Raw genomic sequence first — 288,358 nt, 5'->3', positions numbered from 1 at the left:
TACAAAGCCTGACAAAGAGGTGCCTTAGCCATGGTTATCCTAATAATAATCAGGAGCTGACTTGGCTTATCCTAAGGAATTACCTCTGAATACATGTAATGATCATCCGAAATTAAAAGGATAAAAAAAAAAATCTACCAATAGATAGATAACAAAATCATCAGCTATGATTTTTAGTCACTAAGTCTTAGAAGTGTGCCATTACATTATTTAAAAATTGAAATGTCAGACAAACTCACCTTACATTTAACAGGATCATGCCAATTTTCTCCACAGTTAAAGCTGTTAAGTGACACAAAGAGTTAATAGAATTAAGGCCTACGTACTGTAAGTAAGTAAATAAGCCAATCATTTCATGCCTTATAGTTCCACAGTATTGTCACTAGTTTCTAGTGAATGGCAAATACAAGGAGAGAACCCATGTCTGCTTTACAGTTAATTACCTAGAATTTAGTAGTAGAACTAGCACATAGTGGGTACTCAATATGTGTGAAGAATGACTATAAGCATGAAGACACGCTTTGATGACAATTTCATAATAATTGTTGCTAAGGTGCCTCAGACTATATTGAGAAGTTTCAACCCATGCTTCATCAGTGCATTTTTAATCTTTTACTTAACACCCTAAATGAAGAATAAAAGGCTGACTTTGTAGGTTACTTATATAATTTAGTACTAATACACAGTAAACAATATAAGGGAAGCAAATAGGTCACATCTTTGCATTATTTAAACAAATGAACCTCAGCCCTGTAGAGGGAAATGGTACTGGGCAAGGTATAAAACAAAAAGACTAAATACTTACTAAACATGTGTTAATCGGTAATTCACTTTTGTTTTCTAAGTTCATGACATATACACTTGTAAAAGAAGTATAATTAACAAACACAAATGCTTAAGAAAAAAATAATAAAATGACAGATTAATTAGCTAATTAAGTAATTTACGAATGGCAAAAAGTCCTTTGCTAAAGACAGAAACAAACTACTATTGATTTAAATCAGGTTAAGATAAATGGTTATTTCTCAAAAAAAAGATGGGGAATGGGAAGGAGCAGGGAACCAAGGAGCTTCAAATATATGTGTCATGTTTTATCTCTTAATGAAGAAAAACAAAATACTAATTTTGATTTAGCTGGATTGTAGCTATATAGGTATTCAATACTGTATTCTCTATACTTTTACGTTTGAAATGTGTCACGCTAAAAATACATTGGAAAGTAGGTATTATCCACCTTTTCTCTAAAATAACAATACATAATTAATCTTTATCAAAATAGTATGTATTTTACACATATTTAATGTCTGTGAGCTTACCTGCTCTTTTTGGAAATATTTATTATTAATGACGTGTTAAGTGTAATTCGATACATGTTTGGAGGAAAAAAAGAAAGGTATGGAATACCAATAAAATATTTCCCCCTCCAAACCACCCCCCAGCAAAAAAAATATCTGGCTGGCCATGGTGCTTCTCACCTGTAATCCCAGCACTTAGGAAGGGCCGAGGCAGGTGGATTACTTGAGGCCAGGAGTTCAAGACCAGCCTGGCCAACAAGGTGAAATGCTGTCTCTATTAAAAATAAATACATAAATAAATAAACAAATAAATAAATAAATAAAAATTAGCCAGGCGTGGTGGCACACGCCTGTAATCCCAGCTACTCAAGAGGCACAAGAATCACTTGAACCTGGGAAGCAAAGGTTACAGTGCGAGATCGTGCCACTGCACTCCAGCCTGGGTGATGGAGTGAGACCCTCTCTCAAAACAAAACAAAACAAAAAATCTATTTGCTGGGTCTAGAGCCCCTTGACTTGATTGGCTTCTTACTCCTCAAGACCCTCAAAGGAACAGAAAATCATCTTAACTTCTAGCAGGATATAAATGTTTGTGTCCCCCTAAAATGTGTATGTTAAAACTTAATAATCAATGTGACAGTATTAGGATGTGGAGCCTTTAGGAGGTGAATGGAACTGGCATCCTTTTTTAAAAAAAAGGGCCCAGAGAGCTGCCTTGTCCTTTCCACCATATGAGGACCCAGCAAGTAGGCACCATCTATGAACCAGAAAAGCAGGCCCTCGCCAGACAACAAATCTTTTGGCACCTTGATCTTGGACTTCTCACCCTTAAGAACTGAAGGAAATAAATTTACGTTGTTTAGAAGCCGCCCAGTTTATGGTCTTTTGTTATAAAAGCCTGAACATTAAGACAGAAAATGGTACCAAGAAGTGAGGGTGCTGTTCTAACAAAACCAAAAATGTGAAAGCCGATTTGAAACTAGGTAGTAAGTAGAGGCTGGAAGAGCTTGGAAGTGCAAGCTAGAAAAAGCCTAGATCACTGTGAATGAACTGAATTGTTAAGGGTAATTCTGGTGAGGATTCAGAAAGACAGAAGTGCAGGGAATGCCTCAATCATAGAGAAAACCTAAATAAATGGCCATGAACAGAATGTTGTTAGAAATATGGACAGTAAAGGCCATTATGATGAGGTCTCAGATGAAAATGAGGAACATGCTGTTAGAAACTAGAGGAAAGGCCATCCTTGCTATAAAGTGGCAAAGAAATTGGCTGAATTGTTTTGTGGAAGGTAGAGAAATGAAACTGAATATCTGGTTGAGGAAATTACTAAGCAAAGTGTTGAAGATGCAGCTTAGCTTCTCTTGAATGTTTATAGAAAATGCAAGAAGAGATGAATGACCTAGAGATAAACTGTTCATCAAAAGGAAATAAGAAGTCAAAAATTTGAAAAATTTTCAGCCTATCCACTTTGGAAAAAACGAGAACACCTATAAAGGAGCCTGAACTGATTAAGACATCCCCTAATATGTGGCACTGGAAACTTCCTGGCAGTTCAAATCTAGAATTCAGAGGCTGAAGAGTATACTACAGAACTCCAAAAGCCCAAGTTACCAAGAAAGCTGGGCGACAGGAGCCACAGGAAAACTCTTAGTTAAAAAGGAGACCATCAGCAGAATTTACCTGCACATTTCCTTTGCATAAGTAAGGTTAAAATTTGGCAGAGTAAAGAAAAACGTATAGTCCCAGATCTACGAGTTTGCTCCCATTAAGTTACAGTGGAGCATACAGGAAGATATGATTAGAGTTGTATATTTTCTCCATTAAAAAAAAAATTCAAAAAAGTTAGAACATCAAGGAAAGAGGAAAAATTTTTTTAAGATGTGACCTTTTCATTCAATTCTGAAAGAGATATATACTATTTTAAACCAGTATCAAACATCTCCCTGCCTAAGGTAAACACTTTTTTTCTGCTATTTTACTACCAAGAATAAACAGGAGAAATGGAAACGCTTTGTGCACTATTTCAATTTAGGAAATCACTTGCTTACCAAAATTGGCGCCCACATTTGCAGCGAACAGGTTTAGCATCAGGATATTGGACTTTAACAACATGGTGGCAATCTGGGGCAGGACACCACTTTAACAGTCGATTGCACTGAAATACAAGTTAGAAAATAAAAAATGACAGCTGGCTGGGCACAGTGGCTCACACCTATAATCCCAGAACTTAGGGAGGCCAAGGCGGGAGGACTGTTTGAGGTCAAGCACTCCAGACCACCCCGGGCAACATAGCAAGACCTTGTCTCTACCTTAAAAAAAAAAAAAAAAAAAGAATTTAGCCAGGCATGGTGGTATGTGCCTGTAGTCCCGACTACACAGGAGGCTGAGGCAAGAGGATCACTTGAGCCCAGGAAGTAGAGGCTGCAGAGAGCTGTGATCATCTGCTGCACTCCAGCCTGGGTGTTAGAATGAGGCCCTGCCTCAAAAAAAGACAGCAAATTAAATTAGGTCATGATGCAAGATTTCCTAGTACATCAAGCTATTTATATTGCTTCTCTGGTACAAGGGGCAAATGGGGGATAATTACACAAGCTTATGAAAACTTGCTGTGGTTTTCTATAGCAACACTTCAGATGTGCTTTTTTTTTTTTTTAAAGATGACTGATCCCTGAAGACCTGGTTTTATAAAATACATGAATTACCTCTTGTTCTATCTTCAAAATCCCACTGAATAACTTTAATTAAATATCATGTATGTGATCATTAAAAAGCACTAATTTATTTACAGTTCTATTTCAGGACAATTTTCAAAAGACACAAGAAAATCAGATATACTCTTTATCAAGGAAGGTGTTTAGAAGCTACAGAATAGTTCAAGACAGGCTAAAGGATATACATACAACTTCTCCCATAAAAAGCTCTTGTAAGAAGGAAAAAAAAAAAAAAAAAAAAAACCCAGTTCCTAAACCACAGGCAAAGAGTGCATTTTAGTTCCTCAAAAGGAAATATAACTTTTATAGTATTTTTATTATGAAAAAAAACACTCTGCACCAGAATTCAGAAGTCCATTGACCATTTCAAATAATACACTATTTCTAAAATAGGCTGTTTCCAGGTTTAATCTCTAACAGAAATAATTACTTTCTAGAATAAGACCAAGTTACTGATGTTGTCATACAGGAGCTGACAAACTCCTCTGTAACGAGCCAAGAGGGTAAAGAATTTTGGTTTTGCAGGCCAGAACAGTCTCTGTAGCAACTACTCAACTCTGCCACTGTAGCACAAAAGGAGTCATAGAACAAATGGGCAAAGGCATGGTCCAATAAAGGATAGCATTCTTTATTAACAAGATTTACTGGTAATGAAACCTAAAACGAGCAGAGAAATAGCAGGGTTAGAATCTCAAACATGATTAAACATGACACGATTAGTAATCTACTACAATTCTCAGCTAGGGATAAAGAAAAATAAAGGAAGAATACAGTAAAAATAATTTTATTATCCAAGGTCAAGATCTATGGCGAGATGTACTTACTGGTTTCTCATACTCTTTTATTTTATTTTTTATTAAGAGGGAGTCTCGCTCTGTCACCCAGGCTGGAGTGCAGTGGCGCCATCTCGGCTCACTGCAACCTCTGCCTCCAGGGTTCAAGCGATTCTCCTGCCTCAGCCTCCCGAGTAGCTCGGATTACAGGCTTGTGCCACTGTGCCCAGCTAATTTTTGTATTTTTAGAAGAGACAGGGTTTCGCCATGTTGGTCTTGAACTCCTGATCTCAGGTGATCCACCCGCCTCGGCCTCCCTTAGTGCTGGGATTACAGGCGTGAGCCACCACACCTGGCCTGTCATACTCTTTTGAGAATAAAGGTATTTTGGCATGCTTCATAAATATGGTAAAGATGTTTTTTTACTGTCAATAAACTATAATTTTTAAAATAGTATTTCTATTAATAAACAGAATTCCTTCTTACAAGAAGGAAAACAAATCACTTACCTCTACAAAGCTATTTGTTATTAAATGCTGATACTTTAATTTAACTTTTGAATCTGTGATCAGGCGCCTGAAACCAAGAATAAAAATAGATTAGAAAGTTTCCAGTCAAGAGTATTTTCCACATTTATAAAACATAGTTTCAAAAGCTGTTTATGCTACGCTACATGTTTATGCCCTAAGCTGTAAATACTGAAATGCACATAGGCTATCAACAAATATAACTGTACTGATCAGAACAATAATTTCAAAGTTTGTATAGTTTTATTTTCATAGACTTTTTTTCCATGGTTCTTATTTTTTAAATAGTCTACTTTTACCCAGTTTTTATTACAGCCTAATGACTTACCAACTAGTGCCAAGTATAAGCGCATTTCAGGGTCTTTTGACTCTGATATCATATCATGCCTTAAGACAGCAATTCTCAGCCACCTTCCTTCAGACACCCCACCCAAATTAGTATGCGAAATGAGACAGATATTGTTGACAGAAATGTTAAGAAATGGATCCAGGTTTTGTGATACCTAAAGCTGATATAATTTTAAGAGCCTTCTTCTTCTGAGAGCTCTTGGAAATTAACCAGAAATGCTCACTGACTGCATCCTGGCCTCTTCTGAACACTATAATTCACAAGAACTTCCAGAATTCACAGGATCCCACGTAGTGAGGAATCCTGAAGTTTAAGTTTCATTAGTTCTATGGTAAATACTCCTCTGAGTGTATTACAAGAAAAAGGATTCCCACTGAGAAAGACAGGAAGAACATGCATGTAGTTCAACCCCATTAAAATCTTTTAAATGAACCAGACAATCTGGCCTCATTTGACTCTTGAGCTTCATAGGCCTCTCTCCTTCCACAAGATCCCACCCTGTCCTGTGCCACTTTCAGTGCACTCCTATCACATTCGTATTCTTGTATTTCTTCAAAACAGTAAGTACCACCCTTCCTCAGAGGCTTTGCATAAGGCTGCCTCCCTTGGAAAGACAAGAATATTGTAATGGAGCTCTAAGGTGGGACAGCCTAGGTTTGAATGCCGGCCTCACAACTCACTAGCTATGAATTGAAGGTAAATTCTTTGAACTCTCCATTTCTCAGTTACTAATCTGTAAAACAGATATCAGAAACATGGTTGTGAGACTAAAATAGTGCCTGGCAGATAGTAAGCACTCAATAAATATTAGACGCTATTACTGTATTACTTCACTCAGTTACAATAAAGTATTACTCAAGGAAGCCTTTCCTGAGTTTCCACACTCGTTTGGATATAGATACCCTCTCAGTTCTCATGGCACCTTAAACATCTACTTTATAGAAATTATCATAATTTTAATTAGACAGTTATCTGTATAATCATTTGTTTACTATCTTTCTCCTCCCAACCCCATGAAAGGATCCCCAGGTGTCCAGTACAGTGCCTGGCCTGTAGAAAGTGTTCAATTAACATTTTTTAAATGAGTAAATCTCCATATTTCACAGAAGTGGAACCTGTGGTCTAAAAATAATTTGTGTATTTGATGGTTCCTCAAAAAGTTAAACATAGCATTACCACATGACCCAGCAATTCTCCTTTGAAATATATATACTTAGAATTAAAAACAGATGTTCAATGAAAAACTTGTACACAAATGTTCATATGTTCACATAAGACATTTCCGTAAAAAATGGAAATGTCCATATAATGGAACCATTATTCAGCAATGAAAAGGAGTAAAGTGATGATTCATGATACAACATGGATGAATCTTGAAAACATTAAAGAAGCCAATCACAAAAGGCAACATATTATATGATTCCCTTTATATGAAATGTCTAGAATAGGCTAATCCACAAAGACAGAAAGCAGATGAGTGGTTGCTAGGGTCTAGGGGGAGAAAGGAATAGCGAATGACTGCTTAACGGATATAAGGTGATTAAAATAGTCTGCAATTAGGTGATGTTTGTAGAATAATATTATGTATATACTAAAAGCCACTGGATAATATACTTAAAAATACAGTTGCTGGCCATGTGCGGTTGCTCACGCCTGTAATCTTAGCACTTTGGGAGGCAGAGGTGGGCGATCACTTGGGGTCAGGAGTTCAAAACCAGCCTGGCCAACATGGTGAAACCTCGTCTCTACTAAAAATACAAAAAAATTAGCCGAGCATGGTGGCAGGCACCTGTAATCCCAGCTACTCAGGAGGCTGAAGCAGGAGAATCACTTGAACCTAGGAGGTAGAGGTTGCAGTGAGCCGAGATCATGCCACTACTGCACTCCAGTCTGGGCAACAGAGAGAGGTTCCATCTCAAAAAAACAAAAAACAAAAAAAAACCCATTGCTTCTTAAACAACACAGGTTTGAACTGCATGGGTCCACTTATTTATGAATATTTTTCAACCAAATAGGGATCGAAAATAGTTATTTGTGGGATGTGAAACCTGCATATATGGACGGTCGAATTTTTGTATACATGGGTTCTGCTGGGCTGACACGAGCATGCGCAGATTTTGGTATATTCGGGGTGGAGGACGTGGGTCCTAGAACCAATCCCCAGTATACTAAGGATAACTGTAATTAAAATGAGTTTTATATTACAGATTTTATATCAATAATAATAAGGAATGTATCAGGCCAAAAGTCAGATGCCTTGATTGCCAAACACACACATCTTATTTACACATGTATTACCCATAATGCTTTTCTGGTATGACAAACCCTAATGATTTCTGATAGCTGGCCTTAGCCTAAAAAGCTATCTAAACCTGGCATGGACCACCAGGACTGGTGAGAGCAAACATCAGCCAACAGTTATTAGGACAAGGTTCCACCCTTAGTTTATCTGATATTGATAAGGAAGTAAAAGAAAGTGAGCATCCATCTTCAAGAATAGGCATTGTCAAGAAGGTGGCAGCAAGTGTCACTCTGGTCATTAATAAGACAATTCTCTTGACAAAGATTTGTTACCATCACAAATTGAAAATAGTTATTGGCCAGGCGTGGTGGCTCACGCCTGTAATCCTAGCACTTTGGAAGGCCAAGGCGGGCAGATCGCCTGAGGTCAGGAGTTCGAGACCAGCCTGGCCAACATGATGAAACTCTGTCTCTACTAAAAATACAAAACTTATCCGGACGTGATGGTGTACACCTGTAATCTCAGCTACTCAGGAGGCTGAGGCAGGAGAATTGCTTGAACCCGGGAGGCAGAGGTTGCAGTGAGCCGATATGGTGCCACTTGTACTCCAGCCTGGGCAAACCAATAAATGTAATTCACCACATAAACAGAATTAGAAACCATACGATCATCTCAAATGACACAGAAAAAGCTTTCAATAAAGTCCAACATCTCTTCATGATAAAAACTATCAAGAAACTAGGCTTTGAAGGAACATACCTCAAAACATTAAGAGCCATCTATGATATGACAAACCCATAGCCAACATCATACTGAACAGGCAAAGGCTGGAAGTATTCCACTTAGGAAAAGGATGCCCACACTCACCACTCCTATTCAACATAGTACTGGAAGTCCTAGCCACAGCAATCAGGCAAGAGAAAGAAATAAAATGTATCTAAATAAGAAAAGAAGTCAAATTATCAATCTTCACTGATGATGATTCTATACCTAGAAATAACCCTAAAGACTCTGCCAAAAGGCTCCTAGAGCTGACAAAGTCAGTAAAGTTTCAGGATACAAAATCAATGTACAAAATTCAGTAGCATTTAATATATACCAATAACATTCAAGGTGAGCGCCAAATTAATAATGCAATCCTATCGATAACAGCCACACACACATAAATGGTTGTTGGGATAACTAGCTAGCCACATGCAGAAGAATGAAACTTGACCCCTATATCTTTCACCATATACAAAAATTAACTAAAGGATTAAATACTTTAATGTAAGAGCTCAATCTATAAAAATCTTAAAAGAAAATCCAGGAAATACCATTCTAGACATCAGCCTTGGCAAAGAATTTATGACTAAGTCCCCAAACGCAACTGCAAGAAAAGCAAAAATTGACAAGTGGGACTTCATTAAACTAATGAGCTTCTGTACAGCTAAAGAAACTATTAACAGAGTAAACAGACAACCTACAGAATGGGAGAAAATATTTACAAATTATACACCCAACAAAAGCCTCATATCCAGAATCTATAAGGAACTTAATCAAACAAGCAAAAAACAAATAACCCCATTTAAAAATGAGCAGGCTGCTTTGTCAATGAAGTAGCCATTCTTTTGTTTCTTTACTTCTCTAATATACTTGCTTTCACTTAAAAAAAAAGAAAAAAAAGGGCAAAGTACATGAAAAGACATTTCTCAAGAAGACATACACGCAGCCAACAGGTACAAAAAAATGCTCAACACCACTAATCATTAGAGAAATGCAAATCAAAACCGTAATGATGTACCATATCATCTCACACCAGTCATAAGGAATATTATTAAAAAGTAAAAAAAAATTAAACAAAAAATAATTTTAAAAAGTAAAAAAAAAAACAGATGTTGGTGAGATCACAGGGAAAATAAATCATTCTACCAAAAAGACACATTCACTAGTATGTTCACTGTGGCATTATTCACAATAGCAAACACACGAAATCAACCTAGATGCCCATCAACAGTGGACTGGATAAACAAAATGTGGCACATGGACACCATGAAACACTATGCAGTCATAAAAAAAAGTGAGCACAATCATGTCCTTTGCAGCAATACAAATGCAGCTAGAGGTCATCATCCTAAATGAATTAACACAGAAATACTTAATACCACATGTTCTCATTTATAAGTGAGAGCTAAACAGTGAGTACACATGAAGATGAGAATAAAAGACTATTTAGACTGGGGACTACTAGAGTGGGTAGGGTGGGACGGCAAGAGTTGAAAAACTATCAGGTATTGTTCTCACTACCTGGGTGATGGGATCATTTGTACACCAAACCTCACGGACAAGGAATTTACCCATGTAACAAACCTGCACATGTATACCTGAACCTAAAAGTTAAAAGAAAAAAAGAAAGAACCTTTCACAAGAAGAGCTGTTAGCTGAAAGCATCCAGCTGTAGTGTATCTGAAATCAGCAGCAGTGTTTCAGCAAAGACCATGACTCCCGGGGTAGTCCCAGCCAATGACTGAGCATATCAAGTGTACTGGGCCCAGCTCTTTCTACTTATTGAGGTATTCCTCTATGGGCAATCTATGCACTGAAGTTCCCCCATCAGGGCTGCCAAAGACTCTCATAGCTGTATCATACAAAGTCTCTTCCTATTGAATCTTCCTTCTTCGTCTTTTAACAGATGTCAGGCCTACATCAATGTCTATCTGCTCCTGCTGTTTACCTTGCACAGATGCTCTTCCACAATAAGTCAGTTTCACCTTTTATTCTATCTTGGGATCTGCTTCCAAGAACACCTCAACTAACACATACACACATTCTAATCTCCAATCTCAAGGTTTATCAAAATCTAGCTACCATGCATTTCTAAGTTTGTAAGAATAGTGATCAGGCATTTAACCAAGTTACAAATGGGCTTTTGTACTACTACTAAGGAACGCAGATTAAAAAGTTTCTTCAGACTTTAAGAAGTTTCACTTCCTTTGAGGTACTAAGTAAAAATTAATTTGGTTTAACCAACTAACCAATATTCACATGCAGAATCTATCAAAAATACTTACATAACTGTGTTGTCATCCACTAAGATATCACAACCATGAGCAGGACACGAAATAGTCTGAAAAAGATTGAAATTTAAACTGTCTTCATTCAACAAATATTTAATGAATGCTTACCATTGCCAGGCACTTTGCTAGGTTCTGGGAATACCTTAATGTTTACAGGATCTCAATCCTTCCCTTTCTCCTTAAAGGAAATGTGTGTGAAGAGTATGTTTATCACCATAAAGTAACTAGACTTGCTAACCTGACTAATTGGTTTTTAAACACACAATTTTAAAGGCAAAAGAGAGATAATCTGACAAAATCGTGCAACAAGTTTAAGTTAACATATACCAATATTGATGCCAGCTGAGAAAACATTACCTGGAGTGGCTCTTTAACTGGAATGCCACATTACTTTAGGAAAAAGCCTATTATCTTTAGTTGTTTGAATCTAGAATCATGACACATAAAGCTTCACCTGTTTTTATTTGTGCAAATTTGTGCAAGGGTCTTAACACTATAGGAAATTCAACAAAAACTGAAAAACAACTTGATATCTTTACCTGACCCATGCCTTCTTCCATTATTTTGGTAGTTAAATATTCACTCCAGCACTGCATACAAAACTTATGTCCACATTCAAGGCCAGTGAAATACTGTAAGAAAAATAAAACACGAACTTAACAAAGGTATTATCAGAAAAATCACTATAAACAGTGACTCAACAGGGCTCGATAAGGTCACATTTCTTACACGGCTAAAATGTCCAATTTGACAATAGATGGGCTCCTAAAATGAACTTTTCATGGTGAAATCTAGACATGCATATACACCGAACACACATACATCTTAGGAAAGGCGGGCAACAATGTTTGTATTAAATATAAAAAGACAAATGAGCATATGAAAGAATACTCAGTATCATTCAGCATCATGGAAATGCAAATCAAAACCACCATGAAGCCGGGGCAACATGGAAAAACCCTGTCTCTACAAAAAATACAAAATGAGTCAGCCATCATGACCCACGCCTGTAGTCCCAGCTACTTGGGAGGCTGAGGTGGAAGGACTACCTGAGCCTGGGAGGCGGAGGTTGTAGTGAGCTGAGATCACACCACTGCACTCCAGCCTGGGCAAAGGAGGGAGACCCTGTCTCAAACAAAACAAAACAAAGCAACACCACAATAAGACACCACTTCACACTCACTAGAACAGCTATAATAAAAAGACAGATAAAGCAGAGCACACTGGCTCATATCTGTAATCCCAGCACTTTGTGTGGCTGAGAGCGGAGGATTACTTGAGGCAAGGAGTTCAAGACCAGCCTGGGCAACATAGTGAGACTCTGTCTCCACAAAAAATTAAGAAATTAGCCAGGTGTGGTAGCACATGCCTGTAATCCCAGCTACTCAGGGGAGCTGAGGTGGGAAGATCACTTGAACCTGAGAGGTCAAGGCTACAGTGAGCTGTCATCATGCCACTGCACTCCACACCAGGCAACAAAGTGAGGTTCTATTTGGAAAAAAAAAGACAATATTAATAACAAGTGTTGGTGAGGATGTAGAAAAATTGGAGCCTTCGTACACTGTTGATGGAAATGTAAAATGGTACAGCAACTTTGGAAACAATCAGGCAGTTCCTCAAAATATTAAACATAATAAGAGTTACCATAGGACCCAGCAATTCTAATCCTGGGTATATACTCAAAATAAATGAAAACATACATCCATACAAAAACTTGTACACAAGTGTTCATTATAGCATTATTCATAACAGCCAAAAAATGAAAACAATCCAGATGTCCATCAACTGAAGAAAAAAATATTTTTCCATATTTCCATAAATAAAATATTATTCAGCCATAAAAGGAAATAAAGTACTGATACATGCCACAATATAGATGAACCTTGTTTTCAAGGTTGTTCTCCTATCACTTGCACAGTGAAATTTCTTGTAAAAGAATGAAAATAAGCCAGTCATAAAAGATCACATATTGATTCTTTTTTTTTTTGAGACAGAGTCTCACTCTGTCACCTAGGCTGCAGTGCAATGGCACCATCTCAGCTCACTGTAACCTTCGCCTCCCAGGTTCAAGCGATTTTTCTGCCTCAGTCTCCCAAACAGCTGGGACTACAGAAACGCACCACCACGCCCAGCTAATTTTTGTATTTTTAGTAGAAACAGGGTTTCACCATATTGCCAGGCTGGCCTCCAACTCCTGACCTCGTGATCCACCCACCTCGGCCTCCCAAAGCGCTGAGATTACAGGCGTGAGCCACCGTACCAAAGCCTTGTTTGATTCTTTAATATGAAATGTCCAGAATAGGTATATCCATTGACAAAGAAAACAGATGAGCAGTTGCCTAGGGACTGGGGGACTTGGGAGGAATTAGGGGGTGAATTTAAAAAGTTATCTCCTGGGGGGTTATAAAATGTTTTTAAAATTATGGTGATGGCACACAACTCTGTAGCATATACTAAAACCACTTTAAATGGGTGAACTGGATAGTATATAAATTATATCTCAATAAACCTGTTATGAAAAGATTTATTCAGAATAGCTAAGGATAATAGTAACTAACATTTTGTTCTAAAATCTTAAGAGTTAAGGGATCGTTAAATGAAGCAGTATCCTGTAATGGGACATTAAGTAAATACTTTAAATAATATTAGATGATCTGGAGGATTATGTCTTTTAAAAAGATTCAAATAATGGTTACCTTATTTTAAAGAACATTTTGCCATAATTTACCTCTAAATTATTTTTAATTGAGTAAGTTACATAGACATTATTAAAAACAATTACTTTAACAGTACAAGTTCAGAGTTTATGTTGAAAAATAAGCCTCCCTAGGCCGGGTGCGGTGGCTCACACCTGTAATCCCAGCACTACTGGAGGCAGAGGTGGGCGGATCACTTACAGTCAAGAGTTTAAGACCAGCCTGGCCAAAATGGCAAAATCCTGTCTCTACTATAAATACAAAAATTAGCCAGGTGTGGTGGCAGGCACCTGTAGTCCCAGCTACTTGGCAGGCTGAGGCAGGAGAATCGCTTGAACCTAGGAGATGGAGGTTGCAGTAAGCCAAGATCGCACCACTGCACTCCAGCTTGGGTGATAAAGCGAGACTCTGTCTCAAAAAAAAAAAAATAGGCCTCCCTCATTCCCATCCCTGTTGTTTGTTTCCTCTACCCAGAGGCAACTGCTATTTCCAGTTTTTTACATATTCTTCCAGAGGTGTTCTAACGTACACACTTACACACACACCGTAACAGTACCACAAATTCTCTTCTGCACCTTGTTTTTTGTTGTTGTTGTTGTTGTTGTTTAAAAAAATCCAATAGGGCTGGGCACGGTGGCTCACGCCTGTAATCCCAGCACTTTGGGAGGCCAAGGCGGGCAGGTCATTTGAGGTCAGGAGTTTGAGACCAGCCAGGCCAACATGGCGAAACCCTGTGTCTACCAAAAATACAAAAAAACTAGCCAGGTGTGGTAGTGTATGCCTGTAATCCCAGCTACTCAGGAGACTGAGGCAGAAGAATCCCTTCAACCCGGGAGGCAGAGGTTGCAGTGAGCCAAGATCGCACCTTTGCACTCCAGCCTGGATGACAGAACAAGACTCCGTCTTAAAAAAACAAAAATAAATCCAATGGATTTCTCATATGGTACCACACTGGTGTGGGTTTGCCTCTTTATAGAAAGGTACCACAATTTTATTTATAGTCTACTATTAATGAACCTTTACACTGCCTTTTTTTTTCCTACTATATACTGCATTGACTATATATACATCTTTGTGATCTTATGAACGTATCTTAGGACAAATCTGTAGAGGTGACATTATAATAAATACATACATTTACAATCTAATAGCTATCATCAGGCTCCCCTGCAAAGAGGTTGTCGTCATTTATACCGTGCAAGAGTACTTGGTTTCTCATGCCCATGACAATGTAGTATATGATCCAACTCCTTGATCTTTGCCAATCTAATAGGTGAAGAACACACTAACTTCTTTAGTTTTGATTTGAATTTTTTATTATAAATGAAATTATAATATTTCAAAAAAGGTTTTACACTGTATATTTCTTTTTCTGTATACTCTCTTCATATATTTTGCCAACTTTGCCTGTGGGTTTTTCACTTATTTACGGAGGCTTTTTACTTATATAGGAAATTGGCCATTTATAAGTAGGGGAAATCTTTTCCCCCACTTTAATTCTTAGTGTTCATATTTTGTTGCCATACAGAAGCTCTTTATTCACTCACAGTGAAACTTATCACTGTTTAAATTTACCGCTTGTGAATTCATTAACGTTTATTTATGAAGCTAGGTAGGAATCTTAAGTTTCTATTCCATATGGCTACCAAGTTGCTCTAACACCATGTATCAAATAATCCACCTTATTTGAAATGCCTCCTCTATAATACACTAAATTCTCCTCATGCATATTTGACTCTATCCTGTTCCACTGCTCTGTCTACTCTTGTATCTAGTAGGACTAGTCCTCACTCAGCTCTCCCCTGTCAATTTAATCTTCTTTTTCAATATTTTCCTATTTCTTCTATCTCAAATATTCAAGTCATCCTTTTATCTTAGTATTTGAAGTTTTCTTCATAGCGATCTTTCACATTTCTTATCAAGTTTATTCCTAGCTCTTTTATTCTTTCCTTTTGTGGCTCTTATAAAGGGTATTTTAAAATTCCCTTATATTTTCTATTTAGTCATTATGTGACATGTACTTATAAAATTTCTGATGTTACTTATGATATTAGATACAAATATCTCGTTAGGATAGAAATTCTATATACAGCACATCAACTACATTTTTTAAATACATAGACAAGGACATGAAAAGAAATCTATGAGAGGGCTGGGTACAGTGGCTCGTGCCTGTAATCCGAGCACTTTGGGAGGCTGAGGCAGGCGGATCACCTGAGGTTGGGAGTTCGAGACCAACCTGGCCAACATGGTGAAACCCTGTCTCTACTAAAACTACAAAAGTTAGCTGGGCATGGTGGCACACGCCTATAATCCCAGCTACTCAGGAAGCTGAGGCAGGAGAATCACTTGAACCCGGGAGGCGGAGGTTGCAGTAAGCCGAGATCACACCACTGCACTCCAGCCTGGGCAACAGAGTGAGACTTCATCTCATTAAAAAATATATATATATGAAGTGTATCAGTCCTGCAGTTAGGTTTACTGAAAGAATGACATGTAAAATAAATATCAAGCTTAAAGGGAATCTATTATCATTACTCCCCATCAGAGAAGGAGATTCGGCACTAACTTGTTACCACATCACTAATGGAGTCTTTGATTTTTAAGGCTGTTAAAGGAAGGGGTATTCTGTAAAAGACACAAATACAGTAAATATATCAGCAACTCTAAAATGTTTTATTCAAAACTTAAAAACATATACACATGCTTATATGTGCTTCATTCTTTTTTCAAGTAGGAATCCTTAACAGAGATCAACAGTCACAATGGTTACTAAGTGATCACTTTAAGTCTCAACCTTTTTGACTTCTAGTCTAGAGCTCATTTTAAGATAAAAAGATAGAAAAAAAGATAAAAAGATAGTTCATAAATGTAATCACACTCGTGTGAGATGCACCTCTCTCAAACTTGTTACAACTTCAGCACACAGATAAAAGCTTTTTATTCTTTTTAAATAACTTTTCTAATCAGATAACAAGATTAAACAAGTTAGAAAAATAAATCATACATGGATGTCTAAAGATAGAGCAAAAAAATAAAAACACCAAAAACCAAGACACAAATCTGTGGTCTAAAGATACATATTCATTGTGCTTTCGAGGAACATATTATTATCGCAGATATCTTCCTGTCTGTCTCACTTCCCTTTCCCTCTCCCTCCTCTGATATATTCGTTTCCTCATAACCTTGAGCTAGGTTCACCTACATGGCTCCCTGGGCTTTCCCCTGTCCCAGGGGATCATATTATCTATTCACTAAACTTATCCCTGTTTATATCACAAATACATCCGATCAAGAGAGTACACGAAAAATACATGAATTATTATTTACAAAACAAATTAATGGACTTAAACTAAAGAATACACTCTTAAAGGTTTCATTTATCTGCATCACTTTACATACACAGCAACTAATATCAAATAGCAGTAAGAAAATTAAGAATCTTTCTTCCATAATAAGTTGTCCATATAACCTCTAAAATTGAAACCCCTTTGTCTATAAAAATTGAATAAATGACCTGGGAATGGGTTCGCTTGCGTGTAAAATGTAATGTGTTAAAAGGAAGATAGGGTGGGACGTAGGTATTTTCAAGCAGTTTCCAGCAGCACCAAGATTCCACAGAAGGGCTTCAGGAATGGGGGACGGGATGGTGGACCACCCTTCCTCACAATTTCAACTCTGCCTTTACCTACTTCACATTATCTTATTCTTAGAAAATACAAATTATTTACTTCATAAAAATGAGGCACTGGCTGGGCGTGGCGGCTCACTCCTGTAATCCCAGCACTTTGGGAGGCCAAGGTGGGTGGATCACCTTAAGTCAGGAGTTGGAGACCAGCCTGGACAACATGGTGGAACCCCATCTCTACTAAAAATACAAAAATTAGACAGGTGTGGTGGTGGGTGGCTGTAATCCCAGCTACTCGGGAGGCTGAGGCAGGAGAATCACTTGAAACTGGGGGGTGGAGGTTGCAGTGAGCCGAGAACATGCCACTGCACTCCAGCCTGGGCGACAGAGCAAGGCTCTGCCTCAAAAAAAAAAAAGAGAGAGAGAGACACTGTAGTCGAAGCTACATTTCCTAGTACAGTGGTGGGCCAGTACAGCTATTATCTTAACTACTTTAACCTAAAACATTAAGTTGGAATCTACGAATTTACAAAGTGCTCCAATGTCTCAGGACATTGTTTTTAAAGAAGCAGCCACTCAGGACAGTTAACTCCAAAGGGTTGTAAACTAAGCTATCAAAAGCACTTATTTTAAAATGTGCATGTGACACTGCATAAAGCAAAAATTGCTTTCTGGAAGGATAAAGATACTGAAGATATATATAATAAAAAAGTACAAATGCTTGGAGAGTAGTAAAATGTGGGAGTTATACAATGTAAGTAAAGAACTCACTCACCCAATAACAAAACTTTATGAAGAGTTTCAGGTGACATTTACTTCCAAAACTGAAGAGGTTAAAATTATCCTTCTATATTAGTCTAAAAATTATGAGGAAAGGACATCCTAGTTTTGTCATGATACTTTTCGGAACACTTAGCAGTTTCCATAATGCTTTAACTTACTTGCCAACCCATGTTGTTCCTTTTGCTATCTTATCCTATCACTTGCATAGTGAAATTTCTTGTAAAAGAGTAATTTAATTACATTTATTGCTTCCATTTCCTTTCCCACCTTCAAGTCAGTGACTCTTTAGCCCATGAAGTCTGGTTTCCCATCCTACCTCACTCCTTCACTTCATTTCAAATTAACTTTTTAAATCTTTTCTCCAAATCTTTTAGTACTATTTACCATCCCCCAATTCTTGAAAGTACATTCTCTCTTCCTTGGACTTGCTACATTTTCCTCCTTAGCCTAACTACCATGACTTCAGATGTTAGTTCAGATTTCTGTGGTAAGTCCTGCCTGATCAAAAACTGGGTTAGGTATCCCTCCAACACGTTCCCACAGTATCGTATCTTATATTTGCCCTGCCAAAGCACTTACCATTCTTTCTGAATATGTCACCTTACTACTTATCTACCCAACTAACCTGCAAATTATCTGAAGTTACGAATTATGTATTTATTCTCCATTGTTTCTTAGAATAGTGCCTAGTGTGTTCAATGAATAGGTTCTCCATCATCAGTTACAAGTACAAAACAAAAATTTACACTGTAAATCTCAAGTCATGATTTTGAATTCTAGTTTGTTGAGATTGTTAGACAATACTAAGAACAGCGAGAAAGTTATAGTGGATATTTGGAAGCAGCTAAGCTTCAGTACTCAAATCAGAGTTAAGATTTAAGTTAAGAAGGAACTGTCTATGATAGGGCAGGAGGAAAAACACCAAGAAGTAAGGAAACCTTGTAAAACCTGGGTCTTAGTATTACCTCACAGAAACATTTAACTGTAAGCACTATATAAATGTCAACTGGCAAGGAGAATCTGTTAAAGACAATAAAATAGTCAAAATATTAATTTAATATATTGTAACAGTAGTACTTTTTTAAAAATATTCAAATTAGAATTGTGATTTAAGGTAAGAGAAATGATACAATACTCAGGTTGGAAGAAAATTGAAAGAATATCTTATTCAACTCATCGGAAAGAAAAAGAAACTGTCGGGTGTGGTGGTGCACACCTGTAATCCCAGCACTATGCGAGGCCAAGGTGGGTGGATCACCTGAGGTCAGGAGTTCAAGACCAGCCTGGCCAATATGGTGAAACCCCTACTAAAAATACAAAAATTAGCCGGGTGTGGTGGCGGGCGCTTGTAGTCCCAGCTACTTGGGAGGTTGAGGCAGGAGAATCACTTGAACCCAGGAGGCGCAGGTTGCAGTGAGCCAAGACTGTGCCATTGCACTCCAGTCTGGGCAACAAGAGCAAAACTCGTGTCAAAAAAAGAAAAGAAAAGAGGCCAGGCACGGTGGCTCACGCCTGTAATCCCAGCTCTTTGCATGCTGAGGCGGGCAGATCACGAGGTCAGGAGATCGAGACCATCCTGGCTAACATGGTGAAACCCCGTCTCTACTAAAAATACAAAAAATCAGCCAGGCGTGATGGCAGACGCCTGTAGTCCCAGCTACTCGGGAGGCTGAGGCAGGCAAATGGCATGAACCCCGGGAGGCGGAGCTTGCAGTGAGCCGAGATCGCACCACTGCACTCCAGCCTGGGCGACAGAGCAAGACTCTGCCCCAAAAAAAAAAAAAAAAAAAGAAAAGGAGAAGAAACCAAAACTGGAGGAGCATGGTGGCTCACACCTATAATGCCAGCACTTTCAGAGGCCAGGTGGGCAGACTGCTTGAGCTCAGAGAAGTTCCAGACCAGCCTGGGCAACATGGTGAAACCCCGTCTCTACAAAAAAACAAAACAAACAAAACACACACACACACACACACACACACACACACACGTGAAACCCCGTCTCTACAAAACAAAACAAACAAACAAAACACACACACACACACACACACACACACAGAAAAATCAGCCAGACATGGTGGCATGTGCCTGTGGTCCCAGCTACTTGGGAGGCTGAGGTGGGAGGATCGCTTGAGCCCAGGAGTTTGAGGCTGCAGTGATCACATCACTGCACTCCAGCCTAGACAACAGAGCAAGGCCGTCTCAAAAGAAAGAAAGAAAAGAAAAAAGAAAAACCCAGTGACATTAAATGGCTTACCTCCCGCTAAAGCCAAAAATTTCACATTAGAGTTACGATCAGAACTTGAGAATTTGAAAATTCAGTTCACCACTTTACCTACTAAATAACTCACTGATCATTCTATTTCTCTAAGAGTACTTTATTTTCTTTTAAAACTTTTCTCATCACTTGTACATGTGAACAAGTTAACTCCCCACAAATGGACCCCATTAGAGATACACACATACAACTCTAAGATAAACAATAAAAATCCTTCAATATAAATATAATATTAGCCAGGCTTGATGGTGCACGTCTGTAGTTCCAGCTACTTGGGAGGCTGAGGGAAGAGGATCACTTGAGTCCAAGAGTCTGATGAAGGCTGTAGTACACTATGACTGTGCCTGTGAATAGCCATAACCCTCCAGCCTGGGTAGCATAGTGAGACCCCCATCAACCAAATAACTGTTAAAATAACAGTGTCAAAGACTTGGTATATAGTAATTATTAGAAAGAGACGCTTAACTATTAAAGCAGAGAATATGAACAAGACAGTTGTAATTATCATAGAATTAAGTTATCTCTTAGACATCTTAAGACTAAACTTCCTTAGTAAACACTCAAGTAAATCAAGTAAGTAAATCATCTCAGTTCAGTAAATTTTATTTTATATTTTGAGACGGAGTCTCACTCTGTCGCCCAGGCTGGAATACAGTGGCATGATGTCAGCTCACTGCAACCTCTGCCTTCCAGGCTCAAGCAAATCTTATGCCTCAGCCTCCCAAGTATCTGGGATTATAGACATGCACCATCATGCCAGGATAATTTTTTTGTATTTTTAGTTGAGACAGGTTTCCGCCATGTTGGCCAGGCTGGCCTCAAACTCCTGGCCTCAAGTGATCTGCCCGCCTTGGCTTCCCCAAGTGCTGGGATTATAGGCATGAGCCACTGAGCCCAGCTTCAGTTCAATAAATTTTTAGGAAGGTTATTTGTACTTAAGGGATTAACATCAGTTCTTTGGTTCTCTTGCTATATCACTGGTTCTGCTCCAACTCTGTCCCCACATACCATATTTAACAATCTCCATTTGAATGGATTTGATTAAGTGAAAATCTTATCTTCTGAAGAATTCTGAGAGTTCCCTAGCAAATAGTATTAACGGTATTTTATGAGTGTTTCTGGATATTTAAAAAACACTTAAAAGTTTAAATCTATTTTAATTTGGATGAGAAAGAATTCTACTTACTGCCTACTATTACACAATTCTCCCATGGTGATAGAATAAACTCCAGAAAGATTTAGGTCTATAAATGACAACTTGGACAAGTTGTTGCTGCTTTAAAAAACAAATGGGGGTTGGAGGTAAGAGGAACCAAGCTTTTACTCTTTTTCTTCCTTTCCTCACACTGAATACATTGATAGGTTATGGCTTAGAGGTTACTACTCCCAGACCCACATATTTTCCTTTGTTTAAATAATGGAAGTTGATTTACCCTCTGAAATACAAAGTCAGCACTAGCCTTAAACTACCAGATACTCACCGAGTTAGGGTAGTTCAAGTAGCAGATCTGACAAGGCATATCCTGTGCTGATGACCTTGTATTCATCTGGCGTGTTCGAGACTTTTTACTTGGATTAATTACATGACACTCAGCAAAGAGCTTCTCCAGGTTTCCATCAAAGTACCTGCATTATTTAAACAGAAAGGATAAGAGCCCAGCAATTGCACACTGTTAGAGCTCTCCAAAAACCTGATTTTCTATAGGGAAAAGCAAGAAGTAGAATTAAAATAAAACAAGATAACAACCTTTTTATTCAGAGGAAATAAAAGCTACATGGTACAAATTATAGCAAATAAAGGTGTGTGTATACATGTGCATATATATATATATTGCAAACAGCAAAAATTCAGTCTACTCTCATATATATGAGTATATATGTGTGTGTGTGTATATGTGTGTGTGTGTGTGTGTGTGTGTGTGTGTGTAAACTAGTAGACTGAGTTTTGCTGCTTTTCTTCCCCTAAACTTTGGTTTTAAATAATTGAATCTTGGGAAATTAAGCTATTAGTATTTTAACAGTACTGCAACTAAAACTTAAGGATTAAAGTTGTGCTGTTGCTGGGGTACCTATGAAGAGTAATATTTTACATGGGTAGGCTGTATTTTATACAAATGAATTCATTTTATTAATAATTTTAGTTAAAGCAATTTAAACATATTAGCTTTAGTAAAGCATTTATCTTACTGCACAAATCATCTTAAAAATATAATTATTACGTGTCTCATTTTACATAATAGACTTGCTTTCTAAACATTATTTTGAAATATTTTTAATTTACTGAGAAAGGAGGAGGAATAAAACAAAAAAGTGTATCTTCAAACATTTTATATAAAATAAATTACATATTAGCTTTTCATAAAATATGTATCTAAATACAGAGTAGTTCCATATCTAAGACATCAAGAGTATATATATGCCAAGTACTACCTAGAGTTTTAACTAAATAGCAAACCTCTGGACAGAAGATAGTAGAGCAGACCTTAAAGGGGGTTGAGGTGGTTAAGATAGCAGTAAATACTTAGCACAATGTTTCCAATTAATTCAGATGAGACATGTTCCCTGGCCTCCTGAAATAGCTTACTATTCAAAAGGGAAAAGCAATAGATTTAAAAAAATAAAAAAACCTTTTCAATCTGTGAAACCAATATAACCAGCAAAAATATTAATGTGCAATCTGGTCAATTACTTTTTGGGTTGTAAAGCCCAGATTACAGTAACTATAATGCTCTTTATATACAAACAGGAGATTTTCAATTTTAAAAGTAATCAATACTCAAGAGAAATTTCCAATATTTTTAATTAAGGTCTTGTTTAGGCTTTGTGTCAAAGGCTACTATATCTTACTGTACCTCCAGAAAAATCATTCAAATAAGAACAAACCATATCACTTTTCCTAAGACTAATAAATAAACATCTTTTTTATAAATACTTTGACTACAGCATAGTTCAATGAAATAATCATACTATCAATCAAAATGCCAACACATTATAAAAAGGAGGATTATCAGAAAGTTAAAGTTGTCAGGAACTCATACAAATAGAAAATTAATGTCTCTGATGATTCAGATAATCAGAATATATTTAAAGCAGAAAATCAAATGCTTTCCTACAATTTTGAGACAGTCTCACTCTGTCGCCCAGACTGGAGTGCAGTGGCGCCATCTCGGCTCCCTGCAACCTTTGCCGCCCGGGTTCAAGCGATTCTACTGCCTCAGCCTCCCGAGTAGCTGGGATTACAGGCGCCGCGGTGGCTCACACCTGCAATCCCAGCACTTTGGGATGCTGAGGTGCTTGGATCACTTGAGGTCAGTAGTAGCAAAACCAGCCTGGCCAACATGGTGAAACCCCATCTCTACTAAAAATACAAAAAAATTAGCTGGGCGCAGTGGCAGGTGCCTCTAATCCCAGCTACTCAGGAGGGTGAGGCATGAGAACCGCTTGAATCCAGGAGGCGAGGTTGCAGTGAGCCAAGATGGTGCCACTGCACTGCACTCTAGCCTGGGTGACAGAGCGAGACCGTCTCAAATTTAAAAAAAAAAAAAAAAAGGTAATATAAAATACCAAGTTTTACCTGAAAAACTGAAAGCATAAGAGATTAACACTAAATATCAATTCATAAACCAGCTAAACACCTTGTTTTATAAAAATATTCATGCTCCCAAGACAAGACAAACTTCTGTCATCCAAAATTTGACAACAGGGAACTAATGACTCTCATACTTTGGTTAACATTCTAGACAGCATTCTATGAGTATACAGCCACACAGACATGTGTCCCTAATTTCATATAAGTAACACCCTAGTCCAGATTTATAACCTGCTTTTTTCACTAGACAATATCTAACAGACATCTTTGTCATTAAATGTCTACATTTTTCATTTTTGCACAATATTCCACTGTAGTTATTTACTATAATATATCTAACCAATGTTATTCTGAAGGACATTTAAATGTGCCACATATAAATAATCCTAGATTAAAATCTTAGCCCATCAGATAGGGAAAATACCTAGACTTAACTTGTATTTATTTATTTATTAGTGAAGGTGAACACATTTTTCTGTGGTGATCTTATTCCCTATTAAGTTCAGTATGTAAAGAGGAAGAGTAAATCTTTGTTTCATGGGTTGCTTTCTTTCATTTCTTTCTTGTCTTTCAACCTTCTTTAATGGTGTTTAATTACCGCTTTAAAATTTTTATGTAGGCACATTTATCGTGCTACCCCACTGTGATTTCTGCAGTTCATATCACACTTTAAAAGACCTCTATACCCAAAGATTTTTTTAATGGAAATTCATTAATGATTTAGATCTCACCTTTAAATTGTTTCCATTAAAACTGTTGATTTATTTTTGCGTAATAAGGAGTAAAGCCAGGATTCCATTTCATTTCAATCCAAAAATCTAATCACTTATTGAACGGTTGTTTCATCTATTGGAAACACTTTTTCCCACCTTTAGGTTCCAGCTTACACCCGACTTCCTCAAATAACTGATCTGACAGCTCCTCACTTCCACCCCCATTAGATAAGGTTCCCTTGAATTACATCCCATTGTTACTCTGTAGTCCTTTGCAGCACTTACAACATTACTAACTGTAATCACTCTTTATGTTTGCTCTGCTAGAATGTAAACCCCATGAGGACTACTTTATTATTCCTGGAGCCCTTAATATCTACAGGCATGTTACAAGCACGTAGTTTCTTCTTAAAGAGTAACTGACTAATCTAACTCTCCCCACTGATCTGTTTACTATATACCAAAATTTCCTACTTAGACAAGTTTATTCCTGGACTCTCCATTCTATTCCACTAATTTGTCTGCTCTTGTAGTTGATAAATTCTCAATATTTGACAAAGATCCCTTTATCATTCTTCTCACAGAATTTTCTCTGTTCTTCCATATTTGTTTTTTCAAGTTAAGTACAATCATTAATTTTTTTTTCAAATCCTCTTCAAACTTTTACTACAATTATATCAAGAGTAAACTGACTGAAAGAATTGACTCTATTGTCTTCCTAGCCAAGAACAAAGTATCTTTCAGTTTACTTAATTCCAATTCCTATTCAGTCTCTCAATAGTTTTATAACTTTTTTTCACTATGTGGATCCTGCACATCTTCCAGTAACTTTATTCTCAGGTGTTTCAAGTTCTTTTTGTTGGGAGAAAAGCTGAGTGTCAGGAGAGAAGCTGAGGCAGGGCTTGCATGTCTGCTAGACTGCTGGCTCCTTACTTCTAGGACTCCCATTATCTCAAGTAGCCATATGTTTCAAAGAAAATGCTAAAACCTCACAGCTGTAGCTCATTCGCTTGATACACCGCTTCCTTTTAACCCCCACATCCTCACCACCTGTTTCTTTGTTTGATCACCAATAAATAGTGTGGGCTCCCAGAGCTCGAGGCCTTCGCAGCCTCCATACTAGCGTTGGCCCCCTGGTCCCACTTTGTCTCTTGTCTTTTCTCATTCCTTTGACTCCGCCGGACTTTGTCGCCCCCACAGCCTGGTGTTGGGTCCGATCATGTCAACACTTTTACTATCAATCTGAATTCCTGTGCTTTAGATAGCATGTACTGGAGTTTGCAGCATTTTTTAAAATAGCGTATGTTGGAGTTAATACCTTTTTTTAAAAAAATGAGTTAGGGTCTCACTATGTTGCCCAGGCTGGTGCACAGAAGTTTTTCACATATGCAATAATAGCATACAGCCTTGAGCTCTTGGCCTCAAGAGATCCTCTCGCCTCAGCTTCTTGAGTATAGGTGGGACTATACGTGCACACCACTACATGTGGCTTGGAGTTTATAGCTTTTTGATCCATTCTAGAAGCCACCAAAGGAACTTTCAAATACTGCTAAGTATTTTAAATGAAGTATGAGTGGGAAGCTAAGAATCCACTCATATTCTCGGGGGTAGTAGGCCTAGAAATCTTTTTCTTTTACCAAAGTTTCATGTATTTGTTCTGATCTGTATTTATTATATGGTCCATTCACCCGACTCCACAATGTTTATTTGGAAATTACTAAAATCTAATTTAGTTTTACTAGGAGTGGCCTATGTAATTAATACTTAAATACATTTCTTAATTTATAAAACTTAAATAATACATTGATCATCCCTTTGGTTTTGGTCGGAACTTCCTAAAGCTCTTCCCAGTTGATTACAGTTTTATATAATTTTTTCACTAATTTTTTTTTTTTTGAGACAAAGTCTCGCTCTTGTCACCCAGGCTGGAGTACAATGGTGCAATCTCGGCTCACTGCAACCTCCGCCTCCCAGGTTCAACCGATTCTCCTGCCTCAGCCTCCCAAGTACCTGGGACTACAGGCGCCTGCCACCACGCCCAGCTAATTTTTGTATTTTTAGTGGAGACAGAGTTTCACCATATTGTTTAGGCTGGTCTCGAACTCCTGACCTTGTAATCTGCCCGCCTCAGCCTCCCAAAGTGCTGGGATTACAGGCATGAGCCACCGTGCCCAGCCCATTGTTTTTATATCATGTAGCCTTTCTTTCAAGAATAACTGTTTTTTGTCTCATAAACTTGATCACCTCCAACTACTTAGACATAATTCTAATGTTTAAATGTGTTCAATTGCTCACTTTGGCCAAAATCCCTTCCCTCCTCAATATTCATATAGAGATAGTGTTCTATTTTCTTGTTACCTGTTGTTACTGAGGAAGTCTGGCCAAAATTATTTTCTCATTTTATTCTTTCTTTATTCTTGAACTTTAGCAGTTCCACTAGGCTTTATTCTAAGCATTTAACTTTCTCTTTTGAAATGTCATTTGGATATTAATTACCTCAAGATCCTTTAGTTGTTAAGAATATGTTTGGTTTGCATCCAGTCTCTTAATTTGTCCTCCATGTCTACCATTTGCTACTTACTTCTTTGTCCTTTTCCTGTCTTCCAGACCTATCTTCTGTAATGCCTGCTCTATTTCTTTCTGCTATCAACGTGGTTTCAAGTTCTACAAAATCATTATTTATCCTTTCATTTTTTTTCTGTTCTGTCAGTTCCCTTTTCACCTTCTGTTGTTTTATCAGTTTACCTCTGATCCCTCATCTCAAGAGTCTTATGTTTAATTTCCTAAGACAAAGCTGATTTCTTCTAATTATGATTGTTTTATTTAAGACTACTATGCCTGGATAGTAGTCCAGGCATAGAAGAATAGGCTGGATTCTTAACTACCCACACTGTTTACCTGGGCACTATCTGGAAGTTCCTTCAGTTTGCTGGTTTCTATGTAAATCATTGCTTCTGAAAATCAGACCAAAATAAAAAGGAACTGACTCCATGTAAAGCACTGTAATTGAGGCATCTTTAATGAGTTAACCAAATACTTCTCTCTGCTTCATTGACTTGAAAGAGCTGCAAAGCTTATCCTAGGACTGTGCTTCTCTCCTTCCCTGTAACCCTGCCTATCCTTTTCAGGAAATCATATTGATCAAAGTAAAAAAACAAGCAGCAGTATGGTTTCTCCTTCAGCCTTTCCTTAGTGAAGAAAGGGCACAAGCAGGGTAACACCCATTCCTATGGCCTATATTTCTCTACATTAAGATTTTCATATAGACAATAATCTGTCAATTTAAAAAATATTAGATTTAAGCAGTTTCTCAGTAGATTGTAAATTCTCTTCTCTCCAGGATTATTTCTGCACATTGAGTATATTTACAGAAATACAGTTGAGCAACCTGGTACTCAGACAACTTTCCAGAATATTTGAATCTTAATTTTTCATTTTACTTGCCTGCTATAGAGAAACATACCAAATAATATGAATTAAATTTCAAGGCAGGAAAGTTACAGCCTAACAGTTCTTATGTGTGGTTGAGGAGAGAGGAAACGGGGCTGGTAGGGATCACCACTGGCTAATGCTTCTTCTTGAATCCTGAGTGACTGTGGCATCACTGCCATTCGAATATTTAATTTTATCTTCAAAGCTACTAAGTCTTCATACTTCATAAAGACCAACAACTATTGGAGAAGTACTAATTCTCACAATAGAATCAGAAAAGCAAAATGTAAAACCAATTTAAAGATATAGAGTAGGCTTTTCTACACTGTATTCCTTTATTTATTTATTTATTTGGGGGGGGGGGGGAGACAAAGTCTCTCTCTGTCACCCAGGCTGGCTTCATCTCAGCTCACTGCAACTTCCACCTCCCGGGTTCAAACATTTCTTGTGCCTCAGCCTCTGGAGTAGCGGATTACGGATGTGTGCCACCACGCCTGGCTAATTTTTTTGTGATTTTAGTAGAGATGGGGTTTCACCATGTTGGCCAGGCTGGTCTCAAACTCCTGGGCTCAAGTGATCTGCCCACCTCAGCCTCCCAAAGTGCTGGGATTACAGGTGTGAGCTACCACGCCCAGCCTCTATGCTTATTCTTAAACTATCAGAGCTCAATCCTCCTATCCAGTCTTTTAATGCTTCCATTATACATTTGCAAGTCAACTAGCTATTGCTATAAGCCTGAGAGGGAGTAAAAATAAGCACACATATGAAAATGTATTAAAAAACACATTATAGATTATATGTATCCATGTATGAAAATGTATATACACATAATGTTTACTTCTAAATGACCAAAACATTTCCGTGTTAACACTCACATATGGCAGTTTATGGGTATCGGATTGCAATTTCAAAATACTACAAAAGTCACAATTATTCTATACCTTATAGTTCTGACAAAGAACAAAAATCCATGGTGCCAAAACCCTTCCAAGAACTGCCATTTCAACTCCCCCCAGCCACATTAACCTGTTAATGATGTAATTTTTTTCTACTTTTAGAAAATGTACATTTAAGGGAAAATGTCAAAGGAGCAAAGGAATATCTTAAATTCATTTAAATCATACGAATGAATAAGAACTGCCGTCACATTTATAAAAAGCAAAAGTAACATGAGGTATGAAGATGACTGTCTTAAAACAGCAATATGGAATAATAAGTCATAAAAAATACTAAAATAAATAGTTCTTTCTCTTCTGGGGAATGGGATCGGAACTGAGGGTTTGGAGCACTATTTTTCATTTATAACTCTTGGGAAACTATTGGACTTTTAAAAAATCATGATTGTGTTACTTTGATAAAAAATTAAATTTAAAAAAGGGTTCCTGAGGCAGAATATAAGTTTTCAAACAAATTAAAAGATACTACTGCATCCTTTGTGGTTTGTAAAGTTATTCTTTCAAAAGAATGTAAGATGACTGGCATAACTACATACCTCTACTAGGTAAGTTCAGAATTCCAAAGAACCAAAACCATCTAAAGGAGTTAAGGATAGAAACCCTTTTTATCCTAAGGAAAGCTTTTAGCCCTCATGTTACAAACAACAACAACAACAACAACAAAAATCAAATGAGAACTCACACAAATCTGTAACAGCTTGCTATAAAAGACTTAGGTTTCTTAAGCTAATCTCTAAAAAAAATGGGTATTCTATGTAGTTTTTATAGCTAAATATACATACTGCTGATATATTTTTCAGAAAAAGTAGAATACTTTTTGAGGCCACAGGATTTTTCTTATTAGCCTAATTTTTTTTAAAAAGGCATTATAATAAAATAAAACCTAAAAAAAAGCATTGTAATAAAATATCCTAAGTTTGCTTACTGCTAAGCAAAAGAATGCTTGATAGAGCAGCTACTAATTAATACTACTCCCAAGGGGCAGCACAAAAATCTTACTGCATACTTTATCCTTTTTAGTTCTGAGCCAGGATGAAGGCAGGTGGATTAAGGAACTAACCACAGTGAAACAGATGTTAAGATAACTCTTTCTAGGCTCGAATTCGCAAAACCATAACAGAATTACAATAAACTATGCCATCTTCCAAAGGGATCCAATACCCATTTACTACAGAAAAACCTAAATACCCAAAAGCCAAGTGAACAGTAAATTGACCTCTTACATCCCCCCCATTCAGCTTTTACGATAAAAAATTTTGCTAATCAAAAAGCTTTTTTACATAATAAAATTTTATTGTTTCTCATGAGTTTTAAAGGTAGATGTACAACTATGCAGATAAATAAAATTTCAAAAGAAAAAAAAAGGCTATGTGCAGTAGCTAGTGAGCCTGTATCCCAGCACTGTGGGAGGACAAGCTGGGAGGATCGCTCAAGCCCTGGAGTTCGGAACCAGCCTGAACAATATAGCAAGACCCTATCTCTATTAGAAATAAAATTTAAAAGATAGAAATAAAAGTATGGAGGGCATTTACAAAAGAAGTTAATGACTATTCTTTTTCTAACACAGAATGGAGAACATCTCTATAATACAGGCTTTAGAAGACACAGATGCTGGTTTTCACAGGGTGTTCCAGCCACACTTACAAACACATGTGTCATCTTTACTGGTGGTTGTCTACGACTTCTGGCTTATGACTATTTCAGTTTTACCAAGATCATCAAACACATAAATTTGTAATCGGAGGTCCCTGGCATTTCAACAACTGTGCAGAATCCAAACGTTATAACTTATTTACAAATGTTCTCTGCCCCCGCCCCACCCCCGCACTCCCAGGAGAAGGTTCAAGATTGTATTACTTTTTCAAAAGAGACTACAGTCCCCAAAACGACAAGAACCATTATTTTTAAAAAACTATTTTTACTTCAAAGAAAACCAAGACAGTGGCTTTTTTTGTCCACCTCTCTCCAAATATGTGCATTAAAGGAAATCTACACCCTCTGCTTAATGGTCTTTTGCTCCTGCTATACATTTTTATCTAGAAAATAAAACACACTACTACTTGTGATTCATGCAACAGTGGATCTCATTCCAACTGAAAAGAAATTATCGTTTCTTCAAGTATATAAAAAGAAATTGTCTTTTTATTGTTTTGATAACGATTTTTCAATATATCTAATGCAAGTCCTCAGGCTGTAAAAGTTGAAAGCCTATGAATCAAACAATATGTTTAAAATTTAGCTATGTTAAAACAAATTATCCATCAAAACACAAGGTAGTAACATAATTAAGTTCCATTTAACATAGTTCCCTCACCTATTCAGCAACTATATGTAGGAATTATGCTAGTTAGTTGTAATGTCAATTGTTTGGAAGGAAAGAGATGAATACCTGTTTGTAGTATGACATGCTACTTAGCATGCAAGAATGGGAGAAGAATCCTAGAGAAGTACAGAAAACTAACTTCAAGATGTGGAAACAAGTTGGTAAATGTGGTAAGAATACAGACAATAAGAAGACATAGGAGGCATCAATTTGTGATGTACAGAATTGTACATGATGGCTATGAGCACAACCCCAGAATGAAGTATTCTTGATACGCTCTGATTCTGTACAAAGCTACAGCTCTTAAGATTGAGGCCTGAATAGCAGAGGGCATCCCAAGGAATATACAGTTATAAGCAAAGACATACAGAATGGAGTGAATGTACACAAGATTTTCAAACCCCAAATCCGGGGAGTATGGCTTTGATGTGGCAGAAACCACAAGGGTAGCAGAGGTTGCTCAAATAAGTTAACACAATCTAAGTTAAATTTAGGATAGATTTGATATACTAGAGCCTAGGAGAACAGTGAGAAAAGCTGTCTTGGCAAAATGTCAGTTTACTTGTAGGTACAAAGGAACTATTAATCCTACATGTCCAGGAAAAAAGATGGACCTTCCCTTTAAGACTGGTCCTTTTCCTATGTCTGTGTATATGTGTTTTAAAATGATTTTTATTTTGCAATAACACAATCCTAGAGAAGTACATAAACATGCAGCTTACAAACTGTTATAAAACAAACACCAGTATATAAATACCACCCAGGACAAGAAATAGAAGACTGCTAGTACTCTACAAGCCCCCCTAAACGTATAATCACTACCCTGTTTTTTTTTTAATAATTACACCTAAATATGCACCCTTAAACAATGTAAACTTAGTTTCAACTGTTTTAATCACTGCCCTTTTTAAATAGCTACACCACCTAAACACACATCCTTAAACAATATAAACTTAGTTTCAACTGTTTTTATATTTTATGTAAGTAGAACCATATAGTAGATAGGTATTACTTGGGGTCCTTTTCTTTTCACTATGTTTTTAAGATTTATCTATGCTGTGGCTTGTAGCTTTTGCTCATTTATTTTGCACTGCTGAATAGTTACTATGTCAATATACCATAATTATCTATCTAGTGTAATAGTGATAAACATCTGGGTTGTTTATAGGTTGAAGTATGAATAAATTCTGCTATGAACATGCTTATATATGACTTCTTCTTTTTTTGAGACAGGGTCTCACTCTGTCTCCCAGTTTGTAGTGCAGTGGCATAAAAATGGCTCACAGCAGCCTTGACCTCCTAGGCTCCAGCAATCCTCCCACCTCAGCCTCCTGAGTAGCTGGGACTACAAGCAGATGCCACCATGCATAGCTAATTGTTTAATTTTCTGTAAATACAGGGTCTCACTATATTGCCCAAGCTGATCTGTAACTCCTGGCCTCAAGCGATTCTCCCATGTTGCTGAGTCCACACGCATGAGCCACCACTGGTTTTATATATGACTTTCAATGTGGATGTGCACATATTTCTTTCTATTGGATATATACCTGAGAGTGGAATTATTGGGTCAAAGAAAAAAATAAATTTTTCATATTTCTTTCTAAAGACATTTATTCTAACAATTTACCTCCAGATTCTGATTTTTCCACATATACAATCACATTGTTTGTGAATACACAATCACATTGTCAGTGAATATTAACAGCCAGGGGCCCGGCCCAGGGGCTCACGCCTATAATCCCAGCACTTTTGAAGACAGGTGGATTCCTTGAGCTCAGGAGTTTAAGACCAGCCTGGCCAACATGGTGAAACCCCAACTCTACTAAAAATACAAAAATCAGCTGTGCTTGGGGGCATGGTCCTGTAGTCCCAGCTACTTGGGAGGCTGAGACAGGAGAATTGCTTGAACCTGGGAGGTAGGGGGTTGCAGTGAGCCGTGATCTCACCACTGCACCCCAGCCTGGGAGACAGAGCAAGACCCCATCTCAAAAAAAAGAAAACCCCCAAAAACACAGGCATTTCTCTTACAACATTGTATTTTGTTTTCATTTTTTGATGTTCTACTGGCTAGAATCATTTCTAGTATAATGCTGAATTGAACTGGAGATACGATATCCACATCTTGAACTCCCATCTAAAAGGGAAATCTTTTTTAACATTTCAGTGTATAAACTATGATATCTCCTACAAATGTTTCTGTAAGATTTATAAGGTTAACAAAGTTCTAGATTGCTAATAGCTTCTTTTTAAAATCATGAAGCAAAGGCTCCTTGGCATCTCTGAAACGTTTTTCTCATCAATTTGTTCAAGTGACCAATCATGCTGAATTGTTTCAGGTTAAACCAACCTAGCATTCCCAGGATTCACCTCAGGTGGCCATGCTGGGTTACCCTCCTTTTTATATATGTACTGCTGAATTCAATTTGCTAATATTCTGAGGTGTTTCTGTTGTTCCAGTTTTTGTTTTGTGTGCGTGCTTGTGTGTATGTATGGTTTTTTTGTATCTATGTACATGAGACAAACTGGTGTATAATCTTTCCTTGGGTTTTGGTATAAAGGTTATGATATCCTTATGAAGGCAGAAGATCCTATTTTTCTGTTCTTTAGAATAATATAAGGTTGAAGTTACTGTCATTAAATGTTATGGTAGAACTTTCCAGTATAACCATTTGAACTTCAACTTTTCTTTATAAAAACATTTTAAATTATGGATTTCATTTCTTTATAGTTAATAAGGATACAGGTTTACTATTTCTTATGTCAGTTTTGGGAAATTGCCTATTTCTAAGAATCTACCCGTTTCGTCTATCAAGTTTGAATAGTTGTCCATAATTTTAAGAGTTTTTTTTTAAACCATCCACAAGATCCTAGTGATACTCTGTTTTCATTCCTGATACTGGTTATTTAGGATCTCTCTTTTTCCTAACCTCATCAAAGTGTCAACGTTATCAGTCTTAAAAAAAAAAAAAAAATCTTATGGCTTCTTGATCACTTCTACTGCATGTTTTCTATTTTATTATATTCTGTTCTTTATTTCTTTCCTTGTATTTTCCCTATATTTATTTTGTCGTTCTTTTCCTAACTTGAAACCTCTAAGCTTATTACTTCAGACTTTTAAGATGAATGCTTAGCTCATTATGCATTTAAGGTTATAAACTCCAAAGTACAACATTCTGCAAGATTTTTCCCTTTAACAGACAAATAGTTGCTTAAATAACAATTATGAGTATTTGAAACTTCAATCAACACTGGCAGAACAAAATGCTGGTTGGCTTTAAAAAGATACAAAAGCTAGGTACAACATAAAACCATTTATATTAATTAAAACATACTGTTTATGAACGTATTTTCCATGAACACAGTATTCTAGGTAAGGTTTATTTTCTTTCAAAAGATTGAGGTATCATCTTACTATCACTTTCACTGTTGCTGTTGAGCTGTGCTCTAGAATATTATTATACCTATACTTTCACTCTTTTGAAAGCAGCCTTTCTTGTATCTCATTGCTTTAGATTTTTCATTTTTGCTGATTTTGTAGTTTTACTAAGATGTTTTTAAATGTGGATTTCTGGTCAGGCCCAGTGGCTCACGCGTATAATCCCAGCACTTTGGGAGGCTGAGGCAGGCAGATCACCTGAGGTCAGGAGTTCGAGACCAGCCTGGCCAACGTGGCGAAACCCCATCTCTACTAAAAATACTAAAGTTAACCAGGCCTAGTGGCTCGTGCCTGTAATTCCAGGTACTCAGAAGGCTGAGGCCCTAGAATGCCTTGAACCTGGGAGGTGCAAGCTGCACTGAGCTGAGACTGTGCCACTGCACTCCAGCCTGGACAACAGAATGAAACTGTGTTTCAATAAATAAATAAATAAAAATGTGGATTTCTTTTTACCATATTTCATAAAACCTAAAATGCTTTCGTGCTGAAATTTCATGATCTTAACAGAAGTTGACATGGAAAATTTTTCACGAGTCAAAATTTCAATCTTGTTGGACTGTAAGGTGTTATTAATTGAAAGATGCATCCAGATTTCAGATGTTAAAATGTGAAAAACTGTGTATCTTAGGATCAATGAAACAAGTAGCTATCACACATGGGAACTGTTATGTTTCTTGAATCTATGACATTTGGGTCTTTTACCAATCTGGAAAATTATCTTAAAATTATCTTAAAATATTGCCTCTGCCACATTCTCTCCTCTCTTTCTAAAACTCAATGAGACCTTCTCATTATATCCTCTGTATTTCTTAACCTCTTCTGTATTTTCCATCTTTTAATGGATATACTTAATTCTGGATCATTGTTTGATTTTCAAATACACTAAACGCTCTTCAGCTTTGTTCAGTCTGCTGTTAAACTATCTCACAAAGTTAATTTTGCTTATTTTTTTTAGTTATAAAAATTCTGATTTTTTTCCAAATCTGAATGACAGCTCCCTGGTGATAGCATACTCATTTTGGTCTAGGTCTGACAATTCCAGTATCTTAAGTTCCAGGTTGTTATGTTTTAATTAGAAAAATAATTTGAGAAAATAGTTTAAGGTCTTAAATAATGTTATTTCCCTAGAGAAGATTTACGTTTGTTTCTGTTATATACGGGGGCTATCTTAACCCAAGTTCAAGGTTTAAGGTTTTCTGGACTACCCAAAAGACATGAAGATCATCTTCAGTCTTTAAGGAGCTAGTGTATTCAATTTTCGCTCTTAGTAGACCTAATATTCCAACTTCCCCCTCTACTAACAAAGGGCAAACAAAACTCACAGCTAAGTCTCTTAGCTACCTCTTCTGGATCAACATATACTGCTAGAGCAACAAGGACTGGAAGCTTGTTTCTCTAAATTTCTCTTGATTCCCAAACTCTCAACCTTGAACCTCTACTTCCTATCTTACTAATTATTTGATAATCTTACTTTTCAAACATGTTTCAGTATTTCACCTAGCCTCTTCTAGTGTATTTAGTGAAAGGAACGGTCAAAATTACCAGAAGTTTCCCAGAGTCTCCTATATTTTGTCTCAGTTAAAACTAATTTTACTTCTCTTTCCATCTACCCTCTGCTATCAATTTAGCTGTCACTATTGTAAGTCAGGACAATATTTTCCTTTTACCTGGATAGTTAAAATAGCTCATTTATTACTAGATTTTTTTTCTGAAATAATGCTTTTCCATCATTATTTCTCCATAAAACGTTCAAGGGCTTCCCAATAAACAGAGAAAAATTCCAAATTCACTTACTTAAAATTCAAGGCCCTTATAACGTGCATTAAACATTTCCAACCATTTCCCCTCTATTCTTCGCATACTCCAGACATTCAATCTCATAATTGTTCAACATATATTCCTTACACTTTGTGCCCCACTTAGTTTTGTTTTCTGAGCCTTAAATACCCAGGTTCCATATCACTTCTGCCCTTCCTTGTCCAATCAAATGCCACACCTCATTACTAAATCCTTTCCCACCTAAGTCAAAAATAAAAATTTATCTCTAAGTACCACGGAGCCATAAAAACTTATCTCTACGTACCATGGGGGTCTATTGTATGATACACTGTTGTGTGTAACTCCTCATCACCAAGCTCCTGCTCAATGTCGTAAACATAGCTGATATTTAAAAAACTCCTGGCAGGGTGCAGTGGCTCAGGCCAAGAGAGGAGGACTGCTTGAGTCCAGGAGTTCCAGACCAGTGTGGTCAACAAAGTAAGGTCCCATCTCTACAAAAAATCTGCTAGGTGTTGTGGTGCACAGTCCTACCCACTAGGGAGGCTGAGGCGAGAGGATCAGTTTGAGCCCCGGAGTTCAAGGATGCAGTCAGCTGTGATCACACCACTGCACTCCAGTCTAGGTGAGATAGTGAGATAGTGGGAGCAAGAATTCTGTGTTCTTAATCACTGTACTATAATGAGATAGTACATTTGCTTTTTTTTTTTGAGACGGAGTCTCGCTCTGTCGCCCAGGCTGGAGTGCAGTGGTGGATCTCGGCTCACTGCAAGCTCTGCCTCCCGGGTTCACGCCATTATCCTGCCTCAGCCTCCTGAGTAGCTGGGACTACATGCGCCCATCACCACACCCGGCTAATTTTTTGTATTTTTAGTAGAGACGGGGTTTCACTGTGTTAGCCAGGATGGTGTCGATCTCCTGACCTATGATCCGCCCACCTTGGCCTCCCAAAGTGCTGGGATTACAGGCATGAGCCACCACACCCAGCCGTACATTTGCCTCTTGCCCTTCACTACTCTCCTCAATAATACGTGAATTGTTTTTTGTTTTTTGTCTGAGACAGGGTCTTACTTGGTCACTCAGGCTAGAGTACAGTGACATGATCACAGATCACAGCTCCACCCTCCTGGGCTCCAGCAATCCTCCTGCCTCAGCCTTCTGAGTAGCTGGGACTATAGGTGTGCACCACCACACCTAGCTAATTTTTTATTTTTTTGTAGAGATGGGGGTCTCCCTATGTTGTCCAGGCTAGTCTCAAACTCCTACGCTCAAGCGATCTTCCTGCCACAGTCAGCTAAAGTTCTGGGATCACAGGCATGAGCCACTGTGCCCGGCCCTGGATTGTTTAAACAGGAAAAATTTCACTATATTGTAGAATAGTGATGTCATCAAAAAGGCAAGGTTTCTGAAAAACCAAATTTACTTTCACCATCCCTGAGGCTAATTATGAAAGTATATATTATTAATAATGTGGCCACAAAAAGTTTCATGTTATCATAATCACATCCAAGTATTAACGCTAGTACCTATCCATTAAATGGGTATTAACGCTTCAGAACGAAAAGTGAAAAGCTATTTGTAACACAATCCAGGAAAGACTGAAATCCTTCTTCAGGATTCTTTAATTATACCTGTCCAAGTATAATTAAGTTTTATAGGTGGTTGAAAACTAAACCTTAAGTTTTATAGGTGGTTAAGTTTTCAACCACCTATATTTCATCCCACCTCAAACACACCAATTAATTCATTAGCATTTACCCTATATACTACCATACTATCAACTGAAATGAGTTTTTAAATGTTATTATAATAGGCCTACAAGAAATCTGAGCTGCAAGAAAGACACTTTTTTTTTACTTGTTATCAACTTAAAAGTAGCTCCATTGTTGATGCTGTTTCTAAAAGCTCCCAAAATGAAATCTGATTTACATTCATGTCATAACTTCAATAAAATTCTATTACAGAAAAGAAAACCTATAAATGGCTGGATTTAATTAAAATACTTAGTAAACAATGGTTATACATTAGGAACTGCGTTATGTGTAGGAATACAAGATAAGTAGGATAGTTTCTGCACAAAGAACCTCAAATAGAAGTGGTAAAATACTAAATCAAATAAACAATACAGTGCAAAGCAGGTAGATCCTGAGAAATAAGGAAAGCTGTCTCAGAAGAAAAGGTTAACTTGAGTTTTGAAGGAAAATTAGGAAAAAAGACAGTAAGAAAGGCAAGTCAGGCCTGGGCCAATGACAGTACAATTCCAAAGATGCTCCCTAGAGCTGCACAGTAAACAGAAGCCCTGGGTCAAAACACAATTGCAAAGCTGAGGCAGCAGAAAAATGAATTTGGTGACTGTCACAAAAGTTTTGTACTACTAAAGTGTAATATGAGAACAGACATAAGGATACGGAGATAAAAAAAAAAGCTAGCAAGGTAAACAGAGGACACAATTCACTTTCCCATCCCTCCAGGTGAGAGAATTCCTCCCAGGCAGGAGCAGGGAGACAGTTTATCAAAAACTCACTACTCAAAGAAGGTTCAATGAGGTAATTTATCAAAGGAGTAAGGAGATATCCAGCTTTCAGACGTTGCAGAGGTATTAGTTGTGGTGTCATATGCCCAATATTGATGTTATCAGCAGTGATACCTGTGCCCAATGGCAGCAGCAACAGTGCCTCCACTAAAATAGTTTGACATTCTGATTTTGGCATTTTCCTGACTGCACAGCCTTCACACCTAAGATTCTCAATCTTTAATGTCTATTTCACTTTTAACTTCTTAAAGTTTGTTTATAATGAAAAATCCTGACTGATACACCAGGAAAGGAGGAAAAGGTTCAAGATATGACAGATGAAATAATGGAGGCAATATCCCACAAAAATCATGATAGTATCAAAACCCAGATGGAAGACTTGACAGATAACAGTTGTTGCTGTATTTCTGATTTTTTGCTTTGCTTTGCTTCATCTGGAGAGGCATGGAAAGAAATTAGTAATTACAGAAAATTCATTTAGTTTGTAAAACAGAAGAGAAATTAATCTGCAGATATTAAAAAAAAAGAGCATTAGACAGTAAAAGAAAGAAAATGACAGTGGTCTGGAAAACTGCTATAATGGATAAAAGAAAAGACCATAAAGTTAAAGGTGTCCTTTCTCCACCAGCTCCGACCTTTGCCCAAAATTTATCTTATTTAATTTTTTAAGAGTCAGGGTCTTCCTCTGTCGCCCAGGTTGGAGTGCAAGATCAGGGTTCACTGCAGTCTCTGCACTGAAGTGAGACTCCCACCTTGGCCTCTCTGGTAGGCAGCACTGCAGGCACACACTATCATGCCCAGCTAAGTTTCCTACTTCTTTTTAAAGGCGGAGTCTCACTGTGTTGCCCAGGCTGGTCTGGAACTCCTGGCTTCAAGTGACCCTCCAACCTAAGCCTCCTGAGTCACTAGAATTGCAGGATTGAACCACTGTACCTGCCTCAAAATTTATTTTTAAAAAGAAAAAATCACATTCATTTTTAGGGTCAGTATAAATTTGTTTAAACTACAGACTAAGAGGCATGGGGCAAACAAGAGGAATAACTGGCAAGGATCTATTTATACCTCTATTGCCCTCAGGGGACCATGAGCACCTCCCTCCAGGGCAGGGACCATGGCTTACTAATGAATAAAATAAAAAGAAATACTAATATGTCTGGTATATGGAAATGACAAAGGAAAAGAAAATTTTAAAATATTTCACAATTTTAACTAGGATAAGATTTATCTTTAAATATATCGAAATAAGGAGAAATGACACTTTAATACATTCAGTGTTACCCATTAGGAAGCATGATTTTTAAAAAATACGATGTTACAAACCTTATGGGCTATATGTAGACTAAAGGTAGGTATATTGCTTACCTTTTCTTAACAATTCCTAGGATACTAAATACCTACAGGATTACCATATGGGTAACCTCAATTTTTATATGCAAAAAATGTGGAGATTGAACGTGGTGGCTCACGCTTGCAATCCCAGCACTTTGTGGGGCTGAGGTGAGAGGATCACTTGTGTCTAGGAGTTTGAGACCAGCCTGGACAACATAGTGAGACCCTGCTTCTACAAAAAAATTGAGAAAAAAAAAAAAAAAGAATGTGGAGGAACACACGGGTCACCGAAGCTACAACTACTTACATTCCATGTTTCTTTTCATTTTCCAAGAGAACTGAAGGAAGAAGTAATGGAAAGGGACTGGGCACTGTGGGGTTTTTTTCACTTCTCAGGTGATTTTAATGGGCAATCACTTTAATAGTTAATCAGTCGATTCTTCTGGGTTTCCTAGATTATATACTTTACATATAATTTATCTTCCTTTCTAGTCTTTATGCCACTTATTTAATTTTCCATGTACTACGTTATTTATCAGAACTTCCAATACATTCAAATGGTGGTGACAGCCATAATCCTTGTGTGATTACAATGGGCATGTTTCTGATGCTTCAACATTAAGTATAATTTTATTGTAGATTTTAGTTGATACCTTTAATCAATCTGAGAAATCACTTTCTCAGTTTGCTAAGAATCTAGTTTTCACTAAATCATGAGTTAATGCACAATTTTATTAAAATGCATAACTGACATTTATTATGATTATTCTTTATCTTCATAAATCTGTTAATGTTGTAAATGTTATAAACGAAAAAATTTTCCCCTGATGATGATCTATTCTTGCATTCTTAGGAGAAATCCTACTAAATTCGCCAGGCATAGCGGCTCATGCCTATAATCCCAGCACTTTGGGAGGCTGAGGCAGGCAGATCACTTGAGTTCAGGAGTTCGAGACCAGCCTGGCCAACATGGTGAAACCCCATCTCTACTAAAAATAAAGAAAAAAACTAGCCAGAGATGGTGACACGCACCTGTAGTTCCAGATACTTGGGAGAGGCTAAGGCGGGAGAATCATTTGAACCTGGGAGGCGGAGGTTGCAGTGAGCTGAGATCGCACCACTGCACTCCAGCCTGGATGACAGAGTGAGACCCTGCCTCAAAAGGAAAAAAAAAGAAATCCTACTCAGAGTCATTGATTCAATCATTATTTTATTTATAAATTCAACAGCTATGTTTATAAGTATCATTTTCTCATACTGTCTTTGTCAAATTTTGGAACTGGGTTATTCTGATCTGGCTAACATGAATTAATGATGTCCTACCATTTTCAATGTTTGGAGATAATTCTCTACAGGAACTGGCAGTTCCTTGAACATTTATGAGACAGAACTTACCCATAAAATCATCCAGTACTTTTTGGGGAAGGAGTGGAATCTTTTACTATATTCACCATATTTTTCTGGTTATGGGTTTACTCTATTTTTCTACTTCTTCTTGAGGGACAATTTAGGTAATTTCCATTTCTAAGCTTTCAAATGTATGTAAAAGTGGACCAGCTTGGGCCGGCGCAGTGGCTCACACAGCACTTTGGGAGGCCAAGGTGGGCGGATCACTTGAGGTCAGAGTTCCAGACCAGCCTGGCCAACATGGCAAAACCCCGTCTCTACCAAAAAATACAAACATTAGCTAGGCATGGTGGCGCACGCCTGTAATCTAAGCTACTCGGGAGGCTGAGGTGAGAGAATCGCTTGAACCAGGAGGCAGAGGTTGCAGTGAGTGGAGATTGCACCATCGCACTCCAGCCTGGACGACAGAGCAAGACTTCATCTCAAAAAAAAAAGGCCGGGCACAGTGGCTCATACCTGTAATCCCAGCACTTTGGGAGGCCGAGGTGGGCGGATCACGAGGTCAGGAGATCGAGACCAACTTAGCTAATATGGTGAAACCCCGTCTCTACTAAAAATACAAAAAAATTCACCGGGCATGGTGGCAGGCGCCTGTAGTCCCAGCTACTTGGGAGGCTGAGGCAGGAGAATGGCGTGAGCCCGGGAGGTGGAGCTTGCAGTGAGCCGAGATCACGCCACTGCACTCCAGCCTGGGCAAAAGAGCGAGACTCCATCTCCAAAAAAAAAAAAAAAAAAAAAAAAGATGTAAAAGTAGCACACGGTATTTTTCCTACCTCTAATTATGCCTTATTATTCTCAATGTTGCGTCTTCTCCCCCTCCCCCAACACATTTGCCAACGGTTTATTTCCCCCTTTAAAAGAAGAAAAAACTTATTTTTTTTTAGAGCAGTTTAAGGTTCACAGCAAACATATGCAGAAGCTACAGCTCCCATATAACCCTGTCCTAATACGCACACATAGCCTCCCTATCAACAACACAGAGTGGTACATTTGATGAACCTACATTGACACACCGTTGTTACCCAAAGTCTGTAGTTTACATAAGGGTTCTTATTTGATGTTATACACTCTATGGGTCAGGACAAATGCATAATGATACGTATCCACCATTACAGTATCATACAAAATAGTTTAGGCCCCCACCCACCCAAAAAAAAAAAAACTGTGCTGTTGACTATTCATCCCTCCCTCTTCACTAACCCCTAGCAACCACTGATCTTTTCATTGTCTTCATAGTTTTGCCTTTTCCAGAGTGTCACATAGGTGGAATCGTACAGTATACAGCCATTGCAGATTGGCTTATTTCATTTAATAATATGCATTTAAAGTCCCTCCACGGTTTTTCATGGTTTGATAGCTGATTTCTTTAGCATGGAATTAATATCCCACTTCTGGAGGTACCACAGTTTACTCATCCTTTCATCTACTGAAAGACATCTTGGTTGCTTCCAAGTTTTGGCAATTATGAATAAAGCTGCTATGAACATCCATGTGCAGGTTTTTGTGTGGACGCAGTTTTCAACTCATTTGGGTAATTATAAAGAAGTGTTGATTGCTGAGTTACATAGTAAAGAGTACATTTTGTTTTTTAAGAATCTGCCACGCTGTCTTCCATTTTGTGGCTGTACCATTTTGCATTCCCACGAGAAATGAATGAGAGTTCCTACCGCTCCACGTCCTGGTCCACATTTGGTAGTCAGTATTTTGATTTTGGCCATTCTAATAGGTATGTACTGGTATCTCAATGTTGTTTTAATTTGCATTTCCCTGATGGCATAGGACATGGAGCATCTTTTCATTTATTTGCCATCTGTATAACTTCTTTGGTGAGGTGTCTGTTAAGTTCTTTGGCCCATTTTTTAATCAGATTGTTTTCTTACTGTTGAGTTTTAAGAGTTCTTTGTATATTTCGGACAAGAGTCCTTTGTTACATGTGTCTTTTGCAAATATCTTCTCACAGTCTGTAGCTTATCTTCCAGAAAATTCATGTCAAAGATCTTTATCTTTTTTGTTGTTGTTGTTGCTCTCTCTAGTTCATTAATATCTAATTTTATCTTAAATACCTTTTCTATTTTCTTTGGGTTTATTTTATTTTTCTAACTTCCTGTTTCAAAGGCTTGGTCCTTTTTTTTACCTCATTCTCTTGTTTTTATTTTTCTTTTTTTTGAGACAGAGTCTCACTCTGTTGCCCAGGCTGTAGTGCAATGGCACAATCTCAGCTCACCACAACCTCAGCCTCCTGGGTTCAAGCCATTTTCGTGCCTCAGCTTCCACGTCCTGCATAGCTGGAATAACAGGTGTCCATCACCACGCCTGGCTAACTTTTGTGTTTTTAGTAAAGATGGGGTTTCACCATGTAGGCCAGGCTGGTCTCAAACTCCTGGCCTCATGTGAGCTGCCTTCCCTGGCCTCACAATGTGCTGGGATTACAGGTGTGAGCCATGGTGCACAGCCCAGTTTTTTACCTCATTTTCTTTTTCTAATAAAAACCCTTAAGACTGTAAATTGCCCTGGACCTTTTCAGCCACATCTCATCTTTGTATTCTCATTATTTAATTCTAATTATTTTAATGTAAGAATAAACCAAGAGAGAGAAAGCAAAAGTTGTACCCACAAAACAAGAACAAAGTTATTAAAAGGAATAAGATGGAGACTGTTGAATACACAATTCAATACGACTATAAAGCAGAATGGATGCAGGAAGAAAAGCAAGATAAACTGAGGAATTTTCACAGAACAAAGTCAAAAACAAAGATGAGTACAGTCACTGGCACTTGCCCAAGTGTTGTGGGTGGGGAGATGAATACAGAAGAAGTATTTTTTAGAAAGTTAGAAGACATGCTGGATGCAATGACTCATGCCTGTAACCCCAGCACTTTGGGAGGTAGAGAGGGTAGATCACCTGAAGTCAGGAGTTTGAGACCACCCTGGCCAACATGGTGAAACCCCCTCTCTACTAAAAATACAAAAATTAGCCAGGCATGGTGGTGGGTGCCTGTAACCCCAGCTACTCAGGAGGCTAAGGCAGGAGGATCCCTTGAACTCACAAGGCGGAGGTTGCAGTGAGCCGAGATGGCACCACTTGCACTCACTCCAGCCTGGCTGACAGAGGCAAGACTCCATCTTAAAAAAAAAAAAAAGTTAGAAGACATGGAAAGAGATCCACAAGTTTCAACATGGATCCAGGAATTCCAGAAAGCATCAAGAGAATGGAGAAAAGGTATGCTGAACAAATAACAGCTGAGAATTTCCAAAACCAAAAATATGAATTGTCAGACTTAAAGGGCCCAACAGTTTGTTTTCAAAACTCACATCCAGAAATATTACAGTAAGTTTCAGTATATTAAGAGTTTCTATTATAGGACTTAAAGTTTGTCACATATGAAACAATTTATATTACAGGATATATTCTAGAAGAAAAACAGTGTATTTAGAAAAAAAATAGTGGTATGCAAAAAGCGAATTAGCCAGAAAAGGGGGGGGGGGTATTAAATACATACATAGTAAAAATGCTTACAATCAAATAAAAAATTCAAATATCGACTGGGCACAGTGGCTCATGTCTGTAATTCCAGCATTTTGGGAGTTCAAGGTGAAAGGATTGCTTGGGTCCAGGAGTTTGAGACCAGCCTGGGCAACATGGTGAAACCCCATCTCTACAAAAAAATACAAAAACTAACTAGGTATGGTGATGCGTGCCTGTGGTCCCAGCTACTGGGGGTGCTGAAATGGAAGGATTGCTTGAGCCCAGGAGGTCAAGGCTATAGTGAGCCATGATCTCACCACTGCACTCCAGCCTGGGTGACAGAGTGAGACCCTGTCTCAAAAAGAAAAGAAAAAAAAAATTCAAACATCAACTTATCAAGCTGATAGGGACAAGGAAAGGACAAAGAAAAAAATTTATGCTACAGTTTTTGTCTTGTACAGAGGATGGATTAAAACTTCAAGTAAATATTGTTAGAAACTTTTATATAGTTTTAAGTAGGCATGTACAAATTGTAAAAGTGACTAGAAAAACTGAAATAGAATACATATATAAATTTGAAATTATTCCAGAAAAAGGAAAATCTGATGAGGCCAACAGAATAAGCGAACAGAAAACATAACAAATATAAAGCACAACTTAAAATGACAGTAATTTAATCTAAACATTAATTATAAAACATGAATATGTTAATCTCTGATATTAAAAGATAATAGTTTTTTCATTCAGATTTTTTTAAACAGCACCTACATGGTATTTACAAAAGATACTCCTAAAACCCAGAAAGGTTGAATATTTTAAAAATGGAAAAGATACATCAGTCAAATGCTTTAAAAAAAAAAAAAAAGTGTGGCAGTGCTAATAGCAGACAACATAAAATATAATGTGAAAATCATTAAATGAGACAAAAAGATATTGCATATTGATTTTAAAGACATTATTTAAAGACTGAATTATAAATCTTTTAGGTACCCAATAGCTTCTCTACAGAAACTACAAGGAGAAATTGAAACGTTCACATACTCAGAAGTTTCCCAGAAACCTCCTTTTAATTTAAATTCACACTTACCACCTATTTTTTTAGAGCAGTTTAAGGTTCCCAGAAAAACTGAGCAGAAGCTACAGTTCCCATATTAAGTACAAAATTTAGTACAACATTAAATCCAATAGTACCTAAATATTAAGTACAATATTTAATGGAAAAATATTTTCAGCAGTGTTACAGGACAAAATTCAGAATGTCTTGGAGAAATACATTAATATGAGAGAAACTCTGAGTAAATCAGTGTTAATTCATTAGAGTTTCACAAGTAAACGATAAAAACTCTTTCTCGTAGTAGAGGTGTCATCAAATAAAAAAACCTGAAAGTAAGTGTTACCAAAATTAAGAAACACCACTGATGTCAAAAAATACAGTCAGGGCTGGGCACAGTGGCTCACAACTGTAATCCCAGCACTTTGGGAGGCTGAGGCGGGCAGATCACCTGAGGTTGGGAGTTCGAGACCAGCCTGACCAACACTGAGAAACCCCGTTTCTAATAAAAATACTAAAATTAGCCAGGCATGGTGGAGGGCGCCTGTAATCCCAGTTACTTGGGAGGCTGAGACAGGAGAATCGCTTGAACCCAGGAGGTGGAGGTTGCGGTTAGCCGAGGTCATGCCATTGCACTCCAGCCTGGGCAACAAGAGCGAAACTCCATCTCAAAAAAAAAAAACAAAACAAACAAACAAAAAAAACATGGTCAGAATGCATAAAAAGAAAAATCAAACTAGTTGAACATGTTATCCTTCATGAACCATGGGGAAGCTTTATACAGTATGTGTTTGTTTTCAGATAGTTGTTACTATTAAATTGTAATTTAATAGTAACAATAGATATTATTTACAATGTAATTTAATAGATACAAGGTGTATGAAATGGGGTAATAGATACAAGGTGTATGAAATGGGGTGATATTCTCGGTATTATTTATGTTTTATAAAGTACTCTCTGAATTTTAAAATCAAATGGGAAATACTTTCCATTTATTTCTATAATATATAGGTTGTCAGTTCCCAACAACTAGGTTTAATTTTTTATTAAATTTAGAATTGATAATGAAATAAACATAAGCTGTCAACCTACCACCATTAACAAGTGTCCCAAATTTCCATTCAAACAAATTTCCAAACTAAAGAGCAGAACAAGATTAAGAATGACATTAATACTGTCATTCTCCAGTCCCACTAATTTCTTCTCTTTTAAAACTATAAAGATTTTCAGCAAGAAAATATTTTTAGAAACCCAATGGGATAGAATCCTGCTCTGAAACCAGAGAACCAGTCCAAGCACCTGGTCTGGTGGCCAGAAAAGCCTAAGCAACTTCTCAATTTTGTTTCTACTGAATAAATGCTACTAATAACAGGTTAAAGGTTTGTGAGCAAGAATTTTTTTTTTTTTTTTTTGAGATGGAGTCTCGCTCTGTTGCCAGGCTGGAGTGTAGTAGCGCCATCTCTGCTCACTGCAACCTCCGCCTCCCAGGTTAAAGTGATTCTCTTGCCTCAGCCTCCTGAGTAGCTGGAACTACAGGCATATGCCACCATACCCAGCTAATTTTTGTATTTTTAGTAGAGACGGGGCTTCAGCATGTTGGCCAGGGTGGTCTCAATCTCCTGACCTCGTGTTCCACCTGCCTCAGCCTCCCAAAGTGCTGGGATTACAGGCGTGAACCACCACGCCCGGCTGAGCAAGAAATCTTTTTAAGTAATTAAAGGAGGATCTTATTCATGTACTCCAAGAATGTTATCAGGTGCTTTTTTTCTCTACCTGCTTTCAGTTCTTGGTACCCAAGAGGATATATGTAGAAGATACTGAAGCACCACCCCCAAACACACATACTCCCAAATAAAAAGAAACGCTAAGACTGAATTCCCTAACATTAAATTTACTGCAAAATTTACAAAAGGGGAATATAAGAAATTAAAGCAGTCACTAGTTGCACACTGGTTTGTCCACATACTGGTATATTAATCAATTCCCTTACTTGATTCTTGTAAATTCGGTTCAATACGCTTTCTGTGTTACTTCTAAGTACAAAGCTGACAATATAGTTCCTTACCTTTCCATTAGCTTCTCTTTATCCCAATTGAAGTGGCTAAGGAGTATTCTTGTGATAGTTGCTGGATTCTAAAGAAGGAGGGGAAAAAAAGTCATTTTAAGGTAATAGCACTTCATGGACATTTAGTGAACTCCTAGGTTGAAGTTAAATTTCCATAATACTCCACCCAAATTTCCATCCCTAGAGTTATTTCTTTATTCCTCTAAGGAAATATATTTGAATGATAAGATCAAGACTATTTAAACATAGTCTGCCAGACTACTATGTCAGGTTTCTTTAGGATTAAAAATAAGCCAAAAAAAATTAAACAGAAAGTAAGTTACTATAGTAAATCCGGCGCTGTCTTAATTGCAAAAAAAAAATAATTTCAACAGACCGCCACATCAGCACACTAAATGTAATCAAAATTTCAGCCAGGCAGGGTGCTCACACCTGTAATCCCAGCACTTACAGAGGCCAAGGCAGGCTGACTGCTTGAGCTCAGGAGTTTGTGACCAGCCTGGGCAACAAGGCAAAACCCATCCCTAATAAAAATACAAAAATTAGCCGGGTGTAGTGGTACACACCTGTAGTCCCAGCTACTTGGGAGGCTGAGGCACGAGAATCACCTGAACCTGGGAGATGGAGGTTGCAGTGAGCCAAGATCACACCACTGCACTCCAGCCTGGGCAACAGGGCAAGACTCTGACTCAAAAAAAAAAAAAAATTTTGTTTTAAAAAAGGAAAATTTCCAACACTCAGGCACGATCACATGTGCCTATAGTCCTAACCACTCAGGAGGTTGAGGCAGGAGGATCTCAGGCCCCGGAGTTCGAGTGAAGCCTGGGCAACATAGTTAGACCCAGTCTCTTTAAAAAAAATCATTTAATACCTTATACACTGAATAGTTCAAATGAGTTCAAATCACTTTTAAGTTAGAAGGATACTTCAGAGATATTTAACCAAAATGAAAAAATACTGTACCACATAGTAGTTTACAGGGCATACTTTTAGGCTGCTGTTTCAAGAAAGAAAAGTTACCACTATGAAATAAAACCAAAGTTTACTGCCTTATCATTCAATGCTGTCACAAATATCTCCATTTCCCATAAAACTAGTGAGCTTACTATTTGTGCACAAAATTTTAACTCAAAATGCAATGGGGCCTAAGAAGTCAGCAAGGCCTGACTCATTCAAAGATACAAGAGCTAGTTACAATAGCAGAAGTGGAACTCAAACATGTGTCTGCTTATTTTTATCTCATATATAATTTTACTACATCAAATAACCTTCCAAAAAAGATCTCTGTGGGCTAAAACCACTTTACTTCACCACAAGCAGACCGTAGTTAGCTACAGATTTAAAGTAATCTTGTATAAAAATAGCATCATGAAAGAAATGTATGTCAATTGTTTTCGACAGTACCATTTGTTACAGAAAAATTTACACACATGCATACTCCCCTCCAAAAGCCAAAGATACAGACACTCACTCACCTTAGTACATTTTGCTAATCTAGGTACTCCTTACTTCTTTGGACCCACACTCCCCTAAGAATCTGTCTTTAACAGAGCACTGCTGATAGACACCACCCATCTATAAGAGTTAAGATGTGAAAAGAAATATTTTAACTGATCCTAAGTTATACGTTTATTTGTAGAGAAAAGAGAAAACAGAGACACTGTCATCTCCAGCTCTCAGAAATGTGATTTAAAACTTTTTTTAAAAGAACTCAGAGATTAAAAACAAGTTTTAACAAGAGGATTTGCCTACAACTGAAATAAAGTCACTAATTTAGATTTAGCTATATGTAAAATAAGCTAAATCTTAAGTCTCTCCATCAATCAAGAGACTTAAGTCTCCTGTTATTAACTAAAATTGCATGACTATAACTTTGTGGCATCCAGTACACTATATTTTCTACCACTGGATAGGGTGCTTGGGGTAAACTATTTCAGGAATGGTTAAGAGCCTCAACTTGCAAAAAGGGAAAAAACAGAGGGGAGGGAGTATAACTTGATGTTGCTAGTGCCAAATATTGTTTCTAGCCACAAGTTCCCAAATCTGTTATTGGTTTATCAAAAGTAACTATGGAAAGTTTTGTTAAAACAGATTCCTGGTTTCCACCACCATATTTTTATTAAATATGGTTAGGGCAAGGGCTCCCTAAATGTGCTCACTGCCATGTGAGGCATGACAGGTAGGAGACTCAAACTATAATTCCATGCTTCTGGCTAGGGGAATAAAGAAGGCCCCTGGGAGCTGAAGAATATAGGTGAAATCACTGATGATTAAGAGACAGAAAAGTAGATCGCTAAGTCTGTGGGCCCAGCTGCAAGCTATCTATATATATATGGAACAGATCCAAAGAAGTGTAAGGGAGGCTTTCACAATAAAATTAGGATATAAATCACTGCTCAAGTGCTAGATCAACCAAAGTGGGAATGGGAGGGGCAAATGCAAACAACATGGCAAAGACTTTGAAAAGTGAAGAGATAATGGAACCACTGCCTATATAAGATGAGAAAGAATTTGCAGGTATAAACTAAATAGGTCAATTTGTCTACTAAAACAAATCTTAAACTTTCTCTACAGCACTTCAACAGGACTCAGAATCTCACAATACAATATTCAAAATGTCCGTGATAGAATCTAAACTACCAAACACAGCAAATACAAAAAACAAAAAACTGACCAATTCTTAAAGCAGAAGATAATCAACAGATGCTGACTCCTAGATGACCCAGATATTACAATTATCAAAGACTTTTAAAGCAGTTTTTATATTTTTTTATTTTTTTTATTTTTCGAGATGTAGTTCCACTCTTGCTGACCAGGCTGGAGTGCAATGGCACGATCTCGGCTCCCACAACCTCCACCTCCCGGGTTCAAGCAATTCTCCTGCCTCAGCCTCCCAAGTAGCTGGGATTACAGGCATGCACCACCATGCCCATCTAATTTTTTGTATTTTTAGTAGAGACAGGGTTTCTCCATGTTGGTCAGGCAGGTCTCGAACTCCCGACCTCAGGTGATCTGCCCACCTCGGCCTCCCAAAGTGCTCGGATTACAGGCCAGCAGTTATTACAACCATGATCCATTAGGTAAAAAAAGAACACCTTAAAACAAATGAAATGTGAAATTATCTTTTTTGTTGTTTTTTTGACGGAGTCTCGTTCTGTCATTCAGGCTGGAGTGCAGCGGCATGATCTAGGCTTACTGCACCCTCTGCCTCCTGGATTCAAGCAATTCTCCTGCCTCAGCCTCCTGAGTGGCTGGGATTACAGGGGCATGCCACCACACTCAGCTAATTTTCTTTATTTTTAGTAGAGAGGGTGAAACCCCCTCTACTGGTCTCAAACTCCTGACCTCAAATGATCCACCCACCTTGGCCTCCCAAAGTGCTGGGATTACAGGCATGAGCCACTGCGCCTGGCCAAAATCCTTTTTTTTTTTTTTTTTTTTTTTTTTTTTTTAAGACAAGGTCTTGCTTTGTCGTCCAGGATGGAGTGCAGTGGTGCAATCTCAGCTTGCTGCAGCCTCAACCTCTCGGTTCAGGTGATTCTCCCACCTCAGCCTCCTGAGCAGCTGAACTACAGGCATGCACCACCGTGCCCAGCTAATATTTTGTATTTTCAGTAGCGACAGGGTTTTGCTATACCACCCAAGCTGGTCTCGAACTCCTAGACTCAAATGATCCTCCCACCTTGACCTCCCAAAGTGCTGGGATTACAGAGCCCGGTCTGAAATTCTCAAAAAAGAAAGAGTTTACTATTTTTTTAAAAAATGAAAATTTTAGAACTCACTCACTGGACCGGCTCACTATCAGAAAGATGACAGAAGAGTCAGTGAACTTGAAGATATGGCAACACAAATTATCCAATCTTAACAAAAGAGAGAAGAAATATTTTTTAAAAATAAACAATCTCTCATGCCCCTATAGGATATCAAAAGGTATCAAGCTAGAATTCTGTATTCACTAAAAGTATAGTTCAGAAATGAAGACAAACACATTATCAGACAAAAAAGCAAAAAACAGGCTAGGTGCAGTGGCTCATGCCTCTAATTTCAGTGCTTTGGGAGGCTAAGGCAGGAGGATCACTTGAGCCCAGGAGTTCGAGACCAGCCTGAGCAACATGGTGAGACCCCGTCTCTACAAAAACTACAAAAAATTAGCTGGGCGTGGTGGCATATTAGTCCCAGTAGCTGAGGAGGCTGAGGCTGCAATGAGCTGTGATCACATCAATGCACTCCAGCCTTCCAGCCTCAGACAAGACTCTGTCTTTGGCAGAGGCGGGGCGGGGGGTACAGGGAGGGAGGGAGAGAGACAGAGAGGGAGGGAGGGAGACAGAGGGGGGGGGAGGGAGGGAGGGAGGGGGAGGGAGGGAGGCAGAGGGGGAGGGAGGGAAGGAGGCAGAGGGGGAGGGAGGGAAGGAGGCAGAGGGGGAGGGAGGGAAGGAGGCAGAGGGGGAGGGAGGGACAGGAGGAGGGAGGGAGAGGGGGAGAGAGAGATTGAAACCTGCTCTAAAAGAAAAGCTATAAGAAATTCTTTGGGTGGAAGGGAAATGATATGGGGGTAAACTTGGAACTACAGGAAAGAAGGAAAAGCGACAGAAATGGTAAATACCTGGGTAAATATTATACACTATTTTTCTCCACTTAAATTCTTGAAAACTTATAAAACTGTTGAAATAAAAAACTGTAATATCATGCTTGGTAGGAAGAGCTAAATGTTTCTAGACATAACACATACGACAACTGTAATATAAAGAGGCTAGGAAAAAAATCTATGTTTTACTTTGAGAAGGTAAAATATTTACCTTAACTAGAATGTCAAGAGTTAGATTATACTCCCTAGAGCAACCACTAAAAAAGTAAGACCAAGAGAAAAGCTTTTAAAAAGCCAATAAATATATCAAGTAGAATATTTTAAAAATTTCAAGTAATCCAAAAGGCAGAAAAAGGAGGAACAAAGAGAAAAGTAATTTTAAAAGGCCTAAATCTAACCACGTAAATAATTACATCAAGTGTAAATGTTCAAAACAAACCATTTAAAAGGCAGGGCAACCGCTCAGATTTTTTTTTAAAAAAGGGCAAAACTCTATGCTGTCCATAACAGCTCAGTTTTCAATGTAATGATTGATATATACAGATTAAAAGTAAAAAGATGGGAAAAGATGTATCATGCAAACACTAATCACATGAAGGCTACAGTGGCCATATTTCTATCAGACAAAGCAAACTCCAGAACAAGAAAAATTAGCAGTAGTAACTTCAAAATAAAGAAAAAACTGATAGAAATCAAATAGATGATTCCACAATTATACTTAAGAGATTTCAACACTCCTCTCTCAGTAATCCACTGAATATGTAGACAGCCTACTTCCAAATTAAGCCATCTTTTGCTAAATCCAAGCTTGAAAGAGGAAATCTCAAAGAAAATTAGAAATATCTTGAACTAGACAAAAATGAAAATACAACATATCAAAGTTGTGGGACATAACAGTGTTTACAGGAAAATTTATCACATTAAATGCTTATGTAAGAAAATCAGAAAGATCTCAAACACTTCAGGAAAAAAAAGAAAAAGAAAAACCCAAAGCAAGCAGAAGAAAGGGAATAATAAACAGCAGAAGTCAATGAAATTAAAAAGGAAAAAAACAACAAAAACGAGAAACAAAACCAAAAGCTAGTGCTAAAGATCAATGAAACTAATAAAACTCTACCTAGGATGATAAGCAAATACTACAAACTCTTTGCCCATTAAATTCATCAACTCAATAAAACAGGCCAACTTCTTAAAGACACAAATTACTAAACCTCACTAAAGAAGAAACAACACGAATGATCGTATATCTATTAAGCAAATTGAGTATGTAATTAACTCTCTTGCACAAAGAAAACTCATGGACCAAAAATGGTATCACTGGAAAATTCTACTAATCATTCAAGGAAGAAAAAAAAAAAATTCTACACAACTCTTCCAAAAACTAGAAGAGGAGAGACCACTTCCCAGTTTCCATAAGATCACACTGATATCAAAATTCAACAAAGACATTTCAAGAAAATTACTATATGAACAAAGATGCAAAAATCCTCAACAAAATATTAGGAAATACAATCTAGCAATATATAAAAAGGATAATTACACCACAATCAAGTGGGGTTCGTCCTGGGATTGCAGGGATAGTTTTAAATATTCAAAATTCAATTTAATTACCACACTAAAAGCCTCATGAAGAAAAGTCACAGGATAGGATATAAATAAAGCATTTGACAAAATTCAACATCCACTATTATAAAAATCTCTCAGCAAACTAGGAAACGAAAAAGAAGTGCCTAGAAGAGGCACTTCTAGGCCAGCTGCCCAGTCACTCTCAGTCAACTCTGTACTGGAGTCTTACAAATACAATATGGCAAGAAAAAGAAATAAAAGAAATTGGAAAGGAAAAAAGCTGTTTCTAATCAGATGACTATGTATGTGTGGCTATGCAGAAAATCCCATTAATCTACAAAAAATTCCTAGAAGAAATGAGTTTAGCGAAGTCCAAGGCCAATATAAAAAGATCAGCTGGGCCAGGCACGGTGGTTCATGCCTGTAATCCTAGCACTTTGAGAGGCCAAGGTGTGTGGATCACCTGAGGTGAGGAGTTCAAGACCAGCCTGGCCAACATGATGAAACCCCATTTCTACTAAAAATACAAAAAATTAGCAGGGCATGGTGGCGGACGCCTGTAATCCCAGCTACTCAGGAGACTGAGGCAGGACAATCACTTGAACCTGGGAAGCGGAGGTTACAGTGAGCCAAGATGGCGCCACTGCACTCCAGCCTGGACAACAAGAGCAAAACTCCATCTCAAAAAAAGAAAGAAAGAAAGAAAAGATCAGCTATATTTTTACATACTAGCAATGAATAACTGAAGATCAAAAAAATTTAAAGTGCCACTTACAATAGCACCAAAACGTGAAATACATAGGTATAAATTTAATATGTGAAGAACGTGTACACGGAAAACTGCAAAATATTGATGAAAGAAATTTTAATAAGACCTAAATAATGGAGAGAGATGCCATCTTCATGGATTGGAAAACAACATAATTAAAATGTTAATTCTTCCCAAACTGACCTATAGATTCCACTCAATGCCAATCAAACTCCAAATATTTTTTGGATAAACATCAAAGTGATTCTAAATTTTATATGGAATACCAAGGAAACTAGAGTGGCCAAATTTTGAAAAATTCTAAAACAGAACACCTGATTTCAAAACATAACTATGAAGTTACAGTACTGGCAAAAAGATATACAGATCAAAAGAATGGAATGGAGACCAGAAATAGACCCACATAAATACAGCAAAAGTGATCTTTTACAAAAGTGATAAAACAATTCAACGGGGAAAAAGTCTTTTTTTTTTTTTTTTGAGTCAGAGTCTTGCTCTGTTGCCCAGGCTGGAGTGCAGTGGCGTGATCTCGGCTCACTGCAAGCTCCGCCTCCCGGGTTCACGTCATTCTCCTGCCTCAGCCTCCCCAGTAGCTGGGAATACAGGCGCCCACCACCAAGCCCGGCTAATTTTTTTAGTAGAGATGGGCTTTCACCATGTTAGCCAGGATGGTCTTGATCTCCTGACCTCGTGATCCACCCGCCTCCCAAAGTGCTGGGTAGTACTGGAATAATTAAGATGTACATATTTTTAAAATGTACTTTAGCTCACATTTAATACAAAATTAATAATGGATCAGACCCAAATGTAAATCAGACTATAAAACTTAGAGAAGAAAATGTTTGTGAACTTGAGTTACACAAATAGTTCGTATATACATCAAAAGCACAATCCATTAGAGAAAACGGATACACTGAAATCCATCAAAAGTAAAAGATACTGTTAAGAAAATACAAGATATACCACAGACTAGGAGAAGATACCTGCAAATTACATTTCTGATGAATAATTTGTATCTAGAATAATTTTTAAAAAATCTAAAAACCTAACAAGAAAATAAAAGCCCATTTTAAAAACTGATTTACAATTCTATTTAAATGACACAGTGGAAAAGGCAAAATTACAGGGCTCAGGCCAGAAGAGGTGGGAGATCCCTGTAGTCCCAGGTACTCAGGAGGCTGAGGCAGGAGGATCACTTGAGCTAAGGAGTTCAAAGATGTAGTGTGCTAGGATCCCATCTGTAAATAGTCACTGCACTCTAGCCTGGACAACACAGTGAGGCCCCATCTCTCTTTGGGAAAAAAAAAAAAAAAAGGTGTGGCTGGAGTGGGGGATTGGTGTCACACCTGTAATCCCAACACTCTGGGGGGCCAAGGCGGGAGGACTGCTTGAGCCCAAGAGTTTCAGACTAGCCTGGGCAACAAAGCAAGACCTCTACTAAAAATTTTTTTAAAATTAGCCAGGCATGATGACACACACGCCTGTAGTCCCAGCTACTCTAGAGACTGAGGTGAGTAGGATCCCTTGAGTCCAGGAGCACAAGTCTGTAGTGACCTATGATCGCATCACTGCATTCCAGCCTGGGCGAAAGAGTAAGACCCTGTCTTAAATGAATGAGTGAAAATAAATAGAAATAAATAAGTAAGGATAGGGTACAAATCCAGAGCTGCCAAATAGTAAAGGTGGGGGAGGGTTTCACTAAACAATGGGGTAGAAAGAAATCTGAGGGGTGATGGTGAGGGGAAACTGTTCTGTAAATTAACTATGGTGGTGGTTTACACAACTGTAGGCATTTATCAAAACTCAGAACTGTATGCTCCAGTGTAAATTTTATTGTATGAAACTTAAAGTATTCAACTATAAACATAATCTAGCCTGCACTGGAGCACCTGTAGTGAAGTTCTTTTAAAAAGAACAATGTGGGCCAGGTGTGGTGGCTCACACCTGTAATCCCACCACTTTGGGAGACCGAGGCAGGTGATCACTTGAGGTCAGGACTTCAAGGCCAGGCTGACCAACATGATGAAACCGTGTCTCTACTAAAAATATAAACATTAGCCGGGAGTGGTGATGCACGCCTGCAGTCCCAGCTACTTGGGTGGCTGAGGCATGAGAATCACCTGAACCCAGGAAGCGGAGGTTGCAGTGAGCTGAGATCAGGCCACTGCACCCAGCCTGGGCAACAGAGTGAGACTCAGTCTCAAAAAAAAAAAAGGGCCAGGCAGATTGGCTCACACCTGTAATCCCAGCACTTTGGGAAGCTGAGGCGGGTAGATCACCTAAAGTCAGGAGTTTGAGACCAGCCTGACCAATATGGTGAAACCTCGTCTCTACTAAAAATACAAAAATTAGCCGGGCATGGTGGCGTATGCCTGTAGTCCCAGCTACTTGGGAGTCTGAGACAGGAGAATTGCTTGAACCCGGGACGTGGAGGTTGCAGTGAGCCGAGACTGCACCACTACACTCCAGCCTGGGTGATAGAGAGAGACTCTGTCTCAAAAAAAAAAAAAAAAAGAAAGAAAGAAAGAAAGAACGAACAATGCAAGTAAAAGGGAATGCTGAAAAGGAGAACACAGATTTGAAATTATTTAGTGCCGGGCACAATGCTAGATACTTTATATACATTAGTTCATTTAATACATCAATATTTTATGCAAGTTAGATATGATTTACATTTTACAGATGAGGTTACAGAGGTTAAGTGTCTTGGTCCAAGATAAAATAGGCTAGTAGGATTTGAATATACGGAGAAATTATTTTTTAATTTATGATTATAGCACCACTCCCTACAAGGACTTGTCAAAGCAGAGAAATTCACTTCGGTGTGCCACCAAAACTGATAGTTCAGTGAAAAGCCAATTCAAGCTCTTGGCTGAAATAAAGAGCTCTTCATCCTTTTTAAAGGATATAAACAAACCAAACAAAAACAGTTTGAGTAAAATCACTATAATCAGAAAACTAGTACTAATACTAGCAGCAGTACATTTAACTTTTAGGACAATAGAACAACCTAAAACCTTACATCTTGTCTAGTTATAACTCTAAATCAGTACCACCCACCCCTGTCCATTCTGGCTACATATAAGAATCTCCTGAGGAACTTAAAAAATACCATTAATTGGGCTTTGCCCCCAGCAATTCTGATTCAACTGTCAAGGGTAGAATATGAATATATATATTTTCATCCAACGTTTTTATCCGAAGGTCCCCAGATGATCCTAACATGCAGACAGAACTGGGAACTACTGCTCTAAACAATTTCCCACTACACAGGCTCTGAAAAAGTACATCTGTAGAACTCCCATGAATGTGGCAGTATAGTATTTTAGTAATCTAAAGAAAATAACATTCCAGGCTCAGAGCAGCTGTACTTAAAGTTTTGCATTTTGAAAAAGTTGATTAGTAAGTCTGATTATGTCAACTATCCTAGCTGAAGCTTTAACATCAATTGCACCATCATCCCCTATCCTTTGATCAAGTAGTTCTCAATTTTAGTAGCACATAAGCTCTTAAATGACTGTTATTTATTTATTTATTTTTATTTAAAGACAGGATCTTGCTATGTTGCCCAGGCTGGTCTCAAATTCCTGGGCTCATGCAATCCTCCAGCTTCAGCCTCCCAAAACACAGGGATTATAGGAATGAGCCACTGTGCACAGCCATCTAGGAAGCTTTTAAACAAGCCACAAACCCAAGGCCAAATATATCAGAATATGGGGGGAGTGAGGAAGAGGGCTGAGGGGGACACCTGGGCACTGCCACTTTCAAAAACTCCCAAGAGATTCCAATAAGCAGTCACAGTGGAGAATCATAATCTGGATGCACACATGTGTGCAGACAGGCCCATATTCAAGAGTATGACAAACTCTCCAGGTAGAATCACAACCAAAGCCAGGCATGGTGGCTCACGCTTGTAATCCCAGCACTTTGGGAGGCCAAGGCAGGTGGATCACTTGAGGTCAGAGTTCGAGACCAGCCTGGCCAACATGGTGAAACCCCGTCTCTACTAAAAATATACAAATATTAGCCGGGCATGGTGGTGTGCGCCTGTAGTCCCAGCTACTTGGGAGGCTGAGGCAAGAGAAACACTTGAACCCAGGAGGCAGAGGTTGCGGTGAGCTGAGATCATGCCACTGCACTCCAGCCTGGGCAACAGGGCACGACTGCGTTTCAAAAAAAAAATAAATACATACATACATACATACACACATACATACATACATACATAAAAATAATCACAACCAAATTGCTGAATGACATTCCTATATTTAGCAGAGTGGGAGGCAACTACTTTTTCAAACATCTCAAGAGACAACTTTCTTATTTTAGGATAAAGCTAAGTAAAAAAACAAACAAACAAACAAACAAACAAACAAAAAAAAACACTTTTTTATTCCAGTTTACATACACAGAAAACCTCCAAAACCCACCTTTTTATTATTTCAGAATTTGATCTGAACGAGAATTAAACAGGTTAGAGGCACCACCTTAAAACTCAGTTTTAAGATTTTCCTACAGAAGCATGGGCTCATGTTTGCATAAAATCTACAAGCTCCTCAAATGAGCTGCTTATGGGTCCAAAATTTAAAGAGAATTTTTTAATACTTTTTAAACAATATTAGAAACTCAAAAGTCACAAAGTATAAAAACATCTGTATTCTAAGGAATATTTATAAACGCTACAACAAAAATGAGCAAGCATACCCACTCATAAAGGAAAATAATACAACAAAAATGGACAGTTCATCAATTCACATATTACAATTGGCTGAAAAACACACGAAAATATCCAATCTCCTTAATACAATGAATGCTTTAAATCTTCCACAATGACTAAGTTCTTTTTTTTTTTTTTTTTTTTTGAGACGGAGTCTTGCTCTGTCGCCCAGGCTGGAGTGCAGTGGCGCAATCTCTCCTCACTGCAAGCTCCGCCTCCCGGGTTCACGCCATTCCCCTGCCTCAGCCTCCTGAGTAGCTGGGATTACAGGCGCCCACCACCACGCCTGGCTAATATTTTTGTATTTTTTAGTAGAGAAAGAGTTTCACCGTGTTAGCCAGGATGGTCTCGATCTCCTGACCTCGTGATCCGCCCGCCTCGGCCTCCCCAAGTGCTGGTATTATAGGCGTGAGCCACCGCGCTTGGCCCACAATGACTAAGTTTTTAAAAGTTGATACTATCGGCTGGGCACGGTGGCTCACACCTGTAATCCCAGTACTTGGAAGGCCAAGGAGGGCGGATCATGAGGTCAGGAGTTCAAGACCAGCCTGGCCAACATGGTGAAACCCCATCTCTACTAAAAACACAAAAAATTACCCGCTATGGTGGTGCGAGCCTGTAATCCCAGCTCCTCAGGAGGCTGAAGAAGGAGAACTGCTTGAACTTGGGAGGCAGAGGGTGCAGTGAACCAAGATCATGCCACTGCACTCCACCTCTGGGCAACAAAGCAAGACCCCGTCTCAGGGGGAAAAAAAAGACACTATCCAGTGACAAAGGTAAGAGAAACGGGTCATAATTTGTTAATGAGATGGCAACTTTGGTCAAACCTTTTCTGAGGGTAGTTTGGCAGAAGTGATCAAAATTTAAAATGCACATGAACTAGGACCTAGAACTACCCATTATAGGAACCTACTCAACAGAAATACCAAGTATAGAAGTATAAGAATTTTCACATCCACATTATTTGGGAAAGCATTTTCCCATTTATACATTTTTTCAAGAGGAGACTGCCTATAAATTATGCTATATTCATACTTGAAATATTATGCAGCCATTAAAAAAATTAAACTGAGCTATATGCACTGCTATGGAAGGTTATTCATGAGATACCACTGAGCGAAAAAAAACAAGCTACTGAGTAGTGCACAATATTCCATTTTTGTGTTAAAAAAGTAAATTTCTATGATATGGTAATATTCAAAAAGAAATTTCAAATAAATAGAAATTTAAAATATTACCTTTATTTATAACTGTAAATACTATAGGCTTTGCTACTTAAAGTGTGGTTCACAAAATTACAATCACCTGAGTTTGTGAGAAATGTAGAATCCTAGGTCCCAACGGCCATCTACTGAATCTTCACTTCAAACAGACCCTCAAGTGTTCCTGAGGTGATCTGTATGCATGTTAAAGTTTGAGGAGCACTGATATAAGCTACAGGAAGTAATGCTCTTGAGAGCTGGTTAAATTGCAACTGTAAATGGTTTCATTTCCAAATTCTCCTCAGATATGATTAAATACTTAATGCCTTCTAAGAAATTATCATGTGTAATTCAGGTATAGTTTTTCTTCCCTTTAAAGGTATAGGTTTGTTGAGAGCTTTTTATTTAGACTCACTAAAAGGGTCAATATAATTAATGCTTAGTCAATGACATATCATAGAATAACTTCTTTATATATCTGAAGTTCAATGATAGAGGCAGGAAGCAGAGACATTCTAGGCAGACAGGGGTGGGTTCCCAGTGAAACTCCAACTTCAAACCAAAAAGCCTGAAACCTGTGGCCCAAAATGAGAACTTCTGCCTGCCGATTATCTCCCAATTGGTTCTTTCCGAATAATGTCTTTTTACCAATCGAATGTTGCTTTTTCCAAAACTACTGATGGCCAACCTACCCCTCATCCTGTGCAGATAAAGACGAACGAGAGAAGCGGCTTGACTGGAGAGAGGTCCCTGGACTTCAGAGGGACAGCTTGACTTCAGGAAAGATTACCTGCCCAACCTGTCTCTTCTCTAGCTCCCCTCTCTGCTAAGAGCCATTTTCATCACTAAAGAAAATTATCCACCCCCACCATCCTTCAAGCATCTGGCAGGACCTCATTTTTCTTGGACACCAGACAAGAACTTGGGACCCACCAAGTGCAGGTACCCAAAAAAGGCTGTCTGGCTGGGCGCGGTGGCTCACACTGTAATCCCAGCACTCTGGGAGGCTGAGACGGGCAGATTAACCTGAGGTCAGAAGCTCGAGTCCAGCCTGGCCAACATGGCAAAATGCCATCTCTACTAAAAATACAAAAATTAGTGGGGCATGGTGGCGGGTACCTGTAATCCCAGCTATTCAAGACTGAGGCAGGAGAATCGCTTGAACCCAGGAGGCAGAGGTTGCAGTGAGCCAAGATCGTGCCACTGCACTCCAGCCTGGGCGACAAGGGAGAAACTCCATCTAAAAAATAAATAAATAAATAAAGGCTGTCACACTGGCCCTTTGCCCTCACTAGTGGAGGGCAGCTGCCCCACGCAATAAGGCAAGGAACCTACTGAGCTGAGAACACACCGCTGTCCACAGACGGTGGAGCTAAGACAGCATTGTAACATGCCCTCTAGGGCTTCAGGGGTTGCAGGCACCCCAACCTGGGTGCCATCGCAGGGCCCACATGAAACTTGCTCCTGCCAGCACCCAAAGCAGCCAGCCAGATCCTACATTCACTTGCTCACGTGCTCCCTCCTGCAAGGGGTTGAGGGCTGCAGGCAGAGTAAATGGGGCACCTCCATCACAAGTCCAAAGAAGGGGTCAAGAAAAATCCTGCATCACATACAGTACCATCTACTAAATGTAAGAGTAGCATTTTGTCACCAAAGGATGCTCTTGACTTTGATCAATCAGTATTTGGTGGAGGGAATAGAAACCACTAGATATTCTGAGCAAAGGGGAGGTAAAAAGGAATTAGATGCTTAGTTACGGGAAAGAATGGAGGAATGGGGCTATAGGAATATGTCTCCAGGAGTGACTACCAGAATACTACAGAACTGAAATCATAAGAAGCTACCAATGGGACCACTAAATCCAAGAACACATGGCAGATAACTGTGATCCAAGGATTGGAAAGCTTGAATCAGGAAGTTGCCACTGTCACAACTGCCTCTAAATACCTAGCTAGGGGATGTACACAACAAAACAGTCTAGCTGCTGCCTTAACCACAAAAGCCTCTTGATAACTCAAGATGCTGGAGAATAAATAATGCTATGCTGCATTTCTGCTACTGTTGGCAAAATCTCACTTCTTCATGACCCAGACCACAAAAACGAAGAAAACATAAACTCCCTTCAAATCTCCCACATATATAATTGTCGTCAACTATTTTATATCTAGAACCCTAAATGCAAAACAGTCTGAGAAATAGTTTTTGGCCTTCTAGACTACCTAGGACAGAGAAGCACCTAGTGGGGCTGAGGGAGACAATCCACACAATCTCTAGATGGCTTAAAAGTATGTGCATTTTAAAAGAATTTACAACTAAACACTAATCATCAAACTTCCCAGTTTTGAATATTTACTTCTAAGCTACCTCAGGAGAAGGAAGGTAAAAGGCAAAAATGTTGAGGATAATATTCTTGAGAGAACTCCCCCTTAAAGATGCTTCCGAGATTACTTCAGCAGGCAGGAATGTCATACCTTCATCACTTTTTAAATTTTATTTTATTTAAGACAGGGTCTGGCTCTGTCGCTCAGGCTGGAGTACAGTGGCGAGATCCTGGCTCACTGCAACTTCTGCCTCCCAGGCTCAAGCAATCCTCTCACCTCAGCTTCCCAAGTAGCTGGGACTACAGGCACGCGCCACGATGCCAGGCTAACTTTTTAATTTTTTTTGTAGAGACAGGGTTTTGCCATGTTGCCCTGGCTGGTCTGAAACTCTTGGGCTGAAGCAATCGGCCTGTCTTAGCCTCCCAAAGTGCTGGGATTACAGCCATGAGTGAGTGCCCAGCCACTCATTACTCCTGGAGATTATTTAAAGCAAAATTTAACAATGACAAGTTTCAATTAACTGTTGGCAATCCTATAAATACATAACAATTTGAAATTTTGCTGAGATATGCATTTGATTTAAATATGTAATCCTGATGCATCCAAACTTGTTAATAAATGTGCCTAGCCAATGACACATCTGGGCTTTGCTGTTCTTTGCACATTTATTTTATGAGGGAAATTACTTCCTTCTATGTCATCCCAAATATATCATAAAGATTTCACCTCTAGAAAACATCAAGAGTTTAATCAGTGTTTAATACAATGTTTCTGTAAGTAGAAGGATGTTATCACTATGTATAATCATTTGATTTCTTCCATAAAAATTCAACGGCAAACCAAAGTGGGGAGAGATAATGGAAGGGTATATTTACATGAACAATAGAAACAATAGGTAAGGTAACCTTCAATGTTATATCAAAAAAAAAAAAACTCAAGACTTAAAATAGCAGTCTATGGCTTTACATCAAGAGACAAGTCACTTCTAATATATATAACACCCTAGTTTTTAAACTTTTATCGTTACCTGAAACTCCATTCAGGCAAGATTTTCTTGGGTTGCAGTCTCTTAACTGGCTATTCCTTACAGGGGCAAAAAAGCCCTATTGATAAAAAGGGTACAAACTAAAGGTAGAGCCAAGAACCAGGTAACTTAAATTCCAAACTGCCCTGGCACAGTGGGGCTAATGTAAACCATAAATATAGACCATCTCATGCTACTTTATTATTTTTGTGGTGATTAGAATTGTGAGATGATTAAAGTTATTTTGTAACCTTTCAGTTATTTGTTCACATTCTCACTTCCGGGTTCCAACTGTTAAGCCCTAAGTATCAGCATTCCACGTATCTACTGTGGCACATACTAAAAATGTTCCACCAAACACACAAGCAAAACATCTGCGTGACTTCAATGTAACGCCACTTCTTTAACACAACCACTAGGTCATCAACAAACCATCTAGAGACAGCATACAAAAATTTGATTTTTAACAGCATTTGAACCAGTACTTTCTCAAACCGTGCAACTCAAAACACTTACTGACAAGTGGTGGGATTCTGATTAGCAATTCACTGCTTCTTACTCATCCATACTATATATTTGTATATACAATAAATAAAATTTTGTCCAATAACAAACATAAGATTATTTGAAAACCATACTTCTAACTTTATTTTAAAAGAGTGGGCATTTAAATAAATTTGTCTCTTAAAAACTGTTTTCTAAGAAAAATTCTATTTTTGAAAAAAGCCATTGTAGGCTTCTTTAAAGCTAATAAGAGTCATAAATCCAAATGATCTTGAATTAGACAAAAATATACCCCTGTATCCTTTAAGTTTTAAAACCAAGCAATAACAGGCCATGTAAATCTCCAGTACATTCTCTGTCAATTATTCTCAAAATACACAGCTCAATAATTACGAATCATGACAAAGGAATACATAGTGTGTACCTCCTCCCATGAAGGCTGATAGTGAATATTTCGTCTAAGAACACGTCTACATAAACTTCCTGACGATATTTTAAAGAATGAAGGTATCATTAAATGTAGACCTTAAGGATTACATTAAATCACTTTTAAGTTATTTTATTTAATATACATACATAGTTTTAGAAGTTAATGGTACTGCAAGATTTAACAGTGTTCTTTGCCATACTTCAGTCACTACTGATTTCTAATCCTCTGAGGTAACCATTTTAAACTCTTCTGTGTCTTCCAGTATTTACTTTTATGCTAAATATGCTTATGCTCAAGGAGTTATTATTTTTCTATTTTAGATATTATCTGTCACCTTCCTAATGTGAAAGATGAGGATTTAGCACACTACATGCACCTCTCAATCTTTCTTCCAGAACTTATCATTATTTTAAGTTATATCCATTGTTTTTCACATTCAACTGATAGGAATTCCAAAAGAAGAAGAGAGGGAATGAAATTAGCAAAGCAGTAACAGAAGTTAATTCCCCAAAGCTTTATAAGGACACAAGTCTTCCAGTTGAAAGGGTCCACTGAAGATCCAGCACAATGGATCAGAAGATTCACACTTACATCTCTTCAGAGAAAAGGCTGAAACTTAAAAAATAAATAAATAAATAAAGTCATAAAGTGGCTCACACCTGTAATCCCAGCACTTTGGGAGGCCGAGGCGGGCAGATCACGAGGTCAAGAGATCGACATCATCCTGGCCAACACAGTGAAACCCCGTCTCTATTAAAAATACAAAAATTAGCTGGGCATGGTGGTGCGCGCCTGTAGTCCCAGCTACTCGGGAGGCTGAGGCAGGAGAAATCGCCTGAACACAGGAGGTGGAGGTTGCAGTGAGACGAGATCGTGCCACTGCACTCCAGCCTGGCAACAGAGCAAGACTCCAACTCAAAAAAAAAGAGAGAAATGACAACCAGACTACTATCAGTCTTATCACCAACAGTGAATGCAGAAGGCAATGTCTTGCATAAATATTCTAATCTAGAGTTTCCAATCTAGCCAATCTAGCAATCAAGTTTGAAGGAAAATTAAGCACATTATCAGAGCCACAATAAGTAACAGCCTAAGAAAAGTGTTGCAGGGGGGAAAAAAGTGTTGTGAGAGTTAAATTAAGGATGCAGTCCAGCACAATGAGATTCAGTCAAGAAAAAGACATGTATCTAAAAATCAGAGGCTCCAACACAGGAGAATGATGCAAAGTCCGTGGTTGAGAGCTATATGTAAGAGGCTTAGAGGGAAAGCCATCCTGATTACAAGAGCAGAATGAAGGGCTCCAAGGAGTATAAATAAACCCAAACCATCTTGCTACCAGAGTACTGTTCTTAGGAAGGTTCACAGCATTTGAAATTAGACCTGTTAAAAACAAAAAGCAACAGTAATCATAATACACTACTTAGAATGTCATTGATATTTATAAACCATAAAAACAAACATTCAATGATGTCACTTCAAAAATCAAGCTATAAGCGAACTAATAACATTTGTTTATAATCACAAGACAAAAGTATTTTGATAACATATAACTATAGCTGGCATAAAGCGGGGTTCTCAAGGATGGAGGAAGAAAAAGGAAAGAGATAATGTCAAAAGGAAGAGACATATTAAAGCTATAAATGTAATCATTGTAAGATATAACATTTACATTTGTTACCACATGCATGTATTGCTTTTTTTTCTTACAAATAACAAACTGGAGAAAGAGCTACAATAATTATACATTAAATACCATTACTGGCTGGGCTCAGTGGCTCACACCAACACTTTGGGAGGCCAAGGCAGGTGGATCATTTGAGATCAGAAGTTCGAGGCCAGCCTGACCAACATGGTGAAACCCCGTCTCTACTAAAAATACAAAAATTAGCCAAGTGTGGTGGTGTGCGCCTCCCAGCTACTCAGGAGGAGGAGGCGGGAGAATGGCTTGAACCCGGGAGGCAGAGGTCGCAGTGAACCGAGATCACACTACTGCACTCCAGCCTGGGTGACAGAGCAAGACTTAGTCTCAAAAAAAAAAAAAAAAAAAATTATGAAAAGGTGCAAACGATATAAAAAGGCAATTCAGAAAAATGTAAATTAAAACAACTAGTATTTTCTTTACCAGATTAATAAAAATTTGAAGAGTTCTTTTTTTTTTTTTTTAATTTTTGAGATGGAGTGTTTCACTCTTCTTGCCCAGGCTGGAATGCAGTGGCACGATCTTGGCTCCCTGCAACCTCCGCCTCCTGGGTTCAAGCCATTCTCCTGCCTCAGCCTCCCAGGTAGCTGGGATTACAGGCATGCACCACCACACCCAGCTAAATTTTGTATTTTTAGTAGAGACGGGGTTTCGCCATGTTGGTCAGGCTGGTCTCCAATTCCTGACCTCGGGTGATCCACCGCCTCAGCCTCCCTAAGTGCTGGGATCACAGGCGTGAGCCACCATGCCAGACCAAGATTCTTAATAGTTATCAGCAAGGGTATACAGAAAATGGTAGTTCACACACATGTAAATATAAACATAACTTTTGAAAACATTCAGCCTTCTTTACAAAAACTCTGTAAGGGAAGGGAAGAAGACACAAATATGAGTGAATTAGATGTCCAACAATAGGAAAACTGATAAACTGATATGGTTATATTAGAAAATACCATACAATTTTCAAATCTATAGTGTACTGCTAAAGGAAAAAATAGCAACTTGCAGAATAAGGTAGAATTGGAGCAGAAGTGAGAAAGCACAAATGTGCCTCATTTTTATTTAAAAAAAACATTTTGGTTGCAGATTAAAGTCTATTGACATAAGAATGCATCATTTACAAAGTCAAATCTTTCTGAGCAGTGATTTACATCTAGTCAAGAAGTTCACATCTTCACCTCCTTAAGACTCCCCTTTTGTGATCTATTTAGTGGAGCATTAAATACCTAAATACCTTTGGTAGAATCAAAAACAGATAACTGAAAAGGTTTCCAAGACCAGCTGAAAAAAAATCTTAAAAAACCCAAAACATTTTAACACTATTGATTCGAAACATCCCTACTATGGTATATTATGAAGCTTCACTTCCACATGCAAGAAACTAGATCTCCTCAATATAGTATATGGAGTTTACAAAAGTATTAACTAACATCAGCATTTGAGTCACAATTTAGGCTGTGGTAAGATCTTAGGTTTTACAGCTAAGATTGCTGGTTTGAAAACCCAACAATCTTCACTGAAGAACAAATACATATTTTTGTCTGACATTTCATTTGGGAAGCCTTGAGAAGCACTCTATTAACCTATTCAGGGAAACATAGCCTCTTCTTTTTAGAAGCATAACAGCATAGAAAATGATGCAAATATCTGCATCATTCCACCATCCCTATAGCACTCACTTTTCAGCCAATACTAGAATGACACATAAAACCTAACACTTAACCTTATAAGCCTTCCATTTCATCTTCAAGTGTTTGCAACATATGATTAAGTTTTAAAACTTGTCTATAACTGATGTTTTAGGATTCAGTATAAAAATGCTATTGCCCTTCCATCCTAACCCTGTTTTTTTTTAAGCCAGAAATTGCTATTATAACTGCTGTCATTTAGCAAGTAAACTGATACAAATACTTAAGTAAATGGTACAAACATTTAAATAGAATTTCTTAATCTTCCTCATAGTGACGTCAGCGAAATAACAGGAAGATTTAGATTATTTTCATCAAAATATTACAGAGTCAGGAATATAAACAAACATTAACACATAAATATACACACATAGCTCAATCTATCTTCTCTGTTTCTCCTCCCAGTTTACAAAATAGGATCCTTTATCATAGTTTCTGAAAATCAGCCAGCTCCATGAATCAAATTAATACCATTAATATCCTCCATTTAATTATCTCTTCTATTATTCGGCATCTTAAAGACAGTGGCAAATGCCATTTACTTTGTTGCCTAAGTGCCAAGTAGGCTTCTGGTTTAAAACATAATAATAAAGTTGTGCCCTTTACAAGTACATCACATTTGTCATGTCAAAACAAGCTTTCCCACAAAGATTTATAGGATAAATGATGTGCCCTTAAATAATGAGGTACTGGTTGCCAATGTCTGTGTGTAAGTATGTGTGTTTAATGGTCCTTTAATGACTTGTCTTTGGAATGATTCTGTCCTACCTTTGCTGCTGCAGCCCGCCTGTCCTTTGCATCACTGAATTCATACTTCTGGAAGTACCCAATATGCACTGTAACAGACAGATGGACAGATCAATGGGCCACAGCGGCAAAGGCCAAAGAGACACACTTGATAAAAATTAAAATCAAGATATATATAAAGGGGTGGGGAAAACCAGAAGAAAACACCCCTATCTATATTCTATAGTAAAATACCTGAACTTGGTATTTGCAACCATCCCATGCATATATCCAAATAAGCTATTCTTGATTATCGCAACAGGCAAAATAAATCAGTATTTTTAATACCACTGATAGTTACAGATACAGTAGGCACTTTTGTAACCAGGCCACACAGTTTCTTCAAATAGAGATTGCTCTTTGGTACATAAACTATCACATCCATAGAAGGCTTTCTGCACCAAAATTAAAATGGCAATTATTGCAAGCAGGAAGTTTCTACTGTGACGCTAAGGTCTGTGTGCTTAGAGTATGTTTGTATTTCAGCATTTTGCCATTCTACATTCCTGCCTTTATAAAAACGTTTGCTAGAACCACATCTAGGTAAGACAACTTTGGGGGCTTAAAACAATATGTAACAGTATTATTTAGGTCGATTATCAAACTATAATAGTAAGACATTTATATACAAAACTATGGCCAGGCACAGGGCTCAAGCTTGTAATCCCAACACTTTGGTAGGCTGAGGTGGGAGGACTGCCTGAAGCCAGGAGTTTGGGACTAGCCTGGACAACAGACCCCATCTCTAAAAAAACTTTTTTTTCAATTAGGTGTGGTGGTGTGTGCCTGTAGTCCCAGCTGCTCAGGAGGCTGAGGCGGAAGGATTGCTCGAGCCCAGGAGTTGAAGGCTGCGGTGAGCTGTGATTACACCACTGCACTCCAGCTTGGGTGACAGAAAAACAGTATCTCTTGAGGAAAAAAATTGTAAGATATATTTTTGTATAGTATATATACTTGTATATCATAGTTTATATAGCATATATAGTTACACCTCAATAAGCTTCTAAAAGCTATTTTTAAAAAACAAACCTTAAAACAGTGTCTCAACATTCTAGCTCAAGCCAGTATAAATATTGTGTTTTGATACAGAAATTTTTGCCTGACATTAACCCAAATACCTGTCTGACCTGTCTTCACCAAGAGCTTACAGCCATGAAAGAACAATTTTAATTTAATCAATTGTTTTATTTTGCATGCATCTAAAATAAACTAGATCCATGCTACATGTTTAAGGAAGTTTCAGGAAACTTTTGTTTATAGGAGATCTAACCATTTGTATATTCTTTTGTTTATAGGAGATCTAACCATTTGTATATTCTTTATTATTTTAACCCATCAAGAACATGGATAAATAAAGACACATGATAACCAAATGCAATCCATGATCCTTGACCGAAAGAAGAAAAGCTATAAAAGACATATTGGACAAATGGGGAATACTGAATTAGACTTTTTTTTCTGTGACAACTTGAGATATACCATGAAATTAACTCTCAAAAGTAGTTCAGTGGTTTTGACTATATTCACAGAGTTGTGACAGTTGTGTCAACCATTAATTTTAGAACATTTCATCACCCTAAAAAGAAACCCTATACTCATTAGCAGTCACTCCCCATTTCCCCCACTCAGCCTCTGACAACCACTGATCTACTTTCTATCTCTATAGATTTGCCAATTCAGGACATTTTGTATAAATGATATCACACAGTATAAGGGCTATCGTGACTGGTTAATTTTGCCACTTAGGCTGACAAGCTGAGAGCCTGTCATGAACACTGCCCTAGGTCTCTTTTACTGAGGGAATGGAGAGCAACTATTAACTATTCACCAAGTTAGTTAAATGAAAGTCGCTTAAAGCTTCAACTACACAATTACAATACTCACAGATGATGAAACAGAATTTATTAAAATCAAATTTACATACGAAGTCACAAAGCTGGTAAAAGGCAAAGCTGGAACTGAATGTGGTTCTAAATGACACCAAAGACTTAATCACTAAGTTTTTTTTTTTCCTAATAATTCATCATTTCTCACGGTATCTTGAATGCCTTCCCTCCTCCATTCCAGCCTTGCTAACCCATTTCTTTCACAGGTTATTCTAATGGATTACTCACTACTCTCCCAGTTTCCTAATCTCGTCCTGTTCTCATTTATTTCCTATAGTACCAACAGAGTGGTCTTTTAAACTCTAATTCCTTATTAATTTAAAAGTTTAAAGTTGTTTCACGTAGTCCTAGTGAATTAAGTCCATCTCAACAGCACTACGCTAAAAGCTTTCACAATCTGATCACACTGCCTGTCTAGCCCCAGCTCCTACCACTCTACTTCCCAGTAATTTCAGCAATATTCAATTCCTTATTGTTCATTCAACATACCAGAACTTCTTCCATTCCTCTTCCTCCTTTGTCTGGAATGCCACCTCTAACCCCATCTGCCTAGTAAGCTACCATTCATTTTTCAAAATTCAGCTTCCATTCCTACCAGCAAGTCGGTCCTCCCAGAGAAGAGCATTAAATATTCCTTCTCGACCTTATGCTTCTACTATGAAACAAAGCATCGCATTTTAATTTATTTATACATTATTTCTTAAAGAGTTGTCCATTATCTGTATTCCCCCAGCAGTGTGGCAGCTAAAGAAATCTCAGCTGATAAAAATAAATCAAGTACTCAATTTACAAATGGTTCCCAATTAAACTGAAGCATTATATTTAGGGACCCACTAACCTCAGAAATTCATAAACTATAATATGATTATTTAGGATCTTATAAGAAATATAAAAATCAGGTTAGGGAAGGGTTCTGCATTTATGAGAAAAGTACTAAGACATCAATAATACTGTGAGGGAGGGAACCAGGTAGTTGAGGTATAAAGGCAGATATACATGTTTTTTTTAAATCTTTTGTGCTTTTTGAATTTGAACCAAGAAAATATATGTATGCACAGTCAAACAATAAAAAATTTAAAATCCTTTAAAAAAGTTTATAAACAGTCACTCTTAGCATACTAAGACTGTTTTAACTTTTTTTAAAAAATCTGAGGTTATGGAGAAAAGCTCAGTATACATCTTATTTCTATATTTTGTTTTGTACATTGAATGAAGAAAAACCTGATTCACAAAGATAAGTTTGCAATGCAATTTCAATATTCTTTGCTTAAAATGATCTAGAATCTTTAAAAATGTAGTAGAAAACATTCTACTCAGAGCTAACTAGTTAACTGTCTAGAAAGTGCTTTTATTTTTATAAATTCTGAGTCAGAGAAAATATACAGAACCCAAAACTATTAATATAGTAATATCAAGATGAATTACTTATTTGTTACTGCAAAACCCACCAACCCTTCAGTATCTGCAATGAGGGTATGAACAAACAGATCTGCCTGATATTTATTTAATTGAGCAGGGTGCACATGTGCTGCTGTAGTGTTATACCTTATGTAAACTTTGCCTGAACAGACATGCACAGGCCTCAATCCAAAATACCAGTGCAGAATAATCTTTCTAATCAACAATCCATAAGAAGTAAACCAGAATAAGCAGCAGCTTTATTCTGGGTTCTGACCTCCCCACAAAAAAAGTGTTAGTCTGGATTAGGTTATCGCACTGCTAGTCTCCAATATGTTAAATAAGTCTTTAAAATTATAGAATGGCTATCATGAGAAGGGTTAGAACCAGGTAGGTTCAGGTAAAAAGCTACAGGAAGACAAAATCAGAGTATGAAAGAACTCTAAATCAGAGGTCTTCTGGAAGTAGCTGTGAAGGTTTAGCCAGAGTAGACATTTAAGAATAGTCTACAGGACCACTTACCAGGGAGGTAGTACTTGATATGTGGTTGGCTAGGATAACCATTAGGATCCTTCCAACCTTGTTAATTTGACTCTATGTGAATCAAAAACTGTATTGACAGTGGTATGAATCAAAGATTAGGCAAGCTTACTGCCATCCTTAAATCTTCAAATATTGCTTAATGTTATACTTTCATTCCTAAGGGTGACTAGAATACTTCTGTATATTTAAAAGTCCTATTTTCACCACTGTGGCTTTATAGCTGGGTGGAATGCAACATTATAATCAAGCTTCATACATTATCATATATCCTAAGGACCCAGCTATTATATTAATGCAATACAATTAGAGATGACTATTAAAAACAGACAACATTTTTAGGGCCAATGAAATGTAATTACTACATTTAAAAATTCTGTAACAAACCAGTGACTAAAATTATGTACATACGTTTCCAAATTTCAAAGGAACATTTCCAAATTAAATGACAAGTAATTTGAGGCCCACTCCCTAAGTTTTCCCCTTCATAAGAGGTGAAGTGGTGAACAGGTTAAAAAGTAAACATATTTTCTCACATTTGAAGTTAAACGGCATTAGTAATAAGCTCACCTGAGAACTTTACTAAAGAACTATTTTCTCATTACCGAGCAAAATAAACTGGCTCTTCTCCCTTTAAAGCAAGCATTTGTTATCTAGTGCCTCCATAACAGTTTCACGGTGCTATTCTTCCAGAATCTCTTAGTGCTTCTTTCAGAAGAATGCTGGGCTTTGTGGACCACTAGTCTAAGTTTGTAACTTCATACATAAATAATGAACAAATTTTATATAATATATATGTATTCTATTACTTTGGTCGAGAATTATTTTTTATTACACTTTGTGTTTTTAAATGCTTAGAGTAGAAAACAGTAAATGTTGTAACAGCAATTTTGGCTTGATATTTTCTTGAGGATGGTACATATGTAAGCTGTAAAGTCTTAAATGGGGTATGTGGTAGACTTCTGACTCTATTCCACTCTTAGTCATTTATTTGGATTCAGAGGCCACAGCAATGAAGTCACAAGTCAGAGCCCATTGACTCAGCCTGTGTAAGTCAGTCCTCTGGAGCACAGCAGGATGGAAAAAGGTAGAAGAGTTCCGCAGAGGCAAACAGAAAATACCCAGCACACACAACAGTAACATTCACATGTTTGTGTATATTTAATGATATAAAATACTGAGTTCCAACTCCAGCTATGAAAAGCTGGTTATTTAATTCCTCTATGCCTCTAATTCCTTAACCACAAAACAGTAAAAATGTCACCTATTTCACATAACAGTTGTGATAACTAAAGTTCCGTAAGATAACTGGTTAAGAGCAAAAAGTAGTATGTCAGAGAATGAGGGAAGGGTTAATTCAGTGAATTTGGTAGAAGAGAAATGTGAACAATTCACAAAGGAAAAAAATGGGGATAGTACCAAGACTTATTTTTATCAATAATAAAATCAATTAGAAAATTCATTCATATCTGACTTTTCACTCAATGTCTATCAGCTATGTTCCAGGAACTTTGTGGGTACAATGTGAATACCAAAATTAATACACTGATCAAACAACCAAGAATTTCAGAGTCTATCTAGTAAGGAAATAATGAGATAAGAGCTTCTTATTATAAAAGTATATACAAAATTCTGAGGCTCACAGGGAAAGATTCAAGGAAGAAACAATATTTACAGTGGGTCATGAAGTATGAATGGGTGTATGGAGGGGTAGCGGGGAAGCATTTGAAGCAAAGGAAAAAAACCTTACAAAGGCATACAGAAAATTTCCACAGGGAATGTTTATGCTATAATACGAATAAGCATAAAGAAATGGCAGCTAAGGTAGATAGGTGCACATTATGAAAAGCCTGATCTATCATGCTAATAAATCTTTTATTTTTTATTTTTATTTTTTTCGAGACAAGAGTCTTACTCTGTCATCCAGCCTGGAGTGCAGTGGCACGATCTCGGCTCACTGCAACCTCTGCCTCCCAGGTTCAAGCAATTCTCCTGCCTCAGCCTCCCGAGTAGCTGGGATTACAGGAGCACGCCACCACACCGGGCTAATTTTTATATTTTTAGTAGGCACGGGGTTTCACCATGTTGGCCAGGCTGGTCTTGAACTCCTGAACTCATGATCCGCCCACCTCAGCCTCCCAAAGTGCAGGGATTACAGGTGTGAGCAAATCTTTTATCCTAATCTGCATTGTTTAGTCATTGGAACTCAAAGGCTCAAAACATGTTTGGCTAAGTAGGTTCCTTTTAAGTTTCCTATGTTATTGGCTGCCCACATAACCACTCCTATCCCTGCTTCTTCTCCCATCCCTGCTTGTCATGAATGATAAAGATTTGATATGCTTCCTCAGACTATAGATTTAGGCCAAATATGAACATTTTTGAAACTACAGTACAGTGGTCCCCAACTTTTTGGCACTAGGGACTGGTTTCATGGAAGACAATTTCTCCATGAAAGGAGAGGGAGGGGAGCGGAGTCGGACAATAACAATGAATATTCCACCTCAGATTATCAGGCATTAGATTCTCATAAGGAGTGCCAACCTAGATCCCTTGAATGCACAATTTACAATAGGGTTTGCATTCCTATGAGAATATAATGCCGCTGCCAATCTGACAAGAGGCAGAGCTCAGGTGGTAATGCTCGCTGTCTGCTCACCTCCTGCTGTGCTGCCCAGTTCACAACAGGCCACAGCTTGGGGATTGGGAACTCCTGCTGTAATAAACTGAGTAAGGTGACTAACTTGTAAGAGAAGGAGACTTTTTTTTTTTTTTTTTTGAGAAGGAGACATTTCGGCATTCCCTGAAAAACATTTTTTTTTGCTAGAGATGGGGTCTCACTATGTTGCCCAGGCTGGTCTCAAACTCCTTGGTTCTATCAATCCTCCTGCCTCAGCATCCCAAAGTGCTGGGATTACAGGCGTGAACCACCGTGACTGGCCTCCCTGAAAAATCTGTGGTGACTATACGTATTACATTCACAAGGCTACAAAGGCCTCTTTTCCATTATTATCATCCTTTTCACAGTTCTTTTGATTTTTCTGATTCTTTTCCAAAGAGAGCCTTCTAATAGCTTTTAACAAGACTCTACTTATCCACAAAGATCAATATTTCCCTTTCCTAAAAACCTTAACTGGTTGCTTTGGAGGGCAAGCTTTCCGTAACCCACAGAGGTGCCAACATATAACAAAAGTGAACCATACCAGGGTTGACATCTTATAAGAATAACATTTCAAAAGACAAACTGGTAGTGTGTGGAAATTTGAGGTAACAGCAATACGCTAAGATTCTCAACTGTGGAAACCTGCCCAGGGTAGGTCCAGAAACAGAAACAAGCTCACAAGTCAAAAGCACACACAAATGTTTTCATTTTGGGACGACCACCATACTTCAGTATGCAGAAGTGCTTTAGGCATACCTCCCATTTTGTCACACAAGCAATTAAGATGTGTCCTTAAGGAATAAAGACTTAGAAAACTAGTAATTTTTACTTCTTCATTTAGGATTAAGTGAAACGTATTTTTTTACTCTGAGTGTGTGATAGTGAAGAACACAATGACTACTAGCATACTTTGGTGCCACTGATATCTTTTGTACTAAGGTGCCAGTGGTTTTACCTCCTCATTGCCCTGCAACATCAGCACAAATGCCAGAACATTTTAAGAGGCAAATAGTGTCTTTCTGCTATTATTAAATAGTTTTGTTCTTATGGACCATACTTTGAGAAGTACTGTATTAAACTGAATCAACTGTCTTTTTTTTTTTTTTTTTTTTTTTGAGACATGGTCTCACCTTGTTGCCTAGGCTGGAGTGCAGTAGCACAATCTCGGCTTCCTACAGCCTTGACTGACCTCCTGAGCTCAGTAGTCCTCTTCTCCCACTTCAGCCTCCCAAGTAACTGACTACAGGCACATGCCACCAAGCCCAGCTAATTTTATTTTTTTTTTTTTTGTAGAGAAAAAGTCTATGTAGCCCAGGCTGGTCTCAAACTCCTAGACTCAAGTAATCCTCTGGCCTCAACCTCCCAAAGTTCTGGGATTGCAGGCGTGAGCCACTGCACCTGGGTGATTCCACTGTCTTTAACATCATCACTGTGTCAGTTCACACAAAGCGCCAGGGAACTATACGCAAATAATAAAGTTTCCCATAAAAGGCTGAATATTCAGGGACCTTAAGAAGCTTGTCCTCTTGGAATTCAAACATTTCTTCCTTGCCATCTTCTTACACTACCACTTTGGCATTATCTAGAAATCATAAAATAATTTGTTAGTGCCAGAAGAAAATCTTGTCTGGATCCCTTTGGTTTACCACAAGGAAACTGAGAAAGCAAGCATTTACTAGGCAAGGACAAACTTCAACAAATATTTACTGAGTTTCTTCTGTCAGAGAAGAAACTCTGCTATGAACACAAAGATGAAGGAGTTTTAGTTCTCACCTTCAAAACCCTCATATATAGCTAGAGGCTTGGCTATAGGGATAGCTATATCATAACCTCTTATAGGCTATACCAAATATCCATATGAAGCACTATTCAAACATAGATAAGGAAGCACAGGAAAGGTAGAGAAGAACCTGAAAAGAGATGAGCCACCGCAGCCAGCCTAGCAGATTCTCAATAGGAATATATCAGGCAGTTAAGAAGAGAAAGAGCTGGGCACGGTGGCTCATGCCTGTAATCCCAACACTTTGGGAGGCTGAGGTGGGAAGATCGTTTGAGTCCAGGAGGTCGAGACCAGTCTAGGCAACATGGCAAAAAATTCTGTCTCTACCAAAAACAAAACAAACAAACAAAAAATAAATAAATAAAAATAATAATACAAAAAATTAGCCAGGTGTAGTGGCATGCAACTGTAGTCCCAGCTACTCAGGAGGCTGAGGTGGGAGGATCGCTTGAGCCCAGGAGTTCAAGGCTGTAGTGAGCCGTGATCGTGCCATTGCACTCCAGCCTGAGCGACAGAGCAAAAACCCTGTCTCAAGAAAAAAGAGAGATAGAAAGAAAAGGTATCAAAAGAAGAGGGACAAGTATGAACAAAAGCATGAAAACACAAATATGTGTTACACAGTAAAGAATTACAAACAGTGCAACTGGGGGTGATAAGGGATGAGGAACAACTGCAGATGAGATTGAAAAAAATTAGCTATGTTAAGATGGGGAAGCCATGAACGCCACAGTAAGGAGTCTGGGATAGACTTTTGACAGAAAGTCTCTTTTTAGCAGGAGGATGACTATTAAATTTGTGTTTGGTAACAGAATGATACACTGGAAGCCCAGAGACAAGGAGGCAAAATAAAAAGGTCCTAAACTAGGATTAGTTAGTAAAAAGGATAGCAACAACATGAAACAAATTTCAGAGGTAACTTGATCAGGGATAACTGGATGTGGAAAATGAAGGAAAAAAATAAATCAAGGATGACTCAAATCCCAAGAATGGTTCTCAGATAAGCCAATAAAAGGGGGAAAAGCCTCAAAGAGAGAAGGTATTAAATTTGAGTTTCAAGTAAGTTTCAGATAAATATCTGTCCAAATGTCACAAATTCCAAGATAAATGTCCACATTAGAGGCTGTCACTTATAAATACTTGCTAAGAATCAGGTAATACTTCTCGGTTTCTAGTTTACACTTTATCCCTAAAAACACTGTACAATTGTGATTAGGAGAGAGGACATATTACCAGGTAATTAGAGCCAGTTAATATCTGAGTTATAAGTATGACAGTTTCAAAGGCAATGGCAAAGCAAGCCTGGGGAGAAGTGTCTAGGATGATAGCTATTCTTAGCATTGTCTAAGCAAATGTCTCAGTAACAAGAAAATGTTACCTAATACTTCATTACCTGCTCTGTTTTTTGCCAAAATGTATTGTCAGGGCACTTCTGACACTTTTAAGTGGAACAGAGCAAAAAAGGAAAGAACAATACTACAGAACAATATTTACATACAAAAAATAATAATAATAGGAGAAAATTCCTGAATATTTGGCATTTTTCATTTAAATCTTCAAATTTTTGGCCTTAAAACCAAAATTGTCAGGCTGGGCACAGTGGTTCATGCCTGTAATCTCAGCACTTTGGGAGGCTGAGGAGGGCGGATCACCTGAAGACAGGACTTCGAGACCAGCCTGGCCAACATGGTGAAACCCTGTCTCTACCAAAAAATACAAAAATTAGCCAGGTGTGGTGATGCATGCCTGTAATCTCAGCTAATTGGGAGGCTGAGGCACGATAATCACTTGAACCCAGGAGGCAGAGGCTGCAGTGAGCCAAGATCATGCCACTGCAACTCCAGCCTGGGCCACAGAGACTCTGTCTCAAAAAAAAAAAAAAAAAAAGTCATTTTTAAAAATGAAAAAAAAAAGTAGGGCTCTGGAAAGCTGATTTGCCAGAGCAGATGTTAGAGCATTAAGAATTTTTTAAGCCACCTTCTGAGATAGCATACTATCCATCACTTAAACACTAACTGGGCATCAACTATACCCCAAGCTGTATCAAATGAGACATTACAGCAGTCCCCTTCATCCTCAGGGAACATGTCCCAAGACCCTCAGTGGAAGCTTGAAAGTGTAGGTAATACCGAACTTATACATGCTATGTTTTTTCAATCTGTTAACAGTGAAGTGACCAGCCGAGGCCAGTAGCAGGTAGGTAGCCTATATACTGCTATATACTGGATAAAGGGATGATTCACGTCCTGGGTGGGATGGTGAGAGATTTCATCATACTGAGAATGGTGTACAATTTAAAACTTACAAATTGTTTTTTTCTGAAATTTTCTATTTAATATTTTCAGACTGCTGCACACCTCAGGTAACTGAAACCTTGGAAATTGAAACTGTAGATAAGGGGAAACCATTGTATGGTCAAGCCAGATGACCTCCTATCACTAGGTGAATGACAATTCAGGGAAAAAAAAATCAAAAATTTAGGAAGAAACTTAAATCATAAGTGATTATAGAAATCTACTGACTTTATAAAAGTGGCTTGACAGCTTTTTAAAAAAATATACATGAGGCTTTTTAAACACTGAAAATAATGCAAGGACCACCACTACTATCTCCATTGGCCCCAAAGGATCCAGTCACTCCAGGTTAGAAGCAGCCTGATTACTATCTCATCCAATAATGTCAACCTAAATAAATTCTCATTCTTCTATTTATCCCATCATTTAATGAAAATAATTAAGCTATTTATACAAAGTTACATAGTAATATAGTGTCAAGATCAAAGGATGAGTTGTGTATATACAGTCAATAATTTAGCAAAGTTATGGCCTATGATACTATGCCTATTATAAGAAAGACAGCAATTACCTAGAAGGCAGGAATGACTGAGGAAAGGGGGGTTGATTAACCTCAGGAAGAAAAATTTTTCCTTCAGGATTCCAAAATGATAGTTATATAAAAAACAAAACCATTCAGGGTGCTATAGGTACTAAGAACAATGAGTGGAAGCTAATATGGAAGTAGATTTTCTTTCCATTAAAAAAAAAATCAATAGGCAAACACTGGATTGAGATGCATCACAAAAATAGCTCACTGTTATTTATTTGTAGTTAAGCAGAGACGGCAGTGTTTTAGAAAGATTTCTTACAAAAGCAGGAGCTCTCGACCCTGGATGTGCATTAAAATAATCCAGGAAAGATTCTTGTTTAATGGCAATGCCTGGTCCAAACCCCCCAGAGACCCACTTACTTGGTATGGGGTAGGGCCTGCGTGCCTGTATTTTTTAAAATCCCCAGGTAAGAAAATCTAAGTAAGATCACATCAATGTCATTACCCTCATTGTGATACTGTGCAAGATGTTTTGCAAGATACTGTTTTTATAAGATGTTACCACTGTAGAAAAATCGGTAAAGAGTATGTGGGATTCAATGCAATACAACTTTAGTCCGGCCAAGAACGGCTATAATCAAAAAATTAACAAATAATAGATGTTGTCATGGATGTGGTGAAAAGGGAACATTTCTACGCTGCTGGTGGGAATGTAAACTAGTACAACCACTATAGAAAACAGTGCGGAGATTCCTTAAAGAACTAAAAGTAGAACTACTATTTGATTCAGCAATCACACTACTGGGTATCCACGCAGAGGAAAAGTCATTATACGAAAAAGATACTTGCACACGCCATTTATAGCAGTACAATTCGCAACTGCAAAAATGGGGAACCAGCCCAAATGCCCAGCAATCAACAAGTGGATAAAGAAACTGTGGTGTGTGTGTGTGTATATATATATGTGTATATATATACACATATATATGTATGCACACATATATATACATATATATACACACACATACACATACGTGTATATATGTATACACACACACATATATATATATGATGGAATACTACTCAGCCATAAAAGGGAATGAGTTAATGGCATTTGCAGCAACCTGGATGGGACTGGAGACTATTATTCTAAGAGAAGTAAATCAAGAACAGAAAACCAAACATTATATGTTCTCACTCATAAGTGGGAGCTAAGCTATCAGCATGCAAAAGCCTAAGATTGATATAATGAACTCTGGGGACTCGGGGGAAAAAGGTGAGAAGGGGGTGAGAGATAAAACACTACAAACTGGGTTCAGTGTATATTGCTCAGATGATGGGTGCACCAAAATCTCACAAATCACCACTAAAGAATTTACTTATGTAACCAAATACCACCTCTTCCCCAATAACCTAGGGAAATAAAATTTTTTGGAAAAAAAGAATATGTGGGATTTTTGCATTATTTCTTGTAACTGCATGTGAATCCACAATTTTCTTTTCTTTTTTTTTTTTTTTTTTTTTTTTTTTGTGATGGAGTTTCACTCTTGTTGCCCAGGCTGGAGTGCAATGGCATAATCTTGGCTCACTGCAACCTCTGTCTCCTGGGTTCAAGTGATTCTCCTGCCTCAGCCTCCCGAGTAGCTGGGATTACAGGCGCCCACCACCACGCCCAGCTAATTTTTGTATTTTTTTAGTAGAGACGGGGTTTCGCCATGTTGGCCAGGCTGGTCTCGAACTCCTGACTTCAGGTGATCCGCCTGCCTCGGCCTCCCAAAGTGCTGGGATTACAGGCGTGAGCCACCATGCCCAGCTGTGAATCTACAATTTTCTATTTTAAAAACAGTAATGAAAAAAAATCTCCAGGTGATTCCATTACATAGCTAGAGTTTAAAAAAAAAAATCAGTAAACTGGAGAATCTCAAATTCCTACCAATTCTGAGACTACAAGCTATTTTAAACTTAAGCCACTGAAAGGTTATTAGGAATGTTTATCATTTACAGGTATAATGTTTTGCAAAGGCAAAAGTAATTAATTTATGGTTAATCCAAAATAAAAAATCCAAAACACTATGTTCTCCCAATAGCATACAAAAAGATTGGATAGAAAGGCATTATATAATAGCTGTAATTTACCTCTTAACAGAGAGAGAGAGAGACAAACAGCTGGCCTCTAAGATAGCCCCCAAAGACCCCTGCCTCCTGGTCTTCACATCTTTGTATAATCCCCTCCGATTGAGTATGGGCTGGATTTGGTTATTCACTTATAACAAATAGAATATTGCAAAGTGATGCGACGTTACTTCTGAAATTAAGTTATAAAAACTTTGTGGCTTCCATCGTATGGGCCTTTTCTCTAAGATCCCTCACTCTGGAGGAAACAAGCTACTGTGTTATCAGCCACTTTATGGAGAGGCCCACATGGCAAGGAACTGATATCTCTGGGCAACAACTAGCCAGTGAAAATCTGGCCTGGTCACAGCCAAATGAGTGAGCTCGGAAGGGGAAGCTTCCCCAGTCAAGCCTTGAGGACTGCTACCCAGGCCAGACACGGTGGCTCATGCCTGTAATCCCAGCACTTTAGGAGGCTAAGGCGGGCAGATCCCTTGAATTAAGGTGTTCAAGAGCAGCCTAGGCAACATGGCAAAACAAAAAAATACTGGTCTCTACCCAAAAACCCACAAAAACAAAAAAATAAGCTGGGGTGTGGTGGTGCACATCTATAGTCCCAACTACTCAGGAGGCTGAGGTAAGGAGGATCACTTGGACTCAAGAGGTGAGGGTTACAATGAGCCGAGATTATGCCATTGCACTCCAGCCTGGGCACCACAGCAAGCCTCTGTCTTTAAAAAAAAAAAAAAAAAAAAAAAAAAAGAGAGAACTGCTACCGAGCTGTCACCTTGGTTGCAGCCTTGTAAGAGACCATAAGCCAGAGGCCCCCAGGTAAGCTGCATCCAGAATTGTGACTCACAGAAACTATGATATAACAGATCCTTGTTTTTTTAAGTCACTAAGTTTTGGGGTAACATAAGGCAAAAGATAACCAATCTATATAGTTACCACAGGTCAACCCCAAAAGAATCTAATCTGATGACTTCTGCTTACCTTTCATCACAGTATTTAATCTTCCAGGTTCTACATTATTATCCAGCATTTATAAACTCCACTCTACTTTAGCTGATTTCACCATTACCCAAAAACTCTCCTCATTCTCACCTCATTCAGTTTCTTAGAATGACTTCCTCTTTTTTATCCACCCAAATCCTAGCCATCTTTGACAACACCTACAGACGTCTCTTCCATGAGTATCTATTACTATCCACTTATTTAAATCACTCACTAACCTAACAGCTTTAACTCTAAGAGATTCTCAACTCCTTAAGAATAAGTCTTCTCATATTCCTTTAAACAGGACTTTATATCTATCCAGGACTTTATCTCTTCCAGCATACTAATAAATTAGAAAACTCAACATTCTATATTAAAAAAATCTAGGACCGGAAGGGAAATCAAGAACTCCAATCTAGAATGTCAGATGTCACTAGTTTAGTTTGTCTATTTGAAAATACTGGCCGGGCGCAGTGGCTCATGCCTGTAATCCCAGCACTTTGGGAGGCCGAGTCGGGTGGATCACCTGAGGTCAGGAGTTCGAGATCAGCCTGGCCAACATGGTGAAACCCCATCTCTACCAAAAATACAAAATTAGCCGGGCGTAGTGGTGGGCGCCTGTAATCCCAGCTACTCGGGAGGCTGAAGCAGGAGAATCGCTTGAACCCAGCAGGCGGAGGTTGCAGTGAGCCAAGATGGCGCCAGTGCACCCCAGCCTGGGCGAGAGAGAAAAGACTCTGTCTCCAAAAAAAAAAAAAAAAGAAAAGAAAATACTGAGTAAAGACCACCTTAGCTGAAGGATAGCATAGCATGATGGATAGCATCTACGATGACAAACATCTTCCAACCCTACGATTAGCCTAGTAAACGTTGCCTAGGTTCTGGAAATTTTCCCATTATTACCTTTTTTTTTTTTTTTTTTTTGAAGCAGAGTCTCCCTCTGTCACCCAGGCTGGAGTGCAGTGACACAATCTCAGCTCACTGCAACCTCCAATTCCCAGGTTCAAGCAATTCTCCTGCCTCAAGTCTCCCAAGTAGCTGGGATTACAGGCACAGGCCACCACGCCCAGCTAGTGTTTCACCATATTGGCCAGGCTGGTCTCAAACTCCTGACCTCAAGTGATCTGCCTGGCACAGTCTCCCAAAGTGCTGGGATTACAGGTGTGAACCACCGTGACTGGTCCCCTATTATTAGTTTCTTAAACAATTTATCTTCCCTCATTAACCCACCTCTGTAGTAATCTATCACTACACATAACACATAGAGAAACACTGCTATTAAATTTCAACTACATCAGCAGTTCTCAAACTTTAGCTTGCATCACCATCACCTAGAAGGCTTGTTAAAACAGACAGCCAGACCCCATCCCCAGAGTTTGATTCATAGGACTACTGCCATAGCAATTCAACAAGTCACTGTAATTTAAACTTACAGCTCAAGGAGATCAGCTGGGAAAATATAAAAGTCCAAAAGAAATAAATCTAAACTATATCAAACACTTTAATAACTTCAAAACACGTGTGCCTGCACACATCATGCACAGGCTTGTACACCCTCTTCCTCCTCTCCCAATTAATGAACATAACCACGATATGCACACCTGAATTCAATTTCTTGGAAAAAATGAACATCTCCAATTAACTAAGGTTCTTAAAATGATGTTAAACGAATAAAACACTTAATGTAAAAAAGGACCAATCTAGTATTTCAACTCCCTCATTTTCAGTCCCAGATTAAAAACAAAACAAGGCCGGGCAAGGTGGCTCACTGTGATCCCAGCACTTTGGGAGGCCGAGGCGGGCAGATCACCTGAGGTCGGGAGTTTGAGACCAGCCTGACCAACATGGAGAAACCCCATCTCTACTAAAAATACAAAATTAACCGGGCATGGTGGCACATGCCTGTAATCCTAGCTACTCAGGAGGCTGAGGCAGGAGAATCGCTTGAACCTGGGAGGCAGAGGTTGCAGTGAGCTGAGATCGCGTCATTGCACTCCAGCCTAGGCAACAAAAGAGAAACTCCATCTCAACACCAACAAAAAAAAGTTTGGCTGGGCGCCGTGGCTCACGCCTATAATCCCAACACTCTGGGAGGCCAAGGTAGGTCGATCATTTGAGGTCAGGAGTTCGAGACCAGCCTGGCCAACATGGTGAAACCTCATCTCTAATAAAATACAAAAAATAGCTGGGTGTGGTGGCACGTGCCTGTAATCCCAGTTACTTGAGAGGCTGAAGCAGGAGAATCGTTTGAACCCTGGAAGTGGAGGTTGCATTGAGCCAAGATCAGGCCACTGCACTCCAGCCTGGGTGACACAGCGAGACTCGTATCAAAAAAAAAAAAAAAAATTTGAAGGTTCTGAGATATTAACTAGACAGAGTAAAAACCAGGGCTATAACTGACTCGCCAAACAGTAAACAATATGCTAGAATAGTACACTGTCGACCGGGCACGGTGGCTCACGCCTGTAATCCCAGCACTTTGGCAGGCCGAGGTGGGTGGATCAGGAGGTCAGGAGATCCAGACCATCCTGGCTAACATGGTGAAACCCCATCTCTACTAAAAAAATACAAAAAAATTAGCCAGGCATGGTAGCGGCTGCCTGTAGTCCCAGCTACTCGGGAGGCTGAGGCAGGAGAATGGCATGAACCCGGGAGGCGGAGCTTGTGGTGAGCCAAGATCGCGCCACCGCACTCCAGCCTGGGCAACAGAGCAAGACTCCGTCTCCAAAAAAAAAAAAAAAAAAGAATAGTACACTGTCTTCCTTAGTTTAGGCTTGCAACCTCAACTTGAGGTTCTTTAATTAAATCTCTTAATTAAATAAGTGAAATACAGCTTTCGAACCAACAGCCAACAGAAAATTTCTTCAGTAAGGCTTAGATATTTTTTTCTTTAAAATGAGTTATTTGGCTGGGCACGGTGGCTCACGCCTGTAATCCCAGCACTTCGGGAGGCCAAGGCAGGCGGATCACGAGGTCAAGAAGTTGAGACCATCTGGCCAACATGGTGAAACCCAGTCTCTACTAAAAATACAAAAATTAGCTGGGCGTGGTGGCACGCACCTGTAGTCCCAGCTTCTCAGGAGGCTGAGGCAGGAGAATCGCTTGAACCCAGGAGGCAGAGGCTGCACTGAGCCAAGATCGCGCCACCACTGCTCTCCAGCCTGGCAACAGAGCAAGACTCCGTCTCCAAAAAAAAAAAGTTATTTAGCATAACAGACCTTATAAAACCAAGATACCTATCCACTGTTTTTTATACCTCCTCTGACCACTCACATTCAACAGTCCCAGGTCCATATTCCTCTCAGCACACACTCTAAATATGGTACAGGTTGAGTATTCCTTATCCAAAATACTTGAGACCAGAAGTTTTTCAGATTTGGAATATTTAATCATACTTACAATCAACATCCCTAATCTGAAAATCCGAAATCCAAAATGCTGCAGTGAGCATTTCCTTTGAGCATCACAACAGTGTTCAAAAAGTTTTGGATTTCCAGGCCTACTATTTTGAGAGGCTGAGGTTCAATGAGCACTTGAGGCCAGGAGTTTGAGACTGGCCTGGGCAACAGAGCAAGACCCTGTGTCTCTACAAAAAAGAAAAAAAATTATCTAGGAGTGGTGCCACACACCTATAGTCCTAGCTACTCAGGAGGCTGAGGCGGGAGAATCACTTTAGCTCAGGAAGTTGAGGTTGCAGTGAGCTATGATCTTGCCATTGCACTTCAGTCTGGGCAACAACACAAAGTGATTTCAGAGCATTTCTGATTTTTTGATTAGGTATACCCAATCTGTGCCCCTAAGAGCTGCTGCTCTTCTCACTCTACTCACCCTGCCTGAGTCAAAATCGTGACAGTGGATTAACTATCACTATTCCAGTGGTTTAGTTATCACTAGAAGGCTAAAATACAGAGATGCTCAGGTTTCACCTCAGACTTCATTAATGAGTAAGAATCTCTGGAAGCGGAGTCCAAGGACCTCCATATTCCCTATCCCTATATGCTCCTTAGGCAAGAAGCATATCGTCTGCTTAAAATAGTGCCTGGCATACTTAGAAAGCACAATCAACATTTGCTGAACACTGTTGTGGAAAAACAAAATGGCAAGTTTAAATACTCCCAACTGCAGAATTGAACAGGGTTCTTTTAATAAATTACCTAGCTACTTATACAGTTACATTGGAAAACTACTTTTTAGGCTGGGCGCGGTGGCTCACGACTGTAATCCCAGCACTTTGGGAGGCCGAGCTGTGTGGATCACCTGGGTTCAGAAGTTCAAGACCAGCCTGGCCAACATGGTGAAACCCCCTCTCTACTAAAAAAATACAAAAAGTAGCTGGGTGTGGTGGTGCACATCTGTAATCCCAGCTACTCGGGAGGCTCAGGCAGGAGAATTGCTTGAACCCAAGAGGCGGAGGTTGCAGTGAGCTGAGATCACGCCACCGCACTCCAACCCGGGCAGCAGAGTGAAACTCGTCTCAAAATAAACAAAAAACAAAAAACACCCTGGCCAGGCATGGTGGCTCACACCTGTAATCCCAGCACTTTGGGAGGCCGAGAAGGGCAGATCACCTGAGGCCAGGAGTTCAGTACCAGCATGACGAACATGGCGAAACTCTGTAACACAAGAATTAGCTGGGCCTGGTGGCAGGTGCCTGTAATCCCAGATACGGGGGGGGGGGGGGGGGGGCGGGGGGAAACTGAGGCAAGGGGAATCTCCTGAACCTGGGAGGGAGAGGTTGCAGTAAGCTGAGATCATGCGACTGCACTACAGCCTGGGTGACAGAGTGAGGCTGTCTCCAAACAAAACAAAACAAAAAACTGATTTTTTTTTTTTTTCCTTAAAAGCTGAAAAGGTAAGCTAGGTAGCCACAAAGCATTTAAACAAAAGACCAAATTAAATAAAGTTTAATTGTTTAATTTGGTCTTTTATTTAAATGTTAATTGGGAAATTATAGAAAGCCAGAAAACCAAGTTTTCTGAAAGAAAATAATGTTGACTTATTTGAAGACCAAACCTAACCTGCAAATATCCACAAATAACAGTATTTATGTTGTTGCCCAGAACTCCTCTCCCAGAAAAAGTAATCAAATTCCCAAGGAAATATTAAATTAATTTGGTTATCTTTTTACATTTCAAACTTTTTCACCTGCAAATGTATCTTACCTGATTTCACACTGAAAATTAGAACTGAGAACAGGGAATTTAAATGTTTAAGAGTTAACAGTAAGCTCTCTAATGCAAACTAAGTAAAATTCCGTGTTTATCAAACCAACATTAAAAACCTAGATAACTGCTATTTCCAACCTCTATTAATAGAAAGAAGTCTTACAAACCAGTAAGAGATAAATATCCCAAAGAGGGGCAATGGGCAAAAGAGAATAAAATGAGCAAAAAGCGAGGGGCAATTTAAAAAAGAAATACCAAGCCCAATAAACATAAGTTCAATCTCACCAGGTTTTTTTTTGCCCATCAAACACTGGTTGGGAAAACTAGCATAACTTTTCTGAAAGCAATGTGGTAGTATGTATCAAATGCATTGAAAATGAGCAAATTCTTTTGACTCAGCAATTCACTTTATCCCAAGAAAATAAGAACACTCAAAGACTGACCTATGAGGATATTTTCAATGTTTATAAAAGCCAGAAACTAGAAAATAAAAAGGAAGGCAAATAACAGATTAAACAAAAGTTCAGATCTATAATCACATAAGTTCTCGAAAAACTTACTTGACAGAAGGTTGTTCAGAGTATTTCTGTAATGTTTTTCCACTGAAAACACAAACAGAACATACAGTATGGTTCCACTGTTATTAACGGGGAACCATATTAATGGCTATCCAAAGGTCTAGAAAAATAACTACAGTTCGCATTTTGGTGTATGTCTCTGGGTGGCAGGCTTGTTTTGTCTTTTTATTTTTTCTTACCTAATCAGATTTTTCTTACATGTGCATCTTCTACAGGCCGGGCACGGTGGCTGACGCCTGTAATCCAGCGCTTTGGGAGGCCGAGGCAGGCGGATCACAAGGTCAGGAGTTCGAAACCAGCCTGGCCAGCATGGTGAAACCCGTCTCTACTAAAAATACAAAAAATTAGCTCAGCATGGTGGCGCGCGCCTGTAGTACCAGCTACTTGGGAGGCCAAGGCAGGAGAATTGCATGAACCAGGCAGGCGGAGGTTGCAGTGAGCCGAGATTGCGCCATTGCACTCCAGCCTGGGCGACAAAGCAAGACTCCGTCTCAAACAAACAAACAAAAAATTATCTTCTACAATCCTCAACTTCCTTCTTAGACTGTGTTCTCTATATTAAAAATTAAGACTTCCACTATTTAGTAATGGCACTAGATATCAGAGATTTTTCTATTATGCAAAACACTGTATTGAAACGGTGCCTGAATAGATGCTTCAATTTTTAAAACTGTTACTTATAATACTATAAAAATCAGTTAATAGAAAGTCAACGAGTTGACAGTGACATACTTCTAATTTGTCAATGAATATTTAGCCAACCAATTTAAGTTAAACAAAAAAGAAATAATGACTGATAAAAGAGGCAACAATAACTTGCTGCTCATATAAGTTTCCTTCCAGGTTTTCTAAAAGTTGCACTGAATCAAGCTTCATTTTTATTCTTCAGCCATATCCCTGACTCCTCAGGAGAACTGAGGTTTTTTTTTTCCCCCAAATGAAAACTTTTGAGTTTCTAAAGCTCAAAAATGCAAAATCTGACGCACATGGTTAAATGAGATGTGGTTATCAACTTACACCAAGCCTAACTTACCACAAAATAGAAAATATCAGAGAAAGGAGTTCACAAGCAGAAAACCTCTGCTTTCTAACTCACAATAGAGTCTTGTCCAATATTAGACAACACTGCGTTTTGTTGTTGTTTTAGCTACAAGGAAGGGTATGCAATATGCAGTAACTATTCCAACAGCTTCAAGCAAGTCATCTGCTACGACTAGAAAAAGTAGCAGTTACGTCCCAAACAGCAAAGACATAAAAAAGATGTAAGCAGAAGCCTCACCATCTGAAAAGAAGGCCCATCAGCACCTCTTCCGAGAAATACTTCCCTTCCCCCACCTTTAAGTAGGCACTTGAGACTGCCAAGATCCATTTCTTTATTAACTGGTGCCCACTTGGGGCAACTGTACACCAAGCTGCTCTTAGGCCTACTCTAATCCCTTCCAAAAGTGCTCAAATGAGGCTACGGCCGGGGTAAGTCCCGTCCGAGCCCAATTCTTCCTGACTCCTCTTCTCCACCCCACCTCCTCCGCCCCGCCCCAGTAGGCGATCGCCCGGCCAGAGAAAGGACACCGGGCCCAGAGACTGGCAGAAATTGCCCGCAAGAGAAGGCTTAGGCGGCCGAAGGCCTCCGCCATAGCAGGACTTGGGAAGCACCGCCCCCAGCGCACCTCCCCACACCCGGCTAATCGGCGAACCCCTGCTTTCGACACCCTCTATCCCCAGCAGAGGCAGCGGAGAAGACAAGGCCGGGAGGCACCGGGCTAGGCTGCGCACCAGGCCCAGGCCTGTCCCTCGGGACCGCGCGTGCCGCCTGAATCCGCTCCCCCGTCGGGCCCGGTCCAGCTGGCGCGGCGGCCACCCTCACCTGGATGACCTCGTTGACCTCCCGGATACATTCCACCATGTGTTGTAGAATCTGCTCGGCCGTGAGCACCTCGTAGCGGTAATCCTCCTCCTGCTCATGCCCCGGCCCGCCACCACCACCGCCGCCGCCGCCGCCGCCGCCACCGCCGGGCCCCAGAGCGCTGCCGCCGCCACCGCCCGTCTCCCCGCACAGCAGTCCGTCCCGCTCCCCGCCGACGCCCAGCCCGGGCTCCACCAGCTCCACCTCGCCCAGATCCAGGGTATCATCGTCCGGCTCGTCGTCGTCTTCGTCCTCCTCCTCCTCGGCGCCGCTGTCCTCCTCACTGCACTCCTCGTCCTCGTCGAACTCGTAGTTGTAGCCCTCGTCCGAGTCCATGGCGCGACGCGCGGGGGCCCGGCGGACGCTGGCCGAGGCGGGGAGAGGGCGGGGACGCCGAGGCCCCGGCTCTCGCTCCGGCTCCGGCTGATGTCCGGACGCAGGCCTGGCTCCGGCCCCGCGGGCCGCGGCTCCTCCCCAGGAGCGGCGGTTGGCGTTTGACGGCTGGTGGCGGCGGGGAGGGCGCGGAGGAGGGAGGGAGGGAGCGAGGGGGCCGCTTGCTGCCCGCCTCAGTCAGACGCGGCTCCGCTCCGGCCTCCGAGAGAAAACAGTCCCCAGCGCCACCTCCACGGCCGCTGCTATCGCTACTGAGCCAACAAAGGGGCGTGCGTCACCGCGTCGCGCTGCGTCGTCGCGTCACTCCTCTTTGCGTCACTGCGCCCCGCCCCGCCGCCCCTGCGTGGAGCCCGGGGAGACCCCACGGCCCGGCCTTCCTGGGCCTGGGACCCGAGGGGAGCCGAGCGGGAATTGCTTTCCCGGTTCGATCAGCTGCCGCTGTGAGGGCCGAGCGGAAACCCGTAGACCTTTTATGTGAAGAGATTGCGGCCTCCTGGTCACCAGTCACCGAGAGAGGGACCCCTGGACCGCCTAGGTGGTGGTGTCTGCCGCAGGCCATAGGGATCCAGCCCACTCAGGCAGTCCCTTGGGGACGCGGCCTTCCCTCCGGAGCGGAAAGGCGCTTCCCGCCCGCCCTGCGGTAATCCCGGAAGCCCTCAGCCGTTAAGCTAAAATTTCTGTTGCTTTGGCTACTGATGGAAACCTGTTGTAAGTGGAACCTCTAAACTGTATGACAGGTGAACCCACTTTAGGTAGCTGTGTGATTCTGTCCACTTGTACAGACGTGCAGTGGTTTTTAAGTCTCCTATAATGACGTCATTTTAAAGAGGCATTTCCTCCACCCCGCTGACAAGAGCGCCTCTTGAGGGCCCTAAACAATGTAAACAGCGATGATTTTCATGAATTGAGCACTGTGTAAGGGCTTTACATATATTCTGTCTCATCTTCACGGAGCCATAGTACCCATTTTATACCTGAGGAACCTGAAGCTCAGAAAGGAAAAGGGACCTGGCCAAGACCACATAACCCTTGCCCTATTTTAACCGCTGGATGCCCCAAAACATGAATCATAAAAATGCTTTGTAATGTAGATATATTATGTACTATATAGTACATAAAAGACATGAATGCTTCAACAAAATACAGGCAATAATAGAAATATCTACAAGGGCCAAATGTAGCCAGAGAGATAATGCTTGAATCTCATCTGAAAGTGTGCTATGTGAGCTGAGTGTTGATGAATGGCTAGGAGTTCAACAGAGAAGGTAGGGAAGATGGTCTAGCCGCAGAGAACAAGCAAAAGCGCAGAAGGTGTCAAGTAAGTAATAGTTTGGGGAGCTTAAAGTGCATGGAGGGTACATGGCAAAATATTAGGCAAGTTAGTCAGGGGTCATGTCAGTTAAGAGCATTTTATGCCTAAGAGTGGGCTTAAATCTTTGTAAACAGGACATGCGAGCCAGAGAAGTGTTATGAAGGAAGAAGAGGCATAAGAAGGCTCCCTCTTGAGATAATCTGAAGAATTGGCCAGATTGAAAACCTTTTAAAATCAAAATCCCTGATTTGTTGATAAATCTTACTGTTCAACCTATAGGTTCCCTTTGGAAATTGATTTTGAAAAGTGAAAAATTCCATTATAATGTTAAAAAGCCTCTTCCAATTTGTCCGTTTTGTAAGTTTTAAAATACTGATAATTATATTTCTTAACCTCAGGATTTACAAAGTAAAGCATTTAACCTCAATACTGGTAGTCTAGGTTTTTGTTGTTGTTGTTGTTGTTGTTGTTGTTTGTTTTTTTCTTGAGATGGAGTCTCACTCTGTTGCCCAGGTTGGAGTACAGTGGTGATCTCAGCTCACTGCAACCTCTGCCTCCCAGGTTCAAGCGATTCTCCTGTCTCAGCCTCCTGAGTAGCTGGGACTACAGGCGCATGCCACCACCCCAGGCTAATTTTTGTATTTTTAGTAGAGATGGGGGTTTCACCATATTGGCCAGGCTGGTCTCGAACTCCTGACTTCAGGTGATCCACCTGCCTGGGCCTCCCAAAGTGCTGTGATAACAGGCATAAGCCACAGCGCCCAGCCAGGTCTAGGTTCTTTGATTCAGTGGTTCTATTTAGCAATTCTAGATTGCTGCCACAACTAAGGCAAGCCATGGACACAAGGAACACTTCTGTCCACCCCGTCTCCATTGTGATACTACCTACAGAAGAATTCAGTAACACTTGTCAGTACCCTAAACTCCTTTGCCTCACCTTTCTTTTCATTGTACCCCTATCTTGAATGAACCCTACCATCTATAGTCTCCACTTTGATAATGGAGCAGCTGACCACTATTAGAGAAATGTGCGTAGCCATCTGTATTCTATTACTAAATTTCTTCTTTTTTTTTTTTGGAGGCACTCTTGCTCTGGCACCCAGGCTGGAATGCAGTGGTGTGATCACCACTGAAGCCTCAATGTCCCGGGCTCAAGTGATCCTCCCACTTCAGCCTCCTGAGTTGCTGGTACTACAGGTGCACACCACCATACCTGGCTAATTTTTTATTTTTTTTTACAGATACATCTCACTATGTTGCTCAGACTGGTCTGGAACTCCTGGCCTCAAGCAATCCTCCCACCTTGGCCTCCCAAAGTGCTAGGATTACAGGTGTGAGCCACTACACCCAGCCTACTTAATTTCAATCACCAAGCACAACTCAACCCTCAATAATTCCCAGCAATCCTATTAAATTTTTCTGGATTGTTCTCCCACTCTCGACAACTCTTTCACACCTTTGCCAATTTCCTCAAAATTCAGCCCTGCCCTTTCACATCTTCTCAAAGCATGTGACTTTTAGTCACAGAGGAATTTGAAAATATCAGGACCAATGTGACTTGAGACATGCTGAGCGAAGAAGAGGGTGTTAAGGGATAAAGTCAGAGAAAGCAGATCAAGGTAGGGGGCCAGTAGAGGCCTTGTAGGTCATCTTAAGAAGTTTACGTTATTGCAGTGGCAATTATTAACGAGTTTTAAGCAGAAGAGTGAAACTATATGATCTGTGTTTTTAAAAAGAGAACTGACTGCTTTATGGTGAATGGACTATGAAAACAAAGAAATTATGAGGCTATCTCAGTAGTCCAGGTAAGTAGATAATAGCCTGAACTAGGGTCATGGCAGTGGAGGTGATAAGAAGTGGTCAGATTGAGATAGAATTTGAAAGAAGAGCCAAAATATTTGCCGGTGGCTTGACAGTGGGTTTGATGGAGGAAACAAGGATGCCTACTGTATTTGGAGCTTGAGCGACTGGGTGAATGGTGGCATCACTCACTGAAACATGTTATTGGAGGTGCTCGTTAGACATCAGGGTAGAGGTGTTGAGTAGGCAGTTCCATAAACTAAGATACAAGACTGAAGGTCAGGAAAAATTAGAGGTGGAGATACAATTTTACCAGAGTTTACACCAGCAATGTTTAGAAGCGGCATAGGATAAAGGTGAAGAGGATAAAAGTTATTGAAGCAGATGGATCTGAATTTGCCTATGCACCCCCCTGCCCCGTTGCTGTCTGTAACCTTAAGCAAATTACTAAGCCTCTCTTTTAGAGGTTTACTTTAGAGGATCATAATTCCTGTTCTCATAGGATTATTTGTGAGTATCAAATGAAATTATGTATTTAAAGCATTTGACACAGTACCTGGCACATAGCTAAGTACTCACAAAATCAGAGCTTTTAAAAAGTGTCATAAGTCACCTTTATAATCTTTTAATCAGTTTTGTTTGTTTGTTTGTTTGTTTGTTTTGAGACGGAGTCTCACTCTGTCGCCCAGGCTGGAGCACAGTGGAGCCATCTCGGCTCACTGCAACCTCTGCCTCCTGGGTTCAGGCAATTCTCCTACCTCAGCCTCCTGAGTAGCTGGGACTACAGGCACGCACCACCATGCCTGGCTAATTTTTGTATTTTTAGTAGAGACAGGGTTTTACCATGTTGGTCAGGCTGGTCTCGACCTCCTGACCTCATGATCCTCCCACCATGGCCACCCAAAGTGCTGGGATTATAGTCGTGAGCCACCGCACCCAGCCTAATCAGTTTTATTTTAATTATGCTTATATGTACACAGCCTGTGTCATCCCCATTTTCTAGGGAAGAAAATTGGTCTGATTTTTTTCTCAGAAACCTTTTCCATGATCTCATGACTTCATTTTTTATTAATATCATGAAAAGTATTACAGTGCTTCTGAATTTCTGGGTCTCCTATCCATGGATAAACCATTATAACCATGGTTTGATGGTTAATTAGCTTTCGTTCTATACATATTTTTATATAATTAATTAGTTAACATTCGTTCTGTACATATTTTGGAAACCATCTTAGATTCAGGTTGGGTTATGGTGCTATTTAAGGAAAACCAGTAGAACAACTTCTCTCTGGCCCCACATTGGCCAAGGGATGACCCACATACATTATTTTGTTTTGTTTTTTAATGACTTGTTCTTAAAGGTATTGCCTGTGTTATTGTTTTCCCAGCTATGGTGATTACTAGCTAGAAGCACAGTAGTCTCTAAACAACAACAGGAAAAGGTTCTTGAAAAAGAAAATACACAAATTAATACCTTTTTGGTGCCGAGATAATCATTGTTGGTAATTTGGCACTCCCATTGTCCCCAAGTCCTAGTAAGGTAAAAAAATATTCGTATACATTTATAAAATATCTTCTCATGGGACAAAATTCCATAAATATTTATATGCTAACCAAATGATTATGTACTGAATACCAACAGGAAGACTATGCAGGTGCTTTTCAGATAAATATAAATTACAGTAGCACTGGAATTTTTCTAAGGGCAGATAATAGAAGTGTAAGCTATGGAAAAGCCAACTGTACCAACTGTTCCAGTTGGCTCAGGACAGGGGTTTCCTGGGACATGGAGTTTTCAGTACCCAAACTGGGAAGTCCCAGGCAAGCTGGGATGGTTTGGTCACCCTACAGGGCATCTGACCAAAAATTCTTGTATGTAAGCAATTGTCTCTAAAATCAAGTGAGAAGAAATTGCTTTTTGTCATTTTGTTTATAAAATCAGTTTTAATGCAGCACTTTTTGTTTTTGTTTGTTTTGTTTTGTCTTTTTTTGGTTGGGGGGTGGGGGCAGAAACAAAGTCTCACTCTATTGCCCAAGCTGGAGTGCACTGGCATGATCTCGGCTCACTGCAACCTCTGCCTCCCAGTTCAAGTGATTCTTCTGTCTCAGCCTTCCGCATAGCTGGGATTACAGGCATGCGCCACTACGCCCGGCTGATTTTTTGTATTCTTAGTAGAGATGGGGTTTCACCATGTTGGCCAGGCTGTTCTCGAACTCCTGACCTCAAGTGATCCACTTACCTTGGCCTCCCGAAGTGCTGGGATTACAGGCGTGAGCCGCTGCGCCTGGCCTGTTTTTTTATTGTTTTGTTTGTTTGTTTTGAGATGGAGTCCCACTCTGTTGCCCAGGCTGGAGTGCAGTGGTGCAATCTCGGCTCACTGCAACCTCCGCCTCCTGGGTTCAAGCGATTCTCCTGCTTCAGCCTCCCAAGTAGCTGGGACTCCCAAGTAGCGTGGGTGCCACCACGCCCACCTAATTTTTTGTATTTTTAGTAGAGACAGAGTTTCACCGTGTTAGCCAGGATGGTCTAAATCTCCTGACCTTGTGATCCGCCCACCTCGGCCTCCCAAAGTGCTGAGATTACAGGCGTGAGCCACCGCACCTGGCCTGTTTTTTGTTTTTTAATGTTTTAGGTGTTCCTGTGTTTTACCAGGAAGGAGGTAAAGAAATTAAATTTTAATCAAAGCACAAAAAGAGACACTGATAAGCTGAGTACTTTGCATTTCTGTAAAAACATCTATGTATTTCAAATTTTGTTATAGATACCAATGAAGTGTTACAGCATTATTGAGAGATCATATCACACCAGTTCTAAGTGTTAATAATAATAATAAGGTATAGAGAAACTGAAGTTACATGCCACATTAGACGTCTGGTAGAGATAGTGACAACCAAAAGTAGAACCCCAGATTCTTAACTGCAGCCATTTCTTTACGATCTCCCCATCCTGGTACAGTGACTCATGCCTGTAATCCCAGCACTTTGGAAGACCAAGGTGGGACAATTACTTGAGGCTAGGAGTTTTAGACCAGCTTGGGCAACATAGTGACACCCTGCCTCTACAAAAGAATAAAAAATAAGCAAATTAGCGAGGGCTGAGTGCAGTGGCTCATGCCTGTAATCCTAGCACTATGGGAGGCCAAGATGGGAGAATCACTTGAGCGTAGGAGTTCAAGGCCAACCTGGGCAACATAGCAAGACCCTATCTCAAAAAAAAAAAAAAGAAAAAATGAGCCAAGCATGGTGGTGCATGCATGTACTCCCAGCTACTCAGGAGGCTAAGGCAGAAGGATCCGTTGAGCCTCCAGGAATTTGAGGCTGCAGTGAGCTATGATCATGCCACTGTACTCCAGCCTGGGTGACAGAGCAAGGCCCTGTTTCAAAAAATAATAATAAAAATAAAAGATATTCTCTACTTTACCTTTATTCTAGAAACACAGTTGTCCCTTGATATCTGCAGGAGATTGGTTCCAGGACCCCAACAGATAAGAAAATCCATGGTTGCTCAAGTCCCTTATATAAAATGGCATGCTATTTGCATATAACCTACGTACATCCTCTCAAGCACTTTAAATCATCTCTAGATTACTTGTAACCCCTACTGCAATGTAAATGCTTTGTAAATGGTGGTTATATTGTATTGTTACATTTGATTTTTTTAATTGCCGTATTCTTTCTTTTTATGTTTTTTTTTTAAATATTTTCACTCCATGGTTGGTTGAATCTGTGGATGTGGAAACTGCAGATACAAACGGGCCTATTGTACAGGGTCTATAGACTTTATTATTGAGCCTGAGCTTTTATACAAGTAATTATCTAATGTGTGATAAGATAATGCTGGAACTAGAGGGCAGGCACAGTGGCTCATGCCTGTAATCCTAGCACTTTGGGTGGCCAAAGCGGGCAGACCACTTGAGGTCAGGAGTTCGAAACCAGCCTGGCCAAAATGGTGAAACCCCGTCTCTACTAAAAATACCAAAAAATTAGTTGGGCATGGTGGTAGACACCTGTAATCCCAGCTACTCGGGAGGCTGAGGCAGGAGAATTGCTTGAACCCAGGAGGCAGAGGTTGCAGTGAGCCGAGATCATGCCACTGCACTCCAGCCTGGGCGACAGAGCAAGACTCCATCTCAAAAAAGAAAAAAAAAAGATAATGCTGAAACTAGAGTATATACTATCATACAATTGGACAAATGTACAAAACCATAGTGTCTATGTGCCCCATGATTACAATATACATTTATTTGGCCTTAAACGTGTGCTTACACTACAACAAAAAGTAACATATGATGACCTTCCAAAAAGTGAACGTATATTTATCATAATGACTTAAGGACTTGAAGGAAAAGTATTTTTGTAGCTAACGTTTGCAAAAGAAACATTTCTCTGTAGTTCACAATATCTCTAGTTTATTTTGTTGCTTTATGGATGTATTTAAATGGATGAATGGGCAAAAAGTGAGCAAATATATTATTGAGTCTATACTAGATGCCACACTAGATGCATATGCATTTTTTTTTTTCTTTTGAGACTCGCTCTGTCGCCCAGGCTGGAGTGCAGTGGTGCGATCTCGGCTCACTGCAAGCTCCGCCTCCCAGGTTCACACCATTCTCCTGCCTCAGCCTCCCGAGTAGCTGGAACTACAGGCACCCGCCAACACACCCGGCTAATTTTTTGTATGTTTAGAATGGTTTCGATCTCCTGACCTCGTGACCTTTTGTATGTTTAGTATGGTCTTGATCTCCTGACCTCGTGATCCACCCGCCTCGGCCTCCCAAAGTGCTGGGATTACAGGTGTGAGCCACCGCCCCCGGCTGCATATGCATTTTTAATTTCTTCTTTATGATCCTGTGAAGTTGGAAGTCTTAACTTCATTTTATAGATGAGAAAAAAGCTCAAAGGTGGAAGTAATTTACCAAAGTACACAACAGGTGGCAGAACCTTGATTCAGATCCAAGTTTTCAGAGTTCAAGTCCAGTTTTTTTCCATATTAATTCTCAGTGATTATAATAAGATCTTATTATTATTCTAAAATTTGTCTTTGTATTTTTATAAGGGAGTAATTGCTGTCAATCCTACTGCTTTCTAGATTGACAGCCATAAACATTGACTGTATGTAGTATTTGTTCCTCCTGGAAATAGGTAATAAAAGTAGCGTAGTGAATAGACGTGTTATCTTCTGTTCACAACGTTCTACTTTATTCTTATAAATATAATCTTAGCATTCTGTTGTTGTTGTTGTTGTTGTTGTTGTTGTTGTTGTTGTTGTTGTTGTTGTTGTTTGAGACAGAGGCTCGCCCTGTCGCCCAGGCTGGAGCACAATTGCACAATCTCGGCTCATTGCAACCTCCACTTCTCAGGTTCAAGCAATTCTCTTGCCTCAGCCTCTCAAGTAGTTGGGATTACAGGCACCCGCCACCACGCCCGACTAATTTTATGTATTTTTAGTAGACACAGGGTTTCACCATGTTGGCCAGGCTGCTCTCAAACTCTTGACCTCAGGTGATCCACCTTGGCCTCCCAAAGTGTTGGGACTACAGGCGTGAGCCACTGCACCTAACTTAATCTTAGCATTCTTAATGAAGACTTACAGTACATAAGCCATGATTTTTTTGGTCAGGCAATCAATAGTTACTTATTAGTGTCTACTCAATGCAAAGCACCTTTCTTGGCATTCTGGAGAAACAAAGAGAGATTATAATTTAGGGAAGGAGATAAATTAAAAGGTTAATTTAAAAAATGATAAGTGCACAGTTGAAGAGATGTCACAAGCCAAGAAGACTGGCACAAATGGTAGTGCTAAAGGAGTTCTTGGTCATGGTGCCATGTGCCTGTAATCCCAGTTACTTGAGAGGCTGTGACAGGAGGGTTGCTTGAACCAAGGTGTTCAAGACTAGCCTGAGCAACATAACAAGTCCCGGTCTCAAAAAAAAAAAAAAAAAGTTATAAAAAAAGATAGGTTCAAATCCTAGCTAGGAAAAAAAAGGAGATAGAAGTCACTAGACTGGCATATTCTACAAAAGCATAATATGCTAGACTTTCTTATGCGTCCTGCCTTTGTAACTGCTGTTGCCTCTGCCTGATCTCCTTTCCACCTACTCTTTCCCACAAACTAATTCATGTGCTTCAAAACTACTGTTTTTTTCGTATCATTTCTAATATGGTGCTTGATGCCTAGAACATGTAGTCATCTATGTAATGCCCATTCCCAACAAACTTCCAAGCTTTTGTTAATGCTGGAATAAATTAATATAAACCTAAAGTTTATGAATTAGTATAAACCTAAATGTCTGAAAATAATAGACATGTAGTATTGTATTCTTACCTCAAAATATGTTGAATCTTGCCAACATTAAATCAACACTGGTGTTCTTGCCTGTTAATTCTTCTAGGTATTCATGAAAACTTGAAGGTTGTGTGGAGCAGAAGGAAGAGGGGGTCTGATATGCATGTTCTCCATGGCACTCCTTATCTAGGATTTCTGTAGGGCAAATGCTCATTTTACCTCCCACATCCCCAGTGGTAACTCAGCCTTTAATACTTCATGGCAAGATAGGATTGATGTTGGAATCCAGCTAAATTGGATACAAATGGTACAATGCAGCTTGGTTATGAATGAATAAAGGACTGCAACAGGAAGCAAAAATCTTTAGGACTTGAAGATTGTAGTAATAGTAAACCCAGAAATAGCAGCACCTGACAGGACCACACAGCCCCAAAGTTTTCAGAAATGAAAAAGCTTTCTTTTTTTGTCTTTTTGTTTTCTGTCTTGGTTTTTTGGTTCTTTTGGTTTCATTTGAGACAATACCATGATTTAGTAGGCATAGTCACCTCTTCCACCCCAGGAACCAAATGCCACTCCTTACAGTTATTTTGCAAAGTGACATCACAGACATCTTTAGTAAAGTAATAATGGAGAGCTTGTGATACTTGACAAGAAGTCTTTATAAGCCGCTTCACATTTTGCTTTCCGGAAAAGATAATTTAACGTTGGATACGTGGATTGACGCATTTAAATTGCTGGAGCAGCATACCAAGTTCCTTTTTTTTTGTTGTTATTTTGAGGTGGAGTTTCAGTTTCGCTGTTGTCCAGGCTGGAGTGCAATGGCGCGATCTCAGCTCACCACAACCTCTGCTTCCCGGGTTGAAGCAATTCTCCTGCCTCAGCCTCCTGAGTAGCTGGGATTACAGGCATGCGCCACTATGTCTAGCTAATTTTGTATTTTTAGTAGAGATGGGGTTTCTCCATGTTGGTCAAGCTGGTCTCAAACTCCCGACCTCAGGTGATCCGCCCGCCTTGTCCTCCCAAAGTGCTGGAATTACAGGCGTGAGCCACCGCACCCGGCCTCAAGTTCCCATTTTAAAGAATTTGACAGGACAATAAAGTAATTAAAATCATTACATTGTATCTACATGTTATTAAAACAGAATAGTCCTGGAGGTTTATACCATATTGATTAGTATATTTGTTTACATTAAGCAAAGCCGAGCATATGTGGACACATTTTTTTTCTAAATCACAAGCTGCATGTATGAGCCATGAGCCTTTGTTTCTCCTAAGTGAGTGTATATGGGAGATTGCAGGTGGAGAGGGTCAGACAGAGGGATGAGATATTGTGCAACAGTGAGTATTCTTACTCAGCTGACTTTGAGAGGCACAATAGTGTGGTAGTTAGCACCATACATGCCAGAGCTGGAAACCCTACTTATTAAATATGTGACCTTAGGCAAATTAGTTTACCTCTTACAAGCCTGTTTCCTCATCTGAGGAAAAAAAAAGGAAAAATAATAAGGTTTTCCTCATTGGATTGTAATGATGAAATGAGTTAGTGTAAAGGACTTACATTATTATTATTTGACACAGGAAGTGTACAGAGCTTTGTTTTAGGTCTGACTATATACAAAGATGATTATTCAATTTTAAAGTAGTGGCCCTTTGAAGAAAACAAAGCAATATTCATTTGTCAAATTGCTGAAAATGCTACTGTGCTCTTCTTGTATGCCTGTATTTTTATTAGTTAATTCAACAAGTCAGTTGTTCACTAACAGGTCAGGCACTGTGCTAGATGTTGAGGTTAAGAAGATAAATAGGCCGGGCGCGGTGGCTCACGCCTGTCTGTAATTCCAGCACATTGGGAGGCCGAGGTGAGCGGATCGCCTGAGGTCGGGAGTTTGAGACCAGCCTGGCCAGACGGTGAAATCTTGTCTCTATTAAAAATGCAAAAAAAAAAAAAAAAATTAGCCAGGTGTGGTGGCACGCGCCTGTAAACCAGCTGCTCAGGATGCTGAGGCAGGAGAATCACTTGAACCCAGGAGGCGGAGGTTGCAGTGAGCCGAGATCCCGCCATTGCACTCCAGCCTGGACAACAGAACGAGACTCTGCCTGAAAAGAAAAGAAAAATAAATAAAACCATTTCAGCTCTCGAGAAGTTCTCAGACTAGTAAGAGAAGCAGACATGTAAACCATTAATTGTAAGTACTATAGTAGAAGTATGATCTGAATGTTAGGGAAGCAAGAATATATGTATCTAACTCAGTGTAGAAGGCACACAAGCGTGTCATGGAGGCCTTCCTAGGGAAAATGTGGCCTGAGCTGGCCAAGCATGGTGGCTCACGCCTGTAATCCCAGCACTTTGGGAGGCCAAGGTGGGCGGATCACGAGGTCAGGATATCGAGACCATCCTGGCTAACACGGTGAAACCCCGTCTCTACTAAAAATATATATTTTTTTAAATTAGCCAGGCGTGGTGGCAGGCGCCTGTAGTCCCAGCTACTTGGGAGGCTGAGGCAGGAGAATGGCGTGAACCCGGGAGGCGGGGTTTGCAGTGAGCCAGGATCGTGCCACTGCACTCTAGCCTGGGCAACAGAGCAAGACTCCATCCAAAAAAAAAAAAAAAGTGTGACCTGAGCTGAGTATTGGAGGACAAATAAATGATGTTCTGGGAAGAGGAATGTGAATGTATATATAAAATATGTAAGTGTGAAATACGGCATATTTGAGCCATGCATTATTTGGGGAACTGCCAGAAATTCAGCATGCCTGAAATTTTGGGTGTATATAAGACTGTTAGGGCCAGGCACGGCGGCTCATGCTTGTAATCCCAGCACTTTGGGAGCCGAGGCAGGCGAATCACATGAGGCTAGGAGTTCGAGACCAGCCCGGCCAACATGGCGAAACCCTGTCTCTACTGAAAATACAAAAAATTAGCCAAACGTAGTGGCACTTGCCTGTAATCACAGCTACTCGGGGGGAGGGCTGAGGCACAAGAATCGCTTGAACCCGGGAGGCAGAGGTTGCAGTGAGCCAAGATCGCACCACTGCACTCCAGCCTGGAGACAGAGCGAGACCCCGTCTCAAAACAAAACAAAAACCTGCTAGAAATGCCATTGTCCCTTCTTGTACCCTTCCCCTAGAAAGGTCCCTTTTTTATTCTTTTTTATCCTCTTTCACTTTCTCTTTACATAACTTGGCTCAAGGCTCCTCGGCTTGCAAATGATAAGAGGTGGAAATCAAAGCCCTGATTCATCTCTCTGTCTCTAGTCTGTACTCCTTCTCTTATGCTACTTTGAAGATTTTCCATTCTTTGAATAAAATTTGTCATTATTTTACTAGGATTTTTGTGAGGGAGATTGTGATAGGTTGTGCTTTACTAGACTAATTTTGGTCATTACATTTAGATTTTATAGAGCTAACAGGATGAGTGCAAGTAGGGGAAGATGTATTCCATATTAATTCAATTAAATATACATATACTGAATGCAGTTGAACGGAACTATTGTGTTAGCTATTATTGAAAATACAAATAAATCAGGTTACATTTTCTGTCCTTAAGAAGCTTATATTCTAATACAGGAAATCATGCAGGAAAAAAATCTAATGCCAGATGGTTCGTCAAACAGCTGTCTGTTAAGCTTAGCACTAGGGCCATGTTTCTCAACTTTTATTTCCATTATCAGCCCCCTTATGGAACCCTTTTAGACCTGTTTTTCCTATTCAGCACCCCACTATAAAATTTTAACACCATAGATACACTGTATATGCTTTAATGGACTGTATGTGTATCTATGCTTTATATATAAAACATACTTTTTTTCATACCCTCCCAAAAAAACAATTTTTTCCCCTTGGGGAGTAATATTGCCCATGTTGAAAATGTGTACACTAAACTAGAGTTACCATTTCCAAGGTCTAAGATTGGGAGTAAAATTCTAGTTTCAGGATTTTAATAAATATCTAACCATATATTATAATTTAGAAATTAAATTTTCTGAGTTCAGGTAAAACGCACAGCACTGTCAGCATCAGATCAAAAAATAAAATAATTGTATATGCACATACTTGTGTGGCTAAGCTCAAGCTTGTCACGTTGTGCAACTTCAGAGAGTATATTTACAGTATAGTCTGTGTGATGGGAAGGAAAGGAGGGAATGAAAAATCATTTGAAATTATAACCATGATGTGATTAAAAGACAAAATCATCTTGACATTCCTATCTTGAACAGAATTATGTGTTTGTCCTTTGCAATATATAATTAATTCTCTGTGAATGTTTAAGTCACTCACATATTAATTTACATACAGGCCAAAAATGTATACCAACCAGAATATTCACAGAATATACACACTTATTTTATTCTTGAATATAGAGCTAAGAACATGAATGCTGTGCTAATTTTTACTCCATAAAGACATTATAAATCAGTTTTATCAAAGCTTAAGTACCCACCCTAGGACAAAAATAAATTATTCTGACCTATATGCCAAGGAACTAAAGGAGATCTCCAGCCACCAAAAATCCTGTGAGGAACTGAATTCCTACCAAGGAACTGAAAGCCTTGGCTTAACAGCCTATGAGGAGCTGCATTCTGCCAACAACCATGTAAGCAAACTTGGAAGTGAATCTTCCTGCAGATGCGATCGCAGCCCTGGGCAAGACTTTTGTTTGCATCTTTGCGAGAGATCCTGAAACAGAGAACCCAGCTAAGCCACACCCACATTCTGACCCAGGGATACTCTGAAATAATAAATGTTCATTGTTGTTTTTTGTTTGGTTGGTTTTGTGTGTGTATGGTTGGGTTTTTTGGGTATTCCCCCTCCCCCCAAAAATGAGGTCTCCCTATGCTGCCCAAGCTGGTCTCTAACTCCTGGGTTTAAGCAGTACTTCCACCTCAGCCTCCTGAGTAGCTGGGATTGCAAACGTACACCACTGTGCCCTGTTGTTTTTTAATTGAATTCTCCTTCACTTCCACCAAACCATCTCCTTTTAAAGATCGACTGTTCAATAAGTACCTGAACAGTTGATAGATTCCACATACTATACACTACCATAGAACTTAGCACTTCTTTATAGCATTTATCAAATTTGCACTTAAACAGTATGTTGTCTCTCTGAGTTGGTAAATTACATAAGGATGAGAACATTCCTGCTGTGTTTATTACTACAAACCATATATAACACAGTTTTTGATATTTAGAAGACATGCAATAAATAAGGTAAAAATTTGTCTCCCCATTCATTTTACCAAGTTATATCCTTGTACTATGTTATATATAAAAATAAAATCTACATAAAGGTCTGAAGAAAGAAAACATAAAATTAGTGGAAGAAATGTTGTTGAATATTTAAATATTTGAGAGTGGGGAAGGCCTTATCAAGGATAGCACCAAAGGCAATATCTATAAAGCAAAAGATTGATAGGTATGACCATACAATTTGATACTTCTGCAAAAACAACATAAATAAAAGATACAAACTGGAAAAATACTTACAAAATATATGACATGAGCTTATTTATCCTTAATGTATAAAAGTCATATGAATGAATGAGAAACACATGTACACATGCTAGTGTTTTGGAGAGATGGACAGAGAACATAAACTGAAATACAAATGTCTAATAAATGACCAAAAGTTCAACTTTATTAGTAATTGAAATGGAAATTGATAACAAGCTATCATTTCTACCTTTCAGAATAATAGAGACTTTATAAAATACTAATACTGAGTTTCAATGGGAGAAGTGCAAGGACAGAATGACTACTTATGTATAAATTGGTAGTTTTTTTAGAGGGCAATTTGTAAGAAAAACCTTTAAATGAGCATGCCCTATGATCTAACAATAATTCTTTTAGTAATTTAACCTAAAAAAATTTGTACCAAACTTTAGCTGCAAAAATGTTCAGGGAATCAATTGGTTAAACAAATTATGGCCAAGCATGGTGGCTTACGCCTGTAATCCCAACACTTTGGGAGGCCAAGGCAGGCGGATCATGAGGTCAGGAGATCGAGACCATCCTGGCTAACATGGTAAAACCCCATCTCTACTGAAAATACAGAAAATTAGCCGGGCGTGGTTGCATGTGCCTGTAGTCCCAGCTACTCGGGAGGCTGAGGCAGGAGAATTGCTTGAACCTGGGAGGCAGAGCTTGCAGTGAGCCAAGATCGCACCACTGCACTCCTGCCTGGGCGACAGAGCAAGACTCCATCTCAAAAAAAAAAAAAAAAAAAAGCTTCTTTTCCGACAAAACACCAAATGGCGGATGACGCCGGTGCAGCGGGGGGGCCCGGAGGCCCTGATGGCCCTGGGATGGGGAACCGCGGTGGCTTCCACGGAGGTTTCGGCAGTGGCATCCGGGGCCGGGGTCGCGGCCGTGGACGGGGCCGGGGCCGAGGCCGTGGAGCTCGCGGAGGCAAGGCCGAGGATAAGGAGTGGATGCCCGTCACCAAGTTGGGCCGCTTGGTCAAGGACATGAAGATCAAGTCCCTGGAGGAGATCTATCTCTTCTCCCTGCCCATTAAGGAATCAGAGATCATTGATTTCTTCCTGGGGGCCTCTCTCAAGGATGAGGTTTTGAAGATCATGCCAGTGCAGAAGCAGACCCGTGCCGGCCAGCGCACCAGGTTCAAGGCGTTTGTTGCTATTGGGGACTACAATGGCCACGTCGGTCTGGGTGTTAAGTGCTCCAAGGAGGTGGCCACCGCCATCCGTGGGGCCATCATCCTGGCCAAGCTCTCCATCGTCCCCGTGCGCAGAGGCTACTGGGGGAACAAGATCGGCAAGCCCCCACCCTGTCCCTTGCAAGGTGACAGGCCGCTGCGGCTCTGTGCTGGTACGCCTCATCCCTGCACCCAGGGGCACTGGCATCGTCTCCGCACCTGTGCCTAAGAAGCTGCTCATGATGGCTGGTATCGATGACTGCTACACCTCAGCCCGGGGCTGCACTGCCACCCTGGGCAACTTCGCCAAGGCCACGTTTGATGCCATTTCTAAGACCTACAGCTACCTGACCCCCGACCTCTGGAAGGAGACTGTATTTACCAAGTCTCCCTATCAGGAATTCACTGACCACCTCGTCAAGACCCACACCAGAGTCTCCGTGCAGCGGACTCAGGCTCCAGCTGTGGGTACAACATAGGGTTTTTATACAAGAAAAATAAAGTGAATTAAGCGTGAAAAAAAAAATTAAAACAAATTACATAATATAAAATCGAAAATTGTGTCCCCATTTAAAATGATATTGCGGAATATGAATTGACCTGGAAAGATGGTTATCGTATGTGGTTGAACAAAGAAAAAAGAGGCAAATTCATCCATTTTAAGTATATGATTCAATGAGTTTTAATACATTTACAGAGTTGTGCCACCATCACATTCCAATTAAAATGATCTTTCTCTTCTTGCTTACCTATATTTTCTTCTGCTTCTATGCTAGTTATGTATAACTGGCCATTTTAAAAGTTAAATTCCCCCTTCAGTACTGACTCCTCCAAAAAAAAAAGGCAAATATAAAATGTCAAAATAATAGTAACGATAGCTAAAAGGTTTTCCAAAGAATGAAAAAGATAACAAGCAAACACACTTTAATTTTTGTAGAGAGATTAAATACTTGCAGAGAGATTGAAGGGCCTGCTTTCAGTCTGTGTAAGTGTGCCTATTTGCAAAAGGGCTTTACTCTCTTATCCCCACCTACCCTCTCTTTCTCTGACCTTGCTGATCCTCTCAATGTATTTCAGCTTTAAAAGGATAAGAAGTTTTAGTATGGGAGTCATTAAAAGTCCTAATTCAGCCTTAATTCCTAAAAGTAAAAGAAACTAGGCTTGATAAACATAAGGAAACATGAATTCAAGAAATAGATAGGAACACAAAAGAAAATACTAGTGGGGCATGATGGTTCACACTGTAATCCCAGCACTTTGGGAGGCTGATGCAGGAGGATTGCTTGAACCCAGGAGTTTGAGACCAGCCTGGTCAATATATTGAGACCCCATCTCTGCAAAAAATTTAAAAAGTGGTGCTCACTGTGGTCCCAGCTATTCAAGAGGCTGAGGTGGGAGGATCACTTGAGCCTGGGAGATTGAGGATACAGTGAGTTACGATCACACCACTGAACTACAGCCTGGGTGACAGAGCAAGACCCTGTTAAAAAAAAATGCTACTGGAATACATTGCTTTTTCAAAGATCAATATATAATAACCAATTGTTATAGCTGTGAAAATTATACATTATATACAAAATAAAAAACACTGATTTGCCACGTTGGGCAAAACCACAATAATTTTCCAACTTTAAGCCACTTCTGCCATCATCAAGATATCAGATCTAAAAGTACCAGAAAAATACGGATGAGACTTGAAATTTTCTAAAAATTTTATGCTACTCAGATACATTTTGCTTTACAGAAATAGAAACAGAACACACATAAAATACATATTTACCTGTGTTTCACTGTTAGAATGTAAGCTAGTGCTAGAATAAATATGAAAATATAGGAGAAGGGGCTGAAATGCCAAAGTCCTTTCATATCAGGAGACAAAAGATCAAAAGATACACTTTTCACATAACAGAATCACAGAGTATTATGACACAGTAGTTGGTTCTACTTCAACTTATTTATGAATGAGAAAATCAGAACAATTATGACCTGTCCATAGTGATATATTAGCTAGTTACTATCAAAAAAACACAAAACTCTCATCTCTTTCATCATAGTGTAGTACACTTTCCTTTTTCTTTTTTTTTTTTTTTTTTTTTTTTTTTTGAGATGGAGTCTCACTCTGTGGCCAGGCTAGAGTGCAGTGGCACAATCTCAGCTCACTGCAACCTCCGCCTCCCGGGTTCAAGTGATTCTCCTGCCTCAGCCTCCCGAGTAGGTGGGACTACAGGCACCCGCCACCACACCCAGCTAATTTTTATATTTTTAGTAGAGATGGGGTTTCATCATGTTGGCCAGGATGGTCTCGAGCTCTTGACCTCGTGACCCACCCACCTCGGCCTCCCAAAGTGCTGGGATTACAGGCATCAGCCACCACGCCCGGCCTATTTTTCTTTAATCCTTGCTTTTATAGGAGACAATAGAGTAGAGGCTCTGGAGTCTAAATGCTTGATTTCAAATCCTGCGTCACCACCTAACTAGCTATGTAATTTTGGGCAAGTTACTCAATATTTCTGGGTCTTATCTGTATAGTGGAGGATCTAATAGTACTCAAAATAAAAGTACAGCAATTGATATATTGTATGTAAAATGCTTAATACAGTGCCTGGCGCATGGTAAGCATTCAATAAACACTAGCTATTTGTTACTCAGTGTAAATAAAGTTTTTTTGGAGTTTTTTTTTGTTTTTTTTTTTTAGATGGAGTCTCGCTCCGTCGCCTAGGCTGGAGTGCAATGGTGTGATCTAGGCTCACTGCAACTTCCGCCTCCTGGGTTCAAGTGATTCTCCTGCCTCAGCCTCCTGAGTAGCTGGGATTACAGGAGCCCACCACTGTGCCGGACTAATTTTTGTATTTTCAGTAGAGACAGGATTTCACCATGCTGGCCAGGCTGGTTTCGAACTCCCGACCTCAGGTGATCCGCACACTTCAGCCTTCCAAAGTGCTGGGATTACAGATGTGAGCAACTGCACCCAGCCTAAATAAACTTTTTAAATGATAACATCACGGGCAAGAGTGTGACTAAAAATGTGTAAAACAAGGGGTTGAAGAAGTTGAATTTGTGTATGGAAGCAGAGAAGAGAGAAAAGGGCATGGTGTGGAGAGGGAAATTATGAGTCAGGAAACAAACTAGAGTTAATTACAGCAAGATAATCAGAAGAGAAGTGGACCATAGGATAATTTTATTTTGTTTTATTTATTTATTTTTTGAAACAGGGCCTCACTCTGTCTCCCAGGCTGGAGTGCAGTGGTGTGATCATGGTTCATTGCAGCCTCAACCTTGTGGGCTCAAATGATCCTCCCACCTCAGCCTCCTGAGTAGCTGGGACTACCGGCGCATGCCACCACACCCAGCTAACTTTTTAAAATTTTTTTAGGGACAGGGTCTCACTATATTGCCCAAGCTGGTCTCGAACTCCTGGACTCAAGGATCCTCTGGTCTTATTCTCCCAAAGTGCTGGGATTATAGGCATGAGTCACCATGCCCAGGCTAAGGCAAATCTTACCATAACAATTAGTTCTTAACAAACCAACAAACAAACTACATCCAGGCATTGTGGCTCACGCCTATAATCCCAGCACTTTGGGAGGTCGAGGCAGGGGGATCACCTGAGGTCAGGAGTTCCAGACCAGCCTAACATGGTGAAACCCCATCTCTACTAAAAATACAAAAATTAGTTGGGCATGGTTGCAGGCACCTGTAATCCCAGCTACTCAGGAGGCTGAGGCAGGAGAATTGCTTGAACCCAGGAGGCAGAGGTTGCAGTGAGCTGAGATTGTGCCATTGCACTCCAGCCTGGGCAACAAGAGCTAAACTTCATCTCAAAAAAAAAAAATATATATATATATATATATTCTAAAAGCTGGACCAGTATGCTGTATAACGTGAATTATATCACCCTACCAAACAGTTAAAGGCCAGAGAGTTTGGTTCTGGAGTCAGAGCCAAAACTGTTTCAGGTGGTAGCTGCAGGGATACCCATTAACCACTGGTAACACAAAGAGACTTTTGTCCACATATTTATAGTATTTTGTCCCCAGTTTTTATAGGAAAATTTGTTCAAAGTTACCAAAACAATGATAGCACTCTTAAGAGTTCTATGGACCCCATCTTGAACTTTTCTTCTGAGATGGCAGTGTCTATGTAAGCTCTTTATGTGCCCTTAAAAACAGCTAGAGGTATTAGAAATTAGAATCTTTATAATCAACTCTTGGTTCCTCAGAATGCCCAAACAAGTAAAATTGACTGAGTTTGGAGCTGGAAGGGACTTTAGACATCCCTAATTTTACAGAAGGGAAAACTGAGGCTCCACAGGGTAAACCAACTTGCCTGTCATCAAAGTAACCAATAGCAGAGCTGGCACTAGAATTTCAGTCACCTAATTTCTAGTGCAATGCTATTTCCACTGTCAAAAGTTATTAAAATTGTATATTTAAATGGGTCTTTTAGAAAATTTAGTCCAGAGATTCCTAAATAATTACCCAGGAGCTGGTCCTGGATTGGCTTTAAAAAATTATTAGTAGTGCTTCTAAGAGATACATATCTTTGGCTCCATCTTCAGAGATTCTGATTAAGTATGATCAGGATATGGAATCTGTATTGTTTAAAACTTCTGAGTTATTCTCTCAATCAGCTAGGCCTAGGAAGCATTCTCCAGACCAGTCATTTATCAGATGTACCAGTACCATCAATAACATTAGTATAGCTTCTGCTTGAATACCTTCAATATAAAATCTATTACATAAACAAGTCCTTGATAGTATGATACCTAAGCAAAGGAGGATGAGGACAAGGTTTAAATTCTATTTTAAACTTTAGAAACCTCTACTCAAGTTTAGGCAGAGAAGTAGGATTTCTTCGGCAGGGCACCATAGCTCACGCCTGTAATCCCAGCACTTTGGAAGGCCGAGGTGGGCAGATCACCTGAGGTCAGGAGTTCGAGACCAGCCTGGCCAACATAGTGGAACCCCGTCTCTACCAAAAATACATTAGCTGGGTGTGGTGGCATCCTCCTGTAATCCCAGCTACTCAGGAGGCTGAGGCAGAAGAATCATTTGAATCTGGGAGGTAGAGGTTGCAGTGAGCCAAGACTGCACCATTGCACTCCAGCCTGGGCAACAGAGCAAGACTCTGACTCAAAAAAAAAAAAAAGAAAAAGAAAAAGAAAGTAGAATTTCTCCATGTCTTAATAATCAATTGGGCATACGTGTCAGTTTTCACATAATTTGGGGCTATGTTAATGGAAACATGGAAATAGGCAGAATATCTGTTGAGTTCAATGGTAAAACCCAGGAAGCTGGATGTAATGGTACTTTTTCACAAATTAAGACTCTGTGTCTTAATTTATGAATTATGTGCTCGTACTTCTTGGCACTTGTAATTAAGGTTTCACTATCAAATATATCAGTGTACATCTCACTCTGAGGCTAGCTATATAGAGAACAAGCAACAAATTTATTATAAAAGCTATTATACAATTACTATTAGCATAGTAATATAACTTAGTTAATTTCAGAATTTATTTTTCCCCTTCTCCTTCCTAAAGAACTTTGCTTTTGTTTAACATTCCTCCTCTCTTCCATGAATTCTATATAATTCTTTGAAGCTCACCTTATCCCTAGCCCTAGCTGTTTTATTAGGACTAGTGAAAACATGGTATTCCTACTTCCGTGCCAATGTTTGTTACTTGCTCCAGAACTAGGCTTAAGGCAATCAGCACATAGCATTCTTACGGTGACTATTACTGGTCAGGGAGAGAACCTACATTGACCAATCAAACTGAAGGGAAAGACTTACATTCAACAGTAGGTGAGAGGTTTCCTTTCTCTTCACCTATACTTGAAGAAGGGTACATGTTATCACTACTGCTGCTGGCAGCCATCATGTGGCCAAGAAGAAAGCCATTTAAGGATGAACCCTACACCCTCAGGAAGGCAGAGCTGAGAGAATAGCATAGAAATGGAGCCAGAGCGTGGCTCTAGACACCCTCACCACTGAACTTTGTTTTGCGAGATAATAAAATTCCATATTGTTTTAGCTGGTGTGAATTAGGTCTCACTATATACAGCTGAAAATATCCTAACTATTCATGTGTAAAATATATTGTGAGGAGGGCAGGGGATATGTTGGAAATCTCTGTCCTCTTAATTTTGCTGCTCCAAAACTGCTCTAAAAAATAAAGTCTTTTAAAAAATACATATGGCAAGGTTCAGCCCAACAAATACTTTAAGATTAGCATAATGTGACCTGCTGTAATCCTCAGACTATGGCAAAATTATATTTGATCTAACCAATGAGTATTTGACTTAGAGTCTCTGAGTTTCTGGCTGCATCACCAAGACTTCATTCATAAGGCTATTATTGTCCTACCTACAAAATATGTAAACTCTTATTGAGGGACACAGTCTGAGAAAGGCTCTCTAGAACCATTCAGGAGCTATGGCATGGTGTTCACATCAGTATGTATTATACTTAATAATAGGTAATGAGTCTGCATAAAGATTTACTTACTTATTAAGCACATGCAAAGACTGAAAGGTGAGGCCATTGAGGTACAAGCAAAAGTAGGGGACTGTAATGTCAAGGAAGCAGAAGGAAAAAATGTTTTGAGAAGGAAAGAATAATCAGCTGTTCAAGTGCTGCTAGAAGTTTTCTTGGAATTTAAAATACAAGTGAGTAGGCAAGGTATTCACACATTATAAAACAAAGTTGCATATAGTAAATGTGATGTGAATTCAAAGGCTGTACATTCTAGCTCTTTCCTACTCAAAAGAAGCATCACGTAGGAGCTGTTAGAATTGGAGAACCAGCCAAGCATGGTGGCTCACACCTGTAATCCACAAGAGGCCCTAGGCAGGCAGATCACCTGAGCTCAAGAGTTCAAGACTAGCCTGGGCAATATGGTGAAAGAAACTCCACCTCTACAAAAAAATACAAAAAATAGCTGAGCATGGTGGCACATGCCTATAGTCCCAGCTACCCGGGAGGCTGAGGTGGGAGGGTAGGTTGAGGCTGCAGTGAGGTGTGATTGCACCACTATGCTCTCCAGCCTGAGCAGCAGAGCAAGACCCTGCCTCCAAAAAAAAAAAAAAAAAAAAGGAAACACAGAACCTCAGATCCCAATCCCACCAATCTCGCCCAGAATCTACTGAATCACAATTTTACATGTTAACAACAAACTGATGAAGGCTGGCATTTTAGGAATTAACCAAGTGATACACAGTATGAAGTGAAGAGAAGCAGTCTAGAAGTAAGGGGATAGGCTTGGTTTTTGTGTGTTTTTTTTTAACCACTTATGTCTTCCTTTTAATCAAAATTTTATATTTTACATATTTACATATATGCATATATATGTATATGTATATATACAAATACAATTCATTTTCAGCTATAAATGTATATATACATATAAAATGTATATATATATGTACAATTCTTTTTTACCTTTAAAAATGTGTGGTGTATATATGTGTATGTTTGTGTATATATAAATATTATGAGATATATATATATAAATATTATGAGAGATATATATATATATATATGTATGTATGTATGTATGTATGTCTGGCTAAGTCCTATAATCTCAGTACTTTGGGAGGCCAAGGCAGGAGGATCACTTGAGGTCAGGAGTTCAAGATTGGCTTGGGCAACACAACAAGACCCTGTCCTCCTTTTATTTTTTAGATGGAGTCTCGCTCTGTCGCCCAGGAGTGCAGTGGTGCAATCTCAGCTTACTGCAACCTCTGCCTCCCAGGTTCAAGCGATTCTCCTGCCTCAACCTCCCGAGTAGCTGGGACTACAGGCATACTACGCCCAGCTAATTTTTGTATTTGTAGAACCATGTTGGCCAGGTTGGTCTCGAGTTCCAGACCTCAAGTGATCTACCACCTCGGCCTCCCAAAATGCTGGGATTACAGGCGTGAGCCACTGCTCCCAGCCTGAAGTAATTTACTTTTATTTCCTTCACTTTAAGCGAATCATGAAATTTCACAGTGATTCCTGGGGTGGGGGGAGAAGGAAGGCGGTGTTTGGAATCATCGGGGCTGTGGCCCAGTTGGCCTGCATAGATGCAGGCAGGTGGGGCCTCACTGGGGCAGCTGGAGGAGCAGGTACTGCCCCGCCTCAGGAGCATAAGAGCTGGCACACGGTATCCCCAGTGGCTTCTGGCTGGCATGGCTCCATCAGGCAAGTCCCCACGGTGGCCAGTGAGGTGGCGGTCAGCTCCGCTGCCTTGGAGTCGCCCTCAGCAGATATCATGGTTGCCTTTTTCTGCTGCCCAGCCTTTTCCACCACAAATCTGGCCCTCTCTGCTTCCTGCTGAGCCACCTGTTTGGCTTCCACTGCTTCTGTGAACTCCTTCCCAAAGGTCAGATGTGTCGAGGAGGCGTCATCCAGCATGAGCTAAAATGTGGCTGCTGCTCCATAAGGTCATCCTTCACCTGCTTGGAGACCACCTCTCTCTGGGTGATTGCTTCTGCAGCCTCAAAGCGAACCACCACCTGCTTAAGGATGTCTGTAGTGATGGATGGCAGCACAGGCTCATCACAGCCCTCTCCCATGCTGGTGAAGATGCAAGGAAGCTGGCTAGGGACAGGCAGGAAGAGGATGCGCAGTGGGGTATTGACATTCTGTAAATCTTTGCTACTAGTGATGACTGGCACCTTACATGGTTGAGAATGACAAAGATAATCGGTTTCTGTATCCATGGGATGAGAAAGTGAGTTCTTTCCCCTACCACAATGTCCTGTACCCCAGAATCAGTCAAAGATGACAGCTCTGTGCCCAGCATCCACATTATATAAGGCAGAGTTCACCATGCCTCCTGCAACAACTAAGGCCAGGCCAATGGACTCAAACACTTTGGCAGCCATTTTTCCTTCTGCTGGACCCTCTCACACTTGCTTCCACTCTGACCTCCACGTAAATTCCTCAGCCACACATACAAAATATTTTTTTAAAAATTAGCTGGGAATGGTGGTGCACGCCTGTCATCTTAGCTACTCAGGAGACTGAGGAGGGAGGATTGCTTGAGCCCAGGAGTTGGAGGCTGCAGTGAGCTATGATTGGGCCACCGCACTCTGGCCTGCATGACACAGCAGGATCCTGCCCCTAAAATTAAACATTTTTAAACTTTAAAATTTTTTAAATAAAAAATATATAACACATATAATTCTTTTTTCACCTTAATTTTTTTTTTTGTCTTTAACACTTCCTTACTGATTCATAAAAAGCTTCCTTGGCCAGGTGCCGTGGCTCACGCCTGTAATCCCAGCACTTTGGGAGGCCAAGGCAGGCAGATCATCTGAGGTCAGGAGTTCGAGACCAGCCTGGCCAACATGGTGAAACCCCGTCTTTACTAAAAATACAAAAAAATTAGCCAGGTGTGGTGGTAGGCATCTGTAATCCCTGCTACGGGAGGCTGAGGCAGGAGAATTGCTTGAACCCAGGAGATGGAGGTTGCAGTGAGCCGAGACCACACCATTGAACCCCAGCCTGGGCAATAAGAACGAAACTCTGTCTCAAAAAAAAAAAAAAAAAAAAGCTTCCTTTTTCTCAACAGTTTAACGGTGTTCTATTGACTGAATAAATAATAATTTATTTTTCAGTCTTCTATGATAGACTAAGTTGTTTACAGATTTACCAATAATCCTGAAGTGAATGACTACAAATGCAAATCACTTTCCATATGTATGAATTTATCTATAGGATTAAATTCCTAGGAATTGAATTAAAGAGTATATTTTAAACATTTAAACATTTCTCTTGTTGCTGTTAAATTTCCCTCTATAGAGGCAGTGCAATTTATGTTCCCCACTCTAAGATTGTCTTATCAAAAATTTTAATATTTGCCCGGCCAGCGCAGTGGCTCACGCCTGTAATCCCAGAACTTTGGGAGGCCAAGGCAGGTGGATCCCTTGAGGTCAGGAATTCGAGACTAGCCTGGCCAACATGGCGAAACCTGGTCTCTACTAAAAATACAAAAATTAGCTGAGTGTGGTGGCGCACACCTGTAATCTCAGCTACTCGGGAGGCTGAGGCAGGAGAATCACTTGAACCTGGGAGGCAGAGGTTGCAGTGAGCGGAGATTGTGTCCCTGCACTCCAGTCCATGCAACAGAGCAAGATTCCATCTAAAAAAAAAAAAAATTCTTAATCTTAATGAAATCCAGAGTATCAAATGATCTTTCATGGTTACTGTTATTTTTATGTGTGGGTCCTGTTTAAGAAATCTTTGCTTACCCTGATGTCATGGAGATAACTGTTTTCTTCTAGAAGCTTCATTGTATTTAATTCTATGCAGTTTGATTACATGTAGGTTTGTGTATCCACAACCACAGTGAAGATACAGAACAGTTCCATCAACACAAGGATCTCCTCTTGTTCTTTAATAACCACAACTCCCTTTTATCCTTCTCCCATCCCCCAATTCCTAACCCTTGACAGCTACACATTCTTTCTTTATCTCTGATATTTTGTCATTTCAAGTCTGTTTTATAAATGGAATCATAAATATAAAACCCTTAAGGTTGGCCTTTTCAATCAACATAATTTCCTTGAGATCCATCGAAGTTGTGTGTATCAATAGTTTGTTCCTTTTATTGCTGAGTAGTATTCCATGGTATTTATGTACCACAGTTTAACCATTCACTCACTGAAGGACATTTAGAGTATTTCCAGTTTGGGGCTATTATGAACAAAACTGCTATGACCATTCATGTACATGTTTTTGTGTCTGTGAATATAAGTTTTCTCTTCTCTGGGATACATGCCCAAGAGTTCAGTTGCTGGGTTATATAGTAATTGCATGTTTAGTTTATAAGAGACTGCCAAACTGTTTTCTAGAGTGGCTGTACTATTTAACATTCTCACCAGTAATATCTGTATGATCTGGTTTCTCTGTATCCTTCAAAGCATTTGGTGGTATCACTAGTTTTTATTTTAGCCATTCCAATAGATGTGTAGTAATGTCTCACTGTGATTTTTAATTTGCATTTTTCTAATGTCTACTGATGTTGAATATCTTTTCATGTGTTTATTTGCTATCTGTATATCCTCTTTGGTGAGATGCCTGTTCATGTATTTGCCCATTCTCATTGGATTGTTTCCTTTGTGTGCTTTTTTAATTGCTGGGGTTTGAAAGTTCTTTATATATCCTAGTCCTTTGTCAGATGTGGTTTGCAAATATTTTCTTCCACTCTATAGCTTGTTCTTCCTCTTCTTAATGGGGTCTTTCACAGAACAGAAGTTTTTCATTTTCATGAAATGCAATTTGTCAATTTTTCCTTTTATATATACTTTTTTTTTTTTTTTTTTTTTTTTTTTTTTGTAGAGATAGGTTCTTGCTATGTTGCTCCAAGCTGGTCTTGAACTCCTGGCCTCAAACAATTCTCCCACCTCAGCCTCCCAGTGTGTTGGGATTACAGGTATGATCCACTGCTACCAGCCTACTAGGTAATATTAAGTATTCACTTTTTTTAATTTTTAATTTTTAATTTTTTTTTTCTTTTTTGAGACAGGGTCTTGTTCTGTTACCCAGACTGGAGTGCAATGGCACGATCTCGGCTCACTGCAACCTCTACCTCCCGGATTCAAGCAATTCTCCTGCTTCAGCCTCCTAAGTAGCTGGGACTACAGGCATGTGCCAACACGCCCGGCTAATTTTTTTTTTTTTTTCCGAGACAGAGTCTTGCTCTGTCGCCCAGGCTGGAGTGCAGTGGCGCCATCTTTGCTCACTGCCAGCTCTGCCTCCTGTGTTCATGCCATTCTCCTGTCTCAGCCTCCCGAGTAGCTGGGACCACAGGCGCCCGCCACCACGCCTGGCTAATTTTTTGTATTTTTAGTAGAGATGGGGTTTCACCATGTTAGCCAGGATGGTCTCGATCTCCTGACCTCGTGATCCGCCCGCCTTGGCCTCCCAAAGTGCAGGGATTACAGGTGTGAGCCACTGTGACCAGCCTAAAAATGTTTTTAAATTTTTTTATGGGCAGCCCTTCTAGCCAGAGAAGGCTTAGAGAGACTCCCAAGTATTCACATTTATTTACACAAATTGTATTTGGTTTGGAATATATCATATTATTGGGATATGCTTTTCATGTCTATAGCCTTAATTATTTTCAAAATGTGGTCTGTGTTTCCTTTCCTTTATTTTTGTTTATATTTATTCCAATAATTTAGAATGTTTGAATTTTTTCTATTGAATGCATTTATAATAACTTTATATATGCCCTAATGATCATTTTCTTTGGATTGATCTAATGACTGTTATAAGAAGGATGCAATTGATAATGGAATCTTTCCTGTTCTTTCCCTTTATTCTTTTTGTCTTCCATCATCTGATTTTATTTTATTTTTTTTTTAGAAATTGGATCTTACTGCTTATCGCCTTTTGGCTAAGATCAAGTATGGAGATGGGGTCTTGCTATGTTGCCCAGGCTGGATTTGAACTCCTGGGCTCAAGCAGTCTTCCCACCTCAGCCTCCTGAGTTATTGGCATGTGCCACTGCACCTGGCTGATATTAAACTTATTGTCTTTTGTAGTATTTACACTTTGCTAGAAAAGTATGTAGCTCCCTGTAGTAGACAATCCAACTAATACTGGCTTTGAAAATATGGCTTTAATTTTCTCATATAACAAGAATTCTGGAAGTAGGTAGTTCTTGGCAGTTTCCCCTGCTCAACACTGTCATTGAGGACTTACGGTTTTTCTGTATTTCTGCTTTTCCATCCTCAGTATGTTGGCTCTTGACTTCATGTTTTTTCTTCATACATCCAAGATGACTGTTGCAGCTCTGGCCATCACAATAGCATTTAAGACCAGAGGAGGCTGGGTACAGTGGTTCACACCTGTAATCACAGTATTTGGGAGGCTGAGGCAGGAGAATCACTTGAGCCCAGGAGTTTAAGACCAGCCTGGATAGCATAGTGAAACCCTGTCTCTACAAAAAATAATTTAAAAATTAGCAGGCAGGCCGGGCGCAATGGCTCACGCCTATAATCCCAGCACTTTGGGAGGTGGAGATGGGCGGATCACCTGAGGTCGGGAGTTCGAGACCAGCCTGACCAACATGGAGAAACCCCTTCTCTAATAAAAATACAAAATTAGCCAGGCGTGGTGGTACATGTCTGTAATCCCAGCTACTCGGGAGGCTGAGGCAGGAGAATCACTTGAACCCAGGAGGGGAGGTTGCAGTGAGCCGAAATCGTACCACTGCACTCCAGCTTGGGCAACAAGAGAGAGCCTCTGTCTCAAAAAAAAAAAAAAAAAATTAGCCAGGCATGGTGGCATGTACCTGAAGTCCCAGCTACTCAGGAGGCTGAGGCAGGAGCATTGCTTGAACCCAGGAGGTTGAGGCTGCAGTGAGCCATGATCAAGCACCACTGCACTCCAGCCTGGGTGACAGAACGAGACCATCTCAAAACAAAAAGGAAAAAGCTGAGAGCAGCACTATTAGTGTTTGCAAAGCAAATACACATTTACTCTATTGTCTCATTGGACAGAAATATATAGTTATCTCTAGCTGTAGAGGAGGAAAGAAAGTGATTATGTGGTATGCCACTATTGAAATCAGTCTTTTGTTATGTCCTGTAGGAAAGTTTTAAAGTTTTCTTCATATATATCTTCTACAGTTATTTTTATTCTTGGGTGTTTTATTCTTTACTATTTTGAATATATTTTATTGTTACATTTTCTAATTGGTTATATTGCTAATTTTTAAATTAGTTTCTGATTTTTGAGTGTTGATTATTTTGTTCTTTTGTTCGTCCATATAAGTAAAGTTTCTTCTTAGTTCTGATGGTAAGTTAGGGTAGTGAGGTAGAAGAGGAAGATGTAACAACTGACACCCTGGAAGTACTGCTTCTTCCATAGATCTTACTGCATATGCCGCCCCTTTGAACTAGCTTAGCTACCCAGCAAGGCCTCGCACAAATCCAAAAGCACAGCTTGAAGAGAGCAGTGGAGCTAATACCCCTCTAAAGGCAGAAAAGCTATAGTCATTTCCCAGAACAGAAAGATAAGCAAGAAAATTACCACAATTAATAATGTGTTTGGTCTTTTTCTCAGTCTACTCTTAGAAAAAAAATGTGTGCAGCAGCTTTGCAAAACACTCCAAAGAGAAAATGTAATAACAAAATAAACCCCTCCTCTAATACTAGGGTATTAGAGGGTATGGATCTTTTCTAATGGCCAGAGTTTGAAACACAAGGTTTTCAAATAATTAGCTGAGCTTTCGAATCTCCATAGCCCCAGAGCTGATTTTGGGGTAAAGACTAGAGAAACATGAATTGCTGTGTGTAAAAAAATAGAAGGAAATAGGATTTTGTTCCATCAAAGAATGGGGCAGCAAAAAGTAAAAGAGGACGAGAAAAGAAGGAAGATAGTAAAGCTAAGCATTTATGACAAGAGGCTAGAGTCTAAGGAATATAAATGGCTGAGGAAATTTCATTTTTTGTTTTTACTTTTTAAGAATATTTATTTAAATACGATGCATGGGAATGCAGGTACGAATAAAAGAAAATGAAAGTTACAGGTTTTCAAGCCAGTCAAACATCTGATACCTCCATGGTTTTAGGCAAAATTATAAAGGAGGTAAAGTTTGTCATTAACAATCTCCTTCATGCCTTCATGCTTTTTCAGTATCCCTGTCCTCCAGGTAATTAGCCCCTTCATCCTGCCTGAAAGTTCTCAAAATTCTTCCCCTATCTAGACCTTCCCTTTGCAAAGTTTCTTCTTCCTTCTCTTTTCTTAACTATCAAAGCGTCTGCTTAGTAATATTTCGGTATATCACTATATGATTGATTTGAATAATCTGATTTAAGGTATGACTGAAATTTTAACTATCCTCTTAGAGAATTCGTACTTTAAAACTGGTCTCTGTTAATTCATATTTACTAAGAAGAATATCTTTTAATGCTTCTTGCCCTGTCTGTCCTCTATTGTCTCCTTGTTTCCTTTCTTTCTTTCTTTTTTTTTTTTTTTTTTTTTTTTTTGAGACGGAGTCTCGCTCTGTCGCCCAGGCTGGAGTGCAGTGGCGCGATATCGGCTCACTGCAAGCTCCACCTCCCGGGTTCACACAATTCTCTTGCCTCAGCCTCCTGAGTAGCTGGGACTACAGGCATCCACCACCACGCCCAGCTAATTTTGTGTATTTTTAGTAGGGATGGGGTTTCGCCATGTTGGCCAGGCTGGTCTCAAACTCCTGACCTCAGGTGATCCACCCACCTCAGCCTCCCAAAGTGCTGGGATTACAGGTGTGAGCCACTGCACCCGGCGAAAATTCTCTACAAAAAAATCCAAAAATTATCTGGGTGTGGTGGCATGCACCTATAGTCCCAGCTCCTCAGGAGGTATCACCTGAGCCCAGGAGGTCGAGGCTGCAGTGAACCATGATCACGCCACTGAATTCCAGCCTGAGCAATAAAGTGAGGCCCCATCTCAAAAAAAAAAAAAAAAAAAAACAAACTTTCATTGAAGTAGGAATAGAGGAGAATGTCTTCAACTTGATAAAGAACATCTACAGAAAGCCTGAAGCTAACAACATACTTAAGGTAAGAAACTGGAAGCTTTCTTGCTAAGATCAGGTACGAGGCCAGAATGTTCCCTTTCACCACTCCTTTTCAATGTTGTACTAGAACTCTTAGCTAATGAAATAAGAAAAGAAAAGGAAATAAGTTATACAGATTTGGACAGAAGAAATAAAAACTGTCTTTGTTCACAGAAGACATGATTTTCTATGTAAAAATCCAAAAGAATTTACAAAAAAAACTTCTGGAACTAATAAACAATTATAGCAAGATTGCAGGATACAAAGTCAATATAAAAATTTCAATCACTATCCTATATACCAGCTAAATATACCGGCAGTAAACTAGTAGAATGTGAAATTAAAAGCATCGTACCATTTATGTTAGCACCACCAAAAATGAAATTCTTAGATATAAATCTAATAAAAATATGCATATAATCTATATGAGGGAAAATACAAAACTCTGATGGAAGAAATCAAAGAAATAAATCAAGAGCTATTTATTGTTCATGAATAGGAAGACTTAGTATTATATTATTTTTTATTATACTTTAAGTTCTAGGGTACATGTGCACAACGTGCAGATTGTTACATAGGTATACACGTGCCATGTTGGTGTGCTGCACCCATTAACTCATCATTTACATTAGGTATATCTCCTAATGCTATCCCTCCCCCCTCCCCCACCCCACGACATGCCCCGTGTGTGATGTTCCCCTTCTTGTGTCCAAGTGTTCTCATTGTTCAATTCCCACCTATGAGTGAGAACATGCAGTGTTTGGTTTTCTGTCCTTGTGATAGTTTGCTGAGAATGATGGTTTCCAGCTTCATCCATGTCCCTACAAAGAACATGAACTCATCATTTTTTATGGCTGCATAGTATTCCATGATATATACATGCCACATTTTCTTAATCCAGTCTATCATTGATGGACATTTGGGTTGGTTCCAAGTCTTTGCTATTGTGAATAGTGCTGTAATAAACATACGTGTGCATGTGTCTTTATAGCAGCATGATTTATAATCCTTTGGGTATATATCCAGTAATGGGATGGCTGGGTCAAATGGTATTTCTAGTTCTAGATCCTTGAGGAATCGCCATACTGAGGAAGACTTAATATTATTAAGATGTCAATTCTTCCTGACTTTATAGATTCAATACATTCCCAATTAAAATCCCAGTTACTTGATACAGGATTCTGGGAAGATGACAGAGTAGAAGGCACCAGGAATCTGTCTCCCAACCTAACAACAATTGCACTGGCAGAATTTGTCTGATGAAACTATTTTGAAATTCTAGAGTCTACTGAAGGCTTGCACCATCCAGGAGAAGGCTTGGATGCTAAAGTGAGTTTAAATTTGGTCAAATTCAGCTCCTGAATACAATAGCAGGTAACCATCCTCCACCCCTGAGCCACTTGGCAGGCAGTTTGTGAATGTGTTCCTAGAGCACCTTGCAAACATCTTGTGGGAGCCCAGGTGGGGAGAAAGGTCCCTGTCCTTCAAATATTAGGCATCTAAGCCATGATTGCTGATTACTGCTTCTGATCATAGAGGTGCAGACAAAGAGGTTGGCTGCCATTGTTGTTGCATCTTCCCCAATTGTTGCAAGCCCCTCCCACTCCAGCTGAAGTGACTTCCAAGGGATTGAAAGGACTGGCATTTAAGTGGTTGATGTCCTTTATTTCTCCCCTTCATTTTTCTCTTTTTTCTTCTTTTGGGATCCAGACTTGAAAGACTAAGACATTGAAACATAACTATATATATGGGGAAAAGCAGAAAGTGACCATGCATGCACAGGGAAAAACTCAGAAAAGATCTGAGAGGACCTTAAGTTTCTACATCAACTGGTACAAAAACAGACACATAGACCAATGGAACAGAATAGAGAGCCCAGAAATAAGGTGGCACACCTGCAACCATCTGATCTTTGACAAAGCTGACAAAAACAAGCAATGGGGAAAGAACTCCCTATTCAATAAATGGTGCTGGGATAACTGGCTCGCCATATGCAGAGATTGAAACTGGACCCCTTCCTTACATCGTATACAAAAATCAACTCAAGGTGGATTAAATTCTTAAACATAAAACCCAAAACTATAAAAACTCTGGAAGACAACCTAGGCAATTACCATTCTGGACACAGGAACGGGAAAAGATTTCATGACAAAGACACCAAAAGCAATTGCAACAAAAGCAAAATTTGACAAATAGGATCTAATTAAATGAAAGAGCTTCTGCACAGCAAAATAAACTGTCAACAGAGTAAACAGGCAACCTACAAAATGGGAGAAAATTTTTCAAACTATCCATCTGGAAAAAAGCCTGATTTCCAGCATATATAAGGAACCTAAACAAATTTGCAAGGAAAAAAAACCATTAAAAAGTGGGCAAAGGACATAAATAGACATTTTTCAAAAGAAGACATACATGTGGCCAATAAGCATATGAGAAAAAACTCAACATCACTGACCACTAGAGAAATGCAAATCAAAACCACAATGAGATACCATCTCACACCAGTCAGAATGGCTATTATTAAAAAGTCAAAAAATAACAGATGCTGGCAAAGTTGCAGAGAAAAAGGAACATGTATATGTTGTTGATGGGAGTGTAAATTAGTTCACCCATTGTGGAAAGCAGTGTGGTGGTTCCTCAAAGACCTAAAAACAGAACTACCATTTGGCCCAGCAATCCCATTATTAGATATAGGCCCAAATGAATAGAAATTGTTCTATCATAAAGACACGTGCAGGCCGGGTGTGTTGACTCACGCCTGTAATCCCAGCACTTTGGGAGGCCGAGGCAGGCAGATCATCTGAAGTCAGGAGTTCAAGACCCGCCTGGCCAACATGGCGAAACCCCATCTCTACTAAAAGTACAAAAAATTAGCTGGGTATGGTGGCCAGTGCCTATAATCCCAGCTACTCGGGAGGCTGAGGCATGAGAATCGTTGAACCCGGGAGGCAGAGGTTGCAGTGAGCTGAGTTCGCGGCACTGCACTCCAGCCTGGGCAACGAGAGTGAAACTCCATCTCAAAAAAAAAAAAAAGACGCATGCATATGTTCATTGCAACACTATTCACAGTAGCAAAGACACGGAATCAACATAAATGTCCATCAAAGGTAGACTGATAAAGAAAAGGTGGTACATATACACCATGGAATACTGTGCAGCCATAAAAAAGGACAAGATCAGGTCCTTTGCAGGAACATGGATGAAGCTAGAGGCCATTATCCTTAGCAAACACAGGAACAGAAAACCAAATACCACATGTTCTCACTTATAAATGGGAGCTAAGTGATGAGAACACATGGACACATAGAGGGGAACAGACACTGAGGCCTACCAGATGGTGGAGGGTGGGAGGAGGGAGAGGATTAGGACAAATAACTAATGGATACTAGGCTTAATACCTGGGTGATGAAATGATCTGTAAAACAAACCTCCATGACACAAGTTTAGCTGTATAACAAACCTGTACATGTACCCCTGAACTTAAAAGTTAAAAAAATTTGCCAGGCATGGTGGCTCACGCCTGTAATCCCAGCACTTTGGGAGGCCAAGGCAGGCAGATCACGAGGTCAGGAGATCGAGACCATCCTGACTAACACGGTGAAACCCCATCTCTACTAAAAATACAAAAAATTAGCCAGGCATGGTGGCATGTGCCTGTAGTCCCAGCTACTTGGGAGGCTGAGGCAGGAGAATCACTTGAACCCAGGAGATGGAGGTTGCAGTGAGCCAAGATCGCGCCACTGCACTCCAACCTAGGTGACAGAGTGAGACTCTGTCTCAAAAAAAAAAAAAAAAAAGCCAAAAAAATTCACATCTCAGATGATTCTTGGCACAGAGACTGCCTACCCAAATAAAAATAAATAAACAGTAATAAAAATAGCAAACCTTGGCAGCCAACCTCTTTGTCTGCACCTCTATGATCAGAAGCAGTAATCAGCAATCATGGCTTAGATGCCTAATATTTGAAGGACAGGGACATTTTCCCCACCTGGGCTCCCGCAAGATGTTTGCAAGGTGCTCTAGGAACACATGCACAAACTGCCTGCCAAGTGGCTCAGGGGTGGAGGATGGTTACCTGCTATTGTAGGAAAGGGGGAGCATCTTCTTTCCAGAGTTAACCACATTATTAGATCCAACTGTCCAGTTTTCAACAAAAAAAAATAAGTTATACAAAGAAACAGAAAAGTTTGGCCTATTCAAAAAATAATAATAATAAAGCAACAGAAATTGTCCCTGAAAAAGACCTGATAGCAAATATACCAAACAAAGACTTTAAAACAACAGTCTTTTCTCACACCTGTAATCCCAGCACTTTGGGAGGCTGAGGCAGGCGGATCACCTGAGGTTGGGAGTTCTAGACCAGCCTGACCAACATGGAGAAACCCCATCTCTACTAAAAATACAAAAAATTCGCCAGGCGTGGTGGCACATGCCTGTAATCCCAGCTACTAAGAAGGTTGAGGCAGGAGAATCCCTTGAACCTGGAAGGTGGAGGTTGCGGTGAGCTGAGATCCTACCATTGCACTCCAGCCTGGGCAACAAGAGTGAAACTCCATCTCAAAAATAAATAAATAAATAAATAAAACAACTTTTTTTTTTTTTGAGAAAGTCTTTCTCAGTCACCCAGGCTGGAGTGCAGTGATGTGATCTCAGCTCCCCACAACCTCTGCCTTCCAGGCTCAAATGATTCTTCTAAAACAACTGTCTTAAAGATGCTCAAATCACTAAAGGAAGATGTGGGGAAAAAAATCAAGAAAATAATGTATAAATAAAATGGAAATATTAATCTAAAAACAGCAAACCTAAAAAGAAACCAAAAAGGAATTCTTTTTTGGTTTTTTTTTTGAGATGGAGTCTCATTCTGTCGCCCAGGCTGGAGTGCAGTGGCGTGATCTCGGTTCACTGCAAGCTCCGCCTCCCAGGTTCACACCATTCTCCTGCCTCAGCCTCCCGAGTAGCTGGGACTAAAGGTTCCCGCCACCACGCCCAGCTAATTTTTTGTATTTTTAGTAGAGACGGGGTTTCACCGTGTTAGCCAGGATGATCTTGATCTCCTGACCTCGTGATCCGCCTGCCTCAGCCTCCCAAAGTGCTGGGATTACAGGCGTGAGCCACCGTGCCCGGCCGTTTTTTGTTTTTGTTTTTGTTTTTTGAGATGGAGTCTCGCTCTGTCGCCCAGGCTGGAGTGCAGTGGCACAATCTCGGCTCACTGCAAGCTCTGCCTCCTGGGTTCATGCGATTCTCCTGCCTCAGCCTCCCGAGTAGCTGGGACTACAGGCACCCACCACCATGCCTGGCTAATTTTTTGTGTTTTTTTTTAGTAGAGACGGTGTTTCACCATGTTAGCCAGGATGGTCTCAATCTCCTGACCTTGTGATCCACCCGCCTTGGCCTCCCAAAGTGCTGGGATTACAGGCGTGAGCCACTACACCCGGCCCAAAAAGAAATTCTAAAGCTGAAAGTACAATAACTGAAATAAAAATTTTACTAAGCGGACAGAACAAGACCCTGTCTCAAAAAAAAAAAAAAAAAGAAAGAAGGAAAAGGCAGGTTTGTGTAGGCAGAAGAAAGAATCAGTGAATGTGAAGAAGGACAATAGAAAGTATTGAGTCTGAGGAACAGAAAGAATAAAGATTGAAGAAAAGTGAGCCAAAGGGACCTGTGGGACACAATCAAGTGGACAAAAGTGTGTATTATGGTAATTTCAGAAAGAGGAGAGAGAGAGAGTTGGGGCAGAGAGAATATTTGAAGAAATAATGACTGAAAACTTCCCAAATTAAATGAAAGACATGAGTATAAACATCCAAGAAGCTCAAAAAACTCTAAGTAAGATGAACTCAGAGATCCACACTGAGACACATTGTAATTAAACTTTTGGAAACCAAAAACAATGAGAGAATATTTAAAGAAGCAAGAGAAAAGTGACTTATCACATATAAGGGATCCTCAATAAGATTATTAGAAAGTTTCTCATCAGGACCTTTGAAGGTCAGAAGGCAGTGGGCCATTATATTCAAAGTGCTAAAAGGCAGGCAGGGGAAAGTCTGTCAACCAAGAATCTTATATTCAGCAAAACTGTCCTTCAAAAGTAAGGCAGAAATTAAGACCTTTCCAGGTAAATAAAAACTGAGGGAGCCTGTTACCACTGGACTTGCCCTGCAAGAAATGCTCAAAGTATCACTAGTGAGACAAAATAAGAAAAACACACTCAAGGGAGTCCTGCAGGATGAAATGATCAGACACTCAACAGTAACTCAAAGCCATATGAACAAATACAGATCTAAATAAAGGTAAATTTATGGCAATTATAAAAGCTAGTATTATTATAACAATGGTTTGTAACTTCACTTTTTGTTTTCTACATGCTTTAAAAGACTAACACTTTTTAGTATTATTGTAACTTTGGTTTACAACCCCATATTGTGTTTTCTACACAATTTAAGAGAGTAGTGCATTTAAAAGAATTATTCATTTATGGTCAGGCATGGCAGCTCATGCCTGTAATCCCAGCACTTTGGGAAGCCATGGTGGGAAAATCACTTAAGATCAGGAGTTTGAGACCAGCTTGGCCAATGTGGTGAAACCCCATCTCTACTAAAAATACAAAAATTAGGCAGGCGCGGTGGTGGGCACCTGTAATCCCAGCTACTTGGGAGGCTGAGGTGGGAGAATCACTTGAACCCGGGAAGCAGAGGTTGCAGTGAGCTGAGATTGCACCACTGCACTCCAGCCTGGGCGACAGAGTGAGACTCCATTAAAAAAAAAAAAAGACTTGTTAGTTTATATTTTGGGGCACACAATCTGTAAAATATAATTTTGTGACATCATCAACCAAAGGGTGGAGACAGAGCTATAAAGGAGTAGAATTTTTGCATGTTATTGAAGTTAAACTGGTATAGTTCAAATTAGAGTGTTATAACTCATTATAACTTTCAGAGATTAAAGTATTATGAACATTTGTGTCAGTCTGTTTTGTGTTGCACTAAGGAATACCTGAGACTAGGCAATTTATAAAGAAAGAGGTTTATTTTGGCTTATGGTTCTGCAGGCTGTACAAGAAGCATAGTGCCATATCTGTCTATGGTGAGGCCTTAGGAAGGCAAAGGGGGAGCTGGTGTATCACATGGTGAGAGAGGGAGTGAGAGAGGAGGAGGAGCCAGGATCCTTGAAACGACCAAATGAAAAATTCTGGAGAAGAAATGATCTGAGTAAAAAAATTAAATAAACAAAAAAATAAACAACCAGCTCTCATGTAAACTAACTGAGTGAGAACTCACTCGTCACCAAGGGAATAGTGCTTGGCCCCACCTGCAACATTGGGGATCACATTTCAGCATGAGACTTGAAGGAGGACACACATCCAAACCATATCAGCATTCATATAAAATTCTCAACAAAATACCAGCAAACCGAATTTAGTAACGTATAAAAAAGGATTATGCACCATGGCCATGTGGTTTTTTTTTCTGGAATGCAACAATTGTTCCATATATGAAAATCAATCAATGGAATACACCACATTAACAGAATGAATGGAAAAAGCACATTATCATCTTGACTGATGTAGAAAAAGCATTTGACAAACTCCAACACCCTTTCATGATAAAGACACTCAACAAACTAGAAATAGAAGGAAATTACCTCAACATAATAAAAGCTATGTGTGAAAAACCCACAGCAAACACCATACTCAGTGGTGAAAAACTGAAAGCTTTTCCTCCAAGACCAGGTACAAGACAAGTTTACCCACTTTTGCCACTTCTATCAACATAGTACTAAGTTCTAGCTGGAGCAATTAGGCAAGAAAAAGAAATAAAAGGCTTCCAAATCAGAAAGCAAGAAGTTAAATTATCTGTGTTTGCAGATGAATGATTTTATATGTAGAAAACCCTAAGGATTACACACACAACTGTTAGAGCTAATAAATGAATTCAGCAAAGTAGCAGGATACAAACTCAGCACAAAAATCAGGTGCCTTTCTATACATTAACAATGAAGAAGCTGGGTGTGGTGGCTTACACCTGTAATCCCATCACTTTGGGAGGCTGAGGTGGAAGGTCATTGAACTCAGGAGTTTGAGACCAGCCTGGGCAACTTAGTGAGACCCTGTCTCTACAAAAAAATTGAAAAAATCAGGCTTAATACTGCGTGCCTGTAGTCCCAGCTACTCTTGAGGCCAAGGTGTTAGGATTGCTTGAGCCTGGGAGGTGGAAGCTGCAGTGAGCCGTGGTCATGCCACTGCTCTCTGGCCTGGGCTACAGAGCCAGGGCCCTGTCTCAAAAGAAGAAGAAGAAGGAGAAGGAGAATCTAAGGAGGAAATTATAAATACAATTCCATTTACAATAGCATCAAAAATAATAAAATACTTAGGAACTAACTTACCCAAGGAGGTAAATGATTTGTATAATGAAAACTGCAAAACTTACTCAAAGAAGTTAAAGAAGATATAAATAAATGCTCATAGACTGGAAGATGTAATATTGTTAAGATCAATACTGTCCAGAGTGATCTATAGATTCAATGCAATCCCTATCAAAATCCCAATGACATTTTTCGAGAAATAGAAAAACCCATTCTAAAATTCATATGGAATCTCAAGGAACTTTAAATAGCGAAAACAATCTTGAGAAAGACAGACAAAGCTGGAGGACTCACGCGTCCTGATTTCAAAACTTACTACACAGTTACAGTAATCAACACAGTGTGGTACTGGCATAAAGACAGACATGTAGCCCATGAAATAAAATAGAGAGCTCAGGAATAAACTCTCATATATATGGTCTTTTCAACAAATGGTGCTGGAAAAACTCAACATCCACTTGCAAAAGAATGGAGTTGGATCCTTATCTAACACTGTATACAAAAATTAACTCAACATGGATTAAATACCTAAAACTATAAAATATTTTTTAGAAGAAAAATGTAAGGAACATGTTTCACAACGTTAGATTTGGCAAGGATTTCTTGGACATGACACCAAAAACACAGGACACAACAACAAAAAAGTGGAGGCTGAACACGGTAGCTCATGCCTGTAATCCTAACATTTTGACGGGCCGAGGCAGGTGGATCAGTTGAGCCCAGGAATTCAAGACTTGCCTGGGAAACATAGTGAGACCCTGACTCATAAAAAAAAAAGACAAAGAACAAGAGGAAGAAAAATAAAAACACAGACAATTTGGACTTGATGGAAATTTAAGATTTTTCTGCCTCAAATGACAATATAAATAGAGTAAAAGGGCAATCCACAGAATGGGAGACTATATTTGCAAGTCATATATCTGATAAAGGGTTAATATCCAGAATCTGTAGAGAAACTTCTTTTTTATTCATCATTGTCTTTATTTTATAGTAGGAAAACTAAGGCATTCATGAAAAATGAAATTATTTGCACAATGCATAATATAGTCAAAGACCTTGACACAGAATCAGTGTCTTAACCATCATTTCTCACCTTTAATCAATAAGCATTATTCCTCTTTAAAGACAATGAAAAATCACTCATGTTAAATATAGTTAAAATAAGCATCATTAATTAAACACTACATCTCTCTAACCTCTTTACATTCATTAACACTCTGGAGTAAAAACAATGATAGTATTTGTTATGCCTTTGTGTTTCTTTAAAATATTAACTAAAATAGATTCCTAATTTGGGAAACATAATAACAAATGCCATTTGGTTTTAAAAAGAATTGTATCTTAATCATCAAGCCAAAGACATAGCAAGAAAACAATGACATGGTCACTTGAAGGTTGTCTCAGTCTACTTTTCACCATCTAATCAGACCCCTTTAAAGGAATTCCAGCAAAAAGTTTAAGAAATTCATGGATCAACTTCCAAAGCACATCAGGGAAAGTGCTAATACAGTGGACAGCAAGAACAAGTATAGCAGCAGACCATCTTATTTAAACTTTTGAGATAATAAAACAATACAGAACTCAACATCAGAAATCCAAACAACCCAATTCAAAAGTGGGCAAAAGACTTGAGTATACATTCCTCTGAAGAAGATATGCAAATGACCGACAAGCACATGAAAAGATGCACAACATCTCAATCATTAGGGAAATGCAAATCAAAACTACAGTAAGATACAACTTCATATTCATTATGATGGTTATTATATAAAAATGTTGGCAAGGATGTGGGGAAATTGGAACTCTTGTACACTGTTGATGGAAGGTAAAATGGTGTAGCCACTGTTTAAATCAGTATGGAAGTTACTCAAAAAATTAAAAATAGAATTACCATATGATCCAGCAATTCCACTTCTGAGTATATACCCAAAATAATTGAAAGAAGGGTCTTGAAGAGACATTTGTACACTGTTGTTCTTAGTGGCAGTATTCACAATAGCTAAACCATGGAAGCAACCCAAGTACCCATCAACAGATGAGTGAATACGCAAAATATGATATATACATACAATGGAACATAATTCACTCTTAAAAAGGAAGGAAATTCTGACACATGCTATAATATGAATGAAACTTGAGGACAGTATGCTAAGTGAAATTCACCATTCACTAAAACTGTTTGATTCTGTTTACATGAGATATTTACAGTAGTCAAAATCATAGAGACAGAAAATAGAAAGGTGGTTTCTAGGAGTTGGGGGAAGTGGAGAATGGAGGGTTATTGTTTAACGGGTATAGAGTTTTGAGTTTACAAGATGCAGAGTTATAAATGGATGATGGTGATGGTTGCACAATATTATGAAGATATTTAACACTGAAGTGTACACTTAAAAGTGGTTAAGATGGCAAATTTTATGTTGTGTATATTTTACCACAATAAAAAAAACTGGAAAAAAATCCAAGCAGGTTATATTGTAGATATAAACAAATTTATCCTAAACTTTACATGGAGAAGAGACCCAGAATAGCCAACACAACATTGAAGGAGAAGAACAAAGTTAGAAAACTGACACTAGCTGACTTTAAGACTTATTATGAAGCTATAGTGATGAACACAGTGTGGTATTCGTGAAAAAATAAACAAATAAATCAATGGAACAGATTAGAGAACACAGAAATAGAGCCACATAAACACAGCCAACTGATGTTTGATAAAGAAACAAAGATAACATAATGGATCAAAGATAATCTTTTCAACAAATAGTGCTGAAATAACTGGACATACACATGCAAAAAAATTGAATCTAGATACAGACATAATACCCTTCACAAAAATTAATTCAAAATTGGCCACAGACCTAAATGTAAAATGCAAAACTATAGGACTCCTAGAAGATAACATAGAAAAAAATCTAAGTGACTGTGGGTATGATGATGTCTTTTTAGACACACCAAAAGCATGATTTATGAAATAAATAATTGATAAACTGAACTTCATTAGAACTTTCTGCTCTGTGAAAGACACTGTCAAGAGAATAAAAGCAACATGGCCAAACCCCATCTCTACAAAAATACACAAATTAGCTAGGCATGGTGGCATGTCCCACCTGTAGTCCCAGCTATTCCAGAGGCTGAGATGGGAGGATCACTTGCACCCAGCAGTTAAAGGCTGCAGTGAGTTATGATGGCACCACTTTACTATAGCCAGGGCAAAAGAGCAAGACCTTGTCTTTAAATATATATATGTATACATGTATATATGTATGTGCGTATATATACGTATGTGTATATATATGTTTATATATATTTATTTATATTAAAAGCAAGTCACACACTGGGGGAAAATACATGCAAAAATATATCTGCTAAAGGACTGTTATTCAAAATATACAAAGAATTGTTGAAACTTCACAATAAAAAAACAACCTAATTTAAAAATGGGCCAAAGATCTTAACAGACACCTCACTAAAGAACATATACAGAGAGCAAAAAATATATTTAAAAATATTTTAAAAATTCATAAAGCAAGTCCTTAGAGACCTACAAAGAGACTTAGACTCCCACACAATAATAATGGGAGACTTTAACATCCCACTGTCACCATTAGACAGATCAACGAGACAGAAAGTTAACAAGGATATCCAGGAATTGAACTCAGCTCTGCACCAAGCAGATCTAATAGACATCTACAGAACCCTCCACCCCAAATCAACAGAATATATATCCTTTTCAGCACCACACCACACCTATTCCAAAATTGACCACATAGTTGGAAGTAAAGCACTCCTCAGCAAATGTAAAACAACAGAAATTATAACAAACTGTCTCTCAGACCACAGTGCAATCAAACTAAAACTCAGGATTAAGAAACTCACTCAAAACCGCTCAACTACATGGAAACTGAACAACCTGCTCCTGAATGACTACTGGGTACATAACGAAATGAAGGCAGAACTAAAGATGTTCTTTGAAACCAATGAAAACAAAGACATGACATACCAGAATCTCTGGGACACATTCAAAGCAGTGTGTAGAGGGAAATTTATAGCACTAAATGCCCACAAGAGAAAGCAGGAAAGATCTAAAATTGACACCCTAACATCACATTTAAAAGAACTAGAGAAGCAAGAGCAAACACATTCAAAAGCTAGCAGAAGGCAAGAAATAACTAAGATCAGAGCAGAACTGAAGGAAATAGAGACAAAAAAACCCTTCAAAAAATCAATGAATCCAGGAGCTGGTTTTTTGAAAGGATCAACAAAATTGATAGACCACTAGCAAGACTAATAAAGAAGAAAAGAGAGAAGAATCAAATAGATGCAATACAAAATGATAAAGGGGATATCACCACCGATCCCACAAAAATACAAACTACAATCAGAGAATACTATAAATACCTCTACACAAATAAACTAGAAAATCTAGAAGAAATGGATAAATTCCTCAACACATACACCCTCCCAAGACTAAACCAGGAAGAAGTTGAATCTCTGAATAGACCAATAACAGGCTCTGAAATTGAGGCAATAATTAATAGCTTACCAACCAAAAGAAGTCCAGGACCAGATGGATTCACACCCGAATTCTACCAGAGGTACAAGGAGGAGCTGGTACCATTCCTTCTGAAACTATTCCAATCAATAGTAAAAGAGGGAATCCTCCCTAACTCATTTTATGAGGCCAGCATCATCCTGATAACAAAGTCTGGCAGAGATACAACAAAAAAAGAGAATTTAAGACCAATATCCCTGATGAACATCAATGCAAAAATCCTCAATAAAATACTGGCAAACCAAATCCAGCAGCACATCAAAAAGCTTATCCACCATGATCAAGTGGGCTTCATCCCTGGGATGCAAGGCTGGTTCAACATACACAAATCAATAAATGTAATCCAGCATATAAACAGAACCAACGACAAAAACCACATGATTATCTCAATAGATGCAGAAAAGGCCTTTGACAAAATTCAACAACTCTTCATGCTAAAAACTCTCAATAAATTAGGTATTGATGGGACGTATCTCAAAATAATAAGAGCTATCTATGACAAACACACAGCCAATATCAGACTGAATGGGCAAAAACTGGAAGCATTCCCTTTGAAAACTGACACAAGACAGGGATGCCCTCTCTCACCACTCCTATTCAACATAGTGTTGGAAGTTCTGGCCAGGGCAATTAGGCAGGAGAAGGAAATAAAGGGTATTCAATTAGGAAAAGAGGAAGTCAAATTGTCCCTGTTTGCAGATGACATGATTGTATATCTAGAAAACCCCATCGTCTCAGCCCAAAATCTCCTTAAGCTGATAAGCAACTTCAGCAAAGTCTCAGGATACAAAATCAATGTGCAAAAATCACAAGCATTCTTATACACCAATAAGAGACAAACAGAGAGCCAAATCGTGAGTGAACTCCCATTCACAATTGTTTCAAAGAGAATAAAATACCTAGGAATCCAACTTACAAGGGATGTGAAGGACCTCTTCAAGGAGAACTACAAACCACTGCTCAATGAAATACAAGACGATACAAACAAATGGAAGAACATGCTCATGGGTAGGAAGAATCAATATCGTGAAAATGGTCATATTGCCCAAGGTAATTTATAGATTCAATGCCATCCCCATCAAGCTACCAATGACTTTCTTCACAGAATTGGAAAAAACTACTTTAAAGTTCATATGGAACCAAAAAAGAGCCCAAATTGCCAAGACAATCCTAAGCCAAAAGAACAAAGCTGGAGGCATCATGCTACCTAACTTCAAACTATACTACAAGGCTACAGTAACCAAAACAGCATGCTACTGGTACCAAAACAGAGATATAGACCAAAGGAACAGAGCAGAGCCCTCAGAAATAATGCCGCATATCTACAACTATCTGATCTTTGACAAACCTGACAAAAACAAGCAATGGGGAAAGGATTCCCTATTTAATAAATGGTGCTGGGAAAACTGGCTAGCCATATGTAGAAAGCTGAAACTGGATCCCTTCCTTCCACCTTATACAAAAATTAATTCAAGATGGGTTAAAGACTTAAATGTTAGCCCTAAAGCCATAAAAACCCTAGAAGAAAACCTAGGCATTACCATTCAGGACATAGGCATGGGCAAGGACTTCATGTCTAAAACACCAAAAGCAATGGCAACAAAAGCCAAAATTGACAAATGGGATCCAATTAAACTAAAGAGCTTCTGCACAGCAAAAGAAACTGCCATCAGAGTGAACAGGCAACCTACAGAATGGGAGAACATTTTTGCAATCTACTCATCTGACAAAGGGCTAATATCCAGAATCTACAATGAATTCAAACAAATTTACAAGAAAAAAACAAACAACCCCATCAAAAAGTGGGCGAAGGATATGAACAGACACTTCTCAAAAGCAGACATTTATGCAGCCAACAGACACATGAAAAAATGCTCATCATCACTGGCCATCAGAGAAATGCAAATCAAAACCACAGTGAGATACCGTCTCACACCAGTTAGAATGGCGATTATTAAAAAGTCAGGAAACAACAGGTGCTGGAGAGGATGTGGAGAAATAGGAACACTTTTACACTGTTGGTGGGAGTATAAACTAGTTCAACCATTGTGGAAGTCAGTGTGGCGATTCCTCACGGATCAAGAACTAGAAATACCATTTGACCCAGCCATCCTATTACTGGGTATATACCCAAAGGAGTGTAAATCATGCTGCTATAAAGACACATGGACACGTATGTTTATTGCAGCACTGTTCACAATAGCAAAGACTTGGAACCAACCCAAATGTCCATCAATGATAGACTGGATTAAGAAAATGTGGCACATATACACCCATAGAACACTATGCAGCCATAAAAAATGATGAGTTCATGTCCTTTGTAGGGACATGGATGAAGCTGGAAACCATCATTCTCAGCAAACTATCGCAAGGACCGAAAACCAAACACTGCATGTTCTCACTCATAGGTGGGAATTGAACAATGAGAACACTTGGACACAGGAAAGGGAACATCACACCCCAGGGCCTGTTGTGGGGTGGGGGGAGGGGGGAGGGATAGCATTAGGAGATATACCTAATGTTAAATGACGAGTTAATGGGTGCAGCCCGCCAACATAGCACATGTATACATATGTAACAAACCTGCACATTGTGCACATGTACCCTAGAACTTAAAGTATAATAAAAAAAAATTCCACATCCTATGTCATCAGGGAAATGCAAATTAAAATGAAATACCACAACACCTATTACATTAGCCAAAATCCAGAACACTGTCAACACCAAATGCAGTCAAGGATGTGGAGCAATAGGAACTCTTATGCGTTGCAGGTAGGGATGAAAATGGTACAGCCACTTTGGAAGAAAGTTTGGTAGTTTCAATGAATTGGTGGTGGTGGTTGTTGTTTGGTTTTTATGCACGGTTTTCTTTATATTTTATTTCTTTTTTTGTTTTGCATTTATTAAAATTTGAGATAAAATTCACCATTTGAAAGTGTATGATTCAGTTGGGTATTTTTACAATCATTTTTAATAGACTTTACCCTTTAGAGCAGTTTTAGGTTCATAGCAAAATTAAGCAGAAGCTACAGAGATTTCCCATATATCCCCAAAACACCCCCATAGCAAGAGCCATACCATTACCATATAATTCAGCAATTATGCCCTTTGGTATTTGCCCAGTTGAGTTGAAAACTTATGTTCACACAAAATCCTGCACATAGCAGCCTTATTTATAATTGCCAAAACTTGAAACCAACCAAAATGTCCTTCGGTAGGCAAATGGATAAATAAACTCTGATACATCCAAACAAAATAACATTACTCAGTGCTAAAAGGAAATGAGCTATCAAGCCATGATAAGATACAAAGGAAACTTAAGTGCATATTACTAAGTGAAAGAAGCCAGTCTGAAATGGCTTCATGCTGCATGATTCCAATGATATGACATTCTGGAAAAGGCTAAATTATGGAGACAGTATAAAGATGAGTGGTTGACAGTAGTTAGCCATGAGGGAGAGATCATTAGGCAGAGACCAGAAGATGTTTAGGGCAGTGAAACTACTCTGTAAGATACTATAATGGTGGATATATGTCATACAAATTTATTCAAACATACAGAACGTACACCACCAAGAGTGAACACAAATGTAAACTATGTGCATTGGGTGACAATGATGTGTTAGTGTAGGTTCATCAGTTGTAACAAGTGTACACTCTGTTAGGGGTTATTGATAACAGGGGAGGCTATGCATGTGTGTGGACTGGGGATATTTGGGAAATCTTTGTAACTTCTGCTTAATTTTGCTGTGAACCTAAAACTGCTCTGAAAAATAAAGTCTATTAAAAATTATTGTCAGGAAAGTCTGGTGAATTGTACACTTTCAAGTGATGAATTTTATATGGTTTATCTCAATTTTTAAAAATGCAAAAAAGAAAGCAAATGTAAAGAAAATAGTGCATAAAACCCAACACAACAACAAGCAATACTTTGAAGGTATTGAAGAGTGACCAAAAATAGTCACAAACTGGAGGGAAGTCTACCCTTCAAAGGTGTCTGTAAAGTCAGAGATTTGTGGGTTTGTGGGTTTTTGCCTGAGATAACTCCCCAGCCTCTATGCAGCTCAGGAAGTAGAAAGCCATGGCTTACTGGCTTGATGTGTCAAAAAACAAAATATCAGCCTAGTAGAGTATCCAGAAAGTTAGGGGGAAATCATGAAAAAGAGTGGGTTGCAGAGGAGATTAGCTTTAAGACCTGCATGTAAAATCAGACTACATTCTTGGCTCATGACTAAACTGCATATCCATGGGGGTGACTCCGGAGAGCCTTATGGAAAAGCAGCACGTGGAAGCTTAAAGGACTGTGCAAGATTTTACCTGTTGCCTACTGTGTAGGAGACAGCATTTGGAGAATGAGGTCAGGCAAGTTAACTGTCTTTTAGAGCAAACTCATCTTCGGAGGAAGATGGAAAAGTGTAGAGGTTGTTACAATGTATCAAACATAATGTACAGTAGTCAATTAAAAAAATCACTAAACCTGTGAAGAAACAGGAAAATATAATCCATACTCAAGTAAAAGTTATCATTACTTTTACTCGAGTAAAAGTTATCATTACTTTTACTCGAGTAAAAGTTATCATTACTTTTACTCGAGTAAAAGTAATTATCATTTTTATAATAACTTAGAAGATAAATGAATAATGAATGAACAGTTACAGCCTCTTAACATGGATACAGAAAGTATAAAACAAACTAAATAGAAATTCTGGAATTGAAAAATACAACAAGTAAAATTTAAAAATTGGCCTATGGGTTAACCCTGCTCCACAAGGAGCAGTAAAAAAAAAATTTAAAAAATGAAATGAAATGAAAAATTCACTGTATGTTCTCAACAGCAGGTTGGAGGCAGTGAGGAAAAAGGTGCCAGTGAACTTGGAAATAAGTTAATAGAAATGGACCAATCTCAAGAATGGAGAGGAAAAGAAGACTGAAGAAAAACAAACAGCATCAGAGTCCTGTTGAATAACAACAAGAAGTAGAACAAGAGCCCTAGAATGAGTAGGATTGAGGCAGAAAAAAATACTTGAAAAAGTAATGGCTGAAAACTGATCAAATTTTATAAAAGATTTTGACATACAGATCCAAAAAGCTCAAAGAATTCAAAGTAGGATGAATACAAAGAAAACCACACCTAAGCACACTGTAATCAAACTGCTGAAACCAAAGATAAAGTCTTGAAAGCAGCCAGAGGAAAGCCACATGTGACAGAGGAACAATTATATGTGTATGTGTGTGTGTGTGTGTGTGTGTGTCTGTATGTATGTGTATATATATAATATATATAATACATATATAATATATAAAATATACATATATATAATATATATATATCAGCTGACTTCTCGATGGAAATAATGGAGCCTAGAAAACAATGGAATGACATCGCTAAAATGTCAAAAGACAAAATATTGTCAACTCAGAATTCTACATCCAGCAAAACTATCTTTCAACAATTAAAGTGAAATAAAGCCATTCTCAGACACATAAGAACAGAAAATTCATTGCCAGCAGACCTCCACCACAAGAAATGTTAAAAGAAGTTATTCAATCTGATGAGATGTGCCATCAAGTAGTAACTCAGATCTATAGTGATGAATGCATGTAACTGGAAACTGATATGGTTAATATAATTTTTAAAACTTCTGGTCATTAAAAGACACTATTAAGAAAATGAGTAGCAAGCCACAAGCTGGGAGAAAAGATTTGCAAAACATATCTGACAAAGAACTTGGATCCAAAATACATAAAGAACTCCTACAATTAATAATAAAATATAACCTAATTTTAAAAATAAGAGGACAAATTAAAGACACAAAGGAAGTTATACGAATGGGTGTGGAAAAGGTGCTCAAAATTGTTAAACACCAGGGAAATGCAAATTAAAACATACTGAGGTTCCATTTTATATTCACTAGGATGGCTAAATTTAAAAGGATTAACAACAACAAATGTTGGCAAAAATGTAGAATAGCAAAAATTGATGTTATCTTCTGTCACCCTAATCCTCCAAAATCTTGTCCTTGTCTGCTCTTCACATCCTTCCAGCCTCATCTTTGCCACTCTTTTCTGTGACTACTGCTCTCAAGCCACGCTGGCTTTCTTTTAGTATCAGGAACATCCTAAACTCCTTCTTGCAAATGCTGTTCTTCAGCTGCTCCTTCTCCTGGCCAAACTCTACTCTGCAAATCTTAGATTAAATCTTCCTTAGTGAAGTCTTCCCTGACATTACACTTCAGCATGGATTGAGTAATCTCTGTATTACACACTCATAGTATTCTATACTTGTCCTTCTTAGCATTTAACACAATTGTAACTAAGTAATTATTTGTGGTATAATCTGCTCCTCCACTAAATTACAAGCTCCAGAAAACAGCATGAGTCTGTCTTTTTATCTCAGATCCATTGTAAGCACTCAAGAAATATTTGTTAAATTAATGAATGAAAAGGAAATGAGATCAAAATAAAACAAGCCAGGGCCAATTTCTGAGTGGTAAACATGATGTCAACATTGCATATAGATTGGTAGATCTGTATCAATGGTCCAAGAATGAGACCAGCTCCCTCCTCCTCGTATGAAGTAGCGAAGTTTTCCTAGACTTGCCTGGTATGATTTTCTTAGTGATTATTCAGGTAGGAGGCAGTTTCTCATTTTTCTGGCTCATCTCTTTCCCAGTATATCATTGATAGAAGCTGAACTTAATGCCCCAAATGGCATCAGTACTTTCTCTTTTTTGAGACGGGGTCTTGCTCTGTCATCCAGGCTGGAGTGCAGTGGCGCAATCTTGGCTCACTGAAGTCTTCACCTCCCATGTTCAAGCGATTCTCCCATCTCAGCCTCCCAGGTAGCTGGGATTACAGGCATGCGCCACCACACCTGGCTAACTTTTGTATTTTTAGTAGAGACAGGGCTTCACCATATTGGCCAGGCTGGTCTCCAACTCCTGGCCTCAAGTGATCTGCCCACCTCAGCCTCTGAAAGTGCTGGGATTACAGGCGTGAGCCACCACATCCAGCCGGCATCAATACTTTCTCCCATTTCACACTCTTCTTCTTCGTCTCAGAATAACAGGACTGAACACAATATGAGAAAAAGGAGTATCTGGGGCCAGGTATTGTATAATGTGGTAGAAAACAGGATGAATCTTCATGTATAAAGTAGTTACAGATGGAATGTCAATGTCCTAAGTAGTAGCATTCTAGTTTCAACTAAGGTAGATGATGTCTATTTGTCAAGAGGAGAATGATATAGCATCTTTAATTTGAGTTGTCTGTCTGGGCCTTAGTGCTAATTGGTTCCTTTGATCACTAGTGTGTGTCCTGTGGACCTTCTCAGACCTAGTAGTAGATGATTTCAGTGCTCTACCTATATCCTGTGGGCCTTAACGCTTGTGTGTTTTCTGGCAGACTTCCAGTAGCCAACATATGCATCTGTTTTCCTAAAGACTTTTGCTGGAGCCAGGAAAGGATTCTCTCCCTAAGCTGGCCCAGATGTTCTAGGGAATTAATATCTGGCTCTGAGTAGCCCTCAACCAGATCCCTGCCCCTGTGTGTGGGAGGTATAACTCTGAAGCATGGATTTTATGTTGCTTCCATTATCTCTGCAGGATTAAGCTCTTATTGACCATAGTGGAAGCAAGCTTGATAATGCATCCTTTATTGGTTCCCTTCTCTTCCCTTTTTCACTTCCTCACTTCCCCTCTTCTCTTTCCCACCTTATGTTCAGCTTTACATCTTGAGGTGGAGATCAAAATATGAAAAGGAGGAACTGTTGATGATGCTAGTTGGGGCATCAGTTCCCCACAGCATTCCATTTGTACCTTTCAAACAACGTACATGTACTTGAATCTTTGTCTAGGATTGTTCTGAACATTGGACACCCAGCTAAAGAGGCAGAATCTACTACTTGCTCAAAACTGTTGTGGTTCTTAATCACAACACCTAAGGGAGGTAATAAAGTTCCAAGAGAAACAGTATGATAGTTCCTTAACATACCTCCAGTTAAGTCAAAGGACAGTGTAAAGAACAAACAGCAGACAAGAGAAGGTCATTCCAGTGGGAAGCAATCTGCCTATGGTCATTCTGGCAATATATGTTCCATTGTCCCACACAAAAACTAGACAATTGCTACTTAAGTCATTCAAGACCACAAAAGTTGTCATGTTCAGGATTAGTCATATTTGGTTTATTTCTGGAAATACTGGAACAAACCTTTTCTTTTCTTTTCTTTTCTTTTTTTTTTTTTGAGACTGAGTCTTGCTCTGTCGCCGAGGCTGGAGTGCACTGGCGTGATCTCAGTTCACTGCAACCTCCGCCTCCTGGATTCAAGCGATTCTCCTGTCTCAGCCTCTGGAATAGCTGGAATTACAGGCGTGTGCCACCATGCCTGGCTAATTTTTGTATTTTCAGTAGAGACGGGGTTTTGGCATGTTGGCCAGGCTGATCTCAAACTCCTGACCTCAGGTGATTCACCCACCTCGGCCTTCCAAAGTGCTGGGATTACAGGCATGAGCCACCTGTGCCCAGCCACCGTTTCTTACTTGTTACAAAAAATTAGGAAAAATTTCATACTTAAAGAAAAGTTATAATAGTTCAAAAACACCTAAACTCACTTTTTCCCTATATACTTTGACATTTGCTCTCTTGATTTATCTATATACATTGGGCTGTTTTATAAGGCCTCCTTGACTTCTATTTTTGCCACCAGCCAGCTCATGGATGACTATAGCCCATTTCATTTATTCTTTGGAACACTTAGCTGATGCCCCATCTATTTTTGAAAATAGTCTCCAATTCAGAGGTGATGGTAATATTTGAGTAAATATCTATTTTATTGAAATTCTACTGGGACCTTCTATTTCTGATCCTCTTATCAACTATTCTTTAGTTTCATATTTACCTGTTGCCAATTTAAGCTGCTTGTTGATTTGATTGCAGGGTTCATTCACTATACATTGGTGCCAGCTTCTGACTGACTATATTTATAACAGAGCCAATTATATCTGTTTCTTTGCACACTTGAACCCTTACCTTGCCCTTTGGGATTATGAGTAGTTTTATGGCTTTAGCACAAATGCATTAACTAACTCAATAAATATTTATTAAACTCCTACACATACTAGACACTGTTCTACTCACTGATCACATACCAGTGAACAAAACTGTAAAAACCTTGCTGTCCTGAAGTTTACATTCCAGAGGGGTATATATTAGTCAGCTGCATTGCTGCAACAATGCTGCACAATAAATACTTCGAATGTTCTCAGTGACATACAATAACAGACTTTTTTTTTTCTCACTCACAGGTCTGCAGATCAGACAAAGTTTGGCTGATCTTGGCTGGGCTTGTCTATGTTTGGCTGGGCTAGGATGTACTCCAATCTTCAGGTCAAGTTTACGTCTGCTTCACATGTCTTCATCATTCCAGAACAAGTTGCCTGCCTGAGATACATTCTTCCCACAGTGGGGGACAGAAGTACAAGAGAGGTGAGTAGAAATACATAATGCCTTTTAAGATCTCAACTCAGGATTGTCATGGTCACTTCTGCTTACATTCCATTAGCCAAACCATGCCGCGATATGACTAACATCAAGGGAGCAGAGAAATATATTCCATCAACTACAGTGGGAGGCTTTGCAAAGTCACGTGGTGATAGGCATGGCTGGATAATTCTAATATTGGGATGGGGCAGTAAAGAATTGAGAACAATGGGCCGGGTTCTGTGGCTCACGCTTGTAATCCCAGCATTTTGGTAAGCCAAGATGGGACGACTGCTTGAGCTCAGGAGTTCAAGACCAGCCTGGGCAAAAAAGCTAGACACCATCTCAATTAAAAAAAATTTTAATAACTGAAAAACAATTATCCAATCTACCTTCAGGAAGGGTGGGAGAAAGAAAGTAAACAAAGGTATATCAAATACATAAAGCAAGTTGTGGACATAGAGAATGAGTAATCTTTAAGATGGAGTAATCTTTAAGATAGGGTGGGTCAGGAAAGGCTTTTCGGAAAAGGTGACACTAAAGCTGAGTCCTGAAGAAAGTAAAGAATCAAGATAATGGAGAGAACAGTGAATGAAAAAAGCACCAAGATGGGCACTTGCTTGAAAGGATCAAGGAACCACAAGGAAGCCAATGTGGCCGAAGCAGAATGAGGAAGAGGGAGAACAGCAGGAAATGAAACTGTCTAGAGATATAATTGCTGAGTCCTAAGATATATGTAGCTCCTAGATTACTAAGTATTAAGAAATTAATTTCTAAAATTTTTTTTTTGAGACAACGTCTTACTCTGTTACCCAGGCTGGAGGACAGTGGAGTGATCCAACTCTTGGGCTCAAGCAATCCACCTGCTTCAGCCTCCCAAGATAGCTGGGAATACAGGTGTGCACCACCGTGGCTGGCTAACTTTTTTCTTTTTCGTAGAGGTGAGGTCTCATTATGTTGCCCAGGCTGGTCTTGAACTCCTAAACTCAAGTGACCCTCCTGCCTCAGCCTCCCAAAGTGCTGTGATTACAGGCATGAGCCATTGTGCCCTACCTAAAATGTTTTTTAACCAGTTTGTACTCCCACCAGCAGTGTATAAAAATTCCTATTTTATCAAAGATAAGGGAAGAAAAAAAGTCTGATAATGTAAGCCTTTTAAATGTAATAATAATTTTATTATGTATTTACACAGTTTACTATAACTTTATATTAATAATCTCATAATATGTATTATAATTTTATTAAACGTTTTATTGTTAGTGTTTTGTTTTTTATTTCCCTAATTACTAGTAAAATTGAACAAACATCTTTCTTGTGTTATTAGCCATTTGGATTTCCTTTTGTAAATTAATTATGCAGATCCTTTGCTAATCTTTCTTTTTTTTCTCTCTGTCTCTCTCTCTTTTTTTTTTAGAGCTGTGGTCTCACTGTGTTGCCCAGGCTGGAGTGCAGTGGTGTGATCATAGCTCACTGCAGCCTTGACCTCCTGGGCTCAAGCAATCCTCCCACCTTGGCCTCCTGTGTAGCTGAGACTACAGGCACGTACCAAAACATCCAGCTAATTTTTTTTTTTTTTTTTTTTTTTACTTTTTGTCAAGACGAGTTCTCAATATGTTTTCCAGGCTGGTCTCACACTCCTGGGCTCAAGCAATCCTCCTGCCTTGGCCTCCCAAACTGCCTCGATTACAGGCATGAGCCACCATGCCTGACCCCTTCACCAATTTTTCTATTGGGTAATTTGGCCCCATCCCTCCTTTTTCTTTGCATAGAGTTTATTTGTATATTCTAGATACTGATCCTTTGTTTGTTATATATAGTAAATATCTTCTTACAAGCCAGCTTTCTCTTTGACTGCTTTATGTTATATCTTGTAGTATAGAAGTTTTAGGTTTTTGTGTTTTGTTTTATTTGTTTCTTTGTTTTGTTTTGATACGGAGTCTCTCTCTGTTGCCCAGGTTGGAGTGCAGTGGCATAATCCCGGCTCACTGCAACCTTTGCCTCCTGGGTTCAAGCAATTCTCCTGTCTCAGCCTCCCGAGTAGCTGGGACTACGGAAATGCACCACCACCCCCAGCTAATTTTTGTATTTTTAGTAGAGACAGGGTTTCACCATATTGGTCAGGCTGGTCTTGAACTCCTGACCTCAGGTGATCCACCCGCCTGGGCCTCCCAAAGTGTTGGGATTACAGGCGTGAGCCACCACATCCAGCCGAAGTTTTAGTTTTAAACCAGTAAAATGTATCAAGACTTTTTGTTGTGGTTTGTAAATGTTGTTTCTCTTAAGAACACCTAAATTCATAAAACTTTTATTATTATTCTCTAATTTTTTACCTTCAAAAATATTCTTGTTTATTTTGCAGAATTTCAAACCCAGAGAAAAGTTGAATAGTAAAATGAATACTGTTATACCTCTCACCTATATTTATCAACTATTAACATCTTGACACATTTGCTCTCTCTATCTCTCTGTCTCTATGTGTATTTTTTTCCTTTTTGACAAACCATCTGAAAGTGAGTGTAGGCATTGTGATATTTTACCTCTAAATATTTCAGCTTATCTCGGCTGGGCGCAGTGGCTCACACCTGTAATTCCCAGCACTTTGGGAGGCTGAGGTGGGCAGATCACTTGAAGTCAAGAGTTCGACACCAGCCTGGCCAACATGGTGAAACCACATCTCTACTAAAAATACAAAAATTAGTTGGTGTGGTGGTGCATGCCTGTAATTCCAGCTCCTTGGGAGTCTGAGGCGCAAGAATCACTTGAACCCAGGAGGCAGAAGTTGCAGTGAGCCAAGGTCACGCCACTGCATTCCAACCTGGACGACAGAGTGACACAGTGTCTCAAAAAAAAAAAAAAAGATAAATATTTCAGCATATTTTCCAGGAAACAATGACATTCTCCTACATATCCACAGCATCATTACCACATCTGAGAGAAAAAATCATTAATTCAACACAACTTCCAACATTCTTTTCATACTCAAATTTCCTAAATTGTCAAAGAAAAAGGTTCATGCATTTTTTTTTTTGAGATGGAGTTTTGCTCTTATTGCCCAGGCTAGAGTGCAGTGGTGCAATCTTGGCTCACTGCACCCTCCATCTTCTGGTTTCAAGCGAGTCTCCTGCCTCAGCCTCCCAAGTTGCTGGGATTACAGGCTCCCGCCACCATGCTCAGCTAATTTTTTTGTATTTTTAGTAGAGACAGGGTTTTACCATATTGGTCAGGCTGGTCTTGAACTGCTAACCTCCTGATCCACCCACCTTGGCCTCCCAAAGTGCTGGGATTACAGGCATGAGCCACCACGCCTGGTCCAGTTTATACATTTTTTAAAAGTCCAGATTCAATGGATTTCATCTGACTGTTACACGCCTATAGTCTCCTTCAGTTTAAACAATACTATTACCTCCTTCTGCTCTTCATAATATTAAATCCTTACATAGTGGCCAGTTATCTCATAGACTGTCCCATATTCTGGATTTTTGTTTGACTATTTATCGTTAGATTTCGGGCAGACATTTCTAACAAAACACCACACAAGTGATGGTGTATACCTCCTACTGTATCATATCTAAAGGCACATGATGGGCTGGATGTGGTTGTTCACACCTGCAATCCCAGTATTTTGGCAGGCCAAGGCAGGAGGATGACTTGAGGCCAGGAGTTCAAGGCTACAGTGAGCTATGATTACACCACTGCACACCAGCCTGGGCAACAGAGCGAGACCCTGTCTCTAAAAAAAACCGCACATGGTGACCACTTAGTTAAGATTGTGATTGCCAAATATTTGCATTGTAAAGATACATTTCCCCTTTGGAACTAATAAATATTTAGTGGAGTGATAATTTGATATCCTGTTTCCAAATAACCATTTAATGATGACCTATCGGTGATCCTTGCCTTAATTATGTTGCAGATTATAAAATAATGATTTTCAACTTCTATCATTCCTTCTGTATTTATTAGCTGACATTCTTCTATACAAAAAAAGCTACCTCTACTTTTTTCCTTTTTCACTGACTCTGTCTTTTGTTGAATGTCACTATGGACTGATGGATTTTTTTTTTCCCAGAGTATATACTTTATTGGGACAGGAGAGGCTACGTGTGTCATGGTGTCTTTTTGCTATTTTCTTATTATTATTATACTTTAAGTTCTAGGGTACATGTGCACAACGTGCAGGTTTGTTACATATGTATCTATGTGCCATGTTGGTGTGCTGCACCCATTAACTCATCATTTACATTAGGTATATCTCCTAATGCTATCCCTCCCCGCCCTCCCCACCCCATGACACGCCCCAGTGTGTGATGTTCCCCTTCCTGTGTCCAAGTGTTCTCGTTGTTCAATTCCCACCTATGAGTGAGAACATGCGGTGTTTGGTTTTCTGTCCTTGCGATAGTTTGCTGAGAATGATGGTTTCCAGCTTCATCCATGTCCCTACAAAGGACATGAACTCATCATTTTTTATGGCTGCATAGTGTTCTATGGTGTATATGTGCCACATTTTCTTAATCCAGTCTATCATTGATGGACATTTGGGTTGGTTCCAAGTCTTTGCTATTGTCAGTAGTGCCACAATAAACATACGTGTGCATGTGTCTTTATAGCAGCATGATTTATAATCCTTTGGGTATATACACAGTAATGGGATGGCCGGGTCAAATGGTATTTCTAGTTCTAGATTGTTGAGGAATCGCCACACTGTCTTCCACAATGGTTGAACTAGTTTACAATCCCACAAACAGTGTAAAAGTGTTCCTATTTCTCCACATCCTCTCCAGCAACTGTTGTTTCCTGACTTTTTAATGATCGCCATTCTAACTGGTGTGAGATGGTATCTCATTGTGGTTTTGATTTGCATTTCTCTGATGGCCAGTGATGATGAGCATTTTTTCATGTGTCTGTTGGCTGCATAAATGTCTTCTTTTGAGAAGTGTCTGTTCATATCCTTTGCCCACTTTTTGATGGGGTTGTTTGATTTTTTCTTGTAAATTTGTTTAAGTTCTTTGCAGATTCTGGATATTAGCCCTTTGTCAGATGGGTAGATTGCAAAACTTTCTCCCATTCTGTAGGTTCCCTGTTCACTCTGATGGTAGTTTCTTTTGCTGTGCAGAAGCTCCTTAGTTTAATTAGATCCCATTTGTCAATTTTGGCTTTTGTTGCCATTGCTTTTGGTGTTTTAGACATGAAGTCCTTGCCCATGCCTATGTCCTGAATGGTATTGCCTAGGTTTTCTTCTAGGGTTTTTATGGCTTTAGGGCTAACATTTAAGTCTTTAATCCATCTTGAATTAATTTTTGTATAAGGTGGAAGGAAGGGATCCAGTTTCAGCTTTCTACATATGGCTAGTCAGTTTTCCCAGCACCATTTATTAAATAGGGAATCTTTTCCCCATTTCTTGTTTTTGTCAGGTTTGTCAAAGATCAGATGGTTGTAGATGTGTGGTGTTATTTCTGAGGGCTCTGTTCTGTTCCATTGGTCTATATCTCTGTTTTGGTACCAGTACCATGCTGTTTTGGTTACTGTAGCCTTGTAATGTAGTTTGAAGTCAGGTAGCATGATACCTCCAGCTTTGTCCTTTTGGCTTAGGATTATCTTGGCAATGCGGGCTCTTTTTTGGTTCCATATGAACTTTAAAGTAGTTTTTTCCAATTCTGTGAAGAAAGTCATTAGTAGCTCGATGGGGATGGCATTGAATCTATAAATTGCCTTGGGCAGTATGGCCATTTTCACGATATTGATTCTTCCTAGGACTCATGGATTTTAAAAAAAATTCAAAGTGTAATAATCTAGTACTTTCATTACTCTTTTTGATGCTTAGATTTCCTCCGGATTGGCCAGCGAAGGTCCCTAAAGTTTGCTTTTCACATATAGGCCTTTGATCTTTTGGAACTTAAAAACAAAAAGATCACAAAGCAGGGATGTTGTTTTACGTTTTTTTCCCTATTTAACCAGTTATATCAGCCCCATTAGGTGGACAGCCCATAGTTCCCTCATTCTGTTTTTTTTAAAATGTTTCTTCTGTATTTCTAGGCTTTCTATTCTGTTCTGTTTATGTAATCATGTGCCAATACCACATTATCTATTTTTTTTTCTTTTTGAGAAGGAGGGAGAAACAGGGTGTCACTGTGTTGTTCAGGCTGGTTTTGAACTCCTGTCCTCAAGCAATCCTCCCACCTCAACCTCCCAAGTAGTTGGGATTATAGGTATGAGCCACTGCACCTGACTTCCACAGTCTTAATTACAATAATTTGATAAGTCATCTTCACATCAGGTAATGTAAATGTCTCCATCCTTTTATTTTTCACAATTATCTTGGCCCTTTTGGGCCCTTTGCAAAAAGGACAGAATGAGCTGTCCTGAATTTGGGTACCTGACTCTTGTTCATTTTCCTCAGAAAAAAAAATCCGTGAGATTTTTGTTGTGAATTGCATTGAATCCACAGGTTAATTTGGATATTTACCATCTTATAGATTCAAAATATTAAGCAGACATTGATAGTATTACAAGGAAAAAATTTAAAACGTGAAGCCATCATGGGAGACTTAACACAGAAAAACATAAAACAAAGAGTAGTAAAGATGGTGCGGTGTGGTGGCTCAGGCCTGTAATCCCAGCACTTTGGGAGGCCGAGGCAGGTGGATCACTTGAGGTCAGGAGTTCAAGACCAGCCTGGCCAACATGGTGAAACCCCGTCTCTACTAAAAATACAAAAATTAGCCGAGTGTGATGGTGAGTGCCTGTAATCCCACCTACTCAGGAGGCTGAGGCAGGAGAATCACTTGAACCCGGGAGGCAGAGGCTGCAGGAAGCCAAGATCGCGCCACTGCACTCCAGCCTGGGAGACAGAGCAAGACTCCATCTCAAAACAAACAAACAAAAACACCAAAGAGTAGTAAAGAAACACAAGATTTAAACAATAAAATATGCTTGAGTAATGTACATGTAAATATGTATACCTACGTATATACTTTAGTTATGTCCTTTTCATGCTTTCACTCTCTCTTTTTTTTTTTTTTTGCTTAATTAGGTTTACTTCTAGTTTGCCTTTCATTTAGTTTTTGTCCAAAGAAATAGATTTTAGTCTATCATTTGAACCTAAGGTTTTTTCATATTTTTACAAAGTTTAGTTTAAAAATTTTCTTCCTTCTTTTGTCTTTTCTAGTTATTCTTTTACAGGTTCATGAATTGCATGCATAACTCATTTATTTTAAACTATTTTTGTTGGTTGTTTTGTTTTTAATGCATCTATGGGTTTTGGTTATAGTAATTCTTTCATGGTTGTTTAGTTCCAAATATTTTATCATTTCCATTGTGATTTCCTTTTTACCCAATTTTTTTAGGGAGCATTATTTTGTCCTAAAAGATGTAGAGCTTTGTTTTTGTTTTTCTTTTTGTTTGTTTCTGTTTTGTTTTGTTTTGAACACTCTAGTTCTGTTACCCATGCTGGAGTGCAGTGACATGATCTCAGCTCACTGCAACCTCTTCCTCCCAGGCTCAAGCAATTCTTGTGTCTCAGCCTCCCAAGTAGCTGGGACTACAGGCACCTGCCATTGCACCCAGCTATTTTTTTTATTATTATACTTTAAGTTCTAGGGTACATGTGCACAAAGTGCAGGTTTGTTACATATGTATTCATGTGCCATGTTGGTGTGCTGCACTCATTAACTCGTCATTTACATTAGGCATATCTCCTAATGCTATCCCTCCCCCCTCACCACTCCCCCCACCCCACAACAGGCCCTGGAATGTGATGCTCCCCAGCTTCATCCATGTCCCTACAAAGGACATGAACTCATCATTTTTTATGGCCGCATAGTATTCCATAGTGTATATGTGCCACATTTTCTTAATCCAGTCTATCATTGTTGGACATTTGGGTTGGTTCCAAGTCTTTGCTATTGTGAATAGTGCCACAATAAACACACGTGTGCATGTGTCTTTATAGCAGCATGATTTATACTCCTTTGGGTATATACCCAGTAATGGGATGGCTGGGTCAAATGGTATTTCTAGTTCTACATCCCTGAGGAATCACCACACTGACTTCCACAATGGTTGAACTAGTTTACAATCCCACCAACAGTGTAAAAGTGTTCCTATTTCTCCACATCCTCTCCAGCACCTGTTGTTTCCTGACTTTTTAATGATTGCCATTCTAACCGGTGTAAGATGGTATCTCCTTGTGGTTTTGATTTGCATTTCTCTGATGACCAGTGATGATGAGCATTTTTTCATGTGTCCGTTGGCTGCATAAATGTCTTCTTTTGAGAAGTGTCTGTTCATATCCTTCACCCACTTTTTGATGGGGTTGTTTGATTTTTTCTTGTAAATTTGTTTGAGTTCTTTGTAGATTCTGGATAGTAGCCCTTTGTCAGATGGGTAGATTGCAAAAATTTTCTCCCATTCTGTAGGTTCCCTGTTCACTCTGATGGTAGTTTCTTTTGCTGTGCAGAAGCTCTTTAGTTTAATTAGATCCCAATTGTCAATTTTGGCTTTTGTTGCCATTGCTTTTGGTGTTTTAGACATGAAGTCCTTGCCCATGCCTATGTCCTGAATGGTAATGCCTAGGTTTTCTTCTAGGGTTTTTATGGTTTCAGGTCTAACATTTAAGTCTTTAATCCATATTGCATTAGATGGGGAAAAAACAGAGCAGAAAAACTGAAAATTCTAAAAATCAGAGCGCCTCTCCTCCTCCAAAGGAATGCAGCTCCTCACCAGCAACGGAACAAAGCTGGACGGAGAATGACTTTGATGAGTTGAGGGAAGAAGGCTTCAGACAATCAAACTTCTCCGAGCTAAAAGAGGAAGTTCGAACCCATGGCAAAGAAGTTAAAAACATTGCAAAAAGATTAGACAAATGGCTAACTAGAATAACCAACGCAGAGAAGTCCTTAAAGGACCTGATGGAGCTGAAAACCACGGCACGAGAACTACGTGACGAATGCACAAGCCTCAGTAGCCGATTTGATCAACTGGAAGAAAGGGTATCAGTGATGGAAGATCAAATGAATGAAATGAAGCGAGAAGAGAAGTTTAGAGAAAAAAGAATAAAAAGAAATGAAAAAAGCCTCCAAGAAATATGGGACTATATGAAAAAACCAAATCTACGTCTGACTGGTGTACCTGAAAGTGACAGGGAGAATGGAACCAAGTTGGAAAACACTCTGCAGGATATTATCCAGGAGAACTTCCCCAATCTATTTTTTCTTTTTTAAGTAGAGATGGGGTTTCACCATGTTGGCCAGGCTGATCTCAAACTCCTGGACTCAAGTGATCCATCTGCCTCTGCTTCCCAAAGTGCTGGGATTACAGGCATGAGCCACCATGTCTGGCCAAGAATTTTTTTTTAATCTCTCTCATTATTGAGTTCTAATTTAATTTCATTACAGTCAGGATCCATGGACTGATATATCCTTTGACATTTATTAAAACTATATAGTATTTGGTCGATTTTTTGTAAATATTCTAGGTAGATCTAAAAATAAAAGTGTCTCTTTTTGTTGCTTGTGCTATCTAGATTTTATCCTATTGGATTTTTTATTCCAATTAGTACTTTTTCATTTTAATGATTGATAGTTGGTTGTTTCTTATTTAAACCTGTTCTTGTTTTATTTCTACCTATTTTTGTTTCACAGTTTTGGGTCTTTTTTTTAAATTTATGATTCTGTCATGTATCTGTGCATCCTAAGAATAGTCTTTATCACATTATACCCCAAATTAATCTAGAATTATTTCATATTCTGATTGTTGACTTTGTTAGTTTTTTTCTGAACTTTTTTTTTCAGACAGGGTCTTGCTCTGTTGCCCAGGCTGGAGTGCAGTGGCATGACCATGGTCACTGGAGACCCGACCTCCCGGGCTCAAGGATTCAGAAACTACAGGACTTCCCAAGCTCCTAGGACTACAGGAGTGCGGCACCACACCCAGCTAATTTTGTAATTTTTTGTACAGATAGGGTCTCACTATGTTGTCAGGGCTGATCTCAAACTAATTGGCTCAAGCAATCCTCTTGCCTTGGCCTCCCAAAGTGCTGGAATTACAGGCATGAGCCACCACGCCCAACTGAACATTTCTTTACATGTCTGGAATTCCTATTTGTAGGCACAAACATTTGGTTTATTTGTTTTTGTTTCTTTCTCCCTCTATGCTTATTCTATCATACCTGGTAGTTTTGGGATTTCCTTACATTGGCCAAAGGCCTCAGTCCAGAATCAGGTCTGATAATGTGATATTTTAGATTTTCTGTTCTATTAAGCTACCAAGGAATATCAGAGACACAGTTAATGAACCCACAGGCTGCTTAGTTTAGCAAGGTTATATTTGCATCCTTCTCCCTCTTTAGGTCTGCTGTTCCAAATAAGCTAGTTAGTGCTGGGCAGCAGTTTTTGTTTAGCTTCTTTTCTAGAGCTCCTCTTTGATGTAGGGTTGTGAAGCTGGCTTTAGTCTGTGTCTTGAGAAGCACTTTTAGTCCCTTTCACTCCATAGGAGCTATCTCCCTGTTCACCTATGCTTTCTCTGGGACTTACAGCCTACGAAGTCTAGGGCTTAGCTTGAATCATACCATTGCTTTTTTCTTTTTTCCAGTCTATGAAAATGTTTATCTCGTTTTGACTGGACTATTCTCTCTCTCCCTCTCTCTCTTCCCACTTAACCTATTATAAAATATATATGGAACAAACAGAGTGCACGAAAGGGTAATTTACTGAGCTATCTGACTGGAAATTCACTTAAGGTTTTTTTTGTTTTTTTTTTTTTGAGACAGGGTCTCACACTCTGTCGCCCAGGCTGGAGTACAGTGACTCAATCCCAGCTCACTGCAACCTCAGCCTCCCAGGTTCAAGCAATTCTTCTGCCTCAGCTTCCCAAGTAGCTGGGATTACAGGTGCACGCCACCATGCCTGGCTGATTTTTGTGTTTTTAGTAGAGACGGGGTCTCACCTTGTTGGCCAGGCTGGTCTCGAACTCCTGGTCTCAAGTGATCCGCCCGCCTTGGCCTCCCAAAGTGCTGGGATTACAGGTGTAAGCCATAGCACCCGGCCCACTTAAGCTTTTTAAGGAATTATTTACAAGCAAAGAAAAAGAGAAAAAAGGAAATAGAAAGCATTCAGTTTCTAAAGGAGCAATGAAAATTGTCTTTGCTTAAAAGATAATTCTCCAGTAACAAAGTGGAAAACTTAGTTATAATTACTGCCAATTATCCTCTAATAGCCAGGGCACTTGTTACTTTCTTTCTTTCTTTTCTTTTTTTTTTTTTTGAGATGAAGTCTCACTCTGTTGCCCAGGTTGGAGTGCAATGGCGCAGTCTCGGCTCACTGCAACCTCCGCCTCCCAGGTTTCAAGCAATTCTCCTACCTCAGCTTCCCAAGTAGCTGGGAATACAGGTGCCTGCCACCACGCCTGGCTAATTTTTGTATTTTTAGTAGAGATGGGGTTTCACCATGCTAGCCAGGCTGGTCTCAAACTCCCGACCTCAGGCAATCCGCCTGCCTTGGCCTCCCAAAGTGCTGGGATTACAGGCAGGAGCCATCGTACCTGGCGTTACTTTCTTATTATCTCGCTTCTTCCACCTTCACTCAGACTTACTTTCTTCTCTTCACCCCATTTAGAACTTTTGTTCCCTGAAGAGTCATCAGTGTTCAGCATCCTGTCAATTTAGTCATATAATGAAAGTATTCAAACTAAATTACAAATAAAGATTGTGAACCCAGTGAGTACTTAACCAGTTAATGTATAGGTTAGAGTTTGTGTGACTGGTAATGTGAGGAGGGAGAGTTGGCTTTGACTACATGTCTGTTCTTATAACCAGACAAAGGCCCAGAAACAGCCTGAAGAGCCTCTGAACTAAGGCCACTTGAAGTAAGGAGGCACAAGTAATTCTGCCATAATGAAACTCACCTGATTGGAAGAGGGGCATGAAGAAAGGGTTTTCTAAGGCAGGATCAAAATGAGGTGTGTGTATATATGTCTGTTTGTGTATCTGTGTGTGGGTGCATACAAGTGCGTGCTGTGTATAAGCTCCAACCCACAGGAATAAAAGCATAAGTATTAACTTAAAGGGCTTCCAGTTACCATCTGGAAATGTTTGGGAATTACTGATCAGGACCAGGATTACAAGAATTATATAATTGCTCAATGTCTATTATTTGTGTTTTCTGCAAAGGTTACTAGTGAATCTCTAAATTAAACCAAATAGACCCAAGGGCTTATCTTTACATGCAGCAAGAGGTGAAGCTGGACACTATAGTCCATTTCATTGCCAGCTTTGGGGAGAAGAATGGATCTCAACCAATACAGCAGTAGTGGCAGCAACTAGGGGTATGAAAGACAAAATGAGTATCAGGAACTTTATGTGTGAAATCTAGTCTGAGTGTGAAAGGGATCTTTAGCCATCAAAAGACCTATATGATTGCCTGAAAATACCACCTCCTCCCTCCGTACTTAGCTTTACAGGATATATAAAACATGGAAAATCTTTCAGTTTGTATAGATATAGATGTAGATGTATTATAGATATAGATAGATAGGCCTATCTATCGATCTATCATCTATCAATCTATTATCTATCTATCTATCTATCTATCTATCTATCTATCTATCTATCCATCTGCTGAAGGAAGCTCTGTAGTCCCATTTGGCTCAGTAAAACATAATTGATGCTTAAGGAATCAAAGGGGTCACCAGCCTGTCAAGAATTTGATGGAGTTTACATGAAACTATTTTCTGGGGGCGGGGTGGGGGGAAGGAAGAATCTGATGGAATCTCTGGCTCTCTTCACAGAAGAATACATATACAAGTTTTGTATAGAATTTCAGGGAGTTTGTGGATGCCTGGTTAAGGTATCTCCCTGCCTAGGGAGAAGCAGTGGTTTTACGTAATAGACTGTAAATGTTTCAAATTACCAATCCTCACAGTAAGTGGGACCTCATGGATTCCCTGGAATCTACCCAGCACCTCTCAGTTCCTTTGAGTAGTAGGTCTTATATCCATTGATATTTATTCCATTTCTGGTGATGCTATTAAGTTCAGATTCAACAGTATTTGTCCAAGTGCTTTCCATCCTGAGTATACCCAAAGCCACACATAATAAAGAAAATTCCAAACAGAAGTAATTAACATTCTTCTCCATGGGCCATTCTGGTCCATGAGATCCCTGATACCCAAAGAGGTCTCTGGCCTACACACTGCATCTTTCACTAGTTTCTTTCATTCATGACTCTAAACATTGTTGTTTCCTTTTAGAAATGTTTTTCTTAAGTGAGTTATTTACTTTATGACTATCATATATATTTTGGATCCAATGCATGCAAAAGACATTTCATCAGCTTTAATGCTGTCTCCTCAAGTAATATGGGCATGATATTAGGAGAGTTTCCAAGAATTTATGTGACCATTCCCAACTCAGCTTCTCCGCTGCTTTTAAGACAAGCTATAGTTAGGTTTTCCTATCACCATCACAGTCCTGACTTTGGTAAATTTTTCTCTCTCACACTTAGAGATTCCATCTCAGACCTTGGCCCTTCATCTTTAGCAAGTGATACTGTAGTCACTGGACCAACCCCCAGCCTTGATCTCTCTGTTGGAATCACAGTGACGTTTTCATCACAGGCAGGCGATCTGGAAGTTAAGTAGTTGAGAAGAGAGATGATCCCTACGGGAAGGGAATAATTTGAGGTGAGGTTCAATAGGCAATGGTCTTTTGGCTTTTAAAATTCTTACTCATCCTTTAATAACCAGTTCAAGAGGCATCTTTTCAGTGAATCCCTCTCTCCCCCAGTGGAGTTACTTTACCCTCCTGTGCTCTAATTGCATTATAATATTTCTCAGACTGATTAGGACAAAGCTTGAACCTCCTGAATTCAGATCATAGTTCCACTATTTTCTGTGTGGTCTTGGGCAAGTTACTCAACTTGTCCATGCCTCACTTTGTGATAGAGCAGGTTACTAATGCTAGGTTTTCAGACTCTAAAATCCACCCTTTCTTCATTATGCCCCCCTGACTCTCCAAGTATCAGTGTTCTGAAAAGGAACAGTCAGTGCTTCTATTTCTCCTGGATTATACCTCCCTCTCCAGAAGCGATTTCCCTATCCATCCTTCTACCATAGAGCAGGGAAGTGACTCACCAGCAAACATGTAAAAGATGTCACTGCACCAGTTAAGATAATAGGTCCATAGGAGATCCGACTCCATGGCATCCCTAGTATGCCAGTGAACCTGTGCCACAAACAGGTTGAGGCAGAGGAGCAAGCAGGTAGCTAGGACCAGAAGGAAAGATGTCACAACCCATCAGCATCTTCAGTCTGTCTTCCCCGCCACCCCCAGCTCTTTGGCCTCCAGAGGCCATGTGTATAGCAAGGATCAAAAAGATAAAAACTTGGGGATTGACCAAGATGAGAGAAAGGCTCTATACCCTGGTAAAGTCAGCTAAGGTGTGTTCTATATAATTAGATAAGGCAGATAGCTGGCAGGTTGGTGTGATACTGAAGAAGAGCAAAGAGATAAGAAAAAGAGTATGAGAGTTCCACAGAGAAAATTTGTTACCTTGACTATTTTACCATGGTAAAATACCCTGCCAGTCTAGGTCTGTACCTGAGATGAAGCTGAGCATGGATACCTTCAGATCCAAGTTGGTGGTCATGCTTCCTCGATTAGGGATCCAAGAGCTGAAGAGCCAGCCAAGGCCAATAAGTATGGTAAAGACAGAGATGAGAAAGAAGGCCCTGGAATATTGGAGATAATCTGCATGAAGAAGAGGAAAGGAGGAGCGTGGTTAGTCCAGTGAGGGACCTTCCCTTAAAAAGGCCAGATAGAGTCTTAGAGAAGGATGTAAGAACAAAGGATGATGGAGCAGAGCTTGCTACATGACATCCTTTTTGCTTGGAATTTCTTTACTATGATTGTTAAACTAAAGATAATATACAAATACTTCTGCATGCATTGATTTAGATATAAACTAGCTTATAAGAGGTGTCACCAATGACAAAACAGATTAAACCTTTTTCTTGTTTCTAATTCTAATTCTAAAAGTCGTAAGTAATACGCGTTCAACATAAGTATTCAAAAGACTACAAAAGAACAAAGAAGCAGGAAAAAAATCAGCCACAATTTGACTACCTAGAGGCAACCATTGTTAATATTTTATTTTTCTACCCTCTGTACATAGTAGATATGATACTAGATATCATGTGGGTTTTTTTCTTAAGAATATATGATGTGATTTTCCCCATTATCTGTTGTAAATATTATTTTCAATGGCTACAAAATATTCTATCATATTAATATACTTTGCTTAATGATTTACCCATTGTTTAGTTCCATTTGTTTTTCACTTCCAGCTCTATCTGGCATGTACAGGCCTTGTCAGCCTATGACTACAAAATGAAGTCACATTTACTTTATTTATCTATTTATTTATTTAATTATTTTTTTTTGAGACAGAGTCTCACTCTGTCACCCGGAGTAGCTGAGATTACAGGCACATGCCACCATGCCTGGCTAATTTTTGTTTTTTTTTAGTAGAAACAGGGTTTCACCATGTTGGCCAGGCTGGTCTTGAACTCCTGACCTCAGGTGATCTGCCTGCCTTGGCCTCTCAAAGTGCTGGGATTAAAGGCGTGAGCCACCTCGCCCAGCCTCATTTACTTTAATTCCATATTATGATGATTTCAAGCCCCAATTTACCAAACTGCAGGAACTTACCACAAAGTGTTTCCCCCCACTTTTTTTTTTTTATTCTGAGAGTCCTCCAAAGTCCTATCTCATATTTGTTCAAGTTGCTCTTATCCAAGTGCCACACCTCTCCTTCTTCCATCTTTGGCTCTAGGTGTCTTCTCTTTGGCTCTACCACTGCAGACTGGATGTTGGTAAGAGAGCAGCGGGGATATGCTCAACCTTACTTTTTGCTACCACATCCCTAAGATGGAACAGGTTCTTCGACTTCCCCATCAATATTTTACTGAAGATTTAGAAGATAACTTATAATTACAAGTAGCTATAGCTTTTCTGAGCTACCAGACACCCAGGAATATCTTCAGTATCCCTTATAAGGTACCTCCTTATCTAGCTTCTTTTTCTGTCCCAATGTAGCAGGGACCAGCTCACCCCCACCCCAGTGGTTAGAAAGTTCTCTAACCACTTATATGCCTAAGAATCCAAGTCCAGCTTCTGAGTAACCCAGAGAGCAGAAATTATGTATCAAGCTTATCCAGTCTAATATCTGCCTCCTTGTTTCATTTTGTTCTCCAGAACCTGCCACTTACTAATATGATGAATTGCAGGAATTTCCATTCAGAGAAACCACACCCGTATCCACAGATGTTAAGTTGCTCTGTAGCCCTAACAAGTGAGCCACATTAAAACATAGTAATTCACAAGCTGCACATTTTCTGAAGACTGGGTTATGCAGAATTAGCAGTATATGTAGCCAGCCAGAACATAAGCCCAGATTGAGCTGTATGAAGCCCAGGGTAACAGGCAGCCTTTGTGGTATTTAGTCCACAATCCTCCATGAGCTCTAGCAGCCCTTGTCTATAGCCCTTAACTATAGTCTGTATAGCCCTCTGACTATAGCTAACTGGACTAAGCATGGGAACCTGACCCATCCTGGGACAATTTTATTCTTATGCTTAGAAATTGGATTTCCTCTTTTGCTTGCTTGAACTGAGAAGATGTAAAGTTTGACCGGGGTATCACCTTTTAGGCACTTACACACTAATAAACAGGAAAAACTGAGCTGTAGAGATAAAACAAAACATAAACAAAGCTGAATGACAAAGTGACTGTAGAAAATCTGAGTGACTGGCTGGCTTGATTTTCTTTATCTGAGATCCCAGCCTCCCCTGGAATCCCCTAAGGTCCAGTGAACTTCCTGCCTTGGGAGTCTATGTTATTCTTCTGAGCCACATTTTTTTTTCTTTATCTTTTTCTTTGAGACGGGGTCTCAGTCTGTAACCCAGGCTGGAGTGCAGTAACATGATCTCTACTCAACTGCAGCCTCCAACTCCCAGACTCAAGCGATCCTCCCACCTCAGCCTCTTGAGTAGCTGGGACCACAGGTACACACCACCACACCTGGCTAATTTTTTGTATTTTTGGTGGGGGTGGGGTTTCACCATGTTGCCCAGGCTGGTCTCAAACTCCTGAGCTCAAGCAATCTGCCCACCTCGGCCTCCCAAAGTGCTGGAATTACAGTCTTGAGCCACCACACCTGGCCGATTCTTCTGAATCTTTATAAATAAGTTCACTCTTTAGCTTGCACTAATTCAAATGATTTTAATATTCAAAACACCAAGGAGCACTGTCAAGGATATTTCCTGTCCAACTCCAGCCTAACATATAAAGTCCAGTTCCCCTTCTACCATGAGGAGAAGACTGCAACTTTATATATTTCTTACAATTCTCTCTGTGTTACCTTCTCATCTCCTGAAAACTACATAAACAAGATCCTCACAACTCCAAAGGAACAATTTAAAGATTTGCAGCATAGAAGAGTCTAACCTTCCCAAAGTAACCAAGTCTATTAGGAATAATCATATACAACAAATTATATAAACAAACTAAACACTTATATTCAGAGTCTAAGACATCTGCATTTGGTTAACTTTATAGTTTTTTAATTCATATTACTCTAAATAAATAAATGTCCAAAAGCTGATTTCAAGCTTCTATCTCCTGTAACACCAAAGCTAATTTCAGCTTTTAAACAACAGTTTTTACAACAGCTTACTCATCAAAGTTTCAAAAATCTTAGGATCTAAATCACAAAAGGCTCTGCTTGTATGTTTCTGTAAGAAGCCTTGGTCCGGAAAAAGGAGTGCCTGAGATAAAATGAACACCCCTGTGTCACCTGTCTGGGTCAACTGTATCCAAACATTTCTGATGTTTTCCTTACTGATATACTTTGATGCAGACTTAAGTTACAAGAATACCAAGGCACCTCTCCCAGCTTACTGAAACTAATACCTTGGGAAGAGAAAGGATGTCACTTTCAATTTGAGGAGGAAGTACAAATCATCTGAAAAACTTGGTAAGATTTTCGTAGATGTTCTCGGGATCAGCCCAGCATCAGTCAGCGATGCTACACTTCAGGTACCATTGGGTAAGATGTAAAACCCCTACCAAGATTGGAGGGGGCATCACCCAACCAGAAAGCAGTAGTGTTCTGTGGCATCCCCTCAGATCTCAGTGAAATGAGAACATTCACCATTTGGCAGTTTGTAAATAATGGGTGGGATCTCCTTCTACTGTTGTGGAAGTAAAAGTTGGCCAGGGAGCTTTTGGAAAGTGGTGTTGCTTGAGACAAGCTGGGGAATCAGCTCACTTATTTAGCCAAATCTGAACTTCCACGCTGCTGCCATTGTGACTGCTTTCAAGGCACGGAAGGCTTCTCCAGGCTCAGATGAGGTGCCCCAAGTGGGTGGTTTTGGAATGGAAACGATCCTGGGTGGAGACTTAGGACCCTGAAGAGGTATCTGTGAAATCTGCTTGGTATTTAAGTCCCCTCGTAACCCAGTTGGAGTGCCAGAATAAAGCATCCCTACACAGCTTGGCAATGTGTACTATATGGTTGTTCCTAGGGTCCTAACTCTAGGGTGCCCAGTGCCTTGACAAAAAGACTTACCCTTTCTTTCCCACGCTCTGCAAAACAGTTCAAACTACTCTCTGTGGCAATATATCCTTTACATTTCAGCCTGATCTCACCAGTGCTATGGGAAAATAACAGAAGGGTCTGTTCTACACTTGAGACTTCCTAGTAAAAGTGAAGAATACTGTCCTTTCCTCCCCATCCCTTCTTCATCCCATTAGCAACAGCCACAACAGAGAGGCTGTCAGTCATCTAGACCCAGGTGAAGTCAGAGACAGAAGCACAACACCCTGAAGTGAGCCCAGGGAATAGGAATATGAGCATGCACATTCTTAAACCCACCTGAGATAGCCCCTGTGAAACTTACGAAAATGACTTATGAAAGGAAACTGTCAGGGAGGGGAACGAAATTCTTGCAATCCAGTAGGTAAAAGTTTGAAGTCATTGAATTGGACAGTAATTATTAGACAATAATGTATTCGGAGGCCAGGTGCAGTGGCTCATGCCTGTAATCCGAGCACTTTGGGAGGCCGAGGCAGGCGGATCACCTGAGATCAGGAGTTCAAGACCTGCCTGGCTAACATGGTGAAACCCCATCTCTACTAAAAACACAAAAATCAGCTGGGTGCAGTGGCGCACACCTGTAATCCCAGCTACTTGGGAGGCTGAGGCAGGAGAATTGCTTGAACCCGGGAGGGAGAGGTTGCAGTGAGCCAAGATCGCGCCACTGCACTCCAGCCTGGGTGACAGAATGAGATTCGATCTCAAAAATAAATAAATAAATAAATAAATAAATAAATAAATAAATAAATAATGTATTCGGGCAATAATAACATTATATTGTCACAGGGAGATGAGGCCTGGACATTTTGCTTACATTGTGGGATATTTCTTATGAGATCTGTATTGCAGATTAATTACTGACTCTTGAATTAGAGCTAGTTATAATAACATGGAAAATAGGGTGGATACTTGATTTATACTTGTGCACCTTAAGGATTCAGTTGACTTTCTCTAAATAATTACAGTCTGTAGAGATAAAACAAAGCATAAACAAAGGTGAGTGACAAAGTGACTCCACAAAATCTGAGTGACTGGCTGGCTTGATTTCCTTGATTTTCTTTATCTGCATAAAGGTGAATCCAGGGCTCCAAGAAATAAACTATTCACTGCTTTAAGTGACATAATTTCGGGATTCTAATGTATTAATTTTTTTCTTTTTTGAGACAGGGTCTCACTGTGTCACCCAGGCTAGAGTACAGTAGCTCAATCTTGGCTCACAACAACCTCTGCATCCCAGGCTCAAGCAATTCTCCACTTCGGCCTCCCAAGTAACTGGGATTGCAGGTGCCCACTACCACGCCCAGCTAATTTTTGTATTTTTTGTAGAGAGAGGGTTTTACCTTGTTGCTCAGGCTGGTCTTGAACTCCTAAGCTCAAGTGATCCCCCACCTCAGCCTTCCAAAGTGCTGATATCAGAGGTGTTTGAACCAGAACAACTCCATCTTGAATAGGGGCTGGTTAAAATAAGGCTGAAACCTACTGGGCTGCATTCCCAGGATGTTAAGGCATTCTTAGTCACTGAATGATAGGAGGTCAGCACAAAATACAGGTTATAAAGACCTTGCTGATAAAACAGGCTGTGGTAAAGAAGCCAGCCAAAACCCGCTAAAACCAAGATGGCAACAAAAGTGACCTCTGATCATCCTCACTGCTCATTATACATGAATTATAATGCATTAGCATACTAAAAGACACTCCCACCAGTGCCATGACAGTTAACAAATGCCATGGCAATATCAGGAATTTACTCTATATGGTCTAAAAAGGGGAGAAACCCTTAGTTCCAGAAATTGCCCACCTCTTTCCCCAAAAACTTATGAATATAATTCACCCCTTGTTTAGCATATAATAAAGAAATAGCCATAAAAATGGGCAAACAGCAGTCCTTGGGGCTCCTCTTCCTATGGAGTAGCCATTCTTTTATTCCTTTACTTTCTTAAATTTGCTTTCACTTTACTCTATGGACTCATCTTGAATTCTTTCTTGCCCAAGATCCAAGAACCCTCTCCTGGGGTCTGGATCAGGACCCCTTTCTGGTAACACTGGGATTACAGGCGTGAGTCACCACACCCAGCCCTAATTTATTAAAAATTTAAATAATAATCTTAAGGATGAAATTTTAGCCTGGGCACCCAGTTACGTAAATATGATTGCAGCTTATTCTTTTTGCCTAAACCTTTTAATCCATTTCTAGTTATTTCCTTGGAATTAATTTCTAGAAATGGAATTATTTACTCAAAGGAGATGAACATTTTTAAGTCTCTGGATACACCTAATCATATTGCTTTGGTTATACCAATTTGCATGGTATGTACAGGAATGCGTATGGGAGTGATAGCAGTTGCATTATCATTTAAAAATCTGTTAATATGGTGGTTGAAAAATTACATCTTGTTATTCATTTGATTTACCTTTCTTTAATGATTGAGGTTAAATTATTTTTCCTATGTTTATTAGATAGTTATAGTTCTTCTTTTGTGCATGTCCGTTCAAAAAGAACTTATTTATTTGAGTTTGTGTCTTTGTAATACTTTGTGTATCCTTTTACTATATTAAGGCCATTAACCTTTATCTTTCATAATTGTTGCAAATATTTTCTCTAGTTTTCGTTTTATGCAGTTGAATTGTCTGTCTGCCTTTGATTTTAGTTTCTTCTCAAGATCATGCAGGATACTGTCCCTTAATATCAAATGTCACAGCCCATGGCCAAACAACTGATGCTCTACCTCAGAGTTGGGCACAGGTGCTCCCCTCCTGCTTATGTGAGGAGAATAGATGGGACCCCTGCTTATGTGATGAGAATAGATGCTTTACTCACATATGTTTTCTTTCACAATACCCATTTCTTTGTGTAAATGTATATCTTGCGGGTGATGGGAAAACTGTCAATGTAATGATATCTTTCCTCTAAGTTTTCGGTTTGATTGAAAAATTCATGCATATGATATTTTTAGCCCCAAAAACTTATTTTAAAATATTTTGTGTTGCACTTTCAGATTTATTTAAATTCACATAAAATTTGACATAAATAACATTATCTTCATAGCTGGCATTTGTTATACCACATATCTAACGTACATTTAAGTTCTGTTCCACTGCTAGGAGAAGAACAAGCTGACCTTGAAAGTTAAATCTAATAGAGGTTAAGATATTTGCTTTATCTTCCAGCTATGATCAATCACTTCTCTTCTAATTCTGCAAGCCACATTAGAATACCAATCACATTGCTTAGCAGTAACACCTTGTAAATGAGTTATTCCTAGGGCAGACATGGTGGCTTAAAACTATAGTCCCGGTACTTTGGGAGGATCACTTGAGGCCAGGACTTTGAGACCAGCCTGGGAAATATAATGAGAACTTGTCTCTACAAAAGAAAAAAAAATTTTTTTAAATTAAAAATTAGCCAGGAGTGTTGGCACACATCTGTAGTTCCACCTACTCAGGAGGTTGAGCAGGAAGATTGCTTGAGTCCTGGAGGTGGAGGCTGCAGTGAGCAATGATAGTGCTTTTGCACTTCGGCTAGGCGATAGAGCAAGAGCCTGTCTCGAAAAACAAACAAACAAAAACAGTTCTTCCCATAAAGAGAGTATAACCCATTATTTAGGACAGGAAACAACCTGGAATAGGAGAGAGAAAGGGCACACTGAGGATACCAAAGAAAGATCCATCCTGCACTTGGAGAGGTGAAGGCCAAAAGATCTTGGAGGAAGAAACATGAAGGGCCAATTTGTGTGAGCAGAAAGTTCTGCAATTGTGTGGGGCCTGTGGCATTTAATTCGGTGGCACTCACAGGGTGGCTTGGGTGTGTGGCTCCAGCACAGCTCATGGTTGCATAAGGTCCAGAGTCCTGCGTAGAGCTCAAGGCCATTCTTGATCACCAGAAACTGTACCCAGTTCAGTGGGGACATGGCGATCAGCATTAGGAGGCTAAAACTACAGAGGCTGCCACAGAGCGTTCGGATGTAGATGTGTGCCTGATCCATAAGCTGCTGCTGCCTTTGGGATGACATCGAGGCACTTGGATGTTTCTTGGCAGGGAGGGTAGGCTACAAGGATGAGGGAAATATTGCTTACCTGAAAGAATAACCCCTGATCCCCAGGGTCACCCGCTCTTCTCTACCTCAAGCATTCCCATGTGTGTTTGATTTATGGATATTTTTCCCTACTCCTAAAAAAAAAAAAAACCCACAATTTTCAGGGTGATCTTTTCTGTCTTTAGGATGCTCTGTGTAGCCCTGCCTTTAAGTAAGTTCTCTTCTTCCCATCTGACTTTCAATTAGATACCTCCTCACCCTTTGGTATTTCCGGTTCCCCTTTATTTTGGGAACCTCAGGACTGTGGAAAGTCAAGGTTAAATGTTCCCTTCGCTCCATCTTGGCAGTCAGTTCTCTTCCTAACTGCCACGGAATTTGTCTCTGCATCTCCTCACACGTGCTGGCAGAAGCAAAAAGGGCCAGGACCCATGGCATAGATCCTGTTTCTGTTTTATATTTTTGGTCTGGTCAGACCAGGAAGAAATCACCACATTTTAACCATGTGCATGTATGTGTGATGCTCCCCACCCTCCATTCTCCACCTACTCCCAACTCTTTTATTAAATAAATCCACAAATATTTTGTTAGCAGTGGCTGTGTGTCAGGCTTTGTGCTAGCTTCTGGGACACAAAAATAAATAAGACACAGTTCCCTCATAGCAAATAAAAAAAGGGGAACTCATATGCTTGTTGGCCACATGTATTTCTTCTTTTGAAAAGTGTTCATGCCCTTTGCCCACTTTTTAATGGGGTTATTTGTCTCTTTCTTGTAAATTTATTTGAGTTCCTTACAGATGCTGGATATTAGACCTTTGTCAGATGCATAGTTTGCAAAAAAATTTTCCCTTTCTGTAGGTTTTCTGTGTACGTTATTGATAGTTTCTTTTGCTATGCAGAAGCTCTTTAGTTTAATTAGATCCCATTTGTCAATTTTTGCTTTTGTTGCAGTTGCTTTTGGCATCTTCATCATGAAATCTTTGCTGGTTTCTATGTTCAGATCATTAGAGAAATTAAAACCACAATGAGATACCATCTCACACCATTCAGAATGGCTATTATAAAAAGTCAAAAAAATAACAGATTGTGGCTAGGTTGTGGAGAAAAAGGAACACATACACTGTTGATGGGAGTGTAAATTATTAATTCAAACATTGTGGAAAGCAGTGTGATGATTCCTCAAAGACATAAAGACAGAAAGAACTACCATTTGACCCAGCAATCCCATTTTTGGGTATATGCCCAAAGGGATAGAAATCATTCTATCATAGAGACACATGCACATGTATGTTCACTGAAGCACTATTCACAATAGCAAAGACATGGAATCAACATAAATTCCCACCAATCGTAGACTGGATAAAGAAAATATGGCACATATCCACCATGGAATACTATGCAGCTATAAAAAAGAACAAGATCATGTGCTTTGCAGGAAGATGGGTGGAGCTGGAGGCCATTATCCTTAGCAAACTAATGCAGGAACAGAAAACCAAATACTGCATGTTCCTACTTATAAGTGGGAACATGGACACATAGAGGGGAACAACAGACACTGGGGCCTATCAGAGGGTGGGGGGTGTCAGGACTAATAACTAATAAGTACTAGGCTTAATACCTGGGTGATGAAATCTGTACAACATACCCCCATGACATGGGTTTACCTATATAACAAATCTGCACATGTACCCCTGAACTTAAAATAAACATTTAAAAAGGGGGCAACTCAGATGTCTCTAGAACTCTATTGGTTGTGGTTATAATTTAAAATTATATCCCTATCAGTAGCCAGTAGCCTGGAGTTCATGCCAGGTTTGTCTCAATAGGCTCATGAACCAGTCTGTCAGTCATGGTCCTTCATACAGCGTCCATCTTTTTCTCCCTTTTTTGCTCTGGTTCCCTCTTTTCAACGTCCTCTACTCATGAAGCCATTTAAGGGTGCTGCTATACCACTGCCACTGCTGACAGGGCCCACTATAAATATGCCAGTATCTATAGCCCAGAAGACTATAAGCCAATGTGCTAAAAGCCACTGCTCTTCAAGATACCATAGCAGTGCTGGGTTCAAAATGTTCCATATGGCCCCCAAAGGACATGTATCAGCATGCTCACAGCAGCACTCCATAATAGCCCCAAATTCAAAACTACCCAAATGCCCATCAACAGAAGAATGGAAGATTGCAGTCTATTTATACAATGAAATACTATACAGCAATACGAGTAATCTACAACCACCTGAGCAAAGAGGGATGAATCTTATCTATACAATGCTGAGCAAAAGAATCCAAACATAAAAGAGTACACATGTATGATTCTATTCATATGAAGTGCAAAACAGGCAAAACTGATCTGTGTTGTTAGAAGTCAGAAATACTCTGGGGAGGAAGATGGCTAGGTATTGGAAGGAGACATGCGAAGGGCTCTTGGAGTACTATAAAGTTTCATTCTCTATCTGTACACTGATGACCAGCTTTCTGTATGCACAATTTTTCTATACGCATGTTTTTTTGTTTTGTTTTGTTTTGTTTTTTCTTTTTTGAGGCAGAGTCTTTCTCTGTCACCTAGACTGGAGAGTTGTGGTGTGATCTCGGCTCACTGCAACCTCTGCCTCCCAGGTTGAAGCAATTCTCCTGCCTCAGTCTCCCAAGTAGCTGGAACTACAGGTGCCTGCCACCATGCCCGGCTAATTTTTGTATTTTTAGCAAAGATGAGATTTCACTCTGTTGACCAGGCTGGGCTTGAACTCCTGACCTCAAGTGATCTGCCTGCCTCAACCTCCCAAAGTATCTATATGCATGTTATACTTCAACTAAAAGTTAAAAGAGGCCGCATGTGGTGGTTCATACCTGTAATCCCAGCACTCTGGGAGGCCAAGGCGGGCAGATCACTTGAGGTCAGGAGTTTGAGATCAGCCTGATCAACGTGGCAAAACCCCATCTCTACTAAAAATATAAACATTAGCTGGGCATGGTGGCAGGTGCCTGTAACTCCAGCTACTTGGGAGGCTGAGGCAGGAGAATTGCTGGATCCTGGGAGGCGGAGGTTGCAGTGAGCTGAGATCACACCATTGCACTCCAGCCTGGGCAACAAAAGCGAAACTCTGTCTCAAAAAAAAAAAAAGAAAAAAAAGAATAATTTGGATATATGAATCAAGAAGCTTAAAAATGTTTGCATCTTTTGTCTCAGTAATTTCATCCCTAAAATCTATAAAATCAATAACTAAGATTATTACAGCTTATTTCTATAACCTCCCATCTACCAGGAACTGTGCTAGGTGCTTTATATACATTAACCTACTTGCTTTCTGAATCACATTTTTTCACTTTATTTTCTGATTTGTTATTGCTAATGAATAAATTATTTTTTCAATGTATTTACTTTTTATCTGATCATTTGACTGAATTATTTAAACTCTAATCATTCTGTTGGCCAATTTCTCTTAGATTTTCTAGGTAAACATCCTATCATCTGCAAATGATGATCATTCTGTTTCTCCCTTTACAAAATATGTCATATTGCACTGGCCAGGCACGGTGGCTCATGCCTGTAATCTAACACTTTGGGAGGCCGAGGCAGGTGGATCACTTGAGGTCAGGCATTCGAGACCAGCCTGGCCAACATGGTGAAACCCTGTCTCTACTAAAAATACAAAAAAAAGTTAGCTGGGTGTGGTGGCATGCACCTGCAATCCCAGCTACTCAGGAGGCTGAAGCAGGAGAAACGCTTGCACCTGGGGGGCAGAGGTTGTAGTGAGCCAAGACCACACCACTGCATTCCAGCCTGGGCGACAAAGCAAGACTCCATCTAAAAAAAAAAAAAAAAAGTCATATTGCATTGATTAGACCCTTTAGAATAGTCCTCATGAAGTATTAAGGGTGGTGGGCATCGTTATATTACTCTTGACTTTAATGGAACTGGCTTTATTGGTCTTTGTTTATTTGTGTATTCACTTCTGTGTTAAAGAAGTTCCATTCCATTTCTATTTTATCAAGATTTTAAAATTTAGAATGGCTGTATCAAATTCCCTCTTAGCCTCTAGAATATGGCTTTTCTTCTTTAATCTATTTAGTGTAAAAATTTCATTGATACATTTCTTAACATTTATCTAATTTTACATTCCTCTAATAATGTATTTATGAACATAGTACATTATTCTTTAATATACTGCTAGGATTATTTGTTTATATACTCAAGCCAAGAATAATCTAGAATTTTAAAAATATGTCCAGATGTTTAGATTTTTTTTTTTTAGTTTTAATATATTATGGTCAAATAACATGTCCTACAAGAACTCTTTTCCTTTTGGAATTTAGTAACATTTGTCATTTAGCCAGTTTTCCTAAACGTCCTTTAGGCATTTAAAGACAATGTGTAAAAAAAATAAAAAATAAAAAATAAATAAAATATAAAAACAATGTGTAAAGTATAAAGTTTTAAATATATTTGTGTAGAATATAAGATTCTAAATCTATCACATTAAAATTATCAATAATATTCAGGTTGTTCCTATTCTTGTTAGTTTTTTCTCCACTTGATAAAATAAAAAATAGTCTGGGCACAGTGGCTCACGCCTATAATTCCAGCACTTTGGGAGGCTGGAGGCAAATCGCTTGAGCCCAGAAGTTCAAGACCAGCCTGGGCAACATGGTGAAACCCCGTCTCTACAAAAAAAAAAAAAAATTAGCCAGGTGTGATGGCGCATGTCTGAGGTCCCAGCTACTGGGGGGACTGAGGTGGGAAGATTGCTTGGGCCAGGGAGGTCGAGGATTCAGTGAGCCGTGTTTATGCCACTACATTCCAGCCTGGGTGACAGAGTGAGATCCTGTCTCAAATAGATAAATAATAAAAATGAAATAAAAATAGACTGTTAGCTCTTTATAGGTGCACATGAAAAGACGCCCCTAATATATTATCAACTGAAAAATTTACAAAATAGTGGTTACATCACGCCCTGATTTTTTGTTTTGAAGGATTATAAATGTGTGTATATAGAAAACAGTGGGGCTGGGCTGCGCACGGTGGCTCATGCTTGTAATCCCAGCACTTTGGGAGGCCGAGGTGGGCAGATCACCTGAGGTCGGGAGTTTGAGACCAGCCTGACCAACATGGAGAAACCGCGTCTCTACTAAAAATATAAAATTAGCTGGGCGTGGTGGCACTTGCCTGTAATCCCAGCTACTCGGGAGGCTGAGGCAGGAGAATCACTTGAACCCGGGAGGCGGAGCTTGCAGTGAGCGGAGATCGTGCCATTGTACTCCAGCCTGGGCAACAAGAGCGAAACTCCATCTCAAAAAAAAAAAAAAAACAAACAAACAAACAAAAAAACCAGAAAGAAAGAGAGAAAATAGGCTGGGCGCCATGGCTCATGCCTATAAGCCCAACAGCTTGTGGGGCCAAGGCAAGCAGATCTCTTGAACACGGAAGTTCAAGACCAGCCTGTGCAACGTGGCGAAACCCTGTCTCTGCTAAAAATACAAAAATTAGCCAGGCATAGTCTCAGCTACTTGGGAGGCTGAGGTGGGAGGATCACTTGAGCCTGGGATGTCGAGGCTGCAGTGAGCAGTGATTGCGCCACTGCACTCCAGCCTGCGCAGCAGAACAAGACCCTGTCTAAAATAAAAAGAAACAAAAGAAGAAAAGAAAAGAAAATGATGGTCATACATAGAAATAACCAGCCAGGCGTGGTGGCTCACACTTGTAATCCCACCACTTTGGAAGGCCAAGGTGGGTGGATCACAAGGTCAGGAGTTCAAGACCAGCTTGGCCAACATGGTGAAACCCCATCTCTACTAAAAATACAAAAATTAGCCAAGAGTGGTGGCGGGTATCCCAGCTATTCGGGAGGCTGAGGCAAAGAACTGCTTGAACCCAGGAGGCAGAGGTTGCAGTAAGCCGAGATTGTGCCACTGCATGGGCGCCTGGAAGACAGAGCAAGACTCCATCTCAAAAAGAAAAAAAAGAAAGAAAGAACCATGCATACTATGTCATACATACATAAACAGATATATGTGCTAAAGTGATGGTAGTCTTTCTTTCAGGCTTCTATATGGCCTCTTGGCACCATAAAGGGCTCAAGAGTGCGAAATAAGCCCTGGGAAATGCGTAAACATCAGGAAGGACTGTGGTGACATTTCCCTGTAGCCCAGCAGATTGGGGACTTGGGTCATGAAGTTAGAAATTAATTTGTTGTAGAAAACACTTGTAATTTCTACATAGCTGAGTTGGTGAACTGAGAGTCATACTTTCTACACACAATATTGTGGTGTTTAAATTTTTCAAAATAAATACGTGTTGCTTTTACAATAAAGAAATGACAGTCATTGCCTGTCCCATATCCTTTTCTAAGTGATTCTGTTCCCCTCCCTAGCAGCTTTGATCCCCTCCCTAGACGAAAAAGACGGAGCTTTGGTCGTCTATGGATTAGATGACCCTACCATCCTTATCTGTAGTTTGTGTCTTTAACTTTTTTTTTTTTTTGAGACAGAGCCTTGCTCTGTTGCCCAGGCTGAAATGCAGTGGTGTGATCTCGGGTCACTGCAACCTCTGCCTTCCCGGTTCAAGCAATTCTCCTGCCTCAGCCTCCAGAGTAGCTGGGACTACAGGCACACACCACCACACCTGGCTAACTTTTGTTTTTTTTTTAGTACAGACAGGGTTTCACCATGTTGGCCAGGCCGGTCTCGAACTCCTGACCTCAAGTGATCCACCTGCCTAAGCCTCCCAAAGTGCTGGGATTATAGGTGTGAGCCACCACACCCAGCCTACAGTATGCACCTTTAATGTTTGGCTCAAGAATGACATCTCTTCCTAGCTGGGCCAATCAAATTTTCTCTTTGGGAACACTGGAACACTAAGAGAACGAATTGGAAATAACAGGAGAATGAAGCAGATGCAGGAAAAGGGATGAGAGAAGGGTGGGTCCTGAGAGACCAACAGGTAGCTTTGGTTCCTAATAAGGCATTCTAGCCCATTTGACCATTGCTATAGTTAAATTTACTTCTAGATGCTTGTAAAGATGATAAACTCCTCACTCTTGAGCTGTTTGGCATTCTCTTCCTTGCAACTAAAAGATCTCTGACAAGAACATCAAGTATTTAACCTTTTGCACCTAGAATGCAAAGAATCTTTTTCATTTTTGGAACATTCTTATATTACAGAACATCGTTTATCACAATGGGAAGAATCACTATTTCTTTGACCTTTGTCTTCATGGTTAGAGCTATAATCACTTCATAGTTACTTGTATGTTCACTTATTGGCTCTGAACAACGCTTTATCCTTCCCCTGGCCTCCTGCCACTGTCTGGCTAATGTAAACTCAAGGAAGGTTAATGGATTTTTAATACACCCCTAAGCAAACTTTCTTTAGGAAAATAAGTCAGTCAGCTACTACCAGGGAGGAACAGCACTGGCCAAACACAGTGACTCTTAGATTATTCGCATCACTGCTTCTTTCTAGTTCTAGGGTTAATTGAAAGTTGGCCATGCACCTTCAAATCCAATTATCATTCCTTTCTGGAATAAGGCAGTGGGCTAAGAAAAGGATGTAGGCACGGAAAGCTCCATGATTAAACTGCATTCAATGTCAAGGGGGCCAGCCTGGGCAACATAGTGAGACCTCATTTCTACTAAAAATTTTTTAAAAAATTAGCTGGGTGTGGTGGTGTGCACCTTTGGTCCCAGTTATTTGGGAGGCTGAGATGGGAGGATCACTTGAATCCAGGAGGTTGAGGCTGCAGTGAGCCGTGATTGTACCACTGCACTGCAGCCTGGGCAACATAGCATTGCAGTGAGCCGAGATCACACCACTGCACTCCAGCCTGGGTGACAGAGCAAGACTCCATCAAAAAAAAAACAAAACAAATAAAAAAAAACTCCAAACTCAAGGGGGCTAGATGATTGTAGGCATTTCCAGAGGCACAGTTCCAGTGTGGTAATGAGAGCCCTTGTCAGGATGGCCACACATCTGTGGTCTGTTTCCAGCCCTGCCACCCTTTGGCTGCATTCGACCTGGATCAAAGAATTTCAATTTAAAAATGTATTGGCATGCAAAGCACTATACTATGTACAACAGGGAATAAATTTTTTCATTTGACAAATATTTATTGAGCACCCACTAGGTACCTGGCACTGTGCTAGGTGCTGGAAGTATCACAATAAATAGGATTCTATCCTTACTCTTGAGGAACAGCACTTCACCTCACTGGTTCTCAGTTCCCTCACCTGAGGTCGGGAGTTTGAGACCAGTCTGGTCAACATGGCAAAATCCCATCTCTACTAAAAATACAAAAACTAGCCAGGCTTGGTGGCGTGTGCCTGTAATTCCAGCTACTCGGGAGGCTGAGGCATGAGAATCACTTGAACCCAGGATGTGGAGGCTGCAGTGACTCAAGATCATGCCACCGCACTCTAGCCTGGACAACAGAGTGAGACTCCGACTCAAAAAAAAAAAAAAAAGGAATCTAAGAGAAAGATCCAAAAGGCACTCCAACAGAGGTAAGACATTTAGACTGTGCTCTTACCACTGAAGAGTCCACTCCTAGCATCAGTGAACTGTGTGTTTTGGAAACCTGTATCACAGTAATATGTCACTAACATTTTATGAAGCCAAATGTTAGTGGATGGCCAAAGGACAGAAATGTTACAGGGATCTGTCCTCTGGGGTTCCTGGAGGGTGTAGCCTGGCTATTAGTCAAGGAAGGAAAATAAGATATAGAGGACTCAAGCAGGAAGAGAATGGGAAGAAGGCAAGGAGTGAGCAAGGCCCACTGGGAAATTCCAGTGCAAAATAACATCAGATCTGAATCGCTTCCTGTGAAGGATTTATATACTCCATTTCATCATTGTCCCACCTCCCTTCAGGGGATTTCAGATTATTTTTGTGGATTTGGTCAACATGAGCAGCCCTGCCATAAAATGTATCACCATCACCTCTCTCTAGGAATGAGGCCTAAGGGACCAGATTAGACTCAAGATAATCCTAGTCTGAAGCAGCTCTCAGGATGCCTGGGGCAGGAGGATATAGTCTAGGCAGAAGGAGTCCCCACTAAAAGGGCCTTAAACCCCATATAGCTGTCATATCCCTATAAATTTGTCCAATTTTGATCTAAAAATCCCAATATCGGGGCCCTGGACTCTTGGTCTAACCCTGGATGGGACTTCTGATGTTTTTCCATGAGTTTAGCCAACCTTGATATAAGCTTAAAGTGGGAAGAGTCCTAATCAAACAGCTGCCATGGTAAAGGGGATATTAACAATACATTCCTCGAGACTTTATTGTGAGAATTAAAGGAAATGACATAGACTTTTTAAAAAAACTAAAAAATGTTATAGGTGGAACATATTTACATAGTACAAAATATGAAACACACAAAAGGATATACAGGAAGTCCCCCTTGCCATCTTATGCTTTACCCACCCAATATCCCTCTCCAGAGGCACCGGTTTCGTATATGTGCTTTGAGACATAGTCTATGCTAATGCAGATGAAAACACACATCACATATTTTTCTTCTTTTAACAGCATTTCCTTCTTTATAACACCAGAGAGAAATCTTTTAATTCCTTATTGTTATTGTTAGTGCCTTTCTCAGCACTGTGCCCAACTGTTGCCTACTCAATGCATTTTCATAAAGATGCTGAGGACAGCCAGTTGCAGTGACTCATGTCTGTAATCCCAGTGCTTTAGGAGGTCAAGGTAGGCAGATCACTTGAGGCCAGGTGTTTGAGACCAGCCTGGCCAACATAGTGAAAGACTGTCTCTATTAAAAATACAAAAATTAGCTGGGTATGGTGGTGCACACCTATAGTCCCAGCTACCAGCAGGGTGAGATGGCAGGATTGCTTGAGTCCAGGAGGTGGAGGTTGCAGTGAGCCAAGATTGTGCTACTGCACTCCAGCCTGGGCAACAGAGTAAGATTCTGCCTCAAAAAAAAAAAATTGCTGAGGGCATCACCCTGTGTGGCCTAGCACTAGCAAGGTTTCCAAGGTATATCTTGAGTCATTTTCTATCTTGAGTGTAACTTTGTGTCCCTAAAATGGGTCCAATCCTGTTGTCCCTTATTTGTAAAAGGTCTAAAACCCTCAAGTGTTAGGAGTTGCATACAAGTCATTAGTTTTGTTCTTCTTATTCTACTGGCCTGCAATGGAGATATGGATACAAATATCCCTAAAGTTTCATTGGGGGAAAAATATCTTGAAGACAGAATGAAGGACAGTTGCTATTTCATTTTATATCTATAGATCTCTAAGGCTCTCAGCCTAGTACACTATAGAAAAATAATAGTTTAAATGTTATTTTAAAATGTGACTGCTGAAGGTGTGTTAATTTTTTCCAACAAAATAAAATCATGGATCTGGAAGAAATTTTATATATGTTTTAATCAACACCATCATCACACAGATTAAAAAACAGCCTTTTAAGGGATCTGATATGTAAATTCATAGGAATAGTTTATAATTAGCATACATACTGCATATATATATATATATACATACACACACATATATGTGTGTGTGTATACCATTACAGTGGTATGATAAAGCCAGTTAAAAGAGCTAAGGTATGGCCAGGCACAGTGGCTCATGCCTATAATCCCAGCACTTTGGGAGGCCGAGGCAGGTGGATCACCTGAGGTCAGGAGTTTGAGGCCAGCCTGACTAACATGGTGAAACCCTGTCTCTGCTAAAAATACAAAACTTAGCCTGGTGTAGTAGTGGGTGCCTGTAGTCCGAGCTACTCAGGAGGCTGAGGCAGGAGAATCGCTTGAACCCAGGAGATGGAGGTTGCAGTAAGCCGATATGGTGCCATTGCACTCCAGCCTGGGTGACAGAGCAAGACTTCATCTCAAAAAAAAAAAAAAAAAGAGCTAAGATATGGCATGTGCCTTCCTAGATACATGGGAGTGCTGAACATGCATAAATAATCATAACACGAGTTTGGCTGTGGTAAGAGCTGTACTTGTGGAACCCAGACTATGGAATTACAATGGAGGGATTAACTCTGACTGGGGGAATCAGAACAATCTTGATTTGCACAGATGTTTGGAGGACAGTAGGATCACCACTGGCATAGATGGGAGAATGAGAGGGCCCTGGAGCTGGAACATTAGATGGAATAGGGCTGAGGTGGCCATTACATGTCTTGTGCAACACTCCACTCAGGAGGAAATAGAGGTTATAAGGCAGTTGAAGTAGCTGACAAGCAAAGAGGAAAACTGATTGGACATTCTGAGAGGAATAGAAGAACACTGAGAGAGAGAGAGGGAGATGAGAGAGTAGCCAGGCCCTTGACTTCTGCTCTTTTTGAAATTTGGTTTTGTGCTTTTCTGGGTTTGCTCTGTATATCCCTTTCATAGACTTCTGTTTTCCTGAAATAACATAAGTCTCTATTCCTTGCAAGCAAAAGGCTCTGATCATAACAGTGGATTTAATCCTGATAGCATTCCATAGCCATTAAAAGTTCTGGAGAAGGAAGATGACTTGATCAGAAATACAATTTAGATAAATAAAACTCCGACAGTAGTGTAGAGCAGTGGTCCCCAACCTTCTTGGTACCAGGAACTGGTTTTGTGGAAGACAGTTTTTCATGGAATGGGTGGGGGGTGGAGAGGGGGAGAATGAGTTGGGATGGTTTCGGGATGAAACTGTTCCACCTAAGATCATCAGGCATTAGATTCTCATAAGGAGTGTGCAACCTAGATCCCTCACACATGCAGTTCACAATAGGATTCCCACTCCCATGACAATCTAATGCTGCTGCTGATCTGACAGGAGGTGGAGGTCAGGCAGTAATTCCCGCTGGTCCTCTGATCACCTCCTGCTGTGAGGCCCGGTTCCTAATAGACCACAGACCAGTACCAGTCCATGGCCTGGGGGCTGGGGACCCCTGATGTAGAGGCTGAATGTCCTCCTGATGTTGAGGAGACCTTGAAAAGGTCCTTTCTTGACTTTCCCTTCATCAACATCACCTCTGATCTGAGTCTACTCTACTAGCCACCATCTCTCCCCTGTTCTCTTGTCTCTCACAAACCTCTCTCATCTTTACCTCTAATTTTTAGCTAACTTTCCCTTTTCCCATTTTCCCTTGACTATATCATACATTTTCATGATTTCAACTGTTATCTCTGGGCAGGTGACTCTTAAAGCTCTCTGGTGAGCCACCAATCTCAGCTCTGCTGGACATCCTAATTGTCTGTTAAAATCCCTCAAAACAGGCCGGGTGCAGTGGCTCACGCCTGTAATCCCAGCATCTTGGGAGGCCGAGGCGGGTGGATAACCTGAGGTCAGGAGTTCAAGACCAGCTCAGCCAACGTGGTGAAACCCCGTCTCTGCTAAAAATACAAAAATTAGCCAGGCGTGGTGGCGTGCACCTGTAATCTCAGCTACTTGGGAGGCTGAGACAGGAGAATCGCTTGAACCTGAGAGGTGGAGGTTGCAGTGAGCCAAGGTTGTGCCACTGTACTCCAGCTTGGGCGACAGAGCAAGACTCCGTCTCCAAAAAAAAAATCCCTCAAAACAGCATGTCTCAGAGCTCATCCTCTTTTCCCAATATCTGCTCTTCCATTTGTACTGAGCCAGTATACCATCATTCCGTGGGGAATGTAGTGAGCTGTGATGGTGCCACTGCACTCCAGTCAGGGCAACAGAGATCCTGTCTCAAAAAAAAAAAAAGAGAGAAAGAAGGGAAAGAAAAAAGAAATAATCCTTAAATGAATGACTAAAGTCATGCTCTTTTCCTTTCCAAGCTGGTACACCCTCACATCTTTTCCTCTCCCCTTTCCTTTGTCCCCATTCCCACAGCACCCAGTTAGCTGCTGAGTTCCATTATTCCGTATCTGAAATATTATTGCATTTGTCCCACATGCATTTGTCCCACAGCCTCCTTTCCACTGTCACTCCTTTAGCTCAGATCTGTTGAAAGTTCCCTTGGGGCTCTAGTTTTTCTAGTTTTATGACACACAAAAAAACCTTTGTAAAAAATTCAGGCCATAAATGAAAGTCTGGCTGGGTGTGGTGGCTCACAACTGTCATTCCAGCACTTTGGGAGGCCTAAGAGGGAGGATTGCTTGAGGTTAGGAGTTCAAGACCAGCCAGGGCAATAGAGCAAGATCCTTAAAAAGTACAGCAAGTCTCTACAGATGAGAAAAGAAAAGAAAGGTCTATTTATAGCCTCGGATCGGATGGATATAGGACAAAGCCAGTTATTGTAAGGGGTGTATGTCTAGATTTAGGAAAGTCTGCTAAGACTTAGTGAGTAAACCTGAATAAGATAACTAGGATAATTATAAAACTAGAAGACAGGAGGGTATTGGGCTAAAAAAGAAGGGAAACTGGACACAACATTTTCTTTTTGGTAGAGGTAGAGATAGGGTCTCCCTGTGTTGCCCAGGCTGGTCTCGAACTGCTGGGCTCAAGTAATCCTCCTGCCTCGGCCTCCCAAAGTGCTGGGATTACAGGCATGAGCCACCACACTGGGCCCTGGACACATTTTTAGAAACCCTACAGAAAATTGTATATGTTCAGTAGTGATAAATTGGATAGAGTTTTGTAAATCTAGAAATAGGAAGGGAAGAGCTTGGAGGCAACAGGATAAAGGAGAAGCAGAGGCATGTGAAATGGAATGGGTTTAGAGAGTGTCAGGATGGCTGGGCCAGTGGCGCACACCTATAATTGCAGCACTTTGGAAGCCTGAGGCAGGAGGATCGCTTCAGCCCCGGAGTTTGAGACCAGCCTGGGCAACATAGGGAGACCCCATCTCTACAAAAACTTTAAAAATTAGCCTGGCGTGGTAGCATGTGCCTGTAGTCCCAGCTACTTGGGAGGCTGATGTGGGAGGATCCCTTGAGCCCAGGAGTTTGAGTTTGCAGTGAGCTGATTGTGCCACTGCACCACTGAACACCAGCCTGGGCAACAGAGGGAGATTCTGTCTCTAAAAAAACTTTTTAAATAAAAAATAAAGGTGGCCGGGCGCAGTGGCTCATGTCTGTAATCCTCACACTTTGGGAGGCTGAGGTGGGTGGATCACTTGAGGTCAGGAGTTTGAGACCAGCCTGGCCAACATGGCAAAACCCTGTCTCTACTAAAAATGCAAAAATTAGCCGTGGGTGGTGGTGGGCGCCTGTAATCCCAGCTATGCAGGATGCTGTGGCAGGAGAATCACTTGAACCCAGGAAGCGGAGGTTGCAGTGAGCCGACTGAGCCACTGCACTCCAGCCTGGGCAACAGAGCAAGACTCCATTTAAAAAAATAAAATAAAAAATTAAAAAAGGGAGTGGGAGTCAGGGTGCAGAGAGAATTTTGGCAACCTGCACTTCTGTAAACATTGACAAGTTAAACAAAGCTTAAGTCTTGCTGGTCTGGCCACCTAGTGTGGGAGAAGAGAAATGAAACCATCAGTCCCAAGTGAATTTGAGTCTACACTTTCTAAGTCCCATAGCACATGAGGATGGTGAGGTTAAACTCTTAGCTAACAGTCTCAGAGATAATCTCCCTGCACTTGGCTTTCCCATTCAATCTCTCCTACATACGTTAACAGATTAATCTTAGTGAATCTTAGCTCTGACCTTGTTGTTCCTCAACTAAAGAAGTTTCTCTCGCTTCCCATGGACTCGAGAGTAAAATCTCAATACAATCTGCAGCCTAGCTTTCAAGGAACTGTGATAGATATAAAAAGAAATGAACTTTGGGACAGAAGACCTGGGTCCAAACATTGGTTCTGACAATTACATGGGACTTGGGTCAGGTTATTTTAATTCTCAGAGTCAATTACCTCACCTGTACAATGTAGCTAAGACTCATTTTCACACAGCTGTTGTGAGAGATAAATAAGACAACATATGTCTGGTACCTCACTCAATTTCCTACTTTCCTTACTTTACAATCCAGTTTCAACCTACTTTCTTTCTTTCTTTTTTTTTTTTTTTTTTTTGAGATGGAGTCTTGCTCTGTCGTGCAGGCTGGAGTGCAGTGGCGCGATCTCAGCTCACTGCAAGCTCTGCCTCCCGGGTTCACGTCATTCTCCTGCCTCAGCCTCCCGAAAAGCTGGGACTACAGGCGCCCGCCACCATGGCCGGCTAATTTTTTGTATTTTTAGTAGAGACGGGGTTTCACCGTGTTAGCCAGGATGGTTTCGATCTCCTGACCTCGTGATCCACCCGCCTCAGCCTCCCAAAGTGCTGGGATTACAGGTGTGAGCCACAGCGCCCGGCCTCAACCTACTTTCTAACATTCCTTACATTCCTTCTGTTAGTATTTCTCTTCATGCACTGTTTGTTCCAGCCAGACAGAATTGCTTACTTCCCTGGTATCTCTCCAGATGCTTTGGAGATCTCTGCCTAGGTTCATTTGCCATTTCATTGTATGCATCCAGAAAATATTCATTAAGTGTCTGCTATGTGCCAGGCACTCTTCCAGAACCTGGAGATCCTAAACTGAACAAGTTACATAGAGTTATCCTTCTAGATTGTGGTCCCCCTCTATAGACTGCTCTTTTCCTTTACACATTGAAATTCAAACTCTTTCAAAATTTAACACAAATGCTTCCTCTTTCATGCATTCATTCAACAAGTACTTGCTGAACACTTACTGTGTGCAGAGTCCTGGCTTAGGCAGTAAGGATACAATTGTGAAAAAGGTACCATTCATTCAGCATGTGGGCTGTGGAGGACATGGACAAGTAAAGAGGCTATAATGAGGGTGCTATACAAAAGTGCCCAAGAGGAGATGATGTTTCCCCTTCCACACATCACAGCACACACAGGAAGAGACTGCTCTTGACTGGAGGTGACTCGCCAGGATGTCTAGCTGCCCCAGGCCCTACCACCCCAAGGATTGAGGGGCTGGCTGTCTCAGCACACCTGTAGGAGATTCAAGAAATACTAGGCCAGGCGCAGTGGCTCATGCCTGTAATCCCAACACTTTGAGAAACTGAGGTGGGAGAGTCACTTGAGCCCCGGAGTTTCAGACCAGGCTGGGCAACACGGTGAGATGCCATCTCTTCAAAAAAATTTTAAAAATTAGCTGGGCATGGTGGCAGGCATCTGTGGCCCCAGCTACTGGGGAGGCTGAGGTGGGAAGATTGCTTGACCCCAGGAGGTCCAGGCTGCAGTGAGCTTTAATTGCGCCAGTGCACTCCAGCCTGGGCAACAAAGTGAGACCCTGTTTCAAAAAAAAAAAAAAAGAAAGAAAGAAAAAAAAAAGAAACAGAGAGAGAAGGAAAGAAGGAAGGAAGGAAGGAGAGAGAGAGAAAGAAAGAGAGATAAATGCTTTTTTTTGTTTTTTGTTTTTGTTTTTCTTTTGAGATGGAGTTTCACTCTTGTCCCCCAGGCTGGAGTGCGGTGGCACGATCTCAGCTCACTGCAACCTCTGCCTCCTGGGAAGTTCAAGCGATTCTCCTGCCTCAGCCTCCCGAGTAGCTGGGATTACAGGCATCCGCCACCACTCAAGGCTAATTTTTGTATATTTAGTCGAGACGGGTTTTCATCATGTTGGCTAGGCTGGTCTCAAACTCCTGACCTCAGGTGATCGGCCCACCTCAGCCTCCCAAAGTGCTGGGATTGCAGGCGTGAACCACCGTGCCTGGCCAAGAAATACTCTTAAAATGAATAAAGTCATGCTAAAGAGCATTTACTGTGTGCTAGACACTGTTCCAGGGGCTAGTGAACACAGAACCTGCCCTTAAGAAGCTCTTACTGTAGTGGAACAGACAGAGAAATGGACAAACAATAACAATAGAGCCATACCCTGGTATACTCAAGGGATTGGTTCCAGGACCCGCCTCCCCCACGTCCCCAACCTTCCAAGGATACCAAAATCTGCATATACTCCGCATATACTCAAGTCCTGCATATGGTCCTCCATATCCATGGGGTTTGCATCCCAAGAACACTGTGTTTTCCATCTGCCTTTGGCTGCATAACATCTGTGTACAGATGGACTAGTGCAGTTCAGACCCATGTTGTTCAAGGGTCAACTGTACTTTCAGATACGTGAGATTAACTCAGAGAGTTATGAGATCACAGAGGGGGATCTTACCCAGATTTGAGAAGTCAGAAATTTCCAGGATGGTAAAATATAAGTTTAGACCTTCAAGTAGGTGGAGGGATTGGAAAGTGGGAAAGGCATTGCAGAGAGAAGAGAGTATGGTAGAGGACCAGGAAGTGAGGTAATCGTGGCACATTTTCTTTTGCTAGCCCCATAAACCCTTTGTTCAATATGTCATCTCTTTCACATCTCTGTGCTTTGCCTATGCTCCCCTTCCCTGCCTGGCTAACTCATGCTTTGGGAGTCAATTCAAAGTTCACCTCCATTGTAAAAGACTTCCTGAGGCAAATTATTTATTTCCTGCTTCTTTCTGATCCCTTAATTTATGAGCCAAAAACCTGAACACATTGTCTGACAGTGAATTATTTTTCTGATATGTAAATTAATTTTATTAGAAGCTATAGATATGAAAATTAAATCATGTTTTTATTCATTTAACAAGCTGCCTTTAATAAAGAAAAAATAGCTCTCAGCTTTTGGCTCGGAGGAGGCCAACGTGCAACTTTCTTTGGTCATCCCGAATCCGGGTTCATCCGACACCAGCCGCCTCCACCATGCCGCCGAAGTTCGACCCCAACGAGATCAAAGTTGTATACCTGAGGTGCACTGGAGGTGAAGTCGGTGCCACTTCTGCCCTGGCCCCCAAGATCGGCCGCCTGGGTCTGTCTCCAAAAAAGGTTGGTGATGACATTGCCAAGGCAACGGGTGACTGGAAGGGCCTGAGGATTACAGTGAAACTAACCACTCAGAACAGACAGGCCCAGATTGAGGTGGTGCCTTCTGCCTCTGCTCTGATCATCAAAGCCCTCAAAGAACCACCAAGAGAGAGAAAGAAACAGAAAAACATTAAACACAGTGGGAATATCACTTTTGATGAGATCGTCAACATTGCTCGACAGATGCGGCACTGATCCTTAGCCAGAGAACTCTCTGGAACCATTAAAGAGATCCTGGGGACTGCCCAGTCTGTGGGCTGTAATGTTGATGGCCAGCACCCTCATGACATCATAGATGACATCAACAGTGGTGCTGTGGAATGCCCAGCTAGTTAAGCACAAAGGAAAATATTTCAATAAAGGATCATTTGACAACTAGAAAAAAAAAGAAAAAATAAACAATCAAATATTATATACTGTATTATGTTATTATTTTTGATATTCATCTACTGTCCAAATTGATGGCAATGTTGTATATATACTAATTTAAATAATTCATATTGTTAAAAACTGTTTATTCATTTTTTAAATTTAAATTTAATTTTTTTTGAGACAGAACCTCCACCCAGGCTGAAGTGCAGTAGCATGATCTTGGCTCACTGCAACCTCTGCCTCCCAGGTTCAAGTGACCCTCCTGCTTCAGCCTCCCAAATAGCTGGGATTACAGGTGCCTGCCACCACACTAATTTTTGTATTTTTAGTAGAGATGGGGTTTCACCGTGTTGGCCAGGCTGGTCTCAAACTCCTGACCTCAAGTGATTCACCCGCCTCAGCCTCCCAAAGTGCTGGGATTAAGGCATGAGCTACCATACCCAGTCTAATTTTAATTTTAAGTTTTTTTGGTATATAGTAGGTGTATATATTTATGGGGTACCTGAGATGTTTTGATATAGGCATCCAATGTGAAATAAGCACATCATGGAGAATGGGGTTATCCATACCCTCAATCATTTATCCTTTAAGTTATAAACAATCCAGTTACACTCTTTTAAAATATACAATTATTATTGACAATAGTCACCCTGTTGTGCTCTCGAATAGTACGTCTTATTCAGGCTACTTTTTTTGTACCCATTAACCACCCCCATCTCAAAAAAGAAAAAAATAAAGAGAGATGGGGTTTCCTCGTATTACCCATGCTGATCTTGAACTCCTGGGCTCAAGTGATCCTCCCATCTTGGCCTTCCACAGTGCTGGAATTGCAGGTGTGAGCCACCATCCCCAGCCTGTGATCCATTTTTAATTAAGTTTGTGTATGCTGTGAGGTAGGGGATCATAGTTCATTTTTCCCACATAGGGATATCTATTTTCTTCATCACCTTTTATTGAAAATAACTTGCCTTCCCCACTAAATTAAATTGGTGTCTGTTGAAATGGAGTAATAATCAAATGGCTCTTTTCCTGGACCCTCTATTCCGTTCCATCTATTTGTCTGCCATTATGCCAAAACCCCACTCTAGTGTATAGTAAGGGGGGATATTTTGGAAGATCAACAAATTTATCTTGTGTAACTTACTTTTATGTATGCATAAGAATATTTGGTTTAAAAATCTGGTTAAGTCTAAAAGAGCTCTTTCAGTAATAATTAAATAACTGAATCCCTGTAATCCACCATGCTCGGCCCCATTAGTAATTTTTATAGCGTCTTTATTTGGATCTAGCTCTTTCATCTTGTGTAACTCTTTTAAGTAAATGACTCCTCCCTTCTGGTACAGGTTGAATATCACATAAAAGGGTGCCTTGGCATGTGCTCAGTCCTGAAATTCTACTTTGATCTACTGCTCTCATCTTTGAAACTGCTCTAAACACTCCCCCAAATTATTGATCCTGTGGGCCTGATTATGAACTTGGCTCTTCTGACAATACTTCTCAAATCCTGTACCTTTGGTAACATCTCTCCTGACTGGCAGAGTACCCAGACACTTAATTAATGCTGATGAAAATTAAGATTTAAGCAAAGAAGAAATTAGTGTAAGAATGCAAGCCTTAGGATCTGAAACTTGATGACTGTGGGATCTAACTTCTGCTTCTTTTGCTACAAGCTCTGTTTTTGAATAATCAACTTTCAAAGACAAATTGCTTGATGAATCTCTGTATTGTCAGAATGTTTCTTTGATTTCCCATCAAAACCATGTATGTGTAACTAGTAATTAGGTACCTATGACCTGAATACAAATTATCATTATTTCAGTAGCCCTTTGTTTTTGAGAAAGGGTTTCACTATACTGCCCAGGCTAAACTTGAACTCCTTGGTTCAAGTGATCCTCCCGCCTCAGCCTCCTGAATAGCTGGGAGTAGCTGGGACTACAGGGATGTGTTATCATGCCCAGTGAAAGCCCTTTATTTTTAAAAGTTCATTTTCCTGATCTTTACATGTATTTTAATACTAAAATTAAATTTAAAAATTTTAAAAAGTACCTACTAACCAAATAATGACACTCAATAACAATAGCATTATTTGTATTATGTTCTGGTAATATAGTGGTGAACAAGGAAGACAGGGTCTCTGATAACTGTGGAATTCTCCTTGATCACTTCTCAAGCTTCTCTTCCGGATACTCACTATTTCTTGGATCTACAGCTGTCTTCCTTCCCCACTTCTGTAGTTCAGTCTCTCATTATTCTCTACCTCCAATAAAAAGGGGCCTCCTAACTGGTTTCTTATGCAACTACTCAACATGGTATTTCTAAAATGCAGATCTTTCGGGATGATTTTCAATTGCTCAGAGAATAAATCCCTCGACTTTCTACGTAAGGCCCTGCAGGACCAGGCCCCTGTCATTATCTCTGAGCACTCTCCATCTTGCACCCAAAGCCCCAGCAATATCTTACTGCTTTCAGTAAATACACACCGGGCTATGTGGGGTTTTGTCTGGGGAAAGGGGATGTGAGTTGTAACTAAGAGATTTATAGTCAATCTTGAAGGGAAGAGCTCATATTGGAGGCAATGGAATGCCTCAAGCTGGTTCTGAAAGTACACATTTTTTCCAGTCATAAGTAGATCACATTTGTGTAATCTTGTGATCCTCTCTCTAGCAGAGCCGTGCAGACTACCTACTTCCGGCCCTTTCTTGCCCCACGAAATTTCACATCACAACGACTTGTGGTTTTAATCCTCCGTTTTTCTGCTTCTGAAGTTACTTCAGCCTGGCAAGTCCTTTACCTCCCCGTAGGCCTGGCGAGCTGCATCACAACATTCAAGATTCACCCTAGAGCCATCTGGGAAACTTTCTTCTCCAGGTCGCCCTGCGTCCTCGCCTCCCCACCCCGTTCTTCTCGAGTCGGGTGAGCTGTCTAGTTCCATCACGGCCGGCACGGCCGCAGGGGTGGCCGGTTATTTACTGCTCTACTGGGCCCGTGAGCCGTCTGGCGAGCCGAGCAGTTGCCGACGCCCGGCACAATCCGCTGCACGCAGCAGGAGCCTCAGGTCCAGGCCGGAAGTGAAAGGGCAGGGTGTGGGTCCTCCTGGGGTCGCAGGCGCAGAGCCGCCTCTGGTCACGTGATTCGCCTATAAGTCACGGGGGCGCCGCTCACCTGACCAGGGTCTCACGTGGCCAGCCCCCTCCGAGAGGGGAGACCAGCGGGCCATGACAAGCTCCAGGCTTTGGTTTTCGCTGCTGCTGGCGGCAGCGTTCGCAGGACGGGCTACGGCCCTCTGGCCCTGGCCTCAGAACATCCAAACCTCCGACCAGCGCTACGTCCTTTACCCGAACAACTTTCAATTCCAGTACGATGTCAGCTCGGCCGCGCAGCCCGGCTGCTCAGTCCTGGACGAGGCCTTCCAGCGCTATCGTGACCTGCTTTTCGGTTCCGGGTCTTGGCCCCGTCCTTACCTCACAGGTGAGTCGGACTTGTCCCGCCCTGTTCCTGGGCCCTGAGAGTGCCTGCCTGGGAACAGTTCCCCCAGGGCTCCAGAGACGCCCTATGGGCTTTTGTCCAGCCCTCTGATCACAGGCACTCCACTTCCTCCTCGAGCTGTATTAGGTTTTCATCCAAAGATAACTACTATAGGACTACGGTTCAATCAGGAGATTAATTTATGGAAAATACTGTGCCAGCAGAAATCTAAGGTGATCCTTCTGACCGTGTTCAAGCTAGCCAGGGTCCTAGTGAGACTGTGAGCAAGGGCTGGGTAGAGACCAGAGAAAACACTCAAAATTGGGGAGACATAATACAAGAACTATGCAAAGTTACATACAAGTTTCTGGCACATAGAATGTTTGGCGGGCGGATCACGAGGTCAGGAGTTCGAGACCAGCCTGGCCAACATAGTGAAACCCCGTCTCTACCAAAAACACAAAAAATTAGCCAGGCGTGGCGGCGCGCGCCTGTAGTCCCAGCTACTCGGGATGCTGAGGCAGGAGAATCGGTTGAACCCAGGAGGCGGAGGTTGTGGTGAGCCGAGATCGCGCCACTGCACTCCAGCCTGGGCAACAGAGCAAGACTCCCTCTCAGAAAAACAACCACCCCCCTCCAAACAAAACAAAACAAAACAAAAAAAGTGTAAATTGTGAAAGAAATCATAGAACATAAGGAAGTGAGTTTCCAGCGGCCACTTGGAATGGGATGGTAGATGTAATTAGCCGGGACTGAAAAGAGGGTATTCCAGGCAGGAAGAAGGGCTTGAGCAGAAGCACAAAGAATTATGATTGAGTTCAAAGTTCAGGTCTAGTGGATGTGATGAGTGGGGGCTGGGGGTTGAGGAGGGATGAGGGTGGGGAAAATGTGGGGTTGAAGAGTCAAGAGCGCTTTAGACATTGGTTTCACATAAAATGGAAGGGGCTAACAGTTTTCTTTTAGGCAGCTATGTAATCAGTACTGAAAATTGTATTTGAGGGTAATTATTCCACAGCACATTTATAAGTCGAGCTAACAATGTAAAGGAATACAATTCTGCTGCATGGGTTCAAAATTTAGAAGTTTCTTGATAATCTGGAATCTAGCTCTTTGGTTATATTGTATAGATGTTATGGGGGTGGGAGCCACATTTACGGTTAAGTCTTATAGTAATATCATTTTATATGGTGTTTCAAGTGTGTTTAAATTACTTTCACAAAAGTTATCATTTGATATATAGAATTAAAAGCATTTAATTATACAGATGACCTTTAGAGAGTGACATTTGATTTAGGGAAAGAAACACAATCTCAGCATCAGGGTAGTCCTTAACTGGTAAAATGCATTAAGCTGGAGAGGATAAGAGGCCTGCTGTTGAGTGTGGTAGATCACATTTTCCTCTGAATCCTTCATGACAAATAATAGAGTGCCTTACCCAAGATTGGCACTCAGAATATGTTGATTTTGGTTTAGAAGAGTTCGAGCCTGGTTTATGGAAAAAAAAAAAATCCGTCTAACTGGTATATGTCAATCCCGGTGCTGGGCACTCTGAAGGTTACAAGAAAAGTCTTAAGACCTAGGCCTAGGCTCTATAGTTCAATTGCGAAAATATGAAACAGAGGTACACAGTGAATTATAAGATGCTCAAAAGCTTTATAGGTTGTTTACTACTATTGTATACATGAGAATAATTCCTTTCCTTTTTTTTTTTTTTTTTGAGACGGAGTCTCGCTTTATCACTCAGCCTACACTGAGGCTGAGTGCAGTGATACGATCTTGGCTCACTGCAACCTCCGCCTCCTGGGTTCAAACGATTCTCCTGCCTCAGCCTCCCGAGTAGGTGGGACTACACATGCTTGCCACCACGCCCAGCTAATTTTTGTGTTTTTAGTAGAGATGGCGTTTCACCATGTTGGCCAGGCTGGTCTCAAACTCCTGGCCTCAAGTGATCCACCTGCCTCAGCCTCCCAAAGTGCTGAGATTACAGGCATGAGCCACCGCGCCATACCTAATTCCTATACTTCTAAATTAGGCCTTCACCTCCATTGCTATAGCACCATAGTTTAATCAAGTAGATAGAAATGGAGAGATTGTAAGATAATGGAATACTATAAATTCCCTAACAAAAGAGATTTAGAGCCAGATAAATTCAATAAGATGTTTATTTCCATATATTACCTTCCTGTAAGTTCATTAGCTTTATTAGTTGAGGGTTCTTGTCCATTGAGAGAAAATGAAAACTGGGTTGGGGGAACATTACCAAAGACTTAAAAGTAACTTCTTTCTCTATTGTTCTTCCCATGGAGTCTTCCCTTTGGAATGTAGTTTCCTGTGGAGGCTTTTAGGTGACTTTGAGCTAAAATCCTAGTTCTGCAGAAACAAGGATGAAGCAATAGCATGGGAAACAAATAGAGGTAGAGCAATACCAACAAGGCTGAAGCCAGAACACATTTCTTTATGAGTCTGATTTTAGTAAAGAAGGCAACATATGCAGGTTAAATCTTAACTAACAGATTTCCATCCTCTTCCTCCAAACAACTTATTTGTAGGCTCTGGGCCAGTAGGTTTTGTTTGTTTGTTTGTTTTTGTTTTTTTTGAGACAGAATCTTGCTTAGTCACCTAGGCTGGAGTGCAGTGGCACAATCTTGGCTCACTGCAACCTCTGCCTCCCAGTCTCAAGCAATTCTCCCACCTCAGCCTCCTGAGTAGCTGGGACCACAGGAGCATGCCACCACACCTGGCTAATTTTTGTATTTTCTGTAGATGGGGTTTCGCCATGTTGCCCAAGCTGGTCTCCAATTCCTGAGCTCAAGTGATCCCCCTGCCTTGGCCTACCAAAGTCCTGGGATTACAGGGTAGAATGAGCCACCTGACCGGCCCAGTGTTTTTCCTAATGCAATACAACTTCTGGTTTTTATCTGAACCTGAAACTAAGAATTCATACTCCCTTTTCTGAAAAACAAGTCTGGTATTGAGGTTCAGTTCTATTTTGAATTCACCTTCAAGGGTTAGTCCCACCAGTTGCTAAATGGTCTGTGAAGGTGTTTAGTATTTGCCACCTTTCTTTGTCATTGAGAGGTGTTTCTACCAATTGGAGGGTGTGTGTTGCATGTTGTTGAACCTGTTAAATAGACTTATTTTAGGAACTAGATACTTGAATGAATCTAGTTCCCTGTTTGATTATTAAGCCACATCCTGTTTGCAAAGCAAAGATGTGATTATTTGGAATTTGGAATGGCACCCATCTAATGTTGCTCCAGACATTTAATAAGCATGGTGTGGAGCATGGTGCTTGATGGAGCTGATAAAGTCCAAATTTTTCCAAGTAAAGTGGCTAAGTCTAATTCTGCCATTAGACTGCATTTTTTTTTTTTTGAGATGGAGTCTTGCTCTGTTGCCCAGGCTGGAATGCAGTGGCGTGATTTTGACTCACTGCAACCTCCACCTCCTGGGTTCAAGTGATTATCCTGCCTCAGGCTCCCAAGTAGCTGGGAATTCAGGCACCCACCACCATGCCTGGCTAATTTTTTATTTTTTAGTAGAGACGGAGTTTAGTAGCGATGGGGTTTCACCACGTTGGCCAGACTGGTCTCGAACTCCTGGCCTCATGTGATCTGCCCACCTCGGGATTACAGGTGTGAGCCACTGCGCCTGGCCATGACTGCATTCTTCTTTGCTTTTCCTGAAACTGGTTGATAGAAGCCATAGTATATCATAGATATTATAAGGTTCCCATCCTGGTCTGATGTTCACCTGCACATCCCTATGAGTTGCTGAGGATGCCATTGTCCTTGAACAGAATAATCCTGCCCCCCTTCTCCAGCCCTTTTATTCTGGAATGGAAGTAAGATTATTATATAAGAACCTGTGTCCTTCTGCAGCCATTATCAGTATTTGATTTGCTCATCCTCAGATATTAAAGAAGTGACTAAGTTAATAAATGGCATAGTTCGTTATAATCTGGATCTCCTAAAATACCTTCTTTGGCCATTTCTTCTGTATCTGGAACGTTGTAGATATGTAGTAATTATTTGTAAAATATATTAACGTTAAAGAGCTACTTTGTGTAAACATTTGTAAAAAGGCTTTATGGGTTTGGGTTTTGTTTTGTTTTCTTTTTCTTTTTTTTTTTTTTCTTTTAGAGACAGGGTCTTATTTTGTCACCCAGTCTGGAGTGCAGTGGCACAAACACAGCCCACTGCAGCCTCGACCTCCGAGGCTCAAGCTCTCCTCCCATCTCAGCCTCTTGAGTAGCTGGGACTACAGGTGCATAGCTAATTTTTGTAGAGATGGAGTACCACCATGTTGCCCCCGCTGGTCTCAAACCCCTGGGCTCAACCACTCTGCCTGCTTCAGCCACCCAAAGTGTTGGGATTACAGATCTGAGAAGATCATCAAAAAGATATGATTTGCAGGTTTTCATTGAGGATTACCTTTCCTTTCAGGTTACCAATTTGGAGTGTAAGTGTGTGATTCCAGGCAAAGGATAATCACACGATGCTGCTTATTGTGTGATCCCAACTCGTGCTGCTCTTAACTCAGCATGCAGTGAGAGATGCATTGGGATTGCATCTAGGAGGGAAACAGATAAGGTCAAGCAGCTGGGCTGCGGAGAAAGAATAATGCCGATTAGTTCTCTCCACTTTAATTGGGCTAGCGACTAACTATACTTTAACCTTTCCCATGGCAAAGACAAGGCATATTCCTGCCAAAGATGGTTACCACTAAGTTTATTGTTTTAAAAGCAAAGAGGAAGAAAACAACACAGGAAGAAGGTTTTGTAGTAGAATTACTTTTTCTCATGAAGGGGTTTCTGGAGAACGAGGGATACATAGGAGAAATACAGTGATGAATAAATTGTCTTTAGAAAGAAGGTGATGGCAGAAGCACAGTTTTTAGTTGAAGGGCAAAATAAGTGTCATATTTCATTTTGAATCCCAGGGCCTAGATTAGCTTGGCCTGCAGTCTTCCACCAGCCTCTCTTCTCACAGCCCTGTTTTTTTCTTTTCTTTTCTTTCTTTTTTTTTTTCTTTTTTTTTTTAAGAAACAGGTCTTTCTCTGTCATTCAGACTGGAGTGCAGTGGTGTAATCACGGCTTACAGCAACCTCGAACTCCAGGACTCAAGCAGTCTTCCCGCCTCACTCATGAGTAGCTAGGACTACAGATGCATGCCACCGCACCCAGCTAATTTTTTTATTTTTTGCATTTTGTAGAGATGGGGGTCTTACTGTATTGCCCAGGCTGGCCTTGAACCCCTGGCTTCAAGCGATCCTCTTGTCTCGGCCTCCCCGAGTGCTGAGATTACAGGTGTGAGCCACCATTTATTACCTAAAGCATGATACTTTTCTAGTATCCCTGTATAGTACTGAGTCCAAGAAGCTAAACTTGATCAAGGTGTATGTGGGTAGCCTGGGCCTGGTTTATGAAAAATTTGAGTTTTATTTCTGTGAGCTGTAGGTGTTCCCCTGCTTTGGATATTCTGTTTGAACACAGTATACATTGGAGGACTCAGGATCTGGAACATGATTCATTCAGGAGTCAGCCGAGAAAGTGTTTATTAACCCCTTAACTATGTGCCTTCAGACTAATTGCCTAATATCCAAGCTGTTGCTGCTACTTCCTTCTTTTTTTTTTTTTAACTCTGCCTGCCTTCCAGACATTTCTGAGGATAACAAGAAAATAGTTATGAATGTTTTTTCAGTCTTTGAGGGAGGGTATAATAGTGGGAAGAACTTGGTGATTTTAAAAATGAAACAATAAAAATTAAAAGTCCGAGCCCCAGAGATGCCTTTCCTTCCATTTCCTTCTACCCCAGTTCCTTACCTCCAAACAGGAGCGAGAAGCATAGCATTGGAAGGTTTTTGACAATGGATACCTTGTCGTTTTGTTGTTGTTTGTTTTTAACCGTCTCATGCTAGGGCATGTTGTCTGTTTCTTAGCCTGTTCAAGGCATAAGCCTCAATCCCTTTCCTGTTGTTATATAGAGGGAAAGAAGTTTTACTGCCTTACCAGTACTTCTTTTAAGAAATAAAGCTGGGCATGGTGTCTCATGCCTATAGTCCCAGCTACTCCGGAGGCTGAGGTGGGAGGATGGCTTGAGCTCAGGAGGTGGAGGTTGCAGTTAGCCAAGATCGTGTCATTGCACTCCAGCCTGGACAACAGAGCCAGACCTTGTCTCAAAAAAACAAACAAACAAACAAACAAAAACCTAGAAACAAAAACAAAAGAAAGGGATCACTCTTATGTTTCTGCAGTTTCCTAAATTTCTTCTACTGGTTCTGAAAATAAGTGATAAAATAGAGTCAATTTGCATCATCCTTAAGAGGTTCCATGACCTTTTTGGAGCCACTGACAACAAAGTCAGCTGAAGAAAGGAGGTTGGGTCTGTAGGGGTCAGACAGGTGTATGTGTGAAGAGTTTTCTGTGGTGTGAGCTGTCTCAAGGTTTACATGTTTACAGTCCATTATAATACAGAAATGGATTATATTTTCTTCTGTATTCCTGGCTGTAATGAATAAAACCCATTATTGGGTCAGGAACTTGAGTCTTCTCTCTTCTTGTCCTTTGTTCCTGTTTCAAGCTGTGGCATTTGCTTAAGCTTCCTGGCCACACACTCAGCCCTGATCCCCAGCCAACTGCTGTATGCTATTGTTGTGTCCACATCTTGAGGCTGGTTAGGCTTGGGTGTGGTGTAGAGCTCCTTTCTGTGGAAGCGTATACTCAAAAATGCAGGACGTATGGGTGTTTGTCAGCTGTCATTAAGCAGCCTCCCCCTTCTTTTGTAAAGCTCTTGGGATTGAGGGGGTAAGAGAGATGCCTTACTAGATACACTGTTATGCATGAAAAGTTTAACTACTGTACTGTTTGTTCAACCTTGTCCTTGTTGTAACTAGGATTCCACATTAGTGGCTTTGTTGTTTTGCCTGGAGCTGCAGTCCTAGGTTGGGGGAGATTCAGAGTTCTAAGGCCATGTCCCTCTTGTATTTTGAAGTGTCAGCCTTTTCATATACAGAATGGCATCTCTCAGTAGTGAAGCCTTCAGTCTCCTATAAGAGGCTCATGAAAAACCCTTCAGGGAAGCTGCTTATAGAGTGTGGCTTTGCCATAGGAGACCCTGCCCCAGGACTCCTCTGGCCAAATGAGAGAGTCGAGGTTTGCTGGGGCAAAACTGTCTTATTGGGAAAAGGGAAGTAGAACACGGAAGGGAACTAGCATTTATTGTCTGGCACTTGATATATGTTATTGCCCTTTAATCTTCATAAACAGCTCTGTGAGGTCAGTGTTATCCCAATCTTTGAGAATGGAGACATAGAGGCTAAGTAACATGCCCAGGGTTACACAGCTTGTAGGGATGGAGCAGAAATTCCAGTCATGCATAAATTTTGCTTTTGTCACTGTACAGTCTTGTAGTATACTCATACACGTCTTTGTCAATCCAGTTAGCAATTTGGAAAACTACTGGCCTCTGGCAGGATTAAGCTCTAATCACATCTTAGTGTTAATTACTTCAAATAGGTAGTGACTTCTAACATCTAGTTACTCATTAGCACTCAGGTTATGAATATTTTGATCCCTGGCCCATTGTTACCAGATTCCAGTAGCATTTCTTCCTTCCTCCCATCTATTCTTAGTACAAGTAGTATTTATTAAGTAACTTTAATTGTCAATAGTACTAGGTCCAAGGAATATTAAATTGAACTTCCCCGTCCTTAAAGAATTTACAGTTTCTGGAAGTGGGGGTACAGACAGAGTGTGATATTTTTCTATGATAACTGAAGCACAAGGTACTTTGGGAGTGCAGAAGAGGAACACCTGACCTAAGTGTGTGGGGGGAAGAGGAGAAAGTGCACATTGAAAAGGCTTTCCTAGAGAGCTGTTGAAGGAGATCTAAAAGTAGAAGTTAGTGGGGGTGAAGATAGTATTCCGCATAGAAAGAACTGCGCGTGGAAAAGGCCTACAGGCGAGAAGCCTTCATGCCATATTCAAGGAACTCAAGGTGTCTAGCTGAAGTACACAACTCTAGGGTGGATCAGCAAGTTCTGAAGCTAAAGAGATGATAGATGGAAAGGTCATGAAATGGCCTAATAAGCCCTGGTAAGGAATGGAGCTTTATCCTAAGGTCAAAGAAGGCCAGTAAAGTCCAGTCAACAGGATAAGTGATGTGACTAAACTCTGGCTACATTGGGGCTTGCTGTAGAGTGGGATTAGAGGCAGGAAACCCAGTTAAAAGGCTGCCAACAGTGGTCTAGATAAGAGAGAGTAGTGGCTGAAGTTGGGTTGATGGCTGTAAGGACAGAGAAAACTAGAAAGACTGAAGAGAGATTTAGGAGGTGGCTGCTTGGAAGTGGGAGTTAGGTTGGAGGGAAAGGGTGCTGAGGATGACTCCCAGATTTCTGACTTAGCAGTTTGAATGTTGGCTCTCATTCACTTGTGCTGCCATTAACAAAGATAGGGAAAATAGTAGGAGAGGAAGGGAAGGGGTAAAAAGAGCTAAACTGGCGGTCGTGGTGGCTCACACCTGTAATCCCAGCACTTTGGGAGGCTGAGGCAGGTGGATTACCTGAGGTCGAGAGTTCGAGACCAGTCTGACCAACATGGAGAAACCCCATCTCTACTGAAAATACAAAATTAGCTGGGCATAGTGGCGCATTCCTGTAATCCCAGCTACTCTGGAGGCTGAGGCAGCAGAATCGCTTGAATCCAGGAGGTGGAGGTTGCAGTGAGCCGAGATTGCACCACTGCACTCCAGCCTGGGCAACAGGAGTGAAACTCCATCTCAAAAAACAAAACAAAAAAAAAACCAGTGAAATTAAGAGGTTGAGAGGTAGAGTGAGAATCATGAAAAGTAAATTTGATTTTGACGTGTTGACTATGAGGTATCTAGCAAACTGTTAGCTATGTAGTACTAGAGCTTGGGAGAAAGAGTTTGAACACTTCCGAGGAGAAGAAGGTCCAAAAGGCAACCACAGGAGGGTGGTTGAGGAGGAGGAGGAGGATGTTGTTGGATGACTGCTAAGCCAGAACATGGGTTAGTTCTTCCTCTTGGGTGTTAAAATCATCTAGGATAATAGCCAGCCTTGGGGTGGAGAGGAATACTGGGCAACGGGATCCAAAGTATTAAGTAAATAAGGTTGGGCGTGGTGGCTCACACCTGTAATCCTAGCACTTTGGGAGGCTGAGGCTGTGGGATCACTTGAGGTCAGGAGTTCGAGACCAGCTTGGCTAATGTGGTGAAACCCCGTCTAATTTGTAAAAATAGAAAAATTAGCCAGGTGTGGTGGTGCACACCTGTAATCCCAGCTACTTAGGAGGCTGAGGTAGGAGGATCACTTGAGCCTGGGAGGCGGAGATTGCAGTGAGCTGAGATCGTGCCACTGCACCCCAGCCTGGGCAACAGAGGAGGACTCCATCTCAAAAAAAAAAAAAAAAAAAAAAAAAAATTAAGTGAATAAAGAAGTGATCAGGAAGCTACAGAATGTTGTAACAAGGAGAGCTGAAGATTTAACAACTGGATGACATGAACCACAGAAGAAAGGTGTTTTATTACTTGGTGGTGGTGGAATGGATGACCCAGAAGCAGCCCCATATCTCAACCCTATGATGTGGGAAGTGGCTGCCTCTCAGAGCATGTTGTAGGGGAAGTGGTGTGTGGTATTCCTGGGGAGAGCCAGGCTTCAGTTAGGGAGGAAGTAGAAGAGGCTGAGTAGTTAAGTAACTACACAACAAGATCTCAGAGGGTTTACAAGGTGAATGATATGTAGTACACAGGTGGTCTGGTGGAGAAGAGGAAGCAACATGTATAAAAATAGAAGTGCAGGACCAGAAGTGAGCAAAGGGGGTTATATATTGGGCAAAGTGACAAAATATGGTAGAGATATGACATGGCGGATTTCCCTGACAATAAGATTACCAAGAAAATAGATTCCAGAGACAAGCAAGCATGTGTATATATGTGGGAATTTAATATATGATCAAAGAAGTATTTCTGATCAAATGTGAAAAGATGTATTAGTCAATAAATATGTAAGGATGACTGGTTATCCAATTGGGAAAAAAATAAATCCTTACCTCATATCAAACTCAAAAGTAAATTCCAGGGAGATTAAAGATCTGAAGATAAAAGACCATTGAAGTGTTAGACAGAAATGAAGGAAACTATTATTATAATTTTAGGGGTAGAGGAGGCCTTTCTAAGTAAGCAAATAAAGAGACCGTAAAGGAAAAGAGTCATAGCTTTGACTACATAAAAATTAAAGCAAAAGAAAGCATAAGGTTAAAAATTAAGGGATAAAATGAGGCAGATATTTGCAACAAGTCAATAAAAGAAAAGTAACTTTAAAAAGTAAAAAGAATGGCTGGGTGCCGTGGCTCACGCCTGTAGTCCCAGCACTTTGGGAGGCCAAGGTGGGTGGATCATGAGGTCAGGAGATCTAGACCATCCTGGCTAACATGGTGAAACATTGTCTCTACCAAAAATAATAATAATAATAAAAAATTAGCCGGGCACGGTGGCGTGTGCCTGTGGTCCCAGCTACTCAGGAAGCTGAGGCAGGAGAATGGCGTGAACCTGGGAGGCGGAGCTTGCGGTGAGCCGAGATCGCGCCATTGCACTCCAGCCTGGGCGACAGAGCGAGACACCGTCTCAAAAAAAAGAGTAAAAAAAATTTGGCTAGTAAATGCAAAGAAATGCTTGAGGCCAAGAGTTCAAGACCAGCCTGGGCGGCATAGTGAGACCCTGTCTCTACAAAAAATAAAAATAAAAATTAGCCTGACATGCTGGTGCACGCCTGTAGTCTTAGCTGTTTGGGAGGCTGAGGCAGGAGGATCACTTGAGCCTAGGAGGTTGAGGCTGCAGTGAGCTATGATTGTGCCACTGCACTCCAGCCTGGGTGACAGAGCAAGACCCTGTCTCTAAAAAAAAAAAAAGAAAAAAATTAAATTAAAACTTAAAAAGAAATACAAATTGAAATTGAAACAATGTATGTGTTTTTTTAAATCCAGCTGGCAATGGTGAAAAAGAATTGAGATGTTCTAGTGTTGGAAAGATGTGGAGAGATGGGCCCATATATGTGGATTTGGGTGTAAGTCAGTACAGTAACTTGGAAGAGGAATTTGGCAGTATCAAAACCAAAACTTTTCTTACTTGTGGCCTAGCATTTCCACCTCCAAGAATTTATCCTACAGATATCTTTCACAATTGCTTATATACATATATATGAATATTTGTTTACTAGAGCATTGTTTATAATACTAAAAACTTAGAAACATTACCAAATGTCCACAAACAGAAGAGAAGTTAGATAAGTTAATGTATATCTCATCATTGGAATTATATTCAACATTTACAAGAAGGATGTAGATCTGTATATATTGACATTAACAGATCTACAGCTCATTTTGGTAAGGGGAAAAATGTTACAAACTAATAGTATTAGGATCCCATTTTTTTTTTCTGTTTTTGTTTTTTGTTTTGGGGTTTTTTTGAGACAGTCTCGCTCTATCACCAAGGCTAGAGTGCAGTGGCGTGGTCGCTTGGCTCACTGCAGCTGCCACCTCCCAGGTTCAAGTGATTCTCCTGTCTCAGCCTCCCAAGTAGCTGGGTTTACAGGCGCCTGCTACCATGCCCAGCTAATTTTTGTATTTTTAGTAGAGACAAGGTTTCGCCATATTGACTGGCGAACCTTGAACTGGTTCGCTGGGCTCGAACTCTTGAACTCAAGTGATCCACCTGCCTCAGCCTCCCAAAGTGCTGGGGTTGCAGGTATGAGCCACCTAGCCTGGGCCCATTTTTATTTTAAAAATTAATAAATTTATGTATTGACAAAAAAATTGGAAAATTGTGCAAAATGTTATAACTAAAGTTATCCCTTGAGATCTAGAATTTTAGGGAGATGTTCTCTTTCCAGTGGGGATAGGGTTGGGAGGGACAGATCAGTTTTAAAAGTAGGGGAAAATAGAAAATTTTTAACTACAGCTTTTCCCAAAAAAAGATGGGTGCAACTTTTACCCAAAAAATATGGGATGGGAATGAGAGGAAGGAAGAACATTCAGGATTCATCTGTGGGCTGGAGAGAGTGATACTTCCAAGTAGGTATTAATAGTCTGTGGAGGGTGAAGAATCTTGGAACTTACAGGAGGGGGTACCATGATCTAGACTGAATTCAGCAGCACTAAGGAGAAGGCCCCAGCTCAGGGCAGTTGGCTTCACAGACTCCCACTTTACTGGGATAAGAAGTTTGACAAGGTTGGCCTTGACTTCTCTCCTAGCCACACCAATTCACTTCCCAGGCTTGGAATACCTTTTCTCCTCTTGGTAGCTTGGTGAACACCAATTCAGGGTTCAAGATCCCACTCAGAGGTCCCCTTCAATGTCAAGCCTTCCACCTTTCCTGGACGTGGCTATTAAATCTACCATAGCCCTTATCACAGTGTTTGTAATTATTGTTTGTGTTCATCTCTCCTGCTAGACTGTGATCTCCTCAAGGGCAGGGACCAGGGCTTGTTTTTCTTTTTAACTGCCCCAGCACCTAGCACAGTTCCTGATGCACATTAAATGCTCAATATATCTTGGTTGGAATGAAGAAATGAGTGGGAAATGAATGATATAATGGGCTTTTATTAGGCAGAATATGGGGGAGATGAAACCTGGATATGATGTGTATAAAGGTGGGAGGGGGAAGAGAAGAAAATGGGCATGGGAACAAACTTTAGCACCAGCCTAGGAGGGTACCAGGCGATATGGGGGCAGAGTAGACATTAAAGAGTGAGAAGGTGGCAAAGTCTGGGTTGCCTTTCTTAGTTTTCAATCCAGAAGCAAAATCAGGTACCACTTTATAACCGAAACCAATGTGTTTTTTTTCCATAGTGCTAGGATTCTGTGAATCAAACACATTGATACGATGGAAGTGTTTTGATTCAGGAGGGAACAGGGGCGGTAGAGGGAAAGGCTATTGTGCACTGAGGTGAAGATTGATAGTTTCCAGGTTACCCTAATAGTTATTAGTGACCCTAATACAGCAACGAGTTCTTCCTCTCAGAGAAGTGGAAAGACCTAAATCTTAGAATTTATGGATCCAGAAGTCTTCAGAGCAGCGTCTGAAAAGGCACTTTGTGTAAGTCTCGGTGTCTTCTTGGCATCACCCACCCCAGTCTCAGGATTTCAGAAATACTAGGTTTGGGGATATAAAAGTAATCTCTACATTAACTACTTGCTATTTATGCCTGATTATCACATAGCACAATCATAAAATATGCATTTTTTGAATTCCAACATCATTCATTTTTTCAGCAAACATGTACTGAATGACTGCTGTGTGTCAGGCACTGGGAATACAAAGACACTGAGATTGGTCCCTCCTGTTGAGGAACTCACAACCTAGGTGAGGAGATAGACAAATAAACAGTATATCTTAAGATAAGTGTTTTGAAAAATGTATGTATACATTGCTGCATGATCACATAGGAGGGTTTCTTAGGAAAGGGGGGGGGGGGGGGGAATAACAGAAAAGTTTCCTAAAAGGAAAACAGAGCTGTTTCTTAATTAGGAGAGATGTGGCGGGAAGGCAAAGTTTGTTTCAATTGGAGGAAGCAATATGTGCAAAGAAAAATATGGAGAAAATATGGCATTTTCAGGGTTCTGTTAAGAGTTCATTGTTCATTGTGAGAGTTCCTGCACAGGAGTAGAAAAAGACAAGGCATTTTCTTATGATTACCCAGTGAATTCTGGACTGTATTCTGAAAGCTATGGGAGCCATTGGAAGATTTTAAGCGGAGACTGTCATGCTCTTATCTTCATATTCTAATATCTTTGAGGATAGTAGATTGACATGGGTATTCCTGGAGGCAGGGGAGATTTTTTATAGTCATCCAGGTGAGAAATTACAAGAGGCTGAATTAAGGCTTTGGCCCAGTGGGGCTGGGAAAATGGCAATGTGTTAAGAGATTATAAGGATTGTGTAATTGTAAGACTTTTAAAAAGTCTTTTTACTGTTGTAATCTCAGTGCTTAACACAATGTTTGAGATATCAGACAGTCTGCAAATGTTATTTTGAGTTGATGAACTTGTGATCTACTCAGTTAGATGGAAGGTGTAGAAGAAGGAGATTTCTGGTGTAGGTGAATAGATGGGGCTGTTATCAAAGTGAGAGAGAGGATCAGCCAGGAGGAGGAATGAAGAGTTAGATTAGTTTTATGTTTAAGATTCAAGTGGCTTTTGAGACATTTGAGTGGAGGTGTACAAGTCTAGAGCTCCAGAAGAAGAGTTGGCTTGGAAAGATAGATTTGGGAGTCATTGGCCTGCTGTGGGAGTGGATGACATTGTCTAGGGAGAGTGTAATCGAAGGGAAAAAGAGAAGTTTGGAACCTTGGATACCCTGGGTAACATTAGTACATTGGGGTTGGTAAAGGAGAAGTAGAATGAAGAAGCATATTCAAGGAGTTAGAAGGAAAACCAAGAGAGCAATGTCCCCTAAGCTAAGGGAGTTTAGTTTCAAGAAGGTCAGAGATGTCTGATGCTGTCAAGAGGTCCCAGAAGGAGTGAGTGGTTTCTATTAGCTCTCTGACAGCAGGGATTTTTGTCTGTTTTGACCACTGCTGTATCCCCAGCACTTACAACACCCTGGCACATAGTAAGCATTCAGTAAATTACTGTTGAATGAATGAATGAATTGAAAAGAGTCCCTCGAATTTGGTTACAGAACCACAGGACTTTGGTGAAGCCATTTTGAGAGAAGTGGTGGTGAAGGAAGACAGATTATAGTGGATTGAGGAATAGATAGGTTGTAAGGAAGCAGCTACAAAATACTAAGCATGACCAACATCATGAGCACATACGATGTACCAGGCACTGAGCTAAGCACTTTACATGTATTAACTCATTTAACCTTCCCAGCAGCCCAATTATATAGGTATTATGATCCCTATTTTACAGTTGAGGAAACTGCAGCTTAGAGAGGGTAAATAACTTGCCTAGAGAAGGCCTACAGCTAGAAAGTGTTAGAACCAAGATTTGAATCCAGATCTGTCTTCCTTTGCAGTTCAGGTCCTTAGCTGCCCAGGCTACATTTCCTCTAGGGAGTCTTTGTGGCAGGAAGGCAAAAGCAAGAGTGAGTGAGGCCAGGAAGATTGCAAACATTTTAATGCTGATGAGAGTTGAAAGAAATAATTTGAAGGTTCTGGGAAAAGGGGAAATAATTTATACAAGAGGAGACTGAGAAGAGCTCCAGAGCACAGGTAAAGGGAAACCCCTTCCATCAAGGTGGAGGTCCAGGAGAGGGTACAGGCAGGTGTGTGTTGCAGATATTTTTGTCAGCGAGGAGAGGGGAAGAGGGTAGGCATAGTTGAAAGTTCTCTTCTGATTGTCTGCTGAGCATAAGGGAGGTGGTGATCAAGTAGACTTGAGGAAGGTGTAGAGAATAGAATGAAGCAGTGATGGAGATAGAAGATTTTCAGGGTAGCATCAAGGGCCCAGCCAAGATGGAGACCATGATTTTGCAGTGGTCCAATCCTGCTGTTTTGTGATTTTTCTCCCTTTCCTCCAGTAGGGTACAGTAGCCGGGGTCAGGGGCACAGCAGGCAGATGTTAGATTGATCCAGGGTTGAAAGTTTTGCCCATTGGTTGTGACAGAAGAAAAGAGACAGATCGTTGAGAGTATTGGCTAGATTGCGTTTGAGGTGATGGATCACTACATGTAGGCCAGCAGGGAAGGAAGCAACGATGAGAGAAGACTGAGAACAGAAGGGAAATGGAGGGGTCATAGTACTGGAGTCTGGAGAAGGTTCAACAGTAGGACTTTGGTGATAGAGCGTCCTTGTTATTAGAATTCCATGTCCAGAGATGACCTGTCTGTGATGAATAAGGCAAAATTACTCTATAAGGTACTACAGGGGTAGAAAACTACCAGTGATGTTTGTCTCTTTACTGAGGGGACTAAGGAAGGGTACCAAAGATACTTTTTTTTTTTAAATCGTAAAGATTTTCTACTGTTTGGTAGTACTGTTTGATTTTTTTTTTAAACCAGTATGTACTACTCTTTTTTTTTTTTTTTTTTTTTTTTTTTTTTTTTGAGACAGTTTCACTCTATTGCCCAGGCTGGGGTGCAGTGGTGCAGTCTCTGCTCACTGTAGCCTCCGTCTCTTGGGTTCAAGTGATTCTCCTGCCTCAGCCTCCTGAGTAGCTGGGATTACAGGGCCCACCACCATGACCAGCTAATTTGTTTGTATTTTTAGTAGAGACGGGGTCTCACCGTGTTGGCCAGGCTGGTCACTAACTCCCGACCTTAAGTGATCCGCCTGCCTCAGCCTCCTAAAGTGCTGAGATTATGGACCTGAGCCACCGCACCAGGCCTATACAACTGTTTTGGTTTTAAAAAAATATAGAAAGTTTTCAGTGAACCCGAAGAGAAGAGTAGGTTTACATGAAAGCAGGGAGATGAGTGAGCTGCAGAGGTAGCAGGCCGTGGTCCTGGAATGGGACCCTGGAGTGTATTATCTGTCTATGGAATCACAAGGTCTTAGATCTGAAGAGGAGTAGCTGGAATCTGGTCCCACCCTACCATTGTTTACAGGGAAGGAAATGGGAGCCCTGAGACTTGCTCAGCTTGGCAGCAGCAAAACCAGAACCAGAAGCAACCTGTCCTGATTTCCCAGCCCTCTGGTCTGTTTTTCATGCTACCTCCTAAGCCCTGGAGACTTCTCAATTTCCTGCTGTTCCAGCTGGACTCATGGCACATGTGCTCATGACATTGCTGGCTGACCGGGCTGTTTGCCATACTGTGCTTCCCACACGTTGGTGCTTCTCAGTGTTCAGGGTGTGGGCGGGTGTGTGTAGAGGCGGCTGTACTACTGTCCCCTGCCTATTTCCTGCCCTCTTCATAGCCAGGCAAAGTAGCAACTTGGAGGCGGAAAACCACAGTGGTGATACCCTATTTACATCCTTTACAATGACCTAGTGTCCCTCCTGTTTTGCCAGCTCTCATGTTGCTGCCTCCCCCAAACATCCCTCTCATAATTTGTTTAAACAGCAGCCATGCCCCCGTATCTACTTCTTTCAGCCCAAACCCAGATGAGTCACTGAGAGAACTTCGGACAGGGATTCTTCACCATGAGATTGATGGCAGGGAGTGGAAGAATTGTAATTCTGGAGAAACAGCCCTTAAATTAGGGGCATTGTTCTGGGAAAAAAAGTGCTTTCCTATTCAGCGGATCTGCAAAGGAGTCTGTGACTCTCCAAAAGACTACAGATTTAGGGAGTACAGTGCAGGTGTCTTTTAGAAAAATAAATTTTTTAAAAATCGAAAGATTAGGTATTTTTCTGTCTTCCAAGTAATAGTTCAGATAAACCCGGTGTTTGTGTGGCCTCTCTTATTTTGTCATGAGGGCAGCGAGCCATGGTAGTTGCATATGGATTAGTTGTGATTTCTCCTTATGTGGCAGGCTGAGCCCCAGAGGATTAGAACTAAAGCTCAGGACTTCGGCTGTCTTTTGGATGGCTGCCTGGGTAGATATGCAGATGAGTTTTCCACACAATGATATTGGGGCTCCATGATGTGTGGGGTTGGGAGTGGGGCAAGAAGTCAGAGGATGGGGTATAGTTTTTCCTCACCCTTGCTCCTAGGTTAAGTCCTCATTGGTCTCCCTGTAGAGTCTCCTGTGGAGATGGGTTTGTAGCCTGTCTGCTTGGATGGCCCTACAGATTCTGCCTTGAGTGTGGTCTTTGCCTTGAAGGTCTGCTTGTCCTTTTGTGTTGTAACAATGTAGTTTTAGGGTTCAAGTATGGAGTTGTGAATTGACCTGGCCCAGAGTTACCTCAGATTCCCTCCTCTTTGCAGAATGTAGGCAGGTATTGGTGTGGGGATCCAGGGTATTTACTGGTAAGGGAAATAATGTGTTGTTCATGATGGTAGGAAAGGCCCCCTTATTGGCTTGCTTCTTGGCAGACCAAAGAACTGAGATACAGCCATGTGGTAGTGCTCAAGAGGTCTGAGCAGGCTTCCGTGAGATGATCTGAGTGCTTGGATTCCTTCTGCCTGGAGATGGGTAACATTTGAGATTCCAGTTTGGTTCTGAATTCTCTTGTTGCCTTCTGCCAGGCCATCCTATCCCTGACATTGTAGTGCCATAAGAAGTCATGGATGTTGTGATGCCAGTGGGATGAATATGGCTCCAGGAAAGAATAGAATAGAGAGGGGTTCATTAAATTAAGGCTTGGGGCTATAACACCAGAGCCACCCTGAAAATCACAGGGAAGAACCAGCAGGAGGGTGAGAAGAGACAGTGTATTCATATTTTGGCTTTGGCATTTTTTCTGCATAGACAAGGGTCTGTAAAGCTATATTAGATACTATGTTGGTTCAACCCTCCACTATTAGGGTAAAATCTACCTTAGATAGAGAACCTGTTTGGGAAGAGGAAGGAAGGAAGCAAGATGGGCGGGTGACCCTGACCTTCTCTGAGGTATCAGTTGCATCATCTCAGGCCTCCTCTGCCTGATCCTTCTGTCATCTGCTCCATTAGCTCCTAGGCTTTTGCAAAACTGGAAACCCTTCATCTGGAGCCCTCAAGAGCAGTACTACTTAATATGCCAATCTGCAATGAGATAAGAAGCATATGTACCAGAATGTAAGACTGATCTCTTCATCAAGAAAATCTTGTATGAAAAAATTTTAGAACTAGACAGTGTGTTTACTCTGACATAATTGATTTACATTCAGGCTTCATGTAAGTTTTCTATATAGTGACCAGCCAGTAACACAGTTTGCAAATTGGCAGCTAATCTGCAGACCATACTTGGAGTAGCAGTGCTCTAGAGCTGCCTTTCATTCAGAAGCAGTTGTTGAGGTCATGGAGTTGTTTGTTTGGTACAGGCCAAGGGCAGTCAGAAATATAGAGCCCTGGTTAAGAAGAGCTGTCACCCAGAGCATTCAGACATGGGTCAGGGCAGCTACTGAGGAGAAGAGGGGCACAACGAGAGTGAAACAGCTGAACATATGATCAGGCAGTGCCTATGCCAAGGGTAAATGCCATGTCCTCCCTTTCCTTTACCACAGGCGTGTGAGCTGAGGGACTAGAGCTAGGGTCTTGGTTTTGCCTGTTGCTTCTAATGGCAGGTTGGCCGCACCAAGCTTACCCTGTCTTCCTAGGGAAACGGCATACACTGGAGAAGAATGTGTTGGTTGTCTCTGTAGTCACACCTGGATGTAACCAGCTTCCTACTTTGGAGTCAGTGGAGAATTGTAAGTACCATCCTGTTCCCTGTCTTAGAAGAGCAAACACTTGTCTGAAGCTGTAACTCTGGATGGCCTGGCCTAAACTGCTGATGCTCGGCCTAGAGTCCCCCTTGACCATGGGGACCGAGGGTCACCAAGTGCTGAGAGCCATGGAAGATGAGTTTTTCCTATGCAGAAACTTAACCAGTGCTAAAGGTTGGCTGTGGAACATCACACTGGCTCTTCACTGAGTCCCACAGGACATCTACCTGGTGTACTGAGTACATTTCTACTTTAGGAAAGTGTATACTTTGCTACTTTTCTCTAATAGACCCTACACTGGGGAAAGCAGGGGTTCTGGTCACTTATACTGAGATGAAGTTAAGTCATTAGTCCAGTGACTGCCTCCTGTCTTCCCTGAGCAGCATTTGGGGACTTCTCAGTCTCCAAAGTGAACAGTTGAGTTTGGCTCCTTCCTCACATTCTTGGAGGAAGTAGCTGAAGCATAGAGGAAGGGGAAAGGAGGGTGATTACAAAGGCACTGGGAACATCGCGTGCTGCACTCACTCCTGCAGGCATCCCTGTTCCCTTTGCCAGGAGAAGACTTCTTTCATCTTTCTGCTGTGGAAACTGACCCATGAGGTAGGTGGTGCTTTGTACAGAACTCCACTCCAGCCTGATTCTTGCTGTACATCATCATCCAGGGTCTACAGAGTCACTGTGGTGACCACCCTCCCACTCTGGCCCCAGACCAGGCCATCCTACAGCTGTCTTGCTCTGGGGACATCTCCTCATTGAAAGATTTTTTAAAATATATGGTCTTATTGTTTTTTTTTTAATCCAGTGATTTATATAGAATACCTGGTCTATAATCTGAGAATAGAAAACCTTAACCAACTAAATGAGTTCATTTCTGTCATTTCAGATACCCTGACCATAAATGATGACCAGTGTTTACTCCTCTCTGAGACTGTCTGGGGAGCTCTCCGAGGTAACAAATTGGGGCTGATTAAAAGAGAGAGAGAAAGGATGATGTGGGAAGGTTGGTGTTGGTGGAGTGCAGTGGCCCAGTCCCTGCTCACTGCAACCTCTGCCTCCTAGGCTCAAGCAATCTTCCCTCTTTAGCCTCCCAAGTAGCTGGGATTACAGGTGCCTGCCATCATGCCCAGCTAATTCTTGTATTTTTAGTAGAGATGGGATTTCACCATATTGCCCAGGCCAGTCTTGAACTCCTGAGTTCAAGTGATCCACCCATCTCGGCCTCCCAAAGTTCTGGGATTACAGGTGCGTGCCACCGCGCCCAGCCAGGAAGCTTTTTTTATGGGAACAATTGGCGTGTTTTCCCGTCTCTGTGGAATTGTCCCTGGAAGTTGACAGGTTTTACCCTGTGCAGCATCAGCAACTGCTGCTGCCCTAGTCAGGGGCTCTGGGAAGCAGTGGGAGAGTCTGCGGGCTGATGCTCTAGGTGCCAGCAGGGGACAGGTAGCTGGGGGGCAGGGGGAATGATGCTACCACAGACACTGTCTGTCCAGCTGTTGCTAAAGACATGTAATTGGAAAGGTTTTTTTAAAAGGAAAACTGTAACAAAAGAAATAGATACATGCAAAAAAAAGATAAATAGTAGTGAAATATTTAGAACTACATTATTTCTGGAGAAAATGAGTTTACTGGCTAAACTATTGGCCCTTGCCCTTCTTCTGGGTTTACTGAGAAGGCATTTGGTGCCTAGATACAGACTTAGCCAAATATCTCTCCCACTTTTGGTAAACCCTCTGCTGGTGAATGATGCGGGAAACTCTCTCAGAATTCCACACCTTGCTTTAGTTTGTCTTCATTCCCTTGCTCCACTTCTGTGCTTGGAGCAACAGCATGCTGCCTCCCCTTCCTGCCCTCTTGTACCTTTCATGCAGGTGCTGATGGTGAGTCAGGCTAGAGGTAAGGGAGGACCTGGAACTCCAGAATGCTGGGTGTCAGAGTCAGAGTGGGGAGAAGCCAAAACAGTACACTAGCAGTCTGCTCAAATCAGGTGCTGAGTGACTGCTGAGGTTTCATGGATTCTTTCACTTTGAAATTGGGGACTTTGATAATTTTCATGGGGCTTCTGCAGGGTTTCCAGAAGAGGGGCCCCAGCTGTTGAGAACATACAATACTCTGGGTTCAACATACCTGTGTGTGGGCCTTGCTAGACTCTAGGAGACAGTGTCAGTGGACTAGGGGAGTCCTTCTGGGGCAGTTGCTGTCCACCACACCTCAGCTCCCTATAGCTGGGTCTCTTCTCAGACTCTGAAGAGGAAGAGTGGATGATTTTTTTTATCTTCTAGGTCCAGCCATGAACCCAGGCTCCTTGGAAACCCAAGCTTATGATCACTTTCTCACAATTTATTCTGGGACCCCTTTTCTCAGCTCTCTTAGCTCCTGATAGGGGTTATCCATGAAAAGTCCAACTCTTGCAGGCTGACTTGTCTCTGTGTCTGTCCTCATGAGTATATGTCTTGCCCTCTCTTCTCAATATTCTTGTCAAGGCACAGGAAATATAGATAAGAGGTATATGGGTTTTGAAGGTTAGTATGTTGTAAGGAAGGGTACTAAAACCCTTACTCTGACATCTCCCAAAATGAAATACAGAAGTAAAGATGGATAGTGGCTTCCTAATATCCCCTTTTCATCAGTGTTAAAAATCGTCAAGCCTACACTACATCCATTTTCACTGTGTACCCAAATGTTATGCTCTGCTACGTTGAGAACCTTCCAAATAGAGACATCTCTTTTTCCACTCCCTGAGTCTTTACTCTGCCTCTCTACATCTTCCTAGGTCTGGAGACTTTTAGCCAGCTTGTTTGGAAATCTGCTGAGGGCACAGTAAGTGTGGACCCTCAAAAAGGGCTCCTTTTTCATCTCTGGGGTTGGATCCCAATATTGAGAATCCTAGGAAAATCTTGTTTTGCCTTAGGATCCTGGTGGCTTGAGATAGCCCCAGTAGAAATGGAAGAGGAGATGTGAGTGGAAAACTGGTTTGGTAGATTTGGTCTGTTTGGAATCACTGTAATTTGGTCCCCCTGAATCATCATTTAGTAATGACCTTGAGGCCACACTGCTTTGAAGAAAATAAACTATGTTAACAGGAAAATCCAGAATTTGTAGGCTGAGTGGTGTATGGGACAGTTGTATTAGGCTGGCGTTGGACAATTGCTCTCTGGGAAGGTGGCTGCTTATGGTCATTTATAGAGGTGGGGAGCATTTGGGGAGAGAGTGACCCTGAGAACAGTCACAGATTGGCTTTTTAAGAATCCTGGGAGAGTTGTCTTCATCTCCCTGTGCCCCCATAGTAAGCTTCCTTTGAATCTGACATGTTCAATGTTTGTTCTGCACAGTTCTTTATCAACAAGACTGAGATTGAGGACTTTCCCCGCTTTCCTCACCGGGGCTTGCTGTTGGATACATCTCGCCATTACCTGCCACTCTCTAGCATCCTGGACACTCTGGTAACCAGGCCTTAAGGCCTTCTTCACACTTAGAGTTCTGGGGTGATGGAGCAACGGACAGACCAAGTTCCAAATTCTTAAAAGAGTTAGAGAGGGAATGTATGGACTGGGTGTGGTGGCTCATGCCTGCAATCCCAACACTTTGGGAGGCTGAGGTGGGCGGATCACCTGAGGTCAGAAGTTCAAGGCCAGCCTGGCCAACATGGTGAAACTCTGTCTCTACTAAAAATACAAAAATTAGCTGGGCATGGTGGTGCATGCTTGTAATCCCAGCTACCTGGGAGGCTGAAGCAGGAGAATCGCTTGAACCCAGGAGGCAGAGGTTGCAGTGGGTGGAGATCACGCCACTGCACTCCAGCCTGGGTGAAAGAGTGAGATGCCGTCTCAAAAAAAAAAAAAAAAGATTGTATGTAATTCTATGAGCTCCTGGGAAAAATGTAGAAGATGAGCTGCTCCAAGACTCAAAAAATAACAGAGTGACTTAAATCTACCTTACAGGCTACTGTAGATCAATGTTCAGGCTGTTTCCAGGGATACAGATGTTTAGGGGAATTGGCTTCATTGACAGAGCTAACTATATTTGTTTTTGAGACAGGGTCTCAATTTTTTTTTTTTTTTTTGTATTTTTTGTAGAGCTGGGGTTTCATCATGTTACCCAGGCTGGTCTTGAACTCCTGGGCTCAAGCAGTCTGCCCACCTTGGCCTCCCAGAGTGGTAGAATTACAGGCATGAGTCACTACACCTGGCCGGCAGAGCTAACTTTAGTTAGAACAAGGTCATAGGAGAGAGACGTTCAAAGCCTTAACTTGGGGCCAGGTGCAGTGGCTCACACCTGTAATCCTAGCACTCTGAGAGGCCAAGGCGGGTGGATTGCCCAAGCTCAGGAGTTTGAGACTAACCTGGCCAAGACGGTGAAACCCCATCTCTACTGAAAATACAAAAAATTAGCCAGGTGCGATGACGCAAACCTGTAGTCCCAGCTACTCAGGAGTCTGTGGTGGGAGAATCACCTGAGCCTGGGGAGATCAAGGATGCATGAACTGTGATTGCACCACTGCACTCCAGCCTGGATAACAGAGACCCTGTCTCAAAAATAAATAAATAAATAAATAAATAAATAAATAAATAAATAAATAAATAAGTGAATGAAGGAAGGAAGGAAGGAAGGAAGGAGGCTGAGGCATGAGAAGCACTTGAACCTGGGAGGTGGAGGTTGCAGTGAGCTGAGATTGTGCCACTGCACTCCAGCCTGGGCAACACAGCAAGACTCTGTCTCAAAAAAAAAAAAAAGCCTTACCTGGGGAAGTTCCTAACTCTCTTGAGTTTAATGTGCAGTCTTATCTGACAGTTCCCGATCCAGTTCCTGTGTCTGCCTTTTCCTTTGCTCCTGTGACGGAACCAAAGGAGGCCACACATCTGCCAGCCTTTGCTTCTGAGATTATGAGTTAAGAGGCTACTAAGTTCCCAGGAGGTCTCACAGTTGGGCTTAACATCAGTCAGACAACCGAACACAAATGGCAAGAGGAAGTGTTGATCTTCAGGCTTTTGGAAGATTCCAGGCTACCACAGTAGCTGCAGCCCTCCTCTTAATGTGGCCAGAATTTATTTCAAGAAGAGGAAAGACCACTTCTATCATCCATCTTTGGATGTGTTCTGGGAAAAGTAGAAGTGTGCTGGGCCTTCCCTCCATGCCATCCCTCCCTGATGGGAAGGTTTGATAGACCCCATAAACCCTTAATTGAGAGCTGAGGCAGGTCAAGCCTGTAGGGGTATGTGGAGCGGCCTGAGAGCTTGCCCAACATCGCAAGTTTGAGGCTGAAACCGGAGAGACTGTGATGGGTTCACAGTGTGCACTTTAACCTACAGGATGTCATGGCGTACAATAAATTGAACGTGTTCCACTGGCATCTGGTAGATGATCCTTCCTTCCCATATGAGAGCTTCACTTTTCCAGAGCTCATGAGAAAGGTATGTCCCCATTTCACTCAGACCAAGTTTATGGGTCAATGTCTGAATCTGGCTGTGGCCCTGCTGGCAAGAACAGGGTCTCTCATCCTAACCAGCCAGTTTTAGACCAATATAGGGGAAGGACACTGGATTTGGAGTCAGGAGACTTGAGTTCAAGTCCAAAACTTTGCCGATAATTTGCCTTGTGACCTTCAGGAGAGAATCTCTTCTGGCCTTATTCCCTTTTTATGTATTTATATTCTGTTAAATGGACATAGTATTAATACCTACCATGATTATCTCACTGGCATTATGATACTCAGATAAAACAGATGTGATAACTTCTGGGAAATTATGATCAAGTTTTTTGAAGATAGTCCCTGCCACCAAAGGGTTATGGGCAGGTTTTCTGATATCTGGGGAGTCTTGTGGGCATTTTGAGTATCTTCTACTCTGCTAGCTTTCAGGAAATGTGAACCTGAAGGGTGTCTTGTGCCTTTCAGGGGTCCTACAACCCTGTCACCCACATCTACACAGCACAGGATGTGAAGGAGGTCATTGAATACGCACGGCTCCGGGGTATCCGTGTGCTTGCAGAGTTTGACACTCCTGGCCACACTTTGTCCTGGGGACCAGGTAAGAATGATGTCTGGGACCAGAGGGACTCTGCTTGTTATGCTCAGAGTGAAGCTTCAGGGCACTGGCTCATGGAAGTGGCATATCCCAGCCTTGGTCCTTGGAAGAATGTTTTCCATCGACTTCTTCCACCTGGGAATTTAGATACGAAGAACTCACTTTGGACAATGGAGGCCGCTTCTTACTATTAAAATATGTACTGTTAGACTATGTAAGGGCACATTTTTCTCAGATGCCATTGCAGGTAGTTGTGCCTAGAGTGGATGCTGAGGAATCTGACCACCAGGGTAGAATCTGAAAGAAAGAAGCCCAAGGGCAGCCTGCAGAGGTCAGAGGCAGTCAGTACCCCTGCTCCCTTTCCTCTGTATACCCTCAGCCCTCTAGTGCGAGCCCCCAGTGCAGGTTAAATGACAGTTGAAAAAGGCTACTGGCCTGATAGAAAACTGAAGATATTGGCCGGGCGTGGTGGCTCACGTCTGTAATCCCACCACTTTTGGAGGCCAAGGCGGGTGGATCACCTGAGGTCAGGAGTTCAAGACCAGCCTGGCCAACATGGTGAAACTCCATCTCTACTAAAAATACAAAAATTAGCCAGGCGTGGTGGCAGGCGCCTGTAATCCCAGCTACTCGGGAGGCTGAGGCAGGAGAATCGCTTGAACCCAGGAGGCAGAGGTTGCGGTGAGCCAAGATCATGCCACTGTACTCCAGCCTGGGCGACAGAGCAAGACTCTATCTCAAAAACAAACAAACAACAACAACCAAAAAAAAAACCCTGAAGATATCTTGTGACCTCAGCGTCAGGAAGTAGTCTCTGGGCCAAGGGAGATATCCCTTAGGAAATGTAAAAAGATTCTGGGTGATGGTTGACCCCACCTACAGGAGGAGATAGAGAAGAAAGATTTTGCCAGTTTGGCTGGATTAGGCTCTCTCTCTGCCTAAAGGCCTGTGAGGAGAGCAGCCTTGGGAGCAAGGGTAGCACCTGCTAGAAGCAGTGTGTCCAGGCAAGAGTGTGTGCACTGACAGTTGTCTGGCTGGAACTCAGCCTCTGCCTATGATTGTGGATATATTTGTATCTTTTTACTGTGACTAAATGGTGGTGACTACCAGTGTCTGTGAGTGCCTAAGTGTGCCTACCTAAATGTGTGTGATGTTTATGAATACACTTGTCTTGCTTTGTGTGACTCGTGTCCTTACGTGTAGGACTGTGCATGGGGGTTTATGTATTTGTGACACTCATATGGGGTTTTCTCTTGGCTTAGGTATCCCTGGATTACTGACTCCTTGCTACTCTGGGTCTGAGCCCTCTGGCACCTTTGGACCAGTGAATCCCAGTCTCAACAATACCTATGAGTTCATGAGCACATTCTTCTTAGAAGTCAGCTCTGTCTTCCCAGATTTTTATCTTCATCTTGGAGGAGATGAGGTTGATTTCACCTGCTGGTATGAGCCCTTTGATCTTCCCATTGTGGCCTGATCAGTTGCTTACTCAGAATAGAAGTTAGCACCCGAGGGGCTGCTTAGCTCAGCTGCTGCTCTCAGGGGTCTGTATGGGCTCACATTGCTCAGGTCTTAGGCCCTCCTCTGCCCATCTACATAGAGATCCTACCTGATTTTGGCAAGGCTTTCACTGTGAACCTCTTCCTTCCTACTCTCATATCCTTGAGGTATTGATAGAAAAACCAGCCCTGGGCACAGAATTGTCTTGGAAAAGTTCAGGATAGAGAAAAATAATCCCTGTTTATGAAGGCTTAAAATTGTCTAGTTGAAGAGTCAAGACACAGAATTCAAGACTAATAGATGACAGTGTCTAATTAGTATTCAGTTGTAAAGTCCAAACCCTTGGTTCTAGTAAGCTCAAAAGAGGCTGAGGGGCTTCTTTGAGAAGAGGGCACTAGAGCTGAATCTGGGGAAATCAATTTGGCTTTTTGGAGATGTGAGCAGGGGAAAATATTCCAGAAGGAGAATAATGTGAGCAAAATGTGGGCGTCATAACGCAGGGGATCTGCAGCAGGTGTTAGACAGCAAGGCTTGTCATCCAACTGGAAGAGCAGATAGGAAAGCCGAAATCCAGTGTGCTGGAGCTTCAAGTTAAGACCTTGGATTCTCATGTTGCAGTCCAGAGAGGATTAACATGTTTTCTCTTTGGGAGTTTGAACTTAAAACTCTTCAGGTCTAGACTCAGCCTTTCTCAGCCTGTGTCAACAGCCCACCTGCTTCACATAACTTTGCTTGGCCACACTTTCCACATGTAGGGCTTCTGAGATCCTTGCTTATTTGATTTTTCAGGTGAAAAGAGGAAGTTATGGGGGGCCAGGTGACTAATCCCCAGGTATTAGGCTTTCAGGATGTTGAAAGATTAATCTTCATTTTCTCTTGGGATTCAGGAAGTCCAACCCAGAGATCCAGGACTTTATGAGGAAGAAAGGCTTCGGTGAGGACTTCAAGCAGCTGGAGTCCTTCTACATCCAGACGTGAGGAAGGAAGGAGGGTGGGTGGGGTCCCTTGGGGGGTCCTCCTGTGGGGTCCTCCCTTTCCATACCGAGTCAGGCCCTGCTTGGCCACTGTCTGGTCCCTGCAGGGTTCCCTTGTCCTTTGTCCCATCCTTTCAGATTTGGAGTGGTTGGTTTTCAGCCCTGGGGAAAGACACTGCTTAATGAGGAATAGGCCCCTGGCCAGCCTCAACCCCTAGAGCACTGGCACAAACAGTCTAGAGCCCATCTGAGCTAAGCAGACACTTACTAGACACTCCTCTCCTCTCCAGGCTGCTGGACATCGTCTCTTCTTATGGCAAGGGCTATGTGGTGTGGCAGGAGGTGTTTGATAATAAAGTAAAGGTGAGCCGGGGCAGAGAAGAGAAGAAGCCACCAGCAGTGCCTCCCTCTGGTCTCCCCAGCTCCTCCCTGCCTCTACAGAGACTGATCCTCCTGGTTTGGATTGGGCTTTAATGGTCGGAGCACTCTCCTTTTCTCTCTAGAAAGGCCACAGAGTGCTGGGTGCAGTGGCTCACGCCTGTAATCCAAGCACTTTGGTAGGCCAAGGCAGGGGGATTGCTTGAGCCTAGGAGTTCAAGACTAGCCTGGCCAACATAGCGAAACCCTCATCTCTACAAAAAATACAAAAATCAGGAGGCTGAGGTGGGGGTACTGCTTGAGTCCAGGAGGCACAGGTTGCTGTGGGCCAAGATGTGCCTCTGCACTCAACCCTGGGCAACAGAGTGAGACCCTGTCTCAAAAAAACCAAAGGCTGCTGTGGTATGAGCCATGGGTTTGTGTGTCAGAGTTTCTATCTTCCCTCACTACAAACTTAATTAAGAACTATTTCTGCTGTTAGGTTACTTGGATAGGCTGGATTTTTCTTCCTAAATCATAGATGAGGGTCTTCTGGGTCTGTGGGACCAAGGTTACCTTCTCCTTTATTGTTGATCAGTAAGATCCCAGTCTCCTGTCACATGCAAGGACTCTTCAGGAACCTTGTCCCATCCCCAGAAACATCTGGAGACTTTTGGACATGGCAGCTCCTGGGTCCCACTGCTTGCCTCCCTCAGCTCACAGCTGGTAGTACTAGCTCTGTGTGGACAGGGAGGCTGCAGAGGGATGGGGAGGAGAGCTGCAGGGAGGCCTCTTAGGGCCCTGGATTCCTTGGCCTCTGTCCTGAGGTGTGAGCTCAATGGTCAGGAGTCACAGAGACATACTTTGCTGCTGGGGAACAGAGGGAGCACACACCTGTTGTCCCATGTTGCCTGTGTATGAATAAGGCCCAGGAATCTCCTCAGCTTTGTGTCCTTACTGCCATTTGACCTTTTATAACAGATTCGGCCAGACACAATCATACAGGTGTGGCGAGAGGATATTCCAGTGAACTATATGAAGGAGCTGGAACTGGTCACCAAGGCCGGCTTCCGGGCCCTTCTCTCTGCCCCCTGGTACCTGAACCGTATATCCTATGGCCCTGACTGGAAGGATTTCTACGTAGTGGAACCCCTGGCATTTGAAGGTGAAAGCAGAGAGCTCTCCTTGCTAACCAAAGGAGGCTGGGTTGGGGCACAGGAAGGGAGGCAGGAAGGTCTGGGCCAGAGATTTCCAGTTAGTAAATGAAACAACTTAGCTGGGGTGAGGGCCACAGTGGGAAGGTGGTTGAGAGGGACCCTAGAGTTACCCCACCATCACCAGACTGTTGTTGCTTGTTTTCCCTCAGGTACCCCTGAGCAGAAGGCTCTGGTGATTGGTGGAGAGGCTTGTATGTGGGGAGAATATGTGGACAACACAAACCTGGTCCCCAGGCTCTGGTAAGGGTTTTCAGGGGGGAGGTGGAGGGTTGGGCCTGAGAGCAGGGGTTCTCCCTTAGAGACCCAATCCCATCTAGCCACCTCTGGACTAGTACCCTTCTTTCAGGCCTGAGAGAAAGCAGGCCGTGCAACGAGCCTTCTGAAGATTTGTGTGCAATATTCACTCTCCACATGACTTCCGTCTATATCCCTCCAGCTGCCCTTTGGTATGTGGGATAGGGATTGTTAACCTTACTTCCCAGAGAGATAATGAGGCCTGGAGAACATAGGTGAGTTGCTCAAGATCCAGCACAAGCATCCATGATTCCTGTAATAAGGCTTCCCTCTGCTGTTTTCACTGCAGCCTTACCAAGTATGGTTGGGTGTGCAAAGTTTACATTTTAAGGACCTCTGCTGCTGCCACTGTCTTTGTGGTTAATGATGGCTTTAAGGTTTATTCTTATTCCCGTATCTTTGAGAGAGGAAGAGAGTGGGATTGCTACCCACATTTTAATGAAGGTGGAGCTGAGCCGTAGAACTCTCTGGGAGCCATCCAACCTGGCTGTGGCTCATAATAAGGTATTGATCACTTCCTTTGGCCTGAGTGAGTCCAGGGTGCCTAAACAAGAGGTAGCAGCCTGTGGATGTCCAGCACCTTTGCAGGGAATACAGGGCCCAATCTGGCACATGCCCCTTTTCCTCCAGGCCCAGAGCAGGGGCTGTTGCCGAAAGGCTGTGGAGCAACAAGTTGACATCTGACCTGACATTTGCCTATGAACGTTTGTCACACTTCCGCTGTGAGTTGCTGAGGTAAGCAAGCTGTGGGGCCTTCGCAAGGCGGAGTAGGGCAGATCCAGGGCTGGGGAACCCCTTAGAGAGAGGAAGACAATAATTAACAATAGCTAACACTTACAGAGGCTTATAGTCAGCCCTCATCCACGGATTCAACCAACTGCGATAAAAAGTATTCAGGAAAAAAAAATACAACAAAAAATAATACAAATAAAAAATACTGTATAACAACTATTTACATAGCATTTATATTGTATTAGGTATAAGTAATCTAAGATCATTTCAAGTATATGGGAAGTTGTACATTGGTTATATGCAAATACTATGTCATTTTTATATAAGGGACTTGAGCATCCTTGGATTTTGGTATCCACGGGGGTCCTGAAACAAATCCCCTGTGGATACTGAGGGACAACTGTATTTTGTGGCAAACACTGTGCTAAGTTTGTTACACATATTGTCTCATTTAGTCTTCACCACAACCCTATGAGACAGGTGCATTTTAGAGATAGACACTGAAGCACAGAGTTCAGTACCTTGCCCAAAGTCACTAAGAAGCAGGATTTGAACCAGGCTGACTTACAGGATCTCATGACACCTTTGCCTCTGTCAGGGGTGTGCCTGTGTAAGATAGTCATTTCCCTGATTCCTTTGTTGGCTAGGTCTTGAGTATTTGGGGGACATAGCCTAGTGCAGAGCAGAGTCCTGGGCTGAGAGTCAAGCATGATGGTGTCTAAGCCTCAATTACGTCATTCACTGGGTAACTTCCAGCTGGTTCTCTAAGCATGTTGCTTACTTGGATGATAAGTGAAGCATGCCTAGAGGTCCCCTAAGGAGATTGGTCAGGTTATAGTCTGAGACCCAAGGACAGGATTTCACATCCATATTCATGGACAGGACAGCACCTAAGTCCCCCAATGCCACCATATTTACAGCATTTTAGAGTCAGTAACAGAGGGCTAAGTAGACCAAGAGCATTGGCTGCCTTTCAGACATCCACCTATTTTCTAAAGGGATTGAGTTATTTGGGGTTAGGGTACAGAGATGGGCAGGATATAAATAGATGTCGCCAACGTTTCTGGATCTCCAAGACCTGTATCAAAATCACCTGAGGCACCTGTTCAGCTTGCAGATTCTTGCCAATACTTTGCCCCACCCCAAATGAGAATCTCTGGAATTGAGATTCCCAGTACATTTGGTGTACAGTGACAGTTTGAGAGTCACCGAAATGGGGAAGGAGAGACTGTTGACTGGTGTGAAAAGTGTTGCTGGGGCCCCTTCTGAGGGGCTTATCTTGCCATTTCTTCATGTCCTCTTGCAGGCGAGGTGTCCAGGCCCAACCCCTCAATGTAGGCTTCTGTGAGCAGGAGTTTGAACAGACCTGAGCCCCAGGCACCAAGGAGGGTGCTGGCTGTAGATGAATGGTAGTGGAGCCAGGCTTCCACTGCATCCTGGCCAGGGGATGGAGCCCCTTGCCTGCATGCCCCTTGCCTGCGTGCCCCTGTGCTTGGAGAGAAAGGGGCCGGTGCTGGCGCTCGCATTCAATAAAGAGTAATGTGGCATTTTTCTATAATAAACATGGATTACCTGTGTTTAAAAAAAAAAGTGTGAATGGCATTAGGGTAAGGGCACAGCCAGGCTGGAGTCAGTGTCTGCCCCTGAGGTCTTTTAAGTTGAGGGCTGGGAATGAAACCTATAGCCTTTGTGCTGTTCTGCCTTGCCTGTGAGCTATGTCACTCCCCTCCCACTCCTGACCATATTCCAGACACCTGCCCTAATCCTCAGCCTGCTCACTTCACTTCTGCATTACATCTCCAAGGCGTTGGTATATGGAAAAAGATGTAGGGGCTTGTAGATGTTCTGGACAGTGGGGAGGGCTCCAGACCCAACCTGGTCACAGAATAGCCTCTCCCCCATGCATACTCATCCACCTCCCTCCCCTAGAGCTATTCTCCTTTGGGTTTCTTGCTGCTTCCATTTTATACAACCATTATTTAAATATTATTAAACACATATTGTTCTCTAGGCACTGTGGTAGCGGGTTTTTTGTTATGTTTTTGTTTTTGAGACTGTCTCAAAAACTCTGTCGCCCAGGCTGACAGTGCAGTGGCACAATCTTGGTTTACTGCAGCCTCTGCCTCCCGGGTTCAAGCGATTCTCGTGCATCAGCCTCCTGAGTAACTGGAATTATAGGCACGCGCCACCACGTCCATCTAATTCATATATATATATATATATTTTTTTTTTTTTTTCTGAGACGGAGTCTCACTCTGTCACACAGGCTGGAGTGCAGTGGCACGATCTCGACTCACTGCAAGCTCCGCCTCCTGGGTTCACGCCATTCTCCTGCCTCAGCCTCCCCAGTAGCTGGGACTACAGGCGCCCACCACCACGCCCGGCTAATTTTTTGTATTTTTAGTAGAGATGGGGTTTCTCCGTGTTAGCCAGGATGGTCTCCATCTCCTGACCTCGTGATCCGCCCGCCTCGGTCTCCCAAACTGCTGGGATTACAGGCGTGAGCCACCGCGCCCGGCCGAATTCATGTATTTTTAGTAGAGATGGGGTTTCACTATATTGGCCAGGCTGGTCTTGAACTCATGACCTCAGATGTTCACTTGCCTTGGCCTCCCAAAGTGCTGGGATTAGAGGCGTGAGCCTCCGCACGCGGGCCTGTGGTAAATTGTTGAATTTGAAGGACTCAGAGGCCCTGGTCAATTCCAAAATAACGTAGGCGACTTCCATCCCCCTCCTCCCAACCATTTTCAGCCCAAAGCATCTTCGCAGGGAATGGATGGCTGCGCGGAGGTGGGCGGTGGCTCTGGAGAGGGTCTTTGCAGGTGTGATTTTCTCTAGAAGGAAATGTCTCATCGTGGACCCAGACTGCCCCCTCCTGGTTTCAGATGCAGAAGTGATACTGTAAGCCAGAGGCGGGGGCAGTAATGCATTGCAGCCATTTTAGGTGAGGATTTCCTTGGCGGTTATTTGTTAAGTTCTTTGGCTGGGCCCTGGGCTGGGGGTAACAATGGACAGGTTCCAGGCATTTTTTTCAGAAAGCTTCCAGTGTAGTGGATACAGAAACTTCGGGAAGGCAGGGCTGAGAAGGATCTGAGTAAAACTCGGTCCTTCAACACCATCCTTCAGCCCCTGGGTCATGTTCCTTCGAGGTCCTGGTGGGAGGTAGACCAGCCTAGCCTTGTGCTGTTCCTGTAAGGACAGGGTGGGCATTTTCTACCAACAGAATTCTTGGAATTTTCACACAGCCCAGCCTAGCCAAGTCCAGGGCTATAGCCCAGATACACAAGTTAAGGTCCCAGCACTGGCACCCACCACAGGAGCCCCCTTACCTTTATTACCCAGAAGCTTGTAGGAGGGGTGGTCCGGAGACAAGGACCCTGCACAGGTGCGACCCTGCTTCCCTCCTGGTCATAACTTTCATGTTACTATTGCTTGGGATAATGTTAAGTAAAAATAGCAGACACTGAGTTTTAAGTCTCAAGTGGATGAAGGCAGAGATCGTGATGCACTTGAGTTAAAGCAGTAGGGTTCTGTCATTTTCTATTCCTGTTGTAAACATTTTCTTTAATATTATTTTTACCACTAAACTAACGTGGCCTGGTCACGACTTTCATTGGTAAAGTGTGCTGTTCCTCACCCTCCACCGTTGCTCCTTTGGTCCACTGATCATAAGAGCATTTACCTGAAGGTTGTCAGACCTCGAATGCTGACAGGTCAACTGCAGTGGCCTGCAGTTACCACCCAGTCTGTTCCAATGCACAGAATCGCTGTTCCCACAACTCATCTCCCTTCACCTAGGCTGTAAATTGAGAGTCCCAACCCTGAGCGGAACACAGGCCATCTTGTGTGCTGTGCACCACCAGGGGGCGGGGAAGTTTCCAGACTGACTTCCTGGCTCCAGTCATCCTAGGAAAAGAGTTCTCCAGTCGCTCCCCACCCCCACCCCTTCCCATTCCAGGAGTCTATTAAGGAGGCAAAGCAGGCCTAACAGGTATCAAAGCAAAGGAGTGAATGGAGACTGGGAGAGTCTTCAACCTCTCCTCTCCTTGGTAGGAGCTGAGGCTGCATGCCGGGTACCTTCCCTTCGAGGAATCTAATAAAGCTATGTCACTGGTGTTTTCAGGTGCTTCTCAAAGGATTGCCGTAGGGGTAGGATATCAGGATGTGGGAGCACAGGTGCCACCACAGCACTAGTGATGGAGAGTCATTGCCCCTAGACTTCTGGGACAGTGAGACTGTGAGGAAAGCTGAAATGATACTGGGAAAGGGTGAAAGAAAGGATGTAGGTGGAATTTATTTAGTATTAATGTAGGTACGCATACCTTATGGCAACATTCCTAGCACTCTAAAATCTAGATTTGTATAGTTTCTGTCAATATCTTTTGTAAGCTTAATCAATACAGGGCATGACAAGTATGTGTCACATACTTTTTTTTCCACGAAGAAAAAGAATAAGTAGGAATTGGGTGCTTTGTTTATCAAAATTTGTATTTCCTTTGTAAATAAACTTTGAAATAAAGGTTGAAAATTAGTATCTTTTCTAGCCCAGCCACCATTGTTTTTAAAAATCCTCTTTGAAGCAGGTGTGTGTGTGTGCGTGTGTGTGTGCGTGTGACGTTTTTCAACAAAATTTTTAAAAATCGAAATGTCAGGGTCAGGTGCAGTGGCTCATGCCTCTAATTCCAGCACTTTGGGAGGCCGATGTGGGAGGATTGCCTGAGCTCAGGAGTTAAAGACCACCCTGGGCAACATGGTGAGACCTGATTTCTACTAAAAATTAAAAAGATTAGCTAAGAATGGTGGTGTGTGGTTGTAGTCCCAGCTACTCAGGAGGCTGAGAAAGAAGGATCACTTCAGCCTGGAAGATTGAGGCTGCAATGAGTCATGATCACACCACTGAACTCCAGCCTCAGCAACAGGGTGAGACCATGTTTCAAAAAAAAGAAAAAAATTTAAATGTCCAGGAACCTTGCTTTTTTCACAGTAATTACTGTACTCTAACCACACCCATGTTTAGTCTAAACTATCCCAGTAAATACTCCTATTTTTTAGTGATTTCAAATGTTTCAAACAACAGAAAAGTCTAGAAAATAGTAAACAGTGTAACCACCCAGCTTTGTTGCATCTCAGTAGTCATATTTGCTTCAGATTTGTTTTTTTAAAACAAAAAAGATGAAACATTATTAATATCCCCCTTCCCAATGCTATTCCCTTCTCCAAAAACAACTGTTTTCCAGAATTTCTTTTTAATCTCATTTCCTCTGGAGAATCTGATACTTAGCTGTGATTTTTTTCATCACCGTTAATAAATTCTTTATGGCTCACTCTTTATAGCAAATTAGAAAGAGATGTTTTGGAAGCCACTCAAAAAAGGGAGTGTGTGTGGGAAAGGAGGAAGAGCAGCTGGCAGGCAGACACAGATGGGAAGGGGTGCCATGCTCGCTGGTGTGCTGCAGAGTGTGTGAGTGAGAGCGTGTGTATGAGTGTCTGGATGATCTATTATGAAAGAGGATATTTGAACATAGGAACTCAACTGCTGGTGTTTATCTAGACTCACATGAGTCAGAAATCTGAATGAAGATAGATGTGGAGATCCAGCTAGGAGAACAAAAGTGCTTCATCATTTTTATGTGCTTGCTGTGTCAGGCACTTTTGTTTTTTTTTTTCTTTTCTTTTCTTTTTGAGATGGAGTTTTGCTCTTGTCACCCAGGCTGGAATACAGTGGCGCAATCTGGGCTCACTGCAACCTCCACCTCCCGAGTTCAAGGAATTCTCCTGCCTCAGCCTCCCAAGTAGCTGGGACTACAGGCATGTGCCACCACACCCAGCTAATTTTTGTATTTTTAGTAGAGACGGGGTTTTACCATGTTGTCCAGGCTGGTCTCAAACTCCTGATCTCAGGTGATCTGCCCACCTTGGCCTCCCAAAGTGCTGGGATTACAGGCTGAGCCACCAAGCCCGACCTGTCAGGCACTATTATAAGCACTTTACTGGATGTTAATGTATTTAATCCTCATCCCAACTAATGTGCTATCAATATTATCCTCATTTGACAGATAAGGAAACAAACATAGGAAGGTTAAGTGACATCTATATGGTTACACAGCTACGCTGAGTCCCGATTAGCACTGGGGAGTTGCAGGGCATATGACTCCTAACTCAGCTACCTAACTCTAGCCCCTACTGCCTTCAGCCACTGTCCTGGGCTGCCCCACGTCAGACATCTTCCTCCTCTCGGACACCAAATACAGACATACAGATAAAGCTGGCAACTCAGCTATTTCTGGGCTCGAATCCATTTCTTCTCCTATGTTTAAACAAATAAAATTAAAACCTCTCAGTCCTGCTTTTATTAGTCAAGCTGCCTGAAACAGTTGCAAGTTTGTCTATTTCACCACTTTGCATTCAGGCCTCATGACCCCACAGTTGGGCTGTAATCCTCATAAGGGCCGCTTCCACTAAGGCCAACAATAACCTACATGTTGCCAAATCAAGGGACATTGCTCAATAATAAGGAAAAAAATTACTTGATCTTTTTGCATATTTTTGAGATTTTGATCCCTCCCTCTTTGAAATTCTTTCTTCGCAGGCTTTTGTGACACCATTCTTTCCTGAGTTTCTCAATGTCTATCACTGACTCCTTCAGTAAACTCTCAGCCCATAACCAAGGTTTTGTCTTCTTTTTTTTTTCTTCTTTGAGACGGAGTCTCGCTCTCTCGCTCTATTGCCCAGGCCCTAGTGCAGTGGTGCAATCTCAGCTCACTTCAACCTCCGTCTCCCAGTCTCAGGCGATTCTCCTGCCTCAGCCTCCTGGGTAGCTGGGACTACAGGTGTGCACCACCACACTCGGCTAATTTTTTTGCATTTTTGTAGAGACAGGATTTCGCCATGTTGGCCAGGCTGGTCTTGAACTCCTGAACTCAGGTGATCCACACACCTCAGCCTCCCAAAGTGCTGGGATTACAGGCATGAGCCACAGCACCTTACCTTTCCTCTTATACTTTCTTCCTAGTGATCTCATTTAGACAGTGTTAGTGTGCAGTCTTACACCTGGACAGCCATAGATAGATAGGTAGATAGGTAGGTAGGTAGACAGATAGATTAGATAGATAGATAGATAGATAGATAGATAGATAGATAGATAGATAGATAGATAGACTGACCGACAAACATATATATAATATATGTATGTGTATTTCCTCTGGGGTCCAAGCTCAGGTAGCCAACATCTTCATATCATCTGAATGTCCATTACATACTTAAAGCTCATGTCCCAGGCAGAATTCATCTTTTCATAGCTCCCCACTCTATTCCTCCTGTACGACTATTCTGCTGGTCATTAGAGCCGAAGTCTGGGAATCATCTTTAACTCCTTCCTTCCTGTCATAATTGTCACCACAACATCCCTACTCTGTATCAATAACTCTTAGATTCATGTACTCCTCTCTATCTACACTGCCACCATCTTTGTTTAGGATCCTAATGAATGCATCTGCCTCAATTCTTCCAGTCATCTTTTTAAACTGCAAGTCAGATTACGTGTTTCCTGCTTTGCCCCATTGTCCAGTTCACTCAGAAGTATACGCCAGTCTTCCTCTTCAAGATGATGCCTTTGACCACTCCATAATCATTTTCTGACACTCTACCTATATTAGTTACAAGGAAATAGCTCAAACTGGATTATGCAAAAAAAGGTAAAACATTGTGTCATGTTATACATCTCCACATACACATTCAAAATTCTGACTGATGTCAGCCTAGATAAACATCAACAGTACATAATTATATGATCCTAGGGATAAATCTATTAAAAGACCTAAGGACTTTGTGGAGAAAATTACTAAATGTTGGAGAGACACAGGAGATAGAGATGTAGAGACAGAACATGTTCATGAAAGAGAAGACTCAATATTTATAAGGATTTTAAATTTATCTGCAGGTTCAATGTGGTTCCCATTAAAATTCAATTTCTTTTTATTTTGGAACTTGAAGCTGATTTTAAAGTAAGTGCAAATCTTTTTTAGGGTGGGGGAAACTTGAAATTGATTTTAAAGTAAGTGCAAGAATTCCTAAGAATAATGAAAAAGTCAGTTTTTAAGAAGAGAAAAATAAGCTGGGCGCAGTGGCTCACGCCTGTTATCCCAGCACTTTGGGAGGCCGAGGCAGGCAGATCACTTGAGGCCAGGAGTTTGAGACAAACCTGGCCAACATGGCGAAACCCTTTCTCTACTAAAAATACAAAAATTAGCCAAGCGTGGTGGCGCATGCCTGTAATCCCAGCTACTCAGGAGGCTGAGGCAGGAGAATTGCTTGAACCCGGGAGGCGGAGGTTGCAGTGAGCCGAGATTGCACCACTGCACTCTGGCTTGGGAGACAGAGTGAGACTCCGTCTCAAAAAAAGAAAAAAAGAAAAACATGTACAACATGGAATAGAGTTGATATCCAGCCAGTACACACTTTGAGTGATCTCATTCACACTCAGTGTATCTTCAGCTACCCTTATATGAAGTCACAGACTCACACCTGTATTTCCAGCACTTTGGGAGGCCAAGGCAGTAGGATCACTACAGCCTGAGTTCAGGGCTGCAGTGATCTATGATTGCAGCATTGCACTGGAGCCTGGCCAACAGAGTGAGACCCTATCTCTTAAAAATTAAAATATAAAAATAAGTCATTATAAAAGTGTAATTATCAAGACAGTTGGTATTGGTGCAGAAATAGACAAAAAGCCCTGTAAAACAGAATGCAGAACCCAAAAAGAGGCTTATTAATGTACAGAAACCTGAAAATATACAGAGGTTATGTAACAAATTGGGAGACTTCAGATTCTTATAGGAACATGGTAGAAACCTGGTTTTTAATCTTCCAACTTCTGTAAAAACCATACAGAGCAACAAGGTGAATTTAAAAACAAAAAGGCACAAACTAGTGAAACAAGAAACAGCCTAAAGACTCCAAACTACCTGAATTTAATGCTAATTGCTGGTTCAGGAAAATTCACTTTATTCAAATTTTCTTACATTTATTCAAATATGAGTAAAAATACTACAGATATACATACAAGAGAAAGATAAAAACCGTTTCAAAAATTAAGGCAGGCCAGGTGCGGTGGCTCACGCCTGTAAACCCAGCACTTTGGGAGGCCAAGGTGGGTGGATCACCTGAGGTCAGGAGTTTGAGACCAACCTGGCCAACATAGTGAAACCCCATCTCTACTAAATATACGAAAATTAGGTGGGCATGGTGGTGCACGCCTGTAATCCCAGCTACTCGGGAGGCTGAGGCAAGAGAATCACTTGAACTCAGGAGGCGGAGGTTGCAGTGAGCCAAGATGCACCACTGCACTCCAGCCTGGGCAACAGAGTGAGACTCTGTCTCAAAAAATAAAATAAAAAATATAGGCCAGGCACGGTGGCTCACACCTGTAATCCCAGCACTTTGGGAGGCCGAGGCAGGCAGATCGCGAGGTCAGGAGACCATCCCAGCTAACAAGGTGAAACCCCGTCTCTACTAGAAATACAAAAATTAGCCGGGCGTGGTGGCGGGTGCCTGTAGTCCCAGCTCCCCAGGAGGCTGAGGCAGAAGAATGGCATGAACCTGGGAGGTGGAGCTTGAAGTGAGCTGAGATTGCACCACTGCACTCCAGCCTGGGCAACAGAGCGAGACTCCATCTCAAAAAAAAAAATATATATATATATATATATGTGTGTGTGTGTGTGTGTGTATATATATATGTGTATATATATGTGTATATATGTGTATATATGTATATATATGTGTGTATATATGTGTATATATGTATATATATGTGTGTATATATGTGTATATATATGTGTATATATATGTGTGTATATATGTGTATATATATATGTATATGTATGTGTTGTGTGTATATATATATGAAGGCTACTTTCTCATAGTGGTAGACTAGGTAATTTGGAACAATCTTACCACTGGAGACAATTAGAAAAGCTTGAAGGCATTGGAATAGTAAAATATTATGAAACATTACTTGGATGAGATGTAAGAAAGACTAAAAACCTGAACAGTAAGCCTAGCATTTGGGGGCATGTCTCTTCTGGGTGCAATTGCCAATTCCAAATAAGGCTGATAAAATGTTCTGAAGCACTTTTGACAACCTCACAGGATTGGGGATTAAAAGTTGTAGTCCATTCCTTGTAATTCCAGGAGGTAGGAAAAAATAAGTAAATAAAATGAGAAATAAAGTTTTAATCCCGGGCCCACAAAAAGGACCCTGGAAAACTCTCCACTTTTTGGGTTGAGACCTCAAAAGACCAAACTCTACAAGATAAATTGAAAACAGACCATTCATTGCTCAGAAACTGCTCAGATATGAATCATCTCAATCACTAAAATTAGTTTGATTATCTCAGATTGCTAGAGCCCCTAGATGCCTTCCAGAAACAAATGTATATCCATTCTGTAGAAGGAAAACGTACCCCTAGACCTCCAATTATTTCTAAAAATATTTTTCAAACACAATGCCTATCATATAATCAGAAATAACCAGGCACATGAAGAGAATAATAAGGGAGTAATAACAATCAAGAATTCTACAAAATTAATGACAGGCAACAAACCACAGATCCAAGAGTCTCAGATAGCACCAAGCAGGATAAATGCCAAGTAATAATCTATATCTATACATTATTATATTCGAACTGCAGAAAATCAAAGACAAAATCTTGAAAGGAGCCAGAGAAAAATAACACCTGCCTATAGGGGAACAAGGATAAGGATTACATTGGCCTTCTCTTCAGAAAACATGCAAGCAAGAAGAGAGTGAAGTGAAATATGTAAGAAAGAAAAAAAGGGGAGATAAACCCACCAGCCTAGAATTCTGTTTCTAGCAAAATTATCCATCAGAAGTGAAGAAGAAATAGATTTTCTCAGACAAAGAAGACTTGAGAAAATTTATCACCAGTAGATCTGCCTTGCAAGAAAATTAAAGAGGTTCTTTAAAGAGAGAGAAAATGATCTAGGGGCTATATGAAAAAAACTTGGGGCTATAGGAAGAAAGGAGGAGCATTAGAGAAGGAGTAAATGAAGATAAAACAAAACATTTTATTTTTCTTAATCTGAAGTGATGTAACAAATAGCAGTTTGTTCGAAATAATAATACCAGCAATGTATTCAGTGATTACCTTACGAATAAGTGAAATACATGACAGCAATGTTATAAAGAATGAGGCTGGGCATGGTGGCTTATGCCTATAATCCCAGCACTTTGGGAGGCTGAGGTGGGCAGATCATAAGGTCAGGAGTTCAAAACCAGCCTGGCCAACATGGTGAAACCCCGTCTCTACTAAAAATACAAAAATTAGCTGGACATGGTGGCATGCGCCTGTAATCCCAGCTACTCGGGAGGCTGAGGCAGGAGAATCGCTTGAACCCAGGAAGCAGAGGTTGCAGTGAGCCAAAATCACACCATTGCACTCCAGCCTGGGTGACCTCTTGTCAAAAACAAAAAAAAAGAAAAAAAGAAAAAAAAAAGAATGGGAGAGAGGAATTGGTAATCTCAATGCTTTCGAAGAACAAGATGGGGAGGATTGCTTGAGGCCAAGAGTTCAAGACCAGCCTGGGCAACATAGCAAGACCTGTATTCTCTACAGAAAATAAAAATTAGCCCAGCTACTCAGGAGGCTGAGGCAGGAGGATTGCTTGAGCCTGGGAGGTAAGGCTGCAGTGAGCTATGATTGCACCACTGCGCTTTAGCCTGGGTGACAGAGAAAGACCCTGTCTCGAAAGAAAAAGGAATGAAAGAGAGAGAGAAAGCAAGAGAAAAGGAGACTTGGATTACTTATAAATGTATATTGTGAAATTTAGGGCAGCAACTAAAAATTTTTTTAAAGAGAAGGATTGAGTGCAGTGGCTCACACCTGTAATCCCAGCACTTTGGGAAGCCAAGACAGGAGGATCACTTGAATCCAGGAGTTTGAGAGCAACTGGGACAACATAGTGAGACCCCGTCTCTACAAAAAAATTTTGAAAATTAGCCAGGCATGGTGTTGCAGGCTTGTAGTCCCAGCTACTTAAGAGGCTAAGGCAGGAGAATCGCTTGAGCCTGGGAGGTTGAGGCTACAGTGAGCCGTGATTGTGCCACTGTACTCCAGCCTGAGGGACAGAGTCAGACCCTATGCCCCCAAAAAAGTATAACTGCTATATTAACAGAAAAGAGAAAATGGAATTATATTAAATGATCAGTTAAAACTGAAGAAGACAAAAAAAGAAAGAAAAAAGAAATAGCAACGGCAATTTTATCAATGGTCTAAATACATGAATTTTTTTAAAAGGGCCAGGCTCAGTGGCTTGTGCCTGTAATTCCAGCACTTTGGGAGGCCAAAGTGGGCAGACTGCTTGAGCCCAGGAGTTCAAGACCAGCCTGGGCAACGTGACAAAACCGCATCTCTATAAAAAGTATAAAAAGCCGGTGTGGTGGTGCGTGCATGTAGTCCCAGCTACTCCGGAGGCTGAGGCAGAGGCTGAGGCAGAGGCAGGAAGATCACCTGACCCCAGGAGGTCTAGGCTGCAGTGAGTTGTGATTGTGCCACTGAACTCCAGCCTGGGTGACAGAGAGACCCTGACTCTAATAATAATAATTTAAAAACAAGACCCAACTTGTGTTGTCTGTAAGAAATCAACTTTAAATATAGACACAGATGGGTTAAAAGTAAAGGAATGGAGAAAGATGCATCATGCTAACACTAATCAAAAGAAGGCTGGAGGCTGGGCATGGTGGCCCAGCACTTTGGGAGGTCGAGGCAGGAGGATCACTTAAGGCCAGGAGTTTGAAACTAGCCTGGGCAATATAATGAGACCTCCCATCTCTATGAAAGAAAAAAGAAAGCTGTATTAGTTTCAGATGGAGTCAGCTTCAGAGCAAGGAAAATTATGAAGGATAAAGAGGGCCAGGTGCGATGGTTCATGCCTGTAACCCCTGTACTTTGGGAGGCCAAGGCAGGAGGATCACTTGAGACCAGCCTGGGCAACATGATGAAATACCATCTCTACAAAAAATACAAAAGTTAGCCAGGCGTGGTGGTATGTGCCTGTAGTCCCAGCTACTCAGAAGGGTGAGGCTAGAGGATCATTTGAGCCTGGGAGTTTGAGGCTGCAGTGAGCCATGATTGCAACAACACTGCACTTCAGCCTTGGTGACAGAGCAAGACCCTGTCTCAAAAAAAACAAACAAAAAAAAAGGATAAAGAGAGGGCCATTACACAATGATAAAGAGATCAGTTCTTCAAGAAGACATAATCCTTTATGGGTATGCCCTAGTATCAAAATACATAAGAGAGAAAAAAACTGATAGAACTGCAAAAAGAAATAAACAATCTGCTATTATAGTTGGAGTTTTTGACAGCCCTGTATTAGGAGTTAACAGATCCAGGAGGAAGATTGGTAGTGACATAGTTGAAGTGAACAGCAACATGAGTCAACTTGGTCTATATATTCATTTCAAGTTCACATGGAATATTCACCACGATAGACCACATTTTTGGGCATAAAACACTCCTTAACGTATTTAAAGAGCTTGAAATCATACATTGTATGCCCCCAAATCACAAAAAAATTAAACAGAATTCAATAACAGAAATATAGCTAGAAAATACTCAAATATTTAAAGATTAACCAATATACTTATTTTCTATTATTATTATTATTATTATTATTATTATTTTTTGGAGATGGAGTCTCACTCTGTTGCCCAGGCTGGAGTGCAGTGGTGCGATCTCAGCTCAATGCAACCTCCACCTCCCAGGTTTAAGCGATTCTCCTGCCTCAGTCTCCGGAGTAGCTTATTAAACAATACACTTCTGAATAATACATAGGCCAAAGAAAAACACTCCAAACCAGCCTAGGAAACATAGTGATACCCCCTTTCTACAAAAAATAAAATAAATAATAATAATAAATTAGCTGGGCGTGGCACACACTTGTGGTCCCAGCTACTCGGGAGGCTGAGGTGGGAGGATCACTTGAGTCCAGGCAGTCAAGGCTGCAGTGAGCTATTGTGATGGTTAATATCAAGTGTCAATTTGATTGGATTGAAGGATGCAAAGTATTGTTGCTCCATATGTATGTCTGTGAGGATGTTGCCAAAGGAGATTAACAAGTCAGACCCATCCTCAATCCAGTGGTCACAATCTAATCAGCTGCCAGTGCAGCTGGAATAAAGCAGGCAGAAGAACGTGGAAGGAGAGACTGGCTGAGTCTTCTGGTCTTCATCTTTCTCCTGTGCTGGATGCTTCCTGCCTTCAAACATCGGACTCCAAGTTTTTCAGTTATTGGACTCTTGGACTTAAGTGATTTGCCAGGGACTCTGGCCTTTGGCCACAGACTGAAGACTGCACTGTCAGCTTGCCTCTTTTGAGGTTTTGGGACTCAGACTGGCTTCTTGCTCTTTAGCTTGCAGATGGCCTATTGTAGGACTTCACCTTGTGATCGTTTGAGTCGATACTCCTTAATAAACTCCCTTTCATATGTACATCTGTCCTATTAGTCCTGGCCTTCTAGAGAACCCTGACTAATACAGCTATGATCATGCCACTGTACTCCAGCCTGGGTGACAGAGTGAGACCCCACCTCAAAAAAGAAAAAAAGACTCGAGAAATTTTGAAAATATTTTAAACTAAATGAAAACGAAAAATACAACTTATCAAAATTTGTGGGATGTAGTAAAAGCAATGCTGCAAGAGAAACCTGTAGCATTGAATGTATATATTCCAAAGGGAGAAAGATATAAAATCAATAATCGGCTTCCACTTCTGGAAACTAGACGTAGAAAATTAAATTTCAAATAAGGAGAGAAAAGAAATAATAAAAATTAGCCACCCTGGCTACATAGCAAGACCCCGTCTCTACAAAAAATAAAAAAAACTTACCCAGGTGTGGTGGTACATGCTTGTAAATCCTAGCTTCTCAGGAGACTGAGGCAAGAGGATCACTTGAGCCCAGGAGGTGGAGGCTGCAGTGAGCTGTGATTGCACCACTGCACTTTAGCCTGTGTGACAAATTTGTGGGCATAGAATTCTTCATAATATTCCTTTATTATCCTTTTTTTTTTTTTTTTTTTTTTGAAATGGAGTCACTACCTCTGTTGCCCAGGCTGGAGTACAGTGGCACAATCTCGGTTCACTGAACCTCTGCCTCCCAGGTTCAAGTGATTCTCCTCCTGCCTCAGCCTCCCGAGTAGCTGGGATTACAGGCACCTGTCGCCACGCCCCACTAATTTTTTTTTGTTTGTTTGTTTTGTTTTGTTTTGTTTTGAGATGGAGTCTCGCTCTGTCACCCAGGCTGGAGTCCGGTGGCACTACCTCGGCTCACTGCAAGCTCCGCCTCCCAGGTTCACGCCATTCTCCTGCCTCAGCCTCCCGAGTAGCTGGGACTAAAGGTTCCCGCCACCAAGCCTGGCTAATTTTTTTTGTATTTTTAGTAGAGACGGGGTTTCACCGTGTTAGCCAGGATGGTCTCAATCTCCTGACCTCGTGATCCGCCCGCCTCAGCCTCCCAAAGTGCTGGGATTACAGGCGTGAGCCACCGCGCCCAGCCTAATTTTTGTATTTTTAGTAGAGATGGGGTTTCTCCGTGTTGGCCAGGCTGGTCTCGAACGCCTGACCTAAAGTGATCTGGCTGCTTCGGCCTCCCAAAGTGGTGAGATTACAGGCGTGAGCCACTACACCCAGCCTGCGTTATTATCTTGTTGATGCTCATGGAATCAATAGTGATGGCCTATCTCTATTTGTTGTTGTTGTTGTTGTTGTTTTGTTTTGAGACTGTGTTCTGTCCAGGCTGGAGTGTAGTGGCGCAATCACGGCTCACTGCAGCCTTGACCGACCCAGACTCAGATGATCTTCCCACCGAAGCCTCCCAAGTAGCTGGCACTACAGGCATGCGCCACCAAGCCCAGCCAATTTTTATATTTTGTAGAGACAGGGTTTCCCCATGTTGCCTAGGCTGGTATTGAACTCCTGGACTCAAGCAATTGCCCGCCTCAGCCTCCCAAAGTGCTGGGGTTGCAGGAGTGAGCCCCATCTCTAATTTTTGACATTAATAATTTGTGTCTTGTTTTTTTCTTGGTTAGCCTGGCTAGAGGTTTGTTAATTTTATTATCTTTTCAAAGAATCATCTTTTGATTTTGTTGATTTTTTTCTCTTTATTTTCTGTTTTCAATTTCATTGATTTCTGTTCTAATTTTTAAAGTTCTGGAGATATTGGAGTGGTCTGAACTTTATGAGATCCTGAGACTAACAAATCAACACTTCCTTCCAAGACAAAGCCCAAATAGAGGAGAAACTGCTGGCAGTAGAATCCAAATAGAACTTAGCAGAGACAATAAGGGCAAAAAAAAAAAAAAAAAAGAGAGAGAGAGAGAAGGTCCAGATAGAAGTAGGTGGGGTAGTAGAGGATGCCTGTCTCGGGAGTCAAAGGTCATATTTGTATCACCTATTTTAAGGTAAAGAAAACTCTGAAGCTTTGAAGCTAGAAAAGCTGTTCTTGGCCGGGCGTGGTGGCTCATGCCTGTAATCCCAACACGTTGGGAGGCCAAAGTGGGCAGATCACTTAAGGTCAGGAGTTCGAGACCAGCCTGGCCAACATGGTTAAAAAAGAAAAATTAGCCAAGTGTGGTGGCGGGCGCCTGTAATCCCAGCTACTCGGCAGGCTGAGGCAGGAGAATCTCTGGAACCTGGGAGATGGAGGTTACAGTGAGCCGAGATCGTGCCACTGCACTCCAGCCTGGGTGACAGAGCGAGACTCCATCACACAAAAAAAGAAAAAGGCTATTCTTCCTATTGCTCTTCCTAAACAGAAAAACTCATTGCCCTTAAAAATGAACAATTAGGCCAGGTGCGGTGGCTCACCCCTGTAATCCCAGCACTTCGGGAGGCCGAGGCAGGTAGATCACCTGAGGTCAGGAGTTCAAGACCAGCTTGGCCAACATGGCAAAATCCTTTCTCCACTAAAAATATAAAGTTAGCCAGGTGTAGTGGCGTGTGCCTGTAATCCCAGCTACTTGGGAGGCTGAGGCAGAAGAATCGCTTGAACCTGGGAGGTGGAGGTTGCAATGAGCCGAGATCATGCCACTGCACTCCAGCCTGGGTAACAAGAGCGAAACTCCATCTCAAAAAAAAAAAAAAAAACAAAAACAATTAAAACTACTCAATTGAAGTCCATACATAAAAGAGGAGGATAGGGAATAATACCATAATGTCCCCGTTGACAGTGAAAGCATGACAGAAAGATGCTTAAAACAAAAGAAAACCATTAAGAAAAGAAAATGGACTATGAAAAATCAATATAAGAATTAGAAAAATTCAAAACTGTGATGATTGGAAAAAATAAGAGTTTAAAAGTGAGGTTACAGAACTCAGGAGGGAATTAGAATAAATGAAAAGTTATTTCAGAAATGAAATCTATTCTAGAAGTTTCGCTAGCAAAAATGACAATGGATAATATCTTCAGACAAATAGAAGATTAAATGGAGGTGATCTGCCCTCTTTGACCTCCCAAAATGTTGGGATTGCAGGTGTGAGCCACCACACCAGCCATGGAGGATTTTTTTAAAAAAATTTTTTAAAGAAGAAAGATGAAAAAGGATTTGGGAGAAAGTGATCAAAAAACAAAACAAAAAACAAGATAGGCAGAAGATCTAACATATGTATGATAGGATTTCCTGAAGAGGAAAGGGAAAGCAACAGAACAGAACATACACTAAAACTATACTTTCATACCTTTTTTTTTTTTTTTTTCCTGAGAGGGAGTCTTGTTCTGTTGCACAGGCTGGAGGGCAATGGCATAATCTTGGCTCACTGCAACCTCTGCGTTCTGGGTACAAGTGATTATCCTGCCTCAGCCTCCCAAGTAGCTGGGATTACAGGTGCCCACCACCACGCCTGGCTAATTTTTGTATTTTTAATGGAGACGGGGTTTCATCGTATTGGCCAAGCTGTTCTCGAACTTCTGACCTCAAGTGATCTACCCGCCTCAGCGTCCCAAAGTGCTGGGATTACAGGTGAGAGCCACCGTGCCTGGCCTAACAGTTTTTTGTTTTTCTGAAATAAAAAGGCTTCAAACTACAGGTTGAATAGACACACATGTACCTGGGGTGAACAAACCCGGAATGGCCAACACCTGAAGAGATAATGACATGTTCAGTGCCAGTGCTGGGGCCATGTTATGCAAATGAACCAAAGATGACCTCTGTATATTGGCCCTATGTTGTTTACTTCTTCAGAGCAGGCTGGGACTCATTAGCTCAAAAGCCCATTGGCACCAAACTCAAATTTTTACATATCCAACTATTTTAAATTTAGCGCAAATAGAATGGCCTTCACCATTGTTCTGATTTAGGCTGAGATAGCTAGACCTTTATAATCCTGTATTAATCAGTCATTGGATTTGGGCTGCCCTGGGAAGGGGCATGACCTTGAGGCAAACTCTGAAGGGGACAGCACTCCCCTAAACTATAACAACACATTCTTCACTGAAGGGTTGGGGGAAGGGAGGTCTTGACCATCACATCACAATGGCAGCACATCACACCACATGGGAGAAAGAAAATAACTGAGGAAACAATGACTGACAGTCCTCTTTAATTGAGGGAAAACATAAATGTGCAGATTTAGAAAGCACAAGAAATTTTAAGCAACTAAACACATCCTTGTAAAAGTGAAGATTGCCAAAAGAAATAAAAAGATCTTAAGAGCAGTCAGGGAAACACCAACTACCTGCAAATTGACTGCCAGTTGATGTCTCATAAGCAAAAATGGAAACCAAAGTATGGTGAAATAATATCTTCAAAGTAAAGTAAGAGAAAATAATTATATATTTACTAAGTTATTTTTCAAGAAGTGATTCAAAATAAAAGAATTTCCAGATAAGCAAAGCAGAGCTTATCACCAACAGTCTCTTGACTAAAGGAACTTCTAAGGTGCTAATTCTTAACCTTGCTTCCACACACATTGGATTCAACAAGGGAGCTTTAAAACATGCTGATGCCTGAGTCCCGCCCCAGCAATTCTGATTCAACTAGTCTAGGCTATGGATGTAACAACTCCATACATAGCCCCTTCTCCCACCTGCTATTAAGGTGTCATCAGAGAATGTCAAATGAGGAACTAGGACTTGTATACCCACCCAGCATTAACAGATACACCTCTTATGGGTTCAGTGCAGACCGCATGGGACTCCTCTCCCTTCTTGATAGAGCAGTATCATAGGAGTCTCTAGTTGGAAGCTTCCACTCCTGCCCAGCAGTGAGGCCACCTTCCCTTTCATTTGAGGTGGTTTCAGCAGAGACCTAGTAGGAAACCTTAACTTCCACCCTTATCTCACAATAACCAAGGCAGTGTCCTTGTTTCCTCACTAGTTGGGGGTCAAAGGAGGCCTGCTAAACATGTTTAAATTAGATATAACGTTTAAATGAGATCCAGAATCTCATAATAAAATACCCAAAATGTTCAGGAATCAATTGAAAATCTCTCATTATACTAAGAGTCGAGAATATCTCAACTTTAATGAGAAAAGAATCAATAGGCACTAACACTGAGATGACACACATATTAGAATTACCTGTCAATAATTTTTAAGCAGGCATCATGAAATGCATCATAAGCACTTGCAAACACACTTGAAACAAATGGAAAAATAGAAAGTCTTAGAAAAAAATAGAAAATATAAATGAAGACCACATGGAAATTTGTTTTTTTCAGACGGAGTCTTGCTTTGTTGCCTAGATGGGAGTGCAGTGGTATGATCTTGGCTCGTTGCAACCTCCACCTCCTGGTTCAAGCGATTCTCCTGCCTCAGTCCCCCAAGTAGCTGGGACTACAGGCACATGCTGCCACACCCAGCTAATTTTTATATTTTTAATAGAGACAGGGTTTCACCATGTTGGCCAGGCTGGTCTCAAACTCCTGACCTCACGTGATCTGCCTGCCTCAGCCTCCCAAAGTGCTGGGATTACAGGTGTGAGCCACTACACCTGGCCCACAAGGAAATTTTAGAATTAAAAAATACAACCAAAATGAAAAACTCAATGGATTCAATGTCAGAATAGAGAAGATAGAGGAAAGCATCAGTGAACTTGAAGATAGAACAATAGAACTTACCCAATCTGAACAACCAAGAGAAAACAGACTTAAAAGAAAATAGATAGAATCTGACTCCTCAACCCCTTTGGCCATGGCAGGCACCTTTTGGACTGGGCTGCCACTGCTTGGGCAGAGTAAAAGGTGCCAGGAGGAGCATGGGGGTGGAAGTCCTGTCAGCCAAAAAATAAAAGTTTACCTCAGAGCTGCAAAAAAAAAAGAAAGAAAGAAAGAAAGAAAGAAAGAAAATAGATAGTCTCAGAGACCTATAGGATTATAACAAAAGATCTAACACTCCTGTCATGGAGAGAGAGGAGAGGGGAGATGGGCTTAAAAAGTACTTGAAGAAATAATGGCTGAAAACTATTCAAATTTAGCAAAAGACATAAATCTCCAGATTAAAGAAAGTGAGCGCCAAACAGGATAAAGCCAAAGAAATCCATATCAGGGCACATAATAATCAAACTTCTGAAAGTTAAAGACAAACATAGAATTGAGAAAGAGATGACAATCTCTTATGTATAAGAGAAAAACAGGATCTCTCATCAGATACTACAAAGGCCAGAAAGAAGTGGCACATTTTTCAAGAGCTGAAAGAAAAGAACTGTCAAACCAAAATTCAATATCCAGCAAAAGTATACTTCAGAAATGGAGGGGAGATCAAGACATTCTCAGATGAAGGAACACTTAGAGAATCTGTCACCAACATAACTACTCTAAAAGAATGGCTAAAGGAAGTTCTTAAAATGTAAAGGAAATGATAAAATAAGGAATCTTGGACTATCAGAAAGGAAGAAAAAACAACTGAAAGAAGGAAAATGTGGGTAAATGCCATAGACTTTAATGCTTCTGGAGTTTTTTATAAATGGTGATTGGATATCATTGTCTAAAGTGGTTCTGAAATATATAGAGGAAGTACTTAATATAATTATAAATGGGGGAGGATAAAGGGACTTAATAGTAGGTAAGGTTTCTACACTTCACTCAAACTGGCAAAATGTCAATACCAGTACACTGTGATAAGCTATGTATGTATAGAATAAGAAACACTTTATCCACAAGAGCACAGGAAAAACAAAACAGAAATGAACCAGGTGTAGTGGCTCATGCTGGTAATAATAGCTACTTGGGAGGCTAAAGTGGAAGGATTGCTTGAGGCCAGGAGTTTGAGACCATTCTGGGCAACATAGCAAGACCCCATCTCTAAAAAAAAAAAAAAAAAAAAAAAAAAAAAAAACAAGAAGAAAGATAAAGAAAAGAGAAATGAAGAACATAGGCAACAAAAAGAAAACAAAAAATTAAGTGACAGACTTAAGCCCTAACATACCAATAATTACATTAAATGTAAATGTTAATTAAATGTAAATGTAAATTACAGGCTCACACCTGTAATACCAATAATTACATTAAATGTAAATGGTCTAAATATGTCAACTAAGACAAAGATTAGTAGAGTGGACTTTAAAAAAATGACCCAATTATATGCTGTCTAAAATAAACTCACTTAAATACAGCTATATACGTAGCTTGAAAGTAAAAGGATAGAAAAAGGTATATTTTGCAAAGATTAATCAAAAGAAAACATAAATGGCTATATTAATATCAAAGTACCTCTCCACACAAAAAGCTTACCAAGAACAGAGTGACATTGCATAATAATAAAAGTATCAATTCATCAAGGCATCACAGTTTTTAATGTTTATGCCCCAAATGACAGAGCTACAGAATATGTGAGGCAAAAACTAATGGAACTGAAAGGAGAAATAGACAAATCCACAATTACAATTGAAGTCTTCAACACCTTTCTCTCAACAATTGATAAAACAACTAGACAAAATCAGCAAGCATATAGGGCCAGGCACTGTGGCTCTCACTTGTAATCCCAGCACTTTGGGAGGCTGAGGTGGGCAGATCACTTGAGGTCAGGAGGTCAAGACCAGCCTGGCCAACATGGTGAAACCGCTTCTCTACTAAAAATACAAGGCTGGGCACAGTGGCTCACACCTTTAATCCCAGCACTTTGGGAGGCCAAGGGGAGCGGATCACTTGAGGTCAGGAGTTTGAGACCAGCCTGGCCAACATGGTGAGACCCCATCTCTACTAAAAATACAAAAAAAATAGCTGAGTGTGGTGGCAGGCGCCTGTAGTCCCAGGCTTGGGACTGAGGGTAACAAAACAAACCTCAACAAATGCAAAAGAATTGAGGCCAGGCTCAGTGGCTCACACCTGTAATCCCAGCACCTTGGGAGGCTGAGGCAGGCGGATCACCTGAGGTCAGGAGTTGGAGACCAGACTGGACTACGTGGTGAAACCCCGTCTCTAACTAAAAATACAAAAATTAGCCGGGCATGGTGGCGGGTGCCTGCAATCCCAGCTACTCAGGAGGCTGAGGCAGGAGAATTGCTTGAACCCGGGAAGCAGAGGTTGCAGTGAGCCAAGATCACGCCACTGCACTCCAGCCTGGGTGACAAAAGCGAGACTCCATCTCAAAAAAAAAAAAAAATTGAAATTATACACAGTGTGTTCTGACCACAATGGACTCAAACTAGAAATCAACAACAGAAAAATAATAGGCAAATCTCCAAACACTTAGAAACTGAACAATACATTTATAAATAATATATGGATCAAAGAGGAAGCCTCAAGGAAATTTTTTACTGTATTTTTCTTTTTCTGCAGAGAACTTTGTTCTGATTTTTGAATTGTTTTACTACTTTTGGGGTGAAAATTTAAAAAAATACATAGGACTGGGCCAGGCATGGTGGCTCACACCTGTAATCCCAGCACTTTGGGAGGCCTAGGCAAGCAGATCACGAGGTCGGGAGATCGAGACCATCCTGGCTAACATGGTGAAACGCCATCTCTACTAAAAATACAAAAAAAAATTAGCTGGGCGTAGTGGCGGGCACCTGTAGTCCCAGCTACTCGGGAGGCTGAGGCAGGAGAATGGCTCGAACCCGGGAGGTGGAGCTTGCAGTGAGCTGAGATCGGGCCAGTGCACTCCAACCTGGGCGACAGAGCAAGGCTCCATCTCAAAAAAAAAAAAAAAAAACTACATAGGACTGAATGAAAATGAAATTCCAGTAACCCATTTCATGGTCAACTTATTACAAGGAGTAACTTTCTGTTAAAGGAGAAAAATAATTTATTTTATTTATTTATTCATTTAGTAAAAATGGGGTTTTGCCATATTGGCCAGGCTGGTCTCAAACTCCTGATCTCAAGCAATCCACCCACCTCGGCCTCCTGAAGTGCTGGGATTACTGGTGTGAGCCACCGCATCCCGCCAGAAAAATAATTTTTGAAAATCATAATTTGCTGCTGCATTTTTTTTTTTTGAGATGGAATCTCACTCTGTCGCCCAGGCTGGAGTGCAGTGACACGATCTCGGCTCATTGCAACCTCCACCTCGTGGGTTCAAGCGATTCTCCTGCTTCAGCCTCCAGAGTAGGAGGAGCCTGCCACCATGCCTGGCTAATTTTTGTATTTTTAGTAGAGACGGGATATTGTCATGTTGGCCAGGCTGGTCTTGAACTCCTGACCTCAAGTGATCTGCCCGCCTTGGCCTCCCAAAGTGCTGGGATTACAGGTGTGAGTCACCACGCTCAGCCAGAAAAATAAATCATTTAAAAATCATGATTTGCTTCTGAATTGAATATTGTTTTAAGAACTTTTTGATGATTCCAGTTGCTACTGCTGGTCTCCAGCAGTTTCTTAGAATAGTCAATGGACACAAGTTATGTTAAAATCTCTATTAGGCCAGGTGCAGTGGCACACTCCTGTAATCCCAGCACTCTGGGGCACCGAGGTGGGTGGATCACTTGAGCTCAGGAGTGTTCTAGACAACCCTGGGCAGAATGGTGAAACCCCCATCTCTACAAAAAAAAAAAAAAAAAAGAAAAAAGAAAAAAAAGAAAAGAAAAAGAATTATCCAGGCATGGTAGCATGCACCTGTCATCCCAGCTACTTGGGAGGCTTAGGTGGGAGGATCGCTTGAACCCAGGAGGTTGAGGCTGCAGTGATCTTAGATCGCACCACTGCACCACAGCCTGGGTGACAGAATGATAACCTATCAAAAAAAAAAAAAAAAGGAAATCTCTATTAAAATAATTAGCAATTTTACTGAAAGAGGCATGAAAAATATATTATGCAATAAATATATAATTTATGAAGTATGTGTCTTTGTCCAAACATTGTATTACTACTTTGTGCAAACATCACTGATCCATCAAGAGAATACCTAGACATGTGCAAGAGTAATAAAATTCCATCAGCTCTGATATTTTGCCAACTTTCAGTCATATAAAAAGCGTAGCTGTACATAGGTCTTTCATTTTCGTAATTCTGAACCTGTATTTGTGAAAATAAGAGGGGAACATATTTAACAAATTGTAATTTGATTTGTATATTTTAAATGTTTAGACGCACAGTATGTCGATTTCCATTTCTTCTTTTGCGCTGGGCCCAGCAAATGTTGGGGTGGGCCTGGCCCTAACCTCCTCGACCCTCAGAACCTCAGCTTCCTTTTCCGGAAAAAGAGAACACTCCTGAGTTCACAGAACTGGGATGAAGTGGGCACCTGGTGCATAATGAGTTCTGAGTAAATACGGCTAAGTTCCCTCACTCTCCTAAGGAGGAATCCGTGTTCAAGGAGTGTTTAAGGGGTTTTTATTTTATTCTTCCTTTCTTTTTAAGGCTGCAAGGGAGACGAACGTGTCTGAGGCTCAGGGGTAAGAAAGTGGTTAAAGACACCGAAGACAGAGATGTGTGATGGGGCGGGGTGGGATTGGCTCCGAGGGACTGGCTCGATAGTGGGAATAGAGAAGAGGAATCCCCATCCACCCCCGCAGGAAACGCACCAGCGTTTGGAGGTGTGTGTGCCTGCGTGTGCCTGTGTCTGCCTATGTGTGCGGTGGGGATTAGCCCCGACTCCGGCAGACACCATCACGCATGACGAAGCTGCTTCCCCTCACGCGGCCCAAGGCGCACACGCGCGATCCACGGCCACGCCCGCACACACTCGACACACACAGGGCATTCGAGGGTCCGGTTGCCATGGCGAGCAGGAGCGAGTGAGCCCAGCCGCCCCTCCCGCCCCCGGCGAGCCCAGTCAACTCCCACTCTGATTGGCCACTGCTTCCTCATTATGCAAATCATTTGCGTAGACTCGGCGGCCAGCTGCCTGACGTCATCAAGCACGGGGGCTGGGGCTCGCGGCTCGGCTCTGGGAGAGCTCGGGCGGGAGCCCAGAGAGAGCCGCACGGGGACCTCAAGCCAGACCCCAGCGTTCCGCCGCCACCTCGGCCAGGGCCCGCCCCGCCCCGGCCCCGCCCCTTTCCTGCCCGCCCCACCCCCTCTACGCCCCTCCACCCGGACCCCGCCCCCTGGGCAGCCCCCCGCCCTCTCCGCCCGGGCTCCGCCCCCTCCCCCTGGCCCTCGCCACCGGTCCAGGGAGGGGACGGCGGGACAGGCGGGACCAGTGGGACCGGCGGGAGGGCTGACAGGGCGGGGACATGGCCGCGGCGCCGGGAGGGTCAGCGCAGCCAGCTGGCCCCGGCCCGCGCCTGGGTTTCAGCACCGCGGACAGCGGCGTCGGCATGAGCGGGCTAAACCCCGGTCCCGCTGTACCCATGAAGGACCACGACGCCATCAAGCTCTTCGTGGGGCAGATCCCGCGGGGCTTGGACGAGCAGGACCTCAAGCCGCTGTTCGAGGAGTTCGGCCGCATCTACGAGCTGACGGTGCTGAAGGACCGGCTCACCGGCCTCCACAAAGGTGCGCGGGGTCAGCCCAGCCCAGCCCAGCCCCAATCCGATTAGAGTGTGGCCCGACCCCAGGCCAGCCCCAGCCCTAGCCCTGCCGAGAGCCAGTCCAACACCAGTCCAATATCAGCCCCACCTCAGCCCAGCCCCCTTCCCAGATCACAGAATTTTCTCTCTGACATCCTCCTTCTGATTATCACTGTGGTCCCCTAACATGTTCTCCACTCTAACCTCCAAATTCCTGGCCTCCACCTCTCACATCCCAGCAGTCCCTGCCTTTCAGCTGGACCTTTCCACCACCTCTCCCATCAGACCTAAAATTCTGGAATTTGAAAACTTATTCCACCTTCTAGATCTCGAATACCCTCAATTTCCCAAACCCTGAGCCCAAACATTCCTGAATCCTCCATCTGGTGGCACCTCACTCAGGCCTAACGACCCACATGCATATCTTGGACTTGCACCCCTCCTCTGGCCTCCTAGTCCAGCCATCCCCCTCAAGAGCCTTCTTTTGACTCTCAGACTGCCAACCTAAAACACCGCAGACCCAAACCCTCCCCTTCTTCAGAACCCAGACCTGTCTAACACAAAATCCAATTCAATTCCCAGGAGGCTCTCAGTTCCAGACACCCCCCTCATGTTCAACAACAGCCCCAATCTCTCCTGCCCTTTGCCAGAATCCCAATGCACTCTACCTCTTCTGATTTCAGTTCAGAACCCTGACCTCAGCTGGGAACTCCTGCCACCCTGTGTCCCTTTCTTCTTGGATTTCTCTCAGCTAAATCCACACTTCTTTCCTTCTCTAATCCCCTCACTCCTGTGCCTCTTCTTTGCTCCTCCCCAATCCTCTTTATGGCCTCTTTCTTTCCCTCCGCTCACAGGCTGGTCCCAGTCCAGGCCCATTCTCAGGGTGAGTCAGGCTGAAGAGACAGAAGGAGATCTTCTCCCTGCCCTTTCTAGAGAGATACACGGTCCTGTTCGGCCACACCCCTTTCTTCCTGTAGAGAGAGGGAGGAGGCTTGTTTACATGCAGAAAAGTCTGTCCAGGCAGGGCTGGAGTAAGAGAGCCAGAGTCACATGTCATACATGGGCAGGAGAAGGGGAGATGATTTGAGAAGAAACACTCTTATCTCCTTCCTCACCACCACCACCATGCTGTGGTTTCAAGTTTTTGCTGGGAAAGAGTCACCAACTATCCTCCATGATCTTCCTAAGAGAGGAGTGGTGGGCCTTGGGTAACAGCTAAAGGTACATTCCTAAGGACTGAGAGCTGGAATCAGACTGCCACCTCTTCAACTTGGAGGCCTTGTAGGGTTCCTTGGCACACTAATGTAGGCACTTCGAGAAAATGCCAATAGAAGGGCTAGGACCATCTGGCTAGGAGTGCAGCTTCCACCCTTTGGGCTGGGATTGTGTTAATAGGTGTATGAAAGGACAATACCACACCATCTAGAGTCCTTCTAATGCACTTCCACTACCTGCCTGTCTGTCCATCCCTCTATAGTAACTCATTTTCTTATTTTTAGACATTGATTTCAGTATGTACGTACAAAGCTAATCTTTGTAGGCCATCTGTACAATAAGGGAAGTGTATAGAATACCCTTAAATCTCACTCTTCTCACTATCAGTCTCTGAACTGTTCCCTCATCCTCTCTCTTTTCATTTAGCTCTAATTCTGCCTGTTATTTTCATTCATCTGTCTCTTAAACCATGCTTCTCTGTCTTTTCTTCCCTTCATTCTTCCACCCTCTATCCCGGCTAGTCCACATGGGGCTTCTTTAGGCAGCAACTGGGCCCCTGAGCCTTTCAGACAGGCACCCTGCCCGGTTTGGACGTCAGGTGATATGGGTTGGTAGCAAAACACAGAGCAGGGATGTAAGTGGAATCAGGTGTTTGGTGATTTATTTCCAAACTAAATCACAACTCTCCAAGGCAAGTGTTGCCTTCCAAGATGATTGTGGAGGGTCTCCAAGTCAACATCTTCCTCATCCTCTCCCCAGCAACAGTGACTCATTTTCCTTTTGATGTCTGGGTACCGAGGCAGGCAGCCACAGTGCTTTGAAAACAACCCCAGCTTGGGAGTTAAGACATTCCAAATCCTGCCCTGCCACTGACCCACTCTCTGGGCTTCAGTTTCCCTGTTGATGTGATAAGAGTTTTGCTCAGTTCTCTAAGTTCCCTTTAACTCAGTGAATGTCCAACAATAAACCCATCTTAATGGGGCAGCCCTGTAGAAGAGGCCAGAAAAAAATGTTCCCATTTGCCTTTCTAATCTGCTGAGGTCTAAGTGGAAATCTGCCCCAAGTTCCTAATGGCTCACCATATCCACTTTCTCCTCCTTCAGTCCTTCTCCCTCCTACACTCAGAATGCTCCTTTTGAAAACAGATCTTATCATCTCACAGATCTGCTTTAAACCCTTTAAAGTGGCTCTCTATTGCTCTTAGGAAAAAGTTCAAAATCCAACTGAGGCCCACAAGGCTATATACGACTTGATTCCTGCATACCTCACTAGCCACTCTGCCCCCATGCACCAGCCTCCAGCCACACTAACCTTCTATCCATTTCCCCAACACACCAAATTCTTGATTCAGTCTTCATATATGCTTTTCCCTCTGTCTGAAATAATCACTGTCCTTTTCATCACCTGATTGTTAAGGACTCAGTGTTCTTGTTCTCGAGGACTCAGTGCCTTCTTTGAGACATTACTCAACCCTTTGGACTTGTTTAGGGGTCCCTCATGATTTGTCTAATCCCCATGAGGGCAGGAAATGTGTCTGTGTTGTTGCCACTCTATCCCCAAGCTCATCAAAATGCCCCACCATAATAAGTAAGTGTTCAATAAATATTTTCTGAATGAATGAGTGCTCAGTGGCTGTTGGAAAGGAGGAGAGTGCTGCTTCAGTGCTTCCTAGCAGGCTACAGGTCCTGAGGCTGAACAAAGAGAGGGCTAAACTTGACCCTTTGGCTCAACCTAGACCTCTTCGCTGACCCATATATGCTGGCCCTTTTAGAGGAGCCAGATTTGAGGCACAATAACTCTTTAAGAGGCCCTACCTCAAAGCCCTAGGAGGGTTGACAGATCAAGATCCTTGAACAGGATTAGGGGGTCCCTGGAAACTCCCACCTATGGGAAGCCCTTAAACCAATCCCATCTTCTAAGTCTCAAATCAATCCATTCCCCAGCTTCAAACTTAGGGGAGGGAGACATGGAAAAGAGCTGGGGGCTCCTGGGGTTGGCTCCCAATCCTTCTTTTACTCTTTTGCCTCCTCCCATCTGAAACTGAGTTGGGAAGGAATTGAGGCTGATCCTGGGAGACTCCATGAGTCTGAATCCAAAAAGGAAGGGGAAGTCTGGGTTAAAGATGATGATAAAGCTGCTTAGGGAGGTTTAACCCCAACAGGACTTGTGACTGGAGTGGGGAGGGGAGATGTGGGATTGTATGCACATGTGACTGGGTGTGGGCACATATGTTCTCTGGGCAGGATGCCAGGAGCAAATGAAAGGGAGCCAGAGCCTGGGACACTGGTCCCCAGGCACATGAAGCCCCTCCCTCCAGAGGTGGGAGGCAGAGAGGGCTTCTCAGAAAGCAGAGTCCTTGTTTAAAGGAGAGTGGCCTTAAGTTTGTCAACTTAGTGGGGTATTTCGAAGAAGAATAGTTGGGGGTTTCAGGAAACCCCCTGAGCCAGCCTCTTCCTCCTCAGGCTGTGCCTTCCTCACCTACTGCGCCCGGGACTCTGCTCTCAAGGCCCAGAGTGCACTGCACGAGCAGAAGACCCTGCCAGGGGTAAGTCCTCCAGGTTGGGGGGTGGGAATCACCTCAGGCTGGGGACAGTGCCCTGTGTGCATGCCAAAGCAGCATGTGGGGGCTGGGTTGGGACCGAGAACTAGAAGCAGAGTCATCTTTCTAGGAGAGGGCTTCCTGTACCCTGAACAGCAACAAATTCTTTGTTACATCCAATCTTCTGGCTCAAAAAAGGGGCTCAAGATCCTTGGGCCCGGCGTTCCACCCATCTTTTAGGAGAGGCATCAGTGTTGAGGGCTAAGCTAGAATTTATTCACCTTGGCTAAAATTATGGCTTTGGGTGTCACTTGTCACTGGTGTGAGCATGTGTGCAGATACATGGGGTAGAGGTTCTGCTGGACTGGTAGCCCATTTTCTCTAGTCCTAAGGTCCTTGCTGGAACTTCTCTCTAGTCCTTTTCCTGTAATGGTTATTTTTGGTGCCTTGACTCACTAAGATTGTCTTCCCTCCACACTGCAAACACTTGGCTAAAGTTAGGGGAGACCTGATTCTACAGGCAGCTAGGCTTGTAGGCACCAATGGTACCTGGTCTGGTCTTGGCTAATGGATAATCAGTCAAGAAAAGGCAAGGTGGGACCTACTGACCATATGGCAGAATAAAGGGGTGATTGTTAGTAACTAGCATGGGTTTACCAAAAGCAAGTCATACTATACAGCCTTGTTTTCTCTTGTCCAAGAAGCGGTGTGTCTAGAACAGAGCACTGTTTAAATGCCATTCACAGGCCAAACTTGGGACTATGTCCAGTTCTAGGCCTCTCAAATTTAAGAGAGTCGTTTGTCTACAAGAAAGAGATGAGGATGAAGTAAAGACACAAGATATATTTGGAATAATAGTTTGGAAGAGTTGGGATGATTTAACTGGAGGAGATAGGGCTTAGAGGGACTTTAATAGGGAGGCATCATAAGCTAATAATTAAAAATACTGGTTTTTGAGGCCGAGTGCAGTGGCTCACGCCTGTAATCCTAGCACTTTGGGAGGACAAGGCGGGCAGATCACCTGAGGTCAGGAGTTCGAGACCAGCCTGGCCAACATGGTGAAACCCTGTCTCTACTAAAAATACAAAAATTAGCTAGACATGGTGGCAGATGCCTGTAGTCCCAGCTACTTGGGAGGCTGAGGCAAGAGAATCACTTGAACCTGGGAGGCAGAGGTTGCAGTGAGCCAAGATCATGCCACTGCACTCCAGCTTGGGCAACAAAGTGAGACTCAGTCTCAAAAAAAAAAAAAAAAAAAAAAAAAAAAAACACTGGGTTTTGAGTCTCACAGACCTGGATTTGAATCCCAGCTCTGCCATTTATCAGTTCTGTGTCTCTGGGCATGTTACTTGGACTCCTGAGCTTCAGTTTCTTTAGATATGAGGAGTGGGTTATACTAACACTTAGCTCGCTTGGCTGTAGTGAGGATTACTTGAGGCTTAGCAAGTGCCTGGCACAGAGTAAGATCTCAGTAAGTACTACTGTTGGGGTTGGGGTAACTACCTTCAGATTCTAGAAGAGGGGTTTGGTTTTCTATGAGTGGTCCCAGAAGGCAAGATTCGGATCAGTTAATATAATAAGAAATAGGCACTGATTTCAGCTCAGTATAAAGAAGTCACTTCTCTGAATTGGAGCTACCAAGCAATGGAGCAAGCTTCGCCAAGAGCTAATCAAGCTGTTAATGGGGTGACAGCTCCTAGAACCAAGCACAGTAACTGAAGCACCTTTAGCCTCACTTTTGGGGACTAAGTGCCAAGTAACACCAATTTGTCACCATCACTGAGCCTCTGTATGCAAGCTCCTGAGTCAGAGAGACCTGGGTGTGGATCCAGGCCCCACCACTCACTAGCTTTGTGACTTTGGGCAAGTCTTTACTGCTAAGCCTAAGTTTCCTCACCTGTAAAGTTAAACTCATAGGGTTGTTGTCGTGGTTAAATGAGCTAAGTCATTAAGTGAACTAAAGTACTCAATGCTGTTCTTGGCAGAAAATAAGCACTCGATATGAGTTAGCTGGTGGTAGTAGTGATAGTAACAGTAATAGTAACAGCAGCATTAGTAGGAGTAGGAGTAGAACTCATCATTCATCTAATCATGGGAGCAAATGACTTCTGCTGCTAGAACTGAGAGTCAATGAGACAAGCTGTAACATTCCATGTGGGAAACAGCATGGTAAAGGTGCAGACACAGAAGGAACAGGTGGGTGTGAAATGCGGCTGGCACTGTGGGGGAGGCCCACGTGAGCATGGAGGGAAGCTGGAGGGAAGATCTACAGAGGGCAGCAGTTGAAGATGAAACTTTCAATGCCAGGCTTTACCCTGAAAGGAAATGGGAGGTCCCCCCCCCAAAAAATTAAGATAAACTTTGGGAGGAAAAAAATCTCTCCTCCACAAGACACTGGGCTCTGCCCAACTAATTTTTGTAATTTTAGTAGAGATAAGGTTTCACCATGTTGGCCAGGCTAGTCTTGAACTTCTGGCCTCAAGTGATCCACCCACCTTGGCTTCCCAAAATGCTGGGATTACAGGCATGGGCCACTGCACCAGGCCTAAATAAGGTATTGTTATTGGCATTCCCATTTTACAGGTGAGAAAACTAAGTCATAAAAATCAAGTGACTTGCCCAAGGTCATATAGTTAATAATGGGAAGATCTGGACTTTGGGCCCAGCTAATCTGGCCCTAGAACTCATTCACTTAACCACTGTACCGTGACCTGAGACAACCAGGTAGCAGACAGGGGTCTTAGGTTCTAGAGAGAATGGTGACTGGGGACATCTTCCCCCTCTCACTGTTTCATCTGCAAGTCTCCAACATGGCCTGGCTTCCTCTGATACTGTCAGGATTGACTTTATTCACCCTCTCCAGCTTAACAAAGTGAAAATTAATATTTAATTATTCTCCTAAATGAAAATCAATGGCTGTGTTGGCCAGCCCCAGCAATGCCTGTGCCATCAATCTTTCCTCTGGGCCTGCCAGAGACAGCAGCAACTTTAGTCGCCTGGCCTTAGGCCCACCAGCATGGAGGAGGAGTGCCCAGCTCTCTGCTGCCATTGGGTCCTGAGCACAGCTGCCACCTGCTGGAGAAGCAGGGACAAGACTTTAATCTGAATTCCTGCTGGCATCAGGCAGGACTGTTACCATGGGACCAGAAAAGGCTAGGTCAGCCCCCAGAGAGAAAAGTCTGAAACCCTAGGGGGAATTTCATGGTTTGTTTTTTGTTTTTTGTGTTTTTTTGAGACACAGACTCATTCTGTCACCCAGGCTGGAGTGCAGTGGTGCCATCTCAGCTCACTGCAACCTCCACCTCCAGGGTTCAAGTGATTCTCCTGCCTCAGCCTCCCAAGTAGCTGGGATTACAGGCACCCACCACCATGCCAAGCTAATTTTTTTGTATTTTTAGTAGAGACGGGGTTTCACCATGTTGGTCAGGCTGGTTTTGAACTCCTGACTTCAAGTGATCTGCCCGCTTCAGCCTCTCAAAGTGCTAGGATTACAGGCGTGAGCCACCACTCCTGGCCAAGAATTTCATGGATTCTGATTGACTAAGACCTTCTCTTGCTTGGCTCCTCTCCATTTGTCCCCTGCCAATTTCTGTCCCCTATGAAAGCTTGCCTCCCTATTCGAGAACTCCTTCAAACCTTGGTTGGTCTGTCCCACCTGGCTCCCACCTCCTGCAGCCTCTTCCTGATGAAGCCAGAATTCCTTCTTTTAGCCTCACTTTATGCTCCAGAATCCACCTGAAGAGGGTGAGGCCTAGCCTCAGCCCCACTTACGGGATGCATAAGGTGCCTCCCTATTTGTTTATCTCCCTGTTCCTGACTTCCCTTTCTTTGGGAAGCCATCCCTTCAAACACTGTGAAGAAGGCAGATGTTACTGAGTAGGGGAGTGCATTTGCTTTTGCAAGTTGTGCCCTGCACAAAACAGCTTGAGCGGAGAGGGCAGATGGGGGCAAAAATCCAGCCATGCTCTATTGACTAGGTCATGCACATTATTTCAAGGCTTTGTCAGCCCAGAGGAAAGGGCACATTTTTTTCTCATTCATCCCAGGGTTGGGGCGTGCCTTTTTATAATTTACAGAAAGGCACTGTATGTGCTAGCAACCACTTCATGAATGAGTCTGAGTCTTTGCCCTCAAGATGCTTCTTAAAAATGAGCCTCATTGGCCGGGCGCAGTGGCTCACGCCTGTAATCCCAGCACTTTGGGAGGCTGAGGCGGGCGGATCACGAGGTCAGGAGATTGAGACCATCCTGGCTAACACAGTGAAACCCCGTCTCTACTAAAAATACAAAAAATTAGCAGGGCGTGATGGCGAGCGCCTGTAGTCCCAGCTACTCGGGAGGCTGAGGCAGGAGAAAGGCGTGAACCTGGGAGGCGGAGCTTGCAGTGAGCCGAGATCGCATCGCTGCACTCCAGCCTGGGTGACAGAGCGAGACTCCGTCTCAAAAAAAAAAAAAAAAAAGGTGAGCCTCATTGCATCTCACTCAGGCATACATCTGGGCAAGTAAAAGAGAGACCAGAATTGGGGAGGGAGTCCCAGAGTCAAACCATAAAGGAAAAGGCCGGGTGCGGTGGTTCACACTTGTAATCCCAGCGCTTTGGGAGGCTGAGGCGGGCGGATCACTTGAGGTCAGGAGTTTGAGACCAGCCTGGCCAACATGGTGAAACCCCGTCTCTACTAAAAATACAAAAATAAAAATAAAAATAAATAAATAAAGGAATAAAGAAAAGAATAAAAAGAAATGGAGAGGGAGTAGATGCTTTGCAGAGGAGATGTTATCTGACCTGAATCATGATCATATTTTATCATATTTGAGGATCTAGAAACCTAAAAGACAAGAAAATTTGGGGACAGTGTGAACACTGGCAGGGAAGGTGTCTAGCAAAGATAGCTAAGGCTCCACATGAGTAGAGAGAATCGTGCATGTTGGGCAGCAGTGGAAGCAAGACTCACAAGTTTTGACAGCTAGTCTTAGAATCTTGGGCTTTAACAGGAGGCTTGCAATGGGGGAACAGAGGTGGATTTTAAGCAGAGAAGAGTAAGAGACTAGTTTCAAAAGATTACTCTGGGCCAGGCATAGTGGCTCATGCCTGTAATCCCAGCACTTTGGGAGGCTGAGGCTGGAGGATCGCTGAGCCCAGAAGTTTGAGACCAGCCTGGACAACATAGTGAGACCCCGTCTCTACAAAAGTTTTTTAAAAATTAGCCAGGTGTGGTGGTGTGCACCTGTAGTCCCAGCTACTTGGGAGGCTGAGGTGGGAGGGTTGCTTGAGCCCTGGAGGTCGACGCTGTCTCAAAAAAAAAAAAAAAAAAAGATTACTCTGGCTATGGTGTGAAGAAGGTTGGGTTGGAAAGGAAGCAACACTGGAGGCTGGATGACCCTTTAGTGCAGTGTTGCTTGAGTTTGGATGAATGGTGATGCTGGCCTAGAGCTGGAGATAGGCCAGGAAAGGAGAGAAGAGGTTAGATTTCAGAGCTGTTTAGGATATCCACATAGATTCTAGAACCAATGGGACTTGACAGTGGGTTGAATTAGAGGAGGGGGGTGAGGTAAAACAAAGTACTAAAAATTACAAAGTTTGTTTTTTTTCTGTCCCACTCTGCCCTGCACCTCCTGACACCTTTCCCAGACCTACCAGTGTTCCCTTCTTCGAGAAGGTTCTGATAAACTCTTCCCATGGAATGGGGAGTGCTGAGGGTGTGAGTGCTCAGTGAAAAGAATAGTTGGCATCAGGGCAGAAGAATATGAAAAGGGCAATGCTGAGCCCAAAGGGAGGAATTTTAGACAAATCAGGGCAGAGAGTTAGGTAGGGTTTTGCTCTCCCTTCTGCTCACTGGGGCAGAAGGTCCAGGGCCCTGTGCGTGTCTGTGCGGCCTCTGACCTTCCCCACTCCATTGCCTGGAATAGGTTGTTCTCTCTGACATTCTATCCCTTGAATTCCCCTCCAGGGCTGGGCTCTGAAGCAGACATGGGCCTGGACTCCACCTGGGAAATTCTTAAGGGAACAGGTGCTCAGCCAGGGCAAGAGCTCACCTGAAGTCCCAGGACAAGTTTTTGGCCTGGGAGGCAATGTCCTCTTTTCCTCAAGGGGGACTCCTGATTACGTCCTGATTATCCCACTGCCATGTCCCTCCTCTGCCCATGGCAGGAACAAGATATATATAATAGGTTGCCCAGGAAGCTCATGGGGGCAGCTCTCTTTCTCCTCCAGCCACACATAACATGCCTAAATCCCAGGTGTCCTTCATCACCACTGCTCTGTGGGGACTGAAGGCTCAGAGCCCTGCTCTCCCCAACTCTGTTCTTACTCTCTTGGGTTCCTCCCCTGGGGACTTCCTTGTACCCCCAAACTCCCAAACTCCCACCTTCCCCAACTCCCAAGCGATGAACCTGAGGCTCAGCCAATATGCCCTCTTCTTCCCGGGTCCACATATCCAATAGAACTATAGTCCAGTTAATTCTTCCTACACATCTGTTAAATCTGTTCATTTCTTTCTATCCAGGTCACATTCACCTCTCACCTGTGCCACTGATCTTCTTGCCTCTAATCACTCCTTTTCCAATCCTTTCTCCACATAGTGACAGCTTATGGGATCCTTCATAAGACAAAACTGACTAGATGATTCCTCTACTTAAAACCCTTTCCTGTCTGGGCATAGCGGCTCACACCTGTAATCCCAGCACTTTGAAAGGATGAAGTCCAAGGATCGCTTGAGCCCAGAAGTTTGAGACCATCCTGGGCAACATAGTGAGACCCAGTCTCTACAAAAATTTAAAAATTAGCTGGGCATGGTGGCATGTACCTGTATTCCTAGCTATTTGGGAGGCTGAAGTAGAATAATCGCTTAGCCCAAGATTTGGAGTTTGCAGTGAGCTATGATAGCGCCACTGTACTCCAGCCTGGGTAGCACAGTAAGACCACAGGTCAGGAGTTTGAGACCAGTCTGGCCAACATGGTGAAACCATCTCTACTAAAAATACAAAAAATTAGCTGGGCATGGTGGTGGGCGTCTGTAATCCTAGCTACTCAGGAGGCAGAGGCAGGAGAATTGCTTGAACCTGGGAGGCGGAGATTGCAGTGAGCTGAGATCGCGCCACTGCACTCCAACCTGGGTGATAGAGTGAGACTCAGTCTCCAAAATAAATAAATAAATAAATAACTTTTTAAAAAAAAACATTTAAAAATCCTTCCCTCCCCTGGATCCTCACTGCCTTTGAAATACAACAAAGTCAAAAGTCAAAATTCCTTGATGTGGTTTTCACAGCCTTCCCTAATCTGGCCCTTGCCTACCTTTCAGTTTCATATCCCTAACAACAATAACAACAATAAAAACCGGCCAGGTGCGGTGGCTCACGCCTGTAATCCCAGCACTTTGGGAGGCCGAGGCAGGCAGATCACCTGAGGTCGGGAGTTCAAGACCAACCTGACCAACATGGAGAAACCCCGTCTTTACTAAAAATACAAAATTAGCCGGGCGTGGTGGTGCATGCCTGTAATCCCAGCTACTCGGGAGGCTGAGGCAGGAGACTTGCTTGAATTGGGAGGCGGAGGTTTCAGTGAGGCAAGATTATGCCATTGCACTCCAGCCTGGGCAACAAGAGCAAAACTCTGACTCAAAAAACAAACAAACAAAAAACAATAACTTTTTATATCTGAGGTATCTACTAAGATCTAGCAGTTGTCATTTTCATCACAACGCTGCAAGGTAAGATCATGATTCCCTCTTCACTAGTGTGGATATTGAGGCTCAGAGACCTTAGAGAAGCAAGTGATAGAGCCAGGATTGAAATCTACATCTATCTGCTAGGAAGCAATTTGCTCTACCATGGCTACTCCCATGCCAAGTGCTCACTAGAAACTTTGCTCCTTCAGGCTTGCAGCTCCCTGTCTGTACCCTAGCCATTCAGCGTGCTCAGCCACCACTCCTACCTCTCCTATTATCTCTACATGGCCAATGACCCCAGTCCTGCAAGGCTCAGGTCAAACATTGCCTCGTCTATGCAGCTTTCCTGAGTCAACCTCTTCAGCTGGAGTCTGCCTCTTCCACAGCTCTTGACCTTGCACTCCCCCGAGGCCCTGGTCCCTCTGTGCCTCACTATTTGTGTTCCTGCCTTAAGAATGGAGTTGAGCAGTACTCCAGTGCAAAAATCATGGGCTTCAGCCTCAGACAGATCTGGGGGTAAATCCCAGCTCAACCACTTACCCACCATGGGATCTTAGACAAGTGATTTCACCTCCCTCAGCCTCAGCTTTCTCATCTATGATATGGGGACACTTGTATTCCCTTGAAGAGTGGTTGGAAGGATTTAGAGACAATGTATGTAAAGTGTCCCAGGAAGGGCCTGGCACAGAGTGGGCTCTCAGGAAATGGTAACATTATCTTCCCCTCTGTGAGCCTATGAAGAGAGGATCCCCATACAGATCATCACTGTCTCCCATGAAAGGCTGCCTGGGGCTCATCACAGAGTTCAGGAAATGCTGGCAGCATGCCTGGGTGGTGGGAGGCCTAGGTCAGGTCCAGGGGGGGAACATGTATGTACCACCCGATGCCCACTCTCTGTTGAAGGGTGGGGAAGTGGGTGGGAGGAGAGAAGGTGGCGTCCCCGAGAGCACCATCTCCCAGGAAACCCAGCCAGGGAGGCAGCTGCCATGGAAACTGCTGCTGTCACGTGTGCTCGTCACTCTAGGCTCCAGAGAGAAATTCTCAGGATCTATTTAAGAACTAATAAAATAATGATGGTCTTGCTCACCCTCACTGCCCCCCACCCCAGGCTTCTACTCTTTTGGCCTTCGTCCCTACCAGGCTCCTCCCTGCCTCTCCTGCACCCGCTTCCTTACCCTTCATCTCCTCATTTCCTTCCCCTCTCCACCAGTAACTCTCTTTCCTTGCCCCTTTCTAGGACTGTCTTTCTCTCACATCATTTCTGTCTGCCAGTGTTTCTTCATCTCTCCCTGTGTCTCTGCTCTCCATGGCTCTGTCTCTTGGTCTTTCCTCCACAATCACAGGTGGCCATGCCCAGGGACGGGTCCTGTCCTCCTGGTCCCTGGTCCAGGCCAGTCCAGACCTGTCAAGCTCGCCCTGATCTGCTTGGATTGATCTGTCATCCCCTCTAGACTGCAACCTGAGTCCTGTTGGTGTCTCCGCCCCCACCCACAGCCTGGTACACTGCAGGTGCTCCACCACCAGCGGGTGGGTGTGTCAGAGCCCTGGGTGGGAGGGGAGTTGCGCTGGTTCAGACTTGGCCTGTTCTCCTTTCCTTTTTTTTTTTTTTTTTTAGTAAGCCCTCCCTGCCCCTCCCACCCCCAAATTTGATCCAAAGGAAATTGCTCAACTGTGACTGCCAGGGCGTTACCATGGTTACTGGGTAGCACTTGTGGCTATGGTAACAGGAAGCTGCCTGTTGTCTCGGCAACGAGCAAATTGGTAAGGGATGGAGTGGCCCCTGATTGGTGCAGAAGCAGAGCATTTCCTGAGGGGAGGGGGTCAGATCATCACCTTCTCAGGCCAGATGGGCATCAGTACCCCTTCCTCCATGAACGGGAAGGCCGCTGTTTTTTCCTCCCGGCACTCAGCTGCCTGCCCCCCAACAATAATTCCTCACCTCCCACGCACCCAGCTCTTGGCAGTTTACAAAGACCTTTTGCGTCCCCATTACCTCATGTGATCCCCACAACACCCATGAGAGGAAGGTGAGATGGGGATTCAATCATGAATTCACTCAGGGTGGTTGGGGGATGGGAATGTGGGGGGGATATATTGAAATCACCTAAGAGCGTTTTCAAATTATGCAATACCCCAACTTAAGAGCCTCATCTGGTTCCTGGGTGATTTTTATCTACACCTCATCAGGAACCCCTGAATTAAAAGATGAAGTTGGTGGGAGCGGGGAAGGGATGGAAGGAGAAGTCAAGCTGCTTTCCAGGCTTATAGCTTGGGTGACTGGGAGGATCAGGTTGGGGCAAAAAAAAAAAAAAAACAAATGAGCTCTCGTTTGGGTGTGTTGAGTGAAGGCGCCCATGGGACTTTCTAGTGGGGATGTCCAGCAGGCAGCTGGTAACATGGCTCTGAAGCTCAGAGGAGAATGCAGGCTGGAGACACAGAGCTCTAAGTCATCCCTGTGTGGAGAGGAGCTGAGGCTGAGTGTGGATGAGACTATCCAAGAAAAGTAGGAAAAGCCAGACAAAAAGGGCTGAGAATGGCACCTTGGAAAACTCCAGCATCCTCAGGGAAGGGGACTCTAGGGAGGGGATGGAGCAGGTGAGCGTGGAGACTCTAGTGATACAGCAGCTTGGGAAATGTTTTCCTCATTTGAAAAATTGAATCTGGCCGGGCGCAGTGGCTCACGCCTGTAATCCCAGCACTTTGGGAGGCTGAGGCGGGTGAATCATTTGAGGTCAGGAGTTCAAGACTAACTTAGCCAACATGGAGAAACCCTGTCTCTACTAAAAATACAAAAATCAGCCGGGCCTGGTGGCACGTGCCTGTAATTTCAGCTACACAGGAGAAAAAGAAAAATTGAATCTGAGAAAGGGTGGCTTACTTAAAGTCATACAACCATTAAATGACAAGAGTTGAGGGCAGATAGCACTGAGTCTGATTCCCAGACTCTCATCTAAATGACACATAGCGTGATATTCTCCATTTTAGACATAAAACACAAATCTGCAGTATCAATTCTACCCTCCTTCCCAATCCTCTCGTGCAAAGCCTTTAAGTAAGTCCAGAAACCAAAGGGACAGCCTCACATAGCCCCTGCCCAGAGCCCCAGGCAGAAAAGTCTCTTTAGCCACTTCATTCCACCTTGTGCTTGCCACTAAGTTCCTGTCACCCATCCCTGCCAGTGTCAGCACCTTCTAAATTCCTGGGTTTAAGGAAGGAATCTTGGAGAAAATCTGTAATCCCAGTTTGGAAGTGGTAGAGTGCAGAGTTCAAAGGGGCTAGGGCTCAGATCCTGAGGAGTCCAGGGTTCGAGAAGCTGGGGGCTCCAGGACCAGGCAGTCACGCTGAATGGGTGTATTGGTCCGATGTCTTTCAGATGAATCGTCCGATCCAAGTGAAGCCAGCTGCCAGTGAGGGCCGAGGAGGTAACTTCCCTGTCTGACCAACCTCAGGCTGCAACCCGTGTAAGGGAGGGTGGGCCCACACCTGGAGTCTGTCCTACCCATGACTTAGTATGAGAGCCTCCCTGGGTCAAGGGGACAGGTGGGGTTCAGAGTTGCTGAGCCCCAGAAATAGCTCAGCCTTCCCTGCTCAGACTGAGCAGGGCTGGGGTTCTGGGGAGCCCAGACCCAGAAGAGGCAAGAAGGGCCTAAACAGATGCCAATGATAGAGAGAGGGGGTTCTTGCCACTTACCCTTGGAGAGAGATCATTCCTGTTTTGCCACATGGAACTTTCAGGGGTTCGTTGTTGTTGTTTTTAAGAATCAGGTGGGGGTTATTCTCCTTCTCTATATCCTTCTGATATCAGAGAACACAGTCCATTTCAGATTGAGGCCATTCCTTCATTGTAATTGCCTAGTTGCTCATGGTAAAAGATAAGGCTGGTACGACAGACTTTATGAGCCATAGTAAGTCCTCTATGCTGAGGACCATGGAAAGCTCCGATAGCTACACTGTTTCCTGGTAGAGAAAAACCAGAGCTCCTTAAGAACAGGAGGTGGGCTGAGCGCGGTGGCTCATACCTGTATTCCCAGCACTTTGGGAGGCTGAGGTGGGTGGATCATTTGAGGCCAAGAGTTCGAGACCAGCCTGGGCAACGTGGTGAAACCTCATCTCTACTACAAATAGATAAATTAGCCGGGTGTGGTAGTGGATGCCTGTAATCCCAGCTACTCGGAGGCTGGGGCAGGGAGGCTGAGGCAGGAGAATCGCTTAAACCTGGGAGGCGGAGGTTGTAGTGAGCCGAGATCACGCCATTGCACTCCAGCCTGGGCAACAGAGCATGACTCTGTATCAAAACAAAAACAAAAACAAAAACAAAAACAAAACCACATAGGACAGTTAGAGAGCCTGTGCTTTCTTCTAACCAGCTGGGTTCTGGCCAGCTTCCAAGCTGTAAAGGCAAGGCTGGCTTCTGGTGTCAGTTCTTGGTGTTTTTCTCACCCTTGCATCTTAGATCCTTCCAGTGTATCAGCCTATAGCCCTCCCTGATGTCTGCTGACTCTTTATCTTGGGTAAGACTCTCTTCCTGTCTAACCCAAGATCAGCCATGGCTTTGCTAGCTGAAAGAAGCTGCCCGAGTTCAGGAACAGAATGGAACCCAATTGATATAAACATGTATTGAGTCCTACTAATTCTGTACCCTTCTCAGACTTCATGCTCAGTCTGAGAACCCACACACAGAGTTCTGGTGACTTTGTGGTTCCATTGTGAAGTTCGTTCCTCCAAGAAATACTTCCATTATCCTTTTAGATTCTCTGACCTCTGGTCTCTGATTCTTGATTTCTGGTCAAGATGTTATCACCTTCACCTTGTCTTGGAGAGATATTTCCAAGTTTCCTCCTCCATCCACACACACATTCTCCTTTCCCTTTTTATTCTTTCCAGTCAGGTTTTAGAGATGTTCCAGGCTGCATGCAAAACTTCATGTTCATGTAACCCAAGAATTTCTGCCCCTTGGGAAACTCTTTTATGCATCAAGGCCATTGTTGGCCAACTACTAAGCCCTGCCCACAACCATGAGCCAGTCCCACAGCTGAGAAGCCAACTAAGAGTATGTGAGTGAGCTGTGAAGCAGACAGGTTCAACCACACAACCAACATCTTCTGAGCAACTTACTCCACAGCAGGAATACAGATGTGAGCAAAGCAGACCTGGTACCTGGCTTCATGAAGCACGGATGCTATGAGAGGATATGGACAAGTAAACAAGGGAACACAATTCAGTGTGATCACTGCTTTCAAGGGGAAGTCCAGGGGAATTGTGGGGACACAAACAAGGGGCACCTAACCCAGTCTGGAAGATCAAAGTGCGTTCCCAGAGGAGTAATATTTAAGCTGAGACCTCAAGGATGAATAGGAAGTAGTCAGAGAAAAGAGGAGAGAGGGAGCAAGCATGTTGGGCAGAGGAAGAGCACGTCCGCAGGCCCCAGAGCTCAGAAGAACGTGGTGCAATTTGGAGTCTTGTTCAGGAACTAAGTCCACAATGCTAGGGCACTCCTGCTGTATGGAGTCCACTACATCTTGTCAGTGTTTGGGCAGCCGCACAAAGGGGCCTCCATGCTGATAGTGCTTTTGCTTGGCCTGGTTGATGTGTTCTGGTGGTCTGGGCTCTAAGCAATGACATCAGCTTGAGTTGTAGAATTTTCTTTCCACATTTTTGTATAAACTTTGCAGGTGTCACATCATTGACAAATTCTGTACATATGGCATTTCCACCTATACACCTGTTCAAAAGAACAGGAAAAGCAAATCTAGCTGAAAAAGAGTATTGCCTGGCAGCAGAACTCATAATTTAGCAGTTATGTTACACAGATATTTCTGGACAAGTGGTGGCTCTCAAGGAGCATACACTCCAAATGCATCCATGAATAATCCTTGCAGGTTTGGATGACCAGATCTCTCAATTCCTCCCTGCTCCCTACTATATATTCAGGAGAGAAAAGGCCTATGTACCCAGTCTTGCAGAACAGTTGGGCCTTTACAATTTGTAAGTATTTTAATACTAACAGATCTGTGTTAGATAATCATTACTAATCAAAATGTATTTTCTTCAGTGCTATCATATATCTCTTCTAAAGTGAGTTCAACCGTCTGCTGAATTTTAACACAACCTAATGCTTTAGAAAGTCAACTTTTTGGCTGGGAGCAGTGGCTCACGCCTGTAATCCCAGCACTTTGGGAGGCCGAGGCTGGCGGATCAGGAGGTCAGGAGATCAAGACCATCCTGGTTAACACGGTGAAACCCCATCTCTACTAAAAATACAATAATTAGCCGGGTGTGGTGGTGGGCGCATATAGTCCCATCTACTCAGGAGGCTGAGACGGGAGAACGGCGTGAACCCAGGAGGCGGAGCTTGCAGTGAGCCAAGATCGCGCCACTGCACTCCAGCCTGGGTGACAGAGTGAGACTCTGTCTCAAAAAAAAAAAAAAAGAAAGAAAGTCAACTTTTTAAAATGGTATTGGATTTTGCTTTTAAAATGTAACATTTGGCAACAATGTGGAACAGCGTGTCCCATTTAAGTCTTATATCTGTGACCTCAAACATTCTATAAACTGTCAGAGTCAATGGTCACACCTGACCAGATATATTTACGCCAGTAAGCCTGTGTCTTCTAAAATTATTCCTGAAATTAAATCCCTTAGTTTACCATTGGTTAATAATGGTTTCTTTATCCGATAAGAGTACTGATGTCAATGAAAACAATCTAAGGGATATCAAGGCCAACATATTCTTCCAAAACCTTCCACTTTCTTCTGGAAGGGATTATGCATGATTTTTCTTCCCATCAAGTAGGGATCATCAGCTCAAATACTACAGGAGCCCAGGTAGGTAACATTAAATGGATGAGACTCCCATGATTTAATAAAATAATTTACAGCTGGGCATGTGGGCTGGTGCCTGTAATCCCAGCACTTTAGGAGGCCAAGGCGGGAGGATGACTTGAGCTCACAAGTTTGAGACCAGCCTGGGCAACATGGTGAAGCCCTGTCTCTGCAAAAAATATACAAAAATTAGCTGGGTGTGGTGGCATACATCTTTAATCCCAGCTACCCAGCTACTCGGGAGGCTGAGGCAGGAGGATCACTTGAGCCCAGGAGTTCGAGGCTGCAGTGAGCTAAGATGGTGCCACTGCACTCCAGCCTAGGTGAATGAATGAGACCCTGTCTTAAAAAAAAAAAAATTCATTTTAGCTGTATTAAATGTTGGCAACTAATTCAATTTTTAAAAATAGACCAGCATTGTGAGAGCCTACCAAACCTATCATAATTGCTTCTTTTTCCATCTGCCATAAAGGAGGATTACATTGTGCACACATGAGCTTTTTTTTTTTTTCTTTTTGAGATGGAGTTTCGCTCTGTCACCCAGGCTGGAGTACAGTGGCGCCATCTCCACTCAACGCAACCTCCGCCTCCTGGGTTCAAGCGATTCTCCTGCCTCAGCCTCCTGAGTAGCTGGGATAACAGGTGCCCACTAGCACGCCCAACTAATTTTTGTATTTTTAGTAGAGACGGGGTTTCGCCATGTTGGCCAGGCTGGTCTTGAACTGCTGACCACAAATGATCTGTCTGCCTCGGCCTCCCAAAGTGCTGGGATTACAGGTGTGAGCCACCACGCCCAACCTAGCTTTTTAACAAAAATAGCTACTTTGTCTTCTGTCACTTGACTTTTGGTGTAACAGTGTACTAGTAGTCTTACTTTTAATCAATAAACATGAGGTTTGTGGTTGAAATAACCAACATACATATTGTATATTTTATGATTTTTATTTATTTACTGATTTGTCTGTTTATTTACTTATTTTTTTATTATTTTTTTTTTTAGAGACAGTGTTTCACTCTGTTGCCCAGGCTAGAATGCAGTGGCACCATCATAGCTCACTGCAGCCTTGAACTCCTGGGCTCAAGTGATCCCCCTGCCTCAGCCCCCTGAGTAGCTGGGACTACGGGTGCATGCCACTATGCCCAGCTAATTTTTGTATTTTTCTTTTTTGTAGGGACAGGGTCTCACTTTGTTGCCCTGGCTGGTCTCAAACTCTTGGCTTCAAATGATCCTCCCACGTTGACTTCCCAAAACGTTGGGATTACAGGCAAGAACCACCGTGCCCGGCCCCTGTTGTATTACTTTTAATAGTTATTGGTAACACTTGTTAATTCGATGCCTACAATACAATTAATATTAGCAATACACCAGGATCTGCCTGATGGAGGATGTCAAGGCCCTTTTCTGTCATGGCCATCCCCTGCAGCCTTGGCAACACTTTTCTCAGAGTACCAGAGGTGCATCTGGGTCTTTGTGGCTATATTATAGCAGCCTTTTAATGTCTTCCAGTGAGTTTGCATAAATTCTGTAGCTAAGTTCCACGCTGTTCCTATACTCCACACTCCAGGCCTATATTTTACATCCTGTGGCAGCTACACATTGAGCAGTATACTATTAAAGGAAAATGCATCTAACTTTCTAAAATGAAACTATCTCCTAACATACATTAAATACACAGTGTCAAAAACTTTTTCCTCAGGGCTGGGCGTGGTGGCTCATGCCTGTAATCCTAGCATTTTGGGAGGCCGAGGCGGGTGGATTGGCTGAGCTCAGGAGTTCAAGACCAGCCTGGGCAACACAGTGAAACCCTGTCTCTACTAAAATACAAAAAAATTAGCCGGGCTTGGCAGTGTGTGCCTGTAATCCCAGCTACTTGGGAGGCTAAGGCAGGAGAATCGCTTGAACCCAGGAGGCGGAGGTTGCAGTGAGCCGAGATCATGCCACGGCACTCCAGCCTGAACAACAGAGCGAGATTCCATCTCAAAAAAAAAAAAAAAAAACTAAAAAACAAAAAACCTTTTCCCTCAGCATTTGTGTGCATTTGAACATGAACATTAAAATGTTTGTATGGGTAAAAATTCAAGGTTCATGTATTTTTGTTGTTGTTGTGTTGTTTTGTTTTGTTTTTGAAATGGAGTCTCGCTCTGTTGCCCAGGCTGGAGTGCGGTGGCATGATCTCGGCTCACTGCAAGGTACAACTCAGCTCACTGCAAGGTACAACTCCATTTCCCGGGTTCAAGAGATTCTCCTGCCTCACCCTCCCGAGTAGCTGGAACTACAGGCGCCTGCCACTGCACCCTGCCAATTTTTGCATTTTTAGTAGAAATGGGGTTTCACCATGTTGCCCAGGCTGGTCTTGAACTCCTGACCTCAAGTGATTTACCGGCCTCAGCCTCCCAAAGTACTGGGATTACAGGCATGATCCACTGTGCCCGGCCTAGGTTCACATATTTTTTAAATGTTAACCACAAATTATATGAGGTCAGAAATAAGGATCCCCAAATCCCTCAGACAATGGTAACTAAATAAGTCTGTTTTATTTGCTGTTCAGCATAGGGACTGTAGTTGATTTTTCCTCACTTATATTTTCTCTACTTTGGAAACACCAATAAGTTAAACTGTAAGTACCGATCTTATAGGAAAAGTAGTTTTTAGTCCTAAAGCAAAATATTAAAAATTATTGAATTGTATATTCTTTCCTCTTTCAAATTTCATAGCATAGAATCAATACATAAATCACAATGGTGATTGCTCTGCTTGTTCCACTTCTCAACTTGGCTGTATCCTTTACTCAGCAAATATTTATGTATCCAAGATGCCTAAGGTACAGAAATAGGTTAGGTAATCAATCCATGCACTCTTTCCACTTCAGTTATTTTCTTTTAACGTTCAAACTTAAAACATTCTCTGAGGATTTTAAAATATATTTTGAGGCATCTCGTTTTTCAGTCTTGCAATTTGGTTCAACTCAAAAGCCAATTATCTGTTATCCAATTAACCCTCCTATCACTATCCTATAATTGCTTAAGTAATTTCTGCCTGAATTTGCAAGGGTTTGATTAGATGTCAGCCTGGATTTTGAGTATAAACATAATGCATATATGACTATCTCACTAGCAGAGCCATCTTTTCCAAGTTCTTTCTAGGATTCCACTTTATTCAGTGTTTAACAACTAATCTTTGAGTTAAAATTGAATTTTGAGGTAGAATTTTCAGAATTTCATAGTGCTGGGACATATTCTGTGGCCTAAATCAGAAATAGACCTTAGCAACAACTGTTCTGTCACAGTCAGTTGACAGTCATACCTGTTATTGGTCCTTAGATGAATTTAATTCTAAAAAGTATTTTCCAACTAAGATTGGATAGATTTCACCTGTACTACTTGACCCTTTCCTCACATTAACTCTTCACTTCCTGAAATGCATTCTACCCACAAAGGTAATGAGACATGCTTTCCTTAGGCTTGGCTCAGAGCAGATCACCCAAAGCTGATTGTCATAACACTTTTAGGGGTACAGTTACTAGAGCTAAGTACATTCACATTGTATAACCAATCCTCAGAACTTTTTCTTCTTGCAGAAACAGTAACTCTGTATCCATTAAATGATTCTCCATTTCCCCCTTTCCCTCAGCCTGGCAACCATCATTCTATTTATTTCTGTGAGTTTGACTACTCTAGATACCTTATGTAAGTGGAATCATACAGTATTTGTCCTTTTGTGACTGGCTTATTTCACTTAGCCTATCTTCAAGGTTCATTCATGTTGTAGGATGTGTCAGAATTTCCTTCCTTTTTAAGACAGAATAATAGTTCTTTGTTTGTATATACCACATTTTGTTTATCCGTTCATCTGTTGGATTTTTGGGTACCTTCAACCTTTTGGCTATTGTAACTAATGTTGTTATGAATATGGGTGTACAAAATATTTCTTCAAGATCTTGTTTTCCCAGGCACAGAAAGACAAACATTGCATTATCTCACTTACGTGTGGAACCTAAAAAAGTGGAGCTCATAGAAGCAGAGAGTAGGATGGTGGTTGGCAGAAGTTAGGGGCGGCGGGGGGGTTACAGTATGGAGAAAGGGGAGATGTTAGTCAAAGGATACAAAGTTGTAGTTTAACAGAAGGATGAAGTTTTAGTGATCTATTGCATAGCATGGAGACTGTAGTTAATAATAATGCAATATGCACTTCAAAATTGCTAATAGAGTTCAATCATCTTCACCATAAAAAAGTGATAAGTAGGCAAGGTGAAGAATATGTTAATTAGCTCCATTTAATCATTTCACAATGCCTACATATATCAAAGCATCACATTGTACCCTATAAATATATAAAATTATTATTGGTCAATTGAAATAAAATTATAGATTAATTTTTGAAAAGACCCTGCTTTCAATGTTTTTGGATATATTCCCAGAAAATGTATTGCTAGATCATATGGTAATTCTATTTTTAATTTTTTGAGGAACTGCCATACTGCTTTCTGTAGCAGCGACACTATTTTACATTCCTATCAACAGTGTGCAAGAGTTCCAATTTCTCCACATCCTCGCCAACGCTGTGATTTTCTGTTTCTTTGATAGCAGTCATCCTAATCGGTGTGAGGTGGGTGATATCTCATTGTAGTTTTGATTTGCATTTCCTTAACAATTAGTCATTTTGAGCATCTTTTCTTATGCTTGTTGCCCATTTGTATTTCTTCTTTGCAGAAACATCTATACAAATCCTTTGCCCATTATTAAATAGAAGGTTTGGTGTCTTTTGTTGTTGTTATTGTTGTTGTTACTATTTAGTTGTACGAGTTCTTTATATATTCTGGATGTTAACCTCTTATCTTGATATATTGTTTGCAAATGTGTTCTCCCATTCCAGAGGTTGCTTTTTCATTCTGTGAGTTGTGTCCTTTGATGGACAGAAGTTTTCTAGTTTTTTATTTTTGCCCTCCAATAGATCCTTATTAAAGTTTTTAATTTTGATGTAGTCAGTCCAATTTATTTATTTTTACTTTTGTTGCCTGTGCTTTTGGTGTCATATCCAAGAAATCATTGCCAAATCCTGTCATGAAATCTTTTTCCCCTCAGTTTTCTAAGACATCTATTGTTTTAGCTCTTACATTTAGGACTCATCCATTTTCAGTGAATCTTGTGTATATGGTGAAAGGTAAGAGTCTAACTTCATTCTTTTGTAGATATCCATTTTTCCCAACCCCATTTGTTGAAAAGACTGTCCTTTCCTTATTGAATGATCTTGCCTCCCTTGTTGAAAATCATTTGACCATATGTAAGAGAGTTTATTTCTGGGATTTCTGTTCTATTCCATTGGTCTATATATTTATCTTTATGCCAGTACCATAGTGCTGATTACTATAGCTGTGTAATATGTTTTGAAAACAGGGAGTTCTTCTTCTTCTTCTTCTTCAAAATTGCTGGGTATTTGGAGTCCCTTGAGATTCCATATGAATTTTAGGATGGATTTTTCTATTTCTGCAAAAAATGCCATTGGGAGTTTATAGAGATTACATTAAATCTGTAGATCACTTGGAGTAGTATTGACATCTTAGCAATATTAAGTCTTCGAATCCATGAACACAGATTGTCTTTTCATTTATTTGTGTCTTCTTAATTTTTTTTTTTTTTTTTGAGACAGAGTCTTGCACTATCACCCGGGCTGGAGTGCAGTGGCGTGATCTCGGCTCACTGCAACCTCTGCATCCTGGGTTCAAGCAATTCTGCCTCAGCCTCCTGAGTAGCTGGGATTACAGGCACCCACCACCATGCGCAGCTAATTTCTTTGTATTTCTTTGTATTTTTAGTAGAGATGGGGTTTCATTACATTGGCCAGGCTGGTCTCAAACTCCTGACCTCGTGATCTGCCCGCCTCGGCCTCCCAAAGTGCTGGGATTACAAGCGTGAGCCACCACGCCTGGCCTCTTAATTTCTTTTAGCAACATTTTGTAGTTTTCAGTGTATGAGTCTTTCACCTCCTGGGTTAAGTTTATTCCCAAGTATTTTATTTTATCTTATTATTTATTTATATATTTTGAAACAGTCTTACTCTGTCACCCAGGCTGGAGTGCAGTGGCTCAATCTCGGCTCACTGCAAACCTCCACCTCCCAGGTTCAAGCGATTCTCCTGCCTCAGCCCCCCAAGTAGCTGGGATTACAGGTGCTTGCCACCTACACACGGCTAATTTTTGTATTTTTAGTAGAGACAGGATTTCGCCCTGTTGGCCAAGCTGGTCTCAAACTCCTGACCTCAGGTGATCCGCCCACCTCGGCCTCCCAAAGTGCTGGGTTTACAGGCGTGAGCTACCATGCCCGGCCTCCAAGTGTTTTATTCTTTTCGATGCTATTGCAAATAGAATTGTTTGCTTTCATCTCTTTTTTTTTTTTTTTTGAGACAGAGTCTCACTCCGTCTCCCAGGCGGGAGTGCAGCGGCACAATCTCAGCTCAGTGCAACCTCCACCTCCCAGGTTCAAGAGATTCTCCTGCCTCAGCCTTGCAAGTAGCTGGGACTACAGACACGTGCCACCATGCCTGGCTAATTTTTGCATTTTTAGTAGAGACAGGGTTTCACTATGTTGGCCAGGCTGGTCTTGAACTCCTGACCTCATGTGATCCACCCACGTTGGCCTCCCAAAGTGCTGGGATTACAGGCGTGAGCCACCATGCTGGCTTTTGCTTTCACTTCATTTCATTTTCAGATTGTTCATTGCTAGTGTGTAGAAACACAACTGATTTTTGTGTGTCAATTTTATTTCTTGCAACTTTGCTGAATTGGGTTATTTGTTCTAACAGTTTTTTTGTGTGTGGAATTTAAGTCCCTCCTGATGCCTGTCACATCTGGCCAGGAGACTCTTCTCGTCCTGGCTACTTCCTTCTGTCACTTTCCCCGTGGCTTCTTATGCTGCAGTCGTCACTAAGAGTATCAGGAGAGAGTTGCTTTGCTATAATACAACTACTGCCACCAGCAAGACTTTCTGGGTTGGCATTTACATTGAAAAATGAACCAGTATTTTTAGGATGTGTCTGGTAGTTGGTACCCGAAGGCTGGACCTTTCCTTACGCTGTCCCTACAATCATTACATTTCACCAACATGGAGGTGATTTGGTGTGAGTGGCCTAGAAACCAGAAACTTGAACAACTTAGGAATTTCTTTGGAGCAACATGAGGCAGACGCTCCTTCCTTGAACAGCATCCTGGTGCCCTTTCTGAAGAAGTAGTCTGGACTGATTCTGCTATGATTACTGGGATGTCAACTCCATCATTTGCTGCATTCGAATCCCTGACCTATATGACCAGCTGCACAAGGCAGCTTCATGGAGATGGGCCTCTGGGAGCCTAAGCCACTTGTTTTGGATTCAAAAAGCATTTGAGACTGGGCGTGGTGGCTCACACATGAAATCCCAGCACTGTGGGAGGCCTAGGCGGGTGGATCACCTGAGGTCAGGAGTTTGAGACCAGCATGGCCAACATGGTGAAACCCTGTCTCTACTAAAAAATACAAAAATTAGCTGAGCATGGTGGCGTGCACCTATAATCCAGCTACTCAGGAGGCTGAGGCAGGAGAATCACTTGAACCTGGGAGGAGGAGATTGCAGTGAGCCGAGATCACGCCATTGCTCTCCAGCCTGGGTGACAGAGCAAGACTCAGTGTCAAAAAAAAAAAAAAAGCGTTTGATAGAAGATTAAGAAGTATACGTCGGTTGTCAACAGGAAAATGCAGTTATACCATTCAATCATATGGCATTCCAACTATGTCTCAACTCTACGCTGATGCTGCCTTCTAATACTTTCCACTCCAGGAAGGTTGAGCGTCCATGTTTGATATTCCCATCTTTCTAGGATACTACCCACCACTCATGGGATACTTTTATTCAGACATTTCTGACTTGCCTCTTGTAGCGTCTGCTTTTTATCCAAATGATAGAATTTGATCTAGAGGAAACTGAATTATCTGGGCTACATCCCATCATCATCTCTCTTTGGAGGCAATCAATGATCAGCCATCAGAATGTTCAGATCTGTGGGTTTGCGGGGCTACTCTTAGGGGTCCAGCATGTACTTCTCTTTGGCTGGGTCTCTTAAAAAACTTATCCCACCATTTCTGGGTCACCTGAGGCTCATGACCACTGTGATCCAGCTTATCCTCCTGTCAAACACAATCAAGGTCCCTGTAAAGTGGCAAAGAGGATACCAGGATTTAAGGTGATACCTGGGAAACAGGAGCCTAGAGCCCACCCCATGGTAGATACTCATTTCCATTCGAAACTCTGTACATCCCAGTAGTCCAGATCCATAGGGTCAGTGCCCTGACAGGGAAATGGAAAAAATTTTTTTTAGTTGGAGTCTCACTCTGTCGCCCAGGCTGGAGTGCAGTGGTACAATCTCGGCTCACTGTAACCTCCACCTCCTGGGTCCAAGCCATTTTCCCACCTCAGTCTCCTGAATAGCTGGGATTATAGGCATGTGCCACCACGCCTGGCTATTTTTATATTTTTAGTAGAGATGGGGTTTTACCATGTTGGCCAGGCTGGTCTCAAACCCCCGACCTCAAGTGATCAGCCCACCTTGGCCTCCCAAAGCGCTGGGATTATAGACGTGAGCCACTGCGCCCTGCTGAAAATTCTTAACTTGTGAGATTCTCACTGGAAAAGAGGATCGGAAAATTTCACCATCAGCAGAAAAAGCAACAAGAGGCAGAGCAGATGAAGGATCAGATCACCACTGTCAGTACAAACCTCTTTTCTGTCTTATGGGCTCTATCTCAGCCTGTGATGTCTCTCTTCCTACACAGGGCTACCTGGATTCTGGTCCATGTGGTATGATGTCTTATTGGGGTGCCATCACCATTTTTCAGACCCTGCCCAATGACACAGCTCCACTACAAATTAGGGCACTGTGAAGCCCCCCTTGGGACTATGGAGGCCCTAGACTCTTCTCCAGCCTCTCCCAGGCCTTCTGCAGCCCAGAATAACTTAGAACAATGGCATGGTCTTTCGGGGTTTGATTCTCTGGCCAAATGAGCCCATTCTCCAATGTCAAGGCAAAGCCATCAGATTGGTTGAGAGACTCATGAAAGACCTTTCCTGTCTTCTCAGGCTCCTGAACAGGATGATTTCAGATCCCCCCTCATACAACAGCTGGAAATCTGTTCTCTATCTTCTAGGTCAGTAATTTCAACGGGCTTTCCTTGGAGCCCCTCTAGGGAGTATTAGGGGAGGATCAAGCAAGATGAACTCCACCCCTCCTTTTCTGGCTTCAGTCACAGCAGTTCTATTTTTCTCTTACATTTTGAGCTTCATCCTAATATTTATGTTAGAACAATGTATTCCACTAATTTTTCAAAAGGTTGGGAAACCAGTGATCTGTTCCAAAGGCACTATTCTGTGGCTGACACCCCCAGAAGCAAAGTACACCCACTGGGTTGTACTCTCACCACAGAAGGTCACTGGTGAGACCTTCTTTCCTCCATCAGAATTCCAGCCACAAGTCCATTATCCATCCCCTCCCCAAGGATCGTCGGGTGGTACCTCTCTGGATAGACGGCAGAATTTTGCTAAAACACATTCTGCCTGCCCCTTATGAACTGCAGCCCCTGCCCTCCACACAGACATAGCATCGTCAGACAGACAGACACTTCAGGATCCCCAAGGCAGCCTAGGCCAAACCCCACACCACCCGGGTGACATATGGACACACACATAGTCTTGTTGGAGATTTCTCCCCTGCTAACTTCGTTCAGTTTTGAACAGTCTGTTCTTCCTTCGCTGTCACCCAGGCTTCAGTCTATGACCCCCCACTAGCCTTGTTTTCCCTGCACTTAGAATCCAAGGACCCCCATCTGCCTAGCCAAGCTGGTCAAGGAGTAGAACCATTTAGGATGGGTTTTCCTGCACTCCAAGATCTTGAAGATGAAGCCTGAAACCAGTTTCCTACCCACTCCTTCTCTCCCAACTTGTATTGTCCCCTACATGGTCAAGCCCCATCCCAAATTCAGAGATTTACCTTGGTGCAGAGAAGAGCCAGACTTTAACAGCAGGCTGGACCCCTCTACCCCACACTCCCAGAGAGTGTTCCTGAGGCCTAACTTGCTGGATGTGCAACAAAACCCTAGTTTCCAGCCCCAGCTCTCCAGCTTTCTTCTAGGGACACAGGCCCAGCTTGCAGCCCCTTTCCTGCATTTCTGCCACTCCCATAGAAAGGGTGGACACAGGAAGGAATCAGACTGGTTCTCTGGTGGCAATCCAGGTCTATAGGCAGAACTTGTTCTCTCATAGCACGAACATTTTGGGAGGCATCAGGGCAAGAGGACAGGGGAATCAGAGGGAAGGCTACAGACAGGGTACTAGAAGCTTGCTGAAGGGACAGGGTGGTGGAGGTGGGAGTTAAGGAAAGGGGTCAGGGATTCAGCAACTGTAGTAGGAAAAATGCTAACGCTGGAGGCTCAGGAAACCAAGGTCCTGCTCTCTGTAGGCCTTTGGGAGGGGCATCCAGGTTGGATGTGGTGCAGAGGGTAAGGATTCATCATGCCAGTGCTCAGTGCCTAAAGATGAGGCAGTAGGATGACAGGACTGTTTTCTATGCTGTTTCTAAATCCAGAACCCTCCTTGATATGAGCAGGAAGGGGCATTGATTCCAGCCAGCACTATCAGACTGACCAGCAAGGATGTACTTCTCTTCTCTGGACCCAGTCTGAATAGAAAGGCTTTCTCTGAGCATCCCCTTCCTTAATACTACAGAAATGGTCCAAAACAGCGTTTCCCAACCTCTAAGAACAGAAAGGTCAAACATGTAAAACAATGCATATAGGGCTCTACCCAGCCAGAGATATCAAGACTGCATCACTTCCCACAAGAGCAGCCCTGAGCCTCTCTGGGTTTCCCCAGGACCCAGGTTTTCCTGATGGAAAGCTGAGCTGAGCTCCCTTCTCCAGATCCCTTCCCCAGATCCTGCCCCTCAGTGAAAACCAACCCTGGAAGCCCGGGGCCTTCTCACTCCCTCTGCTTCCCAGAGTGAGACTGGTGAGCTGCCTTCCTAAGTTCCTCAGGCTACTCTCGGGGGTCTAGGAAGACTTGGGGTCCCCAGGTCATTCCTGGCTTTGTCCCCAGAGGACCGAAAGCTGTTTGTGGGGATGCTGGGCAAGCAGCAGGGTGAGGAGGACGTCAGACGCCTGTTCCAGCCCTTTGGCCACATCGAGGAGTGCACGGTCCTGCGGAGTCCTGACGGCACCAGTAAAGGTGACCTGAGCTGACCCCGGGATTTCCTGGTGACCCTTCCTCACTCTGGGCCACATAACTCTTTGGCCCCTGTGGCCTGAGCCACCCGCTCCCTCTGTCCTGCCCCAGGCTGTGCCTTTGTGAAGTTCGGGAGTCAAGGGGAAGCTCAGGCGGCCATCCAGGGTCTGCACGGCAGCCGGACCATGGCGGTGAGGGCGGGTTCCCTGGGCTGAGGGTGAGGCCAGTGGGGTGGGGACGGGCTTCTCCTCCCCGAGTGTGCTCGGTGCCCCGCGAAAGGACCTGATGGGAAAGGCGCTTGGCCCCGGGCCGGGGCCAGCGTCAGGACCGGTCACCACGGCCTCCCCTGCCCTGCCCAGGGCGCCTCGTCCAGCCTCGTGGTCAAGCTGGCGGACACCGACCGGGAGCGCGCGCTGCGGCGGATGCAGCAGATGGCCGGCCACCTGGGCGCCTTCCACCCCGCGCCACTGCCGCTAGGGGCCTGCGGCGCCTACACCACGGCGGTAGGTACCCGGCACGCATGCGAGGGCGCGCAGGTGGGTAGGCCAGGCCTGGGGCTGAGAGCACGGGCAGCTGCCTGCCCCTTGGCCCTCCACTCTCGCCCATCTTTCCTCTCAAAGATCCTGCAGCACCAGGCGGCCCTGCTGGCGGCGGCACAGGGCCCAGGCCTAGGCCCGGTGGCAGCAGTGGCGGCCCAGATGCAACACGTGGCGGCCTTTAGCCTAGTGGCTGCGCCTCTGTTGCCCGCGGCAGGTACGGCGCCCAGGGACTGGGGCTCGCCTGGGAGGGGCCGGGCGGGGCGGGGTGGCGGCCTGACTCTCAGACCTCTTCCGCCATCAGCAGCCAACTCCCCGCCTGGCAGCGGCCCTGGCACCCTCCCAGGTCTTCCGGCGCCCATCGGGGTCAATGGATTCGGCCCTCTGACCCCCCAGACCAATGGCCAGCCGGGCTCCGACACGCTCTACAATAACGGGCTCTCCCCTTACCCAGGTGGGCCCCCCGCTCCGCCCAAATCCCCCCGAAATGGAGTGGGGAGCGGGGGGTGGGGGGGTAGGGCCTGGCTTCCCTGGGAAGAGATCCCCCTCCTTCCCTGCTGTCTCTCACAGCCGCCGTCCACCTCCCACACTCCCTGAGCTTCTCACCCACTCTGCTCGCCCGCTTGCCTTCACTGTGGGCCTTGCGCCCCTCTCTCCCCAGCCCAGAGCCCCGGCGTGGCTGACCCCCTGCAGCAGGCCTACGCTGGGATGCACCACTACGCAGGTTTCACTTGGCGCTACGCGGCCTGGGGGAGGTTGAAGGGCCCTAGAAAGAAATAGGGAGAGTTGTGGGGGATTTAGGCTCTGTTCCAAGGAGTTGGTCCTCCCATCCCCTCCTACCCCCAGAACGACCTCTCTTGGGGTGAGGGTTATGGTGGACTGGGCTGAATTGGTCAAAAGCGGCCAGGCAGTTGGGGCCCTGCTTGGGGAAGGGCTCCTGGGGATCACTGTCCACTCCCACCTCTGTCTCCAGCAGCCTATCCGTCGGCCTATGCCCCAGTGAGCACAGCTTTTCCCCAGCAGCCTTCAGCCCTGCCCCAGCAGCAGAGAGAAGGTGAGGGACTGGGGGCTGGAGAGCAGAACCTGGTGGGGCTGGACTCAGGGTCCTTCCCCTGAACCAGCCTGCTACTGTTCCTCCAGGCCCCGAAGGCTGTAACCTCTTCATCTATCACCTGCCTCAGGAGTTTGGTGATGCGGAACTCATACAGACATTCCTGCCCTTTGGAGCCGTTGTCTCTGCTAAAGTCTTTGTGGATCGAGCCACCAACCAGAGCAAGTGTTTTGGTGAGCTGAGAACCTACCCCTAGGCCTCTCCCACCTCTGACTATAAAGGATTTCCTACAGACCCTACGATTGCCCTTCCATAATGCAGTGATTTCCTCAGATTGAATGTATGGCACAAAACGGGGTCACAAACCAGTGATGGGGCTAAGTTTAGGCCAACAACAAGCCTTGGCCGGGCATGGTGGCTCACGCCTGTAATCCTAGCACTTTGGGAGGCCAGGGCAGGTGAATCACTTGAGGTCAGGAGTTTGGGACTAGCCTGGCCAACATGGCGAAATCCCGTCTCCACTAAAAATACAAAAATTAGCTGGGCGTGGTGATGGGTGCCTGTAATCCCAGCTACTCAGGAGGCTGAGGCAGGAGAATTTCTTGAATCCGAGAGGGAGAGTTTGCAGTGAACTGTGATGGCACCACTGCACACTCCAGCCTGGGCCCCAGAGCAAGACTCCATCTCAAAAAAAAAAAAAAAAAGAATGAGCTTTATTTCAGGTTTACCTGGGACGATCAGGTGTCCACCAGGAATGTGGCCAGCTAGGTCAGAGCTTTGGAGTCTGGCCAGGGCAGGAGGAGTCTGGTTCTGAGACCAAAGATCCCCTCCAACTCCAACTATGGTTCTGAGGACCAGAATGGGAGCTGTGGAGGGAGACAGCCAACCCATGCCAGGAAAAACACGGAAACATCCGAATCAACACACTGACCCTGCACACACACTCAGAGTTGCTTCCTATCCTTCCAAGAATCACACCTTTAGGAATCTCAGGCCATCTGCCTATGACTCTGTATCCACACAAACAGTGGAGGGGTATGTGTTTGATGGAACTGGCCTGAGGGGGCTGGAAGAGGAGGGGGCTGGTCAGAGAGAAAGGAGGCCCTGCTAGGCAGAGTCCCCAGCTAATCTCTTTGCCCACACCCTCCAGGGTTTGTTAGTTTTGACAATCCAACTAGTGCCCAGACTGCTATTCAGGCGATGAATGGCTTTCAAATTGGCATGAAGAGGCTCAAGGTCCAGCTAAAGCGGCCCAAGGATGCCAACCGGCCTTACTGACCTGCTTTCACTGACCAGCCACAGAAAGGTGAGTCCCTGATGGACCCCAAGTAGATGAGGCCTGAGTGATGAGGCCCTCCCAGCTTTGATGGTCCTCCTTTTCGGACCTTGGAGGCACCCACCTCTGAGAAAGTCTGGGATAGAGAGAAGAGCCAGGAGCTAGGAGGAATCCTCAGATGGAGACTTTGCTTTTCCTTCAATCCAAGGAGATCAACTGGACAACATTCCTGCTCCGCAGTCTAGGAGAGACAATCAGAGTCTTTCTGCCTGGAGAAGCAGTTCTACTCCAGAGACAGCCAATGAGAATAGAGAACCTGTATGCGGGGAGGGTCCAGGAGACTGGAAAATGAGACTAGAAAAGTAGCTTTGGGCCAGTTTTCAAGGGTCTTCAGGCCATGAGTTTGGACTTTATCCTGAAGATGAGAATGAACTGTTGAGGAGCTTAAGCAGAGAAAGGACTAGAAGTAAGGGCTGAGATAGTGGCAGTGAACATGGAGATGGAGGAAGAGAAGCAAACATGCTTCAGAGGTAGAATCTGCAGGGCCTGGTGGGTGATGGGGAGAAAGATGGGCCAAGTTCTTCTACATTTTTGGCAAGGTCATGGGTCCATAGGATGCTGCCTGCAACTTTTAGAGATTTTCTGTCTCAGAAGGCCCACATGGCCCTGCCTCACTTTGAGCTACCCCAGGAACCTTCTGGAGGGGATGTGGGGTTGGGGTCTTTTGCTCAGGACTCAAGTCTGGCTTCAGTGGATGGGGCTGCTGCCTGGGTCCTGCTGCAGCCCTGCTCCTCAGGAAGAGAGGTCCAGCCACTCACCTGAGATGTCACTCATGGGGGCAAGCTGCTCTTCTGGTCTTGCCCTCCAAGGTGATTTTTGCCTTTTCCCCCCTATCTCTCCTTATCAATTAATACACAACAACAGAAACAGAAGAGTGAGAAGAAAGGAGAGGAAAAGCACAGAAACGCTTGAGCAGCCCTTCCCGAAGGAGCAGCTGTGGACGGAGGTGGATCGGACCCAAGGCTGGTGCCTGGGGCTAAGGCCACTCTAAGGATTGTTTTTATCAAGTGGGTTGCTCTGTGCCTGCAGCATAGAGCGCAGAATGGCAGAGCAAATAGGGCTGGTGAGGAGTGACTGTCCAGGGGAACCAGCAGAGGGCGTTGGGGGTGCCAAGGGCTTCTCCGCAAGGGAAGTCCAGATTTACTTCTTTCAAAATCATATCATTCCTTAGAGTTTAGGGACCAAAGGACTATTGCTTTTTTAAGAATATATATATCTATATAAATTAAAACAAAGAAACAAACAAACAAAAAAAAAACCAAGACAAACAACTACAAAAAAGACAGTATAGAGTCTCATAAAAGCTGCCTTTAAATATCCCTAGGAGACAGGGTGAAGGAGACCCTTGACAGCCCCAGCCTAGGCAGACGGGGGCTGTGGAAAGATTGTTCTGTGTCTCATTCCCTCTTAAGCCACTCCCCCACCCTGCCCTTTTAAAAATAATTAAGGATTTGAGGTCTAGGCTCACATGCAGGTAAGGAGAACGTTATGGAAGCAGTGAACCCACAATCCACAATCCCCAAACTCAGAGTGCATCCCAGAAGAGGCCCCAGGCAGAGCTCAGGTTGGCCCTGGCCTTTGCCATCCCGGGAGGCCCCCTAGCCAGCAAGAGTGGGACTGCCTTTCCTGTGGAACCACTGCTTCCCCAGGCGGGAAGAAAGAGGGAGTTCTGGCCACCTGAGCCTTTCCCTTGCCAATCCAGGTAGACAGAGGCCCTGCCTTTGGCTGAGCTGAGACACCTCCTGTTTCCCTTCCCCTTGAACCAGTCCCAGTGTCCCCTTGCTCCAGGCTACCTTCTGTCTCTTAGTCTAAGTTTGCCCACCAGTAAAGTAGATTCAGGATATCTGTAGAGGGCTGTGACAACAGACTTGGAAGGTTTGCTACTGTATATACTGCCACTGAGAAGGAGAAATTTTTCAATATGTAGAAGCTTCAGAATTAGAGGTCCCTCTTTACCCCAGACCTGGGAGGGAACTAGATGTTTTGCCAAAATACTTCTTCATTCCTTTAAAAACTACATCTTTCCTATGCAAGAGTGTCTCACATGTGCTTAACCGAGGTGCTTCTAGTTGGTGAGCAGTGTTGAGCTTAGAAGTGGTGTGTGCTCTGTCTGTCTGTCTTTGTCTGTCTGTCGTATACAGTGGGTGCCATATAAAGCTGATCAATGGTGGTGCTTCCTGCCTGCTTCTGTGAGATGGGCAAAAGATTCAGCTTAGAACACCATGACTCACCTTGCCTTGGTCAGCCTTTCCTGGGCCTGTAGGGCCTTGCACATATTTTTCCCAGGAGGATTTCCCGTCCACCCAACAGACATGGATCAGCTTAGTCTGAGGCCCCAGCTGTGTGGGGGTCCCTCTAATCCCCAGATGTTGCTGAGGCTGAAGGCCTCTGATCTGATAACATGTTAAATAGTAAAAGATGTGGGGATGGGGGTGGAGGGCTCCTCCTTCATAACAGTTTCTAAGAAAACTTGTTCCCACCTGTTCTTCTGTCTTCGACTCATTTTTGGAGGGAATGGGAATGAAACATAGATCTGGCAGTAATATTACCAGGTAAGGTGTGATGGACATCCACAAATATTTTCCAACCGAGGGAAGAACCAGAGGGTGTATGTGCACCAGCACAATGCTGACACCTAGAGTGACCACCCTAGACACAAATAGAGACACACAGTACCCGCACCCTCAAACTAATATTCACATGGAAGCAGAGAGTCCCCTCAGGCTAGGTGCTAAGCACTGTGCTACGTGTCGGGGCTCAGGTATGTTCAAAGTACTCAGAGTTAAGGGGAAAGAGAGACAAATAATCCAGTTACAATGGAGGGCCATAGAAGGTCTGTGCTAGCAAGAATGAGAGTACCTAGTTCAGACTTTATTGGTGGGGGAGGTCTGTGAAATACTTTCTGAAGGAGATTAAGAAGGGGAAAAGTCTTCAAGGATGAACTGGGACATTTGGACAAAGCCATTTAGACAGCTGCATCATTTTGAAAAATTATCTTTATTACCAAGAAATAATAATAATTACCATTTATTCAGTACCTGTTATGTGGCAGATAATGGGCACAAGATAAGACCCTTTTCCCGTTCCTAACTCTACCCTGAACCTTACCATTACCAAGTCATGTCAAGACACTTGAACCAAAATGACATTTAAAATATCTGGCTTCATACTTTAGAGTATGGGCTAAGGACTGGCAGACTGTGTGATTCCAAAGCTTCAGGGGTTGACATGGTCTAGATCAGGGGTTGGCAAACTACGGCTTGTGGGCCAAATCTGGCCTGTGGCCTATTTTTGCATGAACTACCAAACTAATAATTTTTTTTACATTTTTGAAGGGTCATCAAAACAAAACAAGAAAGTGAAACAGAGACCATATATGGCCCACACAGCCTAAAATATCTATCTTGTCCTTTAGACAAAAAGTTTGCTGACCCCTGGTAAGATCATGGAAGACTTATATAATGTCTGATGAGCTTGAACAATATGGTGTTTGTGTCTCTCTGTGTGCATGTATTAGTCTGGACCTTTTCAGTTGCAAGTGTCAAAAACCCAACTCAAACATGTTTAGGCCAATTGGAAATTAATTGGTTTACATAACTGATAAATCAAAGCATGTATCTGCCTTGAAGCATGGCTGGATCTAGGGGTTCAAAGGATGATGTCTCCATCTCTTGGCTCTGCTTCCTTCCATATGTTGGCCTCATTAGTTCTAGTTCTAAAATCCCAGGGAGGACTTTGGCCAGCTTTGGACACATGCCCACCACTAGGATAGAAGAGTAGGCCACCATAATTGACAACTTCATCAGGACTGTGTGGAAGGGGAGAAATTGGTCCCTAAGGAAGAGATGATGGGCAGATAAATGAAATGCATCCACTATATCCCACCCTTTATTGCATCCACCTATACTTTTCTTGACAAACATACAATCTCAAAAATGTGCCTGCCTGACAATGCAATAATCATAGACCCAACAAAAACCACATTCACCTATTTCCCAAGGGGAGATAAAACAGAATCACATCCAGTTGCTTTATTGAGTCCTCAGTCCAGGGTCCCTTGGTGATGGGCAATTCTTGCTCAGGTCTGGATATGACTTCTTAAGATTTTGCCATCTATAGGTAAAAGATAAACTTAGCTACCCCATACTTGCCCTATAACCAATGTGAAATAAGGAGAAAAAGAAGATCATAATTTGTTTTAAAGAGATGGGGCCCTGCTAATGTTGTCCAGGCTGGACCTGAACTGCTGGGCTCAAGCAATTCTCCTGCCTCAGCCTCCTGAGAAGCTGGGAATACAAATCCACACCACTGAATAATTTTTAATTCTTTTTTTTTAAATTAAGATGGGGTCTTGCTATGTTGCCCAGGCTAGATTTGAACTCCTAGGCTCAAGTGATCCTGTCACCTCAGCCTCCTGACTAGCTGGGACTGCAGGTGCATGTCACTGCACCTCGCTATAACAGTTATTTAAAAACCTTCCATTTGGAATAGGGAGAAGAGAATACAATGGTCACTAATCTACAGCATATAACACATCCTTCTGGACAGTGGAGTGAATTTCTTGGCCAACAAAACCTATCGTTTTTGGTCCTTTCCACTGGGACATATCTCCTTTGTCCATTGTTGTTTATGGACATCCCTGAGAGGATGGACCTTTGGAACTGAAGCATCCCACTTCCCTTTTGACATGGTTTTGAGTTATTTATTGAGACGGTCTTCCTCTGTTGCCCAGGCTGGAGTGCAGTGGCATGATCTCAGCTCACTACAACCTCTGCCTCCTGGGTTCAAGTGATTCTCATGCCTCAGCCTCCTGAGTAGCTGGGATTACAGATGCCCACCACCACACCTGGCTAATTTTTATATTTTTAGTAGAGACAGGGTTTCGCCATGTTGGTCGGGCTGGTCTTGAACTCCTGGCCTCAAGTGGTACATCTCCCTTGACCTCCCAAAGTGCTGGGATTACAGGTGTGAGCCACTGTGCCCAGCCAGTTTTGGGTTTAAAGATTGACGTAGAGATTAAGCATTCCCAGATCTTTGTTTGTCAGTTGTGAGGATTCTCTGATTCGTGGGCTTTCTTTGAGCTGGTAACCATCATGAGGAATCCTTGATAATGTCCTGCTCCATGAGTTTCAATCCTAGCTCATGTGATTTCTTCGTCTTAGCAAGAGGTCACACTTTAGCTACTCCCCTACCTCTCAGCTTTGTGGCTTCCATAATGGTCTGTCTATGGTGGTAAGTCAACCTTAATCTGCTCACAACCCCCAAAGAGAGATTACTCATTCAACACTTGGCTGACTCACGCTCCAGTGACCTTGGTCTTGACCAGATAGTCAAAATCCCTGAGCAGTACTGGCTCCTAGGCCTCAAGCCCCAAGGAGATGCATAGGACAGGATGGAAGCAACCAGTCAAGCACTCTTGGACCAGCAACCTGCAGCTTGCTCTACTCCTCCAACTCTGGCCATGGCCCATTATTACATTGAGGCCACATAATCGAAAGACTCCTCAGGGGAGTCTCTCAGTTGACACTGAATTTTGGGGGCCCTCTTACAACCTCTAGAACTTGGGGGCTCTGGGCAGAGTCTTCAGCCTCCAGCAGATCCCCTAGAATGAATTTCTCTTGCTGGATGCAATCTGGGTGTCTTGGATGTAGGGAGAAAAGTCCTCTGGTCTGAGATAGGACTGGTGACCTCTGACCTTGAAGCAGCTCTGGTTCTGCCATGTCCTCTGACCAGACCTGGGGGCTCACCCCGGCCTCAGTGGAGCAGAACATGCATGTAATACCTTCCAAAAGAGGGTGCTATGATGTGGAGATCACAGAATCTCACTTGATCCTTTCCAGCTTGGGCTGTAATCTTTGAGCAGCCACTGTCCTGATTGCACTTGCCTGCATCATGACATAGCCAAACCCAGCAGGGACTCACAGGCTGTTTCTGGCCTCTGAGCCTCATTCATGGCCAGTATATTTGCACAATTATGTTACACAGCCCTGTATTATTTGGAAGAAACTGCGTGAGTTCAGGGAGCTAAGAGGCAATGTGGACCATTCAGCTGCCCTTCCAGCCTGCAGCCCGAGCCAGCTGGGATCTGCAAAGAGGTGGCCAAGTCTGTGCCAAGTGCAAACTAAGAAGGGGCAGAGGGCCACTCTTTGTCTCCCTAGCCCCAACTCCAGACACAGCTATTATGGCAACCTCTGCCCTCTAGAAGCCTGGGCTGACCAAAGCCTTTAGCTGGCCATCTGTAGAGGGGACTTTGAACTTCCAGACTCTGGCCTCCTGCCCTCTAGTTACCTAAAAGCACAGAAACTCAGAAGGCAGAACAGGCCACAAGCCTGGGTCTGGCTTTTCCCAAGGGATATCTTAGGTGACCAGCAAAAAATGCAAGAGAGTAAAAAGAAAGCCTGTGGAATGAGCCTCAGCCTCCTGGGGAGTAGTCCCGAGATGGCCTGACCCAGTGACCTGACACTGGATTCCCGAGAGGAAGCCAGCAGTCTGGGCTGGATTCCCTGCATTTGAGTGGGAAAACTCAGCTGTGTCCTCAGGACCTTTATGTTAGATGGGGACTTAATGTAGAGATGGGGGCTTTGATTTTATCTCCATATCTTAACCCAAGTCTCTAGAAAGCAGACTCTGAGGCAAGTGCTGACATTTTGCAGGGAGGTGGAAGTCCAGGATGGTGAAAGGGAGAAGAGACGAAGGCAATGCAAGATGACGCAGTACTGTGCCGGCCGCCACTTCCTATGAGCTATTAGGAGAGAGCACGTCCCTTGTCAGGCTTGTTTGCCAAGCACATGGTGTTTGAAAGGAGAAATGGCACCTTGGAGCAGTTCACCAAGGGGAGATATGAGAGGGAATTAATGCTTCTGTTCCACTCTCTTCTCCTGTTTTCTGTTGGCCAAGATTCCACCCCACAAGGAGCTAACTCCCCTGCATTTCTCAGTTGCAACATTTGCTCCCTGGATGGCTGTTGGGAAGTCAGCTCCCACGGTCTGCTGTATGGCATTTCTACTATAGACATGGAAGTAGAAGGGCTACTTAGCACAGGCAGGGTGCCAACCAAGAGAGAGAAAGAAGGAGGTGGCTAGGGAATCCAAGAAAGTGCATGAAGTTCGTGCCCAAGACATCCAATTCTCTCCCACAGGATTCACAGCCAAAGTCCCCAGGCACCAGAACCCCCAACACTGTCTGAATTCCAAGCCAAATACATCTTACTTAATTTGGGGGGGTGAAAAGGGAAGCATTCAGGTATAGCTTGGAGGATCAGGATTCTCCCTTTTTTCTCTGGAACTTCCCAGACCCTAAACTCACTCCAATATCTCCTACTGGATTTTCTACCTCTAGGCCTTTGTTCTTATTCACTTTAGTTTGGGGGAAAGGATTTGGCCTTTATAGTCTACAAGATGCATGATTATCTGACCTTTAGCACCCTGGATTGCTGGTCAAAAGCAGAAAAGGCGGCCAGGCGAGGTGGCTCATGCCTGTAATCCCATCAGTTTGGGAGGCCAAGGTGGGCAGATCACCTGAGGTCAGGAGTTCCAGACCAGCCTGACCAACATAGTGAAAGCCCGTCTCTAGTAAAAATACAAAAATTAGCCAGGCGTGGTGGTGTGTGCCTGTAATCCCAGCTACTCAGGAGGCTGAGGCAGGAGAATCGCTTGAACCCGGGAGGCGGAGGTTGCAGTGAGCCAAGATTGCGCCATTGCACTCCAGCCTCCAGCCTGGGTGACAGAGGGAGACTCTGTCTCAAAAAAAAAAAAAAAAAAAAAGCAGAAAAGTCAACTCTAAACAAAGCTGTATACTGTTCTGATTCTGCCAGCATGGAGGAAAGTCAAACTGGAGGACCTTATTGAAAATCTCAAGAAGAGGTCAACATACTCCAACATCCAAACTTTTTTTTCCAGTGCATCCCGGAAATCTCCACTTTGATGGATACATGACTTGAATCTCAAGATAAAATAGATGAGCATTTAACCAGCTGGTTTGATACCAAATAGCAAGGGTTTCCAGTTCCCCAGCCAAGTGGGGATCTCCACTGCCTCAACTTCACTTCAGTGCCATCAATTCCATACCTCATTCCATTTCTGTATTAGGTCTGATTTAGTAGCAAGTTATAGGAACCAAGACAAACCAGCTTAAGCAAGATGAGAACTGAGAAATGCGGTGGTATTACTGACCTCAGGCAAGGCTCATCTCAGGGGCTCAAACAATGTCATCAGGTCTCTCTCATTCCATTTCTAGAGCTCTGCTTCTCTTTATGCCTTGGCCCCATTCTCTGCCCTGTGGCAGGGAGAGCTGGGTGCCAGCAGCTTCAATCTCATATCCTCTTAGCACATTAACCTCAAAAGCAAGAGAGCTTTGAGAAGAAGATTATGATTGGCTTTGCTTAGGTCACAAACCCACCCCTGAACTAATCACTTTGGTCAGGATGATGGAGTCCTTTGCCTGGCCTGATGGGTCATGCATCCATTTGTGTGGGGTAGAAGGGGGCAGGAGGTAGCATCGTGATTGTCAGCTCCACTAAGTACTAATACTTACAAAGTATAAAAGTATGCAGCCGGGCTCGGTGGCTCATGCCTGTAATCCCAGCACTTTGGGAAGCTGAGGCAGGTGGATCACCTGAGGTTGGGAGTTCGAGACCAGCCTGACCAACATGGAGAAACTCCGTCTCTAATAAAAATACACAGTTAGCTGGGCATGGTGTCACATGCCTGTAATGCCCAGCTACTTGGGAGGCTGAGGCACGAGAATCACTTGAACCCAGGAGGCTGAGGGTGCAGTGAGCCAAGATCGAGCCATTGCACTCCAGCCTGGGCAGCAAGAGCGAAACTCCATCTCAAACAAAAACAAAGTATGTCCTGCATGGCCTATAAGAATGTATAATCTGGCTAGGCTGGAGTGTAGGATGCATGTGAGGGGCTGGTGAGAGTCAAATAGGGTTATATCTATAGAAAGGGTGTATTTATCCTGAGAATAGTAGAGAGACATTGAAGGGTTTTATTTTTATCTTATTTTATTTTTTGAGATGGAGTCTTGCTCTTTCACCCAGGCTGGAGTGCAATGGTGCGTTGCGATCTCAGCTCACTGCAACCTCCACCTCCCAGGTTCAAGTGGTTCTCCTTCCTTAGCCTCCTGAGTAGCTGGGATTACAGGTGTCTGCCACCATGCCCGGCTAATTTTTGTGTTTTTAGTAGAGACGGGGTTTCACCATGTTGGCCAGGCTGGTCTCGAAGCCTGACCTCAAGTGATCCACCCGCCTTGGCCTCCCAAAGTGTTAGGATTACAAGCATGAGCCACCGGGCCCAGCCTATTGAAGGGTTTTAATAGAGGAGTGACATGATCAGATTTGAGTTTTAGAAAGATCCCCTAAGCAGCTAAGCGGAGAATAGATTGCAGGAGTAGATACTGGATAAGGAGTCTATTAGGAGGCGAATGCGATAGTTCTGGTAGGGAGGAATAGGAATATAAAGGAGGGATTGATTTAAGATGTATTAATTTGCTCGCACTTGTAATCCTAGCACTTTGGGAGGTCG

The 288,358-nt window shown here is 41.9% G+C and overlaps 3 protein-coding genes and 3 pseudogenes across 18 annotated transcripts in view; 3 read left to right on the top strand and 3 right to left on the bottom strand.

Annotated features, from left to right (window-relative positions):
* Positions 1-92,205, bottom strand: part of ARIH1 (ariadne RBR E3 ubiquitin protein ligase 1) — a 111,867-nt gene extending 19,662 nt beyond the window's left edge. Inside the window, exons 1-9 of one of the 3 annotated variants that reach the window (XM_031002294.3) lie at positions 91,504-91,652; positions 69,685-69,752; positions 48,412-48,479; positions 21,817-21,961; positions 11,493-11,585; positions 10,948-11,003; positions 5,289-5,355; positions 3,344-3,450; positions 240-282 (exon numbers count right to left, since the gene is read on the bottom strand). In XM_031002294.3, the coding sequence (XP_030858154.1) occupies positions 240-282; positions 3,344-3,450; positions 5,289-5,355; positions 10,948-11,003; positions 11,493-11,585; positions 21,817-21,961; positions 48,412-48,479; positions 69,685-69,752; positions 91,504-91,534 (678 nt within the window). In that variant the 5' untranslated portion in view covers positions 91,535-91,652. Of the gene's footprint in view, positions 1-239; positions 283-3,343; positions 3,451-5,288; positions 5,356-10,947; positions 11,004-11,492; positions 11,586-21,816; positions 21,962-48,411; positions 48,480-69,684; positions 69,753-91,503 lie in introns of all 3 variants that reach the window. The other 2 variants (XM_004056447.5, XM_055363704.2) reach the window with 2 other exon arrangements.
* A 15,346-nt stretch (positions 92,206-107,551) lies between these two features.
* LOC109023458 (small ribosomal subunit protein uS5-like) lies at positions 107,552-108,497 on the top strand (annotated as a pseudogene).
* Positions 108,498-116,069: 7,572 nt separating this feature from the next.
* On the bottom strand, positions 116,070-116,898 carry LOC109023459 (prohibitin 1-like; annotated as a pseudogene).
* A 42,331-nt stretch (positions 116,899-159,229) lies between these two features.
* Positions 159,230-168,955, bottom strand: TMEM202 (transmembrane protein 202). The gene is made up of 5 exons (XM_004056448.4): positions 168,856-168,955; positions 168,354-168,609; positions 160,507-160,656; positions 160,041-160,172; positions 159,230-159,567 (listed from the first exon to the last, which is right to left on the bottom strand). The coding sequence occupies exons 1-5, from the start codon at positions 168,934-168,936 to the stop codon at positions 159,371-159,373; spliced, it is 816 nt and encodes a 271-aa protein (XP_004056496.3). The 5' UTR covers positions 168,937-168,955; the 3' UTR covers positions 159,230-159,370.
* A 17,157-nt stretch (positions 168,956-186,112) lies between these two features.
* On the top strand, positions 186,113-186,738 carry LOC101135870 (large ribosomal subunit protein uL11-like; annotated as a pseudogene).
* Positions 186,739-188,043: 1,305 nt separating this feature from the next.
* LOC101137195 (CUGBP Elav-like family member 6) lies at positions 188,044-281,316 on the top strand. 14 transcript variants are annotated; one of them, XM_063698685.1, is made up of 26 exons: positions 188,044-190,191; positions 209,329-209,421; positions 210,320-210,385; positions 212,207-212,253; positions 212,766-212,876; positions 214,743-214,844; positions 215,327-215,459; positions 216,719-216,899; positions 217,844-217,930; positions 218,221-218,293; positions 219,269-219,452; positions 219,654-219,744; positions 220,429-220,533; positions 245,337-245,371; positions 246,278-246,416; positions 250,108-250,190; positions 275,783-275,911; positions 276,020-276,099; positions 276,268-276,411; positions 276,529-276,661; positions 276,749-276,898; positions 277,106-277,168; positions 277,418-277,498; positions 277,585-277,728; positions 278,646-278,801; positions 279,696-281,316. In XM_063698685.1, exons 1-25 carry the CDS (start codon positions 189,939-189,941, stop codon positions 278,771-278,773), a joined length of 2,835 nt encoding a protein of 944 aa, XP_063554755.1. In that variant the 5' UTR covers positions 188,044-189,938; the 3' UTR covers positions 278,774-278,801; positions 279,696-281,316. The 14 variants fall into 14 exon arrangements, with proteins under 14 accessions (XP_063554755.1, XP_063554751.1, XP_055219674.2 ...); XM_063698681.1 differs by having other exon boundaries at positions 245,807-246,416; positions 276,752-276,898; XM_055363699.2 differs by having other exon boundaries at positions 245,807-246,416.
* The last annotated feature ends 7,042 nt before the right edge of the window (positions 281,317-288,358 follow it).

This window comes from Gorilla gorilla, chromosome 16, assembly GCF_029281585.2.
Source record: "Gorilla gorilla gorilla isolate KB3781 chromosome 16, NHGRI_mGorGor1-v2.1_pri, whole genome shotgun sequence".
NCBI lineage: Eukaryota > Metazoa > Chordata > Mammalia > Primates > Hominidae > Gorilla > Gorilla gorilla.
The sequence above is the reverse complement of the archived record's forward strand: the minus strand, read 5'-3'. Positions and strand labels throughout refer to the sequence as shown.

What these genes read in the sequence shown, in the direction of transcription:
- TMEM202 (XM_004056448.4), bottom strand. Translation starts at nt 168,936, where the DNA reads ATGGAGCGAAGGGAACATTTAACCTTGACTTTCCACAGTCCTGAGGTT. An exon ending in CATGCTCAGCTTCATCTCAG is followed by an intron (nt 160,173 to 160,506) that starts GTACAGACCTAG and finishes TTCTGGTCCTAG; the next exon opens with CTACCTGCTTGCTCCTCTGC. An exon ending in CATCTTTTACATGTTTGCTG is followed by an intron (nt 159,568 to 160,040) that starts GTGAGTCACTTC and finishes CCCTTCCCGTAG; the next exon opens with GGATCATCTCTCTTCTCAAC.
- LOC101137195 (XM_055363699.2), top strand. Translation starts at nt 189,939, where the DNA reads ATGACAAGCTCCAGGCTTTGGTTTTCGCTGCTGCTGGCGGCAGCGTTC. An exon ending in CACTTTGTCCTGGGGACCAG is followed by an intron (nt 215,460 to 216,718) that starts GTAAGAATGATG and finishes CTCTTGGCTTAG; the next exon opens with GTATCCCTGGATTACTGACT. An exon ending in GAGGTTGATTTCACCTGCTG is followed by an intron (nt 216,900 to 217,843) that starts GTATGAGCCCTT and finishes CTTGGGATTCAG; the next exon opens with GAAGTCCAACCCAGAGATCC.